This window comes from Paroedura picta, chromosome 3 (genome assembly GCF_049243985.1).
Source record: "Paroedura picta isolate Pp20150507F chromosome 3, Ppicta_v3.0, whole genome shotgun sequence".
In the NCBI taxonomy this organism is placed as follows: Eukaryota; Metazoa; Chordata; class Lepidosauria; order Squamata; family Gekkonidae; genus Paroedura; species Paroedura picta.
The window spans coordinates 157,664,186-157,934,892 of record NC_135371.1 but is presented as its reverse complement, the minus strand read 5'-3'; the positions used below and the strand labels follow the sequence as shown (position 1 = coordinate 157,934,892).

The following is a 270,707-nucleotide window of genomic DNA, read 5'->3' as shown; positions in this document are numbered from 1 at the left end:
TATATATATATATATACACATACACACACACACACACTACAACTATAAAATGTAAAAATATATAGAACAATACAGAGAATGCATTATAATTCTGGAGTTTGTAATATTTCTAAATTTTCAACTATTGTGGGTAGGTGTGTACCTAGGGTGGCAGCCAAGCAATGCAATCCTTGGCTGACAATTGATTTTAAGGGGTGTGTGGGGTGCAGTAATTCTATGGTGTAAATCCAATCATGCATGAACCAAATCTGCAGTCCCAGGAGTCATTGCTCTATTCCAGGGATTCCCGACCAGGGTTCTCCTAAGGCATCATGTGGCCTTTCCCAGAAGTTTGGATGACCGCTAGCATCACTAGACATCACTGGTGGGATGTACTAAAAAGAATGCCCATTTGAAAGCATGGTTTCCACTGGGCATTCTTGTACATGCCTCAGTTGAGGCCCCTCACTTGAGCATCCTAAAAAGCAGAGACAGCACCCTGCCCACTAAAGTGCGTCTAGTCAAGGCTATGGTCTTCCCAGTCGCAATGTATGGCTGTGAAAGTTGGACTATAAGGAAGGCCAAGCATCAAAGAGTTGAGGCTTTTGAACACTGGTGCTGAAGAAGACTCTTGCGAGTCCCTTGGACTGCAAGGCGAACAAACCAGTCAGGCCTAGAGGAGATCAGCCCTGCCTGCTCCTTAGAAGGCCAGATCCTGAAGATGAAACTCAAATACTTTGGCCACCTCATGAGAAGGAAAGACTCCCTGGAGAAGAGCCTAATGCTGGGAGCGATCGAGGGCAAAAGAAGAAGGGGACGACAGAGAATGAGGTGGCTGGATGGAGTCACTGAAGCAGTCGGTGCAAACTTAAGTGGACTCTGGGGAATGGTAGATGACAGGAAGGCCTGGAGGATCATTGTCCATGGGGTCACGATGGGTCGGACACGACTTCGCACCTAACAACAACACTTGAGCCCACTTCCCATGTTGTTCTACAGGCCATGCCTCTTTCTCCGCAATGGAAATGGTAAGTGATTAATGGCTTGGTCGACTGGCTCTTACTTCTGCGCCTACTGCTCTGAAGGGGCTTTACCACTTTGGGGGTTTCTCGAAGCCTGAAAAATATTTCAGGGGTTCCTCCACAATCAAACAGCTGCTCTGTTCATTCAACTGAATTCCGCAGGGCCTGCAAAATGGAGCTCTTCCGCCAGGCGTTTGGTTGAGGCCGGGTGGGAGTCCTGGTGTTTTCAATTGGGTCCCGCCCTCTTAAAGCCGTATTGAACGGCAGTACTAGACTGTTGAGGCACCTAATTTTATCTTCTAGCCAATCTTATTCCATCTTATGTTTTTGCTTCATTTATTATTTCACCTATACTGACCGATGTCCAGAGTATGGGGAGATAGCTCCATTGTCATTGTCTTTGCCATGTGCGTAAACTGTTTTAATCATTTTATGGGGATTTTAATAGTATGGATGCTTTTATTGTGTTAACCGCTGCGAGCCAGTTATAAAAACAAAATAAATAATATAGGTATAAAAATCAAATAAATAATAATAATAACAACTTTGGTTTAGGTTGGAACATTTCTGCATAGGATTCCATGTATGAATCACTCTGTACTCTAACCTTGCAATCCTATCCATATTGAGCAGGGGGTTGGACTAGATGGCCTGTATGACCCCTTCCAACTCTATGATTCTATGATTCTAACACCATTGATATAAGTAGGCTCAGACCGGAATTGAATTGTAAACTAGTTTGCTCTACTTCTTGATGGTCCATCAGTACTAGTACTCTCTGTTTCTCAGTTAGGTGCTTTTTCTGCAATGAAAATGAAATTCTTTCACTCACACATTTGTGGTAAGGGACTACAGACACTAGGTTCAATTAAAGGTAAAGGTATCCCCTGTGCAAGCACTGAGTCATGTCTGACCCTTGGGGTGACACCCTCTGGCGTTTTCATGGCAGACTCAATACGGGGTGGTTTGCCAGTGCTTTCCCCAGTCATTACCATTTACCCCCCAGCAAGCTGGGTACTCATTTTACCGACCTCGGAAGGATGGGAGGCCGAGTCAACCTTGAGCCGGCTGCTGGGATCGAACTCCCAGCCTCATGGGCAGAGCTTTAATACTGCATGTCTGCTGCCTTACCACTCTGCGCCATAAGAGGCTCATCGGTTCAATTACATCCTAATAAATGTAACTAGTTATGTTTTAAACTGCTGCGTGCTCAGGATCCATGTTCCCAGCAGTGTGTGGCCAATGATTCCATTGGACTCCTTCAATCTGACTCTCGAAATATAATCTTACTAGCTTGGTCCCTAAAGTGATTTGAACCCTTGCTCTGGGGGACAATGAGAGTAGCCTAGGAAACTCCCACAGAGAATTCGGAAGACACCCCCCCCCCATACACATACAGAATACTACCTGGGATTCTGAATGGGGGGGGGGCATTACAACCACTGTTTGTCTTCTAGAGTTTGTTTCTGTATGGCAAATATATCGTATGGTTAACCGTCTCCTTTCTTGAGTAAATTATTTGTTGCTGCTGCGGGCTGGTTGTTGCAGTGCTGTCACCTGTTGCATGGAGTCACCGTGGTTCCACACTCCACAGAAGATGAGGAAGAAGGAAAGAAAATCCCAGTGTGTTTTGAAAAACAGCCCTGATTCACACTACTAGGTACAATCTCAATTCATTTTAAAACTGCTTTCTCTGAAACTCATTGTTAGCTACTCAGTTGCCCCTCCCTCCAGTTGTACGTAGTGTTTTCTCCCATTTATGATCCTGGCGGACATGACTATAATTGGGTTGACTAAAGTGACAGTCTGCTTTGAATAAAGGGTCTCCTTGTATGGTCGCTTATCTAGTTGGACATACAGTGATGCCCAGCCTAGATATCCCAGCCTAGCCTGATGTTGTCGGATCTCAGAAGCTAATACTTGGATCAGAGCCCACCAAGAAAACCCAGGGCCTCTAGATAGAGACAGACAGTGGCAAACCATTATCTCTTGCCTGGAAAACTCACAAGTTCGCTGCAACTTGTCAGCAGTTAATTATTACTATCTTTAACAAGATTCAACAGCAGTTTTCAAGTGTGATAACAATGCCGAATGCTTGTCCTTTGGCTCTCCTTCAGGCATGAGCGTAAAACAGTGATTGCTTGGTAAAGCTCTGCCAAAGCAGAGGTGGTTTTGACACATACACACACACCTTATTCAGCACATCAATCAATCTTCTCTGGGTTCTGAGGATCACATTCTATCCCTGAGCATGCAGAATTGAACACAATAAAAGCAACAAGCCAAAGAAAGAACCACTCCCTGAATCAAACCAAAAAGCCTTGTGAGCAGCATTCTTTCATCTAAGGCCTTTTCAATCTTTTGATCATGGAGGACCCCGGAAGTGATGTCAGATGGCCACGCCTCCCTGTTACATCCCCAGAAATGATATGTCACCAGAAGTGGCATCATCGCCTGCATTAAAACAGGCATGTTTGAGAAGAACTGAGGGGGGAGAGACAGGAGGTGGTTTAAGGTGGGAGCAAGTGTGCCGTTCCGCCCTCTCCCAGGCTCAGGAACCATGGGAGAACTCACTCATGCTCAGGGGAGAGGCATGTGGCCGAGTCCATTAAGGAGGATGGGGAAAGGCTGCAGACCCCCTTCAGAGTTCTTGCAGACACTCTAGCTGGGAATCCCTGCTGTAACTGGGAAATTTACAAGCAAGAGTTTATTTCGCACTCCTTTGCCTGACTTGTTCTTCTCAGCAAGGGCGTGGAACCAAGGCCATCCCTCTGAAAAATATGGCTCCCTTCTCCTGCATCCCTCAAATTATGACCACCGCAACGCATCATGGGGCTGGGCAGATTAAATATATGTAGCATCCCCTACAGGCTTTTGAAGGTCCACCAAATTAACTTGATCTCACAAAGTGGCTTGTTGGATTAGGATCTGTGGCCATAATGTACTTCATCAGGCTGCACATGTCATGCTCTGTTTGCACACTTGATTGCTTTCAGTGGGCTTCCCATGTGGATGTGGATGAATTGGAGCACATTATGCAAAAAAACGCCCCGCAACAGTGTTGGTTTGCCAGATCTTCTGCATGACAGGGTGCAGTATGAAATCGGGTGGGAGACGAATTACAGTTGCTTGAGAGCTGAGTTGATGTGAAAGGTCTGCTTTGCCGCTCATGGGCGGTATACTAACCCTACATAAACCTCTAGATAAGAAAAAGTTTAGTAGGTTTGGGGGTTGTTTGAGGAGGCTGCAAACCTTTTTTGAACCAAGACCAACAGCTTTGACAAAAGAATCAAAACAGTTTTGACAACTGACAGCCTAAGGAGGTGATAAGCTCCCCCACATTGGTGGCCTTCAATGGGACAGATACTTATCATGGATGCTTTAGGCTGATCCTGCATTGAGCATGGGGTTGTACTAGATGGCCTGGATGGCCCCTTCCAACTTTATGATCCTATGATTCTAAGCAGCGACTGGACAGATCCTTATCCTGGATGCTTTAGGCTGATCCTGCATCAAGCAGGGGGTTGAACTAGATGGCCCTTTCCAACTCTCTGATTCTAAGAAACCTATGCTTATACCATGGGGACTCTGAACATGCACTTCCCACCACATGTGATGTGGCTTCGTACCAAATCAGCTCATTGGTCCATCTGGTTGAGTATTGTTTATACTAATGGGAAGCAGCTTTCCACCATCTCAGGCAGGGAACCTTTAACTAGGGAACATTCCATAGGAGTCATATGCTTGAACAAAGAGGCATAGCACCTCCCTCAGCTATGCGAATGAAATGACTTGCATCTCAGGAAACCAAATATTGGCTCACCCTTCAGCCCAGTCTTTCTTTACATGATTCAGGCAGGCTTTCTCCAGGAATACTCTTTAAGTATTTAAGTATACTCAAATACTCTTTAAGTATTTGAAAGATTGTCACTTGGAGGAGGGCAGGAATCTGTTCCCGTTGGCTGCAGAGGAGAGGACGCGCAGTAATGGGTTTAAGCTACAAGTACAACAATATAGGCTATATATCAGGGGGGGAAATTTCACAGTCAGAGTAGTTCAGCAGTGGAATAGGCTGCCTAAGGAGGTGGTGAGCTCCCCCTCACTGGCAGTCTTCAAGCAAAGGTTGGATACACACTTTTCTTGGATGTTTTAGGATGCTTAGGGCTGATCCTACGTTGAGCAGGGGGTTGGACTAAATGGCATGTATGGCCCCTTCCAACTCTATAATTCTATGAGTCTATGAATGGAGAAAGGGTTGGTTCTTGGTGTCATCCCAGAACCCAACCAATCGACTCTTATGCAACTTGGAATTTTCAGAACCTTTCCCCACCCCCCAGACCTTGCTCCCACAAAGGAAAATAGACCTGTGGAACTACCCCAAGGAGAGAACATTCAGAGCAACACCACTGTTCTAAATATGCAATGCTATCTTCATAGTCATGCACAGCTTGCTCCCAAGAACCTAAAAACTAAGATTGCTGTTCATAGAAGAATAATACACAGCCCATAAACCGAAGGACATTTTGAAAAAATGTTCACATTGGCAGGAGGAAAAATAGAATGGCACCTGCTGTGATGGGACCAAGGTTATAGCATAGGCAGTTCTTAAATGTCATCTGACTGTATTTCTGCCTGTTCTTTATCCTGGGCTTTAGCAGCCTTGAGCTTAACTCAACAATCATATTGGTTGGACATTCTTTGGCAACATGTAAAGAAAACAGAGCAATTTAGCACCCCTGTTGCTTTTTTTTCTCTCTGCCAGAAATTAACAGAGATATATTTCTGGACATTATTCAGAGCTTTGCAGTGAGGATGAATCCTGCCTGGAAAGTCAAATCTTCCCATCCAGAAATTCTGCCCCCTCCCATGATCCCATAAAGGTGAAGGCTGACTCTGTTTGGGAGAGATGCATTCTGTACCAACCCATAACTATGGGTTCCAGGACTCAGAGCTGGCTTGGGCCAGGGGAGACACAGGTGTGCGCAGAAAACACCTGTGGCATCATCCCTCAGTCTATTACTGTTGGGATCTTCCCACCGCCCCCAATAAGGACTCTGAGCTGGGATCATCCAACCTAGGAAGTTATTCGAACGTGGGATCCACTGGATCGGCTGCTGAACGATAGAAGTCTATGTTCCCTGGCTCCATTTGCTAGATTATCCTTGTTGCTGACAGCTGGTGCCGTCAAGGGTTTCCCACACCACCCCTTCCAAACTCATCAGTGCTGAAGGAAGAGCAGACCGGTCTCAATTGCTTTCCCCTTTTCCCCAGTGTGCTTCTGGCAGTGAAAAGTTATTCAGTCCTTAAAAACAGACAAACAAAAACTCAACAGTCTGGGAATTCGGCAACCCCAAGGGTCCTAAGCAGAAATTAAAAAAAAAAATCCTTCAGTGATTTAAAAAAGCTTTTAGTTGAATAGTGCTCCGCAATAATAATATCAATAATAATAATAATATATTCACAGGGGGGAAAAGGTATAAATTATGCCACTACTTTGTTTAGATGCTGTTAACTAGATCTGTAACCACATATGAAGAGATAGAAGTGCCTCTGAAAAGAAATGGAACAAGGTTTTCACAGTTTTTTCTTCTTCTTGAAATGCGACAGGGAATTTCTCGTGGACACGGTCCTGGTGGTCCTAATGCTACCTTTTCAAACACGCAGGAAGTCCTTTTAAAACAAGATTAAAAAGTGACCGATCTTTTGTCTGACAGGAAGAAGCTACATGTGTATGTATTCCTACAACCTCCCATCGCTTCAGTGGGACGCTCAGGAGGGAAGGGTACGGCAGAACATGGACACAATCGGGACATGTGAGGGGAAAGGGCTCGGATACACTGAAGGAAGAGGAAATCCTATTTCATTCCCTCCCCTTCAGTCACCACCGTCGAAGGACTGGCAGGATGCAGGGAGAAAATAGCCACAAGGTGCTCAGAGCAGCAACAAAGAGTAGGAGAGGCTCTTTGATCCCAGCCCCGTCTGTTCCCTCAAGGGATCTGAAAGACGTTCAGTTTGCTGGTGTTTTTGAGTGTCTGTCGCCGGTTGCAGAACCAAACTCGGACCACTTCGCGGTCGTAATTGAGCTCCTTGGCAATCTCCGTGATCTCTTGGCCTGTGGGCAGGGCGTTCTTCTCGAAGTAAGCGTTGAGGGCCTCGATGGCTTGAGGCGTGAACGACGTGCGGCGTTTACGCTTCTTGGAGGGCTCCCCACCCACAAACTCCATCAAGTTCTGCTGACCCTCTTGGTTCCGCAACTCGGCCTCACTCAACCACTTTTCCAGCACGGGTTTTAACTTCTGGGCGCTCTTGGGGGTGATGTCTAACTTCTCAAACCTGCAGAGGAAAGGGCCACAGAGGAACGTGAGGAGGTGAGCCAATCTGTTCTTAGTTAAGGCGAGAGTGGGTATCAAGAATATCAACACTTTAAATGCTTTAGGCTGATCCTGCGTTGAGCAGGGGGTTTGGACTATGGCCTGTATGGCCCCTTCCAACTCTATGATTCTGTGATTCTATGATTCTATAACACAATCCCTCTCTCCTTTCAGGTTAAGGGACTTCACAGGAACCAGATCTTAGCACAGAGCAGAATGCAAAGGGCAGGATTCCACAAACAATTCCCATGTGCACAACATTCCATGTGCAAGCTGAAGTACCAAAATAACTCCTTGCTGTCTACTTGTGCTAGATGAAAATGGTTCTGCCTGTTTCCTGCGTGCACAACGCATAGCGTATTCACCTGGCACAATTTCAATGGCAAATACAATTGTGCAAGCTATCTATCGTACATTCTACTGCCCCAAATGCATATTGCTAGTTCATTAACAATTACAGTCATTGTGCCGTCGTCTGTGCAAGCAGAACTGCACTAAATCTATCTCCTTTTCAGGTCACACATCACAGGATCCAGCCCAACAGAGATGTGTTCTATGCTTTTGTGGAAATGATAATCACAATCTTCCGAACAAAATTCAGTGTGCTACAAGTGGTGACTCATGATACTCATAGGAAGGGGGAATAGTCCCCATTGTCACTGTCAACGCTCCATTGCAGCATCTACTATTCATTCATTCATTCATTCATTCATTCATTCATTCATTCATTCATTCATTCATTCATTCATTCATTCATTCATTCATTCATTCTCAAATTTATAGCCTGCCACTCCCAGTTTGAACTAGGTTCTGGCAGGTAACATAGTAAAAACCACACAATAAAACCCCATATAAAATTAGCCCTCCCTAGGGGTGAAAAACTGACCTCTCCCCTAATTGGTCAATGGGCTACCCACTTTCCCACACCTCAGATGGAGGGGTAGGCTGAATGTTCTTGTCAGTTCAGGGGGCTCCTAGATCAAACAACCCTGGCCTCAAGACCTGGTGGAAGAGCTCTGTCTTACAGGCCCTGTGGAACTGGGAAAGCTCTGATTCTCCTGGGAGTTCATTTCACCAGATAGGGGCCAGGACCAAAAAGGCCCTAGCCCAGATCAAGGCCAAAGAAATCTTGGCCTCTTCATTTTACTACTCTGTTTCAAAGAACTTCTGAACAAGCAAAGATGTACCTTAAAATGCATAGAACAAGAGATTCTATGCCTGTGTGGCAATCTCACATATGTAGATTCAAATGCACTTCCTACAAGAGATCCTTCCCCACAAACCTCGCACTTACCTGCAAATTGCAGACTGGCTGTACGCAGGTCCTTCAGTTGCTGTTAAAGCTTGGCCCACCTGGGTCTGTGTCAGACCCAGAGACAGGCGTCGGATCTTAAAGTTCTTGGCAAACTCTCGAATCTCCTCCAAGTTTATTCCATCTTCATCGCTGCCACTGTTTGGAGGCTGAGGTTCTAAATGCAAGGAGGAAGTCACCAGGGTCACGAGTCAAATCATAATCTCAGTTACTCCTCTGACCCAAACGAGACATTATATTTAATACATGACTACAATGGACTTTCAGCCAGACAGCAACCACAAGTTTGCCATGAGAATGCAATTCTGCAGCACTTTGGGGCCCAATCTGGATCAGAACCATGGCACGGTAGGAGCAAGGGCTTCAGCCTCCCCCCCCCCTCCATCGTTTCCTGTACCTGAAATGGTTCTGGGAATGTCATCTGCCCCATCAGGGGTGGCCTCCACATACACTGAATGCTTGTATGTTCAGCCTGCCACAGGGCAAATAACATGCTGGGTCTGTTTCAAGTAGGAAAATTAACATGAGGGGAAAGTCTGAAGCCCTCCCCCCCCCCCATGCCAGGTTCCACCCTCAAATCAAGCCCCTCAAAATCAGGTTCCCACAAGGACCTCACGACTGCTTTTTGACTGCAAGCAATGCCCAGTTTTGCCCTTAACCTGTGTCAGGTGAACAAAACAGGAGTCTAGCAGTACCTTCTTGGTTCCCAGGTAAGTGTTCATGGATCAGAGTTCACGTCATCAGATGGGATGCACCCTCCCTTCTCTGCTCCCTTCCCAATATGGTGGGCCAGTGAGAGACTTGAGAAGTTCCAGCCTGAAGAGGAGGAGGTTTAGAGGGGACATGGCTGCACTTTTAAGTATTTGAAAGGCTGTTCCTTGGAGGAGGGCAGGGAATGGTTCCTGCTGGCAGCAGAGCATAGGACCCACATTAATGGGTTTAAATGTGTAGGATGGTACTGGCTACGTGTCAGGGGAAGATTTTCACAGATTAGTTCAGCGGTGGAATCGGCTGCCTTGTTGAAACTCTTCATGTTGTGTTATGTAATAAAAAACAATAAACTGTTGTTTATACCTCTGATGTTTAATGTACCTCATAATGTTCCATACAAACCGCCCATAGCCATATGGGAGGGCGGTGTAAAAACCAAAGTAAATAAATAAAATAAATAGAGAGGTGGTGAGCTCCCCCTCGCTGGTGGACTTTAAGCAGCGACTGGTCAGATCCTTATCCTGGATGCTTTAGGCTGATCCTGCGTGGAGCAGGGGGTTGGACTAGATGGCCTGTGTGACCCCTTCCAACTCTATGATTCCATGTCTTGAGAGACCTGGGCAATGGGACGAGGAGAGGTGATGATAAGTCCTTTAATCAAGGCTGGTTCAAAAGATGGAATCCAAAGAGCAAAATTAGTTAACTGACAATGAATGTGAGACACATCCCTCCCTCCACCGTTCTGTTGCATATATAAATAGACTTGATGGATTTTCCCTCCAATGCACCTGATGAAGTGAGCTCTGGCTCATGAAAGAAGCATGCTGGAATACATTTTTGTGAAACCTTTAAGGAGATTCCTGCTTCTTAGTCAAGCAATGTAGCTTGCTCCTCACTGACAGGCTCTAACTAAATGAGACAGAAATCCCAGCCACACACAGTCAATGCTACCACAGCAGTGCAGGGTTGCAAATTCGGGCTGGCAAAGGGCATGTGATAACTTCATCCATCCATCCATCCATCCATCACCAAGCAACAACTAAGGAAATGAGGCTGGCATGAACTGAAGACACCACCAGCCCGAATGAGCTGACTGAAGGGTTTTCCATAAGCACAGAACAGTGAATGGCTGAACCAGGCACTCCCCCTTGCTGGTCTTGGCGGGAATTGCATCCCCAACACACGACCACCACCTGTGAGTCAGCATAGTAGGTCCCATTCTGTTGCATGGCTCACAATTCCCATCCACCACCTGGCCTGAAAACAAACCGCAACCCCCAAGATGCTTACTGGAAACCAGCTGGCTGACTGTCGGGGTCTCTGAGCAGGTGATGGGGACGGGAGCAGAAGCGAGTTTGGTGGCAGGGGGAGGGCTTGCGATGACCACAGCTGGCTGAGTTAATGTCGGGGCAGGTTGAATGGGCTGGACCTGATGACGGAGCAAAAGAGAGTGACAGTCAGACACAAAAATCCTGAACAAAACAGCGGCTCCGTCAGAACTATGAAGATCTTTCCTTTCTGTCAATTTTGGTGAAACATCAAATAAGAACTGTGCATCCTCTGCCCTGCAAATTTAGGCCAAAGAAGTTGTTGGCGGTGTAGAGTGGAGGCTAATGTTACCAACTCAATCTTGGGGAAATGCATGGAGATTTGGGGGCCTGGGGAGGGGGGTATGGGAAGGGGAGGAAGCTCAGCAGAGATGTAATGCGATTGAGGCCACCCTCCAAAGCTGCCGTTTTCTCCTGGAGAATTGATCTCTGTGACCTGGACATCAGTTGTAATTCCAGGATATATCCAGGACCCACCTGGAGGTTGGTAACCCTAAATGGGGCACAGTCTCTTCCTGGCTTTGCAAGTGTAGTGTCAGGCATGCAAACCATCCTAAGAGGTGCTTTCAGCTTTCAGTCATACCTTTGTCCCCTGAAGCATATGGAATGCTTTCTGCTTTATTTATTCAATTAAATAATGTATGTTAATGTGCTTCTGTGTTCTTTTGCTTTTCCTAAAGGTGAAAAACTGCTGCACAAATGGGAGGAAAGGTCTTTGATGATTGTCACGTCCCCGGAGTTTCATTGCATGGACAGTGATGCAATAGGCACCATCTATTCTGTTGCAGATTTGCATCAATGCTTTCCTTCCTTCCACCCCCACATCTTGGCTCTGGAGAAGAAAGAGCCATTTGGACTGAAACACCATCTCTCAAGCAGTCCCAATACTCTAAAAATGTTGTCTTCAACATAATTCACAATGAGACTACTTGAACCTGGACCTTACATGTCAAAGGGAGTTTGTAATGGATATGTGCATGAACAGGGCAGTCACAGATGTAACCTGACAGACAGAAGCTTTGTATCATCTCAATCACAGCATGTTATAATGAAGGCCATTTACAAATACAATGGGCAGGTCATTAATTAAAGTACACCATGCGAAAGTGGAGAACAACCAGGGCATCTCCAGCCCTGTTTATAACAGAATGTGCTCTGTACATGGCCTGAGGCATCCTTTCCTTTATTTGTACACCTGAGAGCAGGTTCTGGTTCTGACTTCACACTGCAATCTTGCCCCCTTCTCTCCCTACCCCTTCGCTTTGATATCATGTTCGGCACACGGCAGATCACTGAAATTTTAAGAAGACAGATGGCCTGAATCTTAATCAAAAATCAACATAACTCCCCATTAAAAAGGTCATTCTTTGGTGGTTAGACATATTCCAATCAACACATTCTAATTAATGCTTTATTTCCGCCACAAGGATACTTGCTCAAAGCGCATGTTTTGGAAGGGGAAACTGTATGGAACAGGCCTGCTTTCTTAGCGGATCCAATTGACATTCACACAGTCTTCGAGATTCAGAGAGCTTTACATGTTAATGCTGCTATGTTGTAGAGAGGTAGACATGTTAAGCCCACAGCAGGCAAACAGAACAGGCACCCTGAAGAACCTTGAAGAATAACATTAGCATCAACTCCAGGGATTCCCAACCAGAGGTCCATAGGAGTGCTGAAGGGGGTCTGTGGGAGCTCTGTAGTGGCATAGTATTGCAGAAAAGGGGGGGTCCAGCCTGTGTTCTCAGCTCCTGCTCTTATTTCCGACCTGCAAGAGGCAAAGCCACCAGAGTAGTAGTAAAGTTGGGGGAAGGAGCAAAATGAGGACCAAGGGTGTGGGTAGTGATGTCACTTCTGGGGGCATGGCCAGCTGATATCACTTCTGGGGCTCCTCAAAGTCTGAAAAATTATTTCAGGGGTTCCTCCTTGGTCAAAAGGTTGTAAAAGGATGGTCTACTCCAGGGGTAGTCAAACTGCGGCCCTCCAGATGTCCATGGACCACAATTCCCAGAAGCCCCTGCCAGCAAATGCTGGCAGGGGCTTCTGGGAAGTGTAGTTCATGGACATCTGGAGGGCCGCAGTTTGACTACCCCATGTCGGAATAAACACTGTCAATGTTGAAGGAGCCCATGGACTCCTGTATCGATTTTGCTCTATTTGAAGCGGCAGCACGTCAACCTCCAGGACAACACCCAACAAGATCCATTTTAGGGCCAAAGGAAGGGGAGGGACTGATTTCATCACAGTCACATTCCTCTTTTCAAGAGAAGCACATCTAATGGAAATTTAAGCATGGGCCACTTCCTTTTACCCTACCAACTGACTGAGGGCCATCAGAAGATGGAATACTGGAAATGACCAGAGAGTATCTCCACAATTTTCTTTCTTATATGTGCAAAAGCTTCAAATCTGCTCCAACATTCCTGCCTCAGTGGGTTTGCCATTTAGGAGACAAGTCTCCCCAAGTGGTACTCACTCCGAGGTTTATGGAGCGGCACATTCACAATGACCATCAATCTTAACAGCCACCAATGGTGGCTGTTTCCAGGTGGGAACAATCTGTCAATCCACAAGCCTGCTTCCCTGAAACTTGGAGCAGGCACCACAATGGGGAATAGGGCTCAGGAGAGCCAAAGATCCCTTGTCAATGAGTCACAGCAGGTTCCTGAGCCACTGCATAAGTTTCAGTGGCCTGAACAAAGGACCTGTTGGGAGAGAAAATATTTGTCCATTGCTCTGCCTTGTTTTCACTGTGTCTACCCCCTAGTGCACAACACACAACCCACTGCAGATGACTTCCCTGGCACACTGCAGCTTTGGCTACGCTGAAGCTCACCTCGGTCTTTGCTGGAGATTCTGGGGTGCTCGGTTTCCTGACGGCTGTTGCTGTCTGGATGGTGCTGCTGGCTAAAGTGGCAATGACCTGGCCCTGGGCATTTAACAGCAGCTGCGGGGTCACTGCCTGCACCTGCAGATTCTGGGCTGGCAACGTGGCAGGGGCAGCGTTTGCTGTGGCAATGCCGGCTGGGTTCACCACCCATGGAAGAGTTCCAATGACCTGGAAGAGGAAAGAAGAGAACAGTTATTTGTTTCGTTTATTATTCGGCCAAAATTCAGCTCATTTCGATCCTACTGGTTTTAAAAGAAGGATCAAGTGTGTCAGAAGTGATGGGGTTCTTAGCTTCAGCAAGTTCTCAACCCTTCTAAAACAACAAGAAAAATCTCAGTTTTGGATGTGCTTTGCCTATATATTTATTTAAATTGCACGTTGAACTTCCGAGCATTTTTAAAATGCATGCTTTGATTCCCATTCAAAAAAAGAAGGAATTGGTCCCGTCTCTTCAAGTCTTCTGGAGATGATTTTCAACAACTCATTACAGAATGTCTATGAACTGGCTTAATTGTTGCTGCCCACAACAATTTAAGATTTCTAACTTTGCAATCCTAAACAGAGTTATGTCCTTTTAAACCCACAGACTTCAACACAGAAGGATGTAACTCTGTTAAGGGCTGTACTTTTATTTATTTATTTATTTATTTATTTATTTATTCATTCATTCATTCATTCATTCATTCATTCATTCATTCATTTTTATATACCGCCCTTCCCTGTATTAGTTTTCCCTGCAGTTTTTAATATCCATTTTTACAAACTGCCATCTTGGACACCACCTCTAGAGACAGAAAGTGGGCGCGCACACACACACACACACACACACACACACACACACACACATTGGTTTATATATATATATATATATATATATATATATATATATATTGGTTTATATATATATATATATTGGTTTTATTGGTTTATTTATATATATATATATATATATATATATATATATATATATATATATATATATATATATATATATATATATATATATATATAAACCAATAAAACATTAGTGCATGAACGTGCTTGCTTTTCCAGACAAGGACTTCCCTTCCCAGGCCATTAATATTTTTGCTTTAAGTGTGTGCTGAAGTCTTATGGGACTTACCTGCCCCTGGGCATTTGTCAGGATCTGACCCGTAATTCCTTGCACACTGGGAATCGTGTTTGCAAAAACTGGCGTTGCAGCCAAAGAACTGAGGAGCTGGGTTGGGGCCCCAAGAGAGGCTGCACTGAGCTATGGGGGGGGGGGGGAGGGAGAGAGAGAGAACCGAAATCGGGCATTAAAACATTGTTATTCCGGATTCATGTAATTAGTAGAATCTATTGAATCCTGTCCTACCTTACAATACTGTTCTAAAGACCGCTGAGATAATGCAGGGATGGCTAGCCCCAAAGCCATTTTACCTGACTCCCAATAGATCCTACTAACTTTTAAGATCAAGAGGTAAAAACCTGCCCATGGTACCAGACAATTCCGCGGGCACAGGGGCTCATGGTAATTGTCGTCCATGGATGTGGAGAGCCACCCCTGCCCTACACTATGCTGGTGAGCAGAAACTTGCCATAATAAGTTTAGGCTGAGAGAAGAACTGGCCTGTGGTCACCCAGTGATCTTCATGGTGGAATGGGGATACGAACCTCACTTCTGCCATAACAGTCTTAATTACTATAACTCACTGGCTTCCTTACTGCTTATTATTATTATTACTTATTTATGCTACTGGTGCTGGAGAAGACTCTTGCGAGTCCCTTGGACTGCAAGGCGAACAAAACGGTCAGTCCTAGAGGAGATCAGCCCTGACTGCTCCTTAGAAGGCCAGATCCTGAAGATGAAACTCAAATACTTTGGCCACCTCATGAGAAGGAAGGACTCCCTGGAGAAGAGCCTAATGCTGGGAGAGATCGAGGGCAAAAGAAGAAGGGGACGACAGAGAATGAGGTAGCTGGATGGAGCCACTGAAGCAGTCGGTGCGAGCTCAAATGGACTCCGGGGAATGGTCGAGGACAGGAAGGCCTGGAGGATCATTGTCCATGGAGTTGTGATGGGTCAGACACGACTTCGCACCTAACAACATTTATGCTACTTTGACAATATAAAATGGCCTTAACCTGTGGCGGATGGTAATTGATTAGGATTTGTCATGGCCTTCCAGAAAAGATTCTGCCGGTTGCTGCAAGAGAAACAAGCTCTATCTTGCCTGTCATGCTGCCGCATTTGGAGACCCATGTGGGTGTGGCATATTTATGGCCATACGTTATCATTACAAGAACAATTGGAGATCCCGGCATCTTAGAATCCATGCAAAGCATATCAATAATAAAAGCAACCCAGCCCCCACAGAGCTTCCTTCAGGCATCAATAACAGACAGGGCCCATCTTTCCCAGCTCCCACAATTGTGCTGTGACTGTTTACTTAAAACTTTTATCGGCCGCCTTTCTAACTTGCACTACTCAAGGCAGCTTACAAGGTAAATAAAACAACAACGAAAAAAAGCACATAGACCCAAATTTAACTCATGCTGCTCTCTTCTTCAGCGTAGTATAATCTTGGCAGGCACAGCATGTGATGGGGGGACTGAAAACCTCCCCATTCCTGCCTTTCAACCAGTGAGTGATCCCTTCTGGGCACAGTTTTCAGCTCCTTACTATTCCAGGGTTAAAGGCAAATCCCGCCGGCTGAACTGTAATCTGCGTTTGCGTCTCTAGAGGCTTGGCGACAGGCGGCGTTGAAACGGTGGTTGCCTGTGGCAAAATGGCCGGCTGAGTCTGAGGCTGGAACACAGTCTGTGTTTGAACCGGGGGCCGTGGCTGGACTGTTTGCTGAGCCTGGAGAACTTGGGCTGGCTGCAAAGGGGCTTGTATGGCCGTGTTTAGCACTGCAGCAGCTGTGGGAGCAAGAGCAGGAGAGAGACAGACTAAGTATCCGCCACAATGCTGCACTTTTTCTTTGGCCTTGTAAGTTAAAAAAAAAATACATCACTGTTCTCAGAATGGAGCAACTATTATGTCTACGCAGCCAGAACATTCAGTGGAGAAATTTAACTTAAGGCTGTAATACATTTTTAAAGGAGATGCTTTATAGCCAAGCTAGCTGGCGGAATGGATAAACGAAGTGGCATCTTTCCAAGTAGTCATCTCTACTAGCATAAACACGTGAAAGTGTATTGCACAGAACTCTGTGTCTCTCACTGTAAGTTCCTTCCTGCTTTTTCAAGAAGATGGGTACTGCTGGAAGGCAACCTGGCAAAGAAGCAGCCAGCTGCACACAACTAGACATGAAGCTGCAAGTGCCTGTATTGGCTGCCTCCGCCTATGGCCACTGCAGTCATTCAGAGGCTTTGGAACATACAGAGGATAATTCGCAGACTCCTGTGCAAACTGGGTCACAATGACAAGTTGCACCTAGAAGGTTAATTATTCCCCCCCCCCACTTCAACTATACTTTCTTGATCTAGCGTCCTTTTCCTTTGCCTCTTGCAAATAAAAGCTATTCTCACAAATTACTTACCAGAAGAATAACCAGACTTAAATCACATTCTGACGGGAACTGACCAGCATGGAATTTGTTGCTGTGAAATATTCTACTGTTAACGTTTATTGATTCAGAGTGAGCTGCAATCCGCTTTCCAAAAAAGCTCCGGAGGTGGCTAACCATGCATTCCTATGCAAGGGTCTTCCCAATCTAGGTTCAATGATTTCTTTTCTTTCTTTCTCTCTCTCTCTCTTTTTTTAAATCAAAAAACCCAACTCTATGTTTTCAATGGGCTTAGACTGGAGTGGGTAGCTTTCCCTGCAACCCTAAGCAGAGTTACACCCCACTGAAGCCAATGGCTTAGAAGAATCTGGTTCTGCAATGCACTGTACACAAAGGTTCGTGCTGTAAGATATGTTAATGAGCTGCAATGACCACAATGGCTGCAAATAAATGTTTTGGACACTGGAACTTTGACATGGAACTCCCCACCAGCATGCAAGGTCTTTCCTATTCGTTCCTGGGGAAGGCACCAATAAAGTGTATTGCTTTGTACCAGCAAATCCACTCCCTCTCCTGAAGTGAATGCTGAAGCCCGTTCTGAGCACGTACAAGGATCTGGCTCAGAATCAACAGGTCCTAATAAACATCATTAGACTTGCTGAGTTCCCTCTTGTCTCAGCTAGAGGATCTAAAAAACAGCTCTTACCCTCCATCCAACTATTGCCTTAGTGGGAAAAAAACCTCCAAATTTAACAGTACTACATTTCTTCTAAAGAACATGGCAAGTGCTTGCACCCATGACCCTCCCTTCTACTGAATCAGACCACAGGTCCACCTGGGCCAGGATGGTCTGCTCAGACTGGCAGGAGCTCTCCAGAACCTCAGGCTTGTTTCAGCTAGAGATGTTGAGGAGTCAACCTGGGGCCTTCTGCATGCCAAGCAGATGCTCTACTACCAAGCCACAGCCTTCCCCCCACATGAAGTTGCCTTACACTAAATCAGACCATGAGTCAGTATTATCTAATACAGGGGTAGTCAAACTGCGCCCTCCGGATGTCCATGGACTACAATTCCCATGAGCCCCTGCCAGGGGCTCATGGGAATTGTAGTCCATGGACATCTGGAGGGCTGCAGTTTGACTACCCCTGATCTAATAAGACCAGCAGTAGCTCTCCATGGTCATTCAGAGGTCTTTTGCACCACCTACTGTCTGGTCCTTTCAACTGTAGATGCCAGAGGTTGAACCCAAGAATTTATTTTTTTAGATTTATTTATTTAGATTTCTATACCACCCTTCCCTATGGCCCTGGGCCTGCCGATCAGATGCCCTGCTGCTGGACCACGGCCCTTCCCTCCCTCCCTCCCTCCCGCCCTCCCTCCCTCTGTCTCTCGTTCAAAAGTGTCTGGGTTTGGCACAAGCAATCGGGGCACCGTCATGCAAGAAGGCCATCCTGCAGAAGAGTGCGGATTACCTTGCAGATTGGCTATAGGTGATTTGAAAATTCCCCCAGTAGTAGAGGCGGCCGTCAGTCCCGGAAGGGCAGCGACCGTTGCTGCAGGAAATGTCCACACAGCCAGCCCCTGCTGACCTGCCACTTGACCTGCAATACTGATGGGGATAAGAAGAGGTTGAGTAACTGCCCCTGCCGGAACCATTACGCCTGTCACAACTGTTGCTAAGTTTTCCTGAGTCAAGACCTGCAAAAGTAAACAAGATTTAAAAAAGAAAAGGGAAAAAAAGAAGATCAACGCCACCGCAGACAGCATCAGCGCAGCAGCCGCGCCAGTGAGCCCACGGGAGGCCCAGCCCAGCCAGGGGACCCCTGCCTGAGATGCGCCGCGTGGGGCTTTGCACCCCGGGCCAGCAGCTGGACAGACGCAGCTCTGTAACACCCAACAGGGGGGGCTGGTTGCAAAATCAACATTCCGCAGCAGGCGGGGACGTTCTACAGCACTGAGGGAGCATGCCAGGCTGCCTGCACGCCAAACCCTTCGCTTCGGAACACAACTGGCTAAGGCAGGGACCCCCAATGTAATGCCCGTTGGCACTGTCACACCTGCTGACACCTTTCCTGGAACCCAGCAAGGGTTTTTAGAAAGAGGGCGGGACCAGGGGAGGGGGGCTTTGCATCAGCAAAGCTTCTGATTGGCCCCTGGATTGGCAGTGCAGGTTTTAAAAATCATAGCTTTGGCAACCACTGCCCATGTAGTACAAGTATCTCTGCTGTATGACTGAAGGAAAGCTACGTTTCCTGCGGCAGCCATTTTGTGGCTGTTCTCGCCGTGCTGTGTCAGAATTCTAAAAGTTCTTGCAGGCTCAAATAGAGTCAAGGGTCTCTGGCCTATGAGCTTTATGTTGGCACTTGGCATTTTTCTTGGAGAAGGGGCAGTTTGTGCCTTTTCCCAGGTGGAGTCCCTGATTACTCCCCTGCTTACTGGCAGGGAAGATTGTCCCTCCTTGCAGGACAAGAGAGCGCAAAGAACACCAGATCCGCTCTCAGGGAAGGGGGACACAGATGATATTCTGGCAAAGAAGTACTACATTTTTAGCAGAAGGCCAGAGACCTCTATGCTAGCAGATATATGCACCAGAAAGCACCCAGGCTTGCTGCTTCACACAGCAGGCTGGAAACTTATTTAGAAGAAAAGCTATTCTGGTTCTCTCAGCAGGTGCCAACTGCATACCCACAATGAGCAGCAGTAGAGAAAGGAGAGAAGGAGTCAAATAAGAACTTAGGGGAAAAGCTGACATCAGCCCCCTCCCCCCCATATTGGCTGTGGGTGGAGCATCTGCCCAGAAATGCTCCGCCCATAACCACCGAATTGAGCCAGAGAAAATTAGAATTTCAATTTTCTCCGGCTCAAAAGGAGGAGGGGACCAGCCTTCTTCATAAGTCCATTGTACAAGACTAGTCTGCCTATTGGTCACAGACTGTTATTGTTCCTGGGACTGCTGGGAATACCAAGATTCCAGCTGCCAGTCAAGCAAGATGGCAGGACCTGGAAATATTCCTTTTTATCATTATAACCTAACAAGGGCTGGCATGATTGCCCTGCATATACCCTGTGCTAAGAAACACATTCCCGCCAATGACAAAGGAAAAGTGCATTTGATTTCTACATACCAACAAACTTAAAAAATATGAACTAATTCCAGGACACTAAAGTTCCACGTAACAGGGGGTATTCCCAATACTAGAATATACAATATCCACAGCATTATGGTTAGACAAAGTGCCACAATTCCAGAACATTCTGAAACCTTAAGGATCCAGTTCTGCCTCTGTGCAGATTTGAGACTCTGGCTCTCCCAAACCATGGCCCTGAATTCCCACCTATTTACCCTGTACTGAATGCAGAAATTGAATGCACTATTTCCTGTGTTCACCACCCCATGCAGTACCTCCCACGTACCCAACACAAAACTGTAGGGTAGTTACCTGTGGCGTGGTTTGCACTGTGACCGGTGTGAGAGTTTGCGTTTGCTGGCTTGTCACTTGGCTGAAGGGGATGACGCCTGGGACAGGCGCAGGAGTTATTTCCGGAATTGTCTTTGCTTCACCTGGGGGAGAACGAAACAAGGGTTCATCTCTGAACCGTAGAATGTTGAACCAGGTTAATACCACTGAATGAACAAAGGAGAATTATTGGGCAGGGCTTGAAAGCACCTCTAATGACAAAAGGTTACTGAGGGGCAGTCTGGAGTAGGGAAAAGGCTGTACCTTCATCCAAGCACTGATCCCTGATCCCAATCATCCTTCTTTTTAAAGGGGGCCATGGGGTCGGGCATGCAGTGTTTAACTTGGCCCTAAAAGCCTTGCATTTCTGCTAGAAAACAGTTTGCAATGTGAAATTCATATAATTGGATCCAGTCCAAATGTAGCAATTTCTACCAATTCCTTCTTCCTATTGCAGACTCCACCTCTCATTTTTCCCCTCAGGTTCTCCTATTCTTTAGGAGCTGCATTTCATGATGTGCAACAGATTGGGGGGGGGGGCAAGAAAGCTCTGTTACACAGGTGGAAAATTTAGTCTTGGTCCTACTCAGTGGTCATTTCCACTAATGGGGAGGGGAGACTTTCACCAGTCCTCCCTACACACACTGCAGACCTCCATTTCACCCCTCATGCTGTTCCTTTCCCTCCCAGGACAAGCAGTCTGAGAAGCATCTCAAGCTGTTCGATATAAATCTACGGGATTTTTTAAAAAAGAAAAGAAAAACTTTTCTTTTTGTATTGAAGATTTCCCCACCCCAAGTAAAATGCTGTACAAGAAAACATGAAAGAAAATGAAGAACCCTCACATCCTCTGCATACATAATGGATGACAAAAAGCAAAGAGGACAAATTATCAAAGAAGTCTAGTATCTAAAATTTAATGACTGTAAAGTTCTAGTTTTTCCTCTCAGTAAATTGATGATGATGTCATCCATTCTCTATAGGAAAGTCTTCACCATGCACCCGTCTCTGACTGCTTCTTTTAGTTGGTTCAAGGTCATCCCTGTATCGGCTTTGATCGTGTCAAGCCAGCAGATCCTTTGGCGACCACGTTTCCTTTTGCCGCTGACCATGCCGAGCATTAATGATTTTTCTAACGAGTTTGATCTCATGATGTGTCCAAAGTAAGTGAGCTCTAGCTGTAATATCTTCCCTTCTAATGACGTAGTCAGTCTGCACCTCTCTAAAACTATCTTGTTGTTAGCTTTGGCTGTCCATGGTATCCGCAGCATTCGTCTCCAACACCATAATTCATCTCCAATTACCTCAGTAAATTATTGGCATTTAATCGTGGGAAAATCACTATGAGGGGATACGAAGAGATACCTAAAGTATCTTTCAAATTATTATTTTTAATTACCCCAAACAAAAATAATAACAAATAACAAAATATAACAACAATATTGGCAAGTGTACCGATAAACAGTTATAAAGGCTTTCCAAAGGTCTAAAAATATGTCCAAATGTAAAGTTCATCTATATTCCACATACTCAAAGGTTGATAAAACTGTAAATTCCTCAATCCACTGGATTACTGGAAGCAGGCATTTATTTTTCCAGTGTAGTAACAGAAGTCTTTTAGCAACATTTTTGTGGATGATCAATTAGTCTCCAGGTGACAGGCAAATAGTTTACCTATCGTCAAAGATCAAATGCGTTCTAATACAAAATTGATATAAGTGATTACTTCCTCCCAAAAAGACCGAATAACTGGACAGGCCCAAAATACTGGCTTAAGAGACATATCTTGTAGGTTACAGCCCAAAGAATTAGACTTTGTACTTTACGAAAAAAGAAATAACTGTGGTGTCGAGTATAGTGGTCCCCAACCTTTTTCAGGCTGGGGACCAGTGGCAGCAGGGAGGGCGAATGCCTGGCTGTGCATGCCATGCATGCGCAGCCCAGCCACACATACGCATTGCGCTTGTGCGGCCCTGCTTCCCTCCCATAGTAAGAAGCTTGCCGGGCCACAAGCTTGCGGCCTGGGAAGTTTTTTACTGCAGGGGGGGGCGGGCGGGAAGAGGGAGCCGCGGCCCAGTGCCAGGGCCTTCGCAGCCCGGCACCAAGTCACACCCCAGTGGTTGGGGACCACTGGTCTAGTATATCCTAAATATAATTGCAGCTGAGTAAGTCAGTCATTGTTTAAGGTTTATAGAAACAATTGGTATAAAATTTAGGGGTGTATCCAGTGTGGTGGAGAGCCAGCATGGTATAATGGTTAAGAGCAGCAGACTCTAATCTGGAGAACCAAGTTTGGTTCCCCACTTCTCCACATGCAGCCAGCTGAGTGACCATGGCCCACTCACAGTTCTCTCAGCCCCACCTACCTTACAGTGTGTGTGTTGTGAGGAGAGGAAGGGAAGGTGATTGTGAGCCCCTTTGAGACTCTTTCGGGAAGTGAAAGGTGGGGTATAATAACCAACTTTTCTTCTTCTATCCCATTGCTCTAGCAAAATAGGGTGACCTAGCTCACTCCTTATTCCATTCATTTCTGAGATATTGCTTATTATATTTATTAATAATATAATTTACTATATAATTTATTATAATTTAATATAATTTATTAATATTTATATGAATAAGCATCCCATATTTATAAACAAACATTGTTGTTTCATTTTCTGCACTGATTCAATGAGATTTGCTAAGCGTAAGGGAGATTCTGAATCATTTAGCGCCGCAGGGCCATATTTAGATATCAACAGATGTTGCAGTTATAAATATAGACATTCAACAGAGGTTAATAGGTCATATCTAGATCTCAGCTGAGAAAATAACAAAAACTCATTGTCACAGGCTATTAATTGCTCCAAAGGGGGGAAAAAATCTCCATTTGTCTAAGCCTCCCCTTAAAAATATTTCTTCACAGTTTCTGCCTTTGCATTGGCCTATAGCAGGGGTAGTCAAACTGCGGCCCTCCAGATGTCCATGGACTACAATTCCCATGAGCCCCTGCCAGCAAAATGCTGGCAGGGGCTCATGGGAATTGTAGTCCATGGACATCTGGAGGGCCGCAGTTTGACTACCCCTGGCCTATAGTGTCAATTAAGCCTATGAAAATGGGTGAAATGGATATTGTCATGACATTATACACCATAATTCTCAAACTACAGAAAAAACAGGAGGAAGAGGATGTATTTTAGCATGAACAGACTGGAATGCATTCCATTTAAAGACAAGAAACCTACAAAAGGTTTGAGTCCAACTGAGAGGAGCAATCCCATTAATGGGTGCAAGTTAATAAGAACAGGTTTCCTCGTGAGGTGGTGCATTCTCCTTCTGTGGAATTTTTAAAGCAGAGGCTCGATAGCCATCTGACAGAAATGCTAATTCTGTGAATGTAGGCAAATTGTAAGAGGGGTGGGTGGTAGGGCATCAACTGGGCATGGAATTAAGGTCATTGTGGTGAGCAGGTAGTTGTGAATATTCTGCATTCTGCAAGGGGTTACACTAGATCAGGGGTAGTCAACCTGTGGGCCTCCAGATGTCCATGAACTACAATTCCCATGAGCCCCCGCCAGCAAACGCTGCCAGCAAATGCTGGCAGGGGCTCATGGGAATGGTAATCCATTGACATCTGGAGGCCCACAGGTTGACTACCCCTGCACTACCCCTGGAGGTCGCTCCCAACTCTATGATTTTATGATATGCCTGATAAGAGAAACTAAGATCAGGAAAACCAAATCCTCCTTAATGGGATTGCGCTGTCTTTTAAGCTATCCAAGGTATCAGTTTTATAAACGTATTTCCAGGTTTATTTAATTAGTTAGTTGCTTTATTAATAGTCTGTCTTTCCCACTTGGGACTAAAGGTGGATTACACAGAGTAAACCAATGCAATCAACAGGGCGGGGCATCCAGTAAGCAATGAAATAGAATCTGTGTTGTAGAACCAACCAGAAATCTAAAAAACAGAATAAATCTTTGTTCACCTTAAAGGTGCTTTTGGACTCAATTTTTGTTTTGCCACTTCAGACTAACACAGCTACCCACTAGAATTTAAGCAAATAAAATGTATACAATCTGAGATATGTTTATTTTGAGTGTATCTACTTTATCTCCTTTAAAAAAAGTTTAAGGTTGTCCATCTGTACAAATCCAAAGATGGAGTAGCAATCAACATGTTAAAATTTAGAATAATCATGTGTTTACTATTCCTCTAGGAATCACTATTCCAAGATAAAGAATGACACTTGAGCATCACTAAAAATGTCCAAAAATGTGTGATGTTTTATCTCCCAATGATATCAACTCAAGATTCTGTCCAGCTAATCAATCAGATAAATCACCAGAAGTATTAATAATTTTCATTAATACAGGAATGGAAGACTGAGGTTTAGTAATAAACAACTGAAGATAATCAGCATAAAGAATAAGTTTACATTCCAGAGAGTTATACACAAAGCCATGAAAATTATTATTCTGTCTGATACTCCAAGACAGATTTTCCAAGCATAAATCAAAAATGAGAGGAGAAAGAGGACAATCTTGCCTAGCGCTTCTCTCAAGAGGGAATGGCACAGAAAAGTTGCCAAACTTCTCTCTGAATCGTTTTGTTCCAAATATAGCCCTATTTTGGGTGCTAAATCCCTCTTGAATAATTCAGTTTTGCACAGTTTGTGGAATGCTAGAAGGGAGGGAGTCTTCCTGATCTCACCCAGCAAGCCAGGCAGGGGCTGCAACAAAGAACACAGGTGTACAAACAATTGATGATTTTGCCCATTTGCAAATGAGTGCAGCTGCCATGGCGGAGCATAGGGTCTACACTAAGCTATCCTAAACAATACGAAATAGTTACCTCTGACATCCTGACCCCCACCAACCTCCTGCTCCCCACAGGGTAATCTGGCTCCCGGTATTCAGATAAAGCACTTGGACCATATCAGACTTGTTAACTCTGCCTGCCTTGTGTTGATGGGAAGCTTCTCCCAACAAAGAACCGCCCAGAGCTGCAAAGAAATGGGTGGTATAAAAATCTAAATAAATAAATAAAGATTTAGGGAACTGGCCTCATGTTGCACAGTGCATCCCAATCAGCACACAATCAGCATACCCACATTGAATTTTGTGACAGCTATCCATCATGCCCTCCAGGCAGGCAAATGTATATCTCTGCAGAAATACATCTGCTCTCTCCCTCTCCCTCTCTCCCTCTCTCTCATCTATGTGATACAGAGAACCACGACTAATATCAAAAGTTATAAAGTATTTATTTCAAAAGAAATGGTCCACAAACATATTCTGAGCACAGCACCAGACTAAGCAAGAGATTGTTAAAAAGTGTAAAACGCAGTTCCTCTGTCCCTAGCCAATGTTAAATATAAGGCAGCCTACTTGGCTTAGAAAGTTACAAATGGCCTACAGCAGGGGTAGTCAAACTGCGGCCCTCCAGATGTCCCATGGACTACAATTCCCATAAGCCCCTGCCAGCATTCTACAGGGTTTCCATTACCTTGAGGCCTCTTTCAAGTATGTAGGTTAGCACATGGCAATGGCTGCTTCCAGCAGACTTCACCAAAGAGTTCTGTTTGCCTTGATGAAATCAGCATAAAACAGACCCTTCTCCTCCCCACCAGGGGTTTTAGCATCCCTTTCTCCACCCATTGACCAGGTCCAAAAGAATTTCCCTTTAGTCTCCACAAGATTCTTCCTAAAGTCTTTCTAGTACTTAATTCCTCCAAATCTCGGTTCTCCTCTAGATATCACCTATCTTTTGGAGTGGTATGGCAGGAACGGAGTTGGCACATGCTATTGTCTTCTAGCTAGACCTATTAGTATTTTTAAAAGGGAGGCTGAGATGACGCTGGAAATCAATCGAGTTGACTCCCTACCCCCTCCTGCCTGATCTCTGGCAAGAGAGAGAAAAAAATTAAAAATTCAAAGCAAAAAATGCATTTCAGAATCTCTAAAGGGCTACTGGATTCGAATCTAACCATTCCACGGCAGACCAACGTTGCAATCTTCTGAAACATTTCAAGGTGAGTTCCCCCAATGTACCAAGTGCTTTCTTAGGGCCATGACTACACCAGAATCAGGCCTGACAAAGGCAACCTGTCCAAAGCTGACCTACATCTTGTATGTTTTTTCTGAAAAATAAATACAGGCCAAGAAATGGGAAACAGAATTAAGAAAGCGCTTCTTACCACCCGAATTGGCCAGTGTCTTCTCTGTGTTTTGTTCCACTCCTTCCCTCCCTGTTTCACAGGGCTCCGGAGGGCAGCTCATGGGAGCTTCTCCTCCCACTGATGTTGTTGTAGTTGTTGTTTCCAAAGATTTCCCTGAGTTCTCTACAGGGAGTGGAGCGTCCACCCCCACCTCCAGCACCCTGATTGTCTCATGACCAGACATCACAATCACCTGAAAAGAGAATGCAAAGAGAAGAAGGAGATGAGTGGGCTCAAATCCCCAAACCAAGGAACAACGAGAAGAAACAATGGTGATTTGAACCACCGATTCTTAATGAGAACCAGCGTGGTATTGTGAACAGAATATCATGCGAGGATCTGGGAGAGCCTGATGCCCACTCTGCCGTGGAAGCTGGCTGGGTGACCTTGGGCCAGTTAGTCTCTCAACCACACCCACCTCGCAGGGTTGTTATGAGGATAAAATGGAGGAGGAAACAAAGATATCAGCTTCCCTGGCACCCCAAAGGGGAGAAGGGTGGGGTGTAAATGAATAAAATAGAATCCCGTCTTTAGCTGAGGCCACAGAAGAAGCATCACGGCCACAGGGCCAAATTTGACATAATTATATATGACTGATCTCCCAAGTTAAAAAAAAAACCCAAGAAATACAGCTGGCAGGTGCTGCCAAAATAGTAAGAAGGAAGAAAGGAGACTGTAACCTTTCTTCCATCATATTTTCCCATCCACTCCACACCCACCCAGCATTTCATTTGAGCTCCCTGGACAAGAATGGGGGGGCACAACAACAGCTTTGAGACACCATATTCAGTGTGCAATGAGGCCACAGTCGGAAGGAAAACACAGATACAACACACCTTATTTCAGCTCTGCAAAAGTTGGCAGCTTCCCCCACTGCCCTGGTAACATTTTAGTCAAAAAGCAAATAGAACGACTCTCCTATGCAACATGGACGCAGGACATCGGCAGAAGCTCGGTGGAATGGGCTCCTTGAGACAGTGTTAGGGGTGGGAGGAACCATCTGGAGAAGTTTAAAGCCATTTTATTCACATGCACTTTTGATGGATCTGCAGCTGCAGTTAGTTCTTGCAAGAGGGGAGCCAACGGGATTTCACTGTATTTCCTTTTAAATGTTGGACCAGGGGCCACAAGGGAAAGGCAGGATGGAAATATTTGAACGAATTAAAAACCACCCCCCCACACACACACACACAGCATGGCTCAGACACGTACCTGCTCATTAACGGTCAGGGATGCTTCTTGTGGGGGAACCGTGTCTGCGTCCATGATTGGCTGCTGGCAGAAGCGAGTGGCAAGGTATGATGGGTCACATGCTGCAGAGACAACGGAGGCTAAGGTTGCGGAGGCGCCTGTCAGGAAAGCAGAAACTCGCTCAGTTCCAAGGGCTGATATGAACCGGTTTACTTTAGCCCTTCTTTTTTCATGTGTTACAGGTTCCTCAATGTCTGCCTCCTTAACAAAACCTTCCTTGAACCCTTTAAGCCTCACCTTACCCCACTGTTCCACCACCGTCTGCTCCTACCCCAACATGCCCAGCTTCACCATGCTTTGGTCCCTACAGGGCATCTTGAGGGAGGGAGGGAGGGAGGGAGGGAGGTATTTTTCAGTGGCTCAAGGCAGGTCACAATAAAATCCCACAATAATATCCATAAAAATCCCATTCCCTTAAAATTCCAGCAGCGTTCAATCCAAGCCTCCTCCTCCCCGCCCACTTCCCATAGCTCAAGCACCACTTCTATCCACCCTGTGCCTCAGGGGAAGGCCCTGTAGCAGTGCTCCTTTTCTGAGGGAAGGTAGGTTTCTTTTTTGTTCCTCAAGTGTGATGCGGACATCCCTCCCAGAGTTGAGGATATATCCAAGAATCCTCTGTACCTTCAGAGCAAGGGGAGGGGGAAACTATGGCTCTCCAGATGTCCATGGACTATGAATCCCATGAGTCCCTGCCAGCAGAAGCAACGGCTCATGGGAATTGTAGTCCATGGATATCTGGAGATTTGGCAACCTCTGCTCCACAGCTATTCATCCTGTAGTAGAGATTTTGGGATTCCCCTGGAAACCTCTGACCTATAAAAAAGGTAAAGGTATCCCCTGTGCAAGCACCGAGTCATGTCTGACCCTTGGGGTGACGCCCTCTAGCGTTTTCATGGCAGACTCAATACGGGGTGGTTTGCCATTCCCTTCCCCAGTCATTACCTTTTTACCCCCTCGCAAGCTGGGTACTCATTTTACCGACCTTGGAAGGATGGAAGGCTGAGTCAACCTTGAGCCGGCTGCTGGGATCAAACTCCCAGCCTCATGGTCAGAGCTTTCAGACAGCATGTCGGCTGTTTTACCACCCAGCGCCACAAGAGGCTATCTCTGACCTACTCATGGTCAGAGCAGACAACAGTAGACCAGTCCTCAGTGCTTTAGAGAGACATCTCACTATTCGGGAACCCTCCCCCACCCCCAAAAGTCTATTTCTCTTTCGTTATCATCTGTGTTTCACTGACAAGCTCTCTGCTCTGAAAAACTTTCCCTCATCTTTAAAAATGAAAAACATCCAAAACAAAGAAAGCCAGGCAATCTTGTCAAGAGAGCTGAGGATTCCTTCTCTCTGAGGTTCTTCCTTGGGGCCTGTACTGTCCCCTGACTGCCTCACAGAAAGGTAATTGCCTTTATAGGAACCGAATGCACTTTTTATAAGGCGTGACTCTGTGAAGCACTTAGCCAGCTCGCCGGAATTACATTCAACTCTGATACGTGCGGGGAAATTCTCTTGTTTACTCAGCCTCATAGGGGACCACACGCCCCGACCACTGAGAGCGCCACATCTGCCGGCAGCCGAGAAATGCCAGAACTTGGGTGACATTACTTTGGACGGAGCTAGTTATCACCAGCGCTCCATACACTGAGTTTCTTCTGACCTCCAAACAACAGAAATTGCTTTGGAAAATTTTGTAAAAGGCTTTTCACTGACAGGTGAAGCCTGAGGTAGCCTTCAGGGCCCACAGCACAGTAGAAGGCTGGAGAGCCTTGGGTTCAAATTCAGTCAGCCACGAAAGCTTACTGGGCAACCCAGAGGCGGCCCGCCGCTGTCTCTCAGCCTGAGGTATCTCAGGAGGTTGTTCACGTACCACACTGGAGCAGAAAAGAACCTTCTATGCCAGGGGTCCCCAACCTATTTCACCCTGCAGTCACTTTTGGACTCTGACACGTAGTGGTGGGTGCAATCACAAAATGGCTGCCAAAAGTGGCAAACTCGAATGGTAGTATCTTTTTAGCAACTCAGGACAAAGCGTTGCTTAACAGAATGCCTTTTAGAATCATCCTCGTTTCCAAATATTTTCTTGTACACATATAGCCTACCTTCAGTCACACTGTGAAGATCCTTGTGCTGTTCCCTAAGCAAGCTCCAGGGGCCAAACAGAAGCCCTGCTTGGCAAACGCTCCACCTAGCCCCTTTCACTTTTTTAAAACGCTTGGCAGGCGCTACAAAAGGCACTGGGTGCCATGGTTCCCATGGGCACTACACTGGGGACCCCTGCTTCGTGCCACGTGATCTCCTTGGAGAGGGGGAAATAACTGATAGCAAGGAGGAGTTCAATACCGGGGAGCTGTCTAAAGCTTGGTAATCTTGCATTCATGCCTTGCCTTGCTTCCCACTGTCATGATGGAGGTTCATAATCTGAGGAAGAGTGCTTGCATTTGAGAGCTCGTGCCTTGAATAAATCTTTGTTGGCCTTAAAGGTGCTACTGGACTCTGATTTGGTTGCCTTGCTTCAGTGTTTGCTCCCCAGTTCTTCATTTGGATATTTATACCCTGGTCTTTCCCCCAAAGCAATTTTACCACACCTTCCTCCACTGTGATCCTCATGACGACTCTGTGAGGCAGACTAACTGGGAGGGTGTGGCTGACCCATGTTCAACCAGTGAGATGCCATCGCAGAGTGTGGATTTGAACCTGAGTCTCCCAGATCATAGTCTAACAGGGTGGCCAAAGTGTGGCTCTCCAGATGTGCATGAACTACAATTCCCACGAGCCCCTGCTAGCATAGGCAATTGAAAGGGGGTCGTGGGAATTGTAGTACATGGACACTTGGAGAGCCACCCTTTGCCCACCCATGCGCTACTCCAGGGATCCTCAACCTGTGGTCCTCCAGATGTGCATGAACTACAATTCCCACAATCCCCTGCTAGCATAGGCAATTGAAAGGGGGTTGTGGGAATTGTAGTACATGGACATTTGGAGAGCCACCCTTTGGCCACCCATGCACTACATATCTCCAATCTATGCCAACCCTAGCACTTGTCTCTCTCCATTCACATGACCCTCCCGGCTATCTCCTGTTTGCCTCAGAATCACTGTGCCTCATTGCACAGGCATCATGCAGCCAAGGCAAGACACTTGTGGGGGTTGTGGAGGAGGGGAACTGCTTGGCGGGACCCTTGAACTACAATTATATCACCCCCGACCTACAATTCCCAGGGAAAAAATGAAATGACTTTCCCACCAGTTTCAGCCTGTAATACAGAGAAAGCACACCAGACCCCTCAAGAGGTTTCTCTCCACCCAGTGGTCTGCCTACCAAGCAAAGCAAAGTGCTTCCTTTAGACCTCCAGGTGCATTCCTAAGCACGTGAGCCATTGTCGAAGTCTGAGAACAGGCCCAGCATCACGACATTCACGCCAACGTATTTATCATTTCCAAAGAAGACTCAGATCTTTTCAGGCCCTCCCTATGGGACAGAGTCAAGCAGAGCACTATTTTTCGACGCTGCGCAGAGACCAATTAGCAAGAGAGACTATTAAAATAGACATTTCCGAATGTCAAGCTCCGTGCGTGCGCTGCGGCTCATGGCTGGGCAGGATCTCATTTCACAGACATTCCACCAGTTTGTAGTAGCGTTTTCTGTTCCTTTTTTTCCCTTTTTAAATTGCTCCTTCACACATTTCTGCAATTAATGGGACAAATAATTTCGCCCAGATGGCAATGTTAAGTGTGCAGTGCAAGAAAAACAGCCATTTCACAGCAGATGGTGACAAAGAAATGAAATGCGCAAAAGAATAGAAGAAGGGGGGGGGAGGAAAGGGAGAGGAATGGCTTACAAGACGCCAAGCCTCACTGTGAATAGAATTACCAAGTTTAATTACAAGTGCCGATGAGTCAGAAATATAAACGTCCCAGATAACATCCTGGGGGGACTCTTACCTTGATGGTAGCTCAAGGTAAGGAGCAGTGTGGGACCAGCAGAGAAACTGTCATGAGAGAACTGTCAGGATTCAAACTAGTGTCCCAGATCTCTGCTTCAAATCCCAAATGAACTGACCAACTTCTGTAAACAGGCTGTAGGCCAGAGGCTGTACATAAGCAGGCATGCGTCTTAAGGCTGGAGAAGCACATCCACTTTGAAGAAAGCTGAAAATTGTTTGAGAGCAGTAGGGAAAGCTTCCTGTAATACAGCTGTCCCCAACCCCCGGTGTGCGGGCCTGTACTGGCCCGTACCCGTAGATCATTTGGTACCGGGCCGCGGCTCCTCCTTGTCCTCTTCCCTGGCTGCTGCCTTGGGGCTGCCCTGCCACTCTGCCACCAGCTTACCTTTGGTGCTCTCCAGCCATGGCTTGGGCTCCCCCTTGGCGTGGCATTGCGCAGCTGCTGCTGGCAGCGCTCCCCAGTGGGTGGCGGGAAGTCAGGGGCGCCAGCGGGAAAGCAAGTGGAGCAGGGGCTCAGGCAGTGGCGACATCCCTCGGCATAAAACTACCCCCCCCCCAGGCCTCAGTAAAATTGTCAAGCATTGACCGGTCCCTGGTGATAAAAAAGTTGGGGACCACTGCTGTAATATACGGACACTTTTTTCTTTTTCTTATTCCTGCGGTTGCCTGTAGTCAAACAGGCTTTCAAATCAAAATCAAAGCCTGTAAAATCTTTTTCCCCAGAAGCAAAAGTGTGGGTGCATGCACACACAAGCCACCATCTCTCTTCCAAACCACCAGAAACTCTCAGAAAGAGAAGCATTGTTAGGTGTCACTCAACAGAACATTCATCTTCTTCATAGGTTAGACAGCCAGGAGAAAAGGAGTGGCCCAGTAAGGAAGTGCAAATGACTCACAACTGAGTTTCTGATGTCACTTCCTGAAGAGCTGCTACTCTTCTACTTCCCAGCTCCCCCACCCTCCAATTAAGATGCTCATCCCAGGCTCTGTTCTCTGTGCCCCCCTACCTAGAGGTAAAATGGGTTGTGACCATAGACAGGGCTTTCTCATCAGCGGCACCTCATTTTTGGCATGCCTTCTGGCTCAGCTGGTACCTAACTTGTCCTTTCGGTGTCAGACTGAAATACTTTTTTAAATCCAGTATTTCACAGAGGGACTGCATCTTTTCGAGTTTTTAATGGTTTGCTTTTAACTTAGAGACTGTTTTATTAATATCATTTTTGTCTGCTCAAAGCCATTTTATGCATTTTTCTTGTCCTGTCTTGATAAGGGGCTGTGACTTGGTGGTAGAGCATCCAGTGCACATACAGTTCAATCTCCAGCATCTCCAGGACCTGCAGCACTGTATAGTAGCCAGCATAGTTAATGTGTATAGTAAGGACTAGAAAAACCTGGGTTAAAATCCACAGGCAGCCATGATAGCTCACTGGGTATAGCCACTCTCTCTCAGCTTTAAAAAGAGCTGCTGCCAGTCAGAGTTGAAAATACTGACCTTGATGGATAAAGGGTCTGATAAGGTAGCTTCAGGTACCCTGTTGTTTAGCATTTACATTGCCTGAATAAACAAACCGTATGAAAAAAATATTTCACACATGGCAAGAAGTCATCCTGGAGAGAGAGGAGACGCACAAATTCTCCCTCTGCACATCATACCCAGGTGTTAAATGATAATATGTAAGCCATTCGAATTTCTGCCCCTGCTTTGTAATAAGCACCCAATTTCAGTTAACAGCTCCATTTAGAAGCACTGTCCCACAATGAATCCTCAAGACTCAAGCGTACTCAAGCCCACTCAACTCAGAGGTATCGTGTACGGATGCAGCCTCTACTCTACTATGAAGCTCTGAGCAAAGGAGGGATCTACAAGTAAGCCACTGAGATGAGAAAATGTCACATTTCTCCCACATTGTTTTTACCCTCACCTTTCTTCAAGGGATCTCAAGGGAGCATGCATGCTGAGACCAGAACAAACTTGTCTGAGAAACTCTCTGCCCAGAGTTCTTTCGCAGAAAGGAGGAATATACATATACAACTGCTTACTTATTCATGTACTAAAGTAAACTCCATATCACGTAGCCTGCTCAGCTTATTGCTTTTGTGAGATGGTGGGATATACTTTTTAGACGTAGAGGCTAAGACGAGGAAACCCTAGATTTAGTTCTTTGCTCACTATGTAGCCTAACTTGTTTTGACGATTTGGTGGAAAGAGAGGGATGGTTTCCAATCCAACAGAAATGCTTACCTCCTCCCACCCACTGCATGCTCAAATACACCCATAGGAACAGTAATAGTATTTCATGGGGCATTTACCTGCAGGGGGAAGAGGGAGATCTTTGAGTCTATGGCAATACACAAAGACTTTACTTTTGACATGTTCCCCAGGTCTTGCCTTTCCTTGTTTGGGAAGGAGCCAGCTCTGACACTGATAAAAGCGACCACTTCTTACAGGACAGATGCTCTCAGTCCTCTGAAGCTTCTCCAAGACCAAAAGTCATCATAGTTATACCTGGCATTAGAGCGCTGTTTGGCAAAGAATAAGTCCTTGTGAATTTATTTCACTGTTTGAGAGCTGAGTAGCAAAGCTTTATTCTCAGCAGTAGTTTTGCAATGCATGTCACCCCACCCACCGACCTTTCCAATCCAAGGAGGAACAGAGTTAACAGCCTCAGTGTGAGGTGGAAACAAGGGAGATCCACTTGCCATGACTACACCTTAAAGGGACAAGATGCTATCTCTAGATCAAGAGAGCTGGCATTCCCTTATGGTGCCCACCAACACTTTTGTTGGAGTTCTCCAAATGTCTTTAGAAAGTGGGTGGAGCCACATGGGATTCTTGCCCTGCAGGACTTCTGAGTGGCCACTGAAGATCTGATTGGCTGAACAGATTAAAGTAACTTTTTCCCCAGCTGTAGCTGCCATCTCACTCTTCTTTGCCAGTGTATTTTCCAAAGTTTCACCTCTTGTCTCCTACACATGAGCTTCCTCTCTGTGTGGCTCTGCCTTTTTTGGCAGCCATTTTCTGGTCAGCTGCACCTCCTGTGGCAGCCATTTTGGGGTTGTGTCCACCATCCTGTGACAGAATTCCAAAAGTGTCCACAGGCTCAAAAAACATTGAGGATGCCTGATTTAGAGGCACCAAAGATACAACAGCAGAGTCACCTATATCTGTGACATATTCCTGGTTTTATATGATCCTAATACTGCTATTATTTTATACCCTATTACAAGATGAGCAAGAAGTATGATATTTCACAAAACAATGAGATTGGATGGAACTCGAGCCTAACTGAAACAGATCCGAGAGGGAAGTGTCAAGCATTTTCTCACAAGTCTATCATGGAAGCAACAAAATTATATTTTCAAATTGAATTTTATTAAACATTTCCATTTATAGATCTCATTGAGTTTAGAAAAAAAAATCCTTTAGGTACTGAATTTGACAGGTTTGCATATTTATTGCCTACATATTCAACTACAAGACTTTTGGAATTTTTATTATAAAGGGTAATCTTAAAATCAAGCTTAGGTTTCATAACAAATATAACAATAGTATGAAACAATTTGGGTGCTCCATTTTTATTTATTTAATTAATATACTGCCTTAGAGCCTTTTTGAGGAATAAATGCAAAAAAACCCACTCAAATCAAGAAAATAAATTCTAAAAAGTTTAAAATAAAAAACAAAACAAGAACCTTCAATAATACATTTGTTTTGTTCCCCATCTCATCCTGAAAGAAGAGAGAACCCTTGCTAAATGCTTCCAACAAAGCCTTAGTAGTAACCTTTAATCAGTTAGACTGGCAGATTAATCAACATTAATCACTTGATTAATTAATGGAGTGTTAACATTTAATCAGAGGATTCGAGACCAAAGAGATTACCCGTTAATTATTGAATCTTACCAACTGAAATTTACCAAATTTCTTTTCTCTCGACTTTCATATATCAGCAGGCAGAGACTTGCTATTATTAGATTTGGAGGGGACATTTTTCTAAAACTGCATTAATCACACATATGCTCTGAAACTGCTGTGAAAACTGCATTTCACGCCTGGAATCTAGAATGTTGCTGGATTTTGTGTGTGTGTGTGTGTGTGCACATGCATAGAAGTCCCAAGGTAGAACCACATGCAGAACCTGGCTGCAAAAATACTCTGAAACAGAGGAAGCAGCGGTTTCCCAGTGGAACACTCTTCCTCGGGAGGTGGTGGGTTCTCTATCATTGGAAATTTTTTAAACAGAGGCTGGATAGCCATCTGACGGAGAGGCTGATTCTGTGAAGGCTCAAGGGGGTAGCAGGTTACAGTGGATGAGCGATAGGGTTGTGAGTGTCCTGCATAGTGCAGGGGGCTGGACTAGATGACCCAAGAGGTCCCTTCCAACTCTGTCATTCTATTCTAGGAGAAGGCTGGTAAGTTCTCCTATTACAAAGCCTTTCCATCACATTCTGGCTACCCCCCAATATTCTCAGTTTCTAATCTTATTCAGAAAGATTCATCCTCATTCCTGGAAAGTTCATGCTGGGATGGGCCAGCTCACAAAGGTCTTGGTTGGCTGAGTCTGTGGAAACACATTTACAAACATAAGGACAGACACTGCAGCATTTGTTTAAAGCTGCTCGGGAGGAAAAAACACACGCGGTATAGCCTAGAAGGAGCTGTCATCAGACCTAAATTCTTTGGCTGGACTATTAGCCTGTTCTTAAAACAAAACAAATTTACCAAACAGGAATTCACACTTTGGCAGACAGCTTGGAAGCGAGGAACCTGGAGTATTCCGTTTAGCTTCCAAAGGATCTTGAGAAATGTATATGCCGCTGTAAGAACATTATGTTTGTAAAGGAAATGCAAGCTCAGCTACATATATACGTATTCTCTCACCTTCACTCCCCACAAAACTGGAGTAATGAAGTTATTCTAATTTGTAGTGTGGTGTCATGGGCCTAACACAAAAAGTCATCAAACCTCCTAGTGTGTCAAATTCTAGTTATTTTAAATTCCAACCCCTTTTCAAAACTTTGTTTTCCATCCAGTTTGTCTGTTTTCCCCTTTGTATTAGGAAAATTAGGGCAATACTTCTATGTATGCTTACTAGGAAGTATCTCGGTGCTACAATATAACCAAAATGAAAAAGTTTTCACAGAAACAAAACTGTCTACACAACAATGCTTGGGACTAGGGCAGCTAATATTTAAACTGCTCCCTCTAGGTATCCCTTTGTAATTAGTTTGATCTGCCTCCAAATCGCAGACAATATTATTTAATTCCAGGCTATAAGAAGCTTCAGAGCCTCTTGTGGCGCAGAGTGGTAAGGCAGCCGTCTGAAAGCTTTGCCCATGAGGCTGGGAGTTCAATCCCAGCAGCCGGCTCAAGGTTGACTCAGCCTTCCATCCTTCCAAGGTCGGTAAAATGAGTACCCAGCTTGCTGGGGGGTAAACGGTAATGACTGGGGAAGGCACTGGCAAACCACCCCGTATTGAGTCTGCCATGAATACGCTGGAGGGCGTCACCCCAAGGGTCAGACATGACTCGGTGCTTGCACAGGGGATACCTTTACCTTTACCTTATAAGAAGCTTCAACTGCTCCTTTTCATTCTGCCCATCTTTATTAATGGGAAATGATAGTTTTCTCCTACCCAGCTGATTATTCGGGACTAAAAATTCAGAGAAAATTATTGCTAAGGATCCCAAATTTTACAACCAGAAATTAAAAAATCTACTTCTAGAACTTAAAACAATGCTACAAGCCTGTATCTGAGCTCCACTTTCCGAGAGCCATCTTCTGACTCTCTAGGTTTCAAACATTTCTTACAGTGGACATAAGGACAAGCAACATGTGCAAATTTACAGTTCTAAATTCTGCATCAGAAACTGTGACCCACATTTCTCCGCATGACCTCCATTGTACAGATTCATAGAAAACTTAATTATTTTCATTCTTCCATCATTTGAGATCTCCCCTCACTGACCCAACTGAAACTTCATTAACTGTCCTCCTTTCGTTCCATGGTTCTTTTAGTATGATTCACCTGGCTTTATCCAGGTGAATCCAGGTTTTACTGTATCTTTCTGTTTCTGATTTATACTTTTATTTTGTTTGACTGTATTCAATAGCTGACAGCAGTTATTAATCATATTAATTTTATGCTGATTTATTGAATATGATTTTATTGTTCGGAATGAATAGCATATTTTGATCTTGTTCACTGCCCCGGGCTGACTAGTCTGAGAGGGGTGGTATACAAATTATAAATTTATATTTATAAATTTTTATAAATAAACATATTTATAAGCCAAATCAAATTTATTTAATATAGCACTGCAGCTAGATAAAACAGATGGCAAAAAAACATTTCACAGCAGAAATTACATAATCGGGGAACCAATACAAAATTTAAAATATTTAAAATTGCATAATTGATGGGTAAATTATAAAAAATGCATAGTAAAATTCCTCTAAAACACCTTTACTTAAGTATATTTATAAATAAATAAAGTTCTGTTGTAACCTACCTTGCCGGCTTACTTATGTGGAGACAGAGGAAACACAGAAATATTAGCACTTCACATAATATAAATGTCTCTTATCTCTTAAACCAGGGGTAGTCAAACTGTGGCCCTCCAAATGTCCATGGACTACAATTCCCATGAGCCCCTGCCAGCATTTGTTGGCAGGGGCTCATGGGAATTGTAGTCCATGGACATCTGGAGGGCTGCAGTCTGACTACCCCTGGTTTAAACTCTTCAGAACATGGCTATGTAATACAGCAGTTAGCGTACCTTGTAACTTAGAACAGATGGGGAACTCATCCAGCTAGTCTCAACTTGGGCTCAAGGTCACAGGAGTTGGAAAGGAGTGGGTTCACAGGCCAAATCCCCCAAAAGATGGTAATATTTCCAGTATGAAGACAACAGGTACTCTGATGCAATTCCAACCTCTAATCCAGGGGTAGTCAAACTGCGACCCTCCAGATGTCCATGGACTACAATTCCCATGAACCCCTGCCAGCAAATGCTCATGGGAATTGTAGTCCATGGACATCTGGAGGGCCGCAGTTTGACTACCCCTGCTCTAATCTGTTTACATCCCAGTGCCATTTTTTTGGGGTACAGTATTTTCTTGGCTATTCTATTTCAGGTGCTATGATGAGTCTACCAATCTACTCCCAGACAGTATAACTGAAGTAAATGCAGCTCTTCTCCTTCAATTTCTGCCCTTTTTCCTCATGAGTCCAGAGACGACACCCATAACATTTACACAAGTTCAGTACCCACTGGAGGGGAGAAAGCCAGTCTCAATATGTAAACTAGGCAATTTGGTTGGTAATTGGAAGATAATTTATCTTTTGTACTGATTATTTTAGGCCCATAAACTTTCCTACACTTCTGTTGAAAAATTCTTTTAAAACCCGGGAGATAAAAGCTGTCTCTTGATCCCTGAGGACAAGGCAGGAAAAGAAAGGGAAAGTTTTCAGCACAAATATATAACACCAAATGAAAGATGTTAAATTTATTCATGTATCAGGCTCAAGAAGTTTCCCTTTCTGCTTACATGCAATTTTATATTATTTTTGTATTATTTTAAACTAATTGTTTTAATGTATTTTATTGAGTTTTATTGTTTATTATTACAGTGTAAGCCGACTTAAGGTCCCATGGGGATGAAAGGCAGTTAAAGTTTTAAATATATATAAGATAAATAGAAGGGAAAAGCTGGGATTTATGATATTATATATTCTGCCATCTTGGATTTCTACCTACATAAATAAGGGAGTCTGAAATCCCGCCCCCCAAATTCTTCACTTACGTCTCCAATGGAAGTTTGTGCAATAATACAAGACATGAAAATTTATTTATTTATTATATACCGCCCTTCCTGGAGGCTCAGGTTTTATATATAATCTGTAAACCACTCCGCGGTTATTAATAAAAGAGTAAGGGCAAGTTGGGAGGAGTTAGGGCGAGCTTTGTCCGGGATAAAAACTCAGAGGGGTGAATCAGGAGCCACAAAGCGGGTGTCAATCCGAGTGTCAATCCTGGACCAAGGAGGCAATGGGGAGGTGCCTCCTTGCCCGCCATACACTACGCATCCATACGGGGAACGGAGCAGGGACGCTGCGTCTTTGACGCGGCGGCCCTGCTCCTTTCCAGCCGCACAACCTCCTAACTTCCCAGAAAAGGAGCTGGGACACCGCGGCATCCCTGTCCCTTTCCGCCCACCCCCCCAACTACCCTCCCACAAACGGCCGTCACCGCCCTTCGCCGCCACCCTTCGCCACCCCTCGCCGCTGCTGCCCGGAGCTTGCCCGTCGCCACTGCTGCTTCCTGGCCGTTGCTGCTGCCAACCGCTGCTCCCCCAGCGTCGCCGCCCTTCCCCGCACGTTGTCGCTGCCACCCGGAGTTGCCACCGCCCTTCGACGCTACTGCCCACAGATCGCCCGTTGCCGCTGCCGACTGGAGCTGCTGGCCGGTAGGTGCGGCGGCAACTCCGCCGCTCGCCCACGCCTGCCCGCCTCCCCACCTCGCCGCTGCCCTTCTGAAACCAACGATCGCCGCCTCGCTGCCGCAGCGAACCTACTCCGAGCCCTCGCAGAAGTCCCCGCATCCTTCCTGGGTGGGTGGGTGCTCGCCCGTTCTATCGGCCCCGGGAACAGCCTGGCCGACTCTGTGATGCGGCCAGCCTGTTCCCGCTGCCGAGAGAACGCCCCTGGTTGCCCCTGACTTGCCGCTGCGCCCCAGCCCCTGGGAAGCCTTCACCCTGTGAAGGCTTCCCCAGGGAGCGGGGGCTTAGTGCGCCCATTTTATGCCTGGCTAAAATGGGCTTCATTTCTAGTTTATAAATAAATGTTTTCTTAACCTATAGTAATATACTAAACGCCCAGGGGCAATTTAAGTCTTGGCAAGATGTCAGAAATTTAGTGTTCAATGTTTTTATACCACCGATCAGTTTCAAGATTAAAGGAAATAATGAATATGAAAGGTGAAGCCTTAAGAGAGAAGACCAAGTTTAAACAGTTGATTAAAAAACAAAAAAATCATCTATTACAATGGATATATAAGCTATTACTTTAGTTTGAAAGAGAAGAACGAGTGAAAAAATGCATGATTAACTGGATGCAGAACCTTGAGTGAATACCTATGCAAGAATGGGAGCAGCTATGGGATAAAGAAATGAAATTCACAGCGGTCAGACATTTAAGAGAAAATTGATACAAAAGATTATTCAGATTGTATATTACTCCAAAGGACACTGAGACAATGAACAAAAATTATGAAGGAAAATGTTGGAGGTGTCAAGAGACAGATGGAACTTTTTATCCTATGTGGTGGACCTGCAAAAAAATTTTTGGAAGGAAATACATGAGGAAATGTATAAGTTAAATATCCTATGGTAGCCAAGAATATCCTATTGGGAATATTACCTGATAAATTACAGAAAGTCTTGGAAGAGATATTTGAATATATAGTGACCGCAGCCAGAATAATTTATGCAAAATAATGGAAATGTGATGTCTGTCCAAGCTTAGAAGACTGGAATAGCTGGCCAAATATGGTGTAATGGTACAATTAACATCATATGTGAAAAATAGATTGATCTTAAAATCTGACGAAAGACGGAAAGTTCATTATGAAAGCAGAAGATAAGTTTAGATTGAGAAGCTGTTTCGGTAGCTGGTTGCTAACCCTTTTCTGTGTCATTTCAACCACAACTGTTTCAGAAACTGGCTGTTAACAGATTTTACATTTCCATATAAAGCCACTTGCATCTGGTTAGAAAAGCACCAAGGTGTTCCTGACATAAACCACTTTCTTCCATTTTCAACTCTTCTTTGTGCTTCTGTAGTGTGCTCTTTAAAATGTCTGCAGCGCTTCCAATAGTGCTGTACTTTTTTCTTGCTCTTTTTTGCCATGTGATCTTCCTCAAACTTTAAAAAAAGTTCTAAATTGAATGCTATAGTGCTAGACCAATGTAGCATTTTAGCCCTACAGCGGGACCATTGAAATGCCTTGGCACCATTGAAATACACTGAGACTAGAGCTGTTGTTACAGGAGGAAAGAAGTAGCTCATTAGGCAGCAGTGACTGGTGATACTGAAGTTGCTAACAAGTTGCTATAGTGCTCAACACAGAACATTTAAAAAATCCAAGGAAGATTGCATGGTGAAAAGATTGCATGGTGGGGGGAAGGCACGGCCCTGTTTGAAATTACTTCAGAGAGAGCTCATTTACATAATGAAATTAACTGTATGAAAATTCTGTACCTATATCACTTTCCCGGGAACTAGGATGAAAATAGACAAAATTGGGTTTAGAATGGTAATGTGAAAAGGGGCCCAATATAGGAACTAGTTTTTGCCTGTCGAAGCTATGGATTTGTCCATATGGATTTTTTTTTTACTTTGAATCACTGAATAGCTGAAGGCTGCAGGCTGCAAGGGTTCTAAGTTTCAGTAAAGATAAGTTTAATTAAGACCTTCTTTGTTGGTTTAACTTGTCAGTTATCTCTTCCGATATGGGATCTACTAAACGCAGAAGGGAGGCAGACATTCTCCCCCGGCTTCTAAACAGCTGAAAATTGGAAACTTTTTTCCTGTTCAAGTTCCTACCTCTAACATATATTCCACTCTATCTGATCTGCCTGATATTAATGACTCAAGAATAATTTCCACGGGATCCCAGGAATGTCGCAACGACAATAATAATTTGAATTCCACGCAGCTTCCAGTTGAGAACTCAGTTTCCAACTTTAATTCTGCTGAGGAGCTAGAGTCAATGGCTAATATTTTACATCTTATTGCAAAAACTGTGGAGCTTTTATATAATAAACTAGATTTGCTTCATTCCAAGATAGACACTTTAATTATTAAAGCACCAGGATCGGCAAGTAGTGGTCAAGGACAAAATGCGATAAGCTCACAGCATGATGGTGTGTCCTCAAGGAGCGGATTTGTCCACCCTATATCTATATACAGTACAGCAGAGGTGCCTTTAACAAAGCATTGCTCCATATACCCAAGTCAAGTCTCGACAAAGTGTCAGACTAGGACAGAAACCTCTGGGTTCAAATTTCCACTCTGTCATAGTTCACTGAGGCCAATTCTGCACCAGCGGCACCACTCTGGCCTGCCACCAGTGCGTTGCTGCAGAGCTGCATGTTCTGCAGCTTGTTGTGTCCCCACGGGGGACACACTTCAGCGCTGGATCTTCTCCTCGTTGGCCCCTGCAGCACCAAGAAGGAAAGCAAAAGAATCTGTGTTCCCTTAGCATGGGACCCAATCTGCACCAGGCTCGGAAAGGCGGCAGCCTAGGGGCAATGTCACGTGGACACAGGAATTAGCCCCAGGTCTGTATTGACACCACCCAGGCCTTTTCCACCCGTGCGGAATCGGCCTGAGTGTCCTTGGGCCAGTCATTCACTCTCAGCCTAACTTGTCTCAGAGCACAATAAAATCAGAGTCCAGTAGCACCTTTAAGACCAACAAAGATTTATTCAGGGCTTGAGCTCGAAGAGTGCTTGCACTCGAAAGCTCACGCCCTGAATAAATCTTTGTTGGTCTTAAAGGTGCTACTGGACTCTGATTTTACTGTGCTACTTCAGACCAACATGGCTACCATTTGAATCTTGTCTCATAGCAGTAAAGGGTGATAGGGTGAAATAGGAATTCTGCCCTGAGCTTTTGGGAAAAAATTGTAATGAATAAATACTTGGAATCACAAAAGATGTGTTCACAGCAATATTAGACATCGTTTGACAGCTTTTTCCATGAATGTTTGCAGGATAGTTATATTCCAGAGAGAAAACCTGAATCACATTAAGGTTACTTAAGAGATTTATATTCCCTTAAAAAATCCTTCCAAAGTGGTGTACATAAAAATGGACAACCATCACTAAAACAAATCTTCAATAATAAGCACATGCTTATTGACCTCTTCTTGACACATATTCTAGGTACCGCCCCCCCCCCCCACCAAATTTGGCCTAGACATCAGTGTCCACACTTTTTCCAACATAGAAATTATTTTTCAATGAAAAATACAATGCAATCTTACACAAGAAGCCCCAGGACAGCCTCTGCCTCACTCAACTACTTATGTATTTAAGATGTTTACTTAACACAGAATTAGCACTTCAGGTAGAAGGCTAGACACCTTTTCTCTAACATCTTGTTTTCTGTGTGGAGAACTGTTTTTACAGAGGGACATTCCCCAGTGAGAACTCAGCCTTACTACAAACAGTCTGAGGATAAATTATTAAAAATTATTTTTAAAAGCAGGCTTCTGAGGTCAAGCTGTCCTGGAATTCATGTCCTCTTATCCAGAATCCCCATTTCCTAATCCCTGATGTGAGTTTTAGCAGCAGTTGCTCAGTCGTAAGTTATGCTCTCAGATTCTTGTTTATAATTTAGTCAGTGCTGCTGCTCTTTGCATTGCATGTGTCTGCACATACACCAACACCTGCCAGCAGGGAACACTTCATGCATGAAATGTTAACAATCTATGCCTCTTGGCCTGTTTACCATCCCCTCCCCTTGTGTGTATATATTGAGGTCAGACCACACAGCTAAGTGGCCTCTAGTCCACAAAAAGCTTCTGCCACAATACATTTCACAGCCTTAAAATTTTGCCACCACAGAACAACACAGGCTACCTGAGTGGAAACCCGACACTGAAGGGCTCATTTGTGGCTCAGATTAAACAGAGCACAGTTTCCTAGAAGTGTGGAGACAAAACCTCCTATCGGGATTCTCGCCTCACCCCAAAATAAACAAAATCCCAGTGGCACCTTTAAAGACTGACAAAATTTATTCCACCCAAAGCATTAAGGAATGAAAACTCACAGAGAAGTACTAGGTCAATGGGACTGTGTTCCCCACCTAAAATGATAAAAACAAAGGCTGGTTTTATATATCATTTAATTTGTATATCTTTATATCTATATTTTTATGTCTATAGATTAAGTTGCCACTGTTTTTGGTCTGTGGCAGCACAATGTGGTGGCTTCCCTGTCAGTACCACTGCTCCAAGTTCATTTTCTGTGTCAGCCCTCAGCGAGCCCCTTCCCCACAAGCAGCCCCCCAAATTGGTTGCCGCTGACCCCTGCCCTCCAGCCGGCCTCTACACTGGGGCTCTAGGGGCGGCCACATAATGACTTTTCCTCTCAGTTTCCACCCCAAATTTCTCTGACCCACATGGGGCTGCTTTTTCCCTGGACTCCCCCCTCAGCCTCTCCTCCTTCCTCAGCCCCCCCCCCCCAGGGCTTCAAGACCCAGGGCTCCCATCCCCAATGATTGCCCAAGATTTCTTCAGGGCCCTCCCCTCACCCCTTTGCCAGGTCTCCTTTCCCGCCCATTAAAAAACAAACAGAAACCCTCCAGGGTTGCTCCCCTCAACTCAGACCTCCTGGTTGCGACCCTCCCCCACAAAAGCCCGTGCCCCACAACTCTCAACGGGACCCCCCACCCCAGTTGTTGGCTTCCCCATATATTATTTCCCACCCACCTAGGGTCACCAGGTCCCCCCGGGGCCACTGGCGGGGGACGGGAGGCGGATTAGGGTTGCCAGCTCAAGGTTGGGAAACTCCTGGAAATGTGGGTCTGCGCCCGGGGCGGACAGGGACCCAAGCAGGGTTCAAAGCCACGGAACCGACCCTCCCCAAATATCCCAGTTTCTCCAGGGACACTGATGCCAGTTGCCTGGAGGTGATCTGCAATTCCGAGGGGGTCCCCAGGTGCCACCTGGAGGCTGGCATCCCCACCACACACACACACCCCAGACCCCTCGGATCCCCTGGGCGCCTTGCAGCGTCTCCCACCCGCTTGCTCTCCCAGCCACCCACCCCCTGCCTCCCTCCCTCCCCCGGACAGCACCCCACCTCCGATCCAGACAAACCCCTTCATTTTGGGGTCGGGGGATGTCCCCCTACATTTCCCGGTCCCCTCCCCTGCTTTGACCCCGCTTCCTCCCCGTCCTCTGCCGCCGGCTCTCCAGCCCTCCAACTCCCCACGGGCGACCCGGCTTTCCCGCCACCCCCGCCCGAAAGCCCTTTCTGCCCCCTCCAGCCTCGGCTGTGCCCATCCCGAGCGTCTCCCCCGCCCGCGGGCGTCCCGGCCCCCGATTCCCCCTCTCCTTATCATAAATATATAAATTATGCTAATTAAGACCATTGCATATTCACCGGGGCGGCCCCCCCACCCACCCACCCACCCCGGCCCCGCCGCACCCCCAACTCACCGCTCCGCCGCCGGCCGCGACCCGCTCGCCCCCGGCCCGGGGCTCCTCCGAGCCGCTCTTGGGCGCTCTTTGCCCCCCTCTCCCCCCCGCCTGGGAATAATTAAAAATGCATCGCGCAGCGGCAGAGGCGCGCACAAAAGCGGGAGGGGGGCAGGAAGAAGCGCCCCCCCCCCCGGCCCAGCGGGGCTCTACCCCTTCTGCGACCGCAGCCCCCGGGCTTTTGCACCGGGCATCGTCCCCCAGCGGCGGCCGCCCAAGCCCCTGCCCCGCCTGGGGGGCAGATTTTGGAGACCCGGGATATTTTAGCTACTGCGTCATGAGCATAATTTATGCAAAGGCCTTTGCCGCATCCTGCAGGGGCCGCAGGACGCCGCTAGGGGGAGCAGGGAAAGACAGTCCCCCTTCGAAATCCCCGCCCCGTCCCCCGCCCACCCACCCACCGCCGCCGAAAGGCGAGGGGGTCCCAAGCGGGAGTTGGGGGGCTTCGTTGCTTTCCCTTGCAAGGAGCGTTGAGTATGTTGGGTTGAACGATGGACTGTTCCAGACAAGTTCCCTGTTCAATAGGTTTGTAGTTCAGCTAAGGTGTTTAGGGTACTGTATTGTTTTATGAAAGTGACAATGTAAGTCACCCGCGCCGAAAGGGAGTAAGGGCGGTATATAAATATAATTAATTTAATTAGAAAAAAAGCTTCGAGAGCAGATTTCATTTGGCCTTGCCTGCCACTGCATTCAAACTCTGACCCAGAATCACAGAATCATAGAGTTGGAAGGGGCCATACAAGCCATCTAGTCCAACCCCCTGCTCAACGCAGGATCAACCCATTAGGAGCATGTTGGATAATGCACGTTCAGTGTGCATTTGCGGCTGGATTTTCGCCTCCGGTACTGGAAAGTGTACTTCTGAAATCCACTGAAAGTGCATTAGTCAACTGTGCCTAAGGGGCCTTTGTTTTGCTGCCCACCTGAATCTAAAGTACTTTGGAGACAGTTTGGATACAAGGGAAAAGTTTAATTAGATGGCTGGAGTATTGAGCATGCTTACTTGTGAGTAAGCCCCATAAGCAGGATTTATTTTGATACAAATAGCCTGTGCAGGTTCAGGCTGGGTGTTTTTCTTTGGGAGGGGACAGGGCTGGAAAACACTAGGATGATTTTCACTGTGAATATGGGAAAAGGGCAAGTTATTAGATATCCCACTCCATTATTAATAGGGATCATATATCGGCCTTAGAAATCACACAAGCAGGCCTTCATCTGTGTCTGTACTCATTCCACTGCAGACAGAGTACAAATAAGTTTGCATTGTGCATTACACATAAATAGCTAATTCATTCTGGTCACCACAAACACAATAGGCTAGAGAGAGTCACAGTTTTAAAAGATTTCACCCGCCACCACCAAGGTGGCTAAATATGGTGGAGCCATGAGCAGACAAGACATCTTTCTACAAATCTGAAAAACTTCCTGACTGCAGAAAATTATAAAATCTTTTTAAAGATGGGGGAGGGAACATGGACCTAGGTTCCAATTCCCACTCTGCCATAGAAACTTACTGGGCAACCTTGGGCTAGTTATAGACCCTAAACATGTGATTATTTGTTCTAATAAACATGGAATCCTTTTGATGATGCATGAAAAAGTAACTTATAATTTTTCAAAACCCATTTATTCTAACATGACCACCAGTATAATGCAAGGACTTTAATGTCATCATGCTCTTGTACTTTGTACATTTGTGTGCATACACGCATATAAAGGTAAAGGTATCCCCTGTGCAAGCACCGAGTCATGCCTGACCCTTGGGGTAATGCCCTCTAGCGTTTTCATGGCAGACTCAATACGGGATGGTTTGCCAGTGCCTTCCCCAGTCATTACCATTTACCCCCCAGCAGCAAGCTGGGTATTCATTTTACCGACCTCGGAAGGATGAAAGGCTGAGTCAACCTTGAGCCGGCTGCTGGGATTGAACTCCCAGCCTCATGGGCAAAGTTTTCAAACTGGATGTCTGCTGCCTTACCACTCTGCACCACAAGAGGCTCTATACGCACATGTAGATTACATTAATTGGGATGCAGTTGTATTAGCCCAAACCCACCTGTTTATTCAGAAATAAGTTATGTTGAATAACTTAGTCCCTGCTTGGATTTTATCTTTACCTTCTGGCTTATTTTGTGTAACTGCTTTTTACTTTCTCAGAAGCTGATTTGAGAACATGCTATTTTTACGTATTTGTTTTGTTTGTTTATTATATTTCTATTCCGCAAAGTAGGAGCCTCTGAGACTCAGCAGAATAGTCTCATTCCCCACCCAAATCGCCAAGCATGGTATGGCTCCAGGCTTGTGCAGCCGCCTCTGGCCCTGCCATGACAGTCACCATGTTCAGGAACTGCGGTGAGCCCAGAATGCCTCCCAGACTCCACAGCTAGAAGATCATCTCCTGGACGCCACTGCTGCAGTCCGGCCAGGGACAGCTCCCAAACACCACTGCTGCTGGTGCATGTGTGCAGACAAAACTCTTATTTTGAGATTTAATACCTCCCATGTATTTCTGATTTTTTCCATGCAAACCTGGGGGAAGCCCCCAAGTTTGCACAATTGTCTGTTTACAATCAACATGGCCCTGCTCCATAGATTTAGCTATCCGCATGGTTAGAATATAAACTGGTATTTGATCAAGCGCTTCCTGTTTTGGTTGATATTTCATGATAAATACCAGCGAACGGTTTCCTGAGAAAAACATAATTAACAAGGATTGCAAAAAATATCAGATTTTATTGTGTGTCAATTGTTGCTGACAGTTTAGAACAGCTTTTGTGTTGCAGAGAAGATAGGCGATTTGAAGCTTCTAAACCAAAAGGAATACAACCACGTTTTATTAGCTCCTAGGACGACTTTTTCACCTAATACAGGCCTGGCACCCAATTCAGCTATTGCGTTCCCAAGCAAGATGACAATGACATTTCTAAAATATGCGTTGGATCTGACCATTTTTTATGCTGGTAAAGGCAGGAGTATCCACCGCAAAAAAGTTTGTGTTACAGATCGTGAACCTGCATGGACAATCCCAGGTGGGACGGCAAAGACGGAAGTTGGGCAAGATTGACTGGAAAAGCGGGAGGGATTTAATACTATACATAGAATTGCGGCTCCCCCCCCCCCCCGCAGTAAGAAACTTCCCAGGCCGCAAGCTTGTGGCCCGGCAAGCTTCTTACTGTGGGAGGGGGGGAGAGGGAAGCAAGGCCGCGCACGCGCAATGCGCATCCGCGGTCAAGCCGCGCATGCGCATTGCGCGTGTGCAGCCGTGCATGCACATTGCGCGTGTGCAGCCGCGCATGCGCGGCATGTGCAGCCGGGCAATCGCCCTCCCTGCTGCCACCGGTCCCCAGCCTGAAAAAGGTTGGGGACCACTGTTATAGACAACCTTTCACTATATAGATGAAGCCAATCGCTCTGACCTGGACAGCCCATCAGGTCTAACAGGGTCAGCCCTGGTTGATAGGAGACCACAAAGCTACATTTCGTTCTCCTCTTGCCTTGAAAAGCCTGTGGACTGCAACCTGATAGCAATTTCCACCTTCAACCTCATGGAAGCCCTCTTTTTGGTATTAACTTGGGACCCAAAAAGGAACATATAGCCACAGCACACTATGGAACTAATGAGGTCAGAGAGGCTTCCACATGCTTATCATTCCACAGATTATGCAGAACTGAAATGGTCAGGAGGGAAGTTTTATGAGGTAGTACAATGGAACAGTCAGAAAGGACACCTCTGTAAAGGAGTACGGATTGCTTTCTGCTACAATCTACAGGGCAAGAATTGTCTTTTATCTTTGTCATCCCCATTGTTTTCTACCTTTCTACCCACAGTTTTAAATTCTTTAATTCTAATCCATGGACCAGTCACAGTTCTCTCAGAGCTCTCCCAGCCCCACCTTCTTCACAGGACGTCTGTTGAGTCTGTGATGGGGAGAGGGAGGGAAGGCAACTCTAAACCGCTTTGAGACTTGGGTAGTAAAAGGGATTGCACTATTTTCCTATTTTGTGATCCGCTTTGGGTCTCAAGAAGAGAGGCGAGCTATAAATAAAGTAATTAAATCAATAATACGCTGTAAGAAGTGAACTGTAAAATCTAGAGTTTTCAATAACAACAGATGTAAAATGAAAGAGAGCTGTTCATTTGTCTCTTTTTTTTTTAAGTTAAGAAGAATGTTCTTTTTGGAGTGCAAAATTGCTCCAGAGATCAGGCAGCACTTTCTTGATGATCTCCCAAAGGGAGAGGTGATCAGCAGCGCTATTCACAGCCAGTTCTGCTCACAAAAGCTCCTTTCTTCCTTCAGAGATTCACCCTGGTGAGGGAATGTACGTCGTGGATTAGAGGGCGATGCTTGCAGCTCTGTCTCCCTGCTCTGATTATTTTATGTCGATGCTCATTCTCTGCCTTCAATGATCCGGGGGGGGAAAGCCAAGGTTCAGATCCCAATTCTTGGGCCAAGTCACTGTCAGAGCCTAACCTGTTCGACACTGCTGATCTGAGGATAAAATACCAGTTGACCTCTCGGAGTCAACTTTATAAATAATGGGTTTAATGTTACAAAAAGAGGGGCAATTCTGCAGAAGCCCCATAGAGGCTTCTCTCAACTTCTCTGTAGCTCTCAGCCACTCAACAAAAGGGACACAATTAGAGACATCTTAAATAGAGAACACAATTTTTTTCAGATCTCGGTTGGAAGCTAAGAAGTGTTGGCCCTGGTGAGGAGTTGGATGGGAAACTACCAAGGAATACCAGGGTCTCTATGCAAAGCCAGGCAATTTTAAATCACCTCTGGACCTCTATTGCCTTGAAAACCCTACAGGACTGACATAGATTGGCTGATGATGGCAAAAACCCTTCTAACACCAATTTGTAACCTAAGGGGGTGTGGGGGAGGTGATTTTCCTTGCTCGGAAACTCCCTTAGATTAAGAGTTTCCTAAAAAGAAGCTGGCAAAGGCTGTCCACCTCTTAGGGTATCCCCTGAGAACATCTAGCCTGATTCATTAAGAAGCAGAACTTCTAGTGCAGGATTAATATAGTCTATATATGTACTGTACCAATATAGACATAACAGGATATATACCTTGGGAAATATTTTATGGAAATAAAATGTGTCCATGCAATCCCATAAAGTCAGTTTAGTGCAGGGGTGGCCAAACTGTAGCTCTCCTGATGTCCATGGACTACAATTACTATGAGCGAATGCTGCGAATACCATGGACAGCCAAAGTTGCCAACAAGATAGATTTAGAGAGGAGCAAACCAACTATGTCATTAGAAGGGAAGATGTTACGGCTAAAGCTCACTTACTTTGGACACATCATGCGATCAAACTCGTTGGAGAAATCATTAATCCTCGGCATGGTCAGCGGCAAAAGGAAACGTGGTCGCCAAAGGATCCACTGGCTCAACGCGATCCAAGCCAATACAGGGATGACCTTGAACCAACTAAAAGAAGCAGTCATTGACAGAAACATATGGCGAAGACTTTCCCATAGAATCGCCGAGGGTTGGACACGACTGAACGGATAACATCATCGTCATCACATGCTGGCAGGGGCCCGTGGTCATTGTAGTCCATGGACATTGGGAAAGCCACAGTTTGGCCACCCCTAGTCTACTTGAGTTAAGTAGAGTGTAACTATGCTTCAAGTTGCTGGGACGGCATATTGAAGAAGCTAGCATGGTGTAGGCCAGTGGTCCGCAACCTTCCGGTTGCCACGGACCGCTGCTCCGGAATGGCGGGAGAGAGCGGCCTGGGGCCCCGCGCATGCGCGGCAGTCCCAGCTCAAACGCGCATGCGCGTTTGCGCCGCCGCCATGCCGGCGGCCGCAGCTCCCTCTCCTGGCCCCTCTGCCAAAGCGGCCGATTAGCTTGCGGCTCGGCAAGCTTCTCTTCCCCCCCTCCCGAAACAAGAAGCTTGCCGGGCTGCGAGCTAATCGGCCGATTTGGCGGCCGATTTGCTCGCGGCCTGGCAAGCTTCTCGTTTCAGGGGGGGGGGGGCGGGAAGAGGGAGCTGCGGCCCGGCACTGGGCTGCGGCCCGCAGGTTGGGGACCACTGGTGTAGGCCATAAGGGTAGTCAAACTGCGGCCCTCCAGATGTCCATGGACTACGATTCCCATGAGCCCCTGCTGGCAGGGGCTCATGGGAATCGTAGTCCATGGACATCTGGAGGGCCGCAGTTTGACTACCCCTGGTCTAGGAGTTGTTAGAGCATGGGACTATGTCTGAGAGACCTGGGTACAATTCTCCACTCTGCCATGGAAGCCTACCTTGAGCCAGTCACACACTCTCAGCATCACTTGATTCATGGGGTTGTAGTGAGAAAGAGATGAGAATGACGCAAGACCCTTTGGGCCCCAACGGGGAGGTGGGTGCACTAGAAACGAGATAACAAAACAGACCACTGACTGTGCTGTCTCTATCTGTAGTCCAATAAAACTATACCTGTAAAAGATGTCAGGGGAACTCAGAGCAGACTGCTTTCTATTTCCAAAACCTCTCAGTTCTTTGGCATGTAGATGGGAATTCTTCAGCATTTGACAGGGTGTTTGTTTGGGAAGCAAACCACTATGACAAGGGAGCACACCGAATGCATGGGTGAGCAGTTTGAGTAAACCATGGCAGGATAAACATCACAGAAATCTTTGAAATATGAACTTCGAAAGATGCCTTCCGTCTACACTTCAAAGCACACATTTACAGGCCAGTACTGAATGGTCCTACCCAGAGTGGTTTATAATTGCCCGATAAACTCTAATCTTGGAGAAATGTTCAGTACACATCACCAACAGGCATGCAGTAAAGTGGAATTTTTTCGGAAGGGCACTTTCATAAAGGTAAGGATTGTAGCTTATTGCACTGTTTATTGTATATGCTATCTTGTTTCTGCTGCATAGGTTTTGCAATTTCACTTGAGCATTGAGGGTGGCATGGCAGGTTTTATTTTTGCTTGATTGTATTCTGGTTTTCAGCTCAGAGATTGAGGCTCCCAAGTGGTTCACAGAGCCATTCTTGCGGGCTAGTGACTCTTCTGGAACTGTACTTTCTTTGGGTGTCTTTAGGAAGAAGAACTGGTTTTTATACCGTTTTTCTCTTCCACAAGGATTTTCAAAGTGGCTTACAATCACCTTCCTTTCCTTTCCCTATAACAGGCACCTTGTGAGGTAGGTGGGACTGAAAGAGCCCTGATATTACTGCTCTTTGAGAATGGTACTATCAGGGCTGTGATGAGCCCAAGGTCTCCCAGCTGGCTGCATGTGGAGGAGCAGGGAATCAAACCCGGCTCACCAGATCAGAAGCCGCCATCCTTAACCACCACACCAAGCTGGCTCTCCAGCTTGCCGCATAGATCCCGGGTCTGGAAAGAATGAAGATTGCCAGGCAAATGATGCAAGTATCTGCGATCAGCGCTAAATGAGAGACGTGCATTGCATGATCTGCCTTCCATCTCCTCAGCTCAAGCAAGCTAGCTTCACATTTGCAGAAATGTTGGCTGCCAACAACTGCCTAATCAAATGCCTGATGGGACTGGTGGTGGATTTGAACCCATTGCTTTTTAAGAAATGTAATCCAGTACCCCTGCGTAGCTATGGTTCTTCTTAGCATGCAAACAAGCCGAGATTTTCTGCCTAAAGATAGGTTCAAATGCCTGGTTTGGGGGATGGGGCCGGGAAAGTCTTTCTGACTCAAGTAGATAGCCATATCACACACGTACACGCTTTCCATTGCATACCCAGCTAATTTTGTCAACCTTCTCATTAACGTTTCCATCCATTATGATAAAACGCCTTCGCTCTGGTACAGCTGTTTTTCTGAGACATCATATCGCAATTCTGCCGAGAACTCAGTTTGCATATGCTGCACAGTGATTATGAATATTTAAATACTTCCATCTTGTTGAATTTCAGGCTCATTTACATACATTGGCATACTATTAATATAATACATACAGGAAAAGGGAACGCATTAATTTTTTAACACATCCCAGAGATCAGCAGATTTCTTTGTAAAATGCAGTTAAGGTTTTTTTCCCCCCTCCTCAGAAAATAGCTTGGGGTGAGCAGCGGGGCAGGGAGGAGAATTATACTCAAATTAATAGCTGGAAGAAATAACGTTCTTTCTCTTGCTGATTACCATCAAATACTTTCTGTACACATCCTCATTATTCCTTTGTGGATAAATCAGTAATTCGGCTTTTAATTTTTCTTCTGACGTTTTTTTTTTTTTTGGATAGAAGAAATTATGTTCTTTTCTTTTCGGAGTCCGCTCCCTTCGTATGCTGTGATTTTCTCCATATATTAATTTACAGATCATAATGAATTCCAGCACTAGATATATATGGTTTTTAAATAGCCTCTTGCCACTGCTGATCCACACATGGATACAGACAGTACAAACTAGCCTCTATGCTCATAGGTCCTGGGGACTCCTGTCTTTCTGTTCTCAGTTCTTGAAACACCACAGGCATATTCCCTCTGGGAAGTTCACCCTACCCCCAAGAGAAGGTGTAGTCAAACTGCGGCCCTCCAGATGTCCTTGGACTACAATTCCCATGAGCCCCTGCCAGCATTTGCTGGCAGGGGCTCATGGGAATTGTAGTCCATGGACATCTGGAGGGCCGCAGTTTGACTACCCCTGCCCAAGAGGCAGCCCCAGTGATGTTATGGATCACCTTTTTGCTGGACATTTAAAGTCCCCACAGTCACCAATCTCTACATGGGTGCAACTTTCTCTTCCTTTCGGAGATAATACAAATATCTGGTTTGGCATGCCTAGGATCCAGACCCTAATTGTTAAGGGCTAGGCAGCTGGGAGGTAACATGAGCAGCTACTAAGCAATGTTTCCTGGGCTGTTACTGCAGAACAATTTACACCACTGATTCGGCACTTTTCTTCTAGTTGTGCATCATTTCACTCCTGGACGCTGTGTGGATCTCTGCCTCCAGCAGCAGCCATTTTGAGACTGTGCACAATCACTTCTGTCAGAATCCGCTCAAAAAGGGCGGGGACCTCAGGGATTGGGGGGCTTTGCTGAAGAGAGGGAAGGACACAAACCTAACCTCTCCCCCCTTTCTCTTAGTACAGGTCCCTTGACAAGAGGCAGGAAAGTTTATTCCTATTCCAGTTCATACTGTATCCCCACTGGCCTACCTGGTCCATGTGGGTCACATGACTCCAGGAACAAACTTTCTGCTGTTTTCTGATTGGGCACAGTTTGGTGGTGGTAGGAGGGGCTTCTGGGGGCTCTAGTTATTGTTTTTCATTAGCCTCGACCGAAAGTCTGGTGGAAGAGCTCCATGTTGCAGGCCCTGCAGAACTGTTTTAGCTCTGGCAGGGCCCTGATCTTCTCTGGGAGCTCATTCCACCAGGTGGGGGCCAGGATGGAGAAAGCCATGGCTTTGGTTGAGACCAGGTGAGCCTCCATGGGGCCAGGGATCACCAGTTTGTTGGCATTTGTAGGGCGTAGTGCTCTCTGGTTCCAATCCAGTATACAGAAACCTTCTTTCTGTGATAAAAATATTGTCTACATTGATATCCCCTGCTCCACTTGCTTTCCTGCCGGCACCCCTGACTTCCCGCTGCCTGCTGAGGGGCGATGCCAGCAGCAGCTGCGCAGTGCCACGCCGAGGGGGAGCCCCAGCCATGGCGGCCGCTGGAGAGCACCAAAGGTGAGCCGGCGGCAGAGTGGCTGGATAGCCCCCAAGGCAGCAGCCGGGGAGGAGGAGGAGCTGCTGCCCGGTACCGACTTATCCATGGACCGGTACCAGTCACTGGACCGGGGGTTGGGGACAACTGATCTAAAGGACAGAAAGAAGAAGACATTGATATAATTCTACCCAGGCCTTTATACTTGTAACCATAAAATTTTCCTATTGTTCATGCTCCAAGTTCATGTGTGGCAGACTTAAAGAAATAATAAATATTTTATGTGTATAGCGCCATGTCCTGTTTGCTCTGGGTGGTTTAGAACAGTTAATTTTTAAAAAATAAAACATTTTACATATAACAAACACTCCTGCTTATCATCCCTTCATGATGGTTGAATAGAGCTTGGAGGGGTTTTATCTCTGTGGATGGACTTTTCATGCAGGGAGGCCAGGATCCTAAGCTGCTATTTCCTGGCATCAGCCATAGGCTTGGCGGAACAGCTCTATTTTGTCGGGCTTTTGGGATTATTTAAGATCCTGGACAGCCTTGATCTTTCCAGGCTGGGGCCAGGGCTGGAAAGGTTGAGACCAGTTTTATTTCCTTGGGGCCAGGGACTCTAAGTAGATTTTGGCTGCTTGATCTTAATGTTCTTTGGGGGGATTGTAGGGGAAGAGGCAGTCCTGAAGACAGAAGGCCCAAACTGTTTAGGGCTTTGAACGTGAGAATCAATAACTTGAACCGGATTTGATCTTCCGTCTGGAGCCTATGCAGCTGGGGAAGCATTGGTGTGATATGTGGGGTTCTCGTAAGTACCTGAGCTGCTGCATTCTCAACCAATTGGAGTTTCCTGAGCAGCTTCAGGGGCAGCCTTACGTAAAGACAGTTACAGAAATATAGTCTGGATGTGATATGAGCTCAGCATAGCTAGCCTGTGTCTTTGAGCATACTGAGTGCATCAACATACTTTTAACCTATGTATGACCGTTTATGCACTGGGAACTTCACTGCCCCAGCTCCCGTGCAGGAGCACAAATCAGGGGCGGATGACGTGCACCAGGCCAAATGCTCCCCCATGTGTGTGCAGGAAGAGGTGGGACAACCTGCTACGACTAAAACTCCAGCCTGCAGCCCAGCATGAAACCTCCAGTGCATAAACAGTCTATTTGAGGAGAATCTGCTGTTGGAGGCTTTTCTCATTATGTTTTAGATTGTCCTTTATATTTGGAGCCAAGAACCAAATATATTAAGAGATTTTCATTGGGCCAGAACTTTCCCGCAAATTTAGTTAAAGATCTGAATTCTTATTGTATTTTGGTATACATTGATTATTGTGCATAACGTTTTAATTCTTTTAATTGTTTTATCTGATATTAACTACTGTGATATTGCTTAGCATTGCAATAGCATTTGGCTGGAAACGACAACGTCGTTTCCATTCGTTCATGCTGACTGCATACACTATAAGGTCGTCAAAATAGAATTCCTCAGCAACAAATTTATATGGAAAAGGCATCCCGACAGTAGAAATTTTTAAAAACCACTGTTTTCATTAGAGAGTGACCAGCATACTTTCCCCAGCAAAAATGTGTAAATGCTCAAGCTGTGAGTTGACTCCCATCTGGAGCAAAGACAAGCAAGACCTAAGAAACCATGAACATCCAGATTGTAGGGATTGGGGACTTTGACCCAAACTCAATTCTAGGCGATCACAACCCATATGTAGAGATACTTTCACACACCCCTGCGGAGCATGTGCTTCACCAACAACTGAGCTAAGGCCCTTCCACACCACAGAACTCTGCATCTGCCCTCCTGCCCGGTTTCTTCACTCCCAGTCCCTGGTTTTTAAATGCGGATTCATCCTTGGAATTCAGTGCTCGCTAAATTCCAGCTCTGGAAATCAGAAACTCAGTACAGCCATCTTCTGGATAATACTGGCATAATATAATCAATAGGCCAATTGAAGTATTGAAATGATACAAGAAGTGTAATCTAAGGGACAACCTCTCTTGCCCCCTGTCCCAATTCAAGGTTGGATCCAAATATCTGGAAAACAGATGGACTGCAGAAGCATTCAGAAAGAACACTTTGCAAGCCACTATGATATTTTGGAACGAAGGCAGGTTGGATCAAGAAAAAGAAAGCTGCCTAGGGCACAGATCACCAGCTTCCTGCCTGCCATGATAACATCCAAGAGGGGAGACTTTAAAATAACTAACATGACCTAAAGCTTATGCTGAAATAACTAACAAAGTGCTTATTCCATGCTAATGAGCAGAGCTTTCCGACTGGTGCAATTTTAACAGCCTTAAGGCTTAATTAAACTTTCAAAAAATTGCAGTGTGTATGTTTCTTCCATTGATCTCTTATGCATGAATGTAGAGTCCAGTTCTTTTCCTAAGTGCAATTCCTTAGCTGAAAAAATAATTAAAGATGGTTTCCTATGTCAGTTTTGAGGTTGGACAGTTTATATCTTGATGGAACTAGAATAAGGTGACCAGATTTTAACATTGGTAAAGCAGGACACCATTGACCGAGGAGGGGGGGGGGAGTTCTTGATTAAAAATTTGGTCTATATGGAGCAACAAAAATTTTCATAGAACGCATAGAACGCAAAAATAGTATTGTAATATCACCATCAGTCACCATTCCTAGTTCCCATTGATAGATCTATCCTCTATAAATCTGGCTAATTCCCTTTTAAAGCTGCCTTGAACTGGCATCAAATTCCACATTTTAATCACTCATGTAAATAAATATTTTCTTTTGTCTGTCCTAAACATAGGGTTTGGGGCCACAGCCTATATGTAATGTCATAAACCTTTTATGCTCATTTCTTTAAATCTGAAAAGCGCCAGGCTCTTCAGCTGTAATAATCTTAGTTGCCCTTTTCTGTGCATTTTTAAGCTCTGCTGCTCAGTTATAAAGCACACTGACTAGCCCTGGGTTACTGAATCTTTCATATCTGTACGTACTAGCTAGGGTTGTTGGAAGGACAGAATGCTACTCTGAGTCCTATGATGTAAGAGTGAAATACAAAAGTATCTAATGAATATTTCCTCCTAATGACTGAAATTCAAAGACTGCTTTTAGTCTCGGCCAAATTGATCAGAGCTGGCACAAGGAAGAAAGATCCCCATGCTTCCAGGACATACCTGGACAATCAAACCTCATTTGACACCTGAAACCTAAAATCCTAGTCCCTGGGTGAATAATTGTCTGGAGGTTAATCCACAGTCCAAGCATTACTGGTGAGAAGGCCCTGCCTCAGGTCAGGGGGCATGCAGAACAGGGTCTCAGGTGCTGATCTTAACTTGCCAGCAGCTGGTATACAAGAAGACAGTTCTAGCAGAGCACTCCACCATTAACTGAGAGCCAGCGTGGCATAGTGGTTAAAACTGGTGGCCTCTAACCTGGAGAACCAGGTCTGATTCCCTACTTGTCCACATGCAGCCAGCTGAGTGACCCTGGGCTAGTCACAATTCTCTTAACTATTTCTGCTATAGCGATATCGTTTGAATTTGCATTTTTAATAAGTCAACTTTTTTGTCCATTTGCGCACTACAATTTGCTTCTTCAGATGCAGTCCCGAATTGCCCTCTCACTTGCCCTGCTCAAAGGAATCCCCAGAAAACTTCATTTTATCTTTTCAAGCAGAGTTTAAGGGGGTCTACTTTGGGGCTGCCCAATGCGGAAATGCGGGCAACTGGGTTCCCCCACCCATGCTCGCCATTTTGAGTTGTTTGGGCACGCGCTTTTCTTCATCTCCGTCCTCCCTCCCCCTTCCTTCCACCTCTTCTCTCCATTCAGAAATTTCTACGTTAAAAAAAGGGGAGGGGGTGAATGCATTACAACACTGTTTCTAAGTTTTTGTGTTTTTTAAAAGCAGTCCTGGAGTCTTGCATAGCAGTATAGAATCAGAGTCCAGTAACACCTTTAAGACCAACAAAGATTTATTCAAGGCGTGAGCTTTCGAGTGCAAGCACCCTTCGTCAGAATAAGAACTCCTTACAGGACCGTGAGAATACATAGCAAAAATTAATTCTGTTACATTAGTAAACTGTGTCACACATCCAAATGCAGCCAATGATAATTCTTTGGCAAAACAGCCAATCAATCCCCTTGAAATTCAGTTGTTATTCACACAAACATGGGAGAAAAAAAACTGTCTGTGGAAGTGATCAAAGGCTATCACATCACCATATGTGGCTTGCCCCATCGGTTCCCATAACAGTGTGAAACATTCTTACAAGGTAATTGCCGGTTACCATCTTATCCCAAGGCCAGGGAGTAAACTCAACATTACCATTACCTTACAGTCACATTATCACAGTATCACAAATAAAATAAGTTGTGAGGAATATGGATACACAAGTTGAATAAGGTTAGCATGCATAGTGAGATTAAAAACCCCTATTGACGGGTTAAAACCTCCCTATTGAGTCCTGGGTATGTTGTAGTATTGAGTGTTGTAACTGGACTCTGATTCTATTGTGCTACTACAGACCAACACAGCTACCCATTTGAATCTCTTGCATAGCGGTGTTATCTATTTCCACAATATTTCTGGTAAGGCCTTGGGGGAGGAGCATGTCTTATGGCTTAAATGCCACTCAGCGCTTAATACCCACTCAGGGCGGCTGTCCCACCCCTGAGTGCCTCCTCCTCCAACCAGCCCACCTGTCTGTCCAGCAGCCAGCCAATTGCCTTCTGTCCCCCACCCCTGACCACCCCCTACTCCTTCCACTTCCCTCCCATGCTTGGAGGCTGCAGATCCCTGCCGTGAGAGCAGCCCCTGCTGATGACTTCCATAACAGCTGTCTGGAGCCTTTCCTGAATGCAACAAGCTTTGTCCCTAGTAATGTTATAAGCCAGGTGTTTTGCTTTTTTAAAAATTACATTCAGGATACTTGTGGTGGGGGGGAGGCAACCAAGGGCGCAGAATGGTGGGATTAAGGGGTGTGAGGACAACAAAGGTGCAAGCAGGCACCATTTCCCAAAAAACATGTTTTTTTAAAAGGAGCAAAGCACGATGGTAGGCTGCCTTTGTCGGACTCACCGTAGAAAGCATGTTGTGAATTTCAGCCCAGGAAATCAGGGAGGAAAGCCCAAATGTGGAAATGCTAGAGTCCACTTACAGTATTCAAAAGAAATCCAAAGCGAGGCTAAAAGAAGGTACATCTAATGTGGAAACGTTCTTAGAGATGTTCTCACAGAACAGTTCTCTTAGAGTTCTCTCAGCCCCACCTACCTCACAGGGTGCCTGTTGTGGGGGAGAATAAGGGAAAGGTGTTTGTCAGCTACTTGGAGACTCCTTCAGGTAGTGAAAAGTGGGATGGAAAAACCAACTTCAGTTACTCAGCTAAAATGGTAATAAATTGGTGCCTATTAGCTTGGCTCCAACTTTACACTTTTGGGGAAGGTTGTTGAGCTTCAAGAACTTTGCAAAAGGTCCAGGGTGCTAGTCTGGCTTCTGTAATAGGAGTGGCACTGGGATCACACTTCAAGATTTTGGCCTGCAGACTGACTCTGAGTACTTTCTATGGCCTTCAACACACTGATCTGGATTGCCCAGGCTAGCCTGAGCTGGTGAAAGCTTGGTGGCTAAGCAGGGTCAACCCTAGTTATTGTTGGGAGACCACCAAGGAAGTCCATGGTTGCTACCCAGAGGCAATGGCAAACCACCTCTGCTAGTCTCTTGCCTTGAAAACACTATGAGGTCACCAGAGACCAGCTGTGACTTGGCAGCCACTGACTCAAGCAGACGTGACCTTTTATGCCCTTGACTGTGAAGCTCTTTGGTGATGCTATCTCTGCCAGATATGACAAGTGGAACTGCTCTGGAAAGGTTTATTACTATTAAGGAGATATGGGAGGATGGTAACAACTAGCAGCTCTTATGGGGTCCTAAAGGCCTCCACTCTATACTCATTCCTTTTCAATAAGCAGCCGTTCTCTGTCAACAATACATGGATGATACTCTGCTGCCCCTCTCTGTTTTCATCAAGCCAAGGATGTGCCATCTAGAGCTTTCTATGGAAGAGAACTTGACTCGGGTAAGCCAGCTGGGCTAAACTCAGACAAGAGCAAATTGATGGCGGTTGAAGGTTTTGTGACTTCAAGAGAGGTACCCATAACACATATGGCCATTCCACATCCATTAAATATAGTGAAATGCTTACCTTAGGTAGTCGTTATATTCAGGCCACTCCACATGATGTCGCCAACATCCAGCGTCCAGGCAGCAAACCGGTAGCTACATCCTCCAATTTAAAGCGCTAGATGGGGAAAAGCATAAAGTGGATGCCCTAACCTAAAAAGCATGAGCTACAGGCGAGCAACCAGCAGGCCACCAGCAAAAGAAATGTGTGGAGGCAAAGAAGCCCCACCTCTGCCTCCAATGTCCCGTCCTTGCGACCACCTCCCTCTCCCTTCTCCCAGGGATAGGATTTTTTTTAAGTGTACTGTCTGGAGCAATGAATAGATATACAAGCATGAAGGCAAAGCCCCCCCCCCCCAAAAAAAACCAGGAATTAGATTAATTTTTTAAAGATTCAAGACTCGTGATTCTACAAGGGATGGTGTTATAAAAAGGCCTTTAAATGGAGAAGTATGAATTAAATAAAAAGTTAGCAGATATCATGGGACCTTTAAAAAAAGATGAAAGGGGATTGGCTGCCGGGCTTGATTGACAGTCAGAAGAGTCTCACGTATAAAGTGCGCTGCTCTCTTCTGCCATTTTCAGCAGTGCTTGTGGAGTGTAAGAAGCACGAAAAGGTGACAGGCTACAGCGAGATAGCAAGAAGATGAGGAATGGCCAGGGGAGTGTTAATATGTAGTGCTATGCCATTCAGCTGGCATAACACTATTTTTTTTAATGTGTGGAAATGCCCATCGTTTTCAAGATGCTCAAGTATCTCTGATTTCAAACCTTGGAGTATTCATGTGTGGAGGAATGTCTGAAGTTCAACCAGTCTGTTTTGTCTACTGCAAGCCTAACTAACCGTCATTCATGCCCTCATAACCCCACATTAAGTTACTTCAAGGTTCTATTCCCCAGGGTTGTCTTTGCTAAGTGTTCAGAGGATTTAAACGGCTGCAGAACAGGTGGGCCACAATCTGACATTGGGGTTGCTGCAGATCATAGGATACCAATCTCATGGTGAAACTACTTCAGTGTTGAACAGTTGAAGGGTTTAGCTAGGTCATGTGCTGTAAAGACAATCTCACCTATGTTCCCACTGAAGAAGAGTTGGTTCTTATATGCCGCTTTTCCCTACCTGAAGGAGGCTCAAAGCGGCTTACAGTCGCCTTCCCATTCCTCTCCCCACAACAGACACCCTGTGAGGTGGGTGAGGCTGAGAGAGCCCTGATATCACTGCTCGGTCAGAAGTTTTATCAGTGCCATGGCTAGCTCAAGGTCACCCAGCTAGTTGCATGTGGGGAGCGCAGAATCAAACCTGGCATGCCAGATTAGAAGTCCACACTCCAAGCCATTACACCAAACTGGCTCACTGACAAGCCAAACATGCTTTTTAGATTATACATTGTATGTGGCAAGAACAAAGAGAGAGATTCTCACTGGTTGCTTCTGCTCTCCAAGCATGGAATATACAAAACAGAAACCTGAACATTGAACTGAGTACTGGCTGGGGGGTGGGGGATCATATATATAGTCCATTGTTGATTTTAACTGAGTTGGATTGCTTTGTATTTTATGTCTGGCCGACTGTGGGTTGCCTTGTGTATCCAGCTGATACGTTCAGATTTTAACACAATAAAAATTATTTCCCGTTGGTTATTTCCTTTGTTTACCTTGACATTAAGGGTATGTATCCTTTGAGTTACTGAGCATTTGGTTACTCGCCCATATATTCTCATTTAAAAATAAATACATAAATAAGTTCAACTACAAACCTATTCAAAAACAAATCCAGATAGGCCTAGAAGGAAAACACCTCAAAATAAGACATATTCACCTCGCCAGTTTTATTCTTTCAATAAAAGTTTCTTGCAATAAAAGAAAGCTATGGAAGGAGTGAAATTGATGCATTCCAGTATTTCTATATCTTCTTTACCAGTTTCATCCATGGACATAATTTCCCTTTGTGAAATAAAGTTTCCCTCTCAGCCTGTGTGTTGGTGACAAGGCTATGGCTCATGCACCAAACACAAAACTCACACACCTCCAGGACACGTAAACCTTCTCCTAGCAATGTCCTCCCAATTTCCTGCAAACATTGCTCTGAGATAGACTGCCTCCGAATAGGAAGGTTTCATTCGGTCATCAGGGAAAAGGGCCAGTGGAAGTAATTCAAAATTAGTCATTTTTTTTCTGGAAAAGAATGAGAGATCTTGAGGAAACCAGGGCCCATTTTGCACATGTAGGATAACACAATGTGTTTTTCAAAGCTGGATTTACCTGTGCAGAACAAGAATGTAACATGAGCAATCTGTAATGTAATTTTGAACCTAACTATGTGGTCCCAGGACAAGCTAACAAACTCAGCACAGCTTGTCACTTGTGGAGATGCTTCCATGCCTGGGTGGAGACGGATGGGGCAAGCAACTAGCCCCTTTTAATTCTTTTTCACAACCGGGAAAGCATTTGCCATTCATTACTAACCTTGACATTTTCACTTCTCCAATGTTTTTATGAACCACAGTTGAACTCAAAGGGCAGATTAGCTTTTTAAAGCACAGAATTATCACACTGCATAATTTGGATCATAAGAGTTGGAAGGGATCTAGGTCATCTAGTCCAACCCCCTGCACAATGCAGGAACTCACAACTACAACGATGTTATGACAGTTTACTAATTTGCCACTAATTCACTTGCTCCTTTTATCCGTATTCTTAGGATCCCTGTTCCATTGCCTGAGGAAAGCTCACGCCTTGAATAAATCTCCATTGGCCTTAAAGGTGCCCCAGGGCTCAAATTTTGTCCAGACCAACACGGCGCCCCACCTGAATCTACTTCTAATGTGCACTGAAAACAAGCTGAAATATAACGAAGTAAATTGAAATATACAGAATCGGAAATATAAATAAAATAAGCAAAAGTGCGTGTCCCCTTCCTGGCGCCCCCGGTGAGCACGCGTGCCCTTCCCTGACCGCCCCCAAGGACCAAGCCACGCCCCCCGACACCGCCGGCCGTCCTCTGTCTCCCCTGCCTCGCGGCGACGCGCTGCGGCATGACGTCACGCGGTCCGACGTAACCCCTCACATCAGGGCTGCAGCGACAACAACAAGGAAGTGATTGAGCGAGGAGAGTCGCCTCGGCCGCCGTCGCTGCTGCTCGAGCCACCCGTCACCGGAACCCTCCTGTAGGCGGGTGAACCGTTCTTGCCCCTCCACACCTTCCCGACGCCGCCATCATGAACGGCAAAGGCAAGAGGCTGCTTTCCATCCCCCTTTCCGCCCCCGTCCTCAATAACCCCACCCAGTCACTTCACCTTTCGCAGGGGCGCTGCTCCTTTAAGGCAGGCGCCGCAGTCCCGTTACCTGCGGGCCCAGGCCGTAACTGGCGGGAGCCCCGACCAATGAGAGGCTTAGGAAAGTCGGGGTGAAAGGGGTGGGGGAAGGGCGGATGTTAGGTTGCTATGACGCAACCCTCCTGGCTTGGAGGTTAACCCCTTGGCTGCTACGCGAGAGGGTGCTTTTGGACTTCGCGCGAGCCCTCCCTCGCCTTGTAGAGCTGCAGTGGGGAGTGGAGAGAGGCGGGGGAGTGAGGGCTGCTTCCATAAAGCTACTGCGGCCCACGGGTGCGTGGGCCGCAGGCCACCCCAGAATCCCCTGCGATTTGACCCAGGGATTAGAGGGCTAAAGAAAGGGAGTTGTTGAGTTTTTAATGGCCAGGTGGGAAGAACACCGTTGCTGGTGCTGCTGTGTATATTAGGAAGCCCTTGAGCTGTTATAAATAATTGTTATTTTGGTCCAAATGACTGTAAGTGAACATCTTGTCTTGAAGTCTATGAGGGAGCCCCGTGGGCAGTAGGAGGCCGTGTTAACACAGAATAGGTGCCTGAAAGGGGGGTCTTCTCCCTTCCCCCCTTTAGCACACAGACAAGATCCACAGTCAAGGGGAAGGCCAAAGGGACTTTTTTGCTGACTCCTCCAGTCCTTTAAATGCCAGATCACTCCTCGTTGCTCTAAAAAATTGGAAGCCTAGGGTAGCTGCTGCCCTTTCCTGGTGCTATATATTCACATCCACTAATGTTGCTCAGAATTGTCACCATCCTAAAATGTGCATCAGAAACGTAGGTGTACTTACGCTTGTGAACTCACGCTTTTTCATCACTTTTGTTAGGAGCATCTTGATACCAAAATGCCATGACAGAAGGCTGAGGTGGTAGAATACACTGGACCACTTCAGACTGCAGTTGAGGGATTATGTTTTCAAAGTTTCCCCTCTATTAACAGTTCCCTGTCAGTGGGTAATTGGCATAGCATGTGAGCAGATCTATCCAAGCCTGACTCCCTGATGAAATGTTGTATTTGCAAGGCTATTCTACCACCTCATTCTGCAGCATGCGTGGTATAGGTCAGGCCTTATTCTCCATTCCACTTCTGTTTGCTCAGAAGCAGAGGTAGTCAAACTGTGGCCCTCCAGATGTCCATGGACTACCATTCCCATGAGCCCCTGCCAGCATTTGCTGGCAGGGGCTCATGGGAATGGTAGTCCATGGACATCTGGAGGGCCGCAGTTTGACTACCCCTGGCTCAGAGGGTTCTTTGGGGTCTGATAGGACCACCAGCAACTGTGTGTGTATCTGGAAATGCTTCACTTCCTGCCTTTAAATGAAAGAGTCACAAAGTAGATAGGGCAGTAGATTGAAGGAAAAAGGTAACTTGGGCAAAAAATGAACCTAATTTTTGAGGAAGGAAAAGAGAACACGTGCAAATGGGACCACACAGTGTATGCTGTAATGGGTTAGGAACTAGTGGTGGACATCAGGAATGCAGATGCAAATGCCAAGATCTGCGCAGCTCCTGGGGATGTTGTCACCAACTCTGCCTATTACCCCTTGGCAGGTATTGTTCAGAACTCACCTTTGCTTGCTATGTGCTATCTCTGTGATTGATATCATGCCAATGACGTAATACGACTAGGAGGCCAGCACCTGCGTAGGAAGGAAGTGAAATCTGTAGCTTCAAAGGATGTTTCTTAAATAGTAACATTTCTTAAATAGGTTAGGAATTATAACACTAGTATACAGACAGCCCAATCCTGTGTAAATCTCTTGGAAGTTATTACTGCAGGATGTAACTTATGTGTCACAAATGCAAAGGAGTCCAATGGCCTCAGTGGATTATATCGTCCAAGTCCTGCTCCAAAATGGGATGTCCTTTACATAAACTTTCGCCTTGCAGTCATATTTATCCAATCTTTTTACTGGAAAATGCCCAAGCAGGAGATTCTAGAATTGCCCTAGGCAGCTGAATGAATTTCTAGGCTGAATGGCTCTCACATAGCTAGGGAGCTTTTCTTTATGCTTAACTTGGATCTCATCTCCTGTAGTTGAATGTCTGCATATGCTTAGCTCACCCAGGTGGTATTTGTAGCAGATTGAATATTCTGTTTTGGCAGCAGTGTTAGAGCAGTCAGATAGTTCTGGAGGTGCAAACAGATGGGCATCCCTACTGGAAAAAGAAGCATTAGTTGGCTGAAGGCGCTGTGTGGGCATGGAGCCGGGAAAGGGGGCAAAGGAACTGTGCTAAAGAAGATGCTTGAATAGCCACGCGGTCACAGATTCCTGAATATTTTGTTAAATCAGCAGGGTTATAAGTAGATGAAGCCAGATTTGAAGTCCAATTCTGGGCGTAAATGATCACACAGTCACTGTCTCACTTGAGTCCCCATGAGAGGGCATTATCCCTTTTTAAAACAGGGCATAATCATTGACCACCTTTGTTCTTAAGTCTGGGAGTAGCAGGATGGAATGGCATTTAATGTGCTGCTGTAGTTGACTCCTCTGTGATAGTAGCACCCCACAGAACTGCCAGTGCTGTCTTCTGTTAAATGATCTGCTGTCTCAGGATTCTCTGCATTTCGTGATGTGAGCAGAGATCTATTTTGTCATTTGCTTAGTGGTGGGAGGAGTTGTCCCTGATTTTGCATCTTTCCTGTTCCTTTGCAACAAAGGCTGTTGGTCTAACACTGATTAACTTTTCTTCATAGGTCAATATCCTACACAGCCTACTTACCCGGTCCAGCCTCCCGGTAATCCTTCGGTGTTCCCGCAGACTATACCACTCCCCCAGGCTCCGCCTTACACCGAGGCTCCTCCTGCGTACTCAGAAGTATGTACTTTCTTTCTGTTCTCTTCACACACCGCCACTAGAGATAATGCTGCTGCTAACAACGGTCCATGGGTTTCATTGAAATATTATTAGCTCATTATCACTGCCCGTGTCATGACATTTTGAACATCCAAATACATCTTTTAAAATCTTATCTCTATCATGTCCCTATTGCTACATATGAGTTGTGGCTCCAGCAGCATGCAAAACATTTGCATGCTTGAATGCTTCATTGTGATCCTGGGTCCTACATAACAGCATCTTGTTTCCAAAGACTGGATGTTATAAGGTGTGGTGGGTGGGATGGTTGCTAGAAAACAAGCAAGATCTATCTGTGGTAATGTTACAATGGCCTCCTTTCCCCTAGATCAGGGGTGGGCAAGTTATGGCTCGCCACTCTCCAGATGTCCATGGACTACAATTAGCAGGAACCGGGCCTCATGGTAATTGTAGCACATGGGCATCTGGAGAGCCACAACTTGGCCACCCTTGCCCCAGACAAAAGCTAAACAAAATGCAGTAGATGTGGCCGTAGTGGGCCTTTGCACTCATCCCGCTTGTGGGCTTCCTAGCAGTAGCTGGTTAGCTGTAGTATTAATAGGATATTGGGCTTGATGGGCCTTTTGTCTGCTTCAGCAGGGCTCTTATGTTCTTCAGGTATATTTTGTTGCATATGATAAATATACTGCTGCGTAATTACCAATTGATCTGGCATCTTCATCGTACACAGATTTTGCTGAGTTGTTGCATGCTTATTTGATGTATTTATGCCCCACTTTTCAGCATGATTGACTAGAAAGGCAGTTTACAATTCCAATCAATTACATTCTTTAAAAATTGGAACTAGTTGCTGCCTAGTTCCTTCCATTTGTTATTTGGGAGCTTCACAATGTGTGGCAGCATCTGTTGGGATCTGAAAAGTTAGGACTGTCAGTTGATAGAGATGATGGGAGGAAGCATCTGTGTTGTTTGTCGTCCAGTCTCATTCCCATTTCCTGGCTGTTGATGGCTTCAGTAGTTGGGCCCTACAGTGTTACAGTCGAATGGTAAGGGTTTCTTCCTGAAACTGCAGCTTACTGAAGATAGCTTCTCACAAGAGAGGCCCAGTAGCAGAGAAACCTGGGGCCATCTAAGCTTGTCATTAGAATGCATAGCATGTGGTGGTCCACCATCTGATGAGATTGGTATACTGTGCTTTCAGTAAATTTTTCCCTATATAAATCCTCCTCTGTTCAGTTCTACACAAGAAGCTGGCCCCAGCACTATATGCCCTGTACAATCCTTCTCCTCAAGTTTTCCATCTGTACGTGAGACCCGGGTTAGGGATTGGGATGCAGAAATGTCTTCTCAGAGGGCACCCAGTCTTGTGTAATTTTTTTCTTTGGATGCTCAACAAAGCGTGCATGGGAACATCTTTTCAGAAATCTGTAGGCTGTTTCAAGGTGGGCTGCTAGTTGGCCAAGATCATGCTAGCAGTGGGCAGAGTTTTAGTCTCAATGTCTTTATTTTAGATACCCTTTCCTAGGATGGTGTGGGCTACACATTTGAATGATACATAACTGTTGGGAGTTGCTGTGTGGTGTTAACAATAACCATCAATATACTTTGCATTTTACAGAGTGACATAAGCTAGAAAGGTAGGTCTTCACTTTGAGAAGTTAAAAAATCTAGATTTTGATAGTGGGGGATGCAATTGAAAGAAGGAAGAAAGTTATAGAAACAATTTAGATTGATTTGCCCAGTACCCACCCACCCTTGCTACTGGCAGTACCTTATATGGGACAGAGCAGTTAACCAACATCAGTCCCTAAAGTTTATATCATTGCGTGAAAATATTGAGGGTCCCTAAGATACTACTGGATTCCTAACTGTTCTACTGCGGAGCAACACGGCTACCTTCTGAAACGATCATTGTCTGTTTACTCCATCTACTGTATACTGGTGCTAACTATCGCAGGCCAACAGCTGTTTTTTGAGCTGTCCTGTGCAGTCCCTTTAAAGGGACTGCAGTCCTTTTCAATGGAGCCTGTGGTTCAAAGACAAACTGCATTTTTCCACTTTTAGTGCCAATCTTTTATGTTTTGGCCTGTGAGCTTTCAGTGTGGAAGGTACTGAACACTTCTTCCAAAGTGAAAAGAGAAATATCACAAATGTTGACTTTCAGATCTTTTTTCTGCTGAGGGACTGGAATCTGCAGCAGGATCTGACCTCTCTTAACATTCTTTTGCTGCTGATCTAACTTGGCTGAAGGAAACTCTCCCTCCTCATGCCTTCACGCTTCAGCTAAATCTCACAGGACGCGCTAGGTCTGAGACTCCATAGCGAACAAAGAGCAGATGGTGTGGACAAGCAGTCAAAGTGAACCATCAGCTTCCATGCCCTGGGTGTGAAATTCTCAGAGGCATCCATTGTGCTGCTGGTGGAAACAACATGCTGGGCTAGGTGGACTTAGATCTATTTTAGAAAGGCAGTTCACAGATGCTTAAGTAGTCATGAGCTCCTGCATAATGCAGGGGATTGGACTAGATGACCCTGGGGGTCCCTTCCAACTCTATGATTCTGTACAAAATGCATTCCAGGGATTGTAACAATCAACTGTTCCTAAAACAGCTGTATCCTTCACTGAAGGCATTCCATGGAGAGATGGAACGTTTCTGAATATGTGCCTCTGAAATAAGCATTTTCCCCCTGTCTTCTTTCTTCCCCCACCCCAGCTCTACCGCCCAAGCTTTGTGCATCCTGGAGCCGCCACGGTACCAACCATGTCTGCTGCATATCCTGGTGCCTCGCTGTACCTCCCTATGGCTCAGTCCGTTGCTATGGGTCCGATGGGCTCTTCGGTTCCAGTGGCTTTTTACCCCGTGGGCCCGGTCTATCCTCCTGGATCCACTGTCCTCGTCGATGGGGGCTATGATGCCGGAGCAAGGTTTGCGACAAGTGCCCCTGCTAATATTCCTGTAAGTTGGCCTCGTAACATAGCGTCTGCTTGTTCTGTTCTTTGGCATAGCTTAGGAAAAGGAGATAGCCCAGTACCCCCCCACCCCTCAACCTTAAAAAGGTAAGTGTACTAAAGGTGGGCATAGCCTTTGTGCATAGGATGGTGTAGCTAATCACTTGCGGGGCTTACTTTGCAATGCTTTGTATGCATTTGGGAGCTGGATAATATCTCTCCGTGGAGAAGTTACAAGGATAAGCCGTTCTGCATAGACAGCTGCAGACTTTTGTCGCAAATGTAAATTGTGGCTCTTGTAGAGCAGCCATGACTTTAGGCACGTTCTTATCCATCTGCCTGATTCTCCTGGGCCTTTTTCTCCGAATACAGAAGCTGTCAAAAATGCTTCTTTCCCTGAAGCTCAGGTTAAGAGGCTTTTCTTAACAGATGATTTGATTTACAGGTTACAAGATTTGGGATGGGATCACTCGTGTCTTCAAACTCCCACTTATGTCAAGTATTACTGAATAATACCAGGGGGCTTGGATCCGTCAAAGACGGATGGGTGGGGGAGTTGTTTCTTTCAGGGTAGACTGGGCTGTTGACTTCAGCCATGCCTCTCAGTCACACCCTTTTGAGTTGCATACTGTTCTGCTCATTCCTGTTTTCTCACTGTTTCTTCCCACTCGACTGTCACTGGGACTGTGGCGGGTGGGCAGGTGTTCCCTACCATTTGTACCATTGTAAATCTCAGCAGCTGTAATTCTTTGCTGTTGCATTGGGCCAGTGCTTGTCATGGTGCTGCTACCATTCAGAGCCAGCTTGGTGTAGTTATGAGTGGGGACTTCTAATCTGGCAAGCCGGGTTTGATTCCCCACTCCTCCCCCACATGCAGCCAGCTGGGTGACATTGGGCTTGCCACAGCACTGATAAAGCTGTTCTGACTGAGCAGTGATATTGGGGCTCTCTCAGCCTCATCTCCCTCACAGGGTGTCTGTTGTGGGGAGAGGAAAGGGAAGGTGATTATAAGCCGCTTTGAGACTCCTCCTGGTAGAGAAAAGCGGCATATAAGAACCTCTTCTTGGTCTTGCCAGATTCAGTCCCTAGCATTTCCATTTCGTGTTTTTTAAAGGAGCAATTTGGCTGGGGAGAAAATATCTGTATAAGCTACTGCCTAGTACAGGAGTTCTCGACATGGTGCCTGCCAAATGTAGAAAGTGGGTGTGGACATGTAGGAATCCCCTCAGCGAGGGTTGTGATTGGCCACTGGAGACTCGATTGGCTGTGCAGATTTTTAAAAACATGGCTGTGATGGTAGTTGCTAACGCAGCAGGAGGCCCTGCCTCTTGCAGGAGTGGTTTTGCGGCAGCCATTTTAAGGGCTACATCCACCATGATATGTCAGATTTCCAAAGGCAATCACAGGCTGGAAAGGGTTAGGCATCCCTGGCCTAGTAAGACAGAGTGTAAGATAGTCTCCGCGGGGTCTGCTTGCCTTGAGTTCAGAATTCCCGGTTATCCAGAATAGACAGTCTGGCAGCCACGCACTGCGGCCTATCAAATGCTTGTTAAACGTTTCCTCAGCAGCCTCGCTTGGCAGCATGTACAGTCTGGGAAGCTGCGTGGTTTATCAGGCCTTCATAAAAGCACTGCCACCCACCATTCCGCAAGGAAGATCTGGCCCCCCTTACAGCAGCAGTAGCGAAGACCAATCGGCACACTCTGTCTCCCTCCCCTCTAGGACGGGTTATCTAGGGGTAGTACAGATAAGGCTTGAGTTTCTTCTTCACCGCATCTTGTTCTATTGTGCTTAGTATGTGTGTATATTGTTGTTTTATGGGTTTTATTTTATGGTTTTATTGGGTTTTATATGTTGTAACTCGCCTCGAGCCTCCAGGGAGAGGCGAGTAATAAATTATTAATAATAATAATAAAAATCTAACACAGGCCTTCTCATCCAGGGTTTCCTGAATGGATGGGAGTGAATTAATTATATATATTTAAAATTTGATAAACATTTCTTGGGTGATATGACCATATATGGTCATGACAACCCATCTTCCCCAAATGGCCAATGACGGGCCTGGAGAGTGTGGGCAGGGGTGGGGCCCCAGGTGGGCGTGTCTACAGCTGTGCTTCCCAGCCATATTCCGCACGATCGTGCCATTCTGGGGTCTCTCAAAGCCTGAAGAACGTTTCAGGGGTTTCTCAAAGGCGATTAAGGCTGACCTAACAGGTTCTTCTCTCTGTCTTCCAGCCTCCTCCTCCCGGCTGTCCCCCCAATGCGGCCCAGCTGGCTGTCATGCAGGGTGCCAACGTGTTAGTGACGCAACGGAAGGGCAACTTCTTCATGGGGGGCTCCGATGGCGGCTACACCATCTGGTGAAGGAGCGGGGGTGGGGTGGGCGCTACATTGGTGTAAAGGAACGACATCACATACTGTCAGCACTTCTCACAATGTAACCGCTTTAGTCGTATTAACCTGGAGTTGCAGTTTAGACACATGATGATGGGGGGTGTCTTCCTGGTGCCCTGACCCTTCAGGCACTTTTTTTTTCCTTTTTAAAACGTGTAAAGACAAAAACAAGCAAACAAAAAAAAAGCAAAATGCAAAACCATGCAATGGTAGGAGTGCCTCTCTTAAAACCTTGGGAGTTAAAATTGTGAAATAAATGCAAGTGATGGAGCCCCCCCCTATTTCCCTTTGATTCCACTGGAGAGGGCTTATGCATCAGCTCTCTCTCTTTTTGGCTTTTCTTAATCATCAGCTATATATAAAACCAGGTTTGAGGGTGGGGTGGGGAGTGAAAGGGGAAGCCTGGAAGAGAGCCTGGTTTCCAATGATCAAACTATTAAAGCCTGCAGAGATATCTGTTGCCAATGAATAGAACCGAGATAAAACACCTCTTTTCTCTTCCATAGAATCAATGGTGCTGGAGAGAGAATCTAGTTGGACGTAATTTTTTTGGGGAGGATGGGGTGGGCGCATGGCAGATGCCTATTAAAGGGGCAGGGGTGGGCTCAGCTTTCGATTTCTGATCCCCTCCACCAGTTCCCTCTGCTCACCTTTGCTGTCTGTCCCTGTGCTTCTTTCAGGGTAGAGCGTTGGCCCAGGATGTTCTTTTTATACACTCTTAAGTGATCTTGGACTCCTTTGCACATTAAGAATCTAACTGAAGCCATGTTTCAGTGCCAGAAACACAACATTTCATTAAATGCTTCCTGTACTTTTCAAAAATAAGAGCTTAAAATGAGACAGGTTTTTTTTAAGGGAATTAAAAAAAAAAAGCAACCCAGTGTCTCTTTGTGGAATGTCATTCGAGCTAGAGAGACAGGAATGTCTGGATGTCAATCAATGTGCAAGTTAGCTGGATTTGATGGGTGGTTCTTTTTTTTTTTTTCCAAACGCAAAACTTTTTAAAAAGTGACTTGGGTACAATAAAGTCTTATTAGAGTTAAAAAGAATATTTCAGGGATCCTCAATCTTTTTGTTGTTGTTGTTGCTTTTTGTTCTTATGAATTAAAAGAAATTATCAGATTTGGTGAATATATTTTATCTTAATTTTCTGTGTGTTGTATGTGTCATGGTTAACCATACAGCTGACTGTTAATGAAAGGTTGGGATTCTAGGTCTCTCTGTAAACACTGTGGTGCACTTAACTTGTGGACTTTTTATACTAAAAAAACAAGTAGAATAAAGGCTATTTTGAAAAATTTGAATAAAGTGACAAAGTTGAATGTAGCCTCTTAAATTCCTGTCCATTGTAACCTGGTAATTTTTTATTTGTTTTGCCCTTATAGCTGTTCCTAATTTTATGCCGAGGCTGTGTAGTTCCTATGAATCATAGAGTTGGAAAGGGACCAAAAGGGTCATCTAATCCAACCCCCTGAAGAACGTAGAAAATTCTACTTGCCCACCACAGTGCTCCCCCCACCCTGAATCCTAGGCCAATCTGGCCTGGAAGAAATTTGCCTTCTGATCCCAAAGTGGCGATCAGCATTTCCCTGGGCATGAAAGAAAAGACCACAAGAGCTAAGCACCAATACTTAGCTTAGCCCTTCTGCCCACCCACTTACAATCTCCCTAAGTTGTGCCTAATGATATAGGCATGAGCACATGTGTTTGCAAGTAAGTACCACTGATTGCATTGGAACTTCGAGCCAAGTAAATATGTTCAAGTGTCAGAAGAAACTGAGGTGTGTTCAGCATAGAATCATAGAGTTGGAAGGGGCCATACAGGCCATATAGTCCAACCCCCTGCTCAACGCAGGATCAGCTCAAAGCATCCTAAAGCATAGACGTAGCTTGTTTGCTTTGCCCACTTCCTCTTGTGCATGAAGCTAAACTGAAAACTTCACGGTTAGGTCAAACCCCAATTTGCCATGATGACTAAATGTAGGCACCCAGGGCAGGCTAGGGTTTGTTTACTTCCCACAAACTTCAACTTCATAGTAGTTCAGAATCCCCACTTGAAAGGAGTTAAAGGCAGGCTTTCTCAACCAGGGTTTCTTGATGGCCCTAGAAGGGTTTCTCTAATGGGTTGGAGTTAATTTATTCTTTAAATGTATTAAACATTAATGGGATAATACAACCATATGTGGCCATGTTGAACTACCCCCCCTTTCAAAATGGCCAATGATGGGCCCGGAGGGGGCGGGAAGGGAAAGGGAACTGGGTGGGCACATACACAGCTCTGCTTCCCAACCATATCCTGCATCATCGCACCACTTTTGGGGCTTTTTGAAGCCTGAAGAATGTTTCTGGGGTTTCTCAATGGTAAAAGCTGAGAAAGGCTTGTGTAAGGTATGCACGGACCAGCTGCATTTGAACACTGAGGCCGATGGGATTGTGATCAAATTGGCAATCTTTTGAGTCCATCGCCGTTTGCCGAGACACCTAAGTACACCCTATGATTAGTTTCACAGTTTCATGGCCGATGGAGGGATAGAAGAAAGCCACGGTGTGAAACAATTCAAACTGGCATCCTCTAACCTAATTCCCTCTTGCTTCCCCCAAACATTGTAAGTAGTCCAAATTCCAATGGCTGATGTTAGTGTTTATTTTTACCTTTTCGATCAGATGCTCTTGCATAAAAAGTGATCAAGAAAACTTGATAAAACCTCAGTAAGCTAACTAGGTTTTGTCGAAACGTAACTGTTCTAAACTCTGTGGCACTTAAAGCAGTGAGTCAATTCCCTGTATACCTCCCTGCACATGGCAACCAATGACACAGAGCGAGTGAGATGGCATCAGGACAGAAAAATGACCGTGTGCCGCAGATGCAAGGCGGGAGAACTCAACACAGTAGCTCAGGGGTAGTCAAACTGCGGCCCTCCAGATGTCCACGGACTACAATTCCCATGAGCCCCTGCCAACGCTGGTGAGGGCTCATGGGAATTGTAGTCCATGAACATTTGGAGGGCCGCAGTTTGACTACCCCTGATGTTTTGAACATTTCAACACTGCAGGACAGCTGTCTCCTCCTATCGGATAGCATCTTTAAAAAGTCAGGATTATTTTAAAAAATGAATTAAGAGTCCAGCAACACACCACAGGAACCTTATTGTGTTGAAGAATGGGATTCCCTGCTAGAGGAGAGTTTGGAACCAAAGAGCAAACAAAGGCAAGAATTGATTAGTGGTTCCTCTTCCCTCTCCCCCCCACTATGCCTATAACTATAACGAGTGGGTGAGTTCAACACTTGAGACCAAATGCATTGTACTGGTATGCTGCCCAAAGAACTGGGATTAGCCGTAACAGTAAACCTACATCTGCTGCTGTGTATTCTATGAAACAAACATTCATGAAAATAAAAGGGGGGGACGACTACAGGAGGATCTAGGTTAAAACAGAGGCGACTGCTTGTGCTTGAAAACGAGAGATGGCTGCAGGATCTTGAATATAAGGTGTTTGGCATATGAAGTGCCCCTGAGCTTTACCTGTGTTATTTGCCAGCAGGCAGACTGGAAGATACCGAGAGCAGCTTTTAAATTTAAATAAGCACGTTTTCCCCTGTAACTTTTGCAAGTGCATTCCAGATTGAGGAATGTAAAACTGGCTGTGTGTTTAAATTAAACTCCTGCCCTTGTTTCTCTGCCCTTATGTATAGCAAAGATATCCTAAAGTCAGGGATGTCAGTGTGTGGGCTTAGTTCCTACAGCAGCAGAAAGCAAAAAAGAAAAGTCAAGGCTCCAGGAAGCATTCTCCGCCCTCAACCCCACCTCTAAGTAAATAAAATTGGGGCTTTTGCATTTTAAACCCACTGTTCAAGGATTTCCTCAATGCAGAAAGCACCTCCCCCACATCAATTTAACCTTGACTTGCTCTGGAGTAGAGGGTTAATATAAAATGAAATAAATAATACACTTGTAATACCTTGCTAAAAAGGGACATCAAACAAATGTAGCTGTTTTTCTATAAATCTCAGTGTCCAAAAAGTGCCGGCAGCCTGATATCCCGATCTCTAGATGAAGTACTCTTCTTTTTCATTTTTATCGGGGAAATCTTCCATCTGGACCGATCCTTCCGGATCTCTTTCTCGGTGTTCGTAGGTACGGTAAGTGCCTTTGTTCTTGTACATGTAAATGATAATCAGCACGATGACCGAAAGGAGAGTGACTAAAACCACGGCAATAACAGCTGTGGTAAAAAAAAAAGAGAGAGAAAACTGGTTACCATGTTGTGGATGATCACGATTTAAGAAGATGCACGCTCCCTCTCTCACACAACTCCCTTGGACCTCTCTCCTTTTTAGTAGGGTGTAGTATTCTGCTTGGTGTAGTGGCTAGGAGCGCAGACTTCTAATCTGGTGAGCTGAATTTGATTCCCTGCTCCCCCATATGTAGCCAGCTGGGTGACGTTGGGCTCGCCACAGCACTGATAAAGCTGTTCTGATCAAGCAGGAATATCAAGGCTCTCTCTACTTCACCTACCTCACAGCGTGTCTGTTCTGGGGAGAGGAAGTGGAAGGCAAATGTAAGTCGCTTTGAGACTCCTCAGGTAGAGAAAAGCAGCATATAAGAACCAACTCTTCTTCAGCAATATCAGGGCTCTCTCAGCCTCACCTACCTCACAGCGTGTCTCTTGTAGGGAGAGGAAAGGGAAGGCGAATATAAGCCACTTTGAGTCTCCTTTGGGTAGAGAAAAGCAGCATAGAAGAACCAACTCTTCTTCTTCTTCAGTAATATCTGGGCTCTCTAAGCCTCACCTCCCTCACAGGGTGTCTGTTGTGGGGAGAGGAAAGGGAAGGTGATTGTAAGCCGCTTTGAGACTCCTTCAGATAGAGAAAAGCAGCATATAAGAACCAACTTTTCTTCTTCAAATCTGGATAGCACAGCCTCATCAGATCTCAGCAGCTAAGCACAGTCATGCTTGGTTTGTACTTGGGTGGAAGACCGCCAAGGAGGTGGTCTACACAGAAACGGCAAGGGCAATCTATCTCTGTTTTTGTCTCACCCTGAAAACCCTACAGGGTGGCCCTGTTGGCTGTAACTTGACATGTCTTTCCACCCTTGGGATTCTGTCTTCACCAGCACCGCATAGAAGGGTTGGTTTTTATACCTCCCTTTTCTCCACGTTAAGAAGTCTCAAAGCAGGTTACAATTGCCTCTCCCCACGACAGGCACCGTGTGAAGTAGGTGGGGCCGAGAGAGTTCTGCGAGAACCGTGACTGGCCCAAGGTAACCCAGCAAACTCCCAGGAGATAAGTGGAAAAGCAAACCCGGTTCTCCAGATTCGTCTGCTGCTCTTAACCACCATGCCATGCTGGCTTTTGAACCTGAATTTCAAAGTCGGGTTCGAAGCTGGTTTGCCAACTAGTTTAACAGTTGTGGTTTCACCAGTGCTGACTTTGCATAGTTGTAACTAACACTAATATGGAAGAAAGGTGCATGTGTCTCCTCCTGAGCTTTCTAAACATGGTTAAGAGGGCAAAGGTGTGATGCGCAAGAGTCCCAAGGCCACCATCTAACATACTCTTGGGTATTTATGGGCTATTACCCCTTAGGAGAGGGACAGGATCTAAACCTAAACAAGCCTGTCCTGGAATCGCATAGACAAAAAGCTGCTTTTGTTTAAATGCATGGTGTGATTTCAATGACCTTGCACCATTACTGAATTTACTTGTCCATATGATCCTCTTGTGGTGCGGGGTGGTAAAGCAGCCGACATGCTGTCTGAAGCTCTGGCCGTGAGGCTGGGAGTTCAATCCCAGCAGCCGGCTCAAGGTTGACTCAGCCTTCCATGCTTCCGAGGTCGGTAAAATGAGTACCCAGCTTGCTGGGGGGTAAGCAGTAATGACTGGGGAAGGGAATGGCAAACCACCCTGTATTGAACCTGCCATGAAAACACTAGAGGGCGTCACCCCAAGGGCCAGACATGACTCGGTGCTTGCACAGGGGATACCTTTACCTTATGTGCCAGCACAGAATTCTACCTTGCCTGCCATGAGCTTTTTGACAATTCCAAGAGCCAAGCCAAACCAAACATTACAATTTTTCATGCCTTACGTTTGGTTTCCTTGACCCGACTTTTGGCCTGGTGATCACACATCAGCTGCTGGGAAGACATTTCCCAGGCATGGGGTCCTGGTTTGATCACAACCACGGAACAGGTGGAGAAAAGGCTTCTGCCCCCTCCCAAACAGCTCTAGGGGTGCTATTTGCTGCCCTGGAGAGCAGCAATACACCTGCGGGGCTGTCGTGAGGAAGAACATAACCACTCCTCATATATGTTCTCCGAACATTCAGCCCTTTCTTGGGTTCTAAATGTGAAACCATTACGGTTCCTGTGGTGGCCCTGTGGCTGTGTAGGGGGAAGAGGTGATTCTTTAAGTCAGCAATGGGATTGGCAACCGTACCTCCGATGACGCCCACATTGGCATCCTGCTCCAGAACCGGTGTATTCATCTTCTTCATAAACGTGCTGGTCAGCAGGTCGTCTGCATGGATGACAGAAGGGACAGCTGCAGCACGTTGCAGGAAATGGCACTTGTTCTTCACGCCACGTGCTGCTCTTGCAACCTCTGAACATGTGAAGCTGCCTTCTATGAAGTCAGCCCATAGGTCCCCTATGCAGCTCCTGACATTCTACTTGGGAGGTTTCTACCCTGGGACAGGTTTATGAAGGTTTTGCTTATGTGGCTGCTGAACAGCAGGTTTCCCAACTGTTCACCTGCCCCTAACAGTGTACATCCCCCTCTTTCCTGGGCTCCTGGGTCTTTGTCCTAGGTTCCTGGGAAAACAGCTGCTACATGGGCAAGAGAAAGATTACCTTCCCCACTCACACAGAAATCCTGGCCTTACTGAGATGTTTCTCAAGCCTTCACTGCAAAGCCAGTTTTGAGAAAGATCGGAGAAAAGCTGAGGGTACCCCAAGTGATGCATGAATGCCACACGGTGGCAGGTTACAGTAGATGTGAGTGCCCTGCATAGTGCAGGGGGTTGGACTAGATCAGGGGTAGTCAACCTGTGGTCCTCCAGATGTTCATGGACTACAATTCCCATGTGCCCCTGCCAGCATGCAGGTTGACTACCCCTGGACTAGATGACCCATGAGGTCCCTTCCAACTCTATTATTCTATGATTCTACGATGCAGTGGGGAAGCGGGGGGATCCCATATCTAACAGGCATTGAATCCAGGGCAGATAACTCATGGGGAAATGACCTCTTGAAGCACCATGATCTCAGGCTTTGCTTGAAAAAGACTTGCTTAACAGCTACCCTCTGGGATTCTGGGAAATAAGATGCCTGTAAATTTGCAAGATTTCCCCTGGCCACTGTCAGGAGATGGGGGAGTAGGGTTGCCAGTTCCAGGTTGAGAAATTCCTGGAGATTGGGGGAGGGGAACCAGGGGAAGACAACAGGGATCTCAGTGGGGTACAATGCTGTAGAGTCCACCCTCCAAAGCAGCCATTTCCTCCAGCGGAACTGATCTCTGTAGTCTGAAGAAAAGCTTAAATTCCAGGGGATCCCCAGGTCCCACCTGGAGGCTGGCATCCCTAGGTACCAGGAACTGGACCAGGGGCTATGGACTCACCACTGTACTGCACCCCTCCCCCACACTTTGAAGACTTGCATGCCATACCTTTGAAAGTAGGGGAGCCATGCCAAGTGAAGCCATGGAGACTTTTAATTAGCTCAGTAAGCCTGCGCTAATTACCACACAGAGCAAAATGCCCAGCTCTGGGTAGGCAGCCACCTTCACTGAAATAAACCCGGCAAGAGGTCATGATGAAGCAACCAGCGCTTAAGGCCATAACGCCAGCGGAGGCAAAAGATCTGCTGAAGCCTGTCGAAGATTGGTTCTATTAACATCTTGGAGGCTTGGAGGCTCATACGTTAAATGGCAGGCTGAAGGTTTCCTAGCGTTTTCAAGGCTCAGGTAATCGGGATCCCTCGGCTGATTGCTCCTCATGCACAGCAGCGGAGTTGCCAGCAGAAACTAATGTTCTGCCAGGAACTCATTTCCAAGGAGTTTACAAGTTCATAAAGGAATAGTGATGCATGTTCATAAAGGAACAAGGGATTGCAAACACAAAGAGTTCCCGAACGTGCCAGTATTCAAAGCAATATCGTTTGGGGTCCAAACTCTTCCTAAGAAGGTGTGACAAGAAGGAGATAACGTGCCTCAGAGGCCAAACCCTGGGTAGATGCCTGGCCAGTGAGTCTTCAAGTCCCCTTTCTGAGACTCGGCCACTGACTCAATCCAATCCTTCAGGGGCTGCATAACCTTCCTGGGAGATCAGCAGGCATTCATATCTACCTGTCCACCCCATTCTAAGTAATGTGAGTAAACAATAAAAGCAATCATGCTGACAGCCAGTGCCCTGCAATGAGGTCTGAGTGAGCTTGAGGCAGACAGGCAACCTCCTACTTTGCAGGGCTGTTGTGAACAGAAATTATAGAGGGGGAAGAACTATTTACGTTGGCCTGAGCTTCTTGCAGGAAGCAAGAATGTGACAGCCAGAAGGGCTGCCTCCTCTCACACGACCCTGCTTAAGTGAACCTTCTGCCTCCCAGACCCTGCTCTTCATGTCATTGCTTGCAGATATGTGACAGTTGGTAGGACATTTTCAGTGGTGGCACCTCATTTTTGGGACACCCCTCCCCTTGAGGCTTGCTCAGCATCTGTCTTACTCTTTTAGGCACCCCACCCAAATATAAAAGTGCTATAAAAGTGTATATTTTTAGCTGCATGTGGGATTTTCATATGGATATTTTTAGGCTGCTCGGTGGCTGTTTTTATATCCATGGCCATGGCTTATGATTAATATTGGTAATTTGTGTAGTTGATTTTATGGAGAAACAACATCCACATGCCCTGAATACATAAAGTAGGTTAAGCAAATATTTTTGTGGGTACTTCAGGACATGAAATTCAGTCTCCTTACGGTAAGGTCTCCAGTCCTCTTTACTTAATTTCCTAGATATCTTTTCCTGATCAGTTTTCTAGGTCATGTAGCACCCCTACCCATCCCTAATACCAAGCTTGTGGTCAGCAACACACAGCTTCTCGTGCTCCTAGGCAGAGCATAATGTACCAGTACTTAGAAGCATCTTTTGAAATAGCATCCTTCCTAACAGAACCCAAACTCTTTGTCAACATTCTATGGCTCAGAGCTTTCACTAGACCTGTCAGAATGATTGTGAATATTCTGTAGCATCTCAAAAGTCCAGCCAATAGCTGGAAGGTGGGGGGGAGATCAGGCAATCACTTAATTTTGAGCTTTGCATAAAGCATCTGGTTTCTGAATGGGTCACTGTTCTTAGTGATGCAAAGGAACAGGGGCTTGCAAAGACAAAGATAGCCGACTGCTTAACTGTGTGCCTCTAACAGGGGTGGATTGGCCATTTAACATGCAAGGAAAGTTCCTGGTGGGCTATTGACTGGAGGGATGTTGGCATCAGAGGCAAACAGAGACGAGACCCAGTAGTTCTGCTCAGAACTGCAGGGGCCTCTCAGCCTGAATCGCTACAAGGCTGTTTGTCTTCCCAGCTAGTATTGCCAGCTTCCAGATGATACAGTGTACTAGCTGGAGGTCTCCTGGGATTACAACTGATCTCCAAGTGATAGAGATCAGTTAAGATGGAGAAAATGGCCACTCTGGAAGGTAGACTCTATGGTATTAAGCCCACTGATGTCTCTCCCCTCCCCAAAACCCACCCTCCAAATCTCCCAAACCAGAATTGGCAACCCTATTACCAGTCCATGCCTAGCCTCCAATCACAAATTTCCCAACATTTTCTAGTGGTAAATTATAATTGAGTGAAAGTTGGCAATTGGTAGGATTTGAATAGGGAACACAACATGATGGGGCACTACCGGGCAATGGTGTGATGTCACTTGGAGGAAAAACCCACAAGTGACACTATGCTGCAGAAAACTCTGTGGATTTACCAGAGAGTTCCCCATGGTTCCTGGACTGATCACCTGGAAGGCATAAATGGAGAGGCTGTGTCAGAGAGGGACTGCCTTGCACAAGAATCTGGAAGTCCTTTCCCAGTTCCTATGTTACCCCTCAGTCCAAACAAAGTAGGACCATTGCATACTTTCTTCACACTACCACAGAATCCCACAATCCGCAGGAGTCAATGCATGGCCACTTGGGCCTTGGGCTCATGGGGGAAAGCTGAATGGTGTAAATAGGCCATGCCTTATTGACAAGAAGTTGTCATTTGAAAGAATGTCCCTGGGAGCCTCTCACTTTCAGAGAAAGGGTGAGGCAGCCCCCCCTGGTCTCCAAAGTGAAGGAGGGGGAGAAAAAGGCATAGATAGGCTGTGACACAGAGCTTGTTAAAAAGAAAAAAAAAGGGGGGTGGAGTTCCAATATCAGGGAGGGAGCACCCTTCCCTCCCAGATCTTTCTGTCTACCATTCCTTCCTCCCTTGGGTTGGTTTGGTGGTGGAGAGAGACAGCCCTCACTGGGAGGAGCGCTCTGAAAAGGCATGCTCTGGGACACTTTTTTGAGTGAATTCTCCTCAGCCATCACTGGGAATGGAAGGATGTTATCTTTATGGGCCACTGAAATGAATTTGGGTTTGAGGATCAGGCCCAGAGGAGAATTCCTCTAAACCCAGTCTGCTAATCTGTCCAATTATCAATTCCTTGTGTAGCGACCCAGGAACATATAATATTCCCCCGTCCCCCTTGCTCCTATTCCAGCAGCTCTGGGCACACTTACCTGAGTGTGGTGGAGGGGTTAGGACAACAGCCATGGCATCACCTTTTCCCTCGGAGTTGTCAGTTTCTCACCTTGAAAACTTCAAAATCTTTCAAAGCTGGGTAAGAGGAAAATGAGAGACATTTCCTTTTACAGCCATTAAGTGTTGTCAACCACTTTTCTCATTGCTGTTTTCTGTGTGTGAAACCACAAACTATTTTTTTTTTAAAGATGACATGTCAAAATGAAAGTAAAATCTCAATTGAATAAGACTGTTTGGGGAGGTTTCTTTCTTATACACCAAGGGCCTCAGTGGTATTTCTTTCTGAGAAACCTTGCACAGGCTGCCTTGTCTTCAGCAAAGCTGTATAGGGCTCCTTGCAAAGTAGCATCTGTGATGGACAGCACTTTTTAAAAACTTTGAAGTGCTGTACAAAGCTAACCCTCTGAATTACAGTTCAAGAGCTGATCAGTTAGCATCAGCTGAACAGAGAAAGGCTTCTGAAGTAGATGGTGAGGAGAAATGTAGTCCAATTTCAGCCCTAACTGAGAAGAGTCAAGTCCCGACAGTTTTGAAATTCAGCCCTGGCTCAGACCAATTAAACACAGACAGGATAACTGGGGAAAGTTGGCAAGGACAAGTGGGTAATTCAATGGAGACTCCTATTTGGGCCAAAGAAAGAGGATAGATCTAGTGAGAGGAGAATTTCCCTACCTAGTCAAATAGGGAATTAGCTCTGGAGAGTACAGAAATCCCTGGTCTGGTGCAGTTAGAAACTGCCTGTAGAGACATTAAGAGTCAGTAAAAAGCTCAAAGAGAATTATTGGTATTTCAGGAGAAGGGGTTTGAGTACTGGAAAGAGTGTACCAGCCTTCAGAGACTACTCAAAGAAAGTATACTGAAGTATTTATGGGATACACTGAAACAAAAGTCTCTCAGCAGAAAGATTTAAGCCACTGTGAAAAGTTAAAGAAACTACCATTAGCGTGAAACATAAGAACTAAAGACTGTGCATGTACTGGTTTACCTCATTCCACCTGACCAATCCCTTCCATGCGAAATAAATTATTTTGTTATTTTTGAATTTCAAAACACTTCAAAACACACATTTAAATTGTTTAAGCAGGCTCCTGACCCTCCCCTCAGGTTGCTGGACTGAACCAACAGCCAAAATATCATTCTGTGACAGGGTGGAACAGCCAGGGTTCTTCAGCAAAGAAAACATATTACCAAGGTAGCTAAGCCATTTAAGGGAAAGAAAAACAGAGGGGGGGAAATTGCCTCTAAGGGAACCAGGACCTGTCCACATAGCATCTCACTTATGAGCCTCGGTTTTTCGCATTCTTGCTATCTAGTTATTCCAGTGCATTCATGGGGGTAGTACCTGTGATCTTGCAGATACAAGAACCCCAATTAATGTTCCCATTCCAGGGCAGTGTCTGAAATTCTCCCCCCTCGGTTGACCAGGCACCTAGACATTTAAGCTTTAACTGCTAGAGGAAACCATTTTTATTTGCTCTGGGTTTAAACAATTTCACTTGATTGCTGCTAAGCTGCTGCTTGATTGTTGCTAAGTTGTCTTGGTTTCATCAACTCATTGCCAGCTGAATTGTTTTAACCATATTATTTATTCTGTTGTTTCTTTCAACACAGATTTCATTGATAATGTATTTGTGGAGTCTTTTGGTTTTAATGTACAAGATTTTGTCTTTGTTTCCTTGTAAGACGCTCTTGGGCCAACAAATCCCTTAAACAAATAAGTGGAGTGCCGGATCTGGGAAACCCAGGTTTGAATATCCACTCAGCCATAAAGTTTCCTGGGGGACTGCGTGGTGGTGGTCCCTTCTCTCTCAGCCTGATCTACCTCCCAGGTGATTGTTATGAGGATAAAACTGAGCTGTTTCAAGTTGCTTTTGGGACCTCACTGGGAAGAACAGCCAGGAATAATGAATATCTAAATAAATAAAGCAAATATTGGTGAGTTGACAGCACAATTATGTCAATGCTTGAAAACAAGCAAGCAGAGTGGAAGGAGCCCTAAATGGGACTGAGGCTTTAAAGGGCAACACAACTTTTGGAAAAGTCAAAAGGCAGCATTGGGAGGGGAATGCATGGCTCAAATTATAGGGAGAAAAGCTTTTATTGAATCATTGCCCAATCGTATCATTACCCAGACTACAGAGAACAGTAGTTAAACAGGCCAGCCCAAATGTTTGGGAGGCCAGGATTCCAGAATTAGGGCCATTTCGCACGGCTTCAAAGTAGCACAATGGTTGCTATTTGGAAACGCTACTAATTTGCCATAACCCACGACGTCGTAGACAATCTGCAACAATCCTGAAACCAATCAGCAAAAAGCGCTTCGTTGTGGCGCTTTCAGGGGAATCCAGAAAAGTGGATTCACCCTCCGGATAGCGATACACTCCTGCAACCAATCTGCAACAGTAGCGCTAAAGACCTGTGCGTTACCATTGTTGCTGGTTCTTCAAAGTCCCTCCCCCTGGCTCTCTCCTCCAAACTTCCGGCGAAGCGATCGCCATTTTTTTTTCTCCGAGCGAGCGGGGATAAACGCACCGGCGAGCCTCTTTCTGTTTAGAGGCTTCCCTGGCTTCAGTCCTTCACCTTTAGTCACTAAGCACAAACCACTGAAAAGCCCGTTTGCTGAAATAAAGTCCCTTTATTTTTTACAAATAAATTCAGCCGAAAATCGAGCCCGTGAGAGGGGGGGGGGATTTTTATTTTATCACTCGAGGCAGCGTGCAAACGATCATACAATCAAACGACAGCTCACATTAGGCAGCTGGATGGGTCTCTCCGTAGCAACGAATCTACCTAGATTCGTTGCTATGGGTCGTTTTTTTTTTTAAAAACCTTTCTTAAAGGGAAAGGGGCTGTTTGGGAGCATGCTAACGGCTGCCCATTGGCTGCTTGACGGCCAGGGGCGGGACGAGCTTGGCAATAGCGCTTCCTTTCTAGCGATTTCTGCCGAGACCGGAAGCCTGTGGGAAACGCTAAAAAACGCAACTGATTCCACTACAAAGGCAGGTATGCATAACGACGAATTCCACTATTTTAAATGGCGATTTTTCATTCCGCAAACAATTTGCAACAAAGATCCCTGTGCGAAAAGGCCCTTAGTGTTTTTTATTTTGTTCTTTGTTCCTGTCTCTTTCATGCTACCGGGCCTGGTTTCATTTGAACCGATCATCAGGAGCTTCCGGCTTTCTGCAGGGCCTGCAAAATGGAGCTCTTCCACCAGGTCTATGATTGAGGCCAGGGCAAAGAGAAGATCTATGCCTCCCCCAAAGGAGGAGAATTCCACCATGTTCCATCTGTGGTGGTCAGTTATTCCCCTGATCCGCAGCGGGAGTAGGTGGAGGGTTGGTTGCTGCCGTGCTTTGTTAGATTGTATTTTTAACTATTGGTTTTAGGGGGATTTTTAGAGGGTTGTACTTGTCTTTTTATCTTGTAACCCACCACGAGCCGGCTTTGCCAAGAGTGGCGGGCAGTAAATCCCAATCATAAAAAAAAAATAATTTTATTGCATCTGTATGTTTTACCACCCATCCTGAGGGGAAGCATACAGATTCTTAAAACAAATGAAGGACATAATTCAAGCCAGTTTGGTGTAGTGGTTAGGAGTGCGGACTTTTAATCTGGCATGCCGGGTTCGATTCTGCGCTCCCCCACATGCAGCCAGCTGGGTGACCTTGGGCTCGCCACGGCACTGATAAAACTGTTCTGACCGGGCAGTGATATCGGGGCTCTCTCAGCCTCACCCACCCCACAGGGTGTCTGTTGTGGGGAGAGGAATGGGAAGGCGACTGTAAGCCGCTTTGAGCCTCCTCCGGGTAGGGAAAAGCGGCATATAAGAACCAACTCTTCTTCTTCTTCAAGCGCTGATACGATGGCAGCTAGAGAGAGGGAATTGCACAGCAGAGGTGCAGGCCAGGAGCCTGTCCGAAGGCAGAGGCCCACAGGGGAGGTTAAGGTGTGAAAGAACAGGCAAGAAGCAGACAACTCAGAGATGTAACAACGGAGTGAATGCTGAGAACCCTGCCAGGGAAGGCAGCCAGCTGAGCCCAAACGTAAACCTGAAAGCAAGCCGGTGAGGGGGAAGTATGACATAAACTGGTAACACTCGGCACAGTAACCTTTGACATGTTTCCTGCTGCCTGCTTGTTATTTGAACGGTGGGAACAAAAGAGAAAGAATCAGGTGCAGTTCAGAAAAACAAAACAGGGATTGATGGGTCGATGACAGGTGACCCTCAGCAAATCTCTGAGGCCGTTGTTGCATGCACATGCCCTCAGCTTGGTAAGAGGCACAAACTTTCTCAAGGCCTGACCACAAAAACCTCTCAGTATGGACACACATGGATCAGTCCCTCCCCTGAAGCAAAACTCAGCTTGAGGAAAGTGCAGAAGGGACTTCAGAGGAGCACAGGAAGTGTTACCTTTGTGCCTGTCCTCCACCATAGGAAGGCATTTGGGTTGGAGCCGCCTAACATTTTGGGGCAGCCATTTTGTGATAGCGTTTGTTACCCTTTCTCCAAATTGCAAAAGTGCCTGCAAACTCCAAGTTGGAAGAACTCCCAGATGGAGCAAGCCATATAAGAGGCAAAGGGAAAAGGAGGCCTAGAAGATTTTTTTTTTAAAGCAGGGGAAATAGGTAGCGGTGACTGATGCAACAGACTTTGGCAGGAAGTGGGCCAATAGTGCAGCCTTTAAGAGGAGACAAGCAGCAGTCTCTGACAGAGAAGAAAATAACAGTGGCTGTATTTGGGACAAACACATGGATGCAGGCAACAATCCTGCTCAAACAGCATGGCCCACCTGCTGAGGATGGGGAGAAGAAGGAGAACTGGTAGTAGGAAATGGGTGCGTTTAACCCTTTTCCTGCCACCAGAGAACTCACTTCTCCCTCCCAGGTAGATTTGCTCTCTGCAAGGCTTCAAAAATCTGCTTTCTAGACTTCCAGGAAGTCAGTCTCAGCATGGGCAACACACTGGGGGAAGCAAAATGAAATAAAATAATTCCTTCTAAGTTGGGTTGCCAACTCTGGAGACTTTGGGGGTGGGCAGAATTTGGGGCAGGGAGGGACCCCAGTGGAGTATAATGCTACAGAGCCCCCCCTCCAAAGCAGCCATTTTCTTTAGTGGAACTGATCTCTGTCACCTGGAGATGAGCTATAATTCCAGGGGAATTCTCTGGTCCCACCTGGGGATGGGAACCCCTAATTCTAGGTTATGGGGATGGCATAACTGAGAGGCAGCAGAAGACTCTGGAAGGAGGTTAAGAGTGGCCAAGAGCAGGAGGCTGGGAGGCTATTATTCAGAGTTTCTAACAGGCCTGCTGTAAATAATGCAGGCCCCAGGGAGTGGAAAGGTACAGGGCCAAAGTAGATAAGGACAAGGCCAGGGACACGCCAATGGCTGCCTATTTCAGTAGGTAGGCCTCAGCAGCTGCTGCTCCCTGGCTCGAGCGGGGGACAGAAGAAAGCCTTGGTGGAGCAAGAGGGACGGCACTTGACAGCTTTTTCTCACCTCCTTCCGTCTGCCTTCCCTCCAGGGCAGAAACCAGGCACCACCCAAATCAAGCAGCCTGCCTGGGAATTTGCTTCTGGAGTCTCTGCTTGCCTCTCTGTCTGGAAGCCACACCCATAAGCGAGGCCTAAGAAGGAGATGGCAAGATGGCCTGGAGTTTTCAGGGTTTGATAAGTGGGTCTTCTTCTCTGGCCATCATTTTTGTGGGCTGTGTAGACGTCAGCAGTGTGGGGTTTCCAGGTTCCCCCCTGTCTACTGGTGGGGTTTGGGGGGCAGAGTTGCCGGATATATGTTGGGAAACTTCTAAAGACTTGGGGGTGAAGGCTGGAGAGGGCAGGACCTCAGTGGGGTGCAATGTCACAGAATGCACCCCCCCCAAAGGATTCATTTTCTCCTGGGAACAGATCTCTCTAGTTTGGAGATGAGCTGGTATTCCAGGGGATCCCCAGGTTCCACCTGGAGGCTGGCATCCATACCAGTGGGTATCCATTTTTTTAAAATGGTCTTATATTTTGTATCAGAAACTAGGAAATGTTGTCTGGAGATGAACTGTAATAGCAGAAGCGCTCCAGGTGCCACCGGGCAGGTTGGCAGCCCTATAAATAAGCAAAACGGGTGAAATTCCTGTAATTTTATTATGGTCACAACATGTCCTTTGACATCTTACTTGGTTTTCACCACCAATATGGTCACAACAGGTGGCCCATCTCATCTGTGACATTATGAAGCAGCAAGCAAAGTCAACTACGGTGACTTCCATGTAGTGGGATCGGCATATTGGCCTTTCCAAAATGAGGATTCCCTAGCTGAGGGTGACATTTGGCAAACTGTACACACCATGCCAAACACTTTCCTGGCTGGTATATCGGAAAAAGAGAAGGTCTCAGAAGTGACAAACACAGGTTTTTAATCAGGGTTAAAATATTCAGAAGCCCAGGGAACAAAACTAAGCAGGTATGCTCAAGAGTTATGCCACATTTTATTTAATGGGACTTATTAGAGCCAGTTTGGTGTAGTGGTTAGGAGTGCGGACTTCTAATCTGGCATGCCAGGTTCGATTCTGCGCTCCCCTACATGCAGCCAGCTGGGTGACCTTGGGCTCGCCACGGCGCTGATAAAACTGTTCTGACCGGGCAGTGATATCAGGGCTCTCTCAGCCTCACCCACCTCACAGGGTGTCTGTTGTGGGGAGAGGAAAGGGAAGGCGACTGTAAGCCGCTTTGAGCCTCCTTCGGGTAGAACCAACTCTTCTTCTTATTATTATTCCTGGAAAAGTGTTCACAGCATTGCAGCCCTATTCACGGCCCCTATTTGCCCCAACCAGTCTCAGAATCAGATTTCATTGAACTCAGCAGCTCCTGCAGTTTTCCATTGTTCTTGCATTTGCTCTTGTAGCCACCCTGACAACCTGTGAACAATCTGACTACAAGTGGACTAAGTATTGACATTTTTGCTGATACTCCTGCCTGCTCAAGATCAGTACTTTCCAGCTAGATAATTCAGACAGCTGTGGCACATCTACATTTACAGCTCATTTAAGGCTGTAATCAGTTTAACAGGCACAGCTTGCACCAAGTTACCCTGGAAATTGTAAGTTTGTGAGAGTCCTGCATTCTGCCTAATAATCCTAAATTAGACCTCTCCCCCCTCCCCCCCACATACAGACACTAAAGTAAGTTTCCTTCAGTTGACTCCGCACAGATGGAAAGCACGCTGAACTAGTGATACAGAAATAGGATATCTACTTTGCAGACTTAAATTGGTTAATAGTAATTTTCTCTGCCCAGAGAGTCTTGGGAAGTGTGAACTAGAGTCTGAGAGATCCAAGCTTGAATCTTTAGTCTGCTTGTGAAAACTTGCCGGGTGACCTTGGGCCAGTCATGTATTCCCACCCTAGCCTACCTCACAGGGTTATTGTGAGGATAAAATGGAGGCGAGAAGAACAATGCAAGTTGGCTTAGGTCCCCACTGAGGAGGCGGCTAGGATATAAATGAAACAAGCATATGAATAATCTAATACATTGCTTAGCACAGTTGTTAAACTACAGTTCCCAGGATTCTTAGGGAGAGGCGATGCTGGTAAAACTGGTATAAAATAGTGTAAATAGGCCTGTAGAGCATTCTCATATATAAGGTTTAAAATTGCCTTTGAGCTTCTCTTACACTCTGTTGTCAAGAACATTGTGCTCTGTCGGTAAGGCATATATAATGAAAATGAGAATTATGCACAACGTATGACATTTACAGTCACATTACAAACTGCTTGGATGAAGAACAGCTCTGAAGGGCTTTTGTGCAAAAATGCCCTTTGTCCATTTGCACACATTCCTTGAAAAATTACTGCAGTGGTCAAATGCAATTTTCACATTTGTTTAGTTCATGAGGCAGGGTTTGCTTTATCTCCTATGAGAGAAAGTGCTTTTTCACTTGCTAGTCCTAAAATTATGCAGCAGTATGCCAACAGTGTGGCATGGAAGACCAGTAGCATTTTTAAATGTATTTATCTTGAAATTTATATCCTGCCACTCCCAAAGGGATTTGTGGTGGGTTTCATATCAGTTCATGGTTTACATCAGTTCACAGGGAACATCAGAAGAGTACGAAGATCAAAATACAATTATAAATCCATCTTTCTGTGCAGTCCCCTCCCCATCCCATTAAGAACAAGATGCCTCTATATTAAAAATTAACCCATGAGAGGCTCAAATAAATTAATGGGAGACTGCATGTGCAAAAAATGTATATTTAAAGTTAGCGCTTGAGTCCATCTGAAGTGTGTTCATAAAAGCTACATTAGCTGCATTATCCATTCAAATTCTCTTGTACATTCTCTCAGATGTTAACAACATTCATATAGGATACAAAGTGCAGTAATGAGAGTCAAAAGTACTTTTAGTATCCTGCGTATAAACTCCCTAAAACAACACTCAGTAGTAAAACCTGAAATTGCAGAGTCGGAATCAGCACCTGCTTTAATGTGGTGCATTACAAGAGCTTCTAAAATAATTCTAGTCTTTGGAAGCCACCTGGGAATTCTACTCCCCGTTCTAGCACTTGTGTCACCATTCCACCCCACCCTATGCCCGTAAATTGGTGACTCCTACTGGTTTCACACAACCTCCTCATCCCTCTTGAAGTTGTGACAGTAATGGTTGTGGGGAAGTCAGCTGCCACTGACAAGTTCTAATATACTTACTACATTGCGCTTATATAACTTGCATGGTGTTCTCATCCTTTATCAGAAGCCACAGTGATGTCAACTGTTTAGGCTTGACTTATTTTTCATCTATTAGACTCATGCAAGAACCCAGCATCTAGTCTAGGCCTCCTGTTTTTACTGAGATTTACTGACCCCTAGGTCCTGTGTCCCACCCCTGAGAAACTGAAGAGAAGGAGGGAAAAAATGGCATCCACGTAGAGTAATTCCAGGAATTTTCTTTGGCCTCTGTGGAAACTAGGGGAGGCAACCTACAGAATTACCAGAAAGTGACATCACACCCTCCCCAAATGCCTCCCGCCCCAGGTCTTGTGCCCACCCTATCTCCCAGCGTTTGTTGTGTTAGTGTTGGGACCTTCACCTTGTTAGCAGGAATCAAAGCACAGAATATCACAAGCCTCAGAAATTTTGAAAAAAACCTGGACAGTCATGTCAAGGTACAGACAACCATTAAAATGCTGTAATCTAAACAAAGGAAGACCTTAATGATTTGCATTTATTGTTAGAATTAATAGACTTCCTGGTGGGGAGGGGCAGTGTATGTATACGCACACCCACACAAAAAACTACCAGTGGTTAATGCAACATCTAATTATAGTTCACATTTTTTAAATAAAGATTTCTGGAAGTCTTTGATCATAAACTCAAATGTTGTCGGTGATATTAATTAATCCATTCAGGGCAATTTCAAATAGTTAAAATATGCCGGAGGCATTATTTCGATAGAAGTAGCCTCACTAATACCACAGTTCAAAGCAGAGGATCATTTCTGTGGCCTCGTTATGCAACTCTCCCCAGACAATCGATTTGCAAGTCACATTTGCTCATCTGAATAAGACATGGAACATCTCTGCATTTAGGATAAGAAATTACACAATCTCTGCAAATGCTAAAAAAAAAGAAAAGATCTAACTACTGTTTGCGTTGTTCTCTGAGGTGGCAGCTAGACAACGAGTTGTCTTTTTGTTATGGAGGCCGAAACGACAAATTATATTGCTTGAACCAAGAAGAGCAGGGTGGAAGTTACTCCTGATACCCTGCCCTAAGTCAAGGTGCTGAGCTAGGAGAGCTGAAAAACTCCCATTTCAGCCTAGAGGGCTGAGTTTTGATGTTGCTTTTCATATCCCCTTTCTAAGCATAACAGTCAGGCAAGAGAACTGCACACTTCAAAGTTAAACTATTGTTTACACACAAACAGCTAACTGCTCTGATATTTTTCCCTTGAAATGCTGCTTTCAGAGGGGATAGGCTAGCATTGTCAACTCTGGATTGGGAGATTCCTGGAGGTTTTGGGGGTGGAGCTTGTGGACGTATAATGCCACAAAGATCAACTTCCAAAACACCATTTTCTCCGGGGAATTTGTAATTCCAGGAAATCCCCAGCCATCATCTGGGCTGAATCTGCACTGGGCATTTTATCCCCGGTAATCCCCAATTTTAAAAAGTCATCTACACGTTATTCGATTTCCATTTTGATATCTAGTGCTTTAAGTTTCCCCTCTGCAACAACTATGATTGATCCGCGGTAACACTATGTTTTCCTCACAATATCCAGGAGTGGATATAGCTCACTACATTTGAGAAAACTGCTCCAAAAGTCCCAGTATAAAGTATAGATCTCTGTATTTTGCCAGATTAACTTCTTCCTGACACTGATGTAGTACAGTAGTCTGTAGATGATTGGTCAGGGCATCAATTCAGACTCCAGTTGCCATTCCCTAGCATGATTTATTTCCCCCCCCCCCAATTTTTCAAGTGACTGTGCTCTTGTCCAGAAGCCCATACTTCTATGTGCCAAGATTTGCATGTTGGATTGTCTTTCCCGCTCATTCTCCCTCTCCTTGCTCAGGAAAAGAAAAATAAACAAGCTGCTTTGTGCTCTCTTTCCCCCCACCCCCGGCTTGCTTTGGCTGTAGAGTCAGGAGACAAACTGCAGGAAATAAACCCCTCTCCAGCCTTGTGCTCCTTCAATACTGGCTGGAGCTTCGTGATCACTGCTTCTCTCCCCCCTCTTAGTTTTCCCAATCAAGTGGGAAAGAGAGAACAGCCACTCAACTAAGTGTAGAACACACTCTGTTTCAATTAGGGAAAAACAAAGGCAGAAGACCCGAGTACAGATCGATCTTAATTCAGCAGGATTGACAATGGGGGGGGGGGGAGTGCAGAACCAGCCCTGGAGATTGACAGCCCTAGGGCAGGCATAGCTTAGCCTTTTCATTGTATAAGACATTTCCTAGTGGGTAAGTATCCAGGAGGGCTGATCTGCCTGGGAAATCTAGGCTCCTCCTCATGAAGAGGCCCACCACCATGGTCTACCAATAAGTCTGGTTTAGGGAATTCCTGGAGATTTGGTGGATGGAGCCTGTTGAGGGTGGGTTTGTGGAAGAGGAAGGACCTCAGAGGGGTATAATGCCATAGAATCCACCCCCAAAGCAGCTGTTTCCTCCAGGGAAACTGATCTCTGTGGTCTGGGGATCAGTTGTAATTTCAGAGATCTCCAGGCTCTACCTGAAGGTTGAAAAGAAGAAAAAAGAAACAACAATTGCTGTGCAACTAAGTTTTAGAAAAAAACCAGTTGTTAATTGAACTTGATGAACAGATATAAATGCCAAAATGACTTTCCGTGTTTACAAACTGCTCGTTTTCAAACCCTTCCTCAGTGGCATTACCTTTTAGGAGTAATGTTCCACTCTTACATTCAATTACATCTCTTTGGCAAGTTCAATAAACTACAGACTTTATTGCACAGCAATCGTCGGTTCCTTTTTTCTTCTTTTCTAGTTGGACCGCCAGGAATTCTGCTCTGACTCTTCCCGCCTGGAGGTTGGCAAGGCTACCACCATCTCCTTTTCCTGGCTAGGACTGTCACCCAACCATGAGTACACCCCTTTTTTAGAGAAGGCACCAACTTCTCTGTCTTCCTTATTATTATTATTTATTAACTCTACATATTGCCCTTCCAGCAAGCTGGTTCATGGCAGTAGACAGTAATTAAATTTATAAAGTCATAAAACGTGGACCAATCATTTAAAAATTTAAAATCCAAGATGAAAACGAATCACTTAATTAACAATATACATCAGCAGTATCAGCATCAACAAATGGTAGGTCGCATTCCAATCTCCCAGAGCTAGACTCTGGATTAGGGAGAATTTGAGGAGGGCATGCAAGACCTAGGCACAGCTGTCACCATGCTACTATGTGGGCCACCATCTTTATGAGAGACAGTGACCATGAGGACAGTGGCCCCAGGGGGGCTACCTAGAATTGCCAACTCCAGCCTGCGAAATTCCTTGAAATTTGGAGGTGATTCTTGGGAAAGCAGAGTTTGGGGAGAGGAAGCAGCTTGGTGGGGATAAAATTCCATGCCATCAACCCTTTGAAGCTTCCCTTTCCTCAATCTCTGTCGTTCGGAGAACATTTGTAATTTGGAGAGACCTCCAGGCCCCATCTGGATGATGGCAAGCCCAGTGACCACCTCAGCACTGTCACAGTTGGCTTGGAAAAATTACAGAAATGGCTCCGAAGTGATTCCAACCTTTTTCTTGGGTCTGTTTCATTGGCCAGTTTGCCCTCAGGAGAGGATTATTGTGTCAGGAGAGGATTATTGTGTCAAGATTATTGTGTATTCTGACTGATGAGTTTTCGCTGCCAGTCATCTACACCCAAATTGCTTTTTGGGATGAGCAGTAAGATTGTCAGGTCCTCCACAGCAACTGCTAGGGATCATTCATTCATTCATTCATTCATTCATTCATTCATTCATTCATTCATTCATTCATTCATTCATTCATTCATTCATTCATTCATTCATTCATTCATTGGATTTATATCCTGCCACTCTCAGAGACCGGCTTGCGGCAGGTTGCAAAAAAAATCCAGACAATAAAACCCCTTAAAATACCCATTAAAACTCCAATAATTACAACAACTCTAGATGGCAAAACCACCCTCCTAACAGGAAGGCCCTTATGAGGGCGGCAAGGGGGAAACCAAACTGCACCAAGCTGTCTGGCTCAAAGTACCAAGGGAGACCCATACCCTTTGCTCTAGTGCTTAAAAGGTAAAGGTATCCCCTGTGCAAGCACCGAGTCATGTCTGACCCTTGGGGTGACGCCCTCCAGCGTTTTCATGGCAGACTCAATACGGGGTGGTTTGCCAGTGCCTTCCCCAGTCATTACCGTTTACACCCCAGCAAGCTGGGTACTCATTTTACCGACCTCGGAAGGGATCATAAACCTGGTGGAAGAGCCCCATTTTACAGGCCCTATGGAAAGCTGAAAGTATTAGTAGTTACAATAATAGGAATTTTAAATTTATATACTGCCCTCCCTTGCTGTGTGCAACATACATTCTCATCAATAAAACCTTAAAGACAACAAATGAATCCCAGTGTTAGAATCTTAACATCTCAGTACCACCAAGCCGTTTTCCAGTATAACCTATAGGGGACATTCTCCGTGGGGGGGTTATCCAGGGGAGGCCCATCTGATGTTATTGGGATCACTGGCTCCAACCAAATGCTTGGAGGAAGACCTCCGTCTTGCAGGCCCCATGGAACTGGGACAGCTCCAACAGGGCCCTGGTCTCCTCTGGGAGCACTTCCACCATGTGGGGGCCAGGATAGGAAACATCCTGCCCTAGATGAGGGTAGATCCCGGTCAGGAAACTCCTGGAGTTTTAGGGTAAAGTGCCACACAGTCTGCCCTCCAAAACTTCCATTTTCTCCGGGGAAATGATCTCCGTAGTTTGGAGATGAGTCATCATTCTAGGGGATCCCCAGGACTCACCTGGAGGCTGGCATCCCTAGTGGGTTAGTCGGGGAGTCTGTTGGGTAACCATTACATACAACTGCAGGCACTTGGTAGTTTTGCCTACCACATAAAGAAAATCTGCGAGGGGGAGCAAAGTTTTATTTGCAGAAGGTCACTCTAGAAGCCCAAACCAAAATACAAACGTTGGTCCTGCCCTTCTTGCAGATATCCGATGTTTGTGTTCATGTAACCTGAACTCCTGCAGGCTGTCAACAGTAATCAATGGAAAAATAATAGTCTGCTAGTATGAAGAATCCAGGTTCCTCCCCACCAAGTTTACTGTCTCTAACAATGGAGACAGGGCAGAACACAGCCATCAGAGGTTCTGGGCCAAGTTTCCCATGCCTTTCTCACATCCTATGTCCTCGATGCTCCTTTTTCATCCTCAGATGATTCATACATGACTTTCCACTTGCGTTTTCAAGATCTGGGTGGAGGGAAGGGACAGAAAGCCCAAACGTCCACAACTTTTTAGAACTTACTTTAGGATAGAAATGCCACTGCAAAACAACAATAAAAAAGTGTCCACTCCCTTTTCCACATCTTCCCATTTTAAAAAGTTCCTTCTTACGACGCATCGAAAGCCCTTTTGACTCTTTGAGAAAACCGCTCCACAGAACATCTTGCCTTTCTTTGAAGGAGCTGGGAAGGAGCACGTGGTCCTTCCTTATTTATCCCCTGCCCGGTACCGATTCTTGTCGGCTCGGCGGATCAGAGAGAATGACTGGCCCAAGATCACGCAGGGAGCTTCCTGGCCGAGACCAGATCTCCTAGATCCTAGTCCAGCACTTTAACCTCTATATTACACTGGCCCTACCGTGTACATTTGGAAGGTACGGGCATTTGGGGGAGGGGAATGCAAGAATTGGTCAGGCGTTAGAGCATAGCTGGTTTGCATTACACATGCTCGAAGAGGAAATGCAGCTAGTGCTGGCTGTGTGTACTTGTAAAAGCAGAGCAGAACTCGGCTGTACTTAAACCCAGCCTGAATTGCCCTCCCTTCATCCTCAAATTAGGATCCCCCCCCCCTTACCTGACAAGCTGGCATCGGAGCAGAAAATGATAATAATTCCACGTGTTGCTCTCCGAGCTCCAGTATCTCTCCCAGCTCCAGTTTCTTTCGGTAGCTGCCTGGCTTTCTGGTGACTAGTCTAAGGCGTTCCCCTTCCCGCCTCACATTTCCAGTTTCACTACATTGATAATAAACGGCACAGTCATCAAAATGCCCTCATTAACTCTTTGTGAGGCACAGAGAGAAAGAGACGCAAACAAAGCCCTCACAGTATTGTCTGTGCATAGAGACCGGCTCAGAGGGCTTAGAGGTTCACCGGGGCTTACTTTGCTCAAAGGTCTTGCTTTTGCAAAAAGCCAGCGACAGCCAAGGGCCAAAGCAAGCAAGCACAATGGGTGTGATTCCCAAACGCCCATCTCGTTGGAGTGTGTAATCTTTAAGTCCCTGGGTGCATCATTTTTGTCAGAGACTAAAACAACCCACTCAACACTGCTTCTGGTATGCCACAGAACTCCTGCGTTCAAAGCGACTCTCTGTTGGCATCACAGACAACTTCCATGTGTGACAGTTTTGTAGGCGTCTGTTTTGTTGCAGAGACACAAGGTTTTTAACTGTACTGGAAAACGGGAGCTAATTATGCAAGATCGGAAATGGGCAGGATTCCAAAGGATATGAAGAATATCCTACAGGGGGCGTTGTGGGAGATGTGTGTTTAGCATAGTCATATTAAGAATGTCCTGTTTTTTCAGGTAATCTCCAACATTCTGATTGGATCAGCTGGAGACTTCCTGACTGGAAACCCAGTTTGGGGTAGTGGTTAGGAATGCGGACTTCTAATCGGCATGCTGGGTTCGATTCTGCACTCCCCCACATGCAACCAGCTGGGTGATCTTGGGCTCGCCATGGCGCTGATAAAAACTGTTCTGGCCGAGCAGTGATATCAGCGCTCTCTCAGCCTCACCCACCTCACAGGGTGTCTGTTGTGGGGAGAGGAAAGGGAAGGTGACTGTAAGCCGCTTTGAGCCTCCTTCAGGTAGAGAAAAGCAGCGTATAAGAACCAACTCTTCTTCTTCTTCTTCTTCCTTTGAGCATATTTCCTTCCTGCTCTCCTCCAAAACAAACAGATTGAATTAATACAGATCAACAGTTAGGAATCTCTCTCTCTATAGAGTCGTTTCTCTTCAGAATAAAGCTATTTTATTCTTTTTAGCAGCCTGGTGCTTAGTCCCTCTATGCATATTTAAATTCTGCCAACGAATCGTATAGGCTCCCAGCATGGATACATGCACACAAACATACAGCAAGCCAAGTGTACTCAGGTTGCATATTAATTCCAACCTAGATGTGCTCTCTCTGTATGGGTTTTATGATGAGAGATGCATCCGTTAGATAAAGGTAAGAGCACGAGGCCTTTTTCATAGAGCCGCAAGAACTATCTTGTGTGGACTCTGAATGTTCATCATTTAATTATTTCGTATTTGCTTATTTGAGCGTGGAGCTTGCAATATTCCCAAACATTCAAAACAGGCAACAAGGAAGTTTTGTCTGAACAGCTCCTATTTGGGTTATTCTTTCCTGATGTTCCAAAGACATCCGGGGACTCCAGATGTGTAGGGCTCTTTATTTTGCAGTGGTCTCTACCCGTCTACAAAGTTGTCAGAGGTAGGCTAAGCCCATGTGGCTGGATTTTGACACTTCTTCACTGAGGGCGTTAATTCCATACATAAATACCACAATTGAACTTTATTTGCCACACTGTTGCTCACTCTTCCAATTTGTGGTGATTCCCTCGGAGGATCACAGTCAGTTCACAGTCAGCCTTGGTTTTCACCATCCTGAATCATTTTGTGCCATCTGCAAACTTGGCCACAACACTACTTACCCCTAGTTCTAAACCACTCATGAACAAATTCAATAGTACCAGCCCCTTGGCTTACCTCTCTCCATTGTGAGAACTGTCCATTGATTTCTACTCTTTGCTTCCTGTGATTTAACCAATTCTCAATCCGTAGAGAATAGCAGAACGGCTCTGTTTTTATCAAGCAAGACAACTTTTTCACAGCAATCCAACTAGATGAAATAAGGAACAACAGCCACTCAAAGGAAGTACATGAACTAGAGATGAGACTGACCACGACTAAGACCAGGGCCTTTTTGGCCTTGGCCCTGGCCCTGGCCCTGGCAGAATGCTTTGCTGAGAAAGATCAAGGCCCTGCAAGGTGGAGCCCTGCAGGGCCCTTAATTAGTTCTGCAGGGCCTGCAAGGTGAAGCTGTTTCACCAGGCCTATAGTTGGATCCTGGCTCAACCACCAAGAATTGCTGGCTTTGTTGATGAAAACTAAGAGAAGATCTGCCCTCCAAAGATCTGATTCCCCGCCCCCCACTCCAAACTAGCTCAGTGCTATTTGTAATAGAATGTTTTATTGCACCATATGATTTTATGTTGTACTGATTGTAAATGGTATTGTTGCATGCCCTGAGTGTTTAGGAAGGAAGAATAAAGAAAGGAAGGATAAAGATTTATTTTATTTTATATTGAGATCTGAGGCACCAAAAAGCACCCTGTCAAGAAATTCCGGTCCAACATGTTTTATGAGAACACTGGAACAGTGTTTACACAGTATTTAGCTATTTGTAGGTATATTTACATTACAGATGTATATCCATTTTATACTAATATAACCGCCATGACTGGCCTTGAAGGGTTCTGGGAATTGTAGTTTGGTAAACATACCTGGAGAATTCTTTGCCCGGGATGCTTCCTGTATCCCCAGTTGTGTATATAAACTGGTGCCTGGGTAAATCTTGAGTTAACCCTCACGCTCAAGAATACAGAAAATAAAAAAGAAATTTGGGGTGCATAAAACTGGCATAGTACCAAGCCTAAAAGAATTTTTAACAGGTTGGTCAACAGATTTCCTGATGATAAGAGTACAAAATGTATATAATTACACAGAAAAATGTCCAAGTAAAAAGATGTCTAGATTATTTCATAAATAAAAGACCTTACTGATAGCTATGATGGCTAAATGAAACTTTCAGTTACAGAGGCAGGGTTCTGTATGCAGATAAATATGCTCCACTTAAGGCCACTTTACATCATTTTGGGACTATTGACACACACACACACACACACACACACACACACACATTCAGGCCGAGAAATTTCTCTGTTGGTACAAGGACATGAGTGGTTAATTACTGCCAAATACCGATCCAAGTACTGATGGCTCTCACAACCAGTACTTAAGGCTTACTTCTGCAAAAGCTTCTAGTTTCTAGAGTAGCCTTTCTCGACGTTTTACTGTTGCAAAACCCCTGAAGCATCCTTCAGGTGTTGAGCAAACCCTGATGTGGTGTGATTGTGCCGAATACAGTTGGGAAGCAAAGCTGTGTACACGCCCACCTTGGGGCCCTCCCTTTCCCTCCCCGTCCAGACCCAGCATTGGCCATTTGGGGATGGAGGACCATCTATGATCATATCACCTGATAAATATTTAACACATTTTTAAAATATATGAAAAATTAGTTGATGCCCACCCATTCAGGAAACCCTTTCAGAGCTGTCAGGAAACCCCAGGATTTCACAAAACCCTGATTGAGAAAGCCTGTTATAGAGAATCATCAAAGGGCCATCTCACTCTGTGGCAGGAATGCAACACCTAGGAGGTGACAGAGTCTTGGGGATGCCAGGTGCTAGGGGGTAGCTCTTCCGGGGAAGTATAAGAAGAGAATGACTGACTGAGGTGGGGCGAGTGGAGGCATTAAATTCCCTGGACTGGAAGAGAGGGGGGATCCATCTTGGTTGATTGCATTCAGAGGAAGGAGCAATGTCTTTACGACCACCATTACAAAGACTCGAGGTAAGAGATGACTGACAGAAAGCTGCAACTCTGCTTGTTAAGAACCAGAGTATGATGATCATCATTTACCAGGTGATATGACCATATATGGTCATGTTGACTCCACCCCCCGCAACTGACCAATGTGGGGCCTGGAGAGGATCAGGGTGGGCGTGTACACAGTTTTCTTTCCCAACCATATTCTGCATGATCATGCCACTACTGGGGTTCCGCGAAGCCTGAAGAAGGTTTCAAGGGTTTGTCAGTGGTAAAACATTTAGACAAATGCAATACAAAAGTTAGGTATTTAGGCAATTCTATACATCAGCTGTCCCCAACCTCCGGTCAAGGGACCAGGACCGGTCCGCAGATCAGTTTGTAGCGGGCCACGGCTCCTCCTCGTCCTCCTCCCCAGCTGCTGCCTGGGGGGCTGCCTTGCCACTCTGCCGCCAGCTCACCTTTGGTGCTCTTCAGTGGCCGCCATGGGGCCCCTCTCCAGGGCTCCCCCTCGGCATGGCACTGTGCAACTGCTGCTGGCAGCGTCCCCCAGTGGATGGCAGGAAGTCAGGGGCGCTGGCGGGAAAGCAAGCGGAGCAGGGACCCAGGCGGTACCGGTGACATCCCTCAGCAAAAGACTACCCCCGGGCCTCAGTAAAATTGTCAAGCGTTGACCGGTCCCCGGTGATAAAAAGGTTGGGGACCACTGACATAATGTGAACAGAAGTGTCCAGTGTAGAAGAAATGTGACGGTTACAAATTTGCAGTGCTGTAGGTAGTTCTCCAACCATACAATTACTTCATTCAACCCAAGCTGTCTTTTGTGGAGCCTTTATTTTATTTCTTAGTTTGTAAGCCGTTACTTCTTTGGGTTATTTTATTTCTTAGATTTATGGACCGCCCTTCCTGACAAACAGGCTCTGGGCGGTTTGTAGTACTCTCTTGAAATGAACAGCAGTGTCAAAGCATTCTTGGGCTATGGTTTATTTATTATCTATTTATTTATTCGATTTTTATACCGCCTCTCCCAGAAAGCTGGCTCGTGGCAGTTCACAATAAAAACATATCATAAAACAACATGATCCAAAATTCTAAGACCTCCTATAATACAATTACATCAATTCCCCACAATATATAGCAGATAAAATGGTGGTAAAAATATAAACTAAAAAACTCCTCCCTAACGTCTCAGAGCCATTGTAGCCACTATGGATTACAATCATAACTAGTGATGAAAAACCAGGGGGTAGATCATCTGGCGGCTCCAGACTCAGTCTAATATTCTCAAAGTGATCCATGTGGTGTAGCTGACTGGTACAGAGGGGCGTTGGGCATATCAAGGCCCTACCAAAACTTTCCAAAGTATAAAAACCTACAGGTAGGAACACATGGTAGGAACACATTCCGGTAGTCAAGGAATTTAAGGGTAGGCAGTAGCTCAGTGGTAGCACAACCGCTTGGCATGCAGAAGATCATGGGTTCAAGCCCCAGGATCTCCAATTCAAAGGTGCAGGTAGTAAGCGATGAGGATGCCCTCTACGGTAGGGCTGTAGCTCAGTGGAACAGCATCTGTCTTGAAGACTCAAGGTCCCAGACTTTAGTCCCTAGCACCTCCATTTAACAGGTGATGTGAAAGGTCTCTGCCTGAGACCTTAGAGCAGGGGTAGTCAACCTGTGGTCCTCCAGATATCCATGGACTACAGCAAATGCTGGCAGGGCTCATGGGAATTGTTGACTACCCCTGCCTTAGAGGGAGGCTGCCAATCTGAGTGGCTGCCGATACTGACCTTGATGGATGACTTTCAGTATAAGGCAGAGTCACCTGAAGATTCAAGGTCCCAAACCTGTATTCAAGGCCACAACTCCTTCCATATCCCTCCTTCCATATAATTTCCTATTCCCCAGAGGGGAATAGTAGACAGCAATTGGGCTAATAGTAGACAGCAATCAAACCTTTCTGAAGTGCAGGTACCAGTAATGCAATTTACGTAGTACCACTTTGCTATGAGGCTCTGGGAGAGAAGGGAATAGAAAGAAGAAGGCTAATACCAGGGGTGGACTGGCCATTTAACTTACAGGGGAATTTCCTGGTGGGCCAAAGTTCTAAGGGGCTGGTAACAGAAGAAAGCAGAGCCAAGCCCCAGTGGTTCTACTGGTGTGCGAGGGGCCACCTGACTCAGACCCTTCATTATTAATGATGATCTGTGTCAGGTCACCATTTACCTCCTCCTGTACTACTTCCAATTTGCAGGAGACGACAATAGCTGTGCTGGCCTTTGCTCCTAGGGGCTTCTAGTTGAGTGGGCCCACTCATCTTGGCTTGCTTTTGTGCCATTTTCCTTTCCAGTCTGCCCATGGTTAATACAACAATAAGCAGCTTTGGGAAATAGCTGTGAATGGAAGGGCTGCTTCTTTATCCAGTTCTCAGTCTGCCCCAATTCTGTTCAAGCTCCTCGGCTTATTCCGAGCTGATAGATTTGATGAGGTCCGGAGGGAAAATGCCTTTCTGTGATGTATTCTGGATTTCCTTCCAATCCTTCTCTTTCACACCCATAAGGAATCCTCTTTCCTAGAAAGACAAAAAGAACTTTTAGTCTTTCCCCTTCCCTAAAGCCCCAGCCAGGAAAGCCATCTCAGCATATTCAGAAAAGGGGGGAGAGAAAGAGAGATGATTCACTTATGTATGAAGGGAAAATGCACCTGTGGGGGTGCTTTGCTACAACCACAACGGATGCTTCGCAGTTTCTAAAGGGGAATAGGGAACATCCACATTAAAAATAAAATCCTGAAGATGGCCAAAATCAGCAAATCGCTTTCAGATTCTTCAACCTCAAATATGCACGCAGAGCCTTAATTTTAAAATGCATTGGCTAGAATTTTGTTGTTGCTAAAAAACCGATACCTGAATCTTGCCTTCTAAGTGACACCCTGGAGCAGAATGCAGCTGCTGGTATAGACAGGTTTCTGAAACGTGTTGGCTCTCCTTCTAGTCACTCTCCTCAACACTTATTCCCTGTCCCCGTGGGCTCCATCGCTGGCCAGTGGAACAGTATCTAACAGGTGCTTGCCTTCCCCACTTCCATCATTAGCAGAACCCAGTACTGTTATGTTAAGTTGAACTGATTCATCAATTTCCCCTTCAGGGTTGGGAGAGCCCCATCCAATAATCCTGTGAGGTAAACTGAGAAAGAGTGACTGGCCCAAAGTCATCCAGCAAACTCTTATGGAGATCTCTGAGGTCTTACTTCAGTATTACAATAAGCTGGTTCTCTAAGACCCTTTCGAGGGCTATTTTGTTTCTTTGCTTCCTTCTTAAAAAGAGAAATACAAACCCCTCAGGGTAAGGTAGGCCAGAAAATGTCTTCTCACTAATCTGTACAACAATCTTGTAAATTAGGCCAGTGTTGGAGACCTTAATTGAGTTAAGGCTTGAATCAGGAACTTCCACATTCCTAATTGGCTGTGCATCCACACATTTTTGTATATCGTGCTATCGTACCAGAGCAAATAATGCATTTCCTGGATGGTCTTATCCAGGGGTAGTCAAACTGCGGCCCTCCAGATGTCCATGGACTACAATTCCCAGGAGCCCCTGCCAGCAAATGGACATCTGGAGGGCCGCAGTTTGACTACCCCTGGTCTTATCCATAAAGGGAAATCCAGTTGTGATTGATTGCTACAGTGCAGGGGGGGGGGCAAGCTGTGACTCTCCAGATCTCATGCTGGCAGGGGCTCATGGGAATTGCAGTCCATGGACATCTGGAGAGCTAGAGTTTGGCCACTCCTGCATATAGTGTCAAGATGGCAGGAATCCATGTACCTGACTCGAACTGATTGTTGTTCTGTTGAACTTTTATACTTTTGTTGTTGTTATTATCATTCCCATTGCCGTTGTTTTTATTCAATGGAAAAAAACCTGAGCTTGATGTACAATTCTGTTACATTTCATGGGAACCGTCCTGAGCCTCAGGGGAGGACGGCACACAAATATAATAAACAAACAAACAAACAGTATCCAGTAATGTGTTGGTGCAGGCACAGTTAAAGGTAAAGGTAAAGGTATCCCCTGTGCAAGCACCGAGTCATGTCTGACCCTTGGGGTGACGCCCTCTAGCGTTTTCATGGCAGACTCAATACGGGGTGGTTTGCCAGTGCCTTCCCCAGTCATGACCGTTTACCCCCCAGCAAGCTGGGTACTCATTTTACCGACCTCGGAAGGATGGAAGGCTGAGTCAACCTTGAGCCGGCTGCTGGGATTGAACTCCCAGCCTCATGGGCAAAGCTTTCAGACAGCTGCCTTACCACTCTGCGCCACAAGAGGCTCTGCAGGCACAGTTACTTTGGGCTAAACTTCACATTACATTAGGAGTCTATACTTTGATCCACAGATGTGCAATTTAGGCGCAGAAGCCAACTGTGGGTGGCCCTGGGGAAGATAGTGGTAATTGCCCTGCCTCTTACACATGCCATTTCTCCATTCAACATGGCCCTCCCACAGCTGCTGTAAGGCCTGGCAAGGAAATAAGACTGGCATAGAGCTGCCTAGTCACAACGGGCAAGGGGTAGGGTTGCCAACTCCAGGTACTGAAACTTCTGGAGATTTGGGGGGTGGAGGAGAGGGACCTCCATAGTGTACCATAGGGTCCACTCTCCAAATAGGGTTGCCAGCTCTGGGCTGGGAATACCTGGAGACTTCAGGGGTGGAGTCAGGAGTAGGCGGGATTTAGAGCAGGAAGGGGTCTCAAATGCCACAGAGGCCACCTTCCAAAGCAGCCCCTTTCTCCAGGGGAACTGATCTCTGACGCCTGGAGAATTCTAAAATTGGGGGATTCCCAGGTCCCACCTGGAGACTGGCATCTCTGCCTCCAAAGCATCCATATTCTCCAGATCTCTGTAGTCTGGAGATGAGCTGTAATTCCAAGAGAACCCCAGGCCCCATCTGGAGGCTGGCATTTCTAATCCAGCTTCCTGTCTTCTTAAAATCTTCTCCAGGGTTGAAAGCAACTTGAGGAAAGGCATTATGACACATGATGGAAGATTCATATCAGGGGCCCTGTGGAGCTGTGTTTTGTAGCTAAATTACATGTCTTGGGATGTGGACACGAATTCCCCCCGAGCATCTTATATAGTTTGGCCCTTTGCCACTACATGGCATAAATGACATAAACAATCTAGGTGGGGATGGATTTCTGAATTCCTAAAGAGACAATGCATAGCAGGTCCAATCTACCTTTCACCTTTTCTATTTTCACAAGAAGTACCTGATCAGAGCTGTTTGGTGTGGAGAAGAGAGCACAAAGGAGAAGGTTAATGATTGACAGGAGGCCCTGCACTTATTTAAAAATGAATAAAGAGATCTAAGGCTCTGCCTGTGCTTCCCGTTCCTGGCTGAGAACAGAGAACGCCACAAGGTCAGGTCAGACTTTCTGCGAAAGAACAGAGCGGTGTCGTTTGCACAAGACATTCCAAAATACGCTCCACCCATTGTGGACTTGACACAAGCCGGTGAGTGTATGTTTGACATTAAAAAAAAAGAAGCAGCCAACATTTCTTCATCCTTTTGTGCCAAGAATTTGAATGTTGTGGCTAATAGCCACACAGTAACTGTACTATAAATCATGCAGATTAAATATGTTTGTATGCATTTGCTTATTCTTATGTACAAGAAAATTATGGTGGTGTAAAATATGTAGTCAGCTTGCAAATGACTGACAGAGACTCCATAGGATTTTCAAAGCAAGGGATGTTCAGAGTTGTTGGGTCACTGCCTGGCTCTGTACAGCAAACCTGGACTTCTTCGGTGGTCTCCCATCTAAATAGTCGCGACCCCATGGACAATGATCCTCCAGGCCTTCCTGTCCTCTACCATTCCCCGGAGTCCATTTAAGTTTGCACCGACTGCTTCAGTGACTCCATCCAGCCACCTCATTCTCTGTCGTCCCCTTCTTCTTTTGCCCTCAATCACTCCCAGCATTAGGCTCTTCTCCAGGGAATCCTTCCTTCTCATGAGGTGGCCAAAGTATTTGAGTTTCATCTTCAGGATCTGGCCTTCTAAGGAGCAGGCAGGGCTGATCTCCTCTAGGACTGACCGGTTTGTTCGCCTTGCAGTCCAAGGAACTCGCAAGAGTCTTCTCCAGCACCAGAGTTCAAAAGCCTCAATACTATTATCCAAATAGTAACCAGGGCCAACCCCGCTTAGCTTTTGAGATCTAGATGAGATCAGGCTAAGCTGACCCATCGAGATGTAAAAAACATGTAAAAAACAAGAGTGCTATAAAAATTGTATGACCACAGGACTGAATATCTCCCTCCCAATTTCTTAAGTAGTCTCTCCTTTCGGTCACCCCTTGCTTTCCTTCTTGGTCTGTTACTCCAGGTTTCAAGTTTGGCTTTCACATTATCTCTGGACGTGATCTGTATTTGTGATTGTAATGCTTCGGTGCCTACTTTTTCCCCCTAGATCACTTCCCACGGTCTCTTGCGTTCAGGCCTGTGATTTGGGTTGCTTCCATAAAGAGGCTGCTTTATTTATTAAACAAAAAACAGAAATCAAAAGAGGCTAGGGACAACTTTTTTACAAAAAGCTAGGAGATCCTGGCCGCAGATAGTCATGGTACATAGCGCCTGGGTGATCTAGCAATTATTGATTTTTAAAAAAGCCTTCTAGGGGCAAAGGCCCAGGCTAGACCAATCCCTTCAGACCTCAAAAGCTAAGCAGGGTTGGCTCTGGTTTGGTATTCGGATAGGAGACCATGAAAGGAAGTCCAGGGTTGCTACACAGGGGCAGGCAATGGCAAACCACCTCTGAATGTCTCTTGCCTTGAAAACCCTACTGCAGGGATAGGCAACCTGTGGTCCTCCAGGTGTCCATGGACTACAATTCCCATGAGCCCCTGCCAGCCTTTGCTGGCAGGGGTTCATGGGAATTGTAGTCCATGAACAGCTGGAGGACCACAGGTTGACTACCCCTGCCCTACTTGGTCTACCCCTGTAGTCCATGAACATCTGGAGGACCATAGGTTGACTACCCCTGCCCTACTGGGTCGCCATCAGTCAACTTTACAGCCAAAAAAGGTGGCAGAGGAGAATGGTAGCTAAGGAGGGGTGAGGCATGGGAAACCCAGGGAACTCTCCATGCAGAATCTCTATGGCCACTGGAAATGCCTCTGCATTTGCAGCAGCAAGGAGAACTGTGTGGAGAATTCCCTTGGACAGGGAAGGGGAGAAGGGCAGGCAATGCTCTCTACGTTGAGCTATTGGTTTCATAAAGTACTTGTATCTTGGTTTCCACTTCAAAATTACTCACCTCTTTATGGATCCAAATAGCCTCTCGGCTATGAATGCTTACTCTACGGTAAGTCTGTTGGTTCTTAAGGTGCTGCCAGACTCTCCAGCGCAGGCCAGAGAGTCGTGAAACCCTGGGGTTTCTTGACGGCCCTGGAAGGGTTTCCCAGATGGGTGGGAGGTCATTAATTATTAATATATATATATTAAATTTGTTAAACATTTATTGGGTGAGATGACCACATACGGTCATGTCAACCTGTTCTATCCCCTACAATGGCCAATGATGGGCCTGTAGGGGGAGGGGAGGGGCCCCAGGTGGGCGTGACCACAGCGATGCTTCCCATCCCTATTCTGCACGATCGCACCGCTTCTGGGGTTTCTCGAAGCCTAAAGAATGTTTCAGGGGTTTCCCAACGGTAAAAAAGCTGAGAAAGGTTGCTCTGGCATGTTCACAGAAGGGCGAGATATTCTCATCATTTCCAACAACAGCGGCAGCCCAATCCCCCAGTATTACCTGTGCCTGGGTATCTGCCAGCACCAGGATGATCTCCCCTCTTTCAAACTGCAGGTGATCATTGTCATCTTTAGTATGCGCTTGGATTGCTTGAGCCTGGGATGAGAACCATGGTGCCAATAAAGTTTTGATTTTTCTAGAACAGCAGGCCAGCTGGGCTGGTTTTATCAATCAACAAATCAATTTTATTTTTATGACTTCCCTAGCCGGTTCAGGGTGGGCCACAACAGGTTTTAAAACCCGTCAATACGAATGTGCCTAAAAGCAGTCCTATAAAACATTCTTCAAATGTAATTTTAGGCTTGGGTTTTAAAAGCCCGCTTCCTCTTCGATTAAAATCGTTTTCTGAGGGCGCTAGATAGTGTTGGATGGATTTCTTTTCTTTTCTTCCCTTGGGCGGATGGATTTTTGGAGTGGAAGGCTAGCATCTTTGGTATTATTTCCTGGCCCCAACTATTGGCCCGGTGAAACAGCTCGTGCTTATAGGCTTATAACTTTGGAGATCCCAAATGACTCTCAATAATCATCATTTGCAACATTACATTAAAAACCAAATGGAAATGTCTGTTCTGAATACCTTCTTCCAACAGGCCTAAATATCTATGCCCTTGGAATTATGCCCCCTGCCATGCTTAATGCAAGCAAATAGGCATTTATTTTCTGATCAGCCAAAACCTTAAGGTTTGTACAAGGGTGACACATGCTTCTCACCTTGAACAGGAAGTCCACGGGCAGTTTGCTGTCTTTCTCTCTTTCATCTTCGGAGAAAAACGTGGAGGCGATCTACAATTAAAAAAACCCTGCATGAATTCAACTATCCTGTAGTACAGAATCATCTACAACCATGCTTGTCACCTACTTTGGGAGGGAGATACAAGGGACCAAGCCCTATGAAGATAGGTTGAGGGACTTGGGAATGTTCAGCCTGGAGAAAAGGAGGTTGAGAGGGGACATGATAGCCCTCTTTAAGTATTTGAAAGGTTGTCACTTGGAGGAGGGCAGGATGCTGTTTCTGCTGGCTGCAGAGGAGAGGACACGCAGTAATGGGTTTAAACTACAAGTACACGATATAGGCTAGATATCAGGAAAAAAATTTTCACAGTCAGAGTAGTTCAGCAGTGGAATAGGCTGCCTAAGGAGGTGGTGAGCTCCCCCTCACTGGCAGTCTTCAAGCAAAGGTTGGATACACACTTTTCTTGGATGCTTTAGGATGCTTTGGGCTGATCCTGCGTTGAGCAGGGGGTTGGACTAGATGGCCTGTGTGGCCCCTTCCAACTCTATGATTCTATGATTCTACTCTGTGTTATTGAGGAGTGACAGAAGACACAGAATTCAGTGGATTGTACAACATCTAGAAAAATATAAGAGACCACACTGATGTTTATTTTTTTATAAGTAGTGCTGGAAGTCGTACTCTCTGAGCTGTAAGTCTTTCTCAATAACCATACATACAAGCACTGTGATAAAGATCCTCTTCATATGCTCAGAGAAGCTGTTCTAACTATTTCTATAACAGTTTTTCCCCTTTATTTTTGGATGAAATGAGAACCAGCTTAGAGTAGTGGTTAAGAGTGGTGCCCTCTAAGCTGGACAGCCGGGTTTGATTCCCCACCCCTCCACGTGCAGCCAAAGCACAGTGACCCCCTTCTAAGTCCACTGGTCTCAGACAGGTGCAACTCCACCTTCACTGGTGGAGAGACAAGATGGATTGTGCAGGAATGGCTTAAATTAAAAATCCATGAGAAATATCTTAAAATATGTTAACCTCCATGGCTGGAGATGGCAAGCTAGTCTTTTATAATTCATTAACAGAATAGTAGGAAAATTCCCTGTATGTTCAGCAGTGAACTACAAGGCTAGATAAGTGTTAATTGTATAATTTGACCTGTCAAGAAAAAGGCCTCATCATGAATGATATCACATTAGCAATGCAGAGAAATAATCCTGAGATAGATAATAAATATATTTTAATTGGTTTTATCAGGACAAAGAAAATTATGAAGCACGACACTGGGGGGTGTTCAAGAGAAAGTTGGGAAGGGTTTAGGGAAATAATATTAATATATTTTTGTATAAATACTGGTTGCATTTTGGATTTCAGGGGTTCTGTATGGTGATTCTGGCAGAAGTCTCTTATTCTGCAGCCTCTGAATGAAGATCTTTTCTTCTCTCCTTTTATTCTTATTGGTTGATCAATTCATTTGATTGGTTGAACTCTGGAGAGCTTTCCTAGTACCAAGTCACCAGTCTAGAAATTTGATAATAAACACAACAACTGGGGTTGATCCAACTGGGAGTAAACCTACAGCATATTCTGGATTAGGCAGGCTGTTGATCACATTAGATGAAGAATTCGCAGTATTCCTACTCCCTGTTGGAAAACTGCATCCTGTGCAATACGTTATATATTACTCTGGTCATTGTTAACTGTTAACAATAATCTGCATTGCACGTATTATGTGTATTTTGACATCAGTTTTCACTAAGACCGTTTATGCACTGGAGGTTTCATGCGGGGCTGCAGGCTTTAGTTTTAGTCGTAGCAGGTTGCCCCACCTCTTCCTGCACCCACATGGGGGAGCATTTGGCCCAGATCACCTCATCCACCCCCGATTTGTGTTCCTGCACAGAAGCTGGGGCAGTGAAGTTCCCAGTGCATAAACGGTCTAACTGAGCCTTCCCTACTATCTCAATATATTCCTTATCGTTATGCTTTAATGTTCAATGCTCAACATTCAACATTGCTGTCCTTGTTAGGGAGCACTCCCCTTGAGTGTGTAACAGATGGTTAGTACACTGCTGGGAATCAGGAAGCTGGTGTCTCAGAAGACAGATTAAGATTAGAAGAGGAAGCTCATAATCAAAAGTTAGAGGGACTATATATGAGCTGTGAGCCAAAAGTCTCCAGGTCAAATCTCACACCCAGTGTTCCCTATAAACTAGGATTTCCAACCAGGGTGCTGGGGAACCCTGGGGTGACATTTGGGCTACACAGGGGCTATGCAGTCATTCCCAGAAGTTCAGATGGCTGCTGACAGTACCAGATGTCACTAGAGCCCACTTCCCCTGTTGCTGTACAGCCCTAGTCTCTCTCTCTCTCTACAATGGAAAAATATATCTGACATTTGTAACCCGCCAGGAGCGTTCAGGGAGTGGCGGGCAATAAATCACTAAATCTCTAAATCTCTAAATCAATCAATCAATCAAATGGCAAATGATCAACTGATTGACTGGTAGGTTCCTGCATTTTCTGTGCCCACTTCTCTGAAGGGGCTTGTCACCACATCTGGGGTTCCTTGAAGCCTGAAAAATATTGCAGGGATTCCTGAACGGTCAAAAAGTTTTAAAAGGCTGCTCTCAGTTGTGAGCAACTGCTCCTTAACACAGGAAGCCCCTCTCAGCAGTGTCCTGGAGCCACACAAGGTCTTGCAAGGCGCATCATCCCCCTTTGAGGATTACAGCAATTCTGTTCTGCTCAGGGCGTGAACTGCTCCGCTCAGTTGGGGGGGGGGGGATTAGAGGAAACATCGCTCACATCTGCCATAAACTAGGCTTGCCAGCTCTGGGTTAGGAAATACCTGGAGATTTCGTGGAAGAAGCCTGTGAAGGTGGGATTTGGAGAGGGGTGGGACTTCAGCAAGGTACAATGTCATAGAGTTGACCCTCTAAAGCAGCCATTTTCTCCAGGGAAATTGATATCTGTTGTCTGGAGATCAGTTGTAATGTCAGGATGTCTCCAGGCTCCACCTGTGGGTTGGCAACCCTAGCTATAAACCTGCTCTACAGAGGGTAGGGGTGAACTGCCAGTCTATTTTACAGGGCTACTAAAGGCTACTGAGAATATGTATGTATGTATGTATGTATGTATGTATGTATGTATGTATGTATGTATGTATGTATGTATGTATGTATGTATGTATGTATGTATGTATGTATGTATATTTCAATGCTCCAAATACTCCGAGTGGTGCTGTTATGGTTTTTCTCTGCCAAGGGACAAACAACTCACAAACATGCCTTCAGTCAGCAACACATTGGAACATTTAACACCCAGCCCCGTAGTTCCAGCTGCAATTTAACAACCCTAGCACTGTGTCCTTTTATTGTTTTGTTGTTTAGGAATCCAAGCTAGCTTTGCCTGTCGGACAGGGTTGCTTTTGCTTGTTCATGTCTGGCCTGTTTGATGCAATCCAGCTACCCAAGCGAGAGCTCTGTTTTTGGAAAACTGGCTAAGCACATTTTTTGCAGTTGCAATAAGCCATTCTGCAACAAAGCGATGGCCTTGGGGTGCTCACAGACAAACCTTGCTTTAAAGAAGTGGTTCAGAAGAATGACAGGCCAAGATCTGACAGGCCACTGATGGCTAGATGGACCTTGGGCCTGCCTTAGCTAATCTGTTCTTATACCTGACCTATTGTGTTCCCACCCACCCTAATTCTAAATGGTAATGGCAGCCAATTTCAGATCCACCCACCCCTGCTCCCAAAATGGCCAATGATGGGTCTGGGGGGTTTGGGAAAGGGAGGGGCCCCAGCCTTAGAAATCCTTGCTGGCTGAGGCTTGTTGCACGTGGTGGTGACTGGAGTACAGAGAGGTAAGTACTTAACTGGAGTGGGACACAACAGAGAGTACCCTGGCCCTGTTTCTGCAGGCCCCCACTGCAGACTCCCTTTTGTGAAGAAGAGCAAACTGATAGCCTGCCTAGAGTGCAGGTATGGTTCTATTCATCTGAAAATATGTGTGTTGTCATTTCCTGTCCTGTGGGAGTCACCTGGTGATGTCATATCCAGTGGGAGTGTCTGGGTGACGGCAGTTCTGGTGACATGTGACTTCCGGGGGCATGGCAGGGAGGTGTGGCCTGCTGACATCACTTCCGGGGTCTCTTGAAGCCTGAAAAGTGTTTCAGGGGGGTCTCAACAGTAAAAAGGTTGAAAAAGACTGCCCTAGTAGCTGCTTTGAAAAGTGGACTCTATGGTATTACAGACGTATATAGCTCCTTCCCGAAATATGGCTCTTCCCACACACTGCCCCCCAGTCTTTGTTGGCAGAGTTTAAATATGCAAGAGAGGGGCAAAACACCAGGCTGCTTAAAAGAATGCAACTCTGTATAGAAAGAGAGGAGCGAGAGCAAGAGTCATAGAATCATAGAATCATAGAGTTGGAAGGGGCCATACAGGCCATCTAGTCCAACCCCCTGCTCAACACAGGATCAGCCCAAAGCATCCTAAAGCATCCAAGAAAAGTGTGCATCCAACCTTTGCTTGAAGACTGCCAGTGAGGGGGAGCTCACCACCTCCTTAGGCAGCCTATTCCACTGCTGAACTACTCTGACTGTGAATTTTTTCCCCCTGATATCAAGCCTATATCGTTGTACTTGAAGTTTAAACCCATTACTGCGTGTCCTCTCCTCTGCAGCCAACGGAAACAGCATCCTGCCCTCCTCCAAGTGACAACCTTTCAAATACTTAAAGACGGCTATCATGTCCCCTCTCAACCTACTTTTCTCCAGGCTGAACATTCCCAAGTCCCTCAACCTATCTTCATAGGGCTTGGTCCCTTGGCCCCAGATCATCCTCGTCGCTCTCCTCTGTACCCTTTCAATTTTATCTACGTCCTTCTTGAAGTGAGGCCTCCAGAACTGCACACAGTACTCCAGGTGTGGTCTGACCAGTGCCGTATACAATGGGACTATGACATCTTGTACTTTTGATGTGATGCCCCTGTTGATACAGCCCAAAATGGCATTCGCCTTTTTTACTGCTGCATCACACTGCCTGCTCATGTTTAGTCCTGTCTAACTGTCCTGTTGTCTTCATTCAGTCTGTTCTGGAGGCAAGCAGGGAGGAAGTGTGCTCAAAGGAGCAGGAAGTTTTCAATGAGGCAATCGGGACGCTAGAGAAGGCTACTGGAAAAATATCAGGAAGTTCCTATACTAACTGTACTAAGCATGCCTCTCTTCCAAGACACCTGTAGGATATTCATTATATGCTTTTGAATCATGCAAACTAAAGATCTTGCATATTCCAACAATCCCCATGAAGTGCCCCAGCCAGAAATGGCAACCACGTCTGTAGATATTCTTTACTAATGAAAGCCTGCCATTTATGATGCTGTTTGGATCCCCAGACTTGAGTGATCAAAATGGTGGATGTGAATTGGGCCTTGCAGTGCTAGGGAAGGGGCAAAGTTGCTCCCATCCCACAATGTTTCTCTGATCAGAAATAGCCCCTGTGGAAGAGCAGACTGCCCATTATAACCAGGTACATTTTAAGAAGGGAATGACCTTAGGGACTGCCTTGTTCTATGCTCCCACACCTGGGTTCAGGCATCCATGAGCAGCTGTTGAGTGCCCAGGTGGCCAACACCAAGCATAGCCCAGGCAAGCCATGTGGAGGCTGCTACCAGGTAGGGTTATCTGGGTTGAGAAATTCCTGGAGATTTGGGGGTAGAACTCCCTGGGAAGGGCAGGTTTTTTTGGGGGGAAGGACCTCAGGAGGATATAGTACGCTAAAGGCCAATCTCCACGGCAGCCATTTCCTCCAGAGGAAACTCTCTCTGTTGTCTAGAGCAGGCATTCTCAGTGGGGGCCATATGCGACCTGGGGGGCCCTGGCATATTTGAAGGGGGCCACAAACTGAAAAATGTGAGAATGGAAGCCTTAGCTGAACTGATGCAATTTCCTTTTTGTCGCATATGATGCCATAATTGCTAGAAAGCTTGACCTTCGTCAAGGGAAAGAAAAGGAAATCATGCAATTTGTTCCTTTGTGTGTTCTTTAATTAATACACTCAAGAAAAAAAATGTACATGCCTCTCTTGATTGAATGTTCTAGAAAACTGTCTTGCGTATATCTGAGGCAAGTATAGTTATTTCACTCTTAGCCTAGGCCTTTTTTAGCCTAGCTCATTGCACAAGCAGCCAGCCTCCTGCAGGGGGCAGCAGAACCTGAGAAGAGATCCTAAAAGGGCCATGACCAAAAAAAGGTTGACAATGCCTGGTCTAGAGAGGCCTGGTCTAGAGATCAGCTGTAATTCTGGGAGATTCCCAGGCAAGGCTATAATTGGCTGCTGCCAGGCTCATCCTGGCCCAAGCAAGATGGGAGGCAGGTGCTGCCAGGCCCAGACCAGCCCAGGGAAGTTGTGAACCTATGACAGAAGAAAAAGTCCTGTTGCTTCATGACTGGTCAGAAAAGGGCTCTGACTAAGAAACCCTCAGAGCCCGGAGGAGAAGACCCCCCCCCAGCCCCACAGCATTAGTTTAAAATTCTGAAAGCTGTCTGAAACACCTGTAAGGGCAGAGTCTCTGAAGATCTGTGGTGCACTTGCATAGTTATTTCATATTTATATGTATTTTAAAACAGCAAATTTTTGCAAAAACGCTGGAAATCCCCAGTGCTGTGTCCTCCACAGGGAACCCACCAGGTAAGTACTATTTCTAGAACTCCATGCACTCAGAACAGTGGGGAGTATAAAATATCTTACCTGAGCATTGATGACCTTTGGTGAAACATCATCTTCTTCAATGCTTCCTTCACTACTGACATCATCTTCGGTATTCCTCCACTGCTGACAGCCCCCTTCCGCAGTCTCCGCTTGATCAGGCGGTGTCTGATCGATGGCCCCTGTTTCCAGGACAGTGGAGGTAGGCCCACTGTTGGTATCTTCTTGGGCTGCTTCAGCTTGGGTGGAAGACTCAGAATCTTGGAGACTTTCGTCAAGACTCTGTGATGCGTTGCTAGGTGGCGACTTGTTCTCCTGACTACTCAGTTCCTCAATCTCAGCATTATTCTGAGTGCCTTCAGAGGACTCTGCTTCTTGTTTTGGTGGCTCTGGGACCTTGCTGCTTAGACAGGGTAGAGAACTTCCGTCTTTTTCGCAAAGGTCACTTGTTTCTGAGTTGTTGACCGAAATGGGCCGTGTGGTCTCTTCTGAGTCTCTGCGAACGATTTGGCCTTTGCTGGCCGCCTCAAGCAGTGCCTCTGATAAAATCCCTGCTGCCATGTTCTTTGCAAATGCCTCGACTTTCTGGGGGGTGTCTTCAGTAATGGGTATGGGCTTCTCTAGCCCTTCAGCTTGGTTGCCATCTTTGGGCTTTGTAGCAATGAAAAAGTCTGCCTCAGCTACCTCCGGCGCCTCATCCTGTGACTCAGTGGCTAAGGAGGCAGGGTCTTTTCCCTCTGTCTCACTGGATCCACTGGATGTAGATGCCACCTCTGTTGCGGAAAGAGATTCACTTGCAGGATCTGGGGAAATGGCAGGAGATGTTGGTGCTTCGTTTATGCTGTTCCCTGGAGACATGAAAGAGGAGCTGGTTGGACTTACTGGAGAGGAGATGACCAGAGAGCTTCTGTTACTGCATGAGGAGAAAAGCAAAGATCTTGAGAACATCTAAATATGTTGTTGCCAACATAAGCCATAATAGTGAAATGGAACCTCCAGGCTCAGAGGTTGACTAGATCCCAAGTACCAAGTTCTAGGGCAAACAACGCAGGGTTGTAGCCCTCATGCTCCACTTGAGCTCTTCCTAGAAATGTTTGTCCTGTAGGACAGGGGTAGTCAACCTATGGTCCTCCAGATGTGCGTGGACTACTATTCCCATGAGCCCCTGCCAGCAAACACCGGCAGGGGCTTATGGGAATTGTAGTCCATGAACATCTGGAGGACCACAAGTTGACTATCCCTGCTGTAGGAAAACTGGACTAGGTGGACTTTGGTTTCATCTAGCAGGTTAGCTCTTAGGTTGAAGACTAGAATGCTTAGGCGAAGGTCAGTGACAGCTCAGCTCTAATGAAAACAAAAGTTCGGTTTATTTAAATTATCCAAATGCTTGAGGCTGTTGACAGCCCTTATTTTCAAGGCACTGGCTTCCTTACCGCCGTGCTGTTTGCAGGAGCATCCGCATGGATCATCCATCTGTCTACTTTCCTCTTGTTTTGCTGCGATCTTTCCCAAATCGTTTTGGTACGATCGTTTTAGTAATATTTTAGTCACTGTGCTTTTGCATGCTGTTGGATGGGAAGGTGTGCATATTTGTAGGTCCTGCCTGCATCGGGGACATGTCCCTTGAATCAGAACCCCCATGACTGACATTCCCCCCTCCCCACAGCCCACTGGAGGGCTTTTTCTCCTTAACTCAGTAATTGACAGATTGCTACAGCAACCTTTCAGAATGCCCTTATTAGCAATCTGATTCACAGCTCATATTGCTTGCTCTCAGCTATACAGAAAGGGAAGGAGAACTTTTCTTGACTCAGCAGCCCTCCTCCTCAAGGCTGCCAACCGCTGCCCGCCCCCATTACTGGAAGGCTTTTTTAAAAAATGGTAATTTGTGTATTGCTTATGCCCAGACTGTTTCAACCTTTTGACTGCGAAGGAGTCCTTGAAATAAATTTTCAGGCTGCGAGGACCCCCAGAAATGATGTCAGCTGGCCATGCTTCCTTACCATGCCCCCCAGAGGTGACAAGTCACAGGAAGTGACATCACCACACGTACCCTTCACCCTCCTATCACTTCCTCCTCCTGCCTTTACTACTACTATGATGGCTCCGCCTCATGTTTGACACCCTATACCATAACCCAACTTTGATTTTTACGCTCATGGCCTAACCACCAAACTCTCTGGTGGAGGCATCCAGTTTCCTAGCTCATGGCCATCCATTAAAGTAGGAAGGGAAAGACCACAGACCCCCTCTAGATCTCCCATGGACCCCTAGTTGGGAATCTCTGATTATGCCTACTATTGCCTCTGTATTTGAGAACAAGCAGACTGAATAGCCTGGGAAGCTATGCTGGATTGGTCCTGGTTAGCACTTGGATGGGAGACCACCAAGGCACACCGGGGTTGTTGTGCAGAGGAAGGCAATGACAAACAACCTCTCCTTGACTCTTGCTTTGAAAATCCCATCAGGAGTCACCGTTAGTTGGTTGTGACTTGACAGTGTAATATTATATTATTTGAGAGTGACATGGACAATTTTTTTCTATGTGGAAGCAGCCCATGATTAACTCCTGGCATTAATACTTACAAACCATGGGAGAATGGGAAACTAATTCATGGTGCAGTCATTAGATCATTTTCCAAGGAATAAGCCCTATTGAACAAACTTGAGCAAAAATCTGAGTAGGCCTGCTGAAGATAGCTCTCATAGGCTCCTAACTGGCACCCAAAACAGCTTGAGCTTTGGCAAGAAGGAATTTTGAAGCCCACAGCAGCTTCTTTATACTCCAAGGAAAGAGGAAATCACTTACCTGGATACTCCTTTAATAATGAAGACTTTGTTTGAGTGTTGTTTTTCCAGTTTGCTCATCACCTCATACAGGTCGTGGTTCAGCTGGAAGCAGGAAAAGCATCTCTCAGACCCAGTGACCAAGGGGACTTTTCAAAATAATTCTATACAAATAGTTTAAATTTCAGTTTGTTGGGTTTGGTGTTGGGGGGGGGGGTGAGGTTAGCTGCTTTATACTGTTCTGTAGGACCTACAAGACAGAGCTATTCTGCCAGGCCTATGGATGAGGCCAGAAAGAACATATAGGAACGCTGGCCTCCTTGCCTAAAATTCACCAAACAAGCTGAATCTGGTAAGAACCAAGTAGCCCCCGCTTAGTGAGTTTTGAATTTTGGATGAATAGGCAGCTTTTATATTGTTTTAAATTTGTTGTGTCTGCAGGCCTGCGGAGGACTGAACTTGAGGTCCAAGGCAGGAGTGTAAGCCTGCAATGTAATCGACCAGTGCCAGATGGCTAGATCCTGATTACTGGATCCAGTCAGTTTAAAGTGAAACCAATAGCGCACACTGGCAGGAAGATCTATTGTGTGGCTTTTGTATATAAGTTGGGGTTGGTTTTAGATTCAGTTTGGTTTGGTTTTGCCTTTCTGTACTATCATGTTGGGGTCACAATAAAGAGCTGAATGAATTCCCAGTGTCCTGGTATCTCTTGAGCCCACAGATCGAACAAAATTTACCAAATGTTAAAGTTAAATATTTGTATTTAAATGTTTATACGATGTTTAAATCTCTGTATTGATGTTGAACTTCTGATGTAAACTGTTCTGAGCCATCAGGGAAGGGCAGTATACAAGTATAAAAATAAATATGTAAATTTTATATTTATTGTTATATAAATTAATAAATAATACATAAAATTATATTTTCCTCCATTCTCCTGATTATGTCTTTCTCTCCCAGAAATAATGGGACAGAGTATTTGATAACGGTTTTATATATTTACTAGGGACCCAGTCCGTTACATTCAGGACTACAACAGGCGCTAGACTGGGGACCTGGAAAGGCTGTAGGCCCCCAGGGCAGGAACTCACCGGCAGGGGCAGCTCTCACACAGCAGGGATCTCCGAGCCTCAGAGGAAAGTAGAAGGAGGAGGGAGTGTTCAGGGGTGGGGGGACGGAAGGTGACTGGCTGGCTGCTGAACAGACAGGCAAGCCAGTTGGAAGAGGTGGCACTCAGGGGCGGGACAGCCACCCTGAGTGGGTGTTGAGTAGCACTTAAGCCATGAGACATGCTCCTCCTCCAAGGCCTTACCCGAATTATTAAGTGGAATAGATTTTTGTGCAGAGAAAGAGAGAGTGAGAGAGCCAGTAGGGTAGAGTAGTTACAGTGTTAACACCAGGATATTATTATTATTATTATTATTATTATTATTATTATTATTATTATTATTATTATTAGTAGTAGTAGTAGTAGTAGTAGTAGTAGTAGTAGTAGTAGTAGTAGTATCATTATTATATTTTGATTTATTCCCCGCCACTTCTGAGTTGGCTCGTGATGGGTTACAAAGTCTTATTAACTTATTAACTCCCATTAAAACCCCCCGTCAAAAGACATAAAAATCCCAACATGGCAGAAAACCCCCATCCATCCCTCACTTCAAGAGGGGCGAGGAAGGAGATCAACAATGTCCTGCTCATACCCAGGGTGTGACCAGGTTCTTGTGGCTGCCACTGCTGGCATTTTCAAGTGATGTGTTGGGCTAAGGCACTTGATTCCCCCCCTTATCAAGTGCCAAAACAGCTGCATCACCCCCCTCTCCCCAGCTTTTCCAGCACGTGGAGACATGTGTGGACGAAACAAGAGCGTTGCACTGTGGACCAATCAGGATCAGGCCCTCGTGGCTGTTTAAAATGACTTTCAAATGTCAGCACTGTGTGCAAAAAATGCTGTCACATCTCCTTCAGTGGCCTTGGGCCAGTCACTCTCTCTCAGTCAGGATTATCGTGAAGATAAAATGGAAGAGAGGAAAACAATATTGTAAAGCACAGCCCACTGGAGAGAAAAGTGTAAAAGAATTATGTGTAGAAGAATTATATCAAGTGAAAAGATCCCAGCAGATATTCTAAAAGGGGGGAGTTCAGACTTTTTGTATAAACCATTTAGAGGTTGTCAGCAACACTTTGCTTGCTTACCTTACTCATTTCCTTGTAGAAGATGTCTCGCAAATTTGAAATATTCTGGAATATGGTCACATAGCATGCAATTCGACTGGGAAAATAAAAAAAAACAGAACACAATGAAACAAAACAACTTCAAATATTAAGCAAGCTGGCCCATGTGTTATGGAAGGACATAGATGATCCAAGCAAGATCGGTGAGATATACAATCTACCTGTACTACAGAATTATAATATACTCCTTTTTTTTGGGGGGGGGGGGAAAGATTAGTCTTATCCTTTTTGCCCTGAGGTTTTAGTTTTCTAGCTGAAGGGAACTTCCCCCATACTGGAGACTATTTCAACGTGTGATCCCCTATCTGAAGTAGCATAGTCCAACAAGAGCTGATGCAGGTAGGGACTGTACCATGCTGCAGATGGTGTGTGTTGGAATGCATCCCTTGCAGTCTCCCTACTCATGAGAAACCAGGATGCCAAACAACTTTTGTTCTCTTTCCCTTGTTTTCACAAGGAGGTTATTCTTCTAACATGCAGGAATGCTCAAACATGCATCCATCCCCACCTGCAACTAGAAGTGCACTGAGACCCTGGTGAGCTGCTGTCAGCCTGAATAGACTATCCCAACCTTGATGAATTGGGGGATCTGATTCAGTATAAGGCAGCTTCATGTGTGAAAGACCCTGCAGAATCCCTTTCCCACTTTCTCCCTCTGTAATGCTGATTTTCTGAAAGGTAACCATCCCTAACCCTTGTTACTTATGGCTGCTGACTGGGGAAGAGGCAGAGAGGAAAGAAGAACAGGATGGGACTCAAAATGAAATTTTGAGTTCCTGTATTCCAGGAACTTGACGTGCTGGTGAAGAAGAACAACTGGAGTCCCCACTGCAGATAGCAGCCCTCTCCCAATGATGTAACCTCTACTTTCTTTCCTAAATCATGGCTTTAAGAACCAGAGCCCATAATTCTATTCTCTGGAGTTTGCTGCCACCTCTTGGGCACCAAACATCTATTTCCCTCCTCCTGTTCTTAAAAGGATTTAAATTGTATCTGAACTGTTTTTATACCCTTTTTATACCTTTGTACCTAGGTTCATAACTCTCAGGATGGGCTCATTAGCTACCCAGTGTTACCTGTTGTAAAGGACGGGCAAGTCTTCTCTTAGCTCTTTGTTGATCTCCTCAAACACAGCTTGGGATTTGTAGAACTCTTCTTCAGCCTGCAAGGGAAATCATACAAGCCTTAATGCAGTTGAGCTAAATTCTAAACGCAGAGTTCGGTTACATGGTACATAGGCCACCATCTATATGTAGCTCTAGTTTGAAGGAGGTCTGGCTTTTGATATCCTTCTTTTCACCACCCAAAGGAGTCCCAAATTGGTTTACAAACACCTTTCTCTTCCTCTCCCCACAATAGACATTGTCTTGGGCAACCATTAGCCCATAATGTGATAGACAAGCAAAAGCAACGGAGGGAGTTGGATGGGCAGTGATCTCTTTCTCATTGTGTGTTGGTGGGGAGGCTGCTAGTTCCTTCCTCAAAACAGCTACTTGCCCCTGATCCTCCACTTTTAAAATTTTATTTTATTATTGTTGGATTTATATCCCATATCGTGGCAGCTTACAATAATAAAACTTCATGAATCAATAAAAGCCTCTGACAAACCCTCCAAGATTGACAGCTGAAATACCCCCTAACTCCTGGGCAGACTAACCTAAGGGTGGCGTGCAAAATTGTAAATGCCCAGCCTGAGGAGGAGGGGCCACATTGATCTTGGCTCTGGCCTCAGCCCAAGACATGGCGGAAGAGCTCTGTTTTATAGGCCCTGCGGAACTGTGATAGCTCCGTCAGGGCCCCCAGGTCTTGGAGGCCAGAAATAAAAGAAGCAGGTGGCCTGTGGCTCCTACCCTCCTGTTGCATTTGCCTGTGATACCCTCCAGCACTTTGTGCTTGACTGTAGCCTGTCTGACAAGTTGCCTGCACTGGAAAGGTGAAGGCAAGCTGCCTCCCTCCCCACACCCAATTCTGAAAAAAGGGCCCTTCTTTTAAATGTTTTAGGATCAAAGTGAAGAATACAGAAGTCAGACTTCGGGAATTTCTTAAACATTTTTAATATGATAGTCCCTGTTCTGTGCTACATGAGACATTGGCTGCTATGCCGATTTGTTGATCTCGTGATCGTACGGGAAGAGGACACATGTCGGCAGCTAGGGTTTGAGAATAATCAAACATGCAATAGGAAGGGGAATTCCTGGCTGTAAGACAAGTACCCTGTGGTCTTCATACCTTTGCGATCTTAGCTTCGTCTTTCTTTTTGGCATTCTGCGAGGCTTCCAAGTGGTGCCTGCTGCTGTCATAATCCACCAGTTTCCGTCCTCTCTTAGCAATCCGCTCCTGCACAGACGGAGAATATACAGAAAGAAAACTTGACTAGAGCCGACACTTTTGCAAGATCTTTAAAGAGGGTTTTGCTCTGATCTAAGGTATGATAAAACACCAAGAGCATGTGGTGTGTGTGTGGGGGGGGGGGAGGATGCTGTGTAAGGTCTCCCCTTGATATATTTCAAAGAATATTTGTTCTGATTAGATGTTTATACCTCATAATGGTCAGAGAGGAAACAGCCCTAGCAGGAATAATCACATAATCTGAAATGGGAGGGACACGAAGTAGAAGGAAGTATACCCTTCTCAGGCCCTCCTGAAAAGTACCTCTGAAATCCACAGCAGAAACCTAATACCTTTCGTTAGGAACAACACAAGCGTTACAGTTACAAGGGATATTTGTGCCAAGTAATGCTTTAGGGACTCCTGAGGTATGCCCGGCTTTTATATTTCTAAAGGGAAGCAGCGTTCCGCTCCCCTCCCCTTTTCTTTTTACTGATTTGCCCCAGTAACCTTTAAGTGCAACTTGAAACCTGCTTGATAGTCAGGGACTATCTAATCTTATGACTTACCAACATCTTTTGCACTCAGGGCTCTTCTGTCATGCTCTGAAATATGGTTGAGTGTGTGGAATAGGGTAGTTGAAGCATTTCACGGCAAATAACAGCACCTGATACCTACTGCATATCAGACTGATATTAAAGCAGCCTTTTCCAGCTTTTTGACAGCGGAGGAGCCTCTGAAATATTTTTCAGGCTTTGAAGAGCCCTGGAACTGGGCCAGAAGGGTGGCCAAGTCTATTAAGGCAGTAAGTGGGAGAATAGCCCGGGAGCCCCTGGGGAGCTTTCAGGAAGCCCTGGATGGGAATCCCTGAATTAAATGTTTGGATCTAGTTAAAAGTCTGTGGATTTTTGCTTCTGTACAGACTAGGGATGTGCACAGAGAGAAAATTCAGTACTGTTCGGATTTGGAATTGATTTGGCTGAATCCAAATCACCCGAATTGCTGGTTCGGATTATTAGGATTTGATCAAATTGATTTGGTGCCCAAATGGACTGAGCTGAAACAGCCATCAGACTCCTGATCTCCGGGAACTGGATCTCCATCTCCACTGCCTGTGAAGTCTGGGGTGGGTGGGGAGACATTTAAAGGGTGTGCCAAGTAGTTGATCCTGACAGACCAGCTGTTTCATGGTGCTTTCCTCCAGTCCCCTCCTAGGCTCATTAGAACACCAGGGAAGGTTGCAGGGGTGAAGGGAGGAGAAGAGAATAAGTGTGAGATGCAGTATAAGTACTACTAATAAGAATTATTGCTTGGCTTAACTCACTATGGGTTTTTGCCCATCATGATATGCTAGGATATGCTAGGATTTGTGTTTATATAGCAAGGGATTTTGGGAGGGGGGGGCTGATTTTGTGTTTTGATATGGCTTTATAAACTGCTTGGATTAGCTAGTCTAGAAAATAGATTTCTTTACTTACCTCTCCATTTGTGTCATATTGCCACTTTCATGTCTGGTATTAACTTCGAAATCCTGTTCAGATTCCAAGGAAAGGAAAGGAAGGAAGAGAAAAGAGAGCCCACACAGGCATAGACCATGCACAGAAGAAAGACTAAGATAAAGAGGAGAGTGTTCAAATGAGCTTTAAAATAGACTGTATGAAGATCAGAAGGAGAACTCTAAGCAGAAAATGTCCATATTTTCTCCCCAGAAAACATGAATGCTGGAAACATTTTTTTAAAATGACAAACTGGATTTCTTAGAGTGCCATGTCTATGCTAGACAATGGATCCCGCCAAACCAACCATGGAATATAGACCTTAATTTCATTGAACTGAGTCAAGTAGTTCTCCATGGTTCTGATGGCCTGGTCTGCCAGCTTCTCCTCATAATCTTCCCACAGAAGGTCATTGCTCTGCAGGCAAAAATACACAGAGACATTTTTAAAAATGTACTGGGATGTTAAACATATTCTCCAGCTTTTGATCTTGCGAATTCACCCCTGAACTCCACTGAACCAGATTCATCCTCAAGGTTTGTCATCAGATTTTTCTTTTGGAAATGCCTTTCTTGTGGACCATTACTGGCAGCAAGGTAATGGAGGATTTGGGTTTGTTGACTAGACATTCTATTTTTTATAAGACAAGGTTAAGTATCACTCAAGGCTCACAAGTCAGGTGCAGGTTGGTGCGCGGCTTTAGTTTTTTGCTGCTTTCATCAGAAATAATAAGGATTTGTTCATGTCTATGAGTTTCCTTACTCGTGGATTATAAAGTCAGCCAAAGATTTGCACACTGGCAGGCAAACTGAGACGAACTAAACCAAATAGCCATCAAGACTTTAGTTGCATTACGAACTTACTCTCGGTTCTGTCACTTTAAGCACAGAATCCTGAGAATAGCAGTTTGAAGGAGCTAAAATATCTCAAGAGATACCTAATGCTGCTTTTAAAGAACTGTAATGGCCAGAGAAGAGGGAACGATTGCTCCAAGCTCTAATGTGCATAAATCCAGAATATTTTCAAGTGCTGGAAACATTTTTTTTTAAAGACCAGTTGAATTTTTTAGAATGCCATCTCTATGCTAGACAATGGATTTTTGGCCTTGTCTTTGTCCCTAATACCCCACCCTTGAGAAAGTGAGGAGCAGGGGGGGAATGGCTACAAAATGGCCTTCATCGTGATGCTTAGCAAACTGACCATATATCTATGGTCTTTATCACAGAGATTAGGTGCAGTGCCTAGACCAGTGGTCCCCAACCTTTTTATCCCCAGGGACCAGTTAACACTTGACAATTTTACTGAGGCCCGGGGGGTTGGGGTAGTCTTTTGCCAAGGGATGTCGCCACCGTCTGAGCCCCTGCTCCACTTGCTTTCCTGCCGGCGCCCCTGACTTCCTGCCGCCCGCTGGGGGCGCTACCAGCAGCAGCTGCGCAGTGCCACGTCGAGGTGGAGCCCCAGCCATGGTGGCCACTGGAGAGCACCAAAGGTGAGCCGGTGGCAGAGCGGCAGGGCAATCCCCAAGGCAGCAGCCAGGGAGGAGGACGAGGAGGAGCTGCAGCCCAGTACCAAATGATCTACGGACTGGTACCGGTCCCCGGACCGGGGGTTGGGGACCACTGGCATAGACCATTACCTGCAGGTGACATCACATCCTCCCCATACTCTACCTGCCCCAGGCACCGTACTCAAAACCTCCCAGCATTTGTTGAGATAATGCCTGGTGTATGTGTAAAGTGACATCAAATTGCAGCAAACCTATGGTGACTCCAGCCAGGGGTTTTCAAGGCAAGTGAGAAGCAGAGGTGGTTTGCCACGGACTTCCTCTGCAGAGTCTTCCTTGGCAGTCTCCCATCCAAGTACCAACCCTGCTTAGCATCCAGGACCTGATGAGACCGGGCTAATCCACGCTACCTAATCTCCTCCATGAAGTGCTACAAAACTGGTAAATATTACAGAGTTATTAGGTCAGCTGGGCAACAGAGAGATGGGACACTCACTTGTGCGATGGCTTTCAAGTCTTCAAATCCATCCCACTCTGCCCTGTAAATTTCTTGCAGGGTCTCAGCCACCTTCTTGGAACTTTCATGCATCACTGAGAAGAAGGCAACACAGACAAACTGATACCACCTGTCCCACACCAGTCCTGAGCAAGAAAACCTGCCCACCAAGTTAATGATTGGATTTAGTGTCCGATAATGCAATCCTAGACGTGCACAATGTTTGGGAGAAAAGCAGGATACAGGCAAATTTATCCCACATCCAGTCCATTGAAAGCAATAGGCTTACAGATGGAGTAATTTTGCACAGGATTGAACTAGAAGGTCAGCTTATATGTGTGATATGAATTGCTCATGGTTAGCTCATGGTTTCTAGGCTTTTATGGTTCTGGGTGATGGTGGAGCAACCAGGTACATTTGAGCCTGTATCCATGAGAGCTTCTTGTAGCTGGGCAGAAGACGCAAGCTGCTATGAAATGAACAAGGCAGATGGGAAGGTCGGAGCTGGAATTGCAAGCCAAGTGGACAATGGGGGTCAATAAATAAGACAGGATGAGATGAGGCTAGGAATGGGTAAGTGGAGGAGTTAGTCCAGTCCAGCCTTTCTCAACTTTTTTACTGTTGAGAAATCCCTGACACATTCTTCAGGCTTTGAGAAGCCCCAGAAGTGGTGCAATCATGCAGAATATGATTGGGAAGCAGAGCGGTGCACACGCCCACCTGAGGCTCCTCCCCTTCCCACCCAACCAGGCCAATCACTGGCCATTTTGGGAGTCAACATGATTATATATCACCCAATAATGTGTAATACATTTAAATATATATATTAAAATTAGTTAACTCCCATCCGTTCAGGAAACCCTTCCAGGGCTGTCAAGAAACCCCAGGGTTCCACAAAACCCTGGTTGAGAAAGCCTGGCCTATACAGAGGGACTCCCTTCTTAGTCCATTCACTTTAAATGAACTTAGGAGAAGGCAGTTCTGCAGATGACTACAGTGCTAGGCAAGCAGCACTGCAAGATACAGTGGAAAACAGGTTGCCACCCTTCAGGTGAGGGCTCCCAAGATTTCAACTAATCTCCAGACTACGATGATCAGTTCCCCTGGAGGCAATGGCTGCTTTGGAGGACGGACTCTATGGTATAACCCACTGAGGTGCTTCCCCTTCCCAACCATGCCAACCCCTGGCTCTGCCCCCAAATATCCTGGGATTTCCCAACCTGGCGCTTGCAACCCTATGTGACACGTGAACGACTGCATAATTTAGGAACTGAGTCGAGAGGCAGCAGTGACAGTTCTCTGTACCTTTCACAGCATTGAGGAAAACCTTAAGGTCCTTGTAGAGTTTCTGGCCTTCTGTCTGGAAAAAACACAGGAGGAGGAAAGGCATGGATGTTAGCCAAATACTGCTTTCTGCATGTTATGTCCATTTGGCATTCTAAACAAGCAAGAGAAGAGAAATAGCAAACAAACAAAACAAAACAACAACAAAAAACCCCAAGGTCTAGGCTTTGGGTTCTCTCCTACACAACACCACTATGGTAGCCCATATTCTATCCTTGCTACAGCCCTGTTCAAGATCCCACCTCATTCAACATCTTCACAAAGGTTTAGAAACTCCTCAAAAGCCTGAGTAAATTTTTCCCCCATCTCCAGAAATCAATGCCTCATATAAGACAAGAACATTTTTTGTATCCTGCTTTTTACTACCTGAAGGAGTCTCAAAGCAGCTTACAATCACCCCTCCTCTTCCCACAACAGGCACCCTGGGAGGTAACTGAGACTGAGAGAGCTCTCAGAGAACTGTCACTAGCACAAGTCACCCAGCATGGGGAGGACGAGCGGGGAATCAAAGCTGGTTCTCCAGATTATGGCCGTCACTCTTAACAGCTAACATTAAGAGCATGTATTCAAGGGAGGCTTTTCCATCTCTATATTTCAAGAAATCCTCTTTACACTTATGCTTATTTCTCTCCCCACCCCTACACACCCCAGCACTTCCAAACTGCCAGAGAACCTCTCGTTCTTCTATTTTTATTTATTTTATTATTTAGATTTCTAAACTGCCCATCCTTGTAACCCGGCTCTGGGCAGCGTACAACAGATATCCCAATACATAATTTTGAAAATTCAATTAGATACAACCTGCTGCTGTTGAAAATTGTATGCGCTTTGCTCAAACTGCTCATCTTTCGTTTCCACAGTTTTCCCCAGTTTCTGCAACACCTGGGGAGAATGGGGAAGAAATACTGTGTTAAAATGGACGGTTTGCTTCACTTAGCATCTCAGTGGTCTCTGGGTGACCCCCTGGAGGAAGACAGAGTCACTGGTGGTCTTGTTCCTCTTGTTCCCAGCCTGGCTCCAAAGCCACCCACTTTTCACGAACAAAAATCATGACAGAGAAGAACCACAAAAAGGACAAACCCCCAGATAATCAACAGGCCCCCCAAAACTGAGAGAAGCAGGAGAGCCCAAGCTGGAAAACTAGAAGGATACCTATGGGAGACCCACTGACTTCTCTAGTAATTGTGGGCCTGTTCTTTACCAAGCATCAGCACAGACATGGTTAGGCCTGCACAAACTTTGAAATTGTGTTGAAATGCCTGTTCTTAACGTAACTATGACACGATCCCCCCCTGTACAGAATAGAGCCTGGTATCTAGACGTCAGCTTCCTTATTGGGTTGTTTCCCCCCATTGCTATAACATGGAAGTGGTTGCAAAAGTCCTACACATAAAAGAGTTCAAGTAGGAAGAAGTTTGTCATGGAAGCTCCCTGGTGCAATACGATAACATTGAAACAGTAGGATCACAACATGCAGTGATCCTGCAAAATGTTTTAAAGCTAGCTTTTGCAGGCTGGAGTACGGTGGTGAAATATATTTATAGTATTTCAGTTTATTTTAAAGTTACTGTAATAAGGAAGGAACTTACACTTTTCATTTAGGGCGCTTTGGTAACATCCCTTTTTTAGGTTTCCTTCCCTTCCCTAACAGTCATACAGAAACAAACCAAACCCCGCAAATCTCAAACAAAACAGGCATGCTTCAGTTATTTTAAGGATCAACACAATTAATTTGGGGGAAGTTAAAGGAAACCATAGTGTTAAGTCCCCAAACCCACCCTATTTATATGGCTCGCTTATGGGCATTGCTGAAATAGGCATCATAAAAGATATATTGACAAGAAGAACTAGTTTTTTATTCCCCGCTTTTCACTTTCTGAAGCAGCTTACAAGTACCTTTCCCTTCCTCTCCCCACAACAGACCCCCTTAAGGTAAGGAACTTACTTAGAAAGCTTTTTTCCCCCACCTTAAACCTCAACCTTTGTCCCACTATTGTGGAAAAAGGAAGATTCCTGTGATTTTTAACATTTTTAAAAACGTGTTCATATGGTTTTAAAAAAACATATTTTTTTCTTTCCCAATCTACCACAAGGTAGATTCTTTCCGGCATCATGGAAAATATATACCAGCATCGAGGCTCAGTTCTTAGCATTCTCATCTAACTATAAATTTGAGGATCCTTTGGAAAAGACAGGACAGTCTATCAGGTGGACATTGGTTTGTAGTGTAGCAATGCCCTTAAGGCCATGACCCGGATAGCATGGGCTAGCTTCGTGTTCTCATTTCTCAGAAGTTAAGCAGGGTCAGCCCTGGTCAGCATTTGGAAGGGAAAGCACCAAGGAACTCCAGAGTCATGTGTGGAGGCAGGCAGTGGTAAATGTTGTGTGTAGGTGGACATTCTATGCAATGATGGCCAACCAATCACAATGCGAATTAGACTCTGACAAGGGACCAATCCAGAGACTCTGTTAAGGTTCGATCAGGCTTCTCCGTTAAGGGCCAGAGCTCTCGGCAGGTTGCCTTGAACAAGTTGACTGTGTGCCTGTTTTTCCTGTGTTCAGTTTTTGGAGCAGGAGTTGTTATGGGAGGGCGGTATCCCCTGTGCAAGCACTGAGTCAAGTCTGACCCAGTGTCTTCATGGCAGACTCAATACAGGGTGGCCTTCCACAGTCATTACCATTTTACCCCCCAGCAAGGTGGGTAGTCATTTTGCCGACCTTGGAAAGATGGAAGGCTGAGTCAACCCTGAGCCGGCTGGGTTCAAACTCCCAACCTTATGGACATCGCTTCAGACAGCATTTCTGCTGCTTACCACTCTGCGCCATAAGAGGCTCATGGGAGGGCAGTATAAAAATCAAATGAAAGCAAGCAAGCAAGCAAGCAAGCTAGCTAGCTGTTGTTTTAAAAGAACCTAGAGTCTGTGGCCCATTCCGCACAAATTAAATGCAACAGGAGTGTGGCAAATTGTAAACGCTACTAATTTGCAGTTATGCACGATGTTGCACACAATCTGTCGCACTCCTGAAACCGATCTGCAAAAAGCGATTCGTTGTAGTGCTTAAAGGGGAATCCAGAAAAGTGGATTCATCCTCCGAAAAGCGCTACACTCTTGCAAACAATCTGCAACAGTTTCGAAAAAGTTCTGTGCGTTCCCATTGTTGCTGTTTCAGCAAAGTCCCTCCCCCCGGCTCTCTCTTCTGAACTTCCGGCGAAGCGATTGCCATTTTTTTTTCTCGGAGCGAGCGGAGAGCAACGAGCCAGTGAGCCTTCATTCACCCAGCGAGGCTTCTCCGGCTGCAGTCCCTCCACAGAGCTGCTTTAAAGTTCCCCTAAGTCACCAAGCACAACACAGCCCTGTTTGTAAGTTCCCTTTAGAGAGCCAGTTTGGTGTAGTGGTTAGGAATGCGGACTTCTAATCTGGCATGCCAGGTTCGATTCTGCACTCCCCCACATGCAGCCAGCTGGGTGACCTTGGGCTCGCCACGGCACTGATAAAACTGTTCTAACCGAGCAGTGATATCAGGGCTCTCTCAGCCTCACCCACCCCACAGGGTGTCTGTTGTGGGGAGAGGAAAGGGAAGGTGAATGCAAGCCGCTTTGAGCCTCCTTCGGGTAGAGAAAAGCGGCATATAAGAACCAACTCTTCTTCTTCTTCTTCTTCTATTTTCGGCCAAAAATCGTGCCCGTGCACGGGGGGGGGATTTTTTTTTTGCTTGGGGGAACGTGGCAATGATGAATCGGCAGCTCACGCGCCAGCTGCAAGCTAGATGTCAGTTTAAAATGAAACTGACCAATAGCGTGCACTGGTGGGAAGATCTATTGTAGAGCTTTTACATATAAGTTGGGGTTGTTGTGGGCTTCTTTGGTTTAGTTTTAATTCTTATACCATCGTGCTGTGGTCACAATAAAGAGCTGAAATGAATTCCCAGTGTCCTGGTCTTTGAACCCACTTGGATCTAGCAGTAAATTACCCTTGAACATCTCTTGCCTTGAAAACCCCCTTGGGGTAACCATAAGTAGCTGTTAAGCTACAGCACTTTATCTCATCCTCTGTCCTTTTGCTGTGAAATGGCTTCTTGTCTTGGCCTAGCCAAGATATGTATTAGAAAGACCATAAGAAGTGTTCTTGTCCCTTGGAAAATAGTTGGTCACCTGCATTTTCATTCTGAGAATCCTGGTCCTATATCATAAATAATAAATAGATATTTTATTATATACCACCCTATCCTGGTTGGCTCAGGATATTAACAACCGCTTAAAAACAATTCACCATAAAACAATTTAACACCCTGCCTCCTAGTTATAATTTAACCCTGTGACGATTTAACAGAGCTTGGCAGCATTTTCTTTATGTGGATGAATTTTCAAGTAGGGAGGCCAACATTTCATGGATGCTTTGGGCTGATCCTGCGTTGAGCAGGGGGTTGGACTAGATGGCCTGTATGGCCCCTTCCAACTCTATGATTCTAGGATTCTATGGTGTTATTACCTGGCTTCAACCATTGACATGGTGGAACAGCTTTGACTTGCAGGCCCCCCACAATTGTTTAATATCCCAGAGAGCCCTTTTCTTTTCATACAGAATGTCCCACCTGACTGGGACCAGGGCCAAAAAAGCCCTTGGCTGAGGTCAGTTTTTTCTTTTTGGGGTTGGGGACCCTAAGCAGATTTTGACTGCCTGATCTTAATGTTCTTTGGGACCTTTTCTGTGTGAGGGGGAAAGGCCGAGTCAGTTATCATCTTGCAGGAGAGCTAAGATCCACTTCCAGATGACGTCGGCACTGGTCTGGGCCTGGGCCTGGCCCAAAACAGGCCCTCTGCCATGGGTGCCAGTGGGTCCTATCTCATACCAGGCACATTTGGAAGGGGAAGAGTTGGGCCTTCCAGGCCTGGCTCCTCCCCCACCTATAGCATCCCGGAAATGACAAAAACGCCCAGTTGGCTCTTTGGTGCTTTGCGGCAGTACAGAGCTGACTGGGACATTAAAAAAAATTTTTCATTAATTTGGGGTTTGCATTGGAATACAATCTCACTGTTGTGAAAATACCACCACCACAAAGTGCAGTGGAACCTCTCTGCCCTGGCTGTCTCATGTGGAGGCAGTAATCCAGGGCGGACCGGGTCCAGCAGGGAAAATCTTCCCCCATTGGGACCCGGGAAACGGCCGGGCTTGAATGGGAGACCACGGAAAAAGTCCAGCGTCACTACATTGAAGATAGACAATGGCAAAAACCACTTCTTGCCTTGAACATAGTCCTCAGGACTGCAATGTCGGCTTCGACTTCAATATCACTTTTCACCGCCACAAAAAGGAATGTCACTTGTTTTCGTGGCTGTGACTACAAGATGTAGGTTTTCGGCTGCTTCCCACATCCTAACCGGTGGGCGTAAAACAATGCAAGAACAATGCAAGTCTATATAGGGACTGGAAAAAAAACAACAACAGCAGCAGAAGCCACTAGCAGCAAGCACGGACATTTCCTAAAAGGTCTCTAAATTTAATTCTGTCTTGTAAAAACCGCACGCTTACAACCTCAGCCATTGTTCAGATCAGCAGCCCTTGCTGTAGTAACAGACCATCCATCAGGCAAATCCACGCCACCAACCTGTGTTCGCCTTGCAGCAATTTAAGAGAGCCAGTTTGGTGTAGTGGTTAGGAGTGCGGGCTTCTAATCTGGCATGCCGTGTTCGATTCTGCACTCCCCCATATGCAGCCAGCTGGGTGACCTTGAGCTTGCCAAGGCACTGATAAAACTGTTCTGACCGAGCAGTGTTATCAGAGCTCTCTCAGCCTCACCCACCTTACAGGGTGTCTGTTGTGGGGAGAGGAAAGGGAAGGCAACTGTAAGCCGCTTTGAGACTCCTTCAGGCAGAGAAAAGTGGTATATAAGAACCACTTCATCTTCTTTATAATGAGTATAGTTCGGTGAGCTTGTGGAATACAATATTTTTTAAAATAGAGGCACCTAGTACTTCTCTCAGAACTACATTTCCCAGGATCCTCTGGAGATAGGAAATGAATGTCCAACAAACTTATCTTCTCTCAGGGTATAATGCCATAGAAGTTAAGGATAAAAACATATACAGAAAAATATGAACAAATTATCAGAACTCAAAATGTTTAAAAACCAATAAAAAATTTGATTATCTATTGACACACATAAAACATCTCAGTGTATACACAATGTCAACAAGCTGTCCCTATTCAATTTTGTAAATTATAATGATGAAGATGATGATAATTGAAGACTTATTTAATTTGTTCCAACTGTGGAATTTCCAAGGCTAGAGATCTTCAGAGTTGGTTTGCCATTGCTTGCCTCCATGTCCAAATAGTCGCCAGAGCCAACACCACGTAACTTCCCAGATCTGAGGAGTTTGGGCTACCCTCGGTTACGTGGGTCACAGTGGTGGGTCCTTAAGATTACCTTATTTAGCTGGCTTCTGATAGCCAGAGTTTAAATTATTCCGGTCGTAATGTGACTTAAATACATTCCCTATCTTCCTCTCACTCTAAAGCTTCAGGAATAAAGCAGCCAAGACATTTGGAGTTGAGTTCAAAGACGGACCAGATCACTCAACTGCTGCCCGCTGGACCGGACGCAATTCAGAGAGAGATAGGAAGAGTTGTGTGAGGAAACAGACCAAAGAAGGAGCCGTATTCCTCTGTAACAATTGGGGCACGAGGTATCAAATTGGCCGTCCTCGGCTGCACGCCACTGCCCTTTTAAGGATCCGGTGCTGCGGGAGGAAATTATGTGACTGAAAGAAACAGGGTATTGACTCCACTTCCTGAGCTACCTACCTTCTGGTTAGGTTCACGCTGAGTTCAGTCAGTCAAGTTCATTTGAGCTTGACGAAATTTACACACACACCCCTCCACCAGCCACTCAATTAAACTCTAATATCTTAGGCTTAGGCCTAGTTTATGCAGGAGGTAGAATTGTGAGGTGGTAGAATGGGCTGCAGGCAGAGAGAGTCTCACTTTCAGTCTCTCCCCCTGTAAAAAGCAGCAGGCATATAAAAATGAATATATTATGGAGACAGGTTCTTGCCTAGGCCTTCTCGTGGGGTTGCCACCTTCAGAATATTTGGGGCAGTGGTCCCCAACCTACGGGCCGCGGCCCAGTGCCGGGCTGCGAAGGTCATGGCGCTGGGCCGTGGCTCCCTCTCCCCGCCCCCCCACAGTAAAAAACTTCCCAGGCCGCAAGCTTGCGCATGCGCAATGTGCGGGCGCGGCCCGATGCGCAGGTGCGGCTCGCGGGCGCTGCCCGATGCGTGGACGCGGCTTGCGGGCGTGGCCCGATGCGCGGGTGCGGCCCGATGCGTGGGCGCGGCCCGCGCGGGCGCGGCCCCTGCAGGCGCAGCCCAATGTCTTGCCGTTCCCCAGCCTCAGAAAGGTTGGGGACCACTGATTTGGGGGATAGAACCTGAGGAGGGTGGGCTTTGGGGAGGGGTGGTGGTTTAATGGGGGACAATGCCAGAGAGTACTCCTTCCAAGGCTGCTGTCACCTGGAAATCAGATGTAATACCGGGAGATTTCAAGCCACAGACCTGTAAACGTAGGCAGATTGTGAGTGGATGGGCAGGAAGGGGTATGTCAGTGCTTGGCTCTTGTGGCCCTTTCTTGAATACCCAGGGAAATGCCAGTTGGCACTTTGGGGCCAAGAGGTAAATTTCTTCCAGGCCAGACTGACCAGCGATTTGGGTTTTCTTGGTGGGAGGCATCATCTGGGCATGAAATTAGTGCCACTGTGGGTGGGCTGGTAATTGTGAGTTTCCTGAATTGAGCAGGTGGTTGACCTAGATGACCCTACAGGTCCCTTCCAACTCCATGATTCTATGAGCCTACCTTTACATGCAGTCCTTCAGCTGAAGAAGAGAGTTGGATTGTTTACTGCCTTTTTTCTCTACCCTGAGGAGTCTCAAAACAGCTTTGAAACACGTTTCCCTTCCTCTTCTCACAACAGGTACATGAGGCAGGTGTGGCTGAGAGAGTTCTGAGAATCATAGAATCATAGAATAATAGAGTTGGAAGGGACCTCATGGCTTATCTAGTCCAACCCCCTGTACTATGCAGGACATTCACAACCCTATCACTCATCTACTGTCACCTGCCACCCCCTTGAGCCTTCACAGAATCAATCTCTTTGTCAGATAGCTATCCAGCCTCTGTTTAAAAATTTCCAAAGATGGAGAACCTCCCACCTCCCGAGGAAGCCTGTTCTACTGACAAACTGCTCTAACTGTCAGGAACTTCTTCTGGATGTTGAGACGGAATTTCTTTGGAATTAATTTCATCCCATTGGTTCTGGTCCGTCCCTCCGGGGCAAGAGAGAACAACTCTGTTCCATCCTCTATATGGCACCCTTTTAAATACTTGAAGATGGTTATCAAACCCCCTCTCAGTCGTCTCCTCTCTAGGCTAAACAGACCAAGCTCCCCTAGCCTTTCTTCATACGTTTTGGTCTCCAAACCCCTCACCATCTTTGTTGCCCTCCTCTGGACATGCTCCAGTTTGTCTACATCCCTCTTCAACTGGGGTGCCCAAAACTGAACACAGTAGTCCAAGTGAGGCCAAACCAGAGCAGAGTACAGCGGTACCATCACCTCCCGTGATCTGGACATGATACTCCGTTTGATATAGCCCAAAATCCCATTTGCCTTCTTAGCCACTGAGTCACACTGCTGGCTCATGTTCAATGTATGGTCTACTAAGACTCCGAGATCCTTTTTGCACATGCTACTGCCAAGACAAGTCTTCCCCATCTTATATTGGTGTATTTGGTTTTTCCTACCTAAATGCAGAACTTTACATTTGTCCCTATTGGACTTCATTTTATTCAGTTTAGCCCACTTCTTGAGCCTATCAAGACCATCCTGTATTCTGATTCTGTCTTCAGTTGTGTTTGCTACCCCTCCCAGTTTAGTATCATCTGCAAATTTAATAAGTATACCCTCTAATCCCTTATCCAAATCATTTATAAATATATTGAACAACACAGGCCCCAGGACAGATCCTTGGGGTTCTCCACTTGTCACTCTTTTCCAAGAAGATGCTGAAGCATTAACAATTACTGTCTGGGTACGATCTATCATCCAGTCATTGATCCACCTGACAGAATTAGGATCCATACCGCATTTTACCAACTTGTCAACAAGAATATCATGCGGAACCTTATCAAAAGCTTTACTGAAATCCAGATAAACTATGTCCACGGCATTCCTCTGATCCAGCAAGGTAGTAACTTTCTCAAAAAAAAGAGATAAGGTTGGTCTGACATGACTTGTTCTTGCAAAACCCATTTTGAGTCTTAGAAATCACAACTCTCAGTTCCAGCTGCTCAAGGACAAAGTGTTCGATCATTTGTTCCAAAATCTTGCCAGCTACAGATGTCAAGCTGATGAGTCGATAGTTACCCAGATCCTCCTTTTTCCCTTTCTTGAAGATGGGGACAACATTTGCCCGCCTCCAATCATCTGGCACCTCACCTGTTTTCCACGAAGGGTCAAAAATAATGGGCAGAGATTCAGAGATTACATCTGCAAGTTCTTTTAGATTACGCTTGGATGCAATTCATCTGGCCCAGAAGACTTTGTTTCATTTAAAAAAACTAAGTGTTTGTAGACTGCTCCAAAAGTGATCCTAGAGAGATCTGTGACTTGCCTAAGGTCACCCAGTCAGTTTAATGGGGAGGAGGGGGGAATCAAACCCAGTTCTCTAGATTAGAGACTTGGTTCTTAACCACTACACCATGCTGGATGAAGTGGTACAGTCTGCACCATATCTTTCACCTCAGCACCACCTCATTTGGCTGCAAGCGTAAGCCAGGACTTAAGGAAGTTGCAAATAGCTTTTATAATTAGAGTTGCCAACCTCCAGGTGGGGGGTTTGCTTTCTTCTGCAATTTCAGCTGATTTCCAGACCACAATCAGCTCCCCCAGTGAAAATAGCAGCTTCAGGTGAGAGCAGGTGTGCTATCACAGCTCCCCTGACCCCTCTCTCCAACCCCTACCATTTGCAAGGACTATGCCCCAAAGGCAACAGAAATGCTGAAGTGCAGATTACCTCTGCTTTTTACAATAATGTGTTTTTTTCTACTTACAAGCAAATTAATTGATCCAGCTGAACTCCCCCCCCCCATATAATATAGTCACACAATCACCAGCATAAATTATATTTAGCGTTTCATATAAATGCCAATACTGAATGAATGAGGATGTGGGTGTAGACCTCCCTCTTTTAACCGATATTTTGCTCATTTAGACTGAGAGAACAAGACACGTTCTGAAATCTATGACAGACATTGAAACTAGAGCACATCAACTCATTTGGGGGCATGTACCACCTTGTTTGCGACAAAAAACCCCATAATTTCCAGAAATGCCCTCCTTCCTTTTCTAGCTTTGCCTCATCTCAACTCATTTCCACAAGCCGTTTTTGAGGAGAGAAAGGACAGCTGTGAGGACAACCCTTCCCAGGCCATAATAGAGCAGATAAAGGTAAGGAAGCATCTTGGCACCAGTACCTTCTCTTGGGCTCGGCTGAATTGCTTCTGGACCCGTTTAGCAAACAGCCCAGCGCTTCCCGTCTTTCCTTCTGCCATGGCTCTTTCTCGTTGTGCAATTTCTGTTTTCAGCATCAAGTTGTGGTTTAATTTTTTTTTTCACTTCTGTGGAAGGAAGTTTAAGAAAGAAGTGTCAGCTGCCCCCAGGCTCGGTTTTGGGCGTGTTTGCCTCCTCCGCTGAATGCTGGGTAAGCCACGCTTCCTTTACACATAATATAAGAACTAACTGGCCGGATCAGACTGAGATCCATCTAGTCTTGTTTTTTTTGGAGACGCTTCTGTGCTTAGAAATGCCAGTTAGTGCTGTTTGTTTGTGGCACATGCAGGGGTGGATTCGTCACTGTATTACACATGCCAGTAAGGTTTAAGTAATTTTCCTTCAGCAACTTTATAGATTTTCACAGAGTATTTCAGCAGTGGAATTGACTGCCAAAGGAGGTAGTGAGCTCCCCCTCAGTGGTGGTCTTCAAGCAGCTGCTGGACAGATACTTCTCATGGATGCTTTAGGCTGATCCTGCATTGAGCAGGGGGTTGGACTACATGGCTTGTATGGCCTTCCAGCGCTATGATTTGTTTGCAGAATTCCAACAAAAGAGCTTTGAGCGATTTATGAATGAAAGATGCATTAAGAAGAAGAAGAGTTGGTTATTATATGCTGCTTTTCTCTACCTGAAGGAGTCTCAAAGCGGCTTACATTTGCCTTCCCTTTCCTCTCCCCACCACAGACACCCTGTGAGGTGGGTGAGGCTGAGAGAGCCCTGATTTTACTGCCTTCCCTTTCTTCCCCCCACAACAGACACCCTGTGAGGTGGGTGAGGCTGAGAGAGCCCTGATTTTACTGCCTTCCCTTTCCTCCCCCCACAACAGACACCCTGTGAGGTGGGTGAGGCTGAGAGAGCCCTGATATTCCTGCCTTCCCTTTCCTCTCCTCACAACAGACACCCTGTGAGGGAGGGGAGGCTGAGAGAGCCCTGATATTCCTGCCCTGATATTCCTGCCTTCCCTTTCCTCCCCCCACAACAGACACCCTGTGAGGGAGGGGAGGCTGAGAGAGCCCTGATATTATTGCTCCCTCAGAACAGCTTTATCAGGGCTGTGGTGAGCCCAAGGTCACCCAGCTGGTTGCATGTGGGGGACTAAGGAATCAAGTCCTCACTCCTAACCACTACACCAAGTTAACCTTGGTGGTGGATAATGCTGTCAGGTCACAGCTGTGGGATTTTCAAGGCAAGAGGCGAAGAGAGGTGGCTTGTTATTGCTTGCCTAAGAGCAGCTTCCTTGGACAGCCTCAATGGTCTCCCATCCAAGTATTAAACAAGGCCCATGCTGCTTAGCTTCTGGGTCATCCAAGTCAGGGCATTACTATATTTTAAACAGCCTCAGTAAAATGGCCACCCTCCTGTCTCCTCTGAAGTCTTTTCAGTCACTTATGCGGGATAGGATAGCATTCTATGAAAATAACAATTAGCCACATGTCCCTTGATCTTCTTGACCCAGTTCTCTTCTGCAGGTTGGTGGTGCAGCACTGAACATGGGGTTAGTAAACGCTTAATAAGACTTTGGTTGCACATCAGGAAAACATGAAAAATACTATTTCACGGACTGGATTTAGCAGCAACTGGATGTGGGGGAAGCTGAAAGCAGAACAAAATATATATATATGGCGTCTGAGTTGCAAATGAGCACTAAATATCATGTTGTGCCACATCTGTACTGGTATGACATATTTAGGTGCTCCCAACCTGTTGAAAAAAGAACTTGATGAGATTGGCATAGCTTCATGTTAATACAGATTGAGTTTACCCATTTATGCTTTAGTATAATGGAGTTTATGTTTTATTACTGGGCAAATTGGTGTGGCCAGTTGTGTTGTCTTGTATGTCAATTATTCCATAACTTTAGCCAGTGTAAAGAGTGGCTGAAGAAGAAAACAATGAAACTGTTATTTATCTGGATGCCTCTCTGGTGCTTGTTGCTATGAATATTTTTATGACTGCTATCACAAATTTCTGAAATCTTCAAGGCTTTCATGGACATTGCACACTGCAGGCTCCTCATGTCAACATTTTTGTATCCTTGTAAGTTTCTGTAAGTGTATTACTGAAAATTCTTTGAAATAACTTGGTGTGCTGTAAAGCCTTTCAGCATGTTCTCACGGTGGTGGTTGTTTTTTAACACCCTGACTGGTGACATGATATGGGAGTGAAGGACGCAGCTTTAACTTACAATGACTTATTTTATTGTAGCATAAATGAATTTCTAATTGCCGTAATCTAAAGCGTTTTACTGTAGAATTTATCTCAGCAATTCAAGACACTGTGATTATCAAACCGCAGATGGAGAGCTGAGGTGAAGACACTTTAAAGCAGTGGTCCCCAGCCTCTTTGCAGGTTGCAGAGTCATGTCTCTGCTGAGCTCCAAGCTCTCAACAAGCCCTGTCACTGCCCTCAGACCTCCCGGAATTTCCCAAGCATGATGGATTTGTCAGCCTTAAAAATACCTCAGAAAGGAAGGCCAGAAAAGGAAACTGAAGGACCCAGTTTGTGAAAAGGTGTTCATAGTGTTTGCTACAAGTTAGGAAAAAAATGGAGCCATGCTGAACTGGATAGTTGACACACAGTCTTTTCTGTGTCTCTCACAGACACAAACACAGTATGGTGCTCCCCACCCAAACAGACAGCAGCACTCCACCTCACACACACAGGCTCGGCAGCTCTGGGGTTGGGAAATACCTGGAGACTTGGGGGTGGAGCTGGGAGTGGGTGGGATTTGGGGTGGGGAAGGACCTCAGTGGAGTCTAATGCTATGAAGTCCACCATACAAAGCAGCCACTTTCTCCAGGGGAAATGATCTCTTTAGTTTGGAGATGAACGGTAAAACCTGGGGACCCCCAGGTCCCACCTGGGGACTAACATCCCCCTCAGGGTTGCCAGCTCCAGCTTGGGAAATTCTGTGAGATTTGGGGGCACGGTCTGTGGAGGGGAGGATTTAGGGGAGGGATTTAACCTGGAGACTATGGAATGGCGTGATAAAACACCCCATATTTTTTATCCCCTTGTTTGTGTTGCTGTGGTTTTGTGTTACAACTCAATTGTGCTAATTAAAAAAAATTATGTTGGACTTGGGTGGGTGCTCAAATGGTGCTGTAAGGTGACTGGGGAGTTTTTGCCATGTGACAATCATTGATTAGTAAAACAAATGTTGAGAAGTTTTGACTTCCTGTCCCACGGCTATTCCATGGAAGAAGAGTGGTCCAAAGGCTCCCCATGTGATCATCGGAAAAGGTCAAGAGAGCCATCCTGTGGCAAGAAACAAGGGGCAGCACAGCATAACACCTGGGTGAGTCTTCCGTGTAGTAAATGTCCAAGTGGAATATAATCTCAAAACATAAAGGAGAAAAAAAGTCTCTACATATGTATATATAGTTTTATTTTTGCTTCCACATTCCTCTGACAAAAAAGGGTGTAGAACATTTTGACTTTGGACCTAACTTCTGTTTTCTAGCTTGTTCAGTTTGAAGAAATTACCTGAAAGAAAGAAAAAATAAAGACACTAAGCCAAGGGTTCCCTGGTTTTTTTTATAGCAAGAGCTATGGAAATGCAAATTTTGAAAGGAGGATGAATCTGTGGCAATGGATGTTCTAGCACAGGGGTAGTCAAACTGGGCCCTCAAGATGTCCATGGACTACAATTCCCAGGAGCCCCTGCCAGCAAATGCTGGCAGGGGCTCCTGGGAATTGTAGTCCATGGACATCTGGAGGACCGCAGTTTGACTACCCCTGTTCTAGCAGAACACACACACACACAGGAGAAAGGTGAGGGATAAATGAAGTAAATAAATAAAATAAATACATATATTTCTATTTCCATTTTCCTCCAGCTACCTCAGGGCCGCATATGGGATTTTCCCCTCCACTACTTCACTTGCTCAAGAACCCTGTGAGACAGGTTAGACTGCAAGAATGAGTACAACCAAGCCCAAGAATAGCATGGAAGTGGTAAGCTTGCAAGCATAAGTTACTGATTGTGCTCACAGGCATATTTATACTTTAAATGATCTATTGGTCATCCCTTCCCCGGAGAACGCTGGAAATTGTAGAGTTATGCAAGAAGGCTAAAAAATACAGAATTTCCCAAGAGTCAGTGTGCCAGTTGGGTGACCACGTTCTCCCTCAATCACATGAGGACAGTTGAATTCCTACATAAAATGTAGACTAACAAGATGTGTGTGTAACAAAATATGTGTCCAATGGCACCTTTAAGACCAACAAAGATTTATTCAAAGGGTGAGCTTTTTTTTGTTGGTCTTAACAATGCTATTGGACCTGAATGTTGTTGTACTGCTTCAGACCAAGATGGCTTCCCACCCCCTCCAGGCCCATCATTGGCCATTATGGGAGGGAGGAGCAGGTTGACATGACCACATATGGACATCTCGCCCAATAAATTTTTAACAAATTAAAATTTATTAACTCCCACCCATTCAGGAAATTTCTCCAAGGCTGTCAAGAAACCCCAGGGTGTCACAAAACCCTGGTTGAGAATGCCTGATCTAGGGCAACCAGCCTCCAGGTGCAGCCTGAAGGTCTCCTGGAATTACAATTGATTTTCAGACAATAGAGATCTGTTCCCTTGGAGAAAATGACACCTTTGAAAGGTGAGCTCTATGGAGGCTGAGCTCCCTTTCCTCACCTTCTCCATGGCTCCACCCCACCCCCCAAATCTCCAGGAATATTATTATCAAGCCCTATGAAGATAGGTTGAAGGACTTGGGAATGTTCAGCCTGAGGCCAGCTGGAGAAAAGGAGGTTGAGAGGGGACATGATAGCCCTCTTTAAGTATTTGAAAGGTTGTCACTTGGAGGAGGGCAGGATGCTGTTTCTGTCGGCTGCAGAGGAGAGGACACGCAGTAATGGGTTTAAGCTACAAGTACAACGATATAGGCTAGATATCAGGAAAAAAATTTCACAGTCAGAGTAGTTCAGCAGTGGAATAGGCTGCCTAAGGAGGTGGTGAGCTCCCCCTCACTGGCAGTCTTCAAGCAAAGGTTGGATGCACACTTTTCTTGGATGCTTTAGGATGCTTTGGGCTGATCCTGCGTAGAGCAGGGGGTTGGACTAGATGGCCTGGATGGCCCCTTCCAACTCTGATTCTATGATATCATATGTGCTTCTGATATCCCCTTATTGTCTTCCAATAGGAGTTTATTGCCATAAACTTACATTGTTCATCCAGGAAATGTAGGCAGAGACACGGGTGAACACGGTGGGTTTCCGGTAGACATTACATCCGCTACTGGAAACGAAGCTAGTGACTCCATGGACGTAGTATTTGCCGTTCACAAGGCAATTCAAAGGCCCTCCAGAATCCCCCTGGAGAACAGAGCAGAGAGAGAAGGCATGTCACGCCACCGTTTCTGATGTATTCCTTGTCCCTGACTTTTATACCAAGAGCGAGATTTCTTTCTAGTTAAGCCACTTAAGCAGCATTGCAGCTGCCTCAAGACAAACTGGCTTTGTTGAAAACCTGCCACTCAGGCAGTAAATTGTGCCTCTTGTGAAACCAGCCAGCCAGCCAGAATATGAGAAGTTGACAAGCGAGGGAAAGAGCTTACCGTATTTCAAGTGAACGATTTCCCCAATGCAATACTTTTCAAACAGGCTTTTCAAAATGGACTGGACGTTTTTTTTACAAACAGGATGCAAATTCACTTCAGTTTGACACTCTATGGATTGCTTTCCTCTCTACCTGATCTCTGAGATCTTAGGTGAATTTTAGTCTGCCTACTAAATTTATCTCTGATCCTGCCCCTCATAGAAGCAAATGGCTGCCATTCACTCTTATAGGGAAAGTTAAGGGCTGTAGCTGGGAAAACATCTGTGGTGAGTTCAACAAAGGCATGGCTTTGTTGATCTTAGATTAAAGAGAAGGCCTTTTAAGTGTTGTTGTTTTTTTTCTGGCTTCAAACAGCAAGCACAAGCAGAGAGGTGTTTTATTTAATGGCGATCTCTTAAATAAAGAAGGCAGAATATTGCAGAAGAATATTATTTATTTATTTATTATTATCAAATTTATAGCCCGCCACTCCCAGTTCAACTGGCTCGTAGCGGGTAACTTAGTAAAACCCCCACAATAAAACCCCACAAAACAGTATAGAAAACCATCCCTCCCTGACAGCTAAAAAATTAACCTCTCCCCACACTGCTCCATGAACTACCCATAATCCTGTGCCTCAGGGGACAGACGGAGGGGTGGGCTGAATGTTCTTGCCAATGTGGGGGGTGGGGGCTAGATTGAACCACCCTGGCCTCAACCAAAGACCAGGTGGAAAAGCTCCGTCTTACAGGCCCTGCAGAATTATTATACCTGTTAGGATCTCATGATGTATAGAAGGATAAAGAATTTAATCCCTGACAGATGTCCCCTTGCAGATTATTAGGTCGCTCTCCTCCCCAAATCAAGGGTTGCCAGGTCCTGCTTGCCCACTGGCAGGGTTTGGGATGGGGTCAGGGTTGCCAGCTCCAGGTTAGGAAACCCCTAGGGATTTGGGGCGGAGCCTGGGGAAGAAAGGGGCCTCAGTGGAGTACAATGCCACCAAGTTTGCCTTCCAAAGCATCCATTTAAACTAGGAGAACTGGTATCTGTAGTCTGGAGATGAGCTGTGATTCTGTGAGATCTCTGGACCCCCCCTGGAAACATCACCCTACCCAGACTCCAGCCCCAAATTTTGGTGTAAGAGCCAGATTGGTGTAGTGGTTAAGAATGGCAGCCTCTAGTCTAGAGAACATGGTTTGATTCCCTGCTCCTCCTCCATATGCAGCCAGCTTGGGTGACCTTGGGCTAGCCAGAGGCCTCAGCGTTCACTAAGTCTCACTATTACAGGGTGTTTGTCATGGGGAGAGGAAGGGAAAACTATTATAAGCCACTCTGAAAATCCTTTGGGTAATACATAGTGGGATACAAAGACCAGCTCTTCATCTCTGGGATTTCCCAACCCAGAGCTGGAAAACCTAGGACATGCCCATGACCCCAACTTATTAAAAACCACAATGTCTCATTTGGCCATTGAATATGCTTGTGGTCTTCCCCAGCAAAAATCACCTGACATCCGGAGCGTGTGCCGTCCCCTCCAGCACAAACCATGGTGTCCTTGACCGTTGAGCCCCAGTAGGCCGAAGTGGAGCAGGTTGCATAATTCACCACGGGGAGTGAGGCTTGCTGCAAGACTGAGGCCAGCTGGCCATTAGCTAGACAAAAGCACAGAGTAGATGAGTATTCAGCTAGCTTGAGATGGTAATGAGCTATTTCCTTAACCACTTTCTTTTCCAGGGATGCCAGCCTCCAGGTAGGACCAGGGGATCCCCTGGAATTACAACTCATTTCCTGGTAACAGAGATCAGTTCCCCTGGATAAAATGGTTGCTTAGAAGATGGACTGTATGGTATTACATCCCGTTATCTCCAAGACTTATCCGCGGATGCCTGAAGGCCCTGCTCACCATCTTTCTATAATATCTATAATATATCTTCTATAATATCTCTATAATATCATTGCCATCATTGCAATTTGCACAGCTAGCCCACAGTGCAACAACACAGTGCAACCCATAATTTTGTTATGGGCGTGTCACCGCTGTTATCACTGCACATGATTTGTCAGGAAGAGGGTTCAAAAAAGATTCCCCCCAGCTTTAAAACACCGGTTGCAAATAATTGTTGTATAGGTTAATGCACAAGGCAGGAATCTTATCACAAGTTTGAATTCTTCCTTCCTTCCTTCCTTCCTTCCTTCCTTCCTTCCTTCCTTCCTTCCTTCCTTCCTTCCTTCCTTCCTTCCTTCCTTCCTTCCTTCCTTCCTTCCTTCCTTCCTTCCTTCCTTCCTTCCCCTCCACTGCCCTTTTCATTTCAGTACAGGGGGATCCAGTCTGCCCAGCAAAAGATTACAGACTTCCTAATGGGACAACCATCTACATATCAACAATGAAACAAACTACCACTACTAAAATATAACAATAACCAGGCAGTCTACCTGGCATAGCTTCATTCTTCTGCAGCACTAGGACTGCCACAGGGAACAGCAGTTGGACAGATCTACACTTGACTGCACAGCATCAATAGTCTGGTTAAGTTTCGTTAAGAATATGGTACATGGAGCTTTGGAGAAGGTTAGAATTTGCCATAAAGCCCCCTTTGCAAAGACACAGTCAGTGGCTGTGTCATTTATCTGCCTCAGTTGCCGGTTATCTATTTCAGACATTGTTTATCTATTGCACCACTTAATTTATCTATGTCACACATCATATTTCACTCCAGATCTGATGCAGAAAAAATTGAACTGGGGATCAATGAGATCAAAAGCCTGAGCTGCTACATCGTGAAGAAAGCAGACCGCAAGGAAGGCTTTCATACCCTCTCCCGGTACTTTGTGGACTTTACCAAAACAACTCACTTTTAGTCCTCCCCCAGCCGGTGATGTAACAAGGGTTGTTGTTGGGGAGGATCTGTCCAGCCGGGGGCAAAGAACCAAGCTGTACATAGTTGTTCAGAACGGCACTTTGAGAGAGCCGGAGCAATGCGATATCATAGCTGCAGTGGAAGAGGAGAGACAATAAGCAGCGGGGTGAAAAGGCATGAAACAAATGACTGTCCTTTCTTTAAAGGCCTGGTCAGAAACCGGAATTGCTGTTAATATTTATTGACTGAATCTCATCTTTCTGTGAATGGAAATGTCAGTGCCACCCAATGCAGAGTTAGACCCTTCTAATCCTACTGATTTTGGTGGAGTTAGACAGGTGCAACTCTGTTTAGGATTGCAGCTATTGGGCACCTAGCATGAATTCAAGATGCGACTATATTCTCTGCGTAACCAAAAGCTAAATGTGGCATACTTCCAAGAAGCCCAGTCAACCCTATGACCAACAGATCACACTTATATTCGAAAGGATTTGTGAGTGGGGAAAGTGCATTTTCGATATTTAGTAAGTGATTATTCATCTGAAATTATGTCCACAGTGGCAAAATGTTTGGTGGAAGTTTTAAATGTTAGAACTAAGCTTTTTTCTTAGTGTATTTTATTGCAATCATTTTGCTGTTGTTTATATATACCTCCAATTGTTTGACTTTTCCTCTCTTATATGTTGTGATGCTATGGAATGCCAATACATTGATCGATTATATTCTCTGTGTAACTAAAAGCTCAATGCAGTGTGCTTCCAAGAAGCCCGTTCAACACTGAGATCAACAGATTGCACCTTTTGCTAAGCACAAACATTTAAAATTTTTTGAAGAGTCAGATTTTAGCAGGCTTTTATGAAAGGGAGGGGGGAACATTAAAATAAAAAGCAATGAAGCATTTATTTATTTGCTTTTTAAAAATTGCTGTCCTAACCAAAAGAAACTCTTGAGAGGCATAAATGGCCCTTTTATTTCCCCATTCTATCCTCACAATAACCCTGTGAGGTTGGTTAGGCTAAAAGACGTTGAGTGCTTTTGAACACCTCAATAAACTATAGTTTCTTTAAATTGCGCAAACCCTGATTGGTCAACCACATGTGCATTTGTTGTTGTTTTGCCATCAAGTCACATTATGGTGACCCTGTAGGGCTTTTTAAGGCAAGAGACCTTCACAGATGGTTTGCCCTTGCCTGTCTCCATGTCATGACCCAGGTATTCCTTGGAGATCTGCCATCCAAATACTAGCCAGGGCTGATGCTGCTTAGTTTCTGAGATCTGATGAGACTGGCCTAGCTAGGACTATCCAGACTAGGGCCCACAAGTGCAGAATATACCATGACTGGTTGGGGAATCCCTCCTTGGGCTCCTCCCAAACTCCCATGCATTCCCAGGCAGTTGTCAAAGTCTCGTGACATCTGCTGCCTGCTAGCTATTGGCTGGCTGCAATAAATGGGACAACAACAGGAAAGAAGCAGCTTTTTAAAATAGATCTTCAGGTTTCTCTTTAGACTGAGCTGACCGCCAGACTCCGCCTCCTTTGCAGTTACCCGCTTCACTGAATTTTGGGTGCACTTGGAACAACGGTATGTCTCGATTAGCCACTTTAATCCCAGGCACTCCATGATCTGATGCTTGATCAGAAGGTTTCTTTGGTTGGGTAACATTTCCAGGGTAACACTTACCCTCCGGCAACGTTATTGCTGTTCCAATAAGGATGCACGAAGATCCGCCCCACGCTTAAGTACTGCTCCGTGCCTTCCTGTTGATAAATGTTGTGGTCACCAACGACCACGCGGAAATTCATGTTGCTGGAGATAAAAGAGAATGAAAATGGAAAAATTATATTGCCAGTCTGCAATCTTTGTATGAGCCCCTAACGTATTCTTCCCTTCTGGTGTTTGGCAGGAGATATGAGTATTTGGAACTGTACAAGAGGTTGAGCACGGCAGGCAGGAAGATGTAACCGGTGCACATTGGGCTTGGTGTGCAATGGGTGTGGTCCTCCCCCCAAGGACTGCCAACGTCCAGGTTGGATAATCAAACCAAGGAACAAAACACTCAGAGAAGCTGTGATAACTTTAACTGTTTATTCCAAATAATGGCTGGAAACGACACCGGTTAAATTGGTTTTTCAATGGACTTCCTCAGTAGCCAATATTAAATTACTATTAAATTGTTATAAATTAACAATATTAAATTCATAACATGTAGGAACATTTAGAGGTGGCATAAATAAACTTCTTTAAAAAGCTACAGCACCAGAATTTCTTTGAGAAAACATATCATGCATGGCTATTTCAGTCAAGAGTAAAACAATATAAATTGTATAAAGAGAGACTTGTCCAAAAGTAATGAAAACACAATCTTAGAGAAAGATACAGTTCTGTAGTTTGAAATCTCTTCTGTGAGATCTTGACCACTAACAGAACATTGTCTATGAAGTGACTTTGGGTCTACCCAAATTGCCAGTAGTGGTCATTGTTAGATATACTATGTAAGTTTACCATGCAATTAACATATAACAAAAATGTAAAGGAGAAATAGCACATCTTATAAAAATACTGAATAATCGAATGTGGCATTCAAACCTCCAGGAGTTTGGGTTCCTAAATGATATATATAGAAAGCTTCCCTTTGTAAAAGTCTGTGTTGTATGTTTATATTCTGAAAATCCCTATGTACTATCTGTTGTAAAGGAAACACCCACTTCTCCACCCAGCTACGTCGTTCAGGGGAACAAATCTGGAGAGGACCATCTGGAACCCGGAACGTTGGGGCAAACTGCCCCAGGCAGCACAGCATGAAGTCCTCCATGCAAAATAGGTCTTGGTGAGCCAATGAAGACATTCTCACCTGTCCACACAGTGGGCTGCTGTCATCACCCAGTTTTGCTTCACCAGTGTCCCACCGCATGTATGATACCAGCCTCCTCCTGAATAGTATTGGAGGGAAATCTAGATAGCAGGAGAGTCTTGAATTAGTTCCAAACAGGAGCACCATTTAATAATTCAGGTTCTTGTTCAATGTAACGGCTGCTGTGAAGACATCTTCCTTTTTCTCTGTTCCTGTCCATACCAAGTCATGGAGTGGGTTAGAGCAGTAGTCCCCAACCCCCAGTCCTGGGACCGGTCCGTGGATCAGTTGGTACCAGGCCACGGCTTCTCCTCGTCCTCCTCCCCGACTGCTGCCTCGGGGGCTGCCCTGCCACTCTGCTGCTGGCCCAACTTTGGTGCTCTCCGGCGCTCTACCCCCCCCCCCGGGCCTCAGTAAAATTGTCAAGCGTTGACTGGTCCTCAGTGATAAAAAGGTTGGGGACCACTGGGTTAGAGCAGTCTGACACTGGCCCCAATTAATGGAACAGAGTTGTAAAAAACAAACAAACCAACAAAAACCCATAGACTGCAAAAGAAATGGTTCATTTACCTGTGATGGCCATGAATTCCTCTGTGCATCGAAGCCCCCCACAACACGTCCATGGTCCTCAAGAGACCCCTCTGAACAGGATCCTTAAGGAATAAAGCAGTATGATTTCAGTTGACGATGGTCATTGGAGATCTGAGAAACACCCAGCAGTAGCTATTGGGATAACAATAAGGTGATCATATAAAGTCACTTCCCATTCCCATGGGCCAAGACACAGACTCCTCTTCCTCAGGTGGAGAAACCACAGTCTTGAACAAAGGTAAGGGTGAGATTCTGGAACTTCCCCAGAAAGAAGCCTCCAGGATCGGGATGCCAACTCCAGGCTGGGACATGCCTAGAAGTTTGGGGGCAGTGCCTGAGAAGGAGGGAACCTGGGTGGGATTTATTCTAGAATCAATGGTATACCACCGAGGTTGGTCACCAAAGCTGCCACTTTGTCCAGGGGAACTGATCTGTAAAGTCTGAAGATGAGTTGTAACCAGGAGTTGCCCATCCCAGAGTGGGAAAATCCTGGAGACTTTGGGATAGAGCCTTAAAGAGGGCATGGTTTGGGAGGGAAGGGACCACAGTGGGATCCAATGCCATTCCGTCCACTCACCAAAGCAGCCATTTTCTCCAGAGAAGCTGATCTCTGTAAAGCTGTAGTGTCAGGAGATCTCCAAGCCCCACCTGGAGGCCGGCAACCCTGATTGCCAACTTGGCAGAGAAACTTCATATCTTAGGGATTCGGTACTTTGGTAGATAGGTTTGTGTGATGGTTCCTATTTCTACCTCAGTACTGGTAGGACCGGCTGTAATAAGTCTGAGAACCAGCAGCAGTGAAGCCTGGTGTGGAGATATCCAGCATGGCAGTCATCCATCACACACTGTGACTTCTAGAGAAAGGACAGTGTCTAAAAGGATCCTTTAGAGTGAAATTCTAAACAGAGCTACACTGGAACACATGAAGCTGCCTTTTACTGAATCAGACCAGTGGTCCATCAAGGTCAGTACTGTCTAGTTGGACTTTCAGCAGCTTCCCTAGGCCTCAGTCTGCGATCTTTCACATCACCTGGTCCTTTCAACTGGAGATAGCAGGGATTGAACCTTTGCATGCCAAGTGGATGCTCTGCCACTGAGACACAGCCCCACCCTTAAGTTCATTGAAGTCAATGGAAGTAGAAGGCTGTCCCTCTTGTCTGCTAATGCTCTGGTATAGGGGATAATTTGGCACAAGATTCTGTGGGGGCTAGTGACCAAGAAAACTTAAATGGAATGTTAAATAATTTAACTGAAACAACTTAAATACACAATTAAAAGTTTTTAAAAGACTCTCAGGTACATGAAAGCTACTTTTGGACAGAACCAAGACTTTCATGATTGAGTGTCAAACTGTCGATCACAACATAACATGCGGAATGACGTGCAGCAATTTGTCATTCATTGAAGCATCTTCGTGCCAATCTCTATCGGCTTCATCAGAATTCTTTTGGAGGGGGCAGGACAAGCATAAAATGGGCTTGGGTCTTACGTTATAATATACCCCTGACCTAGACTAGATAGCCCAGGCTAGCGTAATCTTGTCAAACTCAGAAGCTAAGAAGGGTCAGCCTTGGTCAGTATTTGGGTGAGAGACCAGCAAGGAAGTCTAGGGTGATGACATGGAGGCAGGCCATGGCAAACCACCTGTGACCTTCTCTTGCCTTGCATACCCTATGAGGTCAACATGCGTCAACTGCAACTTGATAGCAAGATCCATTGAGTCACAACCAATTTATGGCACCCCCTCAAGGGGTTTCCAAGGAAAGAAAAGAGCAGAGGTGGTTTTGCCATTGTGCTGAGAGGGCTGGTTCTATAAATCAGTCCTCCAATCAGTCTTCCCTGGTCTTCCATGATTGTGGCTGACCCTGCATGGCTTCCAAGCTCTGACAAGCGAGGGCACATCAGGGCAATGGAGGATGTTGGCATTTACTTTAACTAAGTAAGACCAACTAAGACCAGGCCCAAAGCTCAGCCAAACCTAGGAAATGAGATTATAATAGATTCGACTACTCCTAAAGAAAGGTGAAATCCTTAACAGGGGAAAGCTGCAAAGAAGCATTGAAAAGTACAGTACTGTTTACTATGCAATGAGGGGAAAACATTGTTTTCAGTCTTGACAAAACATTCCCCATCAGAAATACTCACCGCAGAGGACAACAGCAGCCAAAACAAGAAGCCCCAGCATGGTGATTGAATGCTGGAGATCCCCTTAGCCTTTTACTCCTTTTATATGTTAGGAATTCCACATCATCAAGGTGGCAGAGATAAAGACAGCCATTCTTGCAGGGGGGCGTGATGGGAAGATGCACAGGTGACTCCGAAGGGCAAACATGGACTGGCCTTGCTCCTTGGCTATTTTTTTTTTAATTCTGTTTACGGTCAAAGCTAAGCAGTCAGTTTAATTAAATGAAAGAGTAGAAAGAACTCTGGGAATTTTAACCCCCTCCCCCAAAGTTTTTTTTGGGGGGAGGAAAGAAATTAAAGCAAGCACTCCTGATCTGAATAGGTCCCAAAATATTTACAATTGACTCCTTGATTTGGTTTATCATTTTTCATAATTGCAGATGAAGATACAGAAGCCTTTATTGGCACAATGAGCAATACAAGTAAGGAAATACAAAGTAATTAAATTAAAAATCAAACAAGGTTACTCAGTTTCCTTAAAAACAAGGAATTAATTCTAAAAGCCCTGCCTAAAAATACTGCAGTACAGGATATTTGAGCAGGATCCTTGCAGTCAAGTAATTTATTGACTATTACAGTTTTGTCAAAATGGAATTGAAAGGTGGACAGAATGTCAGATATCACATAGCAGTATAAAGATGCAGCTAGGGTCATGAAATTTTTTTAAAAAAAGAAGTGCCTGTAAATAAAAATATGGAATCTGATACTAACAGTGTTGCCTTAACATCCTTAAAGAAAATAGCTTTCAATAATTTAAAATCTTCTAAAATGCAAAAATACAGAAACTGTGTGGAATGTTAAATGTATGCTTTTTCTTCTTTTTTTCCTTTGGCACTTTTCAAAGTGGACACATTTCTCTACCCTGTCACTGGCCTGGCAGAACACTCCCCTGAGTGAGATCAGGGTGTAGTCTGCACAGGGCTTTTTACCCATTCCCAGATCGACTAAATCCCTGCAGTCTACACTGAATTCGATTTCCATTTTGATTTTGGGTGCTTTAAATTTTCCCTCTGCAACATGCATGATTTGTGGTGACCCGACCTTTCCCCCACGATATCCTGGAGTGGATATAAGCCTCGATACTTCAAAAACTGCCATGAGTAAATGTGTAGATTTCTGCTTTTTGTGAATTAACTCCATTCTCATGCCTCTAGCAAAACAATCTTCCCTGATTGGCCAGGGTGTCAGTTCAAAGACTTCCTGGTTCCTGGTTTCAAGGCTTGTCTTAAAGTGACTGCGCTCCAGAAGCCCTAACTTCTCTCAGCAGAGATTTGCCTCTTGGATTTATCTGCTGTCTCCTCTACCTCCCCCCACCCATTCAAGAAAAGAAAGAGACTTTGCTGCACTTAGCTCCCCTCCCCACTGAGCTTTCCCAATTGAGTGCAGAACACTTTCTGTTTCAGTTGCGGGGGGGGGGGGGGGGGAGACAGAGGAAGACCTGAGTTCAAATTGATCTGAATTCAGCAGGAACCACAACGGACAAAACAAAGTAAGTGCAGAATCAGACCAGGACCCTGTGAGACTTAAAGCAGTTCTGCAGGGCCTGTAAGGCAAAGTTGTTCCACCAGGCCTATGGTTGAGGCCCATAGAACATCAATGCAGCTGGCTTCCCCATGCACATATGGACACACTCATGTGGACATAGAAATAACATATAGCTGCCAAGGAGACATGCCATCTTAGCACTTTATTCCTCCCTCCCTCACACCTACATTTGGGAAAAGGCGGAATTTTTCTGTCTATATTAATATAGAAGATCACAAGGGAAGTAGCTAGTATAATATGAGGAAACAAATAATGTATTTTAATGGTATAACTAAGCTCCAGAGCGCACACGAAACAAATCAATTAAGTTTGCTTTGTTCTGTGTGCAGACTAGAGAAGAGTGCAAATAAAATATTGATTTGAATTGGAGCATCTGCACACCATCCCAGTGTTTCCCCCTCCCCCCTTTTGGACTTCTGCACCTGCTGAATCAACCTGATTTGTTCCATGTGCAACTCAGAGAGGGGTGCAAATAGTAGGATAAAACTCAGGGTCTCCAGAGTGCACACAGAAACAAATCAACCTCGCTGCTTTGTTCTGTGTGCACCTCAGAGAAGTGTGCAAATGATATGATAAAAGATGAGGTTTCCCTTCATTGATTTTTTCTGTGTGCACAATCGGAGTGCACAATCCAATCAAATGTCAATCTAAAAGGCTTGTTTGCACACAATCCTAGGGTTTACTTTTTTGGTACTGCTGCACCTGCTTACTTTCTCCGTTTATCTCCCCAAAAGTCCCATGACTTGCCAGGGTTTCTTCCCTTTAGAACAAACAGTGGTTGGGTGTGGCTTTCGTTGCAACTCTGTGCTCTCTAATAACAATTCTTTCCAGCACAAAATACGTATTTCCTTTTGGTTAAGAAATTGCGCCTCCTTTCAAGGTATGTTGCAGGATGCTTCCTTTTTTCAAAATACCCAGAAGTGGCATACTTGGGACAATAATTTCAGAGGGCAGTCACCTTAGTCTGAAGTAGAACAACCAGTTTTGAATCCAGCAGCAACTTAGGGAGCAACAAGGTTTTCTGGGTGTAAGCTTTTGACAATCAAAGCTCCTGTTGTATCTGACGAAGGAAACTGTAACTCTTGATATCTTATGTACGAAAATTCTTGGGAAAATAACTGAATCACCATCTCTGAAGGGCCCATTCATTCCTTTTGCAATTGCTGTGTGCAACTCAGTTGTGTTGATGTAACATGACCCCACTATCAACTGTGAACCCAATCATCAGAAAGGCCAAAGCTGAGAGTGAGCTAAGATTGGCCAGGGAAGCCCATTATAACAAGAAAAGATTTTTCAGTTATGTGAGGAGCAAACAGGTAATAGGCCCACTGTTGGGTGCGGATGGACAAACTCTAACGGAAGATGCAGAGAAAGCAGAAAGGCTTAGTGCCTATTTTACATCTGTTTTTTTCCACAGGTCAAAGTGTTTAGGCACATCTAGAGATGGCCATAGCCAAAGGACTGTGTCTGGGTGGCAGGTTAACATGGATAGAGAGGTTGTCGAGAGGCGTTTAGCTGCACTGGATGAGTTCAAATCCCCTGGTCCGGATGAAATGCACCCGAGAGTACTCAAAGAACTTTCCAGAGAACTTGCACAGCCCTTGTCCATCATCTTCGGAACCTCTTTAAGGACAGGAGATGTCCCGGAGGACTGGAAGAGAGCAAATGTTATTCCGATCTTCAAAAAAGGGAGGAAGGGTGACCCGGGAAACTACAGACCAGTGAGTCTGACCTCTGTTGTGGGGAAGATAATGGAGCAGATATTAAAGGGAGCGATCTGCAAACATCTGGAGGACAATTTGGTGATCAAAGGAAGTCAGCATGGATTTGTCTCCAACAGGTCCTGCCAGACCAACCTGGTTTCCTTTTTTGACCAAGTAACAGGTTTGCTGGATCGGGGAAATTCGGTTGATGTCATTTACTTGGATTTTAGTAAAGCTTTTGACAAGGTTCCCCATGATGTTCTGATGGATAAATTGAAGGACTGCAATCTGGATTTTCAGATAGTCAGGTGGATAGGGAATTGGTTAGAGAACCGCACTCAAAGAGTTGTTGTCAATGGTGTTTCATCAGACTGGAGAGAGGTGAGTAGCGGGGTACCTCAGGGCTCGGTGCTTGGCCCGGTACTTTTTAACATATTTATTAATGATCTAGATGAGGGGGTGGAGGAACTACTCATCAAGTTTGCAGATGACACCAAATTGGGAGGACTGGCAAATACTCCGGAATATAGAGACAGAGTTCAACGAGATCTGAACACAATGGAAAAATGGGCAAATGAGAACAAGATGCAATTTAATAAAGATAAGTGTAAAGTTCTGCATCTGGGTCAGAAAAATGAAAAGCATGCCTACTGGATGGGGGATACGCTTCTAGGTAACACTGTGTGTGAACGAGACCTTGGGGTACTTGTGGATTGTAAACTAAACATGAGCAGGCAGTGTGATGCAGCGGTAAAAAAGGCAAATGCCATTTTGGGCTGTATCAACAGAGGCATCACATCAAAATCACAAGATGTCATAGTCCCATTGTATACGGCACTGGTTAGACCACACTTGGAGTACTGTGTGCAGTTCTGGAGGCCTCACTTCAAGAAGGACGTAGATAAAATTGAAAGGGTACAGAGGAGAGCGACGAAGATGATCTGGGGCCAAGGGACCAAGCCCTATGAAGATAGGTTGAGGGACTTGGGAATGTTCAGCCTGGAGAAAAGGAGGTTGAGAGGGGACATGATAGCCCTCTTTAAGTATTTGAAAGGTTGTCACTTGGAGGAGGGCAGGATGCTGTTTCTGTTGGCTGCAGAGGAGAGGACACGCAGTAATGGGTTTAAACTTCAAGTACAACGATATAGGCTAGATATCAGGAAAAAGTTTTTCACAGTCAGAGTAGTTCAGCAGTGGAATAGGCTGCCTAAGGAGGTGGTGAGCTCCCCCTCACTGGCAGTCTTCAAGCAAAGGTTGGATACACACTTTTCTTGGATGCTTTAGGATGCTTAGGGCTAATCCTGCGTTGAGCAGGGGGTTGGACTAGATGGCCTGTATGGCCCCTTCCAACTCTATGATTCTATGATTCACAAGAAAAGCCAACAAGTGTTTACAGTCTAGATTTTGAGAGGACCTTGCTGGGGCAATGTTCTTCAAACCATCTTGGGTTTCCCTTCTTCACAGATTTCCTGTCGGACTCCTGTGAACAGGTCTTTTATCTGTGATTCGTCTACCCAATAAGGAGTCACCGTTCACAACAAAACAATGCACTCTGTCCAATAGGCATGTGTCTCTTGACTGCAGGAATAAGCCTTGAGTCATATGACTTCAATCCATGGCTACACAGTGGGCCATTAGAGGAAGAGAAGATTTCAAGAGCAGTTTGCTCCGGATTCTTTCCCAGGAAAAGTTGACGCACTCACCCATCACCAGTTCTCAGCTGGAGTCCCTTACTTGTGGTCCATTGTTGGCTTTTAGAGTGGGATCCTGCCTGAATACAAATGCAGCTTCCATTAGCTGTCAACGAGTTTGGCTCCATGCTTAAACCTAACTGGACTCAGTTAAATGATTGAAGTTCCATTCGCTTCAATGGCTCCAGTGTGAATAAACTCTGCAATTTTTCAGAGGGCGCCTTGAAACACCTCTGACTATACCATATATTCCGTTCACCAAAATCCTATGAGCTTGCTTAGGCTGGGCGATAGAGCTAAACAAACACATGGCTGTGAAGAACAGCATCGTAAGTCTATAGGGGCCTTATTGGACTGGGGGGGGGGCTCCAAAACAGTGGGGGAGCTACTTTCCCCGTTTTGAATCCATCTTGCACAGGTAACCCAACTACTTTGAAAACATAACATGCAACTTGGATCTCAATGACTGGGCTAAGACTTGAATGCTTGCTTGTCTTGCTAGCTTCACATGAAGCTACCTTATACTATTGTCAGCTATCTAGGCTGGTATTGTCTTCTCTGGCCAGCAATGTCTATCCCCAGTCACTGAGAGTGTGTTTTGCTTCATCTCCTTCCTGAATCCTTTCAGCTGGAAATTCCAGGGATTGAACCTTACCTGGAACCCACAAATAAAGCAGACACCCTACCACAGAGTCATGGAACCTCCCCTGAGTCCAAGGCTCTGCCACACTGGCTTTGACTCTCATGGTGATACTGGGGCACCCGTTGGGCAGGCCTTCGCCATTCCTGGCCAGCCAGATTCCATGGCCAAGAGAGCTTCTCTAGCTGCTATCAAATAGCCTACAGAAGAAGCAGGGAACTGGGAGGACTGCAGAGAAAGAGACATAGATTTGTTCCCAAGAATGCTGGCTCCTAAATCCTGTTTTATTTGTTCACTTCATTCATACCCACTTTGGGGTGCCCCAAAGTGGCTTACATCCCCCCTTCTCTATTTTATCCCCAGAACAACCCTGCAAGGTACGTTAGGCTGACAGTGTGTGTGACCAGACTGCTTCTATGGTGAACTGAGGATTTGAACCTGGGTCTCCAGATCCTAGTCTGACACAATAGCTGCTCTTTTAATATCTCATATAGTTTGATATGAATGTCATGGAATTGAATAATGCATCTGTGTTGGGACAGGAATTATTATATATCGTGTGGTGTGTGTATCCAGGAGACCCGAGGAGTGTCAGGCAGTCAGGCAAGGGATGCTGGAAGGTGGTTTGCCATTTCCTGCCTCCACCTACTGACCCCTAGTGTTCCTTGGAGGTCTCCCATCCAAATACTAGACAGGGTTGATCCTGCTTAGCTTCTGAGATCTGATGGAGTCGGGCTTGCTTGGGCTATCCAGGTCAGGGCTGCTGAGATGAGAACTTATACGGAACCTTACCCTCTTATTAGATGAAACCATTGGAGAACTACTTGTAAGGAGCCAGAGATAGACAAGCTTCTTTTGTAAAATACCGTAAGTTTTATTGGTTTTTCTTTCAAATCAGGGTCGCCTGGGCAGGTCATCCAGTTCCCTCTTAACCCCAGAAGTCTTCTTAGAAATGAACGGATAATCATGGCAGGACGCTCATCCCAGTGATGTCATTAAAGATCCAGAGTGAGTCTTCCTTCCAAGTGTTCTTGCTTCAAAGAGGCTACAGCTGGTACCAAAACCAGCAGCACAATTTTAAAAAAGGAGGCGAGGAAGGAATTGCTCGCGGAAGGGCGATTTGGACCCCGACACCGATCAATCCATTTTTAAATCATGCCCTCAAAAACACCAAATTTCTCAGAAGTCCAGGATACAGCTCCTTTTCAGATTCAACCCCGATTCTGCATTATGCTGTCCGTACGATTGCTAATCAGCTACACAAGTCAACAAGAGGCACTTGGGGGGTGCTGGAAATTGGGCGGGAGCTGCCGCTTGGTGCAGGAACAGCATCGCAACCGTGTGTTGGAGCAGCACCCATGGAACCAAGGACAAGAATATATTAAAACACAGCAGGCAAGACATGGGGACATTTATTTGCTCCAGTGGGCAACGATAGCTAACAATATCCAGTGTTGGTTTAATTCCAGATCCCACCCACAAAGGGCATTCATAAAAAACAAACAAACATACCCTCCCCTTCCTCTCCCTCCTGTCTGGTTTGCAACTTAACTCTTCATCCGCCAAAGGTTCACGCAGCACCCATTCCCCACCCCCCACCCCCAGCGATTGGGCTCCTGCTGGTTTCCAAAAGGCACTTAGCAGCTCTCCACGCTCCTTGAGTTGCAGTGCACAATCCAAGGCCACGGAAGTGTCCCCAAGGAAAGGAAGGAACGCTCCTTGGTCCAGGGGAAAAAAAAATCAAGCTGTGCAAACCGTTATCAGTCCTGCTCTGCGCCGGCCCACTGCATGGAGCTGGCAGGGAACCAGGTCAGGTGGAAGCATTCTGACAATCAGGACTGCAGGGATCCAAAGAGCTGGGAGGGGAAATGGCACAGTCGGCTCCCGACACGGGACCCACCAGGAGGTGCCCGGTGACCGAACACCCTTTGTGTGAAGCCCGGAAACCAGCCTGCCTGACTTAATTCCAGTTCTCTTTGGTAGAGGGATTAGCTGCCTAGGAAGCAGGGTTTTTTTTTTTTGCAAAAAAAAAAAACTTTCCAATGCAATTAGCGGTTTATTCACAGTGTGTTGGCGAGAATCCCCAAAGCCTGAGGTAACGCACTGGCCGCAGCCTGTGCAAGGGGGCTGAGGATTTCAGCTACGCAACAACACTGCGCTCCAGTGTTCACTTTGTTAAACGCAGGTGAACTCTACCTATCCTTTAAGGAGCAGGAAGGGCCCATGGCCAACCAGAGCCCTTCAGGAGAGGAGAGCTCTTCCCCAAGGACGTCTCCCGAGCAATTAAAAGTTCCGTTCCTCTTTGTGAAGCCCAGAACGATCTCTCAGAAAAAGGCAATTCCTATGTAACAGAGGCAAGAGTCCTTATCTTTGGCATCAGGTTCTTCCCCCCCCCCCCTTCCCTCCCCGGCAATACCCTGCAGAGAAGCTTATTCCTTGGGATGGGCTCTGTGGTCAGTTGTCAAGGGCCCCCCTTTTGACATTGCTCCCCAGTATGCAAATTAAGAAGTATTTATTTCTCGTATCAAAGGGTTTTTAAAAAAAATCTAGCTTAGGCTAATTCACTGATGTCGTCTTTCTCACAAAATGGAGCCTGACGAAGCTCTAAAGGGCAAAAACGCACACGCACAAACACACACAAACACACACACACACACACAGAAATATACACCTGCTTCCAACTTTGACTAAAGACAGACATTAGACAGGCGCCAAGGCTTGCTGTGGTTTCTTAAACGGTCCCATTCCAAAAGGCACAAGACAGTGTGTTAAAGGCATGTGGGTATGCAGTGTGTTTCCAATGGACCCCATTTTCTCTTCTCTGGGGATTTAACACCCCCCCCCCCATGTCCTCGAGGGCTTGAGAGGAAGAAACTGGAAGCCTCCACGCGAGTTCACCAGCGACAGGCCGTTGCTTGTGCGCTGTGGGTCTCCCCTGGACCACATCAGCTGAAGTGCCAAAGCTGGTAGGAATCTGCAGGGTTGCAGGGAGCCATGGAAGGATGTTCGCCTCGTCCTGACAGACACTTGTTAGATGCCACATTCTTAATCAGGTGATCCTTGAAAAGGAAAGAAAGGTCATGTCATCTCGCTTTTCTGTCCCCGACAGCAGTCAAAACTGACCGGGCGCCCACATACTGCACGGAACTTATTCTTCCACGCTTCTACTTCAGCGGGACTGATTTGGGCGAAAAATTGGAAATCGACGGAGGCCCCCTTCTATTGCGCAACAGCTCGATAAACTATCTGAACTTGCTAAAGTGGCCAGACTTACCTGCTTGATCAATCGAAGGTCAACAGAAGTATTTGAAGAACAATGGGGCCATTATTTAGACCAGGGTTAGTCAAACTGCGGCCCTCCAGATGTCCATGGACTACAATTCCCACGAGCCCCTGCCAGCGAATGCTGGCAGGGGCTCGTGGGAATTGTAGTCCATGGACATCTGGAGGGCCGCAGTTTGACTAACCCTGATTTAGACTATTTAAAGAAAGGCAGGCAGAGGTATAACAACATATTATTAATTAGAGGAAGCTATGAATGTCATTTATCTTAGATGTAGCTGCAAATTATTCTGATACTCTTTTGTTATATTGTTTCATTATCAAATCAAATAAAAAAATATCAAAAAAAATATAAAGTGACCGGGCGTTGGCTGGCATTAGAAGTGGGCAGGGCAGTTGCCAAGGCCCACCTTTTGTGGTGAAATAATTGTGTTCCTTTTTTCTACCTTGCAAGCGTCACACCCCGGTAAAGAGGACAAGGGCAACTTTATTACTCTACAGTGATGGATTACTTGAGAAAGCAAACATTTGCTAAGCTCCTGGCAAGGGACAACGAGCACACTCTGATCGCAAACACTCCCCCCCCCCCTTCTTGGTTAAAAGCAAATCACGGAAATTGCTTTACGATTTCTACATGTCACAGATACAACAGGCAATTGCAAATGCGTGTATTCCCTTACCATGGTGAAAGCTGGGGCAAAACGGGGACTCCGCCCACCCCCAGCAATTTGCAGGGCCATTTTTGAGATAGCAGCCCTGGCGCAGACTCAATACCCTGCTGCAGCCATCGGAGGAATTGCTCCATTTTCTGGCCAGGAATTTCAGAAACAGGAAGGGAAAAGGTGCGACGGCATTACCCTACCAGTGCTTTGAAACAGGCCACAGGTGTGGCAATAACCGAGTCATGTATATACTTCTAGCTGTTTATTTAGTTCATGTGTACCTGGCCTTTCTCTCCCATGAGCAGCTTTTGTTGTTCTCCTCTCCTTCATTCAAATGGGTAGCCGTGTTGGTCTGAAATAGCACTATAAAATCAGAGTCCAGTAGCACCTTGAAGACCAACAAAGATTTATTCAAGGCGTGAGCTTTCGAGTACAAGCACTCAGTCTGAGGAAGAGTGCTTGCACTCGAAAGCTCACGCCCTGAATAAATCTTTGTTGGTCTTAAAGGTGCTACTGGACTCTGATTTTATTGCCCTCTCCTTCATTTTATTCTCACCACAACCTTGGGAGTTAGTTTAGCCTGAGAGAGCCTGACTGCCTCCAAGATTGCCCAATGGGCATCCATGGCACTAATGGGAATTCGAACCCAGGTGTCCCAGATAACAGCCTGACAATCTTAACCACTATGACACGCTGGCTCCCTCTGGTAAATGGTAGAATAGTGGTAGCATGCAGAAACATGTGCTCTAGAGCAGGGGTAGTCAACCTGTGGTCCTCCAGATGTTCATGGACTACAATTCCCATGAGCCCCTGCCAGCAAATGCTGGCAGGGGCTAATGGGAATTGTAGTCCATGAACATCTGGAGGACCACAGGTTGACTATCCCTACTCTAGAGACATAGAAGACTTCTGAAACCTACATGCAAACTTACGTTGGTCAGTTCCCATTCTTCATTTTCAGGCACATGGGAGTGTTTCCCTACGTAGTGGCAGTCGCCCAACTCCACGGGACCCAGTTTGGACCTCAGGCAGAGTTGCTTGCCAATGTTGTGCCGGAGGTCCCTCTGGGAGGTGTATTCAAAATACTGAAAACAAAAAAGAATAGATTACATATGCAGCAACGGAGAGATCCTCGCTGGAAGACAAAGTCTCCACTGAAATAGCTTGTTATTATCTTGTTAAAAGGAAAGGGGGTGGTTTTGAGCAACAGGGAGAAACATGGGTTCATACATTTACTTGGTTAGGAAAATCACAGGAAATGGACCTTTCTCTGTACCGTTTCTACAAGAGCATCTAACGCTGTTGGCCTTGGTTCATGTGATGCTTCTAAAACTAACCCGCAGCATCTCAGCAATAGTAATCTAGTCTAAAGGTAAAGGTATCCCCTGTGCAAGCACCGAGTCATGTCTGACCCTTGGGGTGATGCCCTCTAGCATTTTCATGGCAGACTCAATATGGGGTGGTTTGCCAGTGCCTTCCCCAGTCATTACCGTTTACCCCCCAGCAAGCTGGGTACTCATTTTACCGACCTCGGAAGGATGGAAGGCTGAGTCAACCTTGAGCTGGCTGCTGGGATCGAACTCCCAGCCTCATGGGCAGAGCTTCAGACTGCATGTCTGCTGCCTTACCACTCTGTGCCACAATCTAGTCTAGCCATGCATAATTCTGCTGCATTTCTGTATATACTTCTGGCCTTATTCAGGGAGTTAAATGCAACCACAGGAGGCAAAACAGAGATGCATCTTTGGTTCCATTTCCTGGGTTCTTTGTCCTGATCTTGGACATTCGTCCTTTTGATGGTGTAGGATGGTGTGTGTGAACATGGTGGGAGATGGTGGCGAAAGTCCCTGAAACATCCATACAAATTCCATACCTGATTCATACAAATTCATACAAATTCCATACCTGATTGCCCCCCATGCCATGGCAGGGATACATGATCAGTGGCTTCCCTCCGTGATTGTTCTCACCAACATCCAAGCAGCGTTTGGCACCTTCATTTCTAATCTGCAAGCAGATGAACCAAAATCCGTTAAGAAATTATCTCTAGGCAGCACCAGAATGCAGGCGGAGGTTCCAGTGCAGCCCCTTCTGCCCTCTTTTCCTGCCACTTTGGGCAACAATGCATACACATATGCTGAGAAGAGTGCCTGTTCCATCTTTGTTCACCCAAATTCCATGCAATTTATCCTCTTTGTTCAGAGGTCAGAATGTTTATGAACATTCTTTTCCATCAATGCACTCCAACCAATAACTGAGCGAAACCTGTTCACAAACAAAATGCTGTTCCCTCGATTTGAGTCTTCTGCCCTTCAGGATTCTAGAGCATGCTTTCATTTGGCCAGATACTTTGCTAGAAACAAAGGTGCTCCTGTCAAAGCCGCCTTGGCACCACTTAAATCCAAAGTGTACCGAGACAGAGCTCCACTGGCAAAGAAGTTCACCAGGCATTGGAATTCCTACACTTCCATTCCATCTTTCTGCAGCTCCTGGAGTTTTGTTTTTTGGTTTGGGTAGTAAGCTATGTTTCCAAATTACAAATTGGTTGAAGGGAGGGCAGGAAGAGAGTGCAGAGGAAGGAAAGAAGTCAGAGTCTATGAGCGGAGAAATTAAATATTGACAAAGGCCACAATCATTTTCTGGTTAACAAAGGAACTATTAATCTCCTGTTACGCTGAATGCACATGCAGCCTGCCTACCTGTTCAAACATCTGCTTGTAAGAAAGAGCCAATGTACATTCACTCCGCCAGTGAAACTGAGGCCCAGTACCTGGATAAACGTGGCGTTTGTACAGTGCATTCGGCTTGTATGTATGTGTTGACTGTAACAGAAAGTTACTCAACACACATACGAAAAATAATCAAGTGTACACTGGCCCCCTTTCAGCTGGTAGTGGTGATCCTTGGCCTCAGCCAAACATCCTCTTCCTCTTCCTCACTGTCTCAAGGCAACTTACACAATGAATTAAAAATTGTATCCATCAATTATACAATTTTATATTGTGCACTGGCTCCCTGATTATGCAATTTTCTGCTCTGAAATGTTTTTTTCTTGCTATCTGTTTTATCTGGCCGCAGTGCTGTATTAAAATAAATTTGAATTTGAATGAATTAAAAACAATACCAAGAGTTTAGGTTTAAAATACTTTAAAACAGTCTACACATGTCGCTTTCTACTGCCCTTATATGCCCGGAGATAAGATGGTTACAAGTTGGTCTGGCACAAAACAGAGGTTAGTGGCAGGTTTGGCTGGGAAGGCCCAACTGGATGGAAATGGTGGTCCTTAGCCTCAACCAAATGCCTGGCAGAAAAGTGGCATCCCACAAGGGCTCCAGAACTTGGAGAGTTCCATAAGTGCCCATACAATCCGATAACTCATCCCACCAGGCTGGCGCCAGGGCCAATGATGCCCTGGCTCTGATCAAGGCCAAGCGCAAGTCTTTGGGGATGGGGACCATCAGCAAGTCGGTATTTGCTGAATGGAGAACTCTCCAGGGATCCCTCAAAGAGTTAGTCCTGCAGGTCCCAGACCACGTAGGGCCTTAAAGATTAGCACCAGCACCTTAAACTTGATCCAGAATTCAACTGGCTAGAAGTGCAGTTGTTGGAGAAATGGTTGTATGTCCAGTCTCCAGGGGGTCCTTGACAGGATCTGTGCAGCTTCTGGGTCAGGGATAAGGGCAGGCCCATGTAGAGCAAGTTACAGTAATCCAACCTGGAATGGCTCCAGGTAATGGTTGAGTGGAGCACTGTGGCCAGATAGGGTGCTAGTAGCCTTGCCTGGTGCAGATGCTTTCTTGGATGCTTTAGGACAGTGGTCCCAGTGCCGGGCCGCGAAGGCCATGGCGCCGGGCCGCGGCTCCCTCTCCCCGCCCCCCCCGCAGTAAAAAAGCTTCTTACTGCGGGAGGGCGGGGAGAGGGAATCAGGGCCGGGCCGCGCATTAGCGAATGCGCGGCCCGATCCGCAGGCGCGGCCCGATCCACAGGCGTGGCCCATGCGGGCGTGGCCCACGCGGGCGTGGCCCGATGCACGGGCGTGGCCCGCGTGGGGGGGGGCGATGCGTGGCCATTGCCCACGCGGGCGCAGCCCGATGCCCTGCCAGTCCCCAGCCTCAGAAAGGTTGGGGACCACTGCTGCTTTGGGCTGATCCTGCGTTGAGCAGAGGGTTGGACTAGATGGCCTGTATGGCCTCTTCCAACTCTATGATTCTAGATGGAAAAAAACCTGGTGTGTTACTTTGGTGACCTGTGCCTCCGTAGTAAGGGATGTGTCGAAGGTCATGCATGCCCAAGTTCCTGACTGTCTCTGCAGTCTGAAGCTGCACTCCATCAAGACAAGGGAGATGCGCTTCTTCCTCGGGAGTTTTCCTTCCCAGCCGCAGGACCTCCATCTTCAGAAGATTGCTCGTAATGCATATGGCTCGACAGGTTTCAAACAAGCTCGAGGAAGTATTATTTCAGACAAACAAAATTTCACTCTAATGGAAGCCAGTTTTTAACTGCCATGGCTAAGAACGGTGTGAAAATTCTTTGGGGCCACAGTAATTAAATAGGTTTGAAGCAGATTATAATTAGTAGTGTACCCGTGCTATTAATGTAGCCTCCCTTTGAAGGACATTCATAAAAATGTCCATTCACCCTTCACTACAACTGCTGGAAATGGAGATTCGGGGGTGAAACAGTATGTCTCTGGAAGGAAATAATGGGGTTCTTACATGCACGCATCCGTGGCATTCTGCTGACCTTGGTGACGAAGCACTAGGCTACAGAGACTTTTGCTATGGTCCTACAAAGCTAATTGTGATACACAGGAAGGGGGGAACGAAACCAGCTTCATTTGCACTTACAGCTCCGTAGAAAGCTGGAGTCAGGTCTGGAATGAAGATCTCGGGATAAACGGTCTGCAGGTACCAGGTGAAATTCTTGCAGTGCAACCGCTCCTTCAGTTCAAGCCGTGCAGTGATGTCTCCATACGTTTTCTAGAAAAGCGGCAGTGCATTTGCAGTTTACAAAGCGACATCCGCAGCCTTATCTGCCTCCAAAATCCCACTCGTTACACGGAGCAAACTTGATCCCCCTGAAAAGGCCTGTTTATAGGAAGAACTACTTGGAAACGACCATCTCCACTCTGCAATTCGCTTCCCCTGAGGGTTCCATCTGAGCCAGACATGGTCAGGATTTAGCTCTGGAACCTGTTTTCATGGCCAGGGCCTGGCTCCATAATCTCCAAAATGGCAGGACCTCCAAGCAGTTCTCCCATCTGCAAAACTGCAGGCCCCCATCATAGGGCAACACTCCACCAGAAATGGCTGATGGGAAAACACATATTTGGCATGCAGAAGACCCCCAATTTAATCCTTGTTAAAGGATTTCAAGTGATAGCGATTACTTATTTATCACGGCGTGTGCAGTGTCATCAGGAGATCCAGGGATTGTCTGGCAGCCAGGAAAGGGATGTTGGGAGGCGGTTTCTCACTGTCTGCCTCCACGTCGTACCCCCTAGTGTCCTTTGGAGGAATTACCACCCAAATCCTTGGAGGTCTCCCATCCAAATACTAGCCAGAGTCAGTCCCGTTTAGCTTCTGAGATTTGATGGGACCGGGCTTGCCTGGCCTATCCATGTCAGGAAAAGACCCATCTCTCTGTCTGAAAGCCTATCTGGAAATCAAGGGCCTGGTGCACACAGCACTGAACACGGCAGGTCGAAGGTCTAATTCCAGATAAAACAACACTCTTTGTCAGGCTACGGCTGAGCCTCCTAGAGACTAGGAATGGAGGAGCTCTCAGAATTTGGGGGTCCCACAGCAGCCACCCAGCAGGCAAAGGAGACCCTGAAGGTTTCTTCGGTGTATCTCTCGCTACCTTCTAGCAAAAGCTGTGATTGTGAGGATGGCTGGGAAACGGGTAATGAGAGCCAACATAGTGTAGCAGTTCAAGTCTTGGACTCTGGAAAACCCAAGTTCAAAACCATGGAAGCATGAATTAAAGGTTGTCACTTGGAGGAGGGCAGGGAAAGGTTCTCACAGAGCAGTCCTGTCAGAGCTCTCTCAGCCTCACCTACCTCACAGGGGAGGGGAAGGGAAGGCGATTGTAAGTTGCTTTGAGGCTCCTTTGGGTAGTGAAAAATGAGATATTAAAACTGCTTCTAGTTCAGCAGTGGAATTGGCTGCCTAAGGAGGTGGTGAGCTCCCCCTCAATGGCAGTCTTCAAGCAGTGGCTGGACAGATACTTATCCTGAGTGCTTTAGAGGCTGATCCTGCATTGAGCAAGGGATTGGATGAGATGGCCTGTCTAGCCCCCTCCAACTCTATGATTTTAAGCTTGCTAGGGGACCTTGGGCCAGTCACCCACTCTAACCCACCTCACAGGGCTGTTGTGAGGATGAAAACAGATGTCAGCCACTGTGGGCTCCACTAGGGAAAAAGTTGGGATATTAAATAAACAAACAAACAAAACAAATGTTCAGATAGATTTGTTTTTTTGTCCCCAGAATGACTACTTTGGAGAAATTTTCTCACTGCTAATCGGGACTTGCAGGATTCTGCCTTACACTGAGACTAGTAAAGACCCTCATCAGGATGCGGTTTTGCACACCTTAACCTCCTACACAATCCTTTTAATACCCCCTTTGATTCTTCAAAGACAGCTCCCAAGGAAAACTAGCTGAATACCTCTCTGGCCATCTGGGAGGCCTGCTGGTTCCTCCTGTAGAAGATTTCCTTGTAGTCATCCATCCAGACTTCTGCCAGGCGTACTTGGTTCCTGGAGATCACTTGAGTTCCTTTGGGGAAAGTGTGGGGACTCTTTGACCGAAACACGTGGCCAACCACCGAGCAGGGGATGATCTCCAGCTGACCCCCACACTGCCAAACCTGCAGACGTGTCCAGAGAAAACAATAAAGCCTTAAATGAAATATTTTTTAAAAACCACCCATGTCTTGGGCAAGGCCTTAAAGATTCAGAAAGATCCTACCCACCAAAGTGGGCCAAGGAAGCAGCTGCCCACGATCTCATACATGCCCTCCAAGCTTATGATAACAGCCTCAGGAGTAACTTTCCCAGGTTCCTCCCAAGAGTGACCAGACTGTGCTACTTGTAAGCTTAAGCCCCGCTGAAGTTCCAGATGAATTATTTAGATTCAGTGACTTTGATCCAATGGAATGCCATCAGGGATGGAAGTATCAGTCCAAGGAGACAAGATGGAAACCACCTTCAATAGCAAGGTGGGGGACGGCAGGGCATTCTGGGTTTGTAGCAGGAGGTGAGAAAGTTGTGCTTTGCAGGTGGAAAGAATTCTGTCCACTGGATCCAAGCTATTGACTGCAATAATACCAGTATGGAGCCCAAGACTAGGGTTGTGTGCAGCGGCGTCCAAATCAGCTGTTCCAGGCCAATTCGGATTCCACTGCACACAACCCTACCCAAGACCCCTTTCCCTGGGAACTGATCAAGAATCCTCACTGCCCAAAATACAGCCACTCCCATGACAAACCAGAACTCAGTATAAACCTTGGTCATGCTTGGTCATGCTCTGCCTTTTAAGATTTGTCCACTTAACAGCAGACAAAACTATACAGTGAACAGTATTTTAGTGCTCCACTGAGCTGTCATTTCCCCCAAAGCAGCAACATAGATCTGTTGAACATGTCTCTGGCACAAATTATTTAAAGCCCAGGTACTTGGTATGTTTGCGGATACGTGGCTGAAACAATTTGGGCTGATTTGGAAGCTCCTAATCTTGGTCTTTCGCTGCAGCCACATGGTGGCACTCCGCACAGCAATTCACAGAGGAAAAGAAGACTTTTTTCACACGGGTTTTTACAATAAAATATAATCAGCGGGTATCCGTCCACAGACATGCCACGGGCTGTTCTAACTTCTTCGCAATATCTCAGATTTGTTTGCCTCACTGTCTTAATTATTATTGTTCTTTTTATTATTGCTGGCTGAGGGTCTACAATGAAGTTGTGAGAAGGGGAAGGAGAGCCATTTGGAAATTTATTTATTTGTGAGCCAGCTGGCTGGGAGTGGCTGCCTAAAAATGTGACAAAATAAAATAATAATCAATTTCTAAGGTTTCCAGCTCTGGGCTGGGAAATATCTGGAGAGTTTGGAGGGGGAGGGGGAGGGGGAGTAGGTGGGATTTGGGGCAGGGAGGGACCTCAGTGGAGTACCTTGCTACCTTTTTCTCCAGAGGAACTGACCTGTCACCTGGAGATGAGCTGTAAACCTGGTGGATCCCCAGGTGCAACCTGGGGGTTGGCATCCCGACCTATCTCAGAAGAAAGCAGACAAGGCTTTTGCGTGGTAGGAAAATATGGTTGGCAGAATCCCACCTTGAAATAGCCACCACCGAAGGAACAGAAAAGCCGCCAGCCTCCAGGACAACACAATACAAAATAAAGACCCTGTTCAACAAGCTGACGTGACTTGCAATACAGCTTCCCAAATCAGCTCAGCCTACAGTGTCTTTCCTATTCCTTAGCACTTTCAACTGATGTCTCCAAACTTTTTTGGTGCTCATTGTTGGACTGCTGGAGCTATTACCTGCTTCCCGTGCCTCACAAACACAACTCTAGCCATTGTGATAAGATACAGGACAGATTATTAGGCACTCCTGGCACCCAGTTAAGCAAAAAACCCTTCTATTGTAAGGGGAAGGGGAAAAAATCAGATCTGAAACCAGGCTTTGTTACATCAAAATAAGATAGTTGAAGCTCACGCACAGATCTCCTGGACATGTATGCTTGAGTTCAGTCTTCATTCGTACAATGTTTCCTGTTTTTCTAAGTTAAAAATATTGTAATATCAAAAGGGAAAACTGCTAGCCTCCCCAAGATGCAGGCTGATGCCAGGGATGGACGCCAATGTGATTCTTACAAGCTGATGGTTACTGCAAATCCGTGGCATGTGAAGCGAGTACCGATGAGTAAAATAAAACCCAACCCCAAAAGCATTCTGAAAACATGAGCCATGCCAGACGTTATTGAGGTTTCCAAGTTATTAAGTTGGCTCTCGGGGTGTAGCTGTGGCATTTTACAAGCCTTAGTCAGGATTTCATTTTTTTTTACTGTACCTTCTCATGTGGCCAAAAAAAGAACCAAACCCAGAAAATAAGCTCATCACAAAGCAGATGTAGAGGCGAGGAAAATGGAGCATCAGAAGCGATGCATAAGCCCTGGGCGGAGCACCTGCCGTTCCCTTTTTGCAGGTAACTTAAAACTTGGGCTTGGCCAGAATCAAAAGGTAACAGGATCATAGCCCATGGCTTTGAAACCCTTGGCCTCATGTGCATCAATATGCACGCAGAACCAAGCCCAGGGTGCCCTCATGGCTTTTCTCCTGGAAGCCTCCACGGGATTGTGCCGTGTTGCTTACTTAAGATTGTATTAATGTATTGTATTAATTGCTATTTAAGCTAGCTAGTAAAAAGACTGACCCTGTACCTGGAATACTGATAAAGCTTGTAGACATTACGACCATCCCTTGGCTCTGCAGCAAGCAGAGCTTTCTTTCTTACCCGAAAGGACATCTCCACGTTCTCTCCTCCCCAGATTTCCATCTGATCATCGTAGGAACCAATGTGTTCAAAGTAGGATCTCGAAATGGCAAACAGGCCACCAGCAAATGTGGGACTCCTGTGCAAAAAGAGAGTTACAGGAACACAGGTTTACAAACATCATGTCAAGATGAGCAAGAAACAGATTTATGTTTCCCTATGGAATTGCAGCCAACTTAGGATGACCACATGGGTCAGAGGTGCCATTGCTTGCCTCTGCCACGTTCAGAGGTGCCATCGCTTGCCTCTGTGTAGCCACCATGGAATTCCTTAGCAGTCTCCCATCCAAATACTGATCAGGACTGACTCAACTTAGCTTCCAAGAGCTGACAAGATTAGGCTAGATCAGAGGCAGCTTGGTGTAGTGGTTAAGAGTTGTGGCTTCTAATCTGGAGAGCCAGGTTTGACCCCCCACTTCTCCACATGCAGCCAGCTGGGTAACGTTGGGCTAGTCACAGTCCTGTTAGAGCTGTTCTCACAGGGCAGTTCTGTCAAAGCTCTCTCAGTCTCACTTGCCACAGAGTGCCTGTTGCAGGGAGAGGAAGGGAAGGCGATTGTAAGATGCCTTGAGACTCCTTCTGGCAATGAAAAGCGGGTTATGAAGGTCAACTCTTCTTCTAGCTTGAGCTACACAGGTCAGAGGGCTGAAGAGGAAATGTAAGCAGGGCTCTTTCCCTGCCAGTCAATGCTTCAATTTTCTCCCCCCTTGAAATTCTAAATTGACCTTTCTATATGACATGGTTACAAAAGCTGAACCTTTCATGTCTCTAGACCTGCCGACTTCAGAAAATACCTCTAACTCAATTGACTCTGCTGAAGGGCCAACAAGGCATCACCACAGGCCCTCAGACACAGATTTCCTCTGGGACTTTTCTCAAGTCATTCAAACTACCCTAAATATTATGTTGGATATAAATCACATCACATGCTCAGCTCTGTGGGTCCTGGAGTCTTGCTCACACAGTTCCCCCCTCACTCCCTCAGTTACAACTGGCAGGCAGGCCCCACCCCACCCAAAGTTTCACTATCTGCGGGGATTACCAGAGCCCTTTCTACATCATCCTTGAAGCTTTGGGACAAGGTTTCGAGAGCTTTCTAAGAGCCATCTCTTAAGTGAGCTTCTGAGAACTGATCTGCTAATTTCCAGTTCGATTCAATTCCATGAACAAAGCAAACCCGCACTCAAATCTAGCTTCAGCATGTCCGTGACGGGAATCAACCCATGTTATTCCCATTACTTTCCAACCCCTGTCTCAAATTTTAGATTGTCAAGTCCTTGGGGGTAGGAACTCATGCTCTGTGAAGTATCATGACACAGTAGGGGAGAGATACCAGATAATGTATTCTAAAAAGATTGTGGGACGATAACCTAAAATATCGCTCTGTGTTTTAATCTCTTCTCCGGATTCTCTTAACTGTGCTGTGACTGGAAGTGGAGGAATCGTTTCACGGAAGGAGAGAAACTGACTCAGCCTGAAACAGTTGAAACAACAACCATACAGACTTGAGAGAATGTGAAGCATGACTTGGCTGATTACATCAAAAGCAGCAGAAACTACCTGAATGCTTAGGACAGATGCTCACTCATTAGAGGCTTGGGTGAGTGTTGTTTTCAGGCAGATGGAGGTGGGGGGTGTTTATTCATCCTCAGCTATCATTACCGTAAATGCATATTACCGAGCCATAAATAAGACCACTTGGGGACTGAACTTTTCATTCTGCCCTGCCTTCGTAGGCCTATTATGCACAGGTGTTTTCTCTTGCTTTCACCGTGGGTGTCTGTCAAGTTTTCTTTCTCATTCTACATTTTCCATTGCTTCCACCTTGTATGTCTGCATTGGTTTTCCTCCCTTCAGTGCTCACTTTGCTTTCCGGTTGCTGTTTCCACAAGTTTTCTGAGAGTGGTTTTGTGCTGGTTTTACCCATGCTTCACTTCCAAGCCTAAGATATCTAGTGATATAAGTTTATTGTCACTCTAAGATTGCTGGGGGGAAACTTATTGACAAGGGAAAAAGCTGAGGTGCAGATGGGAGTCTTTTGAAATGAAAGAGAACATGGTTCAGAAGTGGTAATTTGTGTGTGCATGCCCAAATGCAGAACAGTCTAGCAAGGACTTTCCCAAAACATAAAGCATGATACTCCCTCCCAGAGCCTCTTGTGGCACAGAGTGGTAAGGCAGCCGCCTGAAAGCTTTGCCCATGAGGTTGGGAGTTCAATCCCAGCAGCCGGCTCAAGGTTGACTCAGCCTTCCATCCTTCCGAGGTCGGTAAAATGAGTACCCAGCTTGCTGGGGGGTAAATGGTAATGACTGGGGAAGGCACTGGCAAACCACCCCGTATTGAGTCTGCCATGAAAACGCTAGAGGGCGTCACCCCAAGGGTCAGACATGGCTCGGTGCTTGCACAGGGGATACCTTTACCTTTACCTTTTACTCCCTCCCATCTCAACAACCCTACAGCTCCCACATTATTTCCATGCCCCCATCTGATTCCAGGGCCATTATTTCTCTGATTTTGTCCACTCTCTTGGCATTCGGCTTGACTGCATTTCTTTGTGTTCTCTTTCATGCGAGGGATTGAACCATGTGCATTTTAATGGAAGGGAGGGAGGGAGTTAAGACTGGCATCGGGTCATGTTCCACTGATCAAGCCCAGCCGTGAACATGGCAGCTGCCAATCCACAGCTGGTGTGTGTGTTTGTGGGTAGTTTCAAGTTTTAATAGATGCATTTAACAAAACAATTACCTATGATGATGGGTCAACGCAACAAACCCATGCTTTCCAATAAGGCCCTCATGGTTCAGTCCCTTGCATGAAAGGGAACACAAAGAAATGCAGTCAAGCCTTAAAAAATCCACCATGAGACTGAGAAAACATCTTTTAAGTCTGTCTACAGCAGCCATGAAGCCCCGTTCTGCTTATTCCTAGGGTTGGTTCTCCACCATCAACCCTGTTATTTGCCACATGATAGGAGAAGTAAGCAATAGAAGAGCTTGTACACCGATGAAGGGAAAAGAGCCAGTAACATCCAGCTAAGATGGCTACCCAAGAGGAAATAGCTTGAAGACTCTATTAAAAAAAACCCACATGCACAGCATGAAACTGACCAATCAGGAGAGATCAGCCAAGCCCACCCCCCCCCTCCCCGTAAAGTTTGGCCATGACACATATCTGGTTTTGCCACTGGTATGTAGATTATATAACTCTGGTGATTCCTAAGAGAAAAATCAGCTGAAAAAAACGTGTGGAGTGCATGCGCAGCATTCAAAGTAAAGCCCTATTGACTCAGCTTCAGTGAAAATCGGAAGCAAGCTGGGTATCCGTAATAGGCCATAATCAGCTACTTCTCCCAACTTTACAAAGGAAGAAGAAAAAGAAAGAAGTGGAGATGGGAACCAATGGATGGTCTGATAAGGCTGATTCCTTTATTTTCCAGAAATGTTCTTAACCAAGAGGGTCCTGTGGGAGATTAGGAGCTGCTAAAAAGCCAAGTTACCGGCTTCTCTTCTTTCTCTCTTGAAATAAGGAGGGGGGGGGAGAAAGAGGGATCGCTGAGCTCCTTTCACTGGGCCGGAACAGTCTCCTGTCTGACCTTTGCACAAAGAGGAGCTGTACTTGAGGCCAAAAGGAACAGGATTTCGTCTCTCTATCGCTGATGACGAGGGCCAAGGCTCGGTATTGAATGTCTTCCACTTTATGAATTCAAGGTCATTTCAAGCTTTAAGAGGTCGGGCTACTGGTTACCTTAATGACTCCGCAGCTGCCCATTGCCAAAACAGACAAGAGGCTGGCAGGGTTTGAAAGAGAAAGGAACAGACCCCAATTCTTTCATGTCAGGGCCCTCATTATCTTGCTCTTGTACAGGGGGAAAAAAGCACCTGTTGTTGTTTTTACTCATCAGAAAGAACCATGGACGAGAGCTTATGATTCCGCTCTGTGAATGGCAGCTCCTTTTCCCAGCTGCCGGCACAAGGAGCCTTCCTTTGGCAGGAGGGGCTCATTCTGTTTGAGATGGTTCCTTACACTGGAGGACAGCTCTACAGTTAATGAAATGGAATAATGAAGTCCAAGCCTTTGACTAGACCAAGTTTAGTATCCCAGTGCAAGGAACTCAAAAGTTGAGCTATAAAACAATATAGAATTTTAACAATTATTTATTAAAGTGCTCCAATATTGGGTTAAAAACAAAGTAAAAACTATATAAAAACCTATACAGATTTAACTGCACATGGTCTGTTTTGAGTCCCTGACTTTGTTAAGGTTGGGTTTTTGTTCCTTTTTGGTTTTGCATGATATGTGTGGTCACCTGATTGAAGAGATCTTTTCTGGACAGGTAATTAACTGAAATTTTTGTATTCACATACAAATGTTATCCAACTTTGGAGGACATGCTTTGCTTTTGAACCTGTCAATCTGTAACGAGGATTTGTTTTTTGGTAGCTGGAACATATACCTAATCTCTGTTGCAGTCACTGGTAACGTAAGGTGTTCGGCTTCCTACTGTTATCCAAAATGCTGATGGTTATGCCTGTGAGGGAAGCATTAAGGGGGGGACCAAGACTCCAGCCACAGAAGGTGGTGGAAGAGAACCCAAGGAGCCAGTGTGATGTAGTGGTTAAGAGTGGCAGCTTCTAATCAGGCAACCCGGGTTTGATTGCCTGCTCCTCCACATGCAGCCAGCTGGGTGACCTTGGGCTCGTCACAGTCCTGAAAGTGCTGTTCTCACAGGACAGTAATATCAGGGCTCTCTCAGCCTTACCTACCTCACAGGGTGTCTGTTGTGGGGAGAGGAAAGGGAAGGCAGGAATATCAGGGCTCTTTCAGCCTTACCTACCTCACAGGGTGTCTGTTGTGGGGAGAGGAAGGGAAGGAGATTGTAAGCCGCTTTGAAGCTCCTTCAGGCAGTGAAAAGTGGGGTATAAAAAACAACTCTGCTTCTTCATATTTAATTAGATGGGTTATGAAAGATTAGGGAGTTCACCCTTAATGCAACTACAGAGGATACAGAGGATACATGCACTATATCATCCTATTTTGGAAGAGGCCATTCCCTTTCTATGGTACCAACTGCCACCTGCAGTTTTTGCCAGTTCTTATAGTTGAGGTATCATACTTGGGGAGGGGCTGTGGCTCAGAGCTAGAACATCTGCTTTGCAGGCAGAGGATCCCAGGATCAGTCTCTAGCATCTCCATTAAAAAAGGATCAGGTAGCAGGTAATGGGAAAGTCCTTGACCTGAAACGCTGGAGAACCGACAGGACTGACGAATGGTCTGACTCAGCAGAAGTCAAGTGTGCAAAATTAACCCTGCCACCCTGATTAGTCAGGGGCACTTCAGTTAGCAGAGTGTCTAACCAATGAATCTGATGGACTGGCTAATCATTGTAGCTCCAGCAGAAAGCCTGCCCGGTCAGTGTCACAGACAGTAATGCATTTAAGATGGAGCTACAGGGGAGGCAGCAGCAGCAGGTCCTGCCAGAAACCCTAGGGCAGAGGTGACTGAACTGTGGCTCTCCAGATGGTCATGGACTACAATCCCCATGAGCCCCTGCCAACGTGCTAGCAGGAGCTCATTGGAAGTGTAGTCCATGAACATCTGGAGGGCCACAGTTTGATTACCCCTGCCTTTGAGGAAAGGGGATGACCTAAAAAACAACTCTTCCTTTTACTAGCTTTAACAATTACACATTATGAATCAGTTGATACACCGTTAGGCATTAGCTGGTTTTTTTTTTATTTATTCTTATATGTATGTTTATGTATTTGTTTTAATCAGTAACGAGTTCTTGCAAATGAAAAGACGGGATATAAATAAGTACAATGTTGTTCTTGCATAATTATATTCCTGTGTCGTAACAATAATTCTTAATACAACTTCATATTCTTAGCTAAAATTGAGGCCCTTATTTCTTACTTAATGTGGTCTACTTGACCTCAATACCAGATTTGTAAAGGGCGTTTTACACAGGCAGGATTGTTAAGGAAGGCAGGACATACCCTTGAATGTTAGGCAAATGCTGTGAGCAAGAATTAATGATGCACATCTTTAAAAAGCCTTCTAAAAGAGCTATGATGAACACTTATGGGAATAAGTGGCCACTTTAAAATATTAACCATGGTTTAAAATAGCTCCAAACATTAGTATATGTAATCCCAGGCACTGGGGGAGAGAAAATGTATTTGACATGGACTTTCATGCATGCATACAAAAATAAATAAAGAAGTCATATCTGAAGACATTCATATTTTTGCTACAGTGCTGCTAGTTGATGAACCTGAACATAGTGTTTTCCAGCTTTGAAGCATTATTGGAACACGTAACTAGGGATAAATGTCTGGCTTTGTCTACTGGATGCATTAATTTGGTTGGGAATTCCTAGACTCAACGCGCAATCACACATACCACCGAAGGTCACCTTAGAAAACACTCAATTTCCCTATGGCATTGTCCAGAGCAGAAATGGTGGTGGGGGAAGCTGTTTTGACCCATCTCAGGTGCCGAATGTCCTAGAATCACAGAATCATAGAGTTGGAAGGGGCCATACAGGCCATCTAGTCGAACCCCCTGCTCAACGCAGGATCAGCCCTAAGCATCCTAAAGCATCCAAGAAAAGTGTGTATCCAACCTTTGCTTGAAGACTGCCAGTGAGGGGGAGCTCACCACCTCCTTAGGCAGCCTATTCCACTGCTGAACTACTCTGACTGTGAAAATCTTTTTCCTGATATCTAGCCTATATCGTTGTACTTGTAGTTTAAACCCATTACTGCGCATCCCTACCCCCTCCCTAGTCATTTCTGCTCTGGAAAACAGTACAGGACAGAAAGCAGAAACCCCTCCTCCCCTTGCTTGGGCAATTCCAAGCCACGTTGAGTAATGAGATACTTTCTGAGTTGAGTCCCCTAAGGAAAGTGACTGTGTGACAGGTCAGGCTATTCCCCGACCTGACTTACAACATATGTCTTGTGCAGAAAAGCCCTCAGATGGAAGACAGAAAACTCTACATCTATCAGTGACCACAGGCACACATGGCCAGGACTAAGACCCCCATCTCTACACATTCTAAAGCAACATTTTGTACTCCACAGAGAATGTCAGTTGCTCTCACTCCCTCCTCAGGCGTTTTGTTATGACACAGGAAAAGGTCTGGAGTGTTTTGTTTTTAAAACTCAACATGACCAGATTTTTAAAAAAGCACCAAACCAAACCAGGTATTTTGAATGCATTGAGAAGATTGGATTTGCAATAACTGTGCAGAAGATGAAAGGAAATAATAGATCTCTTAATGAGAAGCTTCACGAAACAGCATGACCCGTCTGGAGCCGGAGGCGAATTAACAGGTCCTTTCATTTGTAGCCACGACATTCATAATGACCCCCCTTCAGTCAAAACCGAAGGAGGTTACATCCCTTCACCATCCTACTTCTCAGTGACCGTCTAAGCTCTAAAATGGCACGATCGAGCTATTTTAAGGGCTTCCTTTTCCAAACGCTCCTGTGGGAAAGATCCCAGATCTCACTGGGCAATGTACTCAATGAACAAGAGAGATTCAGTGGACTATTTTGGCTTCATGTACCCAACTAAAGACTGATTTTGCGGGGATGCCTCCTATCCATTGGTGAAAAGAGAATGAACTTAGGAAGATTGGGTGGGCAGGAAGGGATGTGCCAGTGTCTTGTCTCTTGTGGCCCTTCCTTGCATACCCAGGGAATTGCTGATCGCCACTGTGGGATGGTAGGTGAATTTCCTCCAGGCCAGGCAGGATTCTGGAGATTTTTGTTGGGGGGATTGCTTGGGTATGAAGTTGGGGTCACTGTAGGTGGGCAGGTAGTTGTGAGTTCCAGCATTGGACTAGATGACCCTGGAGGTCCCTCCCAGCTCTATCTGCTTCATACAAATTGCTGTTTTCCTTGTGATTACCCATTTTACATAATACCCATGTTCTTCAGAAGTTAGGTGCTATCACAAGGAAATGCAACTTTGTGCGGCAGTTACGTATATCAGCAGCTCCCCTCCACTTCCCTTTTAGTGGGGGTAGAGATCGGGTTAGTTATTGAACCCTTGCCGCCACTCTTGGCCTGCTATAACTATGTTGTTAAGGATTAGTTGTGGGTTCATGCTTTTATGATATTGTTTTAATGGGATTGTTTTATGTAACCCGCCTCGAGCCTCCGAGGGTAGGCGGGATATAAATAAAATGATGATGATGATGATGATGATGATGATGATGATGATGATAATAATTCCCATTTCACCAAGAGGTCCCTGGTCAATACAATATTTGCATCAAAGCAAGAGGAAGATATCGAGTCTTCCCTCGTCCTGTATCTCCAATCTAAAACCCACGAAAAAGGTTATCTACAGATGTGTTGTTGGTTTTTTTTAATATAACTTGTAAGAAAATTTAACACGGGAACATACATAAAAAAGTAGGCTTCCTTTCAAGAACTTTCGTTTCCAATAAAATAAAGGGACCAATCCCCCCCCCTCCAGCAGCATGGAGATGAATCACAGGTCTGCAGTGCAATTTTGATTGGCAAAATCACCCGTCCTTCCATTCATGGAAATGTTCGGTAGGATCCACCTAAGCTATCTCAAAGAAGTGTTATGCAGTTAAACTAGGATAACCCCCATATACATCAACCATCCTCAGGCTCCTGGGAGGAGCATGGGAACTGGTGCATGGGCAAAATCATGGGTCTTCAGTGAGTAAGCAGCCTCATTCTGCACATTGCAGCTTCTCCACTCTTTGTTGGTGCTTTAGCTTGTTTTCAATTGTTAGTGTCCCCCCCCCCCCCGCGAGTTTGATTTCAATGCAAGGTACTTTGACATTTGGCTGAGAGTGGATGATATTTATATCTCAAATAAATATTTAATTTTAAAACACCTCTGCATGGACTTCTTCATATGAAAAAGACCCAAGGAAGTTCACAGTAAAAAAAATAATTAAACAAATGATGTCTTACAGACATCAATTATTTATTCCTCTAAAAATGCTGGCCAAAACACTAAATCACCTTCATTTAGAAAAATTATACCCGCCTTTCTTCTTAACAGCACCCAAGGAAGCTGACATTACAAAGTTGAAAACAGAAAACACATTTAAAACAATAAAAGCAACATTAAAAATCCAACCAGCAATAAAAACCAGCAACAGCCACAAATCCCAAAGCCTACCACAGGTCTAATCAGATGATATGCTGGAAGTTACATGTATGGACCTCCCAGTTGTATGAGGCACATAGGGCCTGGATTTGAACAGGAACAATGGGACAAGGGGGAGGTGGTGTTAAGCCTTCCCACATATCGTCTTCTCCAATCTAAAATGACCCCAGAGAACCATTTGCTTCAATGGGAAAATTTATGGTGCTGGTCTTAGTCTGATGCTCCTATAGCAATTCCAATCCCCATCAGGCCTCTGAACAACTAGGATTTTTTTCTTTTAAAAAATGTCGGAAATTCCATTGATGAGTTCCTGGTGCGACATCTGGTTAGCTTAAAGATTTTAAGGTCATATAAGTGGCTCTTATATGGCCATATCACCCAGCAAATGCTTAACAAATATTAAAAATGTATACAAAATCATTAACTCTCACCCTTTCAGGTGGCTGTCAAGAAACAGTGTTTCATGAAACCCTGGTTGAGAAAAGCCTGATCTGGAGTCTTACTGTGTCTAAAATTAAAAATAAGGCTACCTTTTCTTTTTAATTGAGCTCCTCAAGGTTTTTAGGACAAATCTTTTGCAGGGACTGAGTGACCAGCAACACCTACAGGGCCCCTGTTTCCTCCTTCCTAAAAAAATCCACTCATCTGTTCTGCTCTGGACCTGTTTGCATTGATATAATTTGTGCCTGTGTTAGAGTTTAATGTTAATATTATTACTATTGTATGAAAGTTGTTATGAAAGCTAAGTTCTATGTACCGTTCCTACATTTTATGTAAACCGCCCTGAGCCTCAGGGGAGGGCGGTATATAAAGACCAAATAAATAAATAAATAAAAATAAATAATAGCAACGAAGATCAAAATTTTTCAGGGAGAGAAAGAGATAGTACTGATTTGAGTCTGTAGCAACATTTCAGCACACTACAATCTAGCTCCCCCTTCCTCCAACTGGCCCACGTACAACTACTCTGAGGTAGTTGAGGCTTTCCTCTATTGGCCAACAAGCCACCATTTCTGAGGCCTTGGGGGCTCTTATTCATCTGGCTTAAATATCTGAGACCGGGTGGGCATTTGGGGGCCAGGTAAAGGAGGGCCCCCGCGAAGAGAAACGGTAATTATTCAAGGTACTTTCAACATGGACTTACTTGATAGGGTAAGTCTCATCCTTCCTTCTCTGCTTCTCGTGCTGAGGGATGGACTCCCATCCAAAGGTCAGACTCCAGTCAAAGTTCCCGCGGCTGTGCTGCTTCCCGTATTGAATTGGCTTGGAAAACTCAAAGGTGTTGAGGTCAATGGTGGTAATGTCTGGGCTGACGACAGCTGTGGGTTCCTCTGCAATGCGGGATAAGAGAGGCTCTAACCAGCCATGAAAGCATTCACCTAGGGGGAAAAAAGTGGCGGGAAAAAGACATTTGAAATTGCAATCACAGTTTTAAAAAATTTCCAAAAATGCTGCGATTCAGAATAATTAGCAATTTCATGCAAACCAGTGGCTGCCACATAGAGCTGATTTTTTTTTGGTAGGGGTGATCTGCAATTACCTTACGATATAGATGTAAATAAAATGCAATTTTGTGGATTTATATTCACTGTTTATATTTTATTCAACGCACACTTGATGGCTCTGCGGCCTAATCAGGGGTCTTTTGCCCAGTGCAACGCTCCCAATAATCACATTGATGGGAAAACCTTTTTAATATTCTTACTTCAGCAAGAATAGATACAGAGGAGCTCCCAAATCTGCGCACAGAACAATAGAATTACATAGTGTTAAATACCCTTTTCTTGGAGGCTGGGAGCGATGATGCCCTTGCAGGATGGGCCAATAGCCTGGGGTTTCTACCCGCCTCCACCTCCCGGGAACACCCTACAGCCATTATGCTAGCCTTCTAGAAACCTGTACACAGAATCATAGCCAAACTGTATTAAAAGGTTGCAATCATTTCCTTTATCACCATAGAATCATAGAGTTGGAAGGGGCCATACAGACCATCTAGTCCAACCCCCTGCTCAACGCAGGATTAGCCCTAAGCATCCTAAAGCAATGCCATATAGATGTACATAAAATGTGTGTACATAAAATGTATACTATATATATATAGATCAACATACAGTGGCCCAATCTACTATCATACTGGTGGTCAGTTCTGCCAGATTATACTCTGGAAGAATTTCACCACACTGGAGTGGCCTCTTTCCACAGCCTTCTGATTTTTGATCAGGAAACTCATCAGATCGAAGAACAGCCATAAGATGATGTCCCTTTTTGGCTTCAGGATTGGGCATTTTTGTTTGCACAAATCTCAAAAGCCTGCTTAAGTCCTAGGGTAATAACAGGGAAGGGTAACGAAGTACCCTTGTGGAGCAGAGATTGCCAGATGGAGGAATGGGGAGCAGGGAATACCTACCAGCCATGAGGGGTCACAGTTCAAACACAGATCACTTGATTCCTCAAGACTTGATCCCAGGCAGGTGAACGTTTGAACAAAATTCTACTCAAAAAGGACTGCGTCTGAGATTAAAACCACCTGCTGTCCATTCATACATGCAAGCCATCACATGGGGTCATGAGGAGGAGATTATGCATGTAGCAATCGGACCCAAGCATAGTGGACAAGTGTAGTTTGCGCAAACCGGCCAGTTTGCCACTGAAAAATAAGAAAACAGGCCACCGGGCAAAGTGACGAGCTATTAGTGTACTTACAGTGAGCATCGAGGAAGGTGAGCACATCTCCCGTGGCAACGCTTGCTCCAAGCAACCGGGCGGTGATTAAACCCTTCCTTTCCCGCTGTCGGACGACCCTCACTATCTGCAGCTGCTTGACGTACTCGTCCAACTGGTCTTTCAAGTAGTCTGGAATGAAATGTGTCAAAAGTTGCAGAAGGTGCACTGCGACATTCGTTTTCAGGCTCTGCCAAATGGCAGGAAAAATTGTCGAAAAGCACAGAGTCATGCCGTCAAACAGATCAAGATTGTTGGATCTGAAGGTTTCAACTCCACCTTCCAACTTTAAATTAGGAACATGGAGACTTTTGAGACTCTGCTTCATACCCATTGGTGGCTTGTGATCATGGATCATGTTTAGAACTTTTTGGTAGCCATTTTAAAGGCCCCCCTCAAATGCAGAAGCTTTGTTCCTCAGATCTCCTGGGCTTCTAGAACCAGGGGGAGTAACCACATAATGCAATTCCTCCTACAAGCATATGCACTCCACTTAAAATACATATAGGAATACCCTATAGCAGTGGTCCCCAATCTTTTTATCACCGGGGACCGGTCAACGCTTGACAATTTTACTGAGGACCGGGGGGAATTTTCCCCCTGATCTGCTTGCTTTTCCACCACCGCATCTGACTTCCCGCCGCCAGCAGCAGCTGCGCAGTGCCACGCCGAGGGGGAGCCCCAGCCATGGCGGCCGCCGGAGAGCACCAAAGGGGAGCCGGTGGCAGAGTGGCAGGGCAGCCCCTGAGGCAGCAGCCGGGGAGGAGTCATGGCCCGGTATCAACTGATCCACGGACTGGTACCGTTCCCTGGCCCGGAGGTTGGGGACAGCAGCCCTATAGCAAATACACATAGCAAAAACCATAGAGCAATATAGATTGCATCCCCTGCCCCCTTCCCCCCCCAGAAATCTACCAAGACCCCTGGACCTGTTGTATTATTGTTGTATTATTATTGTTAAATGTTATACAGTTACTTGTTATTATCAGTTAATAATATTAATGTTATAACTAGTTATATGTAATGTTTTCTGTATAGTTTCTTCAGTTCCATGTAAACCTCTCTGAGCCTTCGGGGAGGGTGGTATATAAATGTGAAAAATAAATAAAGAAATAATAAATAAATATCCTGAACCAAAGGCTGTATAAGTAATAAAGCTACTGTAAATGGGACGACCTCTAACCTCAACTCTTTTTATCAAACGCCATTGCTGGAAGCAGCAATGATCAACAGTGATGTAACCTGGATTGTGAATGCATTTTTGCCATAGGAACACTCTTCAGTCTAGGAAGGTGTGCATCCATTCAGGGGTGGGGTGTGTGTGAGAGAGAAGAGGACAGGGATGTAAAGGTTCTGGTTCTATGGAAGGTTATTCAAATTACTTATTATTCTTCTCCCAGACCTTAAATTTAGGAAACTCCTGTTACTTTCATATAACAGCTGACTTACATCACATATGTAAGAGAGTCAAGAAACAGATTACCCCACTCCCTACTCATCCCACCACTGCAAAGAAATATTTGCGGAATAACCAAGGTCCTTCTGAGCAAAGTTTGAGTTCGGTAGCCTGTTTAAGACTTGCAAAGTTTTATACAAGGTATAAGCTTATGCATGCAAATACACTTCTTCAGAAGCTTTGTTCTGCTGCTTCAGACCAACACAGCAAGCCACCTGAATCTACCTTCAAAGGTCTTTCTGTGATGCGTCCAATCCCTCAACATCCTCATGCTTGCTTTCACTATAGACAGAAGACCCACTCTGCCCTGAACAGCAGAGAAGACTATCACCATATAGAACAGCCTTTCTCAACCTTTTTACCATTGAGACACCCTTGAAACATTCTTCAGGTTTTGAGAAACCCCAGGAGTGGCACCATCGTGCAGAATACGGTTGGGAAGCATACCTATGCATACGCCCACCTGGGGCTTCTCCTCTCCCCACCGCCTCCAGGCCTGTCATTGGCCATTACGGGAAGGAGGGATGGGTTGCCATGACTGTTAATGTATGCGGACATTTGATGCAACTTGCCAATATGTAATTGAGAGTTTAAAGGTCAGCCAATCACTAACTGTTAAAGACTCTAATTATGGATCAATCTGGAGGCCCCATTATGGGCCAATCAGGCTCCTCCATTAAGGGCCAATCAAAGCCCTCTTTGGGCTGCTTGAACTCTATATAAGTTCGTGTGTGTCCATATCTTCCCTGTTCAGTGTTTGGAGTTTTGTCTGCATGAAGATCTATTGTTTTCAAAGAATGTCTAGTGTGTGCCTACCGAACTCCAGACTTATTAATGACTCTATATAGTCATATCACATGAGAAATGCTTAATAAATTTAATGTATAAAAATTAATTCCCACCCATCTGGGAACCCTTCCAGGGCCCTCGAGAAATCCCAGGATTGAGGAAACCTGACAGAGAGAAAAGCCCTGCTCTACTCTGCACCATATTATCCCCCCCCCAATATTTTCTCAGCATCTGAACAGGGGTCCTCATTTAGTGTTGTCAGTGACTGCACAGCTCACAGCCAGCTGCAAAGCATGACAGGAAGTGGGTTCAACTTACCGCAGTGAGAAATTACAGACTTTCTGCACAGCAATTCTGAGCTTTGGTGTGAAACCGGAAAAGCGGCTACATAGAAGAGACCACTGAAAACAAACCTGCAGAGCTTTTGCAGACACCACCTGCCGCTTTCATGCACACCTGCTCCCTCCCCCCACCATCAAAAAATTGTGGAGCTGACTGAGAGGTCTGCAAGGTTTGTGTGTGTGTGTGTGTGTGTGTGGGGGGGGGGAATGAACACAAGGTATGGTGCCTGATCTGGGGGCAAAACTTTACCTTTGTCCCAAAGCCAGAGCGTCCTCTCCGATGTGCTGGCATCATTTCTGTGTGATGTCAGCATGTTGGGGAGCTCCCGCCTCCACCTGGCAACCCTCCCACCCAAATACTAGCGAGGGTGGACCCTGCTTAGCTTAACTCTGATGGGATCGGACTAGGCCCGGTTATCCAGTTCAGGGCATACACCTAATAGTTAATCGTCTCCCACTCCTACAAGGCAAAGGACAGGATCTGTAGAGCACACATGAAAGTGAACCTTCATGGAATTAGAGTTATATTGTCATTGTTTACAGCACATGGCTATAAACAATCCAGGAAGTTACATAAATGCAAAAAGACACATTCATAGGCTTATGCTGAATAAGTTGCTTAGTATTACTGGAAGAGATCAGCTAATCTTGATAAGACCAAGCAAGAAACTTGTTAAGCAAATTATCTACAGGGCCCTAAAATGCCTGAAGTGGGACCCAGTCTTTCCTTCTCCCAAAAACAGTGATCAAGATGTACTGGACAGAGCCAAAAGAAATTTGAAAAGGCCTGTTTAAGAGGCCACAAGACTCCTGCTTGTCCTCCCTCCCACCACAACAGACAAAAATTGTTACCCCTCTGGAATTTGACTGATCTAGCATCAATTTTCAAGGAGGAAAAAGTGGGATTAGAATTGAGTGAAGGGCAGTGTACAGCCTCATGTTCCAACCCTATGCCTTTTTTGTGCAAAAGAAACATGCAAACAACTCAGCCAGAAATGCAAATTTCTCAAGAGTTAAGCAAACAATGCTTTACAGATAGTAAGGATATGACTCAAACGGGTTGTTGGTATTTCTCACACCTGTTTTACTTGTGGGGTGGGGGAGTCCATGCTTGTCCCAGGACAGTTTCTGAATTTAAAAAAAATCAGTATTCTACTGTCCAGCTGGGAGAACAGGAAAACTTATGTACACCTGTTATACATGTATAGGAATTGTTATCTGGTTCTGCAGATTGAGAAGCTGAGGGCCACCATTCCCATAAAACCTCGTGTTTCTGAATCAGATATTTATAACCCACTTTGGTCCTCAATGGGAAACCCAAGCAGCTTACAAAATCTTCCCCTCTTCCATTTTACCCTTACATTGTGGAACAGTCTGGCTGAGGTGGCCAGAAAAGCTATGGACACTCCGCAAACCAATTAAAGCACAATTGCTCAGAAGTCCATTTTTTGTAAACGTAATAAGGCTGTACTATCTTTATGCAGCTTTCGTTGTATTCATATTTGGCTAAGGACTGAGTAGGCGGAGAGTGGGTGGGGCCAGTCCGGGTAAGGGGCCAATCGGAAGGCATGAAGCACCTTCCGATTGGCACATCACCAGGACAGACAGCAGTTCTAGCCAATTGGGTGAGGGCACAATCTAGGCCCTCACCAGCATAGGCCAGAAAGCCTTTGAGGCCCTCACCAGGACAGGCCAGAAAGCTACAGGGAAGCGGCAGGACACCGTGAGTAAAGACGGAAGCCTTTCTCTTGGGCCTAGAAGTGCCCCAGGTGTGCTTCTAGCCCTGAGCGGAAGGCTGTGCTGACGTCGGTGGGGGAGCAGGCCTTCTCCTTGGGCATAGAAGCACATGGGGGGGGGGCTTTCGAAGCCTGTTCTCATGAACGGACTTTGAATCTAGTAACAGAATACTTCGGGTAGGTGCTTTATAAAGCGGTAGTCCCCAACCACCAGGCCGTGGCCCGGTGCCGGGCCGCAAAGGCCCTGGCACCAGGCCGCGGCTCCCTGCCTCCGCAGGGCTGCGCCGGGCCGTGCATGCGCGTTTACGCCATGCGCGGTCGCAAACATGCATGCGCGGCACTCCTGCGCAAGTGCATTGCGGCCGTGCATGGCGCAAACGCGCATGCACGGCCGGGTGATTGCCCTCCCTGCCACCGCCGGTCCGCAGCCTGAAAAAGGTTGCGGACCACTGTTAAAAAGGAACAGGGACTGTGTTCTACAGCAGTATAGACTGCATCATCTGTTGTATTGCCCTCCTCTTGCTGTTTCGTTTACATACGTCTGCAGTACCATTTTCTTAATTATTTACCACATCACATGCTTACGGTTTGTTCCAGAGCACAGTAATCCCAGTCCTATTGCATTGCTTGTTAGATATCCCATTGATTGCACTGACTTATACTGGGAATCTAATTTGAGTCTCACCGAGAAAGGTGGACTAAAAGTAAAGTATTGCAATAAATATGCCTTGAAGACTGGGATATCACCGTCCAAGTTGGAGCACATGTTCCGGACCCCATTCTGCACTTCACAATCAAACTCAGACTCCAGCATCCAGCCAGAAGTCAGGACAATTCTCTCAGAGAGGGACCTCACTCCAAAAATTTAAGTTTAGAAATGCCTCTCCTACCCCCACCCATCTTTGAATAATATGAATGGGCAGGAGCAGTGGGAACCAAATAAAGACATTAATGACCCTTAATAGCTGTATGCATTTCCACAATGGGAGTTAATTGCCCGGAGAAGTTGATTCCTAACAAACACAGACTGGGTATGTTTGCGCACGCATACACACAAAGAAACAGCAGCCTGAAGTTTGGAAGAGACAGGGAAGCAGAAAGAGCATGCTGAGAGCACCTTGGAGCACAGGCCCAGGGCTGTGTCTCTCTTTGAGGTTCTGCTTCAGGACAGGTATGCTGTCTTGCTGGAGTGCCTCTTGTCCTCCATTTGTAAAACAAACATTCCCAAAAGGTCTTAAATTTTTAAGTACTCTTGTCATCCAAATGAAACCAGCCCAGTAGCACTGTAGCTGGGACCTCTCAACACATGGGGAAGCTGGGAACATGAAGTACGTATTGAGATGAGCGGCGGTCGTACAAATTAATAACAATAGTAATAATAATATCATAGGAAGGAAGGGGGAACCAGAGGAAAGAGTGTTTGAAAGAACTCCAAAAGCCTGAGCTGCTGAGTGTCAGGGGAGCAGACATCGCCATCCCCAAGAAGGCCTGAGGCCGAACTGTGTCATTATCCTCACCTTGGGTATAGCCAATTTAGGCTCTCAAATGACAGCTGGTGGTTTCTAAACTTGCCCAAGTGAGCAGGTTTTCCCGGATGGAAGCTACTTACGGCATCGGTGGCCCACAGGAAATCTTCCACCACCTGTGCCCTTGGGAAACATAAATCCGAATGTTCCCCCACAACAAATTCCCCATAATCGGCAACAACAATTGAGATGACTTCATTAAGGAGAACCCTAACAAAGTAACTGATAAGGAAAACTCTAAAAGCAACTCCTTCAAAAGTTACTAGCTTCTTGGGAAGGCCCCTCAACCAGGAACAAAAGGACTAATAATAGTTGGGTAAGTATTTCCGTAAAGACTTGACTACATATTCTTAGCATGGCACCATCAACATGCATGGTGTTTTGCCAAAAAACACACGGGCAACCAGCCCTAGGAAGCTTACGATCTAAAGCATGAACATGGTGAAAAGGGGCAAAAAGGTAACAAGGGGTGAATATGAGCAACTGCTTTACAGCTACAGCTGGAGATGCATGAGCTACTCAACCCTATCTACTGGTTGAGACAGAGGTGCTACTCAGCTCTGGTTGAGGTCACACACATCCAGAGCTATTGTATATTCCATACCAGGTTGAAGATGTTTATGTGCGTACAGGCATCACCAGGAGGAAACTGGAGCCTGTTTCACCTAACCACACAGCATAGGAGAGAACACCTGGGTGTGAAAAATATATAATACTCTCTGAATGTGTGTTCTGTATTAATGGATTTTTGACCACTGAGGAAAGCTGAAGAGGCTGAAGCTCGTCTGGTTTCATGTGGTTCATAAGACATATTCATCCTCCAGGAACACTTGTAAATTGTACAGTGATATTCAGACATCTGATTTTTTAAAATTTTACATAAGTGAACACTAGCTAATAAATAGTTAATATGTTATTTTATATGATTTGTTGCAGCTTGACCCTCTGGACAAAATTGGAGATGCATCTAATTCTAAATTGGGTTGTAAGGATTAGCAAAATGGAAATAGGGACCAACAGGGGATTTATCTACACACACACACACAGAGAGCCTCACATTCAGTCGCAGTTAAATTAAAACATGCACAAGTTCACTTGTTGCCCACATGAGACACAGTCCACTTTTCCTTCTTTCACAATGAATAAATTCCAGTTAGAAACAAACTCTACCTGCAATATACAAACAGGACAGCTACCCAAATTCTCCAAAACAATTAGCCTGAATTAAATCCAGGTTTAGGACTCTGCACACACCAAATAATGCACTTTCTGCTTTTGTAGCTAGCTTCCTGTGTAAAACGAGAAAACCTACTTCTAAAGTGCATTGAAAGTGCATTATCCAACATGTGCAGAATGAGGGTTAACAAATAGAAAAACTAATTCTGGCTAACCCACACATCTGTTTTCTTCACCCTAGATAGTCAGATTTAGGGCTTTTCTGCACCACAGTATTTTTTACAGCTTACTTCTTAAACTGTATCATTTCCCCCCATCCTTTACACACATTATGTCCACCCATCGCTCTCCCAGTTTTTCCTTGCATTTTTTCAGACCCCCCTCTATAGTTAAGAAACCAAGCTGCATCAAAAACCTGGTGTGGAAAAGTCTTTCATGTCTAATCAGGATTCCTTCATTTTGCTTCGCCAAGGAAGAAAAGGGAAGGAGAAGGAAGGAAGGTGCTTATGGGCAAGTCCAGCACATTTAAAACTTATCCACTGTTATCTTGCTTTCTGGCTGACTCAGTCAATCAACTTGCTCCAGAAACATGGTTTAAAATGGTATCTAGCCTAGAATTGTGTCTGCTCGGGTTTTAAGAGGCAAAGAAAGCCTGAATGCACAAGTATCTCATATCTGACAGCTGAGAAGCATGGAGGTGGGGGGTACAGAGCAGAAACAAAAGGCTTAGCAGCAGTGGGATAAATATTTCAATGAAGGCTCATTACATATTACTCACACAATGCCTTTAATGTTGATGGAGTCTTTGTGTATTCTGGCAAAGACAATAAGCCCCTGGCCCCAAGAAGCTTGCAATCTTACAGACTGCCAATGCGGTACAGTGGTTAAAAGTGTTCATCTCAGACCAAGATCCAGGGTAGCCAGCTTCAAATTCCCCCTTGGCCATGGAAGCTCACTGGCTGACCTTGAAGCAGCTGCTCTCTCATAATTTACATCATGGGGTTGTAGGTGTGAGGGAAAAATGGAGGAGAATGACGTAGTAAGCCATTCCGGAGTATAAATAAATACAAACAGAAAGGGATAAAGTTATTTCCAAAAATTGGTACCAACAACGTGCTGCCAGTATCAAGTGTCTGAGTGGCTGGGGTCTGGCACAAACAGAAGAAGAGTTGGTTTTTATACCTCGCTTTTCACTACCTGAAGGAGTCTCAAAGCAGCTTACGATCACCTTCCTTTTCTCTCCCTACAACAGACACCCTGTGAGGGAGGGGAGGCTGAGAGAGCCCTGATATTCCTGCCTTCCCTTTCCTCTCCCCACAACAGACACCCTGTGAGGGAGGGGAGGCTGAGAGAGCCCTGATATTCCTGTCTTCCCTTTCCTCTCCCCACAACAGACACCCTGTGAGGTGGGTGAGGCTGAGAGAGCCCTGATATTCCTGCCTTCCCTTTCCTCTCCTGGAACTGGGAGATGGTGGAAGCCTCTCTGAAAGAGCAGGTAGTTGCCCTAGCCTTGAAGCAAGTGGTGGCACATCTATCCCTAAATAAACCTATTCTAGATGCGGAAGAGCTAAACAGAGTCTCAAGTGTGCCATTTTTATAATAATTATTCCATTTTTATACCGCCCTTCTGAAAGGCTCAGTTGGTTTATGTCACAACACAGTAGCAACAGTATTAATATATGATTAATAAAATAGTTAAAAATATAAGGTAAGTCTAAAATTAAGTCATTAAAATTATTTTAAATGAATTAAAATTGTTCCCCCAATTCTATCCCCCTTAGGCCTAGGAAGAGCAACGCTTTTCCAATTGCTGAAGGGTAGAGCATTAAGTGCTAGGCTGCGATCTTTCAATAATATTTCTGGTGCCGCATGATGCCTATGCTTATGTGCATTCGTAGTGCACATGAATACATAGGGAAGCCAAGTTCATTGGTGTAAGTGTGCAGAAGGAACTTCAACTTTCCTTCCTGCACTGTTACCGTGAACTGAAAGGGCTATTCAGTTCATAGCAGAACACTACAAGGTGCCACAGGAATACAATCCTATGGAATCTTTACTGCTTTTCACTAAAACTGACAAAATTGGGAGAAGGAGGGGCTGAATTTCCTTTTGTATGTGTGCCACAGTTTGTGTGCCTCCAGAGTGAGAACAGAAGAAGAAGAAGAGTTGGTTCTTATATGCTGCTTTTCTCTACCCGAAGGCGGCTCAAAGCGGCTTACAGTCGCCTTCCCATTCCTCTCCCCACAACAGACACCCTGTGAGGGAGCTGAGGCTGAGAGAGCCCTGATATTCCTGCCTTCCCTTTCCTCTCCCCACAACAGACACCCTGTGAGGGAGGTGAGGCTTAGAGGGCCCTGATATTCCTGCCTTCCCTTTCTTCTCCCCACAACAAACACCCTGTGAGGGAGGTGGGGCTGAGAGAGCTCTGAGAACTTTGACAAGCCAGTGTGACCCAGCTGCCTGCCTGTGGAGGAGCAGTAGGGAAATCAAACTCCAGATTAACCACTACACCAAGTTGGCACTATATACCAGGAACTAGTTCTTGCTTGTACAGTAACATCTTCTACATGGTGTCCTTCTGGAACAGTTCTCTAGCAACAGTAACAAACAACAAGGACTACAGAAGAGCCCTGGAGACTCCCTGGAGAAGAGCCTAATGCTGGGAGCAATTGAGGGCAAAAGATGAAGGGGATGACAGAGAATTAGGTGGCTGGATGGAGTCACTGAAGCAGTCAGTGCAAACTTAATGGTAGAGAACAGGAAGGCCTGGAGGATCATTCTCCATGGGGTCGTGATGGGTTGGACACGACTTTGCAACTAACAACAACAACACAGAACAGCCCAAAACTGAATGTAGGTACAATGTACCATCCTATCTCACGAGGGAGTAAGTTTTAGAATTACCCCTCCCCCCACACACACATATATATACAACTTGTAGTACAGGCCTTCCTAGGTAAATATTAGCATGATTTAAAAAAAAATCTTCACCTATGTTTGAGGGTAAAGACAGAAGGCTGTTCTGCCCAAACCAGCCATGTGCTCCGCACCCAGCCCTCCCGGGCACACTTACCATCTGTACTGGCATCGTCCACAAGAATGATTTCCTTTAGCAAGATGGCAGGGGAGGAGTAGAGAACACTGTACACCGTGCGGAGCAAAGTTGACCAGGCCTCGTTATGGAAGACGATGATAACGCTGGTGGTAGGGAGGGGTGGACAGCGCTTGAACTTTTGATCGATGCACCTGCAAAGGGGATCCAGAGGGTCAGGTATGTGCTTTGTTCCCTGCCCTTCAGCAACCACCGTGGAAAAAAAACGTTTCTAGGTGATTCCCATCCTGGGAGCTGCTTTGAACCATACAGAACTGATTCAAGAAGTCCCTTTAAATACATGAAAATACAGGCTGCTTGGTCCAACACTCTCCTCAATGCTGAAAATCTAAACTGAGGGCATCCCCAGAGATGGCTCACCAGGCACTGCCTGATGGCCCACAGCAGAAGACATCCCTGCCCTGGAAGGGGAATACCTTTCGAGCTTGTTCATTCTGAGGATGGGGTCAGGGGCCCTGGAAGCCTGAGATCTATGGTCTGCTGGTACAACCCCCGCCTATCCTGGCTGCTTAAACCTGCGGGGAAGAGGGGGGGGGAGGTGGACTGGAACTGGGAGATGGTGGAAGCCTCTCTGAAAGAGCAGGTAGTTGCCCTAGCCTTGAAGCAAGTGGTGGCACATCTATCCCTAAATAAACCTATTCTAGATGCGGAAGAGCTGAATCGAGTCTCAAGTGTGCCGTTTTTAAAATAATTATTCCATTTTTATACCGCCCTTCTGAAAGGCTCAGTTGGTTTATGTCACAACACAGTAGCAACAGTATTAATATATAATTAATAAAATAGTTAAAAATATAAGGTAAGTCTAAAATTAAGTCATTAAAAATTATTTTAAATGAATTAAAATTGTTCCCCCAATTCTATCCCCCTTAGGCCTAGGAAGAGCAAAGCTTTTCCAATTGCTGAAGGGTAGAGCATTAAGTGCTAGGCTGCGATCTTTCAATAATATTTCTGGTGCCGCATGATGTCTATGCTTATGTGCATTCGTAGTGCACATAAATACATAGGGAGGCCAAGTTCATTGGTGTAAGTGTGCATAAGGAACTTCAACTTTCCTTCCTGCACTGTTACCATGAACTGAAAGGGCTATTCAGTTCATAGCAGAACACTACAAGGTGCCACAGGAATACAATCCTATGGAATCTTTACTGCTTTTCACTAAAGCTGACAAAATTGGGAGAAGGAGGGGCTGAATTTCCTTTTGTATGTGTGCCACAGTTTGTGTGCCTCCAGAGTGAGAACAGAAGAAGAAGAAGAGTTGGTTCTTATATGCCGCTTTTCTCTACCCGAAGGCGGCTCAAAGCGGCTTACAGTCACCTTTCCCTTTCCTCTCCCCACAACAGACACCCTGTGAGGTGGGTGAGGCTGAGAGAGCCCTGATATCACTGCTCAGTCAGAACAGCTTTATCAGTGCCGTAGCGAGCCCAAGGTCACCCAGCTGGTTGCATGTGGGGGAACGCAGAATCGAACCCGGCATGCCAGAAGAACAGAGGAGAATGCACAAGTCATGTCTAAGTATGAAATGGTGCATCCCTCCCACAGTGAACTCTGTCTTGGCCATCCTTGTAAAAGAGCAAGCTTCAAGGGGTAGTCAAACTGCGGCCCTCCAGATGTCCATGGACTACAATTCCCAGGAGCCTCCTGCCAGCATTCGCTGGCAGGGGGCTCCTGGGAATCGTAGTCCATGGACATCTGGAGGGCCGCAGTTTGACTACCCCTGAAGGGCATAAGTGTTTCAGATAGTGTGAATGAATGACCTGCAAAACATCTTATCATTAGCAGCTTTGCTCAGGCCTTACAAACTGAAGGCCGTGTCCTCCTTTATTGAGTCAATCCACCTATTATTGGGTCTTCCCAGTTTCTTACTGCCTTCCACTTTCCCTAGCATGATGGTCTATTCCAGTGAGTCTTCTCATGATGTGACCAACATATGATGATCTCAGTTTAGTTATTTTAGCTTCTAGGGAGAATTCAGGCTTGATTTGACCTAGAACCCACATATGGTCTTCTTTCGGGCTGTATTCGTAAAACTTTCCTCCCATGCCACATATTGAATGAATCAATTTTCTTCAATTTTCTTCCTGTCTGCTTTGATGCATTGTCTGACTTCTAATCCATACACAGCTATGTAGAATACCACAGTATGAATTATCTTTGTCGCCAGTGACACTTCCTTATACCTAAGGTTCTTTCCCAGTTCCTTCACGGCCGCGTATCTGGACAATCTGAAGCAGGGTGCTTAGAACAAGAGACAGGGATCCTCTTGAACAGGATTGGTTGAGGCTCTATCCCTAGTCGCTCACTGGACCTTGTAATGAACCTATCAGGGGCCTTCACTAAGGACCAATTGTGTGTCTTGGCATGAGCCCCAAACGTGTATATAACTTCAACAGTTTTGCTTGTTGTTCAGTGTTCTTGTGCTTAGTAAAAAGATGGTGAGGGGTTTGGAGACGAAGATGTATGAAGAAAGGTTGGGGGGCTTGGTCTGTTTAGCCTGGAGAGGAGACGACTGAGAGGGGATTTGATAACCATCTTCAAGTATTTAAAAGGCTGCCATATAGAGGATGGAGCAGAGTTGTTCTCATGCCCTGGAGGGACAGACCAGAATCAATCGGATGAAATTAATTCAAAAGAAATTCCATCTAAACATGAGGAAGAAGTTCCTGACAGAGCAGTTTCTCAGTGGAACAGGCTTTCTCGGGAGGTGGTGGGTTCTCCATCTTTGGAAATTTTTAAACAGAGGCTGGATAGCCATCTGACAGAGAGGTTGATTCTGTGAAGGCTCAAGGGGGTGGCAGGTTGCAGTGGATGAGCAATTGGATAGGGTTGTGAGTGTCCTGCATAGTGCAGGGGGTTGGACTAGATGACCCATGAGGTCCGTTCCAACTCTATTATTCTATGATTCAATGGCTGTTCGGAGCTGATGTCTCCGTGTCTTTACTGAACCCACATATTTAATAGCTGTCCTTCCTAGTCTCAATCACCTTGTGTTTTCTTGGTTTCAGTCTTCCTTTTGGTTCATGATTCAGACAAGGAATAGAAAACAATCTTTTTCTTCACCGTCAACCTTAAAACTGTGTACTTCTTTAGCAGTCATTACTTAAGCCTTCTTGGTGTTCAGCTGCAATCTCACTTTGGCACTTGACTAGAGCATAGTGTTGCACAAGTACAAAACAAACACAACTTGACCTGCTGAAATTCTCTCTTCCTCAACTATGAAAGACACAAAAGCTACCCAGCTGCCCAAACACAGCTCCCCTTCCCCCCTTCTGGTACTTAACCTTGCCTTCATTCAAGAGCCTGTATCTCACAGACTGAGGGAACAGGACAGGCAACAACAATAGTATTTTCAATTGGTTCCCTAGTACAGGCTAATAGCAATGTCATATACACCGGAGTAGAGTTTCACTAAGAAAAAAGGAGGAAAGATAATGTATTCTCCTGAGGCTTCCGGGACCAAACAGTATTGCCTTCTGCTTTGTGAGTGAGTTCAACGGGGAGACAGAACTACAAAATGAAGACGTTTTGTTCCAAGCGTACGCGCATTCCTGCAGGATGGCTCAGGACCTGGGCAGATCACTCTTCCCACCCAACTCTTATGCGTAGTGGTTAAGAGTGTTGGACTAGCTTCCAGGAGACCCAGGTTCAAATCCTCACATGCCGTGGAAGCTCACAGGTTCGGTCACACAGCCCCAGCCTAACCTACCTCACAGGTTTTTGAGAGGAAAAATGCAGGTGAGAAGAATGATGCAAGCTGCCTTGGGCCCAGTTGGGAGAAAGGCATGGTATTAAAAATAATTTTAAAATATTCGCGAGGCCTAGATATGGGCATTTTTTTGATGAAGATGCAAGTACGACATAGACTTGCTTAGTTTGCACCACTTTTATTCTGCTGGATGTGGTAAGAAAGGCAGAGCTACACAGGGAGCCAAATACTCATTGGAGTATCGATGTGAGATAGCAGTCAAAAGTCTCAAACTTCGGAACGGGGAAAAAAGGATTCAAATCACCATTTGGAGACAAAGATTACTACATTCAATAGGGCCACAGTCTGTGCCCTGAGTTTCTTTTTGCTGTAGACTCATTCCGCCCACTGAACTTTGCTCCCTCTGAAATATCACTAGCATTACTCAAATTATGGAGCTGATCTTTACAACCTTAAGGGACGGAAGGGGCATTCGAAATGAAAGCTGACATTTTCAGGTTGTTTAACATTATACTACATTTGCTCATGCAAGCACAGAATGATTGAATCTGTGGCCCATTCCGCACAAGTTAAATGTAGCAGGAGTGTGGAAAATTGTAAACGCTACTAATTTGCAGTTATGCACAACGTTGCACACAATCTGCCACACTCCTGAAACTGATCTGCGAAAAGCGCTTCATTGTAGTGCTTCCAGGGAAATCCCCAAAAGCGAATTCACCCTCTGGAAAGCACTACACTCTTGCAAACAATCTGCAACAGTTTCAAAAAAGTTCTGTGCGTTCCCATTGTTGCGGTTTCAGCAAAGTCCCTCCCCCTGGCTCTCTCCTCTGAACTTCCGGCAAAGCGATCGCCATTTTTTTTTCTCGGAGCGAGCGGAGAGCAACGAGCCAACGAACATTCATTCACCCAGCAAGGCTTCTCCGGCTGCAGTCCCTCCACAGAGCTGCTTTAAAGCTCTCCTCAAGTCACCAAGCACAACACAGCCCCATTTGCAAGTTCCCTTTATTTTTGGCCGAAAATCGCGCCTGTGCATGGGGGGGGGGGTTTCCACTCAGGGGAGCGTGGCAATGATGAATCGGCAGCTCACACGCCAGCTACAAGCTAGATGGGTCTCAACGTTAGGAGGAAGCAAGGAATCAAGGAATCAAGGCATATTTGTTGCAACATGTTTTTCTTTTTTTTAAAAAAAACTGTTCTTAAAGGGAAAGGGGACAAAGCACGGGGAAAATCGCTTCCTTTCTAGTGATTTTTGGCGAGACCGGAAACCTGTGGGAAACGATTGAAACGCTACTGGATTCCACTAAAAAGGCAGGTATGCATTACGCCGAATTCCACTATTTTAAATTCCGTTATTTCTTTCTGTAAGCAATTTGCCAAATTGATCCCTGTGCGGAATGGGCCAGAGTATCCCACAGCAAAGAAACAGGCCACTAGAGGAACAGAAAAGACTAGTAAAGCAGTAAAGAATTTACTACTCTCATGAAATACCTACTTTAAATATGTAGGCAAATACCATTTGAATCCATACCGTATCTCAGAGGAACGAATCGGACATCGTCGTTAGATATATAGGAGTAAGGGGGCTGCTAGGCTTTGCCATCCTTGGTGATAATCCCCAGTAATAAATTCTTTAAGATTACCTCATAAAGTAAGTGGCTTATAAGTGGCTCATAAGGTAACTGAATGCACAATTTTTAGTATCAACAGGGGGGAAATGGAGAATGGCTTTATATTTCCTACTTAGTTCTACACTACTGTCCTCTTAGAAGACTACTAAAACACTTTCTGAGTATACATTTAAGAGAATGTGCAAGGTGCAGATATTGCTGAGGGAGAACAAAGATTTAAGTTTGAAGAACACCCATTTGTCAAAATCAATTGCTTAAAAATAATCAATAGTTTTGAAAAAAACCTTATATAGTAAATCAGCCATGCAGCAACATTAGCTTATCCACCCTTTAGAAGAGGGTTGAATAAAAGGAGCCATTTCAAGAAGTCACAGAAAGATTCTAGCAGAGACAAGATGTCTCAAAGCCTAATCTTGAGTAAATTGTTGGGGGCTGAGACTGTGCCATTACTTTGTGAAACTATTATGCAAGGTGATGGTGCTATGTAAACAAATAATACACTAGATTGTTTGCAATATATCTTAAAATAAAACAGTGGCTGATTTTTATGTGTCCGGACTAAAAATTAACATTTTTAAAATGATGAAATTCATACCTATGGCATGCACACCTTGTACAGAGTCTAAATTTATTTGTAACAATAAGCATATGAAATGTAGAACTATGTTGTTTGAAATATAGGCTGGTGGGGAGGGCTGAAAAGAATTTTTGTTAGTCCTCCCAAAACAGTTTGGCCTCATTCCTCTAAACTTGAATTCCAATCTGCTCGGGGAACAACGCCCTTAGAGAAAACCATAACAATTCACAAACCAATAGACATCTGTACCTTGAACAAGAATGACACTTTTCCTTGTATGGAGATTTGGTAGGCATGAGAATAGGCGGATAACATTCATTTCCCACATTTAAACCAATGATTTTACGGCACATCTCCTGGGGGAGGCATAACGGAGTCAAGAGGATTTAAATAATTTCGGGAGAGGGTAGCTGCCTCCACCGACCTCTTTTGATTTCACTGTCCATACCCTGCTCTGAACTTGTCAGCAGGAAGGCAAGCGGGTCCCTTACATGCCGCATACCTCTGGCACACATCAAAAGGGGAGAACGTTCCACATGGAAGATCAGGTTTTTCTTCGGCCTCCCCTACTAAGAAAGTACCCAACAATACAAGTTTCATTCACAGGCTCCCTCCATCTGAGCCAATTTCCCCAGCTCTCCCGATTTATGGTTTCAGTTTTGGGAAGGCCTTACGTTTTAATTTAAATTGGTTTATGCCTCTTTGGTTGACTGAATAGCATTCTTGCGCTCCCTGCCTAGAACACAGCATTCTTCCATTGTGACATCTACACCTGCTAGGCAGAAATAATCAGCCGTGGTCGAGTGGGGTGCGTGTGGGGGGAGGCAGAAGAGGAGGACTGTCGGCAAAGCCGGCCTGGTTTTGAGCCACTATTCAAGTTGCCTTTGTTGGTTCCCCCTCTTCCTCCCCACCCACCCACCGCAAGGCCTTGACTGACTTATCTTCCCCTATGAAAAGCAAGCCCTAGCTTTGAGAGATCACAGGGAAGGGAGGGAAAAGACAACGGTCACGTTTGAGTCCTTCCTTGCCCCCCTCCTGTACTGTAAGAAGTGTCTGTTCCACTTGGTGAGCAAAGTGAAAAATTAAGGGGGCAATGGAGCTCTTGGAAGCCAAAGGAAATGGAGCAAAACCACGGGCGGGAGGATCAGGAAGGTTTTGAACTTGGGCAGCCTTTATTAAAAGGAAAGGGAGGCCCCCCTGCAAATCAGATCTTTATTGGGAAAATGGAGGGCAGAAGAAAATGGGGGGAGGAGCACTAAATAATTAAAAGGGGGAAATTTATACTAGATATAATGGACCCAGAATGTTTTTATCTTCAGCAGGACGTGTTCTTGAGATTGTTAAACTGGAGCCGAATGTTTCACCAGATCCGTGTGGGCAGTTCACGTGAGCTTTTTGGCAGGTCTTCAAACCACATCAACAAGCTATGGAGTTTTAAAATGTGTACAGTTCAGCCAGCACTGGTACTTAGTCACTAGTTTTGTTATCAGCATCAGGAATTGCAGCTTAAATGAATATTTGCCTAATCAGGCCAGCAACAGTATAAAAAATACAACCCTTCAAGATTCTGATCCCCAATCAGCCCCAAATTTGCCATTCACATTTTGAAGATTTAAACCCAAAATTCAAACAAACACTTAAAAATTTTACCTCACAACTTCAAAGTTTTTAGACCTGCTGCCAATTGCTGAGATTTTGACAAGCTTCAAATATAAGTGCTCAACTGTGAAATACTAATGGTACTATGTGTACAATAATAAAAAGCATTAACCTTTTCATATAGTTTTTAGGAGAGCACAGTGGACATTCTCCAAAGAAAAGTTAACAGGGGAGGGGTGCTTTATTAGGCTCCTTTAAGCTTAAATTTGTACTGCTTTTTTGTTCTTTAGGTCACGCTGTGTTTTATCAAGGTAGTGCTGGTTTTAATTTTTCAGTAACTACAATGTTTAAAGTGTCATGCTGCTAATTTAATGCTTGTTAAAAATGGATTCCTCTGAAACATACCACAGCAGGGGAACGCAAATGTCTTCAACTGCACACTGAGAGTTCACAGTGAGCTATGGTGAGACCTTGACAATGCTTTGACAAACCATGTGTAAGCCAAGTTTGCACCTTCTGAAATACATGGAGAGTTCACACATTTACAGATGCTTCTTGAGCGACAAATTCATGAAAAAGCTTTCTTTAAAGACCCCCCCCCCGAAAACCCACCCCATTTACAGTTGTGTTATATGCTAATAACACTAGAGAATGAATACCGAATACTGAAATAAAATATTTCAGTATTTCTAGTTATGGCAATACATAATATTGAAGAAGAGTTGGTTTTTGTACTCCACTTTTCACTACCCAAAGGAGTCTCAAAGCAGCTTACATTCGCCTTCCCTTTCCTCTCCCCACAACAGACACCCTGTGAGGGAGGTGAGGCTGAGAGAGCCCTGAGATTACTGCCTTCCCTTTCCTCTCCCCACAACAGACACCCTGTGAGAGAGGTAAGGCTGAGGGAGCCCTGATATTACTGCTCAGCTTTATCAGTGCTGTGGCAAGTCCAAGGTCACCCAGTTGGTTGCATGAGCACCAATGTGCATCAAGAAATGCAAGCAAGCAGGAAAGTGGTGAGGTTCTCTTACACCATGTAGCTACTGATGATCAGCTTCCGATCTGTTCATGACCACTCTAGTGAGGGGCCAAACGGCCACTTATTTGTCACAGTATTCTCTAAAGAGGTTGGAAAGGAGGAAAATCTTACTCTGGAGGCCTGATGTCCGGTCCCAGGGCCCTCTGGAGAGAGATACGGTCACTGGCATACGCATTGAAGCAATGCTTCTCATAGCCACGCTCTTTCTCCTTGGTTTCTTCCGGTCTCCACTGGTCCTTTTTGAAAGGTTTACCATCAGCACCTGGGCTGTTGGGGTCCTGAGGGGGCCGCTCCATAAGGGGCTTCAGTTCTGCTGGTGTGTAATAGCCTGGTGGGCAAGACTTGCTGATTTGTACAGGCGCCTCTTGCTGAACGGGAGCCCGAATCTGCAGCTTTGGCATAGAGTCACGGATGTTGTTGACCGCACCCATCATTATGTCAATCATCTGGTCTTTTCTGTCCACAATGTTTTTAAGCCAGGGCTCTTCACTGTGCTCCCCACTGCCCACGTCCCTTTGCATGATGAAGAGGAAGATCACAAAGACAACGCCCAACAAAGCCAGCTTCAGTGGGCCGTAGTGTCTTCGGATTAACCTCATGGCGAGGGATATTTGGCAACTGTTTCTGTATCAAAGATGCACGCTATTCAAGGCTCCCGTTGATCTGTGGGATCTCACCATCTTCTTTCAGACCTGAGGGACACACAAAAGAACTGATAAGTCTCAAGAGATTAATATGTGCTTCTTCACCAGCCCTATTAAACATTAATTACATACGTTTTGTTGTCACCCGCCCTGAGCTATAAAAATAAAGTCATTGTTGTTGTTATTTCCACAAGGGTTGTCAGTCAGGCCTGACAGCTGGCAGGAGCTTGGGGGACCAGGGACATGAAGGACCTGCCAGCATGGGGTGCTCCCTGATGCCACCTGGAAGTGACAACACATAACCTTAGGAAATTCTGGAAATTCTATGGTTTTACTATAGAGTTCCTGATGAATCTTAGAGAGACATGACAGGATTTCCTGGTTTCCCCCAGCAGTGGTATCACGCCATTTGGGATGGTGGACTTTTTAAAAACAAAAATCCCCTGCTCTCAGGTAACACTAAGCAACAAGAAGCGTCTGTAGACCAGCCTCTCTGAACCCTTTTATCATTAAGGAACCTCTGAAACATTATTCAGGGTTCAAAAAACTCCAGGAGTAGAGCGATGGTGCGAATACGGTTGGGTGCTTCGGTGTCCGAACCGGCCGTTCGCGCCCAAAGCACCCAACTCTAGTGCAGAATATGGTTGAGGAGCCTAGCTGGCTACATACCCATCCAGGTTCATCATTAGCTATTTGGGGAGGGGGGGGGAGGTCAACATGACCATATATGGTCATATCACCCAATGAACATTTAACACATTTTTAAAATAATAAAAAAATTCATTAACTTCCAACCCTTCCAGGATCATCACAAAACCCTGGTTGAGAAAGCCTGCTGTAGATGCTTTCCACAAGAGTGGGAAACCGCTTCAAGACTCCTTCAGGTAGTGGAAAGCGGGTTACAAAACCCAACTCCTTCTTCTAGTGTGGAGCCTGGCAACTCAAATGCCCACTGAAATGGCGGAAGAGACGGACCAAATGTTTTGAATTTTGAGGCTGGTTGGTTATCTTGAGCTAAGAGGAAAGGTGGGATATAAGTATCTCAATAAAATAAACATAAATGAGGGCAGCCAATCATACGCCCTGCGTTATAATGGCCCCGCCCTCTCAGGTGGTGCCTGAAGAAATAGCAGAGGGCTCCACAGCCATGACATCATCCGAGAACCTGGTTCAGTACAAAGCTGCTGGACCTACCACAGTTCCACTGGGCCTGAGCTCTTCCGCCAAGCCTCCAGTCAGGGCCGATGAACTGATAACACCGATTGGGCCCCCTAGAGCCCTCCCCTTCAGATGAGCCACTAGAAACATCATAAGGCATCCCCAGTCCTTGCAATAGTTACATTATGGTTTGGTTATATAGTTCATAGTTTGATTGTTCATAATGTGGATGTAAGTTACCGATTTCAATTATTTAACTTCCAGGTACTGTACTTTACATTATAATGGATCTATGCTTTAAGCTGCCCTGAGCTGCGAGGAAGGGCGATATAAAAATGCATTAAACAAACAAATATGCTCACATAAGGGAGAAATTAAGCCTGATGGGTCACAGAAGAGCTGTGATGTTGAGGATAAATTTTGTTTCTACACAGGAAAGAAGAAACCACCAAACTAGATGATGTCTTTATGCAGGAAAATGCAATGCCTGTGTGCAAACCAGCACTACACCTGCCAGCCCAGCGAAACTGTGCAGTCTCACTACAACAAAGGATAGATGTTCTTCCAAGCTGGCAGAAGAGCAACATTTCCAATTCTGCTTTCAAAGGCCCCTTCTGGAAGATGAGAATTACCTTGGGAAGCCTGATGTCACCACGTCAGTCACCGAAAGCTTACTGAGAAAACAATTCATCTGCTTTTATACAGGCACGGCTTTAGCACAAGTACAGGGACAGGGAGTGCTGACAGATTTTCTAAGCCACAGAGAAGGGGGGGGGGGGAGGAGACACATTCACTCTGCTTCCTCTAGAAATATTTACACATGGTAGTACCCCAGCACAGATTAATCCATATATTCACCACAGCCAGCTTTGCGTTGGTTAAAATACGGAACTCGGACTGTAGCTAGACTTCTAAATCGCCTTGAGATGGAAGCAGCAAGAACTACGTGATTCGGACTTATGTTTAGAGAAGATAAGACGATACACTGCTATGGCACAGCTCACCAATTTGATGAACAAAAGACCACCTGAAGAATTTCATGAACGCTGGGAATTCCTACGTTTTGTCGATTTATAGTGTAGTACAGCGGTCCGCAACCTTTCCGTTGGGTGGAGGGGAGTGGGTGACCCAGGGCCCCGCACACGCGCAGCAGCCACAGCGCAAATGCACATGCACACATGCGCAGAACTGCCACGCGTGTGCGCTTGCCCATACTGGATGCAAACGCGCATACGCGGCAAGTCTGCGCATGTACGTTTGTGCTGCCAGCATGCCGGCGGCCGTGGCTCTCTCTCCCCGCCCCCCACCAACAGGCCGCATGCAAATTGGCCGCCACAGTGGCCTGGCGAGCTTCTCGCTGCGGGGGTGGGGGTGGGTGGGGAGAGGGAGTCGCAGCCCGGCGCTGAGGCCTTCGCGGCCCGCGGCCCAGGGGTTGGGGACCACTGGTGTAGTAGATTTATTCATTCATTCATTTTATTTAGATTTTTATACCGCCCTTCCCTACGGCTCTGGCCGGTTTACATAAAACATCTTGGAACATTTACATAGAACACTATCAAAATCAATACAACAGCATAACAATAACACACCAACTATAACAGCACTTCAACAATAACTTTGACACTCCCTCAGCAGGTTCGATCTCTCAGTCTCGGGGGGGGGGAGGGACCTGTAGATTTTATGGGTCAGCCGGCCCCACAAAATGTCTGGTGGAAGGGCTCCTTTTTGCAGGCCCTGCGGAATTGTGGAAGTTCCGGCAGGGCCCTGATCTCTTTGGGGAGCTCATTCCACCAGGTGGGGGCCAGGGCTGAAAAGGCCCTTTTATAACATTGTTTTAACTTTCCTCCCTTTTTTTTTCTACCAATATTAAATATATGTCATAAAATACTGAACTGGGTTCTGAGAGAGCCAGGTTTAAATCTTCACTCTGCCACAAAGCTCATTGAGAGACCTTGGGCCACTCATTCTTTCCACCGGATCTACCTTGCAGGGCTGCTGTGAGGGTAACATGGGGGAAGGGAGACTGCGAGCTCTGAAGGAAGGGCAGGATAATAAATATTTTTTATCCCATCCTCCTTCAAGGAGTGTAAGGTAGTATACATTTTATACCCTTAGTACCCAGTGAGGTGTGCTAGGATGTGTGAATTAAGTCCAAAGTCACGCAGTGAGCTACATAGCAAGGATTCTCAAAGTTCTGTTGAGACTTTTAGTTATTATACTGTAGACTCCCACCTAGAAAGCTTCAAAAACATTGGGTGTTTGTAGACTCTTGATATACCTGTTGCGTACATGCAGCTCCCCCAAATCATCTCTTTTCTTGGGGAGAGGAGAAGAGTGCTCTAGCATGGCCCATTCATTTGAAGATGGGCTGTTTTTTTTGGTCTCAAAGTTGCTTACAATTGCCTACCCTTTCTGTCCCCACAACAGACTCCCTGTAAGGTAGGTGGAGCTGAGAGCTCTAAGAGAACTGTGGCTGGCTCAAGGTCAGCCAGCTGCCCAGATTTGGAAGAGGTGTTAAGACTCAAGCCTGAGTGGCTATCTAAGGATTGAGGGAAGTGCCCACTTTGCATGCTCAGAAGAACTGTTTCATTACTCAGCTTAGACTGAGTTCCATAAACTTAGCTTGTAATACACTCCCCCCCCACGAACTCAAACACAAAAAAAGTATATATATATATACACACACACACACACACACATACACGCACTGGAAGGAAGCCATCAAACAGAAGACAATTCCAAAATTCCTTCCAGGCTCATTCCCATATTATACCATAGGACCCCAACACGGTGCTAACAGATTTCACGGAGCCTCCCAAGTGTTTTTAGGAAGTGGGCAGGGCCAGGTTGGGGCTTTTGCCAAGCAAGACTTCCGATTGGCTGTGCAGATTTTTTGAAAAGTAGCTTTGGCAGTAGCTGCAATACAGCACTGTGTAAATGCAGGTAAACCGCGGCTGCCATTTTAGGTCTGTCCCCGCCTCCTATGGCGGCCATCTTGTGGCCCTGACCACCTCACTGTTTCAGAATTCCAAAGGCTCAAAAAGCACGGGGACTCCTGCACTACATCATTCCTGACCAAGAAAAGCCATGGCCCAAGCAAGGCCTACTTCACGTCGGCAGGAAAATGATGTGGCGGAGCAAAAGGTCTGAACTCCTCCACATAAAAAGCTTTGGGCAACCCAAAAATTGGCACCGCAGGGAGAAAATTTCTATGCACCCACTTGTTTCCAGGGCTGCTTTTCTATTTGTAGGGAGAGGTTGTTTTTTTTAACACTTATGAGCATTCTACAATGCAATCCTCCACCAGTAGACGAATGTGGTTTGGTTTATGCTGTCATCACATTTTCTTCTCGCATCTTTGTCTTGCATGTGTCAGCTCTTTATTGATCTCCCATGCGTTGAGTCATGAAGGCTAAAATAGACTGTTAAAAAGCAGAATATGAAATGCAGAAAAATTTTGCATTTTGCACAACACAGTGCAGCACATGTCCTTTTGCGAGAGGGGAAAACCCAAGACAGAACTGTCGTCTAGCTAAATGTCACCGAAGTGCTATGCAGAGTTCAGTCCTGAATTAGAGTGCCACCAGCCAGCATGCAATTCAACTAAAATGAAACAGATTATTTTTAGGAGAGATTTTTATTTGATGCTGTTATCCGTTCAGTCATGTCCGACCCTCGGCGATTCTATAGGAAAGTCTTTGCCATGAGCCCCTGTCTCTGGCTGCTTCTTTTAGTTGGTTCACGGTCATCCCTGTATCGGCGTTGATCGCGTTGAGCCAGTGGATCCTTTGGTGACCACGTTTCCCTTTGCCGCTGACCATGCCGAGCATTAATGATCTTTCTGGTGAGTTTGATTGCATGATGTGTCCAAAGTAAGTAAGGTTTAGCTGTAATATCTTGCCTTCTAATGATATAGCTGTTTTATTTGTTTGCTCCTCTCTAAAAAAAATTGGGGGGGGGCAAATCTGTTACAGCAAGTTCACATTCAAGTCAGTTGGAGCAGAAAGGAGAGAGGGAGCGTGTGTTTTGTTAACTGACGGGTCAGAAGTATTTGTCTCGTCTCCCATATAAAAGCCCATGCCAACTAGCATGTACGTAGCAGAGCGCAAGGAGGAACCAGTATCCGTCTGTCTTTCTCCTTGGCTGAGAGTTCTTTATAAGCTACACTAAATCCCCACGGAATTAACATTTGGTCAAACTGAGATTATCCACCCCACCTATTCCAAACAGGATGGAGGTCCTTTTTCTCTTCTCGCATGAAAGACAGCAGTTATGTGGCCAAAGAGGATAAACTTGTGTGGGTTTGTGTGGGTATTGTTTTTCACTAACGCAAAGAACTGTCCCTGCTTTTAAGATGTGTGCCGACATCTGTCTTCCTGTATTAAATAAAAATACATTTTAATACACACACACATAATTTATGAGACTTGAGTCATGCTCATTCCAACCTGGGGGTACAGATGCAAATGACTGATCTACTGAGCTAGATTTCACAGCCGGGGATTTACTCCATCCTATTACTCAGCATTTCCTCTTGAATTCAAGTGAACTGTTATGTGTGAAAGGCATTATTGCAGGCATCTTGAGACACATTGCTTAAGTTCAAGGGCGCGTTCAGAGCCAGGCATGATTAGAACCAAGATTTTTAGTAAACCTGGAATGTTTAGATTCTCTCCTTGCACATACAGTTGTAGAAGTCCTCCAAATTCAGTCCTTACGACACAAAATGGCAACGTTCCAATGGAAGAAGTTCAGAACCACAAAACCTTGGTTAACGCACTTTCAATGCACTTTAGAAGTAGATTTTCCTGTTCTGCACAGGAAAATCTAGCTGCAAAAGCACGTTGAAAGTGCATTATCAAATGTGTGCAGATAGGGGCCAGGAGAACATTTAAGCTGAGTCCAACACAGGAAGCTACGAAAACAGATAAATCTCTGTACTTTTTCAATACAGATGTTAAGGGGAGGGGGTCTGTTCTTAAGATATTTGTGACCTACTAGACCACAGACAGGTGTCATCTGCATGATCACCCAGTTTAGCAGATTTGCCTTTATCTTCCATGGAATAAAAATATAATTCCATTTTTTTTAAAGGGAGGAAAGAAGGAAGAAAGCAAACACAAGAAGCTTTAAACTTCTGTGTGGCGGGCAGGAAGTAGCCAGCCTTTCCTATGAACATATTTGTACAACCATGTGCTGATTAGTGGCTTGTCGATTTTGGAGCTCTGTCATGCTCTCACTTGAGAAATATAAGAACAGGAGCTTTTAAATCCACAGTGTGGAAAACCAGGTGCACATTTAGCAAGAACTGCTGGATGCACTGCTTTCCTCAGAAGCACGGCACAATTCTCAGGTTTCTCTCTTAACTGCAGCTAATATTGTAATCAGTTTTAAAAATAAATATCTAAAATCTTCAAGAACTTCCTGTTCAGGGAACCAAAGAAGTTGTCTATCAAATATGGTTGGTGACTTTTCTCTCTTCCCGGAATGATATTGGCTGGTAACAAGAATGAAATAGGAGGTGAAGGACCAGACACAAGGCAAGGAATGTGGCACTGGGATTCCAATATGGTACCTCAAATATCTCAATACTAGAATTTAAGCCCGCTGCAGAGAAAATACAGCGGGCGCTAGTGGGCAGGGGGTGGTTGGGAGAGGCCAGGGAGGGAGGGAGGGAAGGCAGGCAGGCATAGAGAAAGGGAGAAAGAGAGAGAGAGAGAGTGAGAGAGAGAAGGGGAGAAAGGAGAGCAAACGATGGAAGCAAGAATGGGAGAAAGAAAGGCAGAAGAGTAATCAGTGCATAGGTGTGAGAAAGGAGATTAAGGGGTGGGTGGGTGGATGGATGGAGAGAAGGAAGGAAGAAAGGGAGAAAGAAAGAAAAGGAGAAAGAGAGAAACAGAGCAAGCGAGAGGGAGAGAAAGAGGCAGGGAGAGAAGGGGGGGGTCGCCGGGGCAGAGAGTGGTGGGTGGCTGGGTGCTTGGGGGCCGAGAAGCAGTGGCGGAGCATGAGTGCGAGTGGGGGGGCACAGGGAATCACCGCGGGGCAGAGGGGTAGCCCCAGCAACCCCCCCCCGGCCATCTCTCTGGCCACCTCAGTGCTTCTGCCACGCGCAGGGACAGCCCCGCCATGTCTGTGACGCAGCTGTTCCTAGGCCCAGCAGAAAGCCCTTGCCTGCTTGGCTTCTGCCGGGCCCTTGGAAGAGCCTCGCTCTTGCAGATGCGGAGAGGCTGCTTCTGGGGCTGACAGAAGGCCCCGCCCACATGGACGCCCATCCGTCTTCCAGCCCGGGGCAGCTCCTGGGGCCAGCAGAAGGCCCCCGTCTGTGCAGATGCCCCCGAGACAAAGCCACTCCCTCCCCACCTGAGGCCGTTGCTTCGTCCCGGGGAAAAGAGGAGGCCCGGTGCACCTCAGACACACCGAGCCTGCTCTTTTCCCTGGGACGAAGCCTTTCCCTGTGCCCCCTCCCCCCCGGGACGAAGTCATTCCCCCCTCCCACTCCCAAAGTCCCGGCTTGCGTGCTGCGAAAGGAGCAGGCCCGCCGCCTGTCTTCTCTTTTTGCCACGCGCAATCCTTTCCCCACCCTCCCCCCGATGTCCCGGCCTTACCGCCCCGGCCCCCTTACCTCTCGGACTGACAGGAGCAGGGCTCCTTTCCTGGCGGCAAAGGCTCTTCCCACAGCCCCCTCACCTCTCAGAGTGACACTCAGAGGGGCCAATCAGAAGCCACGAAGCTCCTGTCAGTCCAAGAGGTAAGGGGTCCGGGGCGGTGATTGGCCCCTTCAAGTTTTTATCCTGGACTCGCCGTGCCCCTTTCTCCTCCAACATTGCCCTTGGTGCTTTATTCCTACCAGTCCCGCTGAGTGGTTTACAGATAATAAACAGACTTCCCAGGAGTCTTCAAGCTTCAGTTGATTCTTTAATATTCAGAGTTTGGCATCTGAAACACCTTAGGCTGGTCTTATTCTCTGTGAAGAGATTGTTCTTCTAAACTGAAGTTGTTAGTTGAAAACAGTTTGAAATTGATGTCCCTTGATAAAACTGTACAGCAAAATGTGTTGGGATTTATTTTGAATATTAAAGAATCAAGCTTGAAGACTCCTGGGAAGCCTGTTTATTATATTGAAATAAATATCTTGAAATAAATATTTGATATACCATTCTGGAATCCCAGTGCCCTAATGCTTGCTTTCTGGCTGGTGGCAAACAAGTAACGGCTGCCCTGATTCTCCCCCAGAAGCATTAGCCAGCTGCCTGGAAGCAGTGATGAGATGGCTCAAGCAGAGTCGTCTGAAGCGCAATCTTTCAAAGACGGAGGTCTTGTGGCTGGGTAGGAAGGGCCCATGTGAGGAAGTGCATCTGCCCAGCCTGGATGGTGTGCACCTCTCTACAGCTCACTCCGCCAGGAACTTGGGCGTGATTCAGGATGCTTCCCTCTCAATGGAAGCCCAGGTCGGAAAGGTAGTGCAGCTGGCATTTTACCATCTCTGCTCTACGCAGGCCTGCCCTTAGCCTTGACCCCGAACCTACAGCTGGTCCAAAATGCAGCAGCCAGGATCCTTACAATACCACCATGTGTTGTACACTCAACTACAGTGGTTGCCAGTTGAATTCCAGATTCGGCTAAAAGTTCTGGTAATTACCTTTAAGGTCATATGTGGTCAGGGCCTAGTGTACCTGAGGGACCGCCTCCCTGCCTATGCCCCCAAAAGAGCTCTACACTTTACCACCACCAACCGGCTAATGATCCCTGGCCCTAAAGAGGCCTGCCTGGCCTCGACCAGGGCCAGAGCATTCTGTCCCGGCCCCCACCTGGTGGAATGAGCTCCCAGAGGAGATCAGGGCCCTGTCGGAGCTAAAACAGTCTGCAGGGCCTGCAAAAGGGAGCTCTTCCACCAGGCATTTGGTTGAGACCAGGCATAACCAACATCTGCAGGGCCCCTGCTCCCTCCCTCCCAGAAATCCATCAATGCGTTCTGCCCCTGGTTCTGTTGCACTGTTTACCAGTGTTACAATTATCAGTATCAATGTTATGGTTATCTATATGTTATGGAAAACTTCTATTCCTTGTATTGTTTTCTACATTTTATATCAACCGCCCTAAGCCTCCAGGAAGGGTGGTATATAAATAAATAAAATAAATACATCACATGATACAAGTCAGGCCTAGGTGTGGACTGGAGAGCAACATATGGTTTGTCTATGTTACAGTTGCAACAACCCTGTGAGTGTGTGTTCTATAGCAGTGGTCCCCAACCCCCAGTCCGGGGACCGGTACCAATCCGTGGATCAGTCAGTACTGGGCCGCAGCTCCTCCTTGTCCTCCTCCCCAGCTGCTGTCTCAGGGGCTACCCTGTCACTCTGCCGCTGGCTCACCTATGGTGCTCTCCAGCGGCCGCCATGGCTGGGGCTCCCCCTCAGTGTGGCACTGCACAGCTGCTGCTGGCAGCGCCCCCCAGTGGACGGCAGGAAGTCAGGGGCGCCGGCGGGAAAGCAAGTGGAACAAGGGCTCAGGCAGCGGTGACGTCGCTCGGCAAAAGACTACCCCCCCCCCCGGGGCCTCAGTAAAATTGTCAAGCGTTGACCGGTCCCTGGTGATAAAAAGGTTGGAGACCGCTGTTCTATAGCGTTTCATACTGGGTCAGCATAGGTTCTGTTCCAACACCCATGAATAAATTGGCTGTGATTTAAGGTTGCACTGGGGCTACTGTTCATGTTCATGCACTCAGTGTAAAAATCATTACACATAAATCAGTCACTCCTTTTTGAAATGTAACCAACACAAGCCCAATTATACACTGGTCTCCTGAGGCCAACCAGAGCCTTCTCCCACCACATTTTGTCTGAACTACATTTTGTCCGTGTACCTCTGTCTGTCTCACCTCTTTGCCAGCATGGTGTAGTGGCTAAGAGCGGCAGCTTCTAAACTGGCAAGCTGGGTTTGATTCCCCATTCCTCCACATGCAGCCAGCTGGGTGACCTTGGGCTATCCCAGTCCTGTTAGAGCTATTCCCAGAGTAGTCCTGTCAGGGCTCTCTCAGTCCCACCTACCTCACAGGATATCTGTTCTGGGGAGAGGAAGGGAAAGCAACAGTAAGCCACTTTTGAGATTCCTTTGGGTAGTGAAAAGCATGGTATAAAAACCAATTCTGCTTCTACCTGTTCAGAGTTAAAATGTATTTCATATCAAATGACGGTCAACCGGATCTTGTAGCGGAAGCCTAGGCGTTCACATCCTGAGGCATTTCTTTACCCTCCCCAGTTAAATTTTTTTTTGTCTGCTGCTGAGGGCATTGAAGTATGCAGCTGATCTTGTTTTGGTTTGAAAGAAAACGAGACCCAAGTCCTGCCTCTATGAAGAAAAGCATGCTGGGGCATGTCGAATGGGAAGGGCATGCGGAAACCAATGCAGGATAGCGGCACCAGAACAGTTTGCTGGCCAAGGGCAGGTTTCAGCACATAGTGAAACCTTGTCCACACATTTGTGATAAGATGCTTGCATTTGGGAGTAATGACACTCCCACAGTTTAAAGGAGCCAATAGCCTGAACGCGTTCAAGAACCAGGCACTCCCTCCACCCACCCATCCACACCATGCAACCAAAAAACAAACGAACTGTAATTTCTGTAACACTATAACGTTATAGCGCCAGTGCAATTATTAACTGCATGTTTAAGGTAAAGGTATCCCCTGTGCAAGCACCGGGTCATGTTTGACCCTTGGGGTGACGTCCGCTAGTGTTTTCATGGCATACTCAATACAGAGCGGTTTGCCAGTGCCTTCCCCAGTCATTACCGTTTTACAAGCTGGGTATTCATTTTACTGACTTCGGAAGGATGGAAGGCTGAGTCAACCTTGAGCCGGCTGCTGGGATCGAACTCCCAACCTCATGGGCAGAGCTTTCAGACTGCATGTCTGCTGCCTTACCCCTCTGCCCCACAAGAGGCTCTTATTAACTGGATGTTTAAAAGCCCTCAAAAAAAAATTTCTGGTTGCACTGTGAGGACAAATTGACAGGGAAAGTGGTAACTGATGAAGCAAGATGGGTGGAAAACTCCCATGTGGATGCTTGGCTGCCTCTGAAATGCCTCTGAATTCGTAATGGCAATCAACGCAGAACGGTAAATCCTCCCATCCTAACGGTGGGAAAGAGCCCACAGGCTCTTGAACTTAAACGGTTCCATAGGGCCTGCAAAACTGAGGTCTTCCGCCAGGCCTTTGGCTGAACTCCAGCAATGGGAGACTTCCCCTGTCTGTCAGGCAATTTAAAATATATAATCTAAGCTCATGGTCTCCTCCTCCCCAAACTAACCTAGTTACTGTTTCAGTGTTTCTAAATTATTCTTTGATGTTGATATCATCATGACTGTTATGACTGTTTGATTCAATCTGTTTTTACACTGTTAGAAAACAGTTCGATGAATCATAGAGTTGGAAGGGATCCCCTGGGTCATCTAGTCCAACCCCCTGCACTATGCAGGACACTCACACCCCTATCACTCATCCACTGTAAATGTATGTTTCCAACTTTACTGGTTCTATGTACACCGCCCTGAGAGGCTGTATATAAACTGAATGCATAAATAAACAGGCACATCAGACCCTACTGGGGTGCAGTCTTCCCTCTAGCCAGCACCTGTCAGGCTGCTCTGGGCTGTTTGCTTGCTCGGGTTTAACAAGTTTTAGCTTTTAAAGTATCTTTTTAAAACCAGACTCTATTTATAATGATTATTCTAAGATAATGTGGGCCAAGACCAACCAGGTGCAAAGGGAAAGGCAGGCCAAAAGGGAATAACGGTGCTTTAGTCAAAGAGACCAAACACTGAGAATTTATACTTCTGCACACACACACAGATGCATCAATCACATGTGCATCTCAAACACATTACAAAAAACCATTTTGCTTTACAACTTAGGTAGGATTGATAATCCCCTGTGGGAATCCCTAAAACTAGCTCAATCGTTTTGATTTCAGTGGGTGCAAACAGGAGCAGGATGCAGTGATTTGAAAACATGGGACATAGAACCAAGCTGACATGGAAAAATGAGAATACAGAAATACAATAAGAGAAATTTATTTGAAGCTAAAAACATTTTAGCTATTTTAAAGCAGCGAGGGAGAGAGGGGATGCATCTAGACCAGCCTTTTTCAACCTTTTGATCACAAGAGGAGCCCCTGAAATAATTTTTCAGGCTTCAGGGAGTCCCGGAGGTGATGTCAGCTAGCCATGTCTCCTTGCCATGCCCCTAGAAGTGTCATGTCACCAGAAACGAGATCATCACCCATGTTAACAGGCAGGCTCTAGGATGACTGGGGTGGGAGACAGGAAGTGGTTTAAGATAGGAATAGGTATGCAGGCGCAAACCCTCCCAGGTGCAGAAACCACAAGATAATTCACTCATGGGTGAGGGGAAGAGGGAGGATTGGAAGTGGCTGATTCCCTAGCTTGTGGCAGAGTCCATTAAGGCAGGGGATTAAAGGCCACGGACCCCTCCAAAATCCCCACAGACCCCTGGTTGGGAATCCCTGGATCTAGACCATGATACAAAGGAAGACCATGATTATTTTTTTTCTTAATCTGCACTTTTGTCTGCACCCCTCCATGCTATTCACACACTCATAGGGTAAATATATGGTAAGGCTGAGAGAGCCCTGATATTACTGAAGAAGAGTTGGTTCTTATATGCTGCTTTTCTCTACCTGTAGGAGTCTCAAAGTGGCTTACCTTCGCCTTCCCTTTTCTCTCCCCGCAACAGACAACCTGTGAGGTGGGTGAGGTTGAGAGAGCCCTGATATCACTGCCTTCCTTTCCTCTCCCCACAACAGACACCCTGTGAGGTGGGTGAGGTTGAGCCCTGATATCACTGCTCAGTCAGAACAGCTTTATCAGTGCTGTGACTAGCCCAAGATCACCCAGCTAGCTGCATGTGGGGGAGCGCAGAATTGAACCTGGCATGCCAGATTAGAAGTCTGTACTCCTAACCACTACACCAAACTGGCAAGGGGCATGTTACCACTTTGGGGGTTCCTTGTACCCAGAAAAAATATTTCTGGGGTTCCTCCATGGTCAAAAGGTTGAAAGAGGCCAAATCATCATGCCACACTGATAACTTAACCATCCGCCATGCATTGCCTTTCCCAAATTCAGAAATATACTGAAGCCAAGTCAACATCTAACCGGCAGAAGATGACTCCACAGGGGCAAAAACCAATAAGATGCAGATTAACGAGTTTGGATTCTGTTAACAAAAGAAAGCTCCTGGTAAATAACCACCAAAGCCCCGGAAAAGATGACTGTAAGGGAATTACCAGTATTACAGCTTGTGAGTGGACGTAGGGCAGGGGGAGGGAGGGGGAAGGAGGAACACTGCTATGATTGGCATAGTCATACCGCAAGAATCTGTTAGACTGATATAATCATTACAACTCAATTGTAATTTTCAACAATGAAATTACTTGTCAAGGTCTGATTCAGTGGCCTGAAAGCCCCCCACCCCACATGCTACATCGTTCTGTGGTAGGGACTCCTCCCACACAGGTGGTGTTGGGTCCACTATGTTTTGGCTTGTCCCCTGTACTCTGAACCCAGGGGCAAATTCCATGCCAAGTTATTACCAAACTCATACCCCATTCCTGATTCTGACAAAATCACTTATCTGTTATCAGGTGTCGGCCCCTATATTTCATATAGGGTGGCACTTTTTGCTCTGGCCGCCAGGAAGATCCGAGTCAAAGCATTCTTACAGGTGTCTCCACCTTGATACACCATTTTTTTTTCTTATTGTAACTCAGTAGTCCATGTTTACAATTTTATGTATGCAGTATTGGAGAGAGATTGTTTTATTCGTATTTGTACCATATTGTTTTAATTATGCTTTGTAATCGCTGTTGGCTATATACAATAAATGTTTTCGTATCGTAAGTGTTGGTTGTTGGGCGTTCATTGTGTGTCCAGCTACTGGCCACAACTTCTGCCACCCGCCTATCCTTGGCTTGATTCCTGCTCAACGTTGAACAACTGGAAATGTTTAACAACAACAACATGGTGTAGTAAGCCAGAATACTGGCCTCGGAACAAAGAAACTAGGGTTCAAATCCCCATCCGGCTGCTGGTCTTGGGCTTCTTTTGAAGCCTTCACGGTAGCGTTGTAAGGCCAAGGGAATAACCATGTATGCCCACCTGTGCTCCTTGGAGGAAAGGCCACCTAAAACCGTGTTTTTCAATTGATACAACAACCCATTAACTTTGCTTTGCTTGCTTGGTTATTTCTCACCCTTCTTCCCCTTGGGGACCCAAAGAGGCATACATCATTCTCCTCTCCTCTGCCTTATCCTTACAAAGACCCTGTGAAGTAGCTTAGGCTGAGAGCATGAGATTGTCTCAAGGTCACCCTGCAAGCTTCCATGGCAGAGTGAGGAATTCAAACCCAGATCCTAACCCAACATTCTAACCCAGTCTTTTCAACCTTTTGACCACGTAAGAATTCTGAAATATTTTTCAGGCTTCAAGGTACTCCAGAAGTGGCACCATGCCCTTCAGAAATGTGGGCACAGATGTGAGAGTCAGCCAATCGACCGATCGATCATTTACCACTTCCATTGTGCAGAAAGAGGCTAGTTCTGTAGACCAGGGGTAGTCAACCTGTGGTCCTCCAGATGTTCATGGGCTACAATTCCCATGAGCCCCTGCCAGCGTTTGCTGGCAAGGGCTCATGGGAATTGTAGTACATGAACATCTGGAGGACCACAGGTTGACTACCCCCTGCTGTAGACCAACAGGGGAAGTGGGCTCCAGTGATGTCAGCAGTCATCTGAACTTCTGGGAAAGCCCCCGCAAACCATGGGGATCTCCGTACCCTAACCACTATACCACACTGGCTCACTCATCTCCTTCACTACAGAGATTCAGATTGTAAGGTATTTGGGGGACATTTCCTTTTAAAAAAATCACATCACTGCAAAGATGCAGGTCAACTAAAAGTCCAGTCTGCTCCTTCTTAAGAGGGAATAGCCTACTAGAATGGGACCTGAATAGCAAATGATCATTACTGGCCTTATGACTGATGTAATTATAAGATGCTACTCTCTCCCAATTGCAGGTTTTTAAAGTCCAGGTTGCAGGTCTTTAAGAGCCTCTTGTGGCGCAGAGTGGTAAGGCAGCCGTCTGAAAGCTTTGCCCATGAGGCTGGGAGTTCAATCCCAGCAGCCGGCTCAAGGTTGACTCAGCCTTCCATCCTTCCGAGGTCGGTAAAATGAGTACCCAGCTTGCTGGGGGGTAAACGGTAATGACTGGGGAAGGCACTGGCAAACCACCCCATATTGAGTCTGCCATGAAAACGCTGGAGGGCGTCACCCCAAGGGTCAGACATGACTCGGTGCTTGCACAGGGGATACCTTTACCTTTACCTTTAAAGTCCAGGTGTGGCTGTGGGCTCTCACAGAAGGCAGGGGAACTGTGGAAGATGGCTGCCAGCATATAATACTAAGGACGTGTATTTGTGTCTCTCTGACTGAAGCAAGGGTGGGACAAGGGGGAGAAACTCTTTGGCTCTCAGCCTGCAGCTGGATGGACCACCCCAGTTGATAGATATCTAGAGTATTTCGTGTACCTTCTAGGGTTCCTTTGCTTGTTTCTACACAATGGACTTTGTTTAGATTGTAGTTGTAGCAGTATCTTTTGGAAATCACTTTGGGTTCTTGCTGGGGACAAAAAGCAGGATAAGAATACACTAAAATCAGTAGCTTTTCTTTTTAGACCAAAGTCCCAGAGGAGGCCCCTTTTAGAGTCTAGTAAACCCCCAAAGAAGTCTTTTGGCACCTTAAAGACAAACATAATTTATTTCAGTGCAAACTTTCAGCCACTTCCCACTTAACCAGACTGAAAGTTCTGCCAGAGGAACACCATTAGAAAACACATATAAATAAAATTAAGGATGTCAAACATTGAGACAACAGCTCTTTGCTCCACAGTCATGGGCGCCAACAGCCAGCGTTAAAAAATTCTCCCTACATCGTAGATAGTGTTTCGGGCTGCATCTTGTTGTTTTAAGTGCTTTCCCCTGGCTCACACCTGAGGGCCCAGATGCAGAGTCTCTATTATGTATGAACATTATGCTCGGATTCCCAGTATTATATGTCCAAACAGAAAACCTTTTGCTCAAAAAGAGTACAAAGAACACCATCTTGCAGCATCAAGAGAATAGATTAGCCATCCACAACAAACCAGGGAAAGTTAAATAATACCTTCTGTGTGTGTGTGTGTACACATGAAACAAAGCCAAAGCAGCTCCATTTTGCTTGCATGCATCCACACCAATAAAAGCCACACCTGTTTAGAGCACTAGCTGATCTTGCATTTGTAGAAAACACAAAGTTCTTTGTATCAAATAAAACAAGCCAGACAAACAGATGTCTAAATTCTGCCTCCCAACTGAAACTCTAAGCCAGCCGTTTTCAACCATCTCCCCATAGAGGAACCTCTGGAATATCTTTCAGGATTTGAGGAGCCCCAGAAGTGGTGAATATAATTCCCACGAGCCCCTACAAGCACATGCTGACAGAGGTTCATGGGAATTGTAGTCCAAGGGCATCTGGAGAGCCACAATTTGGTCACTTCATAATTTCAGCTGATTCATCATGAGCTCATTCATCACTTTTTCACACCTCAATAAGATACATGGGATACTCCACACCAAGTCAGTAAATGGGGGTTTGTACTGTTGTGATAGAAATCCGCATATGTGCAGGTCTGGGGAGCAACGTGAAGGATTTTTGCATTTTGCCTGTGAAAAATATTGCAGTAAAATGGGTGAAGAAAACCAAAGTACTAGATAAAGCACTGGATTTTGCAAATTTGTAATGTTTAGCCATCAATTAGTACTCCATTTTTGCTGATTTTAGCACGCCATCCTATGTTTTTGGAAAATCTATAGTTTCAAACAGGGGCTTAATGACTATTGTAGATGGAGTACATCTTCATCCTTCACCAACCTTATAGAAATTTGAACCTGAACACATTTAAGAGAGAAGGGACCATGTTCTCAGTTATTTTTTTTCAAAAAGTATTTTGGCTGCAGAAACCCTTCAGTGTGCACATAAAGGCTGCAAACCAACAAAATCCACTACCATGATGAAATCCCCATGGGCCAGATGTTGACTTCTCATGGAATGGCTACTGTGCTGTCACACGCCAGCCCTGTCCTTCCGCTGTCTGCCTAGGATGGGTCACGAAACGAATGAAGAGATACAAATGTGAGATCAAAAAGAGTAACGTTCACAACAAAGTTAGAGAACATTTCAGCCTTTCAGGACATCCCGCTGTAGGGCCTGAAAAATCACTTAGTTTGCTAACTTAGTTGAACTAACTTCAAATGGAAATTCTAGCACAAGACTGTCAGGATCCAAGCATCCTAATTAAGTCTCAGCAAGCACAATGCATTCCTATCCCAATACAGCAGGTAGAAGAATAAGAGTTGGTTTTATACTCTGCTTTTCACTACCAGAGAGAGTCTCAAAGCAGCTTACAATCGTCTTCCCTTCCTCTCCCAATAACTGACACCCTGCGAGGTAAGGCGGGGCTGAGAAAGCGCTGACAGAACGGCTCACAAGAACAACTCTTAACAGAACTGTGAATAGCCCAAAGTCTCCAGATCAGGAGTTGCCACTCTGGCTCTCCAGATCAGAAGCTGCCACTCTACCACTACACCAGGCTGGCTCTCCAGTTCAGGTACTGAAGTAATCCAAGCGTATCTAGGAAGGTTGCAATACTAACCATTGCTATTGTGGTGAATCGTCACTGTTTTCATATTGAATCCAACTGAACCTTGCACTGAAATGCCACAGACTATTAGGTCTTACTGGCTTGACTATGCTGTTTTTTCCCCTTCCATCCTACAGACTTAGGCCATTCTTCCTGCATCCAGAGAAGTGGGTTCCAGACCATGAATGTTTATATCATAATAAAGCTGTGATTGACGTTTCATTTTTTTTGATGCACAACGCAACTTCCATTCTGGAATCTCTCTAAAATTTTGGCCTGGACACCAACCATCTCCTATGGAGTCATGAGGACAGATGCCCAAAGTCTCGAAACAAATGATAATCTTTATATGTTTTGAACAAAGCTGTATTTGCCATATCACTTCCCACCCTGACCATCTGGCTTGAATACAGTGGTTCAGAAAATCAAGGTGGAGATAATTTCTTAAGCATACTGGACTCAGTGGCTTATAGCCATTAGCTTAAGTCTAGTGGTTACAGTTATAGTAACAGTCTGACACTGTAAACTTTTATTATTGTTACATACACGTCCAAGCTCCTCTAGGGTGGCCAAAGCAGCTCAGACAGGGATCCAATAGATTTTCCTGTACGACACTGAAGTAGACTAATTCTACTTAATTTTTGCAACATTTTATAGCAGTGGTCCCCAACCTGCGGGCTTTAGTGGCCGATTTGCTGGCGGCCCGGAGGGACCGGGAGGGGGAGCTGCGGCCGCCGGCATGGCGACGGCGCAAACGCGCATGCACGGACTGCCGCAAACACACGTGCGTGGCAGTCCGCGCATGCGCGTTTGCGCTGGGGCTGCCACGCGTGCGCAGGCCCCTGGGCCGCCCTCTCCCCCCACTCTGGAGCAGCGGTCTGCAGCAGCTGAAAGCTTGCGGACCGCTGTTTTATAGGACCCATTGCCTTCAAATCATTTCCCAAAGGGGAACCACAAAACACTGCAACTGGATTTCAACCGGTCACTAATATGTCAACTGAAATGGAATTTGCTACTATGGTGAATTTATTTAATTGTACAATACGGATATATTGAATCAAAACTACCTTTTGGTAACTTTCCAACTCAAAACCCTCCCAAATATGCGAATAGCAGAAAGTCTGCTGAAACGGCATTGGAAAAACCTGTTGAAGCGATCTAATGGCCAGCTCACCAGCTCCGACAGGATTTGCGGGTAAGCAGCATCGTAGGCAACGGTGTGATTTTGGCACCAGTTCACGGGTGGAGTTTAACTTTTGTCCCATATATGTGTTGCAAGTTTATAGCCAATGGTGTGGAATTCCTTGAGATTTCTCAAACGCAGTCACATGATTCTTTTAACAGATTTATTGTGGCATACGCGTTCAAGGGCCAGAGCCAATAACTGCGCTATTAAATGCCTGGATAGTTTGCTATGGGTGGTTAAAAAAATCAAACCTGTTCCACTTAATACTTCTGGTAAGGGCCAGGAGGAGGAGCTGGTCTCATGGTTTAGGTGCCACAGCACTTAACACCCACTCAGGGCAGCTGTCCCGCCCCGAGTGCCTCCTGCTCCAACCGGCTTGCATGTCTGTCCAGCGGCCAGCCAATCGCCTTCTGCCCCCCCCCCCCCCGCTTCCACTTCCCTCCGAGGCTCAGAGGCTGCAGATCCCTTCTGCATGAGAGCTGCCCCTGCCGGTGAGCTCCCCACCCAGGGCCCTCCAGCCTATCCAGGTCCTGGGGGAGGGGGAGGCCCTCCGCAGAGTTCTTCCACCCCACCCAACACCCAAACCTTGTGTCCGCTGTATTCCTGAATGCAATGGGCTTTGCCCCTGGTAATAAATAAATCTCAGTTGATACAAACACTGAAGAGAGAAAAGGGACACAGAATCAGAGTTGGAAGAGGCCATATAGGCCATCTAGTCCAACCCCCTACTCAATGCAGGAAAAGCCTAAAGCAGGGGTAGTCCTGCCCCAGCTGGCAGGGGCTCATGGGATTTGTAGTCCATGGACATCTGGAGGGCCGCAGTTTGACTACCGCTGGCCTAAAGCATCCAGGATAAGACTGCCAATGAGCTCAATTAAATCTTGAGCTGACGTAATACAATGGCTAATTTAGCAGGCCCGATTAAAGTCTCACATGAGCCATGTGGACTCCCTGGTGACTAATGGGCAACAGAAGGCCTCAGGCTGAGGGAATAACATAGACCTAACTGACAGGCCTATTCAAAATAGGCACCCAGTATTATCGGGTTAGAGCCAGTGTGATGAAGTGCTTAATATACGGGAGAAGTGGGTTTGAATCCCCACTCATTCCATGGAAGCTCACAGAATCGCATTCCCAGTGTAACCGCCCTCACAGGGTTGTTGTGAGGACAAAATGAAGGAGAGGAAAATGCTGCAAGTTGCTTTAAGTCTCAATTGGGGAAAAGGCGAGGTACAAATGAATTGAATAAGTATGTAATAAAGTGTGCTGTTCTGCTCCCTCCCAGAAGTTGAGGAGAAAAATATATGGATTATTCTAACCTCAGGAGCCCACTTTTGACTAGCAAAACCAAACAGGGACCGATGGGTTAAACCCCCTCTCCCCTTCCCAAGTGGCTCCAGTCAGAAGCAAACAATTTATTCTTGACAAATTGTGAGGAATCATCATCATGCAGTTTTTAAAATTAAAGTAGTTATGCCCCATCTTTTCTCTTGGCTCAACAAGCCTTCTAGCCCTCCAACGAAGCACAGAAACTTTAAACCAAAGCTTAGTCACCAAAGGACAGGTTATACAGGACTGTAATGCCAATTTAAACCTCGGATGATGCACAGCAGGAAGGTGAGATAAATATTTTCATAGAAAATAAAAACAAAATACAGGGCTTTTCGGCTGTTCAAAAATGAGGTATCATCAGCATTAATTTCTGTCATTCTTGTCAATCAAGAAAGCAGAAGGCTGAACAGTACTGGGGGATTTGGGTGTGTGCAGAGAAATAGACACAGTCATTGGTGCATCAAGTTTTCCACCTCATACGTGAAGGTAAAGAAGTTTCTAAAGGTCACATTATGTATGCTGGATTTTAATTCTCACTCAGCAAGAACAGCCCTGCCTTCAAATCACCTATGCACCTAGTAGATAGCCGGCACAGTTTTTGGGAAAGGGTGTGGCAAGTAACGCAGGATAGTACAATCCTGGGTTGACAGATTTCTGATACAGGCCACTCAAGAAGTCCCTGAGAGAGTCAGGTACATTTGGTGGCAAGAGAAACTAAGATCTTTTCCTACTGTTGGTCAATATTCTAAGGAAAGTGGGTTTAATGAAAATGCAGAACTGGGAACAGCTAACAAGTCAACGAATCACTACCACTAGCTCTACCAGATAGTAACTCTACCAGCACACGAGTACATATTTTGTTTTCTTGATTACCAAGGACATAAATGCTTATTAACCATCCTAGGCCCTGTTTAGGGAGGATATACGAAACCTCCATCTGTTCCCGCTATGGGATTTATACATCGTTTAACTCCACAAGTGGGGACCACTTAACAGATTAGATCCTGTAGCCTCTAAAGCAGGGGTAGTCAACCTGTGGTCCTCCAGATGTCCATGGACTACAATTCCCATGAGCCCCTGCCAGCAAATGATGGCAGGGGCTCATGGGAATTGTAGTCCATGGACATCTGGAGGACCACAGGTTGACTACCCCTGCTCTAAAGCCCTTTCTAAAATGCCCTGAATGCAGCCAATTCCTAGTCTGACAAAACTTTAAACCCTAAGAGGAAAGCAACTTCCACATTGCCAAACAGGGTATTGGTGGAAAGGCAGATTGCTTGAATCCGGAGGGCCTGTTAAATGATGTGCTGGTAGAACTCCAACACTGCCTCGGAGAAGAGCAGATTTTATCTTCATCTTGCACAATGTTTTTTGTGCACATTCATACTCCTCTGGAAGTCATTAGCAACCTTTTATCTAGTTCTATAGCACGCAAATTGCTTCGCAAACTTCAGCTTGGCAACACTTCTGAGAATCTAGCTGCAGTTACTCTTATCTCACCCATGAGAAACTTTGGTTGGAAGACTAATCCACAAAGGCCCCAAAATAGGCCCAATTCCAGCACAGGGAAGGAGCACAGGGTGCCTTTAATTGTGCATTTTGTACATACAGAGCAACCACTTCTTAATATAGCTTGCGTCAAACTGAGAGAACTGTGCAATTGTTGCTACGACATCTTCAACAGGTGGTCATGGCATTATGACCACCTTTCTGACTACCACACTGTGGAGGGAGAGGAAGTGGGTATAGTTACCAGCTCTGGGTTGGGAAATACCTGGAGATTTGGAGGTGTAGATGGGAGTGGGCAGGATTTGGGTACGGGACCTCAGTGGAGTAGGGAGGCCACCCTCCAAAGCAGCCATTTTCTCCAGAGGAACCTCTGTCACCTGGAGATGAGCTGTAAACACAGGGGATCCACAGATCCCATGTGTGGAAACTGGCATCCTTAGGAGTAGGGTTGTCAGGTCCATTGGATCATCCTGCAGGAGATGAGGGGATGAGCTTACCAGCAGCAAGTGAAGAAACCGGAAAGAAACGTGACATGCCTTTGTCACCTGGAAGTGATGTAGACACATTGGGAATGACATTCTTGTTTGTGGGCAAAACCTCTATGGTAGAATCAGCCTTCCACCATAGAGTGTTGCCCAAACACTAGAGCATTGCTCCCATTATGCCTATATCAACTTCTGGGTGACATAGGCATGTCACATTTATTTCTGGCTTCTTGTTTGTTGGGGCGGGGGGAATAATTCTACCACTTCCTGATAGCCCTGAAATGGGTGGAGGGGCTCCAAACCAGAGTGCTCTCGCCCCCAACTGGGGACTGGTAACCTTAAGAGGGAGGATGGCTATCCACATTTTACAGATGAGCAACTGAGTTAGTTGAAGGTTGGTGAAAAAGTTCATAATACGGAGCTTCCCTGATTATTGTCTGTTCATATGAGCAGTGATCATGTTGCATAATTGTAAACCCTCAAGATCAGTAATTATGAACAGTATATCTGCCTGAAAAAACCACTGGGTGTTGCATATACTTTAGGAGCATGCTCATCTCCACATGGCAAAAATGAGGTCCAACAAGATGACTAGTCCGTCACGTGATGTGTCTCAGAGCTCTCTGCACTCTGTGAGAGTTAGTCTAAGTTTTCTCAACCTGTCATGAAATCCTGGGATTTCTTCTTCTTCTTCTTCTCTTTCTTAATTAGATTTATTTCCCGCCACTCCCCGTAGGCTCGTGGTGGGTCACAATAGTCCTATCCCCATTAAAATACCCATTAAAAGACTTTAAAAACAATCCCAACATGGCGGAAGCTCTCATTATTCCCACCCCTGCTATCAGAGCGGCAGGGAGGGTGGGGAGGAAATCTAACTTACTAGGCCCGGGGGGGGGGGGGGGATGCTGGCACTCATTCACTGACCCCGGCCTCAACCAAAAACCTGGCAGAAGAGCTCCGTCTTGTAGGCCCTGTGGAAAGCTGGTAAATCCCGCAGGGCCTGCAGCTCACCCGGGAGCTCATTCCACCAGGTAGGGGCCAGGACCGAAAAGGCCCTGGCCCTGGTCGAGGCCAGGCGCGCTTTTCTAGGGCCAGGGACAATCAGGAGATTCTCCCCCACCGAGCGTAAAGCCCTGCGGGGGATATAGGGTGGTAGGCAGTCCCTCAGGTCTTGATGGCCCTGGAGGGGTTTCCCATATGGGAAGGGAGTATTCAAAAATTTACAATTTATTTACAATAGATTAAGGGTTCAAAAAAGAAACTGTTCTTATAGTTGTGAAGCCAAAGCACCTGTTCCACTCCCCACAGCTGTTCTACTTCCTATGAAGACAATTTTCACTTCTAAGTATTAACATATTAGTGGTGAAGTCCATTATGAAAAAAAAAGCAATGGACTCCAGGCTGTCCACACTCCCTTTCAATACTCTCCCTCCTCCAAGTGGGGCAGGAGCATTTAAAGGGACGGGGCAGCCATGGGGCTGTCATCATCAGCTGTTATGAGCCCACGCTACCACTAGGCTGGGGGGAGCATTTAAAGGGTCCAGGGGCCCCATAACAGCTAACGATGAGAGCATCTTGGCAGTCATGATCAACTGTTATGTGGCCACCCTCCCTTTAAATACCCCCCTTCACATGAAGGATTGTGATACTTCCTATGATGGGTTTGACCCTGGAGCTTTGGAATGTTTAACATGCACCCCCCCCACACACACACACACACATCTTCACAGGCAGTTTTGCATCAAAGCTCTTTGAAGCGTTCAAGCCATCATCGGAAGTATCATACTCACTCATGTTATGATGACAAATGAGGCTTATGCTGCTAATGCTAACAGATAAATACACCTTGAAAATACAGCGGATCAGACACAGACTAAATTTCTAGAACCCAAATGGAATTTCCTGCCTTGCCCCTCCCACCCCAGCTTACCAGCTTTCATCAAATGCTGTTCTTGTGGGTTAGAGTAGCGATCCCCAACCTGTGGTCCGCGGACCACATGTGGTCCTTCGACTAATTGGAGGTGGGCCCCAAGGATGCCTTCTCCTCCCTCCCCCTGGCCCATTACTTCATCCCCCCCCCAGCCCTTTACAACACACTTCATTGTTGTGGCGTGTCTGTATCTTATTTTGAAGGGATGTTTAAACATTACCATAGCGATCAGAGAGCGTTAGGGCAGTAGTTGAGAGTAGAGGAGTAAACTACCCCCCCACACACACCGGGCCTCAGTAAAAGGCGTTGAGTGGTCCCCGGTGATAAAAAGATTGGGGACCACTGGGTTAGAGGACCCTGAGGTATGATACTGGGGGACTGCAAAACTGGCAGAAATTCCCAATTTAGTCTGGATCCAATCCAAAGGGCATTAACAGCTGGCCATTTCTCTCATGGGGAAAAAAAATTGTTCGTGAAAGAGGAGCTTGGTCCAAATTTACCCTAATTTAGACTCTTGCAAATGTGTACAACTTTAACATTTTCACCCACACTGTAAGCATCATTTCCCTGTTCCTGGTACAAACTTGTAAACCTGCATAATATCACCCTAAAAAATCTAATGAGTCACAGAAGAAAAAACTCTGGTTTCTTAAATGCCTGACAGATAAATCAGTAGCGAGTTTGTAGCCTCTGGACAAGACCTCAGAAGAGCACACATTCCCACCCCCGTGCTTCAGCCCTACAAGCCATCTTCCCACTGGATTCAGTGGTACTACAGAGTGCTGCGAGGTTCTGCAACTTAGTGAGTCATGAGATGTTTTGTAGCCTTTGGCTCCTTGAGTTTTAGGACATTTTGGCTATACGTGTTTTTAGGATCACCAGCTCTGAGTTGGGTAGGGAATCCAGTTCCCAATCCTACAGAGTCACCACATATATCCCAATTCTAGGTTGGGCAATACCTAAAGATTTGGGGGGTGGAGCCAGGAGTGGGCAGGATTTGGAGTGAGGAAGGACCTCAGTGCAGCCTAATGCTATGGAATCCACCCTCCAAAGCAGTCATTTCCTCCAGGGAACTGCTCTGTTGCCTAGAGATGAGCTATGATGCCAGGGGATTCCCAGCTCCCATCTCTACATGTTTTTATCCCATCATTCTTGATCAGTTGCTCTCAGCCTACCTGATGGCACGACCTCTTTTGGGTTGCTGAGGCCATCACCGCCGCCGCCTGCTCAGTGACCCAAAGGAGGTCATAACGTTGTGCGCTCCAGCCACTTTGGTGATCACAGAAGCCCAAGGCGGCCAGTGCTATGGCACAGAGGAGCGGCATCAGCACACCAGCCATTGCCCGCATGCCTGTGCAGAGCTGGCTGGCGCAGCGGATGGAAGGCACAACCCTTGCGCCTTTAGGAAGGCAGTGGCTTCGGTGACCCCTGGAAAAAGGGTCCATCAACCCCCAAAGGGGTTGTGACCCCTGGGTTGAGAACCGCTGTTCTAGATCGTGGGTGGCCAGACTGTAGCTCTCCAGATGTCCATGGACTACAATTCCCATGAGCCCCTACCAGTAAGTCCTTGGGTATCTGGAGAGCCACAGTTTGGGCACTCCTGTTCTAGACAGAAGCCAAGAAGGGACAGATTTAGCTCAAGAGCTTGCCGGTGCCACGTTCTAATTATGCCACTTTCCGCATTCCACTATCAGTCAATATTAAGCATAAGCAATCTAATCAGTTCTGCCAGGCACCAGCCAACTCTGTGCAAGGCAGGCTGTTATCTTTAGGCAGCTAATGAATGCTGACTTTTCTAGGCAGGCTAGCACCAAGGTTAATTTCGGCACTGGTTTCTGGCCACCCAGAAGACAAGCATGGGAACTTAAAAAAAAAAAATCACCACACCAACAGACTAAAGGATCTCAGCTTATGCTACCTGCATTAAAGTTGCACATTGAGAACAGGCCAGACCTCCGGCACAGTTAAAGGAAAATGCCCATCCTGTCCCAATGCACGTTTCTTTACTGGAGCTTTTTCCCCAAGTCGTGTGCATGGGGCTGGCACTGCTGTTTGCCAACTGCTTGAGTTCGTTTAAATAAAAAAAGGTTTTCTTCACAGAATCATAGAGTTGGAAGGGGCCATACAGGTCATCTAGTCCAACCCCCTGCTCTATGCAGGATCAGCCCAAAGCATCCTAAAGCATCCAATAAAAGTGTGTATCCAACCTTTGCTTGAAGACTGCCAGTGAGGGGGAGCTCACCACCTCCTTAGGCAGCCTATTCCACTGCTGAACTACTCTGACTGTGAAAATTTTTTTCCTGATATCTAGCCTATATCGTTGTATTTATAGTTTAAACCCATTACTGCGTGCCCTTTCCTCTGCAGCCAACAGAAACAGCATCCTGCCCTCCTCCAAGTGACAACCTTTCAAATACTTAACGAGGGCTATCATGTCCCCTCTCACCCTCCTTTTCTCCAGGCTGAACATTCCCAAGTCCCTCAACCTATCTTCATAGGGCTTGGTCCTTGGCCCTAGATCATCCTCGTTGCTCTCTGTACTGTTCCCTCGTACAATGTACTGTTATTTCAAACTTTCCAGTCTTCCTAGTAATCCATGGAGCTTTTTAGAACTAGTCTGACGAAGGGTGCTTGCACTCGAAAGCTCACGCCCTGAATAAATCTTTGTTGGTCTTAAAGGGGCTACTGGACTCTGCTTCTATTCAATCCCAGGCATTGCAATTCTTGTTCCGATGCTCGAGAAGAGGAGATGTTTTTTTTTTGCCGCTTTTCCCTACCCAAAGGAGTCTCAAAGTGGCTTATAACCTTCCCTTTCCTCTCCCCACAACAGACACCTTGTGAGGTGGGTGAGGCTGAGAAAGCCCTGATATCACTGCTTGGTCAGAACAGCTTTATTAGTGCTGTGGAGATCCCAAGGTCACCCAGCTGGCTGCATGTGGAAGAGCGGGGAATCAAACCTGGCTCAGCTGTCATTTCCCTAATGCTGCCTTTCTCACCTTTTTTTAACCATTGGGAAACACCTGAAACATTCTTCAGGCTCCAAGAAACCCCAGAAATGGTGCAATCGTGTAGCGTATGGTTGGGAAGCATAGCTGTGTACATGCCCACTTTTTCCACCCCCCCAGGCCCATCCTTGGTCATTTTTGGAGGGGGGGGACAGGTCATCATGACCGTATTCAGTCGCATCACCCAATGTTTTAACACATTTAAAAATATATATTAAAAAATTAACTCCCACCCGTTCGGGAAACTCTTCCAGGGCCGTCAAACCCAGGTTGAGAAAGCCTGCTCCAGTGAATGACAAAACCTAACAGGTTATGTGACCTTTAAAAACAAACAAACAGATGTCCTCCAAACAGACTGCAGACAGCTTTATTTGGGACAGATACCATATGTGAACACAGGAAGCAGCCTTATGCTAATTGCTTTTGCACATGCTGAATAATGTATTTCGGCAATCATCTGCAAGCCGATTAAATCCAGTGGCAAACAATTACTAAAGTGCATTGAACGTGCCTAATCCAATGTGCGTGAAAGGAGCCTACAGCCTGACCATTGGCCTATCGATATCAACACTGATGACTCTGACTTCCAGTTGGTCTGTCCAAGTTCTCAGGCACAGGTGTTTTTATTATCTAATCCTTTTAACTGGAAGTGCCCGGGATTAAAGCTGGGACCTTCTGCATACAAAACAGCTGCTCTAGGAGTCCTCCCTGCCTCAGCTCTTCCCTTGCAGACAGATACTGGGAAAGGGATAAGCCAGAGCATACGGAGTAGTTCGGTGCAGGTTGGAAGCCATTACAGACCTTCCAACAGACCAAGTTTCAAGCAGTTCAGGACACACCTCTCCTAACAGAACTTACAAGTTGCTTGCAGATTTGTTGCCTTCAGCAAAATTTCTCAGATTGGTTGCTGGCATGTTAGTCCTGCTCCCTACAAACTGCTGCATACAATCCAGGAAATACAGATGACCCTTTGGTGGACTGGTGGCAAACCCATCATCTCCTACCTGTTAATATAGGTAAAATCACTGACTGACCCCAGGCCTGTCTTTTCTGGGGAGCGTTTGTGATATAAGAACTGTTGGATCTGTGGGTTCAGAGACTAGGGTGTAGTCTGCACGGGGCTTTTTACTCACTCCCAGTCCGAATAAATCCCTGCCGTCTACCCTGAATTTGATTTCCACTTTGATTTGGGGCACTTTAAATTTTCCCTCTGCAACATGCATGATTGATCCGGAATGACCCTACCGTTCCCCCATGATTTCCAGAAGTGGATATAACACTCGATAATTGAAAAATTGGCATCAGGAAGTGTGCAGATCTCTTTGCAAATTAACTTCCTTCTCCATGCCTCATAGCAAAGCAGTCTTCCCTTATTGGCCAGGGCATCAGTTCAAAGGCCTCCTGGTTCCCAGTTGCAAGGATTGTCTTAAAGTGACTGTGCTCCAGAAGCGCTAACTTCTCTCAGGAGAGATTTGTCTTATTTCTCCCTCTTCTGCTGTCTCCAATCCTCACCCCCCCCCCCTTGTTCAAGAAAAGAAAGACTCCTGCTGTCCTTGGCTCCCCTCCCTGCTCTGAGCCCCTCCCTGCTCTGAACTTTGTTTCAATGGGGGAGGAGATAGAAGACCCGAGTTCAAATTGATCTGAATTCAGCAGGATCTACAATGGAAAAAAGAAAGTGAAGAATCATTCCAGGACACCGGGAGTTCATTTCAGCTCTTTATTGTGACCCTCAGCATGAACCAAAGCTGAACTAGGGAAACTCCACGAAAACCCTAATTTATACATAATGTACAGCACAATAGATCTTCCCACCACTACACAGTATTGGTCAGTTTCACTTGAAGCTGACCGGATAACGGCAGCTGGATCTATCCATGCACTGGCTGAGTGCCATGTAGGCTTGCGATCTTACCTTGGCCCTCGGTAGAATTACAGACACAACAAGAACAAAGATGCCCAGTGTGGCAGTAGGGTGAGGAGGGTTAGAACCTGATTCACAGCCAAGTGGTAGCTCACCTGTCTTTAAAGCCGGAGAAGAGGAGCACACAAAATAAATGCTTCACAACAGAATGGCTACATTTTATTCCTGAACAAGCCCTAACATTTGGATCTTCACATCTCTCCCCTCCCCCAGGTAGAGCTGCTTACTTTGGTTTTGAATTAAAGCGAGGTTACTGACTGACTGAATTAAAGCAAAAGCATGGGTTTTTCACCTTTTAACATTATTTGACTTTGATTTCTTTCAAAGCAATGTATTTTTCTAGCTGCACTGTGCTGTATAAGCAAGAGAGATCTACACTACAATATTCTGATCCTGCTTTTTTCAATCTTTTGACCACAGAGGAGCCCCTGAAATAATTTTTCAGCCTTTGAGGAGCCTGGGAAAAGATGTCATCTAGGCACGCCTCCCTGTCTTGCCCCTGGAAGTGACATATCACTGGAAGTGACATCACCACCTGTGTTAGCAGGCAGATTCAAGGAGGAGTAAGCGGTGGAGTGACAGGAAGCAATGTAAGCCAGGTGTAGGTAGGCAGGCTCTGCCTCCTTGCGGGAGCAGAATCCACACAACACAACACACATTTGGGAGAAGGAGACCAATGGAAGCAGCCAGTTCCATAGCTTATGACCAAGTCCATTAAGGTAGGAGGGGGAAAGCTGCAGACCCCCCTCCGGAGCTCCCATGGACCCCTGGGGGTCCACAGACCTTTGGTTGGGAACCCCTGCTCTGGACAGTTACCCCAATCTAAAATCCACTGGGGCTTAGATGAGAGTACCTCTGTAGAGAACTACAGGTCCAATCAAGCAACAGATACAATCAACTGCATTTGATTTAGGATTGATTCAGCACCACCTTTCCTGTAGGTCAGTTGAGTTTTCCTTGAATTTCCTTTTTTATTAGAGGCAGTGCTTTGAAAACCAATTTCAACCAATTTAAAAGCTTAGACAGGCTTGCTGATTTATCTAGTAGAGCTCTCGTAAGTTCAATACCATGCTAGGAAAGCCTCACCTGTTAAAATTCCTGGACACCAGGAGCTATTAATGGAATAACCCTTATCATGTTTGCATCAATCTGATTATGCCCCAGTTCATGCAGGCATGTGAGGCAATTTCATATGCCAAGGTACTTGAGCAGGCGAGATTCATGACGCCCGATAAACACACACACTGCCAAGCAGAAGAACCGAGTTTGAGTCTAGGGCCACCTCTAAGACTAACGAAGTAGCATAAGGTAGAGGTATCCCCTGTGCAAGTACTGGGTCATGTCTGACCCTTGGGGTGACGCCCTCCAGCGTTTTCATGGCAGACTCAATACGGGGTGGTTTGCCAGTGCCTTCCCCAGTCATTACCGTTTACCCCCCAGCAAGCTGGGTACTCATTTTACCTACCTCAGAAGGATGGAAGGCTGAGTCAACCTTGAGCAGGCTGCTGGGATTGAACTCCCAGCCTCATGGTCAGAGCTTCAGACAGCATGTTGGCTGCCTTACCACTCTGTGCCACAAGAGGCTCTCAAAGTAACAGAAAAATGTTATTTGGTTGGTCTTAAAGGTGCCACTGGACACAAACTTTGTCCTTCTCTTTGAGACCAGCGTGGCTAATCCACCAATTAGGTGACTGCGTTCACAGCCAATTTGCAGCAGACATCTTGTGAACTCTCCACACCAGAATAAGCTTAGATACAAACCTGAACCTCTGGGGAAGGGCGGGGAATAAATGCAATGAATAAATAAACAAAAGGCAGCTGGAAACAGTTCCCAATAGTTGTGGTAAATTCATTTGGAGACTGAGTGAGGTCCAAATGTCCACCTTTGTAGTGGTTCACAGGATGAGGTGTATGGTGGCACTGTCTATCAATTCTAGTCTTTTGAATGAGAAATAGTGTCAGACACTTGGACTGCAATCTCTAGAAAAGGGTCAGCCCATTTTTGTGGAGGAGCAATTCCACATATCACAGAAGTGGGCCAGAGACTGGCAGGGTTCTTCTAGCAGAAATGAACCCCACCCCTGTTTGAAGAAGAAGAGTTGGTTCTTCTATGCTGCTTTTCTCTACCTGAAGGAGACTCAAAGTGGCTTACAATCGCCTTCCCTTTCCTCTCCGCACAACAGACACCCTGTGAAGGAGGTGAGGCTAAGAGAGCCCTGATATTACTGCCTTCCCTTTCCTCTCCCCACAACAGACACCCTGTGAGGGAGGTGAGGCTGAGAGAGCCCTGATATTACTACTGACTGTGGCGAGCCCAAAGTTACCCAGCTGGCTGCGTGTGGGGGAGTGGGGAATCAAACCCGGCTTGCTAGATTAGAAGTCTGCCCTCCTAACCACTACACCAAGCTGACTAGTCAGGCTCAGTGATGGCATTCCTCAATGAGAGTTTCCCAGTCAGAAAGCACATGCACCGACAGTATTCAGTGTACACAGATCTGCACATACACGTTAGGAATATATTGTATGCAAAAGGGAGAGAGAGAAAAATCAGTGCCAAATCTGTTTCTTTGAAACAGGCTTTCGTGAAACCCTGGGGTTTCTTCATGGCCCTGGAAGGGTTTTCTGAATGGGTGGGAGTTAATTTTGTATATATATTTTTTAATTTTTAAACATTTATCTGTGATATGACCATATATGGTCATGTTAACCTGCCCCCCCCCAGTGGCCAATGATGGGCCTGGAGGGGATGGGAAGGGGAGGGCCCCAAGGGGACATTTCCTCAGCAATGCTTCCCAACCATATTCTGCACAGTTGTGCCACTTCTGGGATCTCTCAAAGCTTGAAGAATGTTTCAAGGTGTTCTTAACAGTAGAAGAGGGTGCTTTAAAGCAGTGGTCTCCAACCTTTTTATCACCGGGGACCGGTAAATGCTTGACAATTTTACTGAGGCCCGGAGGGGGGGGGTAGTCTTTTGCCGAGGGATGTGATGTCGCCGCCCCCTGAGCCCCTGCTCCACTTGCTTTCCTGCCGGCATCCCTGACTTCCTGCCGCTTGCTGGGGGGCGCTGCCAGCAGCAGCTGCACAGTGCCACAGCAAAGGGGAGCCCCAGCCATGGCGGCCGCTGGAGAGCACCAAAGGTGAGCCGGCAGCAGAGTGGCAGGGCAGCCCCCGGGGCAGCAACCGGGCAGGGGGATGAGGAGGAGCCGTGGCCCAGTACCGACTGATCTACGGACCGGTACCGGTCACCGGACTGAGGGCTGGGACAGCTGCTTTAAAGCATTATTCTTTTCCTTACAAATGGTGGGCCAGTGCTTTACTGCAGCTTGATTCAAGTAGGAGAGCACTTTTACCAGGCAAAAATAGTCAAACTGTGGGCCCAAATGGGGGACCATCACAAAAACATCTCTCGCCAAACCTGGGATGTCAAATGTATTGACTAAACCAATAATAAGAAACATGGTTTTGACATCTATTGAACCCATACATCAGTACTGCTACAAATTTTTTAAAAATAACACGTTAATATGTTCTAGTGCCAGTTTTGCATGCACTGAGAAACACATTTCTATATGCAGAGGCACACGCAGCAGTACATACATGGTAAACAGATTCATATCATGTAAACATCTTGTAAACATGTTTAAAAGTTGACAGCTCTACACTCTTTCCTTGTAAAAAGACTGGAGAATGAAAGGAACCAGACTATTTTAAGTATTCTGCTTAAGTATTTGCTGGTCTCTTCCGATTCACTAGCTTGGAACTGCCATATCTAATTGTAGACAGAGGCATGCAGCAGACATCCTCTCAAAACCTAACTCTTTAGAGAAAATAAAGGAATCATGCAGCATTCTGGCTTACTGCAACAGACTAATCCTGCTACCATTCTGGGCGTACAAATGTGTAGCGTGTGCTTCATAAATTTGTATTAGGAGTAAACAAACATAGTACGTAATGCAGAAGATTCAAGTGGAAGTCAGGGGAAGGGTCTATGTTAGGGCAATTTAGAAACCCTCAGATGGAGAAGGAACTTTCTGCACACGGTGGGCCAAAGTACTGAAATTACAAAAAGGCTTTTCTTATTATTTTGATACCTTATTTTTAGCACTGCAAACACTTTTACCAATCCTGCTATTTTAAGAAGAGTTGTTTTTAAATCCTACTTTTTACTACCTGAGTCTCAAGGCGACTTACAAACACCTTTGCCTTCTCCGCACAACTGACACCATGTGAGCCAAGGTGGGGCTGAAAGAGCTCTGATGGAACTGCTGTAAGAACAGCTCTAACAGAACTGCAATAGCCCAGCTGGCTGCATATGAAGGACTGGGGAAACAAAAACCCAGTTCATCATATTAGAATCCACTACTCTTTACTACTACGCCATAATGGCTCTCAGCAGGTTCACTTTGTGGACATTAGTGATAATACCCACAAAACCTGCATCTGGTTGATTACGGATGTCTCAAGCTGCTGGTAAAGATAGAGGGGCAGGTTCTGTGTGCCACTCTCTTTCCTTGTAAAGAGACTAGGGGAAAGAAAAGGAGCCCCAAAACCCCACTCCCTTTGCCTTGGATGAACCTTCTCTGTGGTAAGGAACAATTTATGCTCAGAGGCACTGTTTCTACTCTGCCTGTGCCAGTCCTGCCACTGACAAACAGCTTCCATAGCAAACTTCCTCAAACCTTGCTTGAGCCTCTGTTCACTCTCTGGTCCCTTAGCCAGTCTCACAACCAGGCAAGCTGTAAAGTCAGTGAGTCAGTGTGGTCATGCTGAGCTCCGAACCAGGAAATCTCTGGTTCAAACCTCATGGCTGTTGTCGGAAGCCACTACAGCTCCTCTCACCACCCAATAAGGTGTTACTTGACTGTGGGCAAGAGTTAGGATCCTGCAAAAAGCTTCACGCTGACACATATACAACATGGCATGACTCCCTACCTATCCTGCTGCAATAAAAAGGAACCTGAAGGCTGCCAGACAAAACTAATCTAAAAAACACACCCACGAAACACCAAATCAGCAGGCAAAAGGTCACCCCACAGCCTAGCCACTGCCTGGTCCGTAGCGTGAACGGGACCAGCGGGGCCAGTCCAGCCCAAACCCCTTGCGGTCCAAGACCCATTTTATGGTTCACAGCGTCTAACGCCGCTTTACCACAATGCTGAGCGCACCTTTGAGCTGCCAACGTGTTGCTTCTGTAGGACGCTGCCTCAAGGCAAGGAACCCTTTGAACGCTAAGATTGTGAGGAGGAGGGGGGGGTGGAAGAGAGAAAACGCCGCTTTTAGAAGAGAACTGAAAGCGTTTTAAAAGGAGGACTCTTCGCATGGTGCCTTTCTTTTGTCCCATTGTGATCTCTGGCCAGGAGCTTTAGAAGACCCCCCCCCCCCAAACCCAAGAGAGACCGGCAAGAGACGCGCCCCCTATGTCAGCGGCGCTCTTTCAGACGAGCGGCTGGCTCTACCCGTGCAATCGCTCTGCCGCAGCCGGAGCGGGACGGACGCCGAAGGAGCTGCACTTGACCTAAGGCGGGTCACGCCTGTGATCCCCCCCCCCCCCCGCTTTCCTTTGACAAACCGGGTGAGAAAGGAGGAGAAGGAGGACGGGAGGGGGCAAAGGGGAAGAAACCACCGTCCGGATTTCACAGACGCCGCGCCGCCAACGAGGGCACGATCTGGTCCCCGCTCGCCGGTTGAGCCAACGTGAAGTCTGCAGCTCGCATTCAGCACGGCGGGAACGTAGAAAGCGCTTTGGCCGCGGCCAAGGAAAAGTTCTTCAGCGCCTCACAAGTCGCCCTCCGGGGAGCCCCACAACTAACCAACCCGCTCCCCCCATCCATTTCCTCAATGAGGAACCGACCCCTCCCCACCGACCCCCCAACTCGTCTCTTACTAGGAGTTTACTAGTGCGCCCCCCCCATTCATCCCCAAGGGACGGCGCAGTCGGCGACCCCTCTCCAGCCCCTCTTGTGGGGATGGAGCCTTCCTGCCCCAGCCCACCCCCCCGGCAGACCCGAGCCCCCGCCAGACTCACTCACCCTGCCGAGAGGAGCCGCAAGCTCAGCGCGGGGCGGCCGTCCGCCTCTCATGCCCGCCACACGGGGTGGAGTCCGAGCAGCGCCGAGCGGACTTCTCACCTGCAGCCGACCCCGGGCAGGGCAGCGGGAAACTCCGCCGCCCAGGGCACAGGTGTATTCAGTGAGGCGGCCCACGCCGGGTCCTAACGCCGGCCGGCTCGCGGCACGGAGCTCAACGCTGGGTCCTAGCGCCCGCCGCGCGCCTATTCCTCATCGGCTCCTGATGCCAGCGGCGGCGGCGGGTTGGGGGGAAAGATGGCTGGCGCCGTTAGGGAAAGAAAGGATCCACAGGCTTGAAGGCTGGAGGATTCCCGAGCGGGTTTTCTGCAGGCGCGGCGAATAGAGTCTGTCCGAGGTCTTTAAGGAGCCTTAAATACACCAGTTAGGAAACAAGTTCTGGATCCCAGGTGCAGTACTTTTAGGAGATGGTGGTAGTGGGTTTGGGTTGGATCAGGGGGGCGGGACTGGAGAGGGCGGGGCTTGGGTGGAGAGCCGGCTTGCCAGCCTCCAGATGGGGGCTGGAGATCTCCTGTTTGTACAACTGAACTCTGGACCGCAGAGATCAATTCCCCTGGAGAAAGCGGCAGTTTTGAAAGGCGGACTCTGCGGCGTTTTATCCCAAACCCACCTCCCCAGCTTCTTCCCCCAAATCTCTCGGGATTTCCCAGCCCAGAGATGGCAAGCCTAGAGTGGAGGGAGGATGTGATGCGGTGGGGTTTGTTCTCTGGATCTGCTCTTTCCCCCAGGGAAACTGATGTGCAATTTAGACAGTTAGGGTAATCTTAGCCACTTCAGACTACAAGCAGGAAAACAGTCAAATTTGTAATGTTCCCCCATGTATAAAGCGTCCTGAAAATAAAACATTTGTTTTTTAGTAAGAGCCTCTTGTGGTGCAGAATGGTAAGGCAGCGATATGCTGTCTGAAGCTCTGCCCATGAGGCTGAGAGTTCGATCCCAGCAGCCGGCTCAAGGTTGACTCAGCCTTTCATCCTTCCGAGGTCGGTAAACTGGGGGGTAAACGGTAATGACTGGGGAAAGCACTGGCAAACCACCCCGTATTGAGTCTGCCATGAAAATGCTGGAGGGCGTCACCCCAAGGGTCAGACATGACCCGGTGCTTGCACAGAGGATATCTTTATCTTTTTAGTACATAGTAGTGTGGTGCGGGCTTTTCATGCATTCTGGGTAGACCAGGTAGGGATGCCGGCCTCCAGGTGGGATCTGGGGATCCCCCGGAATTACAGCTCATCTTCTACAGAGAAAATTGGAGAAAATGGTTGCTTTGGAGGGTGAACTCCATAGCACTAGATTCCACTGAGGTCCCCACCCAGCTCCACCCCCAAAATCTCCAGGTATTTCCCAACCCGGAGCTGGCAACCCTAAGGCCAGGTCTTAGTCATATGTATTAACATAGCTTTCTAAGTGATCCTCCTGATATAAAGGGCTGGCAGCTTAAAAAAAAAAAACGTTTCTATGGTGGCTGCCACACAAAAATTAAACCTGGGAAGCTTTTTGAAGCACTTTGTCTCCAGGTAAGAAAAATATCTGTTTCATTTCCCCCCAAAGACACACAATTGGTCCTTAATGTAGGTCTTTAATTGGACCTGAAATTTGGCTCATGATTGGTCCATGAACAGGCTTCCTCGGGAGGTGGTGGGTTCTCCATCTTTGGAAATTTTTAAACAGAGGCTGGATAGCCATCTGACAGAGGCTGATTCTGTGAAGGCTCAAGGGGGTGGCAGGTTGCAGTGGATGAGCGATACTATAATCTAATTCAAGTTATGTACATACCTCTTATTAGTAGGAATTTCTCATGAAAATGGAGAGGAGCTCCACTTGGTAGTGTTTCCTAAAATACTCAAAAGAACAGGAACCATATACTACTGTACCTTTTTTTTTTAATAGGCAACCAGCCTATACAATCTCCACAAATCACCAATGTTTACATAGCCTGTCTTGAATTTCAGGTTCAGTAGCTGCCTTAAAAAAAAATCACCTGGTTCTTATTTATTTTAAAGCTTGAGATACTGGACACACCAGGATCAGCCTAAGGCATCAAACAATATAAAACAAAAGCACAATTCCAAATTGGAGAATCGCTGTTGGAATAACCCAATAAGCTAAAACAGCCGTAATAAAACACATTTCAAATAAGGTTGCTGGAGGCCACTAGCCACCCATGCAGAATTATCCAAATTCAAATAGGGTAGCTAGTTCCAGGTTGGGATCTCCTGGACATTTGGAGATGGTGCCTGGGGAGAACAGGGACCTCAGTAAAATAGGATACCATGGAAGTCACCTTCCAAGGCATCAGTTTTCTCCAGGGGAGCTGATCTCTGTAGTGTGGTGATGAGTTGCAATTCCAGGAGATCTCCAAGTCCCACCTGGAGGATGGTATTGAGCAGCTACTAAAACCAGCAATATTAGCCAACACAATGGTGGATGGAGACCATGGAAAAGAGATAAAATTCAGTAAAAACATTGGGTGAATAACGATGATTTGGCTTTGTACTTAAAAGCCATTAGACCAGGGTGAATTTGTGTCAGAGGTCATATCACAGTCGGGAAACTATCATTAAGTAGATCTAATTTCTACTCCTATGGGCAGGGCCTCCAATTAGATGAGGATCTTATAACTGATGAGCTGGACAGGAAGGGAGGAAGCAGTTGGTTTACTACCCTGATCCCAAAGGTATTTAGAGCCTAGAGGGTAAAAACCAGTGCTTTAAACTGCACACGGAAACAGATAGGCAGCCAGTACATATTTTTTAGCACATCTTTCCCTTGGCATCAGTTTATCTGCTGTGTTTTTTGACTAACAAACTCTGGGACAGAGGAAGCCCCACAAAAACACATTGCAGTAATCTAACCTACAAAAATGTTATGTGGGTGAGCAGCTTGTGAATCAGCATACTCTGCTAAAGTAACTAAATTTTTCACGTTATTTTAAAGGCACAAGAATTTTCTTCAAGGTTTAGAATGTGGCATCTTTCAGTTACCACAAGTAGTGATTATTGCTGGAGGTAAACGAATGCAGTTTGTTTTCTGCAATTATAGATTTTATATTTAAAAATCTATTTGCCCCCAATGCACTTCAAGGAATGGTAGAGGACAGGAAGGCCTGGAGGATCATTGTCCATGGGGTCGCGATGGGTTGGACACGACTATGCACCTAACAACAACAGGGATTCAAGGTGGCTTACCCCACCCCCTTAAATGACTTATATTAATCAAATATATTTGACTTCTGTAACTCGCTGTATGTGGGCCTACCCTTGTCCTTGACCCAGCAGGTGCAGAATGCAGCTGCTAGGGTCCTCACTGGAACACCTTGGAGGGCCCATATCCAGCTGGTGCTAAGGCAGCTGCACTGGCTCCCAGTTGCGTTCCAGATCAGGTTTAAGGTTTTGATGTTCACCTTCAAGGCCATCCATAGGTCTGGGCCCCACATATCTGAGGGACTGCCTATTACCTTATGCCCCCCTGCAGGGCCTTGAGCTCAATGGGTATGTAGTACGCCTGGCCTCAACCAGGGTCAGGGCCTTTTCGGTTCTGGCCCCGACCTGATGGAATGAACTCCCAGAAGAACTAAGGGCCCTGATGGAACTTGTACAATTCCATAGGGCCTGCAAAATGAAACTCTTCCACCAGGCATTTGGTTGAGGCCAGGTTGCAATAAGATCGAGGGCCCCTCCTCAGTTTGCCTGGGACATCAGGCTCTCCTTCTATTACATCCTTTCCCTTGAGGCGTCGGACAGGGGAGTTGTTGAACAGACAGGGGTGGGGGGAGGGTTAGTCATACATCAGACTTAAAATGGTTTTAAGTTGGGTTTATATTTTATTGTGGGGTTTTAAATGTTGTAACCCACCACAAGCCAGCTTGCTGGGAGTGGTGGGTAATAAATCTAATAATAATAAATGCTAATTTGAGCAGCATCAAATGCAGGGGGAAAGGCCACGGCCGGCCACAGCACACAATTTTGTTTTGATTGTCATCACTAGATATTTTTTTCTTCCTGGTGATTCATAATCCTAAAGATATTTTTGTAGTGAACTGCAAAGAATATTCCTGAAATAGAGCTGCTTACAATTCCCTCAATGTGCCATGAGAAAACTTTTTAGACTTACCAAGGAGTAATTGCAGATCTACCCCCCTGTTCCTCCAATCTGAATATTCTTAAAGTTTCATGGCATTCTATGACTTGGCATAGAACATGTCTTGAGTTTTGACTGAGTGGTCTTAAAATGTCTCCAGGTTTTTCCAATAATTAGGGTCTGGAGCATTGTAATAAGATTGCTCTTCAACTTTCTGTCTGTTGGGGAAGCACCTTAATGATATTGGCAGCCTCGAAATAAGGCCAATCAATTCTTTTATATTGTAACCAAATTAACAGTGTCTTGTGTAACCTTAAAGAGACATGACTTGTTGCCTCTAGGAAAGTTGATGCTGATTTTCTGCACTCGACATTTCCCCTCTGCTCTCATCATTCTGATTACAATATGCATTGTACTTCTGCATCTTTTACGAGCACGCTTTACAGCATTCCTCCCACCTTATGGCTCGGATAAAAGGGCTCAAGAGATCTCTGTTTCTACTCCTGCCTGAAGGAAGAAACTTTGACTCTCAAAAGCTGATACACTGAAACTCTTGTTGGTCCCCTCCCAAGTCCCTGCCCTCCGTAAGGCCCCACTGCCAGAATCTCCAGATAGTTCCCCACCCTGAGCTGGCCACCCTGGGTGTGGGTGGTCTGCTGCAGTCCTCCCTAGCCACTGGCAGGGGGTGTGGTTGCCAGATGGATGGAGACCAGGGGAGGAGAAGGACCTCAGTGGGGTACAATGATAGAGTCCACCTTCCAAAGCATCCATTTCCCCCAGGGGAACTGATCTCTATAGACTGGTGGTTGTGTTGAAATTCTGGGGGATCCCCAAGTGTCACCTGGAGGCTGGCATCTCTAGTTCTGATCCAGACTTCCACATGACCCTAGTACAGGAATACTTTCTGGGATGCCTGTGGAGCTCTCGTTAGCCTCTGTGGCCATGAGATTCTAATTAATTTGGCTAGATTTAGCAACTTTTAAAAACTAGAGCCTCTTGTGCTTCCTGAAGCTCTGCCCATGAGGCTGGGAGTTCGATCCCAGCAGCCGGCTCAAGGTTGACTCAGCCTTCCATCCTTCTGAGGTTGGTAAAATGAGTACCCAGCTTGCTGGGGGGTAATCGGTAATGACTGGGGAAGGCACTGGCAAACCACCCCGTATTGAGTCTGCCATGAAAACGCTAGAGGGTGTCACCCCAAGGGTCAGACATGACCTGGTGCTTGCACAGGAGATACCTTTCTAAAAACTAGTCTCTGTTCCTATTCCTTTAACAGCCCTCAGGTATTAGTATAGCAAGTACTGAAATACTTGTTTCCACATCTTGAAACACTTCAGCTGCTATTGCATCAGAGCTTGGGTGATTAAGTGACAGGCCGGGATCTGGGAGACCTAAGTTCAAATCTCCACTATGCAAGGCTGCCAGCTCTGGGTTGGGAAATACCTGGAAATTTTGGGGGTGGGGCCTGAGAAGGGCAGGGTTTTGAAAGCCAGGTTGATGTAGTGGTTAAGAGTGGTAGTATCTTATCTGGAGAGCTGGGTTTGATTCCCCGCTCCTCCACATGCAGCCAGCTGGGTGACCTTGGGCTAGTCACAGTCCTGATAGAAGCAGTTCTCATACAGCAGTTCTATCAGAGCTGTGTCAGTCCGACTTACCACACAGGGTGTCTGTTGTGGGGAGAGGAAGGGAAACCGATTGAGCCGCTTTGAGACTCCTTCAGGTTGTGAAATGCAGGATATAAAAATGACCCTTCTTCTTCTTGAGAGGGGAGGGACTCTACTGGGGCATAATGCCCTAGAGCAGTGGTCCCCAACCTTTTTAGGTGAGCCGCCGGCAGAGTGGCAGGGCAGCCCCCGAGGCAGCAGCCGGGGAGGAGGACGAGGAGGAGCTGCGGCCCGGTACTGACTAATCCAAGGACCGGGACCGGCCTCCAGACCGGGGGTTGGGGACTGCTGCCCTAGAATGGCAGGGGCCATTTTTGCCAGGTGAACTGACCTGGGTTGCCTGGGGATCAGATTTATGAGCGGGCTGCAGGTTGGCAACCCTAACACTATACTGTGTAGCACTCTGGAGGACCTTGAACCAGTTAAACATTCTCAGCTTGACCTATTCACAAGATTGTTATTATGATTGTTACTATGTATGCCACTCTGAGCTTCTTGGTGGGATAAACATGTTCTAGAGAAGTTAACGACACAGAGGCAAGCAAGACCAATCTTTGCTTGATCATCTGGCAAGCCAAAGGGCACCATGGCTCAAATTGGGGGCAATACAGTTGCCTGAAATATACTAAAGCTTCTAATCTAGTGTCAAAGATATACATTCAGTATATATGAGGAAGGTCCATTTTGCAAAACAGATATTTAAGGATAAAGGAGGATGCAAGCTCTTGAGTAGCACAGAGATTCATCAGGCAAAACAGAAACTTTGCTGTTTTTCTACCTCCACTGACCTGATGGAAGGTTCCCCTCCAATGGACGTGCAATCCCCTAAATAGCGTATAAAGAAGAAAAGCCTTGTATTTCCCATTCCCATCTAAGTGCTTTGATCTCTGCTGTATTTTTGTAACTGTCTCTGCTCCTCTTCCTCAAGAGCAGTCTCACTCTCAAGAATGAAAGCTTTCCCGGTAACCTTGTGCCAGGAATATCTATCCTGCTAATAGAAGGATAAGATTCGAAAACAAAAAGGAAAACTTGGTTCTAATCATTGATGACCTTCACAAGCAGGGCCGCTTGGAAGAGAGCAGGGATAATCTCCTTATGCCAAATTTTTGCTTGAAAAGGAAAGAATCCCCAAAGTAAGACAATCCTGTTTTTTAAAGTTATATGTAAAGATCTTTTAATTGGACACTAATGTATATATGAATGTGAGATGACCCCTCCCCTTTAGATGGCATAACTTGGGGGGAGGGGCTAGTCTTGCATTTGTGTAAATCAAAAGGAATCTACTTCATGTGTCTAGAAGCTGTGACCAATCCCAGGTCCCTAGAATGTCTATCAGAATTTCATTATTTTTCCAAGAAACTCTGGAAGGCCTCCAAAATTCTCCTGTCCTCCATTCTATTGTCTCAATAACCCAGGGATGCACAGAGAAAAAGGCTGGCCCATGATCAACCAGAAATAAAGTTGCCAGTTCTGGGTTGGGAAATACCTAGACATTTTGCGGGTAGAGTCTGAGGAGGGCCAGGTTTGGAGAAGGGAAGGACTTCAATGAGTATCATGCATACATCAGCCTTTTTCAACCTTTTGACAGTGGAATAACCCCTGAAATATAGTTCAGGCTTCCAGGAACCCCAGCAGTGATGGCGGCTGGCTATCTCTCCCTGCCACGCCCCTAGAAGTTTACAGTGTCCATGGCATCACTAATAAAATGAAATGCTTGTTCAATAAGAAGTTAGTTTTATTTTTGTGGGTGCAGTACCTTGCCTGAGCAAAACAAGGAAGCATTTTTCTCAGCTGTCAAAGCCCACCACACAAAACAGCAGTTCTTCTCAGGAGAAATTATCTGTGTGATTTCGAGATAACTTATAACTTTGAGAGGTCTCCTTAGAGTCTACCTTCCAAATTGGCCATTTTCTCCAGTGGAACTGTTTTCTGTCACTTGGGAGATTAGTTGTAATGGCAGGAGAGCTCCATCCACCACCTGAAGGTTGGCAATTCTACCCAGGAAGCTAGACAGCTGTCTAGGGATTTGAACTTGGCTCCTTTTAGTTCTAGCTGAGTAACTTTATTGGCCTTGGCCTGGCTTGCCACTATGCTTTTCATAAAAGCTTGAGCTGCAGAAAAGACTCTGAAGATTTGCATGGCCTGGGATAAACAATATTTTGGAATTGCAATCAGCAAGTAATTTGGTGAAGTCAGCCTTGAAGGCTCTTGTTAAGCTGTTTAAGCAGCTAAATTGTACCTGTTTGCTTACTAGTGGTGCTGGGCATTAAGTGCTGGGAAGTGCAGCCATGAACAGTGGAAAGTCCCAAGCATGTACCAAGATTCCTTTGTTTAACGGGGGCTCCAACACACTTCCTCTTTCTTCAGGAAGAGCAGATAATTTGTGTGCTTTTGCTTTTAGGCTTAGCTCATCTGCTGATGTGGGGCATGTGGTCTGCTTACAGCCTAGCTATAGAAGCTTGCAATGTGCTGTTTTTGTAAGTACTCTTTAAGCTTTTGTACTCTGCTTCAATAAGGAGACTGAAGCAGATGAATATGATGTATGTTTGCAAATAATCTTTCCCAGTAAAGATTGCTCTCTTTTAAACTTCAGAGTGCTATGAGTCTTGCTCTGTGCCTCATTCCCATGTGTTACTGATAACGTCATAAGTTCAAAGGCTCTGTTACTCTGCAACTGTATTTCTCTGGAGGGACTCAGGATCCAGCCAAGTCCAAAACTCCCAACGCATCGACACCTTGCTCATGTCTGGACATCAAGCAACCATTAAAGTAGGAGTGCCTGTTTCCAGGGTGTGATTGGAGGTCTTCCAGAAATAGAACTTACCTCCAGGCAACAGAGATCAGTTCCCCTAGAGAAAATGACTGCTTTTGAAGGTGGACTCTGTGGCATTGTACTCCACCGAGGTGTCTTTCCCAGCTCGGCCCCCAGATCTGCAAGAATTTCCCAACCCTGAGCTGACAATGCTAGAAGCAGATCTCTCTCTAATGAGTGTATAGTAATGGGAATTTCATCAGTATAGCTTTATTAAAAATACTTTTTTCCTGTGCAACTATGAAAGGTACAGGAGAGGAGCTTTATTTTCTTTTGATTCTGGTTGCCCTAAGGCAGGATTTTTCAACCAGGGTTTCACCAAACCCTGAGGTTTCTTGGTGGCCTGGAAAGGGTTTCCCAAAAGGGTGAGTTAATTTGAATATATTTTTAAAATTTGTTAAACATTTATCAGATGATATGACTAGATGTTGTTATTGTTGTTATTGTTGTTGTTGTTTGATTTATTGCCCGCCATTCCCGGAACTGGCTTGTGGTGGGTTAAAAATGTCCAGTAAAACCCCAATAAAACCCCATTAAAACAGACAGCCAAAATTACAATCATGTTGACTTCCCCCTTCCAAAATGGCCAGTGAGGGGCCTGGCGGGGGTGGGAAAGAGAAAGGCCTTGGATGAGCGTGTTTCCCAACCTTATTCTGTATGATCATGCCACTTCTGGGGTTTCTCAAAGCCTAAAGAATGTTTCAGGGGTTTCTCAATGGTAAAAAAGTAGAGAAAGGCTGCCCTAAGCACAAAATTCTACCATATAATCAGCCACTGAAACACCATTTTGAAGCCCACTTTGGTTACATTGTTAAAGATACATATAACATGATTTGGCATGGTCTCATCAAAAACGTAGTGTCTGAAGGGGAGCCTTAAAGGGATAATTAACCTATTTCATTGGACCAACCACACTGTCCCAGATATTGCTTCTAGAAAAGAACATCACCTTTAAATGATGGGACACCTCTTTCAGGCAACCTGAATAAGCTTGCCAAGTGGGCAGGAGAAATATGTTCTGTCCTTCAAAGTGTATTTTGATGGCAATAGGCAATTGAAGCTTTTCATGTCATGAAGTTAAACGAGGGTTCCCTGGTAACAGCTTGCAGCTCAAACTGATAGTAAAGCGATAGCTTGAAGGACCATAAATCAGAGGTCTTCCATGATGGCTGCCTCCCATGCTAATATGTGTCTGACTAAATATTTAAATAAATATATGAAGATGGGACAAGCACTTATGACCTTTGGAGAAGCAGGTTTAAGTTAAGGACAGCAAGACAGAGAGATGCTGCAGGAAGTGTTCAACCCTAAAACCTCCTTCCCCTCTCTCGATCCTTTGCCGCAGAAATTGTTCTTTAATTAGCTAGCTATCTCAGGGCTGTTGCGCTAAATCTGGAATATCCAGGAAATTAACATTAGAGAAAAAGGTGTGTTTCCATTTAGAATCTGAAGCTCAACAAATTATTGTCTAGGCAGGTCTTGTGTTGCTGGGTTGGAAATATGATTAAGTTATGATTCAGGATTCTATTATTGGTTGGCATGACAAACTACTAAATTGCATTTAAGACGGTACGTCTTTATGTATGGGTGCCACCTTTCCAGAAACCTGCTCAAGGCACTTCACGAAATTAGAAACAAGGCAAGGAAATAAGCAACAATCATTAATATGCCACTGTTGAAACAAGCCCCTTCCCCCAAAAAACAACACTCAGCATCGTCCCGCCATCTAAAAAACAGACCACTGTAAAACCATAACGTTTTCAGTAATTCTTAGAGGACTGATGATGAAGAAGAAGAGTTGGTTCTTATATGCTGCTTTTCTTTATCCGAAGGAGGCTCAAAGCGGCTTACATTCGCCTTCCCTATCCTCACCCCACAGCAGACACCCTGTGAGGAAGGTGGGGCTGAGAGAGCCCTGATATTACTGCCTTTTTCTCTCCCCACAACAGACACCCTGTGAGGGAGGTGAGGCTGAGAGAGCCCTGATATTCCTGCCTTCCCTTTCCTCTCCCCACAACAGACACCCTGTGAGGGAGGGGAGGATGAGAGAGCCCTGATATTCCTGCCTTCCCTTTCCTCTCCCCACAACAGACACCCTGTGAGGCAGGTGGGGCTGAGAGAGCCCTGATATTACTGCCTTCCTTTTTCTCTTCCCACAACAGACACCCTGTGAGGGAAGGTGAGGCTGAGAGAGCCCTGATGTCACTGCTCAGTCAGAACAGCTTTCTCAGTACTGTGGTGAGCCCACCCAGTTCGTTGCATGTGGGGGAGCGTGGAATCAAACCCGGCTCTCCGGATTACAAGTCTGTACTCCTAACCACTACACCAAGGTGGCTCTCCAGGTTGATGTCACTTCCAGGTTGGTGATGACATTAAAAAAATTATTTCTTCCAAGGCCTGTTGGAGACAGGAAATCTGAGCAATGAAAAGAAACCAAGGCATGCCGGGTTCGATTCTGCGCTCCCCCACATGCAGCCAGCTGGGTGACCTTGGGCTCGCCACGGCACTGATAAAACTGTTCTGACCGGGCAGTGATATCAGGGCTCTCTCAGCCTCACTCACCCCACAGGGTGTCTGTTGTGGGGAGAGGAATGGGAAGGCGACTGTAAGCCGCTTTGAGCCTCCTTTGGGTAGGGAAAAGCGGCGTATAAGAACCAACTCTTCTTCTTCTAATTGCCCATATGGATTTATTGCTGCTGAAGTCCAAAAGCCGCTTGCTACGCCATAGTTAAAGGCAACGTTTCTTTCCCCACTGGCTAAAAATACACACTCTAGGGGGTTCCCTGTGTCAAGAAGACCAGCTATAGGAGACTTCTGTTTCTGGAGCAGAAGAGTTTGGTTCCTCTGTGTTGCTACTGAGTCATGGCATGAAACACTGACCTCTAGACATTTCAGTTTCTCTCGTGTGCCTTCAGGATTTCCTCTTTGCTGGCACTGACTCAGACATACCAGCCTAGAAAAGAACTGACACATCTACACAAGGCTATAATCAAGATTCCATGTCAGCCAGAACATTTACCTTGATCAGGGCTTTATAACCTGAGCTTGGAACTGAGCCACCAGCCCTGCCAGCTGCTTGACAGCTCCACAGTTTTTTTGCAGTCCCTGGCAGGTAGTAAAACAGGGAATTTATTGAGCCTCTGCTGAGGCTATATATATATATGTGTGTGTGTAGCTTCCTGCATATGTCAGATAATTGGTCTATCAAGGTTAGTGAGTCAGGGACTTCGTTTTACAGGCTCTGAAGAAAGCCGAAAGAGGTACTGATGACAATGAGGGAGAACTTTGGTCTTCTCCTAAGTAACCACGAAGGTTGATAGATCTTCAACGTATTGTTGATTTGATGACGGCAATGATGTACTGATCGTTCACCGTAATTCCTGCCTCCAACTTTTTCATGGTTCGCAAGAGTCCACTAGCTTGCGAGAGCCAGTTTGGTGTAGTGGTTAGGAGTGTGGACTTCTAATCTGGCATGCTGGGTTCGATTCTGCTCTCCCCCACATGCAACCAGCTGGGTGACCTTGGGCTAGCCACGGCACTGATAAAACTGTTCTGACCGAGCAGTGATATCAGGGCTCTCTCAGCCTCACCCACCCCATGGGGTGTTGTGGGGAGAGGAATGGGAAGGTGACTGTAAGCTGCTTTGAGCCTCCTTCGGGTAGGGAAAAGCGGCGTATAAGAACCAACTCTTCTTCTTCTTCTTCTAGCTTGTTGTCTTGCCACACATTCATGATGACTGAATAGCCATAATAAGTCACACCTGCTCGAGGACACGTCTAATGTCACACATTCTTTTAGGCAGAGGATATCGGGATTCACAATTTGACAGTGCATTTACAAGGAGTCCCCATTGCTGAGCGGAAGCATGCAAGATCATGTGTAGGTTTTCAAAGAAGGGAGAAAAGCAAATGGCTTCTGGGCAAAAATCTGCCACACATTTTCCACCTACATTTAGAGAATGTGCAAAACAAAAGAATGGCCAGAGAATGTCCATGTGCAAAACAGAGAATGCTTTTTGGCATTGTATGTCCATCCCTTGAAAATCTTTAAATGAAGATGTCCAGGAGTGAATTTAAGTGACGATGCCAGAGACTGGATCTTCTGCATGCAAATCAGGTATTTTCCTGTTTAAAGACTCTGACTGCATGGCTGTGTTTTCCCCTGGATCTATTGTGAGGTTTGTACAGGATACCTAATTCCCAGGCAATGTACAGAACCAGTTTACATTGGGACAACAGCAGGAGAAGGAACTTATGTTTCTGCTCCTAAACCTTTCCTTTGCCCTCTAAGGTCATGGAGGATGGCTGTTTCTTGTCCCATTGGCAAAGCAAGACGTGCCCCATCAGTACAAATGCAGGAAACTCCCACTCTGCAAGGTCCAGTTTGCCAGTAGATGGTAGAATATATTCTACTGTTAGGAAGCTTTTCCTGATTTTTGACCCAAATCTATCTTTGTACTTTATGCCTATGAGATCCAGTCTTGCCTTCTGTCTTTTTCCTCTTCCATACAGATATTTCCACATGATAATTTTTCCCTTCTTGTCCAGGCTAAACATACCCAGTTCTTTAGGATGCTTAGGGCTGATCCTGCGTTGAGCAGGGGGTTGTACTAGATGGCCTGTGTGGCCCTTTCCAACTCTATGATTCTATGACTCTATGATTCTTTCAGCCTTTACTGATAATACTTGGTTTCCAGAACCCAAGATAATCTTTCCTGTCCTTCAGAACCCTTTCCAACCTGGCTTGCCCTCTGCTTTGCGTAGAACTTCGATATCCAGAAACCAACAGGTTAGACGTTTCCCTGGCATGGAGCTTGTGGTGAAATGTGTACATAATATTATAGGTTTACACAGCGAACTGGAGATGACAAAGACGGAAATAAAAGTGCCAGGTGGACAAGTCTGATTGGAGCCCTTGAATTTTCTGTGGGCAAGAGGAGTTTGATAATTAAACAGGGAATTGTCAGTTGAAGGAAGCTGGCAGAAGGGGAGAGAGCTGAGAAGTGGCAGTACAAACGTGTCATATTTCAGAGAGATACTCTGCAAACTGTATAAGATGAGAGACAATGCCAGTTCATCTACATCAGTGGTTCTCAACCTTCCTAATACCGTGACCCTGTAATACAGTCCCTCATGTTGTGGTGACCCCACCAACCATAACATTAAGCAAGTGTTCTTTCACAGAGATTAAACCGAAACTGACCAATGGCGTGAAGACCCATTGTTCTTGATTGTTTATAAATTGGTTTTTTCCTGGGGTTTCTCAGTTCAGTTCTGCCTCTTGTCCCACAATGCTGATCTCGCTCTTTTCCGCTGCTTCAGACAGACGAATGCTCTCTCTTGATCTACCCTGCAAGACTGTTGTGTGGATGGTGCCTCCCCCCCCCCAACCAAGCTGCTTTCCCTGCCGCAACCCCTGTGAAAGGGTTGGTTCACCCTCAAAGGGATCCTGACCCCCAGGTTGAGAACCACTGATCTACTGTGTAAATAAGAGCTGCATTTAGGTATTATTTGCACTGTTTTGTCCTCTCTAACTGCCTTAATGTGAAGATTACCATCTTATGCATAGAGTTTTCATTTTTAATGTGTTACCACATGCAGTGAGTAGTTTCTTCAGGGCTCTCTCACGATCTGCCACCATTGCCACACAGATGAAGTACAAAGATAGGGGAAATCCCAGGACACTCACCATCAGAGCAAGGGAGACTGACCATTGCAAACATCAGGGAACTGGTGTGAAGGGTTGTCTCGTGTTGCATTAACAAAAGCCATGCCATGATTTTTTTTTATTATGACCAACCAAACCTACCCAGCGTAGCATCCAAGATAGTTCTCCAGAACTCTTCATCAGCATGGATGTTAAAAAAGAAGAGTTGGTTCTTATGTGCTGCTTTTCTCTACCCGAAGGAGTCTCAGAGTGGCTAACAGTCACCTTTCCTTTCCTCTCCCCACAACAGACACCCTGGGAGGGAGGTGAGGCTGAGAGAGCCCTGACATCACTGCTTGATCAGAACAGAAAGGGTGGAATCCAATGTGTACAGAATGGGGGGTACATGTACCTTTGGAACTTTGAGAGGGAGTGGTGAGCGCCACCCCAAAACAGCATCTGAGCTAAATGGAATTACACCCCCCCCTTGTACCTCCAGGGGGGAAAAGAAAAGCTTGAAGGAGGAATGAAACCATACACTGACTAAGGAAATCCCAGGTGCTGACCAGGACCACTGCCCTAGATCAATGCTTGCTTACCTGGATTTGGCCAGCAACATAAAGAAAAGAAGGAACTCAGATCTCAGTAAGAGCTTCTGGCCATCCCCTTCTTGCAGGTGCTTAAATTTAACAAGGGGCACTCTTGACAGTTAGCTTGTCTTGTCATGCACAGCCTGTGGCTCTATGAATCCCGTTGGCTGAACCAACATTAACCTGGGACATCCTTGGTTGTTCCCACACAGGTTATTTGCCTGGTGTTCCATGCTGTTGAGAAACAGGTATTTTTAGGTGCTTCCTTACAACATGGTAGGGCAATTCGTGCCTCTACTGGGTTTTCTTCGGCCAGTTTGGCGAGCCAGTTTGGAGTAGTGGTTAGGAGTGCAGACTTCTAATCTGGCATGCCAAATTCGATTCTGCATTCCCCCACATGCAGCCAGCTGGGTGACCTTGGGCTCACCACGGCACTGAGAAAACTGTTGGGGTGTCACCCCAAGGGTCAGACATGACCCAGTGCTTGCACAGGGGATACCTTTACCTTTAAAAGGACTGATATTTTTGTCCAGGCCTGGTGGCAACCCTGGTTGCTGTTTTGCAGCTGATGTCTTCGCATTTTCCATAACAATTAGGATTTCCCAGTGCTTGATGCTGTTATAACTGATACAGGGGTAGTCAAACTGCGGCCCTCCAGATGTCCATGGACTACAATTCCCAGGAGCCTCCTGCCAGCATTCGCTGGCAGGGGCTCCTGGGAATTGTAGTCCATGGACATCTGGAGGGCCGCAGTTTGACTACCCCTGGATCACAGTCTTAATTTTGCTTTTAAAGACCAGGCTGTCACTAGATGGCGCAAGTCCTTTAAGAAACGACACCCTGGCAAAGCAGCAGAAATAATTGATGCAAAGGCTGGTTATCACTAGCCTGAGAATGTGGTAGATCATCTGCTTGGCATGCAGAAGGTCCCAGGTTCAATCCCTGGCATTGCCAGTTGACAGCCTCAGGAAGCATGTGATGGGGAAGACCTCTGCCTGACCGCTTGAGTACACAATACTGATTTGGATGGACAAAGGGACCGTTCAGTAGAAGGTCATTTCGTGTAAGCCGACCTGTAAGCAACACACAAACACTCAATAACTGAACTAACATAAATTAAATATTTTATTAGAATGCAAGCCAGAAGCCAATAAGAGAAACATGTAAACAAAATATTATATAAAGAAAGACAAGCTGGATACACGGGAAATGAAAAGAAACCAAGGCAAGTGGAGACACAGCAGTAAGATAATAAAATATCTAGTTGTTGTTATGTGCGAAGCTGGATACACGGGCAATGAAAAGAAACCAAGGCAAGTGGAGACACAGCAGTAAGATAATAAAATATCTAGTTGTTGTTATGTGCGAAGTCGTGTCCGACCCATCGCGACCCCATGGACAATGATCCTCCAGGCCTTCCTGTCCTCTACCATTCCCCGGAGTCCATTTAAGTTTGCACCTACTGCTTCAGTGACTCCATCCAGCCACCTCATTCTCTGTCGTCCCCTTCTTCTTTTGCCCTCGATCGCTCCCAGCATTAGGCTCTTCTCCAGGGAGTCCTTCCTTCTCATGAGGTGGCCAAAGTATTTGAGTTTCATCTTCAGGATCTGGCCTTCTAAAGAGCAGTCAGGGTTGATCTCCTCTAGGACTGACCGGTTTGTTCGCCTTGCAGTCCAAGGGACTCGCAAGAGTCTTCTCCAGCACCAGAGTTCAAAAGCCTCAATTCTTTGACGCTCGGCCTTCCTTATGGTCCAACTTTCGCAGCCATACATTGCAACTGGGAAGACCATAGCCTTGACTAAACACACTTTTGTTGGCAGGGTGATGTCTCTGCTTTTTAGGATGCTGTCTAGATTTGCCATAGCTTTCCTCCCCAAGAGCAAGCGTCTTTTGATTTCTTTGCTGCAGTCCCCATCTGCAGTGATCTTGGAGCCCAGGAAAATAAAATCTGTCACTATCTCCATTTCTTCCCCATCTATTTGCCAGGAATTGAGAGGGCCGGATGCCATGATCTTTGTTTTCTTGATGTTGAGTTTCAAGCCAACCTTTGCACTCTCCTCCTTTACCCACATCAACAGGCTCTTTAGTTCCTCTTCACTTTCTGCCATTAGAGTGGTATCATCTGCATATCTGAGGTTGTTGATATTTCTTCCTGCAATCTTGATCCCAATTTGTGACTTCTCTAATCCCGCATTTCTCATGATGTGCTCTGCATACAAGTTAAATAGGCAAGGCGACAGTATACAGCCTTGCCGAACTCCTTTCTCAATTTTGAACCAGTCAGTGATTCCATGTTCAGTTCTCACTGTTGCTTCTTGACCTGCATATAAATTTCTCAAAAGACAAATAAGATGCTCTGGTATTCCCATCTCTTTAAGAATTTGCCACAGTTTGTTGTGCTCCACACAATCAAAGAAAATATCTAGTAGTATACCTTTCTAACCACTTTCAGCTCATCTTCCACATGGGTTACTGCTTGCTTCAGGTTCATTGCTGTTAGGAAGCAGTTTTACTTCCTGTTTCCTCACAGCATGACCATGATGTTTACCTCTTGGTTTTCTCTATTCCTGCAGAGTCCTACTTTGCTGAAAGTTTTGGAAAAGATCACAGCAAAGCCTGGTTGCTGTTTGGGTAGGAACATTCAGATTTTCCTAGTCCTTTCTGCATGTCAGCCATCTCCCCCCCCCCCTGCCATTTTGGGCTTTAAAAAATATCAGCAGTTGAATATTGTTATTTGGAATTCCCAACTTTCACTTTTTGTTGCTTGTCTGGGATTGCCCATCTTTTTAAATTACGTCTCCAACCCCGTTCCCCTTATATCTTGGTGATAAAAAGGGATAGAAACATAAAAGCAAGCAATTAAAAGTGCCTGTGCAGATTATTGTTATTATTTTAATCTGAAAGGCCTGAAAATCTGAAAAAGTGGATCCACAGCTGTAGAGAAAGTGTGCACACCTGCCCTCATGTGGAAAACTCCTGAGACCCAAACAACATGTCATATTTAATTAAACTGGGACTTTCAACAGGACATTGGGGTCAAGAGCCATGTGGGAACTCGATCCTGAAGTGCTGAAGGGGCCTCATTTGCATTGGGATTATGGAGGAAGGACAATCTTCATCTTCTCTCACCTTGTTTTCCTGACCACAGGATGTTAATTGCCCTGCAGAGGGTATTACATGTGCAAACATTAAGTGCACGCACCCCCCCCCCCATAAATAACACCCTTGAAGTTCTTTTGGGTAAGAAAACCGAGTAAGGTGGTACTGAGATCTTCCCCTGTCTGTCAACTCTTGTGTGTTTAGTAGCACCTTGTTATGAGAGAGAGCTCCTTGATATGTGATACTAATCACATGGGGTGCTTTCTCGATGTAATGGTTATATCCATAAGGGAGCAAAGGGAAAGTGTGCAAGCAAAATCTCAGAGAAAACGTTACTTGTGTGAATCACTCTGAATCATCAATAGCTTTCAGGGTTTCTAGTTTGGCAGGTGGATTTGTTAGTAGTACTGCAGCACGGTGGGATCCCATCTGCCGGATCCAGTTTAAAATGAGTAGTGCGCTGGCTGGAAGATCTATTTTTTGGCTTTGTACATTGGGGTTTTTTGGGGGGGATTTTTGGTTCAGTTCAGTCCTTGTATCATGCTGGGGTCCTAATAAAGAGTTCGAATCACTCCCAGTGTCCATGCCCACCCTGAACCCATGGATTAACCAGAGCGTCCCTGTCAGGATGACAGGCTTGAAATAAAAACCACACTTGAAGAAAGTGGAATGGTTTATTCAGAGCAGATCTCCCAAAACTCACATAGCCAAATCTGAACAATGCAGCCAAGCAGAAGTTCTTGTCCACCAAATTCTCCCGCCTTTCTCAGGCTTCTGTACCATCCCCCTCAGACACAACACCCCCCCCAACTGATGACAGGCGGCAATGCTGACCTTGGAGTACAGTAGCTACTTCTACGAGCTAGACAGCAAAATTGAAAGAAGACAGGGTACAGTGGGAAAAGAAGCATTCCGAGATGGTTACAAAGAGGACAATTATATGCATCAAATCATGGTAGAACCTTGGTTCTGACAGTCCCTTCCCTTTCCTATTTGCAGCCCCACCACCAACCCATATGGCTATTACTCCATGCGAGCCCCAAATCCACTTCCCCAAGGACTGTGGGAGGAAATGAAAGTAGGGAAGGTTTGCGTGGTCCTTGTATAAGTGGATGGCTCCTTCAAACTCAGCACATGCTGTTTCCTTCGTTACTTAAATATGGAGTGTTCTACAGCTTTGATCATGCTTTCTTCCAAATATGGTTGTCAGATCAGGATAAGGAAATTCTTGGAGATTTGGGGGTGGAGCTAGGGGAGCGTGGGATTTGGGAGGAGAAGGACCTCGGCGGGTATAATGCTGTAGTGTCCACCCCCCCCAAAGCAGCAGTTTCCTCCAGGGGAACCGATCTTTGTTGCTTGGAGGTCAGTTGCAATTCTGGGAGATCTCCAGACCTCACTGGGAGGCTGACAAACCTACTTCCAAATGCCCTGGCCCAAAAGAGATACCTGCTATTGCAGTCCAGAAATTGTAACAGATAAGAATGGCTTGCACAAGCTGATCCACTGATTTGAGTTCCAGTCTTCCAGTGTCAAAGCTAACATTTTGCCTGTTGGCATTTGCAATCACGGCTATTCTTATCGCCCTATTCTGCAAAGCTAATCTGCAGGCTTAGACATCGACAATGGCCACCGATGGGCAATTAGGCTGCTTTTTTACTCCCAAGGACCCATTGGAATGCATGTTGAATCACATCCTCTTGAAGGGTGACCGGAGGCTGATGAAGTCTGAATGCAAGGAAGACGGAGAAAAGGAAAGTTTGGGAGCTGAAGAGGTTGGATCAAGATGCCTGGGATCAGATTTCAGTGGAGAGTTTGCTTCCGTGTCCCCCTAATACAGGTTTTCTCAACCAGAGTTTTGGGAACCTGGGGTTTTGTGATGGCCCTGGAAGGTTTCCTGAAGGGGTGGGAGTCAATTTTTAATATATTTTTAAAATTTCTTAAACATGTATTGGGTGATATGACCATATATGGTCATGTTGACCCCCCCCCACAATGGCCAGTGATGGGCCTAGAGGGGGAAGGAAGACGAGGGGTCCCAGATGGGCATGTCTACAGCTCTGCTTCCCAACCATATTCAGCATGATCGCGCCACTTCTGGGGTTTCTCAAAGCCTGAAGAATGTTTCAGGGGATTCTCAATGGTAAAAAAATTGAGACAAGCTAGCCTAATACATGCTCAATTGGCCTGAGTGTATGTAAAACAGCCTTCGACAAGGATGCCCCCATAAGACTACTGCTTGAATACATCCGCAGTCTCCACACTGGCTTGGGAAGCAAAGGCATTAGAGTATTATGAACCCCAAGCTGCTACAGCTTTATCAGCCTGTCATGGTTTTGACGTGCCACACAGCATCATAACTGCTGTTTTAGCAGCAGATAAACAGGGGTTTGGAAAACAGGCCCTTTTTGCTATCAAAGGAAAGGATCATTCCAGTTGTTTGCACAATGACATGGGGATGGTAAAGGGCAAGAAGACTGTTATGTGACTCTAAACCCATCGTCCCCCCATAGCCATCCATCAGTTCAGAAAGGACATCTGTAGCGGTCTTTCTCTTTTTACATGTACAAAATTATAGGAAAAGAGGATCTGAAAAGCATTTTTGTCTTGGTCAGGATACCACAGCTTGAACTCTGCAATTTCAGAAACCAGATGGGATTTGCCGTAAGAATTTGTTCTGGAAAATATTTTGGGTCATTATTCCCCCAGCTGATGAAACCATGCTATGGACCAGGAAGACTGAAGCTGCAGAAACCCGTTCCTTATTCAGATCTTCTTTGCAGTGCTGGCTTCTCAGGGACCATTTACGCACTGGGAACTTCACTTCCCCAGCGCCCATGCAGGAGCACAAATCAGGGGTGGATGAGGTGCCCCAGGCCAAATGCTCCCCCATGTGAGTGCAGGAAGAGGTGAGGCAACCTACCACAACTAAAACTCCAGCCTGTAGCCCAGCATGAAACCTTCAGTGCGTAAACGGCCAGGGACAACCCAAATAGAAGTCAGTGTTTGGACTGGGCTCCACAGTCTGTCGTCTTGCAGGAGGCAGTGTGGGGATGTATGATTTGCAGTGGTCCAGAGATTGTTTTATGGTGCAGCGTCTGCATGTCCGTTTGTCCTGGAGGCACCTCACTTTGATCAGCTGGCACAAGAAATGGGCTTTGGGCCAGAAACAGCATATAACCTCTTGGAGGGCAGAGTCCTTTGAATGATGTGTGTATGATGTGTGGTGATCATATTTTATTTTGGAGTGCAGAGCTTTTAAATGATTCTCAATATTTTGGTTGGATTTACAGATAAGTCACAAATAAGGAACTGGGGAGCGGGAACCAACTTCAGCTTCATCTGTGGGTAGAAGTAATACTCTCCAAGTCCTCTGCCTCACTGCGATGCCACACTTTGTTGTTGTGTGCAATTGATCAGCAATGTTCTGGAATAGAAAGCAAACCCTCCAAACATTTCCACCCCCTCCACCAAAGTCATTCGGATGTCAGGTAAATGTTCCACATAGTTGCTCTATCCACAACCACCAGACTGATCTTCCTTTGAGACAAAGCTTCCCATGCCAGATGCTAAAGCATTAACAGTGATTTTTGCTGGTCCTATGGGAATTAATAGATTAGAATGGGAGGGGCGGTGACTCAGGGGCAGAGCATCTAGTTGACTTGCAGCAAGACCCAGATTCAATCCCTGGCATCTCCAGGTACAGGGTTCTGGTGGTAGGCGATGTGAAAGGCCTCTATCTCAGACACTGGAGAATCACTGCCATTCTGAGTAGACAGTATCAATGGTCTGATGGACCAATGGTCTGATTGAATGTAAGGTAGCTTCAGGGTTAAAGGGAGGGTAGATAGGTTTGCAAATCCAGTAGATAGGTTTGCAGACCTTCAAGTGCTACAAGGAGATTTCCCACTATTACCATTGATCTCTAGATGACCAAGATCAGTTCCCTGGGAGAAAATGGCTACTTTGGAGGGTGGATCCTGTGGCATTATAGGCCAGTGAGGTCCCTCCCTACCCCAAACCCTGGTCCCCTTAGGCTTCACCCTCTGCATCTGCAGTTTCACAATCCAGAACCTGCAGCCCTAGCAGTAGAGCATCTTTTTGGTATGCAGAAGGTCCCAGGTTCTATCCCTAACATCTCCCATTAAAAAGGCCTGATTGGAGGTGATATGAAAGACCTCTTCCTAAGACTCTAGAACAGGGGTAGTCAACCTGTGGTCCTCCAGATGTCCATGGACTACAATTCCCATGAGTCCCTGCCAGCAAACGGGAATTGTAGTCCATGGACATCTGGAGGACCACGGTTGACTACCCCTGCTCTAGAAGACAGCTCCTGCCAGTCTAAGTAGATCTTGATGGATCAAAGATCTAATTCAGTGTAAGGCAGCATGATGTGCTCATGTGTTTACATCCAAAAACTTTGTGCTGGTTTGACTGGCAGTTCTGGTCTGCTCTCCTTCAGTGATGCAGCAATCAAGTGGCCGATGATTTTTTTTTTGGCATCAAGTTTGGGTCCCATTGCGCGGCTTGAATTTTGATGCCTTCTTACCATGTATCTTCAGCCTCTACCACATCATTTCTGCAAACAGGTGAACACATCTTATTATATAATTGAGGGTGTGTACTTCCAAGGACATGTTGAACGTCCCAAAGCCTCCAGGCAGAGCCCCACCCACACCTGGAGACTTTGGAATGTTCAACACGCAGCTGCCAGAATCAGCTGTAATACTGCCTTTAAACACTTCCAGTCAAGGTCTGGAGCATTTAAAGGGACTGCCCACCCCTGTGTTACAGTTGATCATGACAGCCCTGTCATGATCACCTGTCAGGTGGTGCACAGTTCCTTTCAATGCTCCTCCTTTACCCTGGCAGGCATTTAAAGGGAAGCGGTCATTGTATTTTTTTGTACCATGTACTTTACTGCTAATTTAAGACTACATGCCTAGTTAGTAAGCAACTAAGCAGAAAAGTCAATTTGCAGTATTATTTAACACTTTTGTGGTATTATTTAGCCGTTATGTAGTCCTGACTGCAGAAGAGAATTATGTCAATCCAGGACATACCATCACATGGCTAATTTCCCTATTACGGAATTCAGATTGCAGTCAACAGAAGTTTGTTGTTGTTCATTGTTGCTATGTTCCTATGGTGGTGGGGGGTTGCGAATCCTTTACATGACTCATTTTCAGTGTCCTTTTTTCCTTGAACCGAAAGCAAAGAGAAGTCCACCTTAGACAGCAGGTGTTTTGTGGCAAAATGGAAAATGCTCCCAAGTAGTGTTCCTCCCCACTGTGATGATTTCCTGAGAACAGGCTGAATCCACAGCATAGTTGCTGGAGCATGCTGGTGGATAGCCAAAAGAGCCACAGGTGCATCACGGTTCTGAGATCTGCAAATCACAAATCGAACAAGCAGACTAGCTTTGCCCAAACAATAAATTTTGTATTTACTGCAAGCTTTGTATTCACACATAACACCTGTCGTCTCATGAAAGTTTCCAACTGGCCCTAATTTACTGATCCAGTCAGTAAAAAAAAAAAAAAACCTAAGACATTTTATTTGGTGCAATTTTTGTTGCGCCCGTCCTTCAAGGAGCTCCAAGCACCAATGCTCCAGTTTACTTCCACGACAACACCATGAGACAAATCAGGTTGGGGGGGCAATGTCCTAAAATGCGCGAGTGTCCCGTGGATGTCGGGATGGGTGGGCAGCTTAGCTTAAAACCTTTTCCCCAATAAGGCAGCGTTATCTGCACATGTGGTGGCCGGACTCAAAGATGGGTGGTGGAGCTTAGAGCTGGTAGGCTTGGTGACGGTGGTGGTGAGGAGAGATGGGATTCCTCCACATAAGTCTTATGGGCCCCCAATTTGTCCCTAATAATAGTCACATCCTGAACTGAACCACTGGGCCATGCTATGCTCCTTCTACAAGAAAGTGCTTTTAAAACCTCCTGTAAATCAGGGCCCACTTCGCCATTAGGCCCAGCAGGCACACTGCCTAGGGCCCACAGTACTTTTAGGGGCCCACGAAAAACATTTTAATTTCTTTTAAAGATCGAAGAAAAAGTGAACTTTTAGGGTTGAATAAAATGTTTAAGTTTCCCTTCACACCGTAAGAATTACAAACATAAAACAAAAGATCTATTAGATTTTGCCACAAAGGAAATAAAAAGTTAAAGTATTTAAAGTTATATCCAAAATAATTTTAATATTGATATTCTTATGGTGAAGGGGGGGGGGGCTATAAAGGCAAAGTGCTTTGGGCCCACAAAATTCATAATGTGGCTCTGCTGCCCAGGGACTTAGCAGGGAGGAATTCCGCTTGAGGATGGCACTGCGGACTTTTCTTTTCCACTGTCTTCAATCTACTTGTTAAATTTTTTTTTACCATAAAAGCTCCCTAGAAGTTTCTGTTTAGAGCAGTGGCAGAGAACAACTTCCAGCAAGGTAGTAGCAGAGGGGAGGCAGGAGTCAGCCAGGCCATTGTCCTTGGTGACAGAATAGAAGCGTTGCATGTACATAAGAATGTTCCTATTTTCAGCTGCGGAGGCTATTTATGCTGCTCACATGCTCTGGACATTTCTGTTGAGGTTTCTGGCTGGTGTCTCCCCCACCCCAGTTCTTCCCTTCAGCCTGCCTGCCGCCAGCCTTCACCCTTGAGTGGACACGCTGAAGCTTTTGGGATGCTTAGAAAATCTTAACTGTGATAGATCCTAAGGTAAGGAGTTAGGAAAGTAGGTTGAGGAGGAAAATAGAGGTGGGCTACAGCCCCTTTCTTTCACTGGGTCTGGAGGATAGACAGCCCTAAATTAGGGCTGTCTCCAGCCGGGTCCTGGAGATCCCCCATAATTACAGCTCATCTCCAGACTACAGAGCTCAGTTCCTCTGGAGAAAATGGCTGCTTTTGGAAGGTGGATACTGTGCTACCGTAGCCCATTGAGGTGCTGCCCTGCCTGGGACTCCATCCTCAAATGTTCAGGAGTTTCCTAACCTGGCAGTCCTACCCTCCCATCCCCCTCCTGGGTCCAGAGTAGACCTGGCAGCCCTACCCTAAATGGGAAGGGGGTGCAAAAATATCTGCTTTCCTTCTCTCCCATGTCTGGCCTCCGACACAGCCAGCTATCCATGCAGTGGCATAATGTGCAAATGCTCATGGGATTTGTACATGTGGCTGATCCCCCCCCCCTAATTTTTTGTAATTTCAAAATTTTACGCAACACTGGTGGTATCCTCTAGTTTTCAGGAAAATCTGTTTAGCACAACTGTGGCCCCAATACACACTCCACTGAGGTGGACCTTCAGCCAAAAGAACCATCACTTGCTTCCATCCTTGGTGTGAGGCCTGCACCTCAGCAGGGCATGCAGTTTACCCATTCCTTTGGCAGCAGCTGTTCCAAGGTGTAAACCACCTGCCCACCGCAAGCCCCATTGGGCAAGGGCCTTGCTCATGCTCCTGAAACATGGGTCTGAAGGAATGGTGCTCAGGAGAGCAGAAAGCGACAGGTCAAAGACCCACTGAGTGAACATCACTGTCCTGGACAGTATCAAGGAATCAACAGCATGCACAGAAACTGTGCCACACTGGATAATTGTACCCATTCATACATTTCTGGTGACTACTACCAATGGACAGGGAAATTAGGCATGCTTTCAATCTCCTCCCTTTCTTCCCTGTGCACACAGAGCCATCTATCATCCAGACAGACTCCCATGTATATCATTGGTTTATTCCACAGAACTAAAAGTCTGAGAAGGTCTATTGCTGGGGTGGCCAAATTGTGCCTCTCCAGAAGTCCATCTGCAAATTTAAGGAGTAGTAGAAGAAGAGCTGTTCATTTATACCCCATTTTTCATTACACGAAAGCAGCTTATAAATGCCTTTGCCTGAGAACTGCTTTGTGAGAACAGCTCTAAGAGAATTGTGACCTCATGTGGAGGAGTGGGGAATCAAACACAGTTCTCCAGATGACAGGCTGCTGCTCTTCAACTACTATACCACACTGGTTCTCTGAGTAGTTCCTCCATCTACATTGATAAAATTTTTGAAGTGTACCAAGTCCAGAACTGAGCCCTGTCTTATCTCATTGGATACCTCCTTCCCATCAGATGAAATGCCATTGACAACTACTCTTTGGATGCAGTTCTCCAACCAGGTTCCTATCCACCTAATTATTCTTGAGACCAGTCCACAGCCCTCCAGCTTACCCATCAGAACATCAAGAGAGCCAGCTTGGTGTAGTGGTTAGGAATGCGGACTTCTAATCTGGTGAGCGGGGTTTGATTCTGCGCTCCTCTACATGCAACCAGCTGGGTGACCTTGGGCTCGCCACAGCCCTGATAAAGCTGTTCTGACAGAGAAAACCTCCCTCACAGGGTGTCTGTTGTGGGGAGAGGAAAGGGAAGCCACTTTGAGTCTCCTTCTAGTAGAGAAAAGCGGTATACAAGAACCAGCTCTTCTTCAAATGCTTTACTGAAAACAAGGTAGACAACATCAATGGCATTCCCATGATCCAGTAAGCTCATCACTTGATCAATGAAGGAAACAAGGTTGATCTGGCAGGACTTCCATGGGGACAAATCTGTGCTGACATTCCCATATCATCTGTCTTTCAGATGCTTGCAGGCTGACCCCTTTAAAATCTGCTCCAGCATCTCCCCTGAGATAGAGGTCATACTGACTAACTTCCAGTTTCCTAGGTCATTCTCCATTTTTTAAAATTTGGAGTAACATTTGCCCTCCTCCAGTCTCGTGGCCCACCTCCCATCCTCCAAGAGTTGTTGAAGACGATGAACAATGGCTGTTTGAGCTCTCTAGAAAGTTCTTTGAACATTCCCAAGTGAAAAGCACCTGTCCCAGGGGATTTGTACTGATGCAGCCTGGTGCCTCTCAACTCTGTTTCTGTCCATGTTAAGCTGTTTAAGACTGCCTGTCTTCTACTTGTGAGGTGATGGTTTTAAATTCTGCCCCATGGCAGAGAGGATGATGGGACTTTACTATAGTAAAATGTTTGCTTTTGCAGAACGTATAGAAAGTACACTTTTGGAGGGGAGCGGGGTAGTAAACACACAACTAGGTTTTTCTCTGCAAAAGATTGCTCTGTGGTTTCGGATTGTCTTCCCTGAAAAATTGGGCTGGCAGCTAATCAGAGGAAGAAACATCTGGGCTGTCGTTTGATAGAAGCAGAATTCACAGGAACCAGCCGGGGATGCTTTGTTCTTATAGGAACAGGAGCTCATTGCAAAAAAATAGTTGGTGGCAGGGTTCCCTCTAATCCCCCCCTCCTCAAATGAGCGGAGCTCTTCACATCCTGAGCAGAACAGAACTGCTCTAATCTTAAAATGGGCAGCGGGCAGCAGAAGACACTGCATGACTCCAGGTTGCTGTTGAGCGGGGCTTCCTGGGTTAATTCATTCATTTATTTATTGGATTTGTTAGCTGCCCCTCCCTAGCAGCAGTCTTGGGGTGATTGACAACATGCATAGTTTAAAACAGTCAACCAGTAAATCAATAAGAACTCATTTCTTATTTAAAATATAGATGCTCCAACCGTTCCTCTAAATGTAATAGCAGGCTTGAGTTTTGGGTCTGAATATCCAGTCTCCAGTAATGCTGGGGAGGTAGCAAGGAGGGGAGGGAGGCCTATTTCGATGTTACAGTGTGCTTGCGTTGGCCTCAACCGTACACCTGGCAGAAGGCCGCCATTTTGGAACTTCAGTAGCTCCAATAGAGTTCACTCATGTGCACTGCTAAGACGAGGGGACGTGGCTTGGTAGTCTTACTTCATAATCAGTAGCCTCACGTTTTGCACTCGTACTAGGTTTACGCTCTGCCTTTCTCAAAGAAGGAGAAGAGCTGGGTTTTATACCCCATTTTTCACTGCCCGAAAGTGTCTTGAAGCAGCTACAATTGCCTCTGCCCACAACAGAGACCCTGTGGTGTAGGTCAGGGGTAGTCAACCTGTGGTCTTCCAGATGTCCATGGACTACAATTCCCATGAGCCCCTGCCAGAATTTGCTCATGGGAATTGTAGTCCATGGACATCTGGAGGACCCCAGGTTGACTACCCCTGGTGTAGGTGAGGCTGAGGGAACTCTGAGAGGAACTTCTCTCAGGGAGAATGGTGTTCTGCCCTAGATTTGGTTAGTACAAGACCATATGCAGAATACTTCTCTTTTTAGCCTTGCCATTGAGCAAATGCAGTCTGTACGAGGGATTCCAGTGCAGATACCACAGCTCCGGAGCACCTCTGTTTTTAGAATTCAAGCACTGCCCCCCTCCCGTCTCCCTCGCCAGCATTTTGTACCACAGGAATGTAACTTCAGCACCACAGCAACTGGGTTGCCCATTTATTTATCTAACCAGGGGTTTCCTTGGCCAGGAGAGTCGCTTGGCAAGCAGAAAAGCTCACAGCTGCTGGTTTTGTCACAGCTTGATGGGGAGGATATGAGCTTCAGCCACACGGATGTTCATGGTCAAGGCTCCCAGCCAGAAAGGACAGAAGAGCTGGTGACCCTAAACAATAGTAATGGATTGACTTTGATTATTTTCAACAGTATTTCTTGTTGATAATCTCCTGAGCTCCCAAGAATTTCCGCATGGCATGTATTGTGTACGCGTTGACACTTGAGAAAGTGATATGCTAATGAAGGATTGTAAGGCAGGCAATTACTGGTTGCTAAAAGACTCTCATAGATCGATTATGCACAGGCAGGGAAGGGCGAGCTAGCGCCTGAATGACGGCAGGACTAATCCCTGCTTATGCACAATGCCAGTGCCGTCTGGGCTCCTCCCAGCCCTGGCCCGCTTTAGGGCCTCTGATGACTCACAGCAAGGGAACAGAGATTCTTCCATGTTCCCTTTCTTGCCATGGTGGCCATCAGAGGCCCAGCCAGCCATGCTCATGTATATGGGAAGAGCTGGGCCTTCAATGTCTGGCTTCTCCCCCCCACCTATGGTGTCCCTGCAGAGACACAAAACACCTCATTTGGCTTTGTGGTACTGTGTAGCCCAACAGGACATTTCTACACCCCCCCCACAATGGTGGGACAGTGGCATGTCAGTGGGACTCCCATGCTTCTCCCCCCTTTTTGCCTGCTGCTGCAAGGCACAGTGGGCCCTTGTATGTGCACATTCACAACTCCGGGACAGACTGTGCGTTGGGGGATTTTGTCCCCCATGTGTACATAGGAAGAGGCGGGGCAAGGCTGCCACCATGCATAATCGGTCATAATGGACCAATCAGTTCAGTGGTGGGCTGCCTGAAGTGTATATAAGTTCGCAGTTTCTAGTGTTCACTGTCCAGTGTTCCTTATTGGTGTTGGAGTCAATAAAGAGCTGCTGACTTAAAGATGTCTGTGTCTACCGAACCCACAGACATGACAGCATGCCTGGTCCTCAAGCTTATGGTGGCATCCTGAACTATCTGCACTTTGTCCTGCCCACTGTTTCACCAGTGAGTGAATGGAATTATGCATCTGTTACACCCCATGCGATATCCTGATTTTTGACACCATAGATTAGAATAGCTCTTAAGTCTTCCATTTGTACCCCTAGTCATCTGTTGCACAGGCAGTCTTCTGCTGGCCTAGACTTTCTTGCAGCATCACTGGTACTCTGGCACTGGGAGCCTGGATGCCATAGTGGAAGATTCCTCTCCCTTGCAGTGCTCAGCATTAAAGTACCTTGTTGCCTTGGAGATGGGGGGGGGGGTTAATGAGCACCCATGCTCTTCTCTCCCCTCTCCCCACATGACTCCTTCTAAGATCAGATGGTAAAGTCTCACATGTCTGTCCAGCCCGGCCACTGGTCAAGCCCGTACCCCTATTTGGACTACTGCCCTGGAAACAGCTATTTTTCTGGCAGCCCCACTGGTTGCCCATTGCCAGCCCATTGCCATCCTGCTGGAAATTTTGCAGGATTTTAGGGTTGCCAGTCTTCAAGATCTCCCAAGAATTACGACTGGTCCTCAAGTGACAAAGATCAGTTCCCCTGGGGAATATGGCTGCATTAGAAGGTGAACATTATAGTATTATACCTCACTGAGGTCTCTGTTCTCCCCAAATCCTACTTTCCCCAGGCTCCACCCCCCCAATCCCCAGATATTTCCCAACCCGGAGCCGGCACCCAGAAGGTCTAGATCAGGGGTAGTCAAACTGCGGCCCTCCAGATGTCCATGGACCACAATTCCTAGAAGCCCCTGCCAGCAAATGCTGGCAGGGGCTTCGGAGGATTGTAGTACATGGACATCTGGAGGGCTGCAGTTTGACTACCCCTGGTCTAGTTGCTGCCCCGTAATTTCCCATGTCAATTTCGTTTCCTGACACGAGGACATGTTGAGTGATTTCCTGCTGGACCCCAGTGCTGCCACCACTGCCTAACCCCTCCCAGA

The 270,707-nt window shown here is 45.9% G+C and overlaps 6 protein-coding genes and 2 long non-coding RNA genes across 16 annotated transcripts; 3 read left to right on the top strand and 5 right to left on the bottom strand.

The window, feature by feature from the left end:
* Nucleotides 1-6,392: 6,392 nt before the first annotated feature.
* POU6F1 (POU class 6 homeobox 1) lies at nt 6,393-46,548 on the bottom strand. 2 transcript variants are annotated; one of them, XM_077328922.1, is made up of 12 exons: nt 46,193-46,548; nt 44,800-44,835; nt 27,980-28,116; nt 26,747-26,960; nt 20,548-20,669; nt 18,580-18,805; nt 16,279-16,517; nt 14,737-14,865; nt 13,560-13,781; nt 10,686-10,824; nt 8,667-8,841; nt 6,393-7,334 (listed from the first exon to the last, which is right to left on the bottom strand). In XM_077328922.1, exons 3-12 carry the CDS (start codon nt 28,031-28,033, stop codon nt 6,989-6,991), a joined length of 1,866 nt encoding a protein of 621 aa, XP_077185037.1. In that variant the 5' UTR covers nt 28,034-28,116; nt 44,800-44,835; nt 46,193-46,548; the 3' UTR covers nt 6,393-6,988. The 2 variants fall into 2 exon arrangements, with proteins under 2 accessions (XP_077185037.1, XP_077185036.1); XM_077328921.1 differs by lacking the exon at nt 44,800-44,835.
* An 18,523-nt stretch (nt 46,549-65,071) lies between these two features.
* Nucleotides 65,072-74,650, top strand: DAZAP2 (DAZ associated protein 2). Its single transcript, XM_077328917.1, has 4 exons — nt 65,072-65,268; nt 68,060-68,181; nt 70,896-71,138; nt 73,370-74,650. Exons 1-4 carry the CDS (start codon nt 65,256-65,258, stop codon nt 73,496-73,498), a joined length of 507 nt encoding a protein of 168 aa, XP_077185032.1. The 5' UTR covers nt 65,072-65,255; the 3' UTR covers nt 73,499-74,650.
* A 1,498-nt stretch (nt 74,651-76,148) lies between these two features.
* Nucleotides 76,149-99,075, bottom strand: SMAGP (small cell adhesion glycoprotein). Of its 3 annotated transcripts, none has more exons than XM_077328918.1 (4): nt 98,884-99,075; nt 84,295-84,391; nt 79,971-80,051; nt 76,149-77,752 (listed from the first exon to the last, which is right to left on the bottom strand). In XM_077328918.1, exons 2-4 carry the CDS (start codon nt 84,326-84,328, stop codon nt 77,577-77,579), a joined length of 291 nt encoding a protein of 96 aa, XP_077185033.1. In that variant the 5' UTR covers nt 84,329-84,391; nt 98,884-99,075; the 3' UTR covers nt 76,149-77,576. The 3 variants fall into 3 exon arrangements, with proteins under 3 accessions (XP_077185033.1, XP_077185035.1, XP_077185034.1); XM_077328920.1 differs by lacking the exon at nt 98,884-99,075 and adding an exon at nt 89,820-89,954; XM_077328919.1 differs by lacking the exon at nt 98,884-99,075 and adding an exon at nt 85,659-85,765.
* A 4,594-nt stretch (nt 99,076-103,669) lies between these two features.
* Nucleotides 103,670-140,844, bottom strand: BIN2 (bridging integrator 2). 2 transcript variants are annotated; one of them, XM_077328914.1, is made up of 13 exons: nt 140,659-140,844; nt 130,930-131,010; nt 130,090-130,144; nt 128,785-128,879; nt 127,106-127,201; nt 125,190-125,297; nt 124,037-124,122; nt 122,922-122,997; nt 120,751-120,833; nt 117,984-118,854; nt 111,214-111,285; nt 110,503-110,598; nt 103,670-105,270 (listed from the first exon to the last, which is right to left on the bottom strand). In XM_077328914.1, exons 1-13 carry the CDS (start codon nt 140,770-140,772, stop codon nt 105,160-105,162), a joined length of 1,944 nt encoding a protein of 647 aa, XP_077185029.1. In that variant the 5' UTR covers nt 140,773-140,844; the 3' UTR covers nt 103,670-105,159. The 2 variants fall into 2 exon arrangements, with proteins under 2 accessions (XP_077185029.1, XP_077185030.1); XM_077328915.1 differs by lacking the exon at nt 110,503-110,598.
* LOC143833294 (uncharacterized) lies at nt 128,680-140,885 on the top strand. Its single transcript, XR_013229583.1, has 3 exons — nt 128,680-128,729; nt 140,535-140,632; nt 140,812-140,885. It is a non-coding gene; the product is annotated as an uncharacterized LOC143833294 (long non-coding RNA).
* A 2,951-nt stretch (nt 140,886-143,836) lies between these two features.
* Nucleotides 143,837-149,166, top strand: LOC143831366 (uncharacterized). Its single transcript, XR_013228849.1, has 3 exons — nt 143,837-144,036; nt 144,578-144,695; nt 149,010-149,166. It is a non-coding gene; the product is annotated as an uncharacterized LOC143831366 (long non-coding RNA).
* Nucleotides 144,109-154,818, bottom strand: CELA1 (chymotrypsin like elastase 1). Its single transcript, XM_077324371.1, has 8 exons — nt 154,740-154,818; nt 152,574-152,656; nt 152,004-152,104; nt 150,833-150,958; nt 149,146-149,282; nt 147,799-147,944; nt 145,920-146,069; nt 144,109-144,224 (listed from the first exon to the last, which is right to left on the bottom strand). Exons 1-8 carry the CDS (start codon nt 154,777-154,779, stop codon nt 144,207-144,209), a joined length of 801 nt encoding a protein of 266 aa, XP_077180486.1. The 5' UTR covers nt 154,780-154,818; the 3' UTR covers nt 144,109-144,206.
* Nucleotides 154,819-162,384: 7,566 nt separating this feature from the next.
* Nucleotides 162,385-244,751, bottom strand: GALNT6 (polypeptide N-acetylgalactosaminyltransferase 6). Of its 5 annotated transcripts, XM_077328909.1 has the most exons (12): nt 240,381-240,771; nt 239,517-239,579; nt 204,537-205,117; nt 195,841-196,013; nt 185,726-185,875; nt 184,167-184,401; nt 173,823-173,940; nt 170,974-171,174; nt 169,150-169,281; nt 166,207-166,308; nt 165,222-165,386; nt 162,385-163,416 (listed from the first exon to the last, which is right to left on the bottom strand). In XM_077328909.1, exons 3-12 carry the CDS (start codon nt 205,022-205,024, stop codon nt 163,303-163,305), a joined length of 1,878 nt encoding a protein of 625 aa, XP_077185024.1. In that variant the 5' UTR covers nt 205,025-205,117; nt 239,517-239,579; nt 240,381-240,771; the 3' UTR covers nt 162,385-163,302. The 5 variants fall into 5 exon arrangements, with proteins under 5 accessions (XP_077185024.1, XP_077185025.1, XP_077185023.1 ...); XM_077328910.1 differs by lacking the exons at nt 239,517-239,579; nt 240,381-240,771 and adding an exon at nt 244,548-244,751; XM_077328908.1 differs by lacking the exon at nt 239,517-239,579.
* Between the last annotated feature and the right edge of the window lie 25,956 nt (nt 244,752-270,707).

Excerpts from the sequence above, each read along its gene's own strand:
- POU6F1 (XM_077328922.1), bottom strand. The coding sequence starts at position 28,033 with ATGGACGCAGACACGGTTCCCCCACAAGAAGCATCCCTGACCGTTAAT. Across the intron at positions 26,961-27,979 it reads CCCTGACCGTTAATGAGCAG|GTGATTGTGATGTCTGGTCA; the intron begins GTACGTGTCTGA and ends TTCTCTTTTCAG. Across the intron at positions 13,782-14,736 it reads TGACAAATGCCCAGGGGCAG|GTCATTGGAACTCTTCCATG; the intron begins GTAAGTCCCATA and ends TTCCTCTTCCAG.
- DAZAP2 (XM_077328917.1), top strand. Across the intron at positions 68,182-70,895 it reads CTCCTCCTGCGTACTCAGAA|CTCTACCGCCCAAGCTTTGT; the intron begins GTATGTACTTTC and ends CCCCCACCCCAG. Across the intron at positions 71,139-73,369 it reads GTGCCCCTGCTAATATTCCT|CCTCCTCCTCCCGGCTGTCC; the intron begins GTAAGTTGGCCT and ends TCTGTCTTCCAG.
- SMAGP (XM_077328918.1), bottom strand. The coding sequence starts at position 84,328 with ATGGCTGTTGTCCTAACCCCTCCACCACACTCAG. Across the intron at positions 80,052-84,294 it reads AACCCCTCCACCACACTCAG|ACGACCTGCTGACCAGCACG; the intron begins GTAAGTGTGCCC and ends TCATCCATGCAG. Across the intron at positions 77,753-79,970 it reads CAATGTGGGCGTCATCGGAG|CTGTTATTGCCGTGGTTTTA; the intron begins GTACGGTTGCCA and ends TTTTTACCACAG.
- BIN2 (XM_077328914.1), bottom strand. The coding sequence starts at position 140,772 with ATGCTGAAAACAGAAATTGCACAACGAGAAAGAGCCATGGCAGAAGGA. Across the intron at positions 125,298-127,105 it reads CTCAGTTCAATGAAATTAAG|GAGCGGATTGCTAAGAGAGG; the intron begins GTCTATATTCCA and ends CCGTCTGTGCAG. Across the intron at positions 120,834-122,921 it reads TCTACAAGGAAATGAGTAAG|CTGAACCACGACCTGTATGA; the intron begins GTAAGCAAGCAA and ends TCCTGCTTCCAG.
- CELA1 (XM_077324371.1), bottom strand. The coding sequence starts at position 154,779 with ATGCTGGGGCTTCTTGTTTTGGCTGCTGTTGTCCTCTGCG. Across the intron at positions 150,959-152,003 it reads GCAGCCCACTGTGTGGACAG|CAACATGAATTTCCGCGTGG; the intron begins GTGAGAATGTCT and ends TTTTATCTCCAG. Across the intron at positions 149,283-150,832 it reads AGCAATAACGTTGCCGGAGG|CTATGATATCGCATTGCTCC; the intron begins GTAAGTGTTACC and ends CTTCCACTGCAG.
- GALNT6 (XM_077328910.1), bottom strand. The coding sequence starts at position 205,024 with ATGAGGTTAATCCGAAGACACTACGGCCCACTGAAGCTGGCTTTGTTG. Across the intron at positions 165,387-166,206 it reads ATGGCATGGGGGGCAATCAG|TATTTTGAATACACCTCCCA; the intron begins GTATGGAATTTG and ends TTTTGTTTTCAG. Across the intron at positions 163,417-165,221 it reads TGACCAACGTAAGTTTGCAT|GATCACCTGATTAAGAATGT; the intron begins GTAGGTTTCAGA and ends TTCCTTTTCAAG.